We start from the raw sequence: 286,225 nt of genomic DNA on the forward strand, positions 1-286,225 counted from the left end.
TGCCCGCTTGCTTTGAATATTGGAAGTTATCGGTGGACGTGTCCTGTGTTGTGCTCGGTGCAGACAAGTGTAAGTACCTGATGGTGTGAACTCCGCTATACAAGCTCTGCGTCTTTTGCCTTTACTGGTTCCCTGTAATGTCCGCTGTGTGCACCAGAGCCCGCACTGCGTATTACTGTGTCTGGGTGTCTTCTTGTATCTGTTATCGGTGCTGTAGGTGTTTGTCAGCTTATGACGGCTGGTAGATGAAGGTATAAGTGTGTGTGTGTATATATATATATATATACACACACACACATGTGCTCCTCTGTATATAGCAGCCTGCACATGTAAACAAACATGCTACACACATGTACAAACATTGCTACTGCAGCCAAGCCTATGGCAGGGTTAATCCCTTCACCACTGAAAGGCAAAAGGGCCTCATTTCTGGAAAATTGCGACAAAAAGTGCAGTCATCAAAGCAGGCGGGGGCGGGGAAGTCTCGGCCTGACAGATCTAAAACTTGCCAGAAAGCTGGTGTGAATTATACTTGAGATCTACGTCAGTTCCAGACTGGAGTGGATTTCAGTCCTTGGTGCACTGGAGCCTCCTAATAATTCATGGCGCGCCCCATGCTAGTCAGGCACTAGTGTAAGGGTACGTGCACACTGAGTTTTTTGCTGGAGTCTACGCTCTTTAAGCAGATTGGATTTCCGTTTTTCGCATCCCCATGTGGAGGGCTGAACTTCATGAATATTCGTCGAATTTTGTGGGGTTCATCTGAAGCGGCTCTTGGGGGCATATTATACTGGGGGGAGGTTGGGAGCATATTGTACTGGGGAAGGGGGTTTGGGAGAATATTATACTGGGGGGGTGGGAGCATATTGTACTGGGGGGGCTCTTGGCAGCATATCATTCTGTGTTTGGGCCACTATGTGGAGCATATTATTCTGTGTGGGGAGCTTATTATACTGTGTGGAGGGCTCTTGGGAGCATTTGATATTAATCTGTGTGGGGAGCATATTATACTGTGCGGGGCCCCTTCACACATCACATGGCATCTGTTTTATAGCAGCCGTGCACTAACATTACAGGCTTTACATTTACATTTCATGATGACTATAAAACAGATCCTGTGCAATGTAAATAGTGAAGGAGTCACAGCACTCAAAAAGGTCTAGTTCACACAGGGTTCCACGTGAACACATTCCGTTGTGTCTGCTGCGACGGGATGCCGGTGCAGTGCACTGGTATCCCGTCGCAGCTTTCCGCTCCAGATTAGGCCCAAATGAATGGGCCTAGTCTAGAGGGTGGTGTCGTGAAGCAGACACCGCGGCTGATTCAGCCAGAAGAAAGAGCAGCTCACGGAAAAAGGAAATGACCGGCTCCCATTGATTTCAATGAGAGGCGGCAGGATTTTGCCCCTTGTAAACTAGCCCAAAAGCATTACAGTACCTTCAAACAGTTGATCAGTAGGTGTTGGACCCCTACTGATCTCCTACACCTCTTAGGGCTAGTTCACACGGGGGCAAAGAGGCTGATTTTGACAGCGGATTTCACTTCAAAATCCGCCCCTTTACAATAGTGGTCTATGTAGACTGCTAGCTTTTTTTTTTTTCGCTAGCGTTTTTTTACGCTAGGCGAAAAAAGAAGCGACATGACCTTTCTTCAGGTGTTTTCCGCCTGAAGAAAGCAATAGAAGTGAATGGGAAGCGCAAAATGCGCGTTTTTTACTGCACGTTTTTTAGTATAAGCATAGGAATCGTTTTTTTCTGGTGCCAAAATTGGCCACACATAATTTACGTGTGAACTAACCCTTAGGGTCCAGTCACACGGAAGAAAATGGCGCGTTATGTCTTTGTGGTCACGGAGGTTTTTTGACCAAAAAACTCAGTGTGAACTTACCCTTATAGTCCCCATAACACAGGTAAAGCATTGAACGCAGGAGTGTAGAACAACTTTTGCTGGTTCTTATCATGTGATCCAGGGTCAGGACAACCTGGAAACTTTTGGTTCATCCACAGTAGAACTGGGGGAGGTAATTACTGAAAGCCTCTCTGGAGAACCCCTTTAAGGCATATGGATCGCAAGATTCTTGAAGTCACATAGAAAAGAATGTGAGGGTGCTCTGAGAGGCAATGATGTTTTTGTTGTTTTGCTCTTGAATTCTTATTAAAATCAGTCTGAAAAGTGAAATAAAAGTGAAATGTTGTCGTCATCTAGGTCTTTATCAGAGACTTTTCTGTCGGCTAGACCCTGGATAACCTGAAAGACTCTACAACTGAAATGGCTCATTTAAAACTAAGGGACACCCCAACCAAGTACCCGCAAGTGATGGAGAAGGCCCTTAAGTACTTCAAGCAAAGTATGTAGATATGTTTACTCGTAGGGCTGGGCGATTACTAGAAAAATAACTGAAACCAAAAATCAACCAGGATAAGTGATGTCATTTGGTTCTTGTTGGTTATTTCAGTTCGTCTATTACAATATTTGCAGTTTTGTTTGGTCCGAACCGATGTCTCTACAGACCCCAGAGTATAAAAAGCAGAGGCCCAGGGGTGGTGAGCAAATATATATATATATATATATATATATATGTATGTATATGTATGTACCGTATTTTTCGGACTATAAGACGCACCCAGGTTTTAGAGGAGGAAAAAAATTTTTGAAGCAAAAACTGGTAAAATATTTAATATATGGGAGTTGTAGTTTTGCAACAGCTGCAAGGCCACATTGACAGGTGACCCTGCAGCTGTACGGGGACGCATAGAGTGTTTTTTTTTGCGGGGCCAGAAGTACTTTTTAGTTCTACCATTTTGGGGAATATCTATTTCTTAGATCACCTTTTATTGAAAAAAAAAAAAACCGGTGGGGACCGGCCCCGGGGGAGAAGGGGCCACGGATACTGACCCGGCATCCGCTGTACTAGAGAGGCGGATGCCGGCACGGGATAGACGCCGGGGCCTGAGACATCGCTGCCCTGCCCTGCATGAAGCCAGCGGCGGGGGGACGGAGGAGCGGAATAGCAGCATCACTCCTCCCGCTGCTGGCTTCATGCAGGGCAGGGCAGCGATGTCGCAGGCCCCGGCACCTGTAATGGCGTCTATCACTTGCCGGCTTCCGCCTCTCTATTACAGCGAATGCCAGGCGCCACATTCGGCCTATAAGACGCACCCTTCTTTTCCCCCCAAATTTGGGGGAAAAAAAGTGCGTCTTATAGTCCGAAAAATACGGTATATATATGTATGTATATATATGTATATATATGTATGTATATGTGTATATATATATATATATATATATATATATATATATATATATATATATAAAAATAGTATTACTCACCTGTTCTGGGCTCTGGTGACTCCCTAATATCTTGGACAGTTCTGCCTGTCTTCAGGGACCGCCTCTGATTGGGTCTCAGCGGTCATGTTGTGTTGCGATGCTTGCATCCATGTGTCATGATGCCAAGTGACCCACTGAGGCCCAAACACAAGCCTCAGCAGTCCTGATGTCAGAAGAGGGAGTTTTCCTGGAGCCAAGGGGAGGTGAAGAAGACTGTTTTTTAATGTTTGCTCACCTCCCCTGGGCCTCTGCTTATCATTCGCTGTGGTTTGAAGAGACCCCAGTGTATAACAATAGCAGTTTTGGTTCAGTCTGAACAAAACCACCTGGTCAAGGTTTGCCCGACACTTAGTCATTTTGATTGAAATGCGGGCATGACCTACATAGTCACCGTTAATTGCAATCAAGGTAAAATGTCCCATTAATCGCAATTTTGATCTAGGCCATAATCTCCCAGCCCTAGCCACTTGTGAGATATTCTTGAAATAAGTGTTGTTTTGTTTTTTTATATAAAATTAAAAACTGTTTGACTAATTTAATTTTCTGTCTCCATAGTTCACTCCAAAGTATCCTTGAAGGGAAACAGTGCTCTGATTCAGCATCTTACTGACATAGAGCTTATTGGCCTTAAATATGGAATCCCTCCTGAGGGTGTGGATATCTTGCTCAGACTGGCTCTGAGTGGTAACCTTGGTAAAGTACACGTCTTCCATTAGTATTTTGGTTCTAAGCTGTGCTTTGGCTGAACATTCTCTTGTGATTTCCTATTTTTCCATGTGCTTTACATGTATACTAATATCAAATATTTATCTTTGTTTTTTTTGTATTTCATAAGTCGAACATGTGAGTACACGAATCCTAAAGTGCCTGATTCCTGCTACAGAACTGCAACAGGACTGCGTCGTTGCTGCCGTGTCTCTATTTTGTACTGGAAGAAGTACCACCAGCACTCGGGTCAGTCATGTATTTGCTACCACCGGCTGTGATTATTTATGGACATAGAACTGAGTTTGTATAAGGAGAAACTTGAATACATTTTACTATTTTCCAGCCTCTGCTACCCTGTCTAGCTATAATGAAAGTATACCATTATACACCTATAATCATTGTAGGGGGGGGGGGGGGGGGGCATTACCTAGGCCTGTCTTAATCCATCCCACTATTGGCACTAGATGAACTGGGTACTGCCAGTTTTCTGGCTCTATCATTAGATTTTCCGTTTTCTAGATAAGCATATGCCTGGATAGCCTTTAAAAAGGCTATTCAGATTCTGCTATTCATTTTTGAACCCCCCCCCTCTTTCTGAATTACCGTCAAAATGTATATGCAAATCAGTCCTACCGTGCACCCCCTGCGTCATAGCTTGTTCACGCCCTCCTCTCTTCTTTGACGTGCTCCTTGCGATTCACCGCCTCCAGCCCGGTGGTTTCAATTGAAATCTCGCGCATGCGAAGTAGTGCCCCCACCGGAGTGCTACTGTGCACGCTCCCGCGCCATTTTTGCGTAGAGAACTACTCAGTCCCCCTGATAACTACTTGAGTGTGCTGCGCATGCGCAGTACGGTCGCTGATGTTCTCTACAGGAAAATGGAGCATGTGCAGTAGCGTTCTGGAGGGATTGCTACTGCGCATGCGTGAGATTTCGAATGAATCGCAAGGAGGAGGACGTCAAAGAAGAGAAGAGGGCATGAATGAGGTATGACATGGGGGGTTCACAGAACGCCCACCGTGCACGGTAGGACCGATTTGCATATACATTTTAGCGGTAATTCAGAAAAACGTGTGTGTGTGTGGGGGGTTCCATAGACGATTAGCAGCAGCTGAATAGCCCTTTTAACTTGTGTATTTTTTAATTTTTTTTTACCCCAGTTCCTACCGTAGCACCTGGTAGTACAGCACATATATAGCTCTGGACTACTGGAGATAACCAAATGGTTACTCAAATTCACTGGTCGCAATAAGGGTGTATAACGCCCTGGTCCTAAAGATCAGCGGGGTTCCCAGGGGTGTGACACCCACCGATCAGCAAATTATTCCCTGTAATTGTTCACACTGCAATACCCCTTTAACTTACGAGTAAAAATGCAAATACGCAATAACTCCAAGGGACTGCATGTGAATTCATTGATTTTAATTTTAACAGTAATTTCTAGAGAGATGTTTGGGACCAACGCCTATCAGAAGGGTATGGCTTATCTTGTGGGTATGCCACAAATGTTCGTCATGTGACAACTCCTTTAGTGATACTTTTTCTTTTTAAAAGGTTGTCCAAGACCTAGCCATGATAGATACTGATGGCCTAACACAGGATGGATCATCAGTATCAGATTGTTCTGAATCCAATATCCTGATCCCACACCGATCAGCAGTTTTGGCTCCTTTCCATATCCAAGATATGTGACTGATCCGATTCAAGTGAATGGAGCTGAAGTTCCCAGATGCCGATGCTACAGTGTACAGTACCATACATTGTATACAGCTTCTGGCATCTGGGGAACTGGAACTCTACCTCCCATTCACTTGAATGCAGAAAAACAGAGCTGCTTTTGGTAATTGAACCTGCTAGTCGTGTGTGGTCAGGATGTTAGATCCAGACTAATCTGAAACTGATTACCTATTCTCTGCACAGTTCGTCAGAATCCATTATGCTAGGGTTTCAGACCATCTTTGTAAAATCATTTTTATTCCAATATTCACATGCATGAATGTCAGAACTAGACACATTTGGCAGTATTCGGAACACTGGTCTAAGGACCAATTCCCACAACCCCAGATGCTTTAAATACAGGACTGTAATGCCCAGGTTGTTCTGGAACTCGCACAATTTCAATTTACAATGATGCTGCAAGTTCAGTTCAGCCAAGCCACTGTTAGGTCAAGAAACGTAGCTGCCACACAGTCCATAAGACTACTAAATGTGATTTATTACTCCATAGAACATGGTTCCAGTGGCATTGTACCCTATACCAATCCAACATTGACTTGGCATTCTATTTGGTCAGTACAGTTTGAAACTGTAGTGACGTATTCATCAGAGGAGGGGCAGTATTGTGCGTTAAATGGTTCATTAGTCTTGTTCTGTGAGTTCTTGTGGAGTTCCATCCTGTGGCTGAACATCTTATAATACTGCCAAACCTAGTCATTGAGCTTTCCCATATAACAGAGCCTATACCGATGTATGTCTATAGAGATCGTAAACCTGTGTGCTATATGTATATGTAAAACCTGACCTCATCAATCATGTGCAGTAACTACACAATTTGGGGATACCCTATACTTATGTTTCAAGGGTGATTTTAGCCTAAATCCATTATTGATTTTATGTTGTAATTCATCCAATTAAAGTACTGTTCTTTATCTTTTGGCAGATCCTCTTCATTCGATGGCTGATCTCTGTATTTGATCTCATTTCATGCAAAGATGTTCTCTCGTCTCTTTACAACTTTTTCTTCTGTTTGCTACCGGATGACAAATTGGTAGGACCTTTATTTTTAAACTTCTATCTATTTACAGCAGTTGTCCAGGGGTGAAAACTAATGACCAATCCTTAGGATAGGTAATTAAAGGGGTTCTTTATTAATTAAAGACATGTCAGGATAGTTGCCCTGATGGTTGCCTGCGTACCCTTAGTTAGATACAGGATAAAGGATGGTAAAAAAAACCCAAACAGGACAAAATGTCTGTCCCCTGTATAGTTAGGGGTGCTCACACTACCGTTGGTGTCCGCGGCTATTGTCCATACAAGATTTTAGCAACGGACACTGGCTGGTCCGTTTACAATTTCCATTCATTTCAATGGGATTTTATCTTCTAACCCAAGTTGAAGGGAATTTGTCAGGTGGTTTTTCCACCATAAACAGGCCCCTTCATGTGCAGGATCAAGTAATTAATGGGACAAAAAAACTAAACCCATAGGAAAATGACACAACTATTTTTTTTTCTTTTACCCCATTCTGATTTTTTTTCAAGCTTAGCAGTACATCGTAGGAATATTAAATGGTGCAATTTATCATGCAAAAGATAAGCCATCATATGACTCTGCGTTTGTCCGTGCACCTTGTGAGGACTGATCGCAAGTTCTTAATAAGATTAAGGTGTGAGAAGTTTCCTGGCCATGAATTTTCAATGTTCTGTTCTCTGAGCCACTTAGTTATTGCTTTTGCCTTGTGTCATGGTGCTCCATCATGGTGTAAAAGAGTTGTTCTTCACCAAATTGCTCCTGGATGGTTGTGAGAAGGTGATTCTAGAACAGGGGTAGGGAACGTACGGCTCTCCAGCTGTTGCAAAACTACAACTCCCAGCATGCATACTGGCTCTGCTGTTCTTGGAATTCCCATGGAAGTGAATGGAGTATGTTGGGAGTTGTAGTTTCACAGCAGCTGGAGAGCCGAAGGTTCCCTACCCCTGTTCTAGAAGATGTGTAGATACCATTATTCATGGCAGCGTTCTTGGGCACTATTATGAGTGAGCAACCACACACATGTTATTGGCATGACTCGGACTCACGGCAGTGCTCACTTCTTCTTCTCCAGACAGTCATTTTTCGAACTGCCCCAAATTGTCTGAAGGGGCTTCATCAGAGAAAATGAACCCCTGTTCTCCGCAGTCCAAACCCCGTACTTCCTGCAGAATGTCAGGCTGTCCTTGATGGTTTTTCTTGGAAGGAATGAGAAAAAAATCTGCTATTTATATTCAATCATTATCTATAAATACAATATCTTTCTGTGTGTAATAGGCTTTAATGTTTTTCATTTATTATTCCTAGTGTCCAACTTTGTGTCACCTGCTCTACTTGCTAACCAGAAAGGAGCATGGTAAGACAGATTTTTGTGTTATAAATGTGTATACATGCATGTGTGGAAGGGATCCCATCAGTCCATTTATGTGCACGCATATTAGTGTTGTGTCACATGGTCATTTGTAGCATCATGACGCCAGCGCCTTGAGGCAGATGTCCTATTTATACATGAGATCCAGGCCTACACACCAGCTGCTGGCTAACAGCTTACTCCTTATTACTGTGCATAGGGAGAAATCTACCAATGTATACTGCATGCATGTAGACCGAGGCCCATTCAATCAGCTCATCTTTGCTGGTATCTTGATCCCACTGATCTGATATTGATGGCCCACCCTGAGTAGTTTGATCCCAGAGACACCTTTTACACTGTAACGGCACATAATCCACTTACGTAATAAACATTGGGCAGAAATAAGTGGGCCTGAAGAGCTAGCCCAGGACTAAAGTCAGTTTACTGAGCTAGGCTGAGTAGTGAGGAGGGGGAAGCACCTGGGTGATGAATAGTACAAGTTTCCCTCAGATCACTCCTGTTTGTGGGTCTCCTGGCTGTTGATGTTTTGGGTGCCCTTTGCATAAGTTGCAAGTAAAGACACAGGAGATACAGATGGGGGGGGGGCTTTCACACTAACGCCGCTGTCTGCCCTGGAGTTTCCATCTTAAACCCCGGGGGAAACTGGACGGGACGGCTTGCCAGCGGTCAGCTTTAAAACCCATTCATCTGAATCGGTATTTAAAGGTAACCGTCGGTGTCTGTATGCAGCCTTTCTGCCTGGAAACCGTTTTTTGGGGTTTTTTTTGCACATGGAGGACTTTGTGTCCGTGCCAAAAAACAAAAACGATTTCTGTGAGGAGAGGCTGCATACGGACACTGGCGGTTATACCTTGTCTACACATCACCTCTTAGAATTGGTTCTTTTTTCCTGTGTAAAGTTCTATTTTTGACTAGGAAAATTGAAAAAAGGTTCTCTTCTGAAATGTACTCTCTTCTTATGGCCTATAATTTCTTTATGATTATTGTAAAAATTTGTCTCCTCTGAGAGGAGACCTTTAGGTGATCTGACCAATTTTATGTATTTATTATAGTTTTCTTTGTCTCTCAAAACATTAATTGCTTTGTAGCTTTCCTTGTCTGGTTCCCCAATGTTAGGGATAAACCGTCGGCTATATGAAGCATTCTTTTTAAGAACGTCTTTTATAATATATTCATTCATTTGTTCTTTTTTTTTTCTTATCTTAACAGTAAAGGCTTACAGAGTCCGGAGTCTACTTGACCTGCAGAGCAAAAAGGTATAAAATCCCACATTATATACATGCAGATGACTGGTGCCGCAGTTTACTAGGCCATGGCTACACTATGACAGTAGTAGTTAGTTTTTACTATTAGATAAAGCTGCAGTTCAGATGAGTACATTGAGTTATATGCATTAATTTCAGCTGCCATTGTCATTTAGTAGTTAAAATTATGCTGCTAGAGCCCCACATATGCTTGAATAGCCTTTAAAAAGGCTATTCAGGCACCGTAAATATTATATTAAACCCCGGTCCCGTTTTTAAATAAAAGCATAAAAACATATATGCTAATCGTACCTGAACGTGCACCATGGGCGGGGATGCACGGTGCGACGTCAGCTTCGGGCACGCCTGCCTCTTCTGTCTTCTTGTAGTGACGCCCTCTGGTTCCGTATCTTCTTCCGTGTTCATGTCTTCAAATCCCGCGCCTGTGTAGTAGCACTTCCCTCCGGAGCACTACTGCGCAGGCTCACTTGCCAGTCCCCGTAGAACTACACGAGCATACTGCATGCTTGTGAACTGCCATTAAGTGAGTTAGCCTGGTGAGTGAGCCTGCGCAGTAGCGATCCGGAGGGAAGCGCTACTACGCAGGCGCGGGATTTGAAGACCTCAAGCCAGAAGAAGACCAATAGGAAGCCGGCAGAAGAGACGGGACTAGAGGGCGTCGCTCCAAGAAGAAAGAAGAGGTAGGCGTGCCCGAAGATGATCCGCCCCCGGTGCACGTTCGGTAAGATTTGCATATATGTTTTTATGCTTTTATTTAAAAACGGGACCGGGGTTTAATATAACATTTACGGTGCCTGAATAGCCTTTTTAAAGGCTATTCACGCATATGTGGGGATCTATTAGCATAATTTTGCTGATAGAGCCCCTTTTAAAGATACTCACTCAATTGTGCTACAAAGTCACAATGTAGCCCTAGCCAGAGTTGGCAACTGGACTGATCCCTCTGCTGACCTACAGGTCTGTTCCAACCAGTGAATGACCTGCATGTATAAATAAGATTTATACATGTATTTTATATACTGAAAGTCTGTGTAGATTAAGACTATTGTCCTTTGGAGCAGACCATAGTGACCTATGTTGCAGTTTTATCTACACTTAACCATGCTTAACTGAAAGGGGTTGTGCCGTTAAGGACACTTATATCACGTCCACAGTGTCAGAGATCCAATGTCCGGGTCCCCAGAACGGGGGACAAGAAGTTTGCCATGTCTACTCTTTGTGCCTACTTTAGCAGATGTTTCAATCCCTCAGATATCTAACTCTTATTTCATATCCATAGGATTGGGGATAAGTGTCCTTAATGGCACAAAATGGCACATCAACTTGATGTATTTTTGCTATTGTTACCTCCATAATTTGGTTACACCTATATCATTTGTTTTTATTCATATTTAGGGGCTACAACCACACATCCTTGGTCTCTTATCCATATATAAAGTGTTCTGTCCAGAGTTGGTTTCCCTTTCTTTACCCAGCAGATTGAAGGCAAGTTATCATTGAAATTAGTGCTATTGATATTGCTAAATTTGTGAAAGAGACATGTCAATATATTTTATGTACAAATAGATTCAGAAAGAAAAATTACAAGAGACGTACATGAAGTACAAAATGCTAAATGACTTACCGTATATACTTGAGTATAAGTCAACCCGAATATAAGCCGACCCCCCTAATTTTACCACAAAAAAACGGGGAAAACTTATTGACTCGAGTATAAGCCGAGGGGGGGGGGGAATGCATGACATTCTGTTTGTGCTCATGTTAATCCTAGCCAGCTTCAGGCCTATATGGTAATATCCCAGATGTCACGTGGTCTGGGATATTACCATATAGGCCCAAAGCCTGTGGTAGTAGTAATAGCCTGTTACTGCTGGCACAGGCTTTGGGCCTGTATGGCAACAGGCTGCTACTGCTACCATAATGCTTTGGGCCTGTATGATAATGCCCAGGCTATTACTACTACCACAGGCCTATATGGTAATATCTCAGACCACGTGACATCTGGGATATTACCATATAGGCCTGAAGCCGGCTAGGATTAACATCGGATCTCGGAGAAGTGAGTAAAACTGTTTATTATTTTCTCTCACCTCCCCTGGGCTCCGATTATTATACTCGGGGGTCTGAAAAGAGTATAATAATAGCGTCAGTGGGATCGCGGCTGGAGCTCAGGCCTACTCACTGCCGGCCTCCGCAGCCTATAGTATAAGGTGATGCGGGGGTTGGCAGTGAGCAGGCCCGGGGACAAACAAACATTAAGTTCTAATACTTTCCGACCTTGCGCTGCTGCTCCCGCTGCCACCACTGCTTATCTTCTCCCGCGGCTGCTCCTGCATCTCAGCTTAGGGGGCATGATGACGCCGCCTGTGCTGAGACGCAGAAAGACGTCATCGACATATGCCAGGTGCGGACCTGAGCTAACGTGGCCACGTCACCCGGTGTATGTTGTAGCCGGGGGAGGGGGGCCGGGACTGGAGCGGTGGCCCGCTGCAGCGAGTCAATACGGTCGAGTCAATGACCGCATTGACTCGAGTGGTAATTTCACTGGTCTGCAGTAAAAGACATCTGTGGGAGGCCGCTGGATGTTTCCAAGGCAGAGAAGATGCTCTGGAAACATCTTGGGGCGGTCCTGGAGGCAGGCTGCCTCACCACTCACCTATCACTGCTCCAGTGGCCTCCCACAGATGTCATTCACTGCGGACCAGTCATGTGACATTTTCAATTACCGTATTGACGCGAGTATAAGCCGAGGCACACTTTTTCAGCATAAAAACTGTGCTGAAAAGCTCGGCTTATACTCAAGTATATACGGTACTTCATTGGATGCCTTTGGTGCCCCAAGTTTGACATTGGTGAATGAGAGCTAATGTACATATTACCTACTGGGGCTATATATATTACACAGGATGGATATAAAAAATTAAATTATGTGTGGGTGCTGTAGAAAATTCTGAATTGTAATAAATGGAAAAAACACAAGAAGTAAGGTGATTTCATTAAATGTTGCACTTTTTCAGATGTACTTCAAGGAATCTAACTTGCTGTTTAAGTCAGAATTAAAAGCTATCGCAAGAAGTAACTCAGGCGACCCTGTTAGAGACTATAGATTGGGTTTTGGAGAAAGTAAGAAACCACCATCGCGATCTGTCAAAAGGGTAAGTGTATGATTTACTTTTTCTGCTCAGTGGGTCCACCTCTAGCTAAGATGAGATATGGTTGGGCATGGAGGCATACATGTTCCATATGATCTCTTGTGTTACATTTCCCAACAGATTTTGCAGCTGGGCTTGTAGATCCAGCACATAGGTTATCAAATCTGGCGTCTCACCTACAGTGTTGGCCAAAAGTATTGGCACCCCTGCACTTCTGTCAGATAATAGTCATTTTCTTCCAGAAAATGATTGCAATCACAAATTCTTTGGTATTATTATCATCATTTAATTTGTCTTCAATGGAAAACCACAAACAGAATTGTCAAAAAGCCAAATTGGATATAATTCCACAGCAAACATAAAAAAGGAGGTGGACAAAAGTATTGGCACTGTTTGAGAAACTGTTACTTACCTGAGGCACCTAACAGGTGGTGGCAATAACTAAATCACTCTTACACCCAGTTGAAATGAATTAAAGTTGACTCAACCTCTGTCCTGTGTCCTTGTGTGACCACATTGAGCATGGAGAAAAGAAAAGACCAAAGAACTGTCTGAGGACTTGAGAAGCAAAATTGTGAGGAAGCATGAGCAATCTCAAGGCTACAAGTCCATCTCCAAAGACCTGAATGTTCCTGTGTCTACCATGCTCAGTGTCATCAAGAAGTTTAAAGCCCATGGCACTGTGGCTAACCTCCCTAGATGTGGACGGAAAATAAAAATTGATGAGAGATTTCAGCGCAAGATTTTGCGGATGGTGGATAAAGAACCTCGACTAACATCCAAACAAGTCCAAGCTGCCCTGCAGTCCGAGGGTACAACAGTGTCACCCCATACTATCCGTGGGCATCTGAATGAGAAGGGGCTGTATGGTAGGAGACCCAGGAAGGCCCCACTTCTTACCCAGAGACAGAAAAAAGCCAGGCTGGAGTTTGCCAAAAACGTTTTGGAAGAATGTTCTCTGGTCAGATGAGACAAAAGTAGAGCTTTTTGGGAAAAGGCATCAACATAGAGTTTACAGGAAAAAAAAAGAGGCCTTCAAAGAAAAGAACACGGTCCCTACAGTCAGACATGGCGGAGGTTCCCTGATGTTTTGGGGTTGCTTTGCTGCCTCTGGCACTGGACTGCTTGACCGTGTGCATGGCATTATGAAGTCTGAAGACGACCAACACATTGTGCAGCATAATGTAGGGCCCAGTGTGAGAAAGCTGGGTCTCCCTCAGAGGTCAGGGGTCTTCCAGCAGGACAATGACCCAAAACACACTTCAAAAAGCACTAGAAAATGGTTTGAGAGAAAGCACTGGAGACTTGTAAAGTGGCAGCAATGAGTCCAGACCTGAATCCCATAGAACACCTGTGGGGGAGAGATCTCATGATGGCAGTTTGGAGAAGGCCCCCTTCACATCTCAGGGACCTGGAGCAGTTTGCCAAAGAAGAATAGTCTGAAATTCCAGCAGAGCCTTGTAAGAAACTCATTGCTGGTTACCGGAAGCGGTTGTTCGCAGTTATTTTGTCTAAAGGTTGTGCTACCAAATATTAGGCTGAGGGGGCCAATACTTTTGTCCGGCCCATTTTTGGAGTTTTGTGTAAAATGATCAATGATTTGACTTTTTTTTCATTCTATTTTGTGTTTTTTCATTGCAAGTAAAATAAATGAAGATATTAATACCAAAGAGTTTGTGTTTGCGATCATTATCTGGAAGAACCTGAGTATTATCTGACAGAATTGCAAGGGTGCCAATACTTTTGGCCAACACTGTACTCGCATACAGGAAATACTTGCGATTGGCGATAAATTTGGCAACTGGACAACAAAGCTCAAGGGACCGACTAACTAACCCCTTCCTTTTGGACTTATTATAGATTGTATTACATCAAAAGTACTTTTTGACCAAATTTTCTAAAAGTGGACATCTAGCAGAGACATCCTGTTAAACCCTTCCCATGTGTGGGCAAGCATTATCCCGCTGAAAAAGTGCCATTTGGGTGCCTGGCCATGCAAGGCTGATCTGTATGCTTTGGCTCCCCAGCTCTTCACACCAGCAGTTGGGGTAAATGTCACAGGGGGTCATATACCATTCTAAATAAGTCCAAAAATCACAGTGAGAAATGGTGACAAAACAATACAGGGTAAAACTTAACTTTAAATTTGTGGAGTTAAATAAATAATGGACGTCCGCTAAAACATGCAGCCATATGGATCTGACCATATGACACATCCTAACATGTGATAATGGGGCAAAATGATGTCTATACTCAGTAAATTTGGCCTCTACTCCCAGTATCGGAGGGATACTGAATGCCAAATTCACTGTATCATATTGGCCCCACAACACGTTGATAAAGTAACAGAATTCCACTGTATCACACTCCCTTAGTATTGCCCCATGTCAAAGTATTATGTTATCAGTCTGTGATAATTCCAGGACTGTGGAATGACAAAACTTGAAGGGTGTCACTCCTATTCAATGGTGCTCAGCCACACAGTCTCCCAGAAAGCTTGTGGTACCGATACTGCTGCCATCCAGGTCCCAGGATTTTGTAGGTTAGGTTCCTACCGCTACCCTTAGACTGACATTTATGTAATAAAGATTATACTAACACCACAATCAGTGAAGGCAGTTGTCGGGTGTGTGTGGAGATGTGAAGCGGGCCTTAGTTTGTCAAAATTATTGTTGTTGGCAAAACATGCTATGGGCGGGTTCACCCCTGCGCTCAGTCTCCGCTTTGTGGGTTTCCGCCTTCTGCCCGAGAAACTGGACAGGAAACGGAAACCCGGCAGTCAGTGTCCGCCCGTGAGTGTCTTCTGGTCTCTGTGGCAAAACCATTTTTTTAGTCCTGCATACCCGACTATGTATCCGTTTTAAAAAAAAACAAAACGGTTTTGCCGCAGAGAGGCAGAAGACGCTCACGAGCGGTCATTTTGCAAACCCATTCAAGTGAATGGGTTTGAAAACTGACTGCCCGTTTCCGTCTCCTGTCCAGTTTGTTGAGCAGAAGACAGAAACCTGCAAAGTGAAGACCGGGCGCAGGTGTGAACCTGCCCTATGTTTGTAACTGAGCGTTATTTTATGCAAATTTTATTTTATTTAAATGTTTTTTCTTCACAGAAATGGAATAGTAATCCGTATGTGCCCGTGACCAGCAGCACTAACTGGAACAGTGATTCCAAAAGTTTTGCATCCAGTAGTACAATGTTCCCTATGGAGAAAATTCAGACTTTTTCACAGCTATTGGAGAATATTCTAAATCTAGAGGTGATTTTCTATTTTGTATTCATCATGCCTGCCGCTTTAACTAGTTCTCAGTTCTGTTCCAGGGAACTTGTATGTTTTAAGAACAATATTCCATGTGCTATCCACGCGGTGTCCACACGAATCATGCAGAGACAAAAGTATTGCAAGCACCACTTTTCTCTCTCCATGTTTTAAGCAGAAACCACCCGGACCCCATTATAGTCTAAGGGATTTCTTAGCTAACCGCTTTTTAATGCATCCCCAAGGGGGTCCCCAAGCGGAATACCAAAAGCACATGTGAACCAGGCCTAAGTTATCCCTTATGCCTTGTGACAATGATATTTGATCATGCTGGAAAAAGCATTGTTCATCACCAAATTGCTCCTGGATCTTGGAGGATGCTTAGATGATCTCTCCGTATCTGGACATTCCAAAAGGGCTTTAGCAGAGAATATACCGTTACCCCAGTCCTCTGCCATCCAGTCTCTTTACTCCCTCTGAATACAGTCTGTCCCTGATTTTCTTCTTGGAGAGAAGTGGCTTTTTTATTTTTTATTTGCTGTTCTTGACTCCTGGCCACTCAAATCACTCAAAGCATTGCTAAAGTTATATGGGTGCGCTTATTAACTCATTAATAACACTAACACACCTTTAATATTAATCCCTTTAATATACCATCCAGGTTCATGAACTCCCTATTTATTGAGCCCTCTAGAGGGCAGCATACAGAGGCACTGCTCTCCTATTTACATCCTGGAGAATAGATTTGTATATTTTTTACCCAGAATCCCTAGCGGAGCAGCAATGACTTGTAAGTCTCCGTACGCCTATGTAGGCACACACTCTCCCTAAAGTGTATGATTATCCCCTGACCCAGATTTACTTAGCAACTTTATATACATGTCAGTACAATTTTACTGATTCTTTAACCAGAATGTATCCTATTGTTTTAGCTGCCAGCACAGATGGGCTGTGTCATACAAAGCCCTTTACTGTTGAATTTCATCAACTGTATCAATGAAGATGACTCTTTGCTGCGACTGAACTACTGGTTGGCATTTACGCTCCGTGAAGGTAACACTAGAATGATATAGAAATCAGTTTCATAACAAACAAATTACTGTAGGTCACTTTTTCTTAGAATTTGAGCAGTCGTATTGTGCACTCACTCTACGTTGACTATCTTTAGTAATCCTTAATCCCTTTGTTAGGTTGCAATGGAATTGTAAATGGGTTCTCTTCTTTATCATAAATCTCATTTTTAGCCCACATTTCATGTATATGTATATGTGTAGCCTTTAAACAGATGCTTGTGACAGACTCAGATAGTGGCATCTGCTACCATTGTAATATAAAACAGACATTTAACATCCAAGGATTTTTTTCTGGATGCCATGTGATGGAAAAGTCTAGTTTTAGACCTTTCCAAACTTTTTTTTTTATTCACCAATGTATATGTTTAACGTGGGACAAAAGCGAGATGTGAATGCAGCTTTAACCTCCAGTTTCAAGAAAATTATGTTCCATTGCTTAAAGGGGTTGTCTTGGGGGGAAAAAAAAAAATAGCTGGGGGGAGGGAAGATATCTTGTCAAAGTGAAGCCTCAGCGGTTACTTGTGGCGGGGACTTCCACCAGAAGACAACAATGGACCAGGAGCACCAGACCACGCTGAGAGGAACCGTGGCCCCAGCCGATTTAAAAATTATTTATTTTTTTCCTGGACAATCCCTTTAATTTTAATGTTGTCATTGTAACGGTTGGTATTCCGTCCGGGGAGTCCACATGGGGACCCCCTGAACAGAATACTAAACGCAATTGCAAGCGCTGTGCAGTAAAAGCACATGGACCCCCATAGACTATAATGGGGTCCATGAGCTTGTTGCACGCACGAATCATTGAGAAATACTTTCCTGTCCACATGTTCTTTGTGGAGATCTGGCAGCAAGCACATGGACCCCATTATAGTCTTGGGTGTCCGTGTGCTTTTACTGCACAGAGCTTGCAATTGCGTTTGGTTTTCCGTTCGGGGGTTTCCCATGCGGACTCCCCCGGATGGAATACCAATGCAGATGTGAATAAGGGGTTAGTCTGCTCATGTAAGCTATGGTGCTACAATTACAATTCTGTCAGTCTAAACTGTATGGGTGGAATTTAGGAAAGCATTTATTTCAGAAAATGGTGTAAAAACATTACAATCTTTTGCACATTGAGGGCATCATTTATTACGAGGTATGATTCCTAAAAAATGAGGCGCATCTCCAGCACACAGAGGATCAAAACAGGCGCAATGTCTCCTGGTAATCTACATATATTCATCACGTCAGGCAGTATGTTCTTACAAAATCTTGTTCATACTTAACCTGTAAAAAGTCAATGACTTCCTTTCAATGGAGGGTTCTGTTTATTTCCAGAATGTGCCTGGTACACCGGGAGGAAACTCGATAGCCAGGAGGTGGAAGCCTTTTTAAACTGTGTCATACACACACAGGAATTTCTTCAAGTAAGTGTTTTGTTTTTTTTTCTTGTTTTTTTATTTGAATGTTAATGGAGTATTCCCCCCTTTAGATATTTAAGCCCACACAGTGTTGTTTCAGTGTTCAGCCTTTTATATGACTTCCATAGACGTGAATGCAGAGAGCTATGCACATGTGCAGCCAACTCGATTCATTTTTTGTCTATGTGGTGGAAAATGGATAGCACCAGAGATGAGCGAGTAGTATTTGATCAAATATTGAATACCATTATAGTCTATGGGAAAAAACGGGAATGTTGTTCCGTTTTCCATCGAAACCAAAGTTCGGTACATTGGATCCTCCAAGTTCAGGAAGTAGCAGGACAAGGAGCACGAGGAGGTTTTTGAATTTAATTGAATGGAAATTTCCTGCATGGTATTCGACCAATACGAGTATTTGATGGAATACTATTCGCTCATCTCTAGATAGCACCCATAGAAATATTAATATAAAAAAAGAAACAAATTTGCATATTGTCTTAGACACTACATGGCTCACGGATATGGAATATTAGTGAGGATATGTTAAATTGGTTTTCCAGCCTTATCAACTGATGACATAACAGTAGAGGTCCAACACCCATTACCCCAGTGAATCAGTTGTTTGTAGTGGCACCCTGTAATCGCCAGTTCTGTAAAGTCATGGTCATCTGTCGCATGACCTATTCGCATATTAATCTCATTCAAGTGAACAGTTTATTTTGCTTTAAAGGAGTCTATCATTAGATATTGACCTTTTGAAGTACTGGCAGCTTGGAATAGCCTTTAAAAGGGCTTCCATTCTCTTCTGCTCCCCACTGTTTCTGTAAAAATCCGGTTCTTGTGACATGCAAATTAAGCTCAGGGAGTTCCGAGCACACCCACGTCATCACCTCTCCCTGCCCCTTAGTTCATTCTCTTCATGACCCCCCGCATCTTCTCCTGATTTTCTGCCTTGTGTAGGCATCTGACGCTGCGCTATATCCAACAACGTGCTCGTGTAACAGACCACTACAAAATGGCGGACAGAGCATCCACCGTCAGCTCTGCCCGAATCAGAAGTGGCTGAGCCAACTGCGCAGGATTTCAACCGCGTACATCGCAGCATCGGATGCCTACGCAAGGCTGAAGATCAGGAGAAGATGCAGGGGTGTGTGAAGTGAATGAAGGGAAGGGGAGAGGTGATGACGCGGGTGTGCTCAGAGCACAGGAGGAACGCTCCTGAAGCTTAATTTGCATATCACTAGAACCAGATTTTTACAGAAATGGTGGGGAGAACAGAGTGGAAGATAGGAGTAGCCTTGTTAAATGTTTCATTACTTCAAAAGGTAATTTTCTAATGATAGACTCCCTTTAAATACAACCCCCCTATTAAAGAGGACCTTTCACCATCTGGGGCACATACGGTTTAATATACCGCTAGGAAGCTGACAGTGCGCTGAATCGGCTTTCCCGTTTTGTGCCCCCTGTGAAGAGCTATCGGTGCCAGTATCGTAGCGCTTCACTGTCAGAAGGACGTTTCTGGCAGTCAGTCAGGAACGCCCTTCCTCACCGTAGCGCCTATAGCGCTGTACTGTCAGAGCGGGGAGGAACGCCCCCTCCTGATAGTACTCAACATGTCTGGGCGATAAGGAATGACCGCTCTGACAGTACAGTGCTATAGGCGCTGCTCTGAGGAAGAGCGTTCCTGACTTACTGTCAGAAATGCCCTTCTGACAGTGAAGAGCAACGGTACTGGCACCGATAGCTCTTCACTGGGGGCTCAGAATGGGAAAGCCGATCGTGCACTGAATTCAGCGCACTGTCTGCTTTCTAGCGGTGTATAAAACCACATCTTCCCCAGATGGTGAAAGGTCCTCTTTAAGTAGATTTCCATCTTGAATAGTTGTGAGATCTTTCTTGTGATCAAGGTGCTTTATAGATTGACCAGCTAAGTGAACAAGACTGAGCTATGATACCAATGTAAAATGTATAGTGCTGTGCTTGGGCTTTGTGTGGATGCCATAGCACTCTTCTAAACAATGCGGTCTTTTGAAACAGCCGCCTGGCGGAGGGGCCATTGGACAGACCCCTGCTTTTCTTCAGTTGATGAACTCTTATCCTCTGCCTGCTCCATCATGTCTGTATTATGGCTTGGCCCATTCAATAGAATGGATGAGTGAGTGAAAAATATGGATGACACCCAGATACCAATCCAGGTATCATCCATAATGTTGTTGCTGACCCGCAGACTGCAGCTGGTCATGTGCATGAGATCTTACTGTGAGCAGTGTATGACAGCTAGCCTTTACCCGTCCGTTTAGAGAGAACTAGAACTTCCAGATACAGCATGCCGATGGGGAAACCAGTATATATTGCAAAATGTAAGTCTTCTGTAATTTCCAGAAACATTGATGATGCCCATGTCAGCTTATCCAGAAAAGTCAAATGAAATGATAGCTACAAGTTAAATATGAAGGTGTGTTTAATTCTCCTATTAATTGTCTTAAACTCACATCTTTCCATTAGGACGGACTTTCTGGTGCTGAAGATTTTCTTTATCAAAGTCTGCCACATTGGGATCGGAATTACAGCACCCAGATATTGCAGCTCATTACCTGGATTCCTCTTCACTCCTTTTCAGGTGAGTATACTTTTTACATACAATTATATTTATACAAATTCCTTATACAGAAAAGTGAGTGGTTATACAAAGGTTTTTTAAAGGGGTATTCCCAACTCGCCTGTTCACCAACTTGCAGGCTGTGTGCTCTGTTCACTTCCTGGTTTTCTCGGTGAATTGGTGGGCAGAGTTTCACTTGCTCTGCTATCTCTCTTCATAGCAGTACGTGTTTGCAGTCAGTAATGAGGGATGGTTCTAAATAAATTAGCACAGTATCACTAGAAGATGCACAATATCTAGCTGATGTAGCAGAGCTGGATTTGATAGGTGATATGAATCCCAAATTTACATGCTACAGGACCAAGAGTCAGCTTGCAATAAACTCCGTTTTAAGTCTCTGTTACATACAGAGGTAACAGACTCCCTGTCTCAGCTCTTATCAGTAAAATTCAATTACCCGACCTGATAACTGGAAGAGCAGGAGATAAACAGCTCAGAAATACAAGCTGCTGTGAGCACTCAGCTCCCCCTCCCTCCTGAGATCAGGGAGCTACGTCACTTGTCCTGGGCGGAGAGATAAGATCATCTCCAGGTCCAGGAAACGCAGTGTAAACAATGAAGTGAATAATCTCACATAGTAGCCAAACAAAACAGTTTTACTGAAGCAATATATTTAGGAAAAGTCTTAAATCCACATAAGCTGGGGCCACACAGTGGCTCAGTGGTTAGCACTGCAGCCTTGCAGCGCTTGAGTCCTGGTGTTCAAATCCCGTCAAGGGCAAAAAAACATCTGCAAGGAGTTTGTATGTTCTCCCCGTGTTTGCATGGATTTCCATCCCATATTCCAAAAAAAAGACATACTGATAGGGAAAAATGTACATTGTGAGCTCTACGTGGGGCTCACAATCTACATAAAAAAAAAAAATCCACATAAGCTAGCAGTATAGATAGGATCTGTGAGATGGGACAACCCCTTTAACCCCTTCCCACCATTTGCCTTAGTCATAGTCATATTGCCATAGGCGCTGTGTCCTCACTTCTCTATACAGTGGGGACCCAGCTAGAATAAGCGCAGTCGCACTTCACTCCAATCATGGGTATTAACCTCTGTAAATCTGCCCAAACTACAAACATATAAAAGTATTTTTCCCATATAGTAAATGCTGCTTTTTTTTTTTTTTTTTTTGTGGCACCTTCACTATATAAAACGTACTGACCTTTTTTCCCTCCACTTTGGATGGAAAAAAAGTGCGTCTTAAATAAAATGAAAAATATGGTAATTTTTTTTAATAATGGGGCCAACATGGAATTGTGCAACTTGATGACTATTGCTTGTTATACAGCTAATATATCCCCGACGCTTTCTCTTGCTCCTCTAAAACACTCTCCTATGGGGTTAATAAATACTGAAAGAAGCAGACCTCCTTAATAAGATATATTACAAAGTTTCTTATATTTCTTAAGTTCATTCATGAAAAGTAGTTTCTAACTGGAGATTTGCTTTAACCTATGTATCCAAAGGAAGTAGATAAGAATATGTGAAAAATACTTAAATCGCATCTCTAGATTCTTAAATCGTGCCGTAGAAATACTTAAAGGGGTTGTCCCATAACAAGGATCCTATCTATAGTGCTAGTTTATGTGGATTTAGGACTTTTCCTATATACATTGCTTTATCAAAACTGCTTTGATTGGCTGCTATCTTAATTTATTCACTTCATTGTTGACACTGCGTTTCTATGACCACTGGGCTTATCTGCTCAGTCCCCAAGCGAGGCAGCTGCCTGCTCTCAGGGGGGGGAGGGAGGGGTTGACAAGCAACGGAGCTCCTCAGATAGGGGAGGGGGGAGGTGAGAGCGCCGGGATTTCTGAACTTCAGCTTTTCCACTTATCAGCCGGTTTAATTGCATTTGGCTGATAAGGGCTGAGATAAGGAGTCCGGTACCTCTGTATGTAATGCAAACTGACTCAAATCCAGCTCTGCTACATCAGCCTCTACATCAGCTTCACACTGTGGTAATGCATTTACAAACAATCCCTCATTACTGACTGCAAACATAGCAGATAGCAGAGCAAGTGAAACCCCGCCCACCAATGTGCCAAGAAATCCAGGAAGTGAAGAGAGCACAGAGCCTGCAGGCTGCAGAACAAGAGTTATGGGAATACCCCTTTAAGAAATAAGCCCTTTAATATGGAAATGAAGCTTATCCTAGCAATACATATTCACAGCATTAATAATTTCAGCTATCAAATCCACTGTAGTGGGATTATATCATCATTAAAATCCCATAAACACATATTTAGATTTTTAAGAATTTATAGTGTGTTTTTGGGGGACATCTGAACCCCTTTCACTGTTTTTGAGGTTTCCACTACTGAACATCTGCACAATTTTGAAATCAAAGATCTATTCATTTTAATAGGACCTTGTCAGGTGGACGGTGTCAGACATGAAAAAGGAATGATTCATAGCTCCAATCTGACAGTAGATGGCTTAAGTAGCATACCAGTCACCAAAACTAACAGCATTGATAGCTCAGGAACGGTTGGGGCTAGAGATACAAATTCAAACTATGGCAGAATCAGTAGAATATCGCCTATTAAATGATATAAAGAGCTGGATTTGGCAGAGGTGGAGGAAGGTCCTCTTTTAATGCTTCTTCATTGTCGCAGAATCTCTGTTGATTAAAACCATTTACAAAACCTTATATTACTGATTTGTAATTATTATCGCAATATTATCATTGTTTTTCCTTTTAGACATTCAAGGTCTTCTGTTTGAAACACTTGACAAACTGTTTGTCTCTGCATCACTGAGTTTTAAAGTGAGTTGTGTTCTACATCTTATTTTTTTCCTTTAACGGGATCCTATCACTCACACACAATTTTTTTCTAGGTACCAAGTCGGAATAGCCTTAAGAAAGGCTATTCTTCTCCTACTTTTTGTCATCTTCTCCGCGCCGCCGTTCGCCTACAATCCTGGTTCTTGTTGATATGCAAACTAGCTCTCTCGCAGCACTGGGGGCGTCCCCAATGCTGCGAGAGAACTCTCTCCAGCGCCTCCTCCATCTTCGTCAGGAGCGTCCTCTTCATCCTCTTCTTCCAGCGGTGGCTTGTAACTTCTAGTCCTTGAGCAGAGCAGACTGCGCATGTATTGGGGGCGCCCCCAGTGCTGTTTGAGCGCTGGGGCCCGCCCCCAGTGCTGCGAGAGAGCTAATTTGCATACCAATAAGAACCGGGATTGTAGGCGAACGACGGCGTGGAGAAGACGACAAAAGGTAGGAGAAGAATAGCCTTTCTTAAGACTATTCCGACGTGGTACCTAGAAAAAATTGTGTGTGAGTGATAGGATCCCTTTTAAGATTTCTCATATTGCTGAGATTACCTGAAGGTGGTGGTGGTGGTGGTGGGGCATATATTTCTGTGGAAAAAAACTATTTTTCAAATCATTTATAACCTGTAATTTTCACTGTTAAACTGTTGTACTTACGAACCTATTATAACCCCCCCCCCCCCAAATAATAAATCTCAGATCACTTAATATTGTAAACAAAAACTTTTGTATAAATTGAATTTGCCAAAATTGAATGAAGCCAAAAATTCCTGAAGGCTGGAGAGACAGTGGGGCAGATTCATTTAGACTGGGGTGTTGTGCAGGCGCAGGGCATGGTTTTCTTTTGAAGAGGTCCTGGCCTCTTCATAAATCAGGTGTACTCTCTGTTGTACCAGAATGGATATCATATCTACACCAGTCAGGGCTTGTTCACATCTGCGCCTGGGACTTCGTTTTGCAGGTTTCCGTTTCCTGCACAAAATAGGGCAGGATACAGAAACCTGCCGACATCTTTCAAACCCATTCATTTGAATGGGTTTGAAAAGTGTCCGGCCGTGAGCGCCGGTGAGCATTTTATGCTCTCCACCGCGAAACCTTTTTTTTTTTTTTTTTTTTTTTTTTATAACCGGACACGCAGTCGGACATGCAGTACTCTGTGTCCAGTTTAAAAAAACGGTTTTGCCGCGGAGAGATCAAAACGCTCACCGGTGCTCACTGCTGGCAGAAGACGGAAACCTAATACGGAGTACCGAACACTGGTGTGAACCCAGTGTCTGGAACTTGCCCATATTACACAATGTGGCAAGTGAGGTGCAGAACTGGGGTTGTGGCCTATATTTGGTGTAAAAGGCCCTTGTGCCAAATGTGTGCCACAATATCCTCCCTCTACAACAGAAAAAAATCCTCTCACTGAATTTTTTCAGCTTTTTCGAGATGCAGATTTTTTTGTATTAATTATATGCCATATTTTTTTTATTTTTTTTTTGAACATTAATTTTTGTTCTATGCTGTGTTCACACTTGTGTTCGGGTTTCCATCCTTTGAGTCCGTATGAGGACCCGAAAAACAGAAACCCTATCTGCTTAAAAAGCAGATAGTGTTTGTACAGAAATTCTCCCAGTAATTTAGAAAATGAACTGGGTTGTTTTGGGTGCAAAGATATAATGTGTATGAATACCTGTCCTTGGCTCCTTATCATTACATTGTCTCTTCTAGATTGATGTGTTGAAGGCTCTAAAAGAACTCTTGCAAAACTGGTTGGTGAAACATTCAGTCTGTCCAGACAACAGAAGTGTGGACAAGTAAGAATTATTTAACTGTTTAACATGTAAAATATATTTGCATGTGGTGATGTTCTGCAATTTTGCTGATTTTTCAGCATAAATTAGATTTTTTGAAAATCCCAATGATTTGCATTTTGAAATGGAACAGATTTTAGCACATCTGGGAAAATGGAAGAAAACTCATATTAAAATCTGTTAATTTTATTTTAAGACAAAAATAGATAAAAATCAGGGAACACATATCACGTTAAGTGAAGTCCTTTACATTCATAGACATAAGTGTTGGCACCCCTGAAATTTTTCCAGAAAATGTTTGCATTTGCACGTTTTGTTATACAAAAAAAAAAAAACAAGAAAAAAAGGCACATTGGACATAATTTCACACAACTCCAAAAATGGGGCAGACAAAATTGTTGGAACCTTTTCAAAATGGTGGGTAAATAACTCTGTTTTACGCATATGATGCTTATTCACACTTACCTGTGGCAAATAACAGGTGTGGGTAATATAAAAATCACACCTGAAACCAGATAGAAAGGAGAGAAATTGACTCAATCTTTGCCTTGTGTGTGCCACGCTAAGCATAGAGAACTGTTTGAGGACTTGAGAAACAAAATTGGGGAAAAATGTCAACAATCTCAAGGTTACAAGTCCATCTCCAGTGATCTTGATATTCCTTTGGCCATGGTGCACAACATAATCAAGAAAATTACACCCCGTGGCACTGTAGCTAATGTACCTGGATGTGGAAGGAAGAGAACAATTGATGAAAGGTTGCAACGGAGGATAGTCTGGATGAGGGATAAGCATCCAGTTGATGTACCAAGGAAATTCAAGCTGACCTGCAGACTCAGGAGGCATGAGTGTCAGCATGAACTATCCATCGAAACACTATGACAGGAGGTCCCCACTGCTGACACAGAGACATAAAACAGCTAGACTGTAGTTTGTCAAAAGGTAAGTGAGTAAGCCAAAATCCTTCGGTAAAAACATATTATGCACAGATAAGACCAAGATAGAGCTTTTTGGTAAAGCACATCATTGTACGATTTACCGAAAATGGAATGAGGCCTACAAAGAATACAGACAAAAGAAATAAATTGTATAACAAAACATGTAATTGCAATAATTGTCTGGAAGAGATACTAAAATTCAGGCGTGCCAACACTTATGGCCATGATTTTAGAAACCTAGTAAATGAGACTGGGGACAAGTTAGGGCTGGACAATTATTCGAAAAATAATTGAGTTCAAATGTCGGCTCAATTAATCAATGTGAATTTGCTCCATTATTATTGCCTCCATTATTATTTCAATTATTGTTGTCCTTAATCCATTGGCAGCATGAGAGAGGATAGGTCACTAACTGTACAGTATTTATTCATGTGATTAACTGAAAGCAATTCTGCCAATTATGAGGACTCTCATCTATCCCTGAACATGTATAATGCTTTATACCAGTAAGAGTAAGGGCTCGTTCACATCTGTGGCCGGGACTCTGTTCTGCAGGTTTCCGTTTCCTGCACAAAACAGGGGCAGGAGACGGAAACCTTCCAGCATGTTTCAAGCCCAGCTTGAAAAGTCTCCAGCCGTGAGCACCAGTGAGCGTTTTAAGCACTTCGCGGCGAAACCGTTTTTTTAAAAAACCGGACACAGAGTCGGACTTGCAGTACTCTGTGTCCGGTTTAAAAAAAAAAACTGTTTCGCTGCGGAGCACATAAAAAGCTCACTGGCGCTCACGGCTGGACTCGGCATGACAGGTTTCCGCCTACTGCATGCAAACCTGAAAACGGAGTTCAGGCGCTGGTGTGAACCCAGTGTAAGTTCAGTTGCAAATTTTTGCAGGTTGAAAAAAATCTACTTCAGGAATTGGGAAACTTTTTTTTTTATTTTTTATTTTTTTTAAATATTTTTAAATAATGCAGTTTTTGTTAACAATGACACTGAGCGGTGAGGAACGCCCCCCAGTACTAGTAATCACTGCTCGACGTCATTGCTGGGCGGTAGGGAACACCCTCACAGTATAGCGCTAGTTACACTGTCAGGAATGTTCTTCTGACAGTGAAGGGCTATCAGTACCGGCACCAATAGCTCTATCAGTACTGGCACCAATAGCTTTATCAGTACCGGTACCAATAGCTCTATCAGTACCGGCACCAATAGCTCTATCGGTACCGGCACCAATAGCTCTATCGGTACCGGTACCAATAGCTCTATCGGTACCGGTACCAATAGCTCTATCAGTACTGGCACCAATAGCTCTATCAGTACTGGCACCAATAGCTCTATCAGTACTGGCACCAATAGCTTTATCAGTACCGGTACCAATAGCTCTATCGGTACTGGCACCAATAGCTCTATCGGTACCGGCACCAATAGCTCTATCGGTACCGGTACCAATAGCTCTATCGGTACCGGTACCAATAGCTCTATCAGTACTGGCACCAATAGCTCTATCGGTACCGGTACCAATAGCTCTATCAGTACTGGCACCAATAGCTCTATCGGTACCGGTACCAATAGCTCTTCACCCAGGGCACAGAACAGGAAAGTGCGTGGAGTTCAGCACACTGTTGGCTTTATAGCAGTATATAAAACTGCATGTGCCTGAAGACATGAACGGTCCTCTATAAGTACAGATTATGGAAATGAATCTGCCTTCGTTGTTTTCAGGACACTGAGAAAAGAAACGTCTTGCTTGATCTTACAAGAGGCTGACTCTGTTTAGCCCCATTCTGCCTGGGGTTAATCGGCCTACAAACCTGCAGCGGAGAGCCTAAACTTAGCTAAAGCTTTTCACTGGTGGTTCCACGAGGCCAGAATTTGTAGGAGAAAGTGAGGCGGAAGACTGCCTCAAATTCCTCCCCAAATTCTGCTTTAGAACATAAGTAAATGATTATATTGCACTGTCCATCATGGTACCACTACCTATATCTGTAGTACGTTGGCTGAATTTGCCAATGCTGTCAGTGTGCTGAGAGAACTACCGTATTTTTCGGACTATAAGACGCACCTAGGTTTTAGAGGAGGAAAATAGGGGAAAAAAATTTTGAAGCAAAAAATGGTAAAATATTTAATATATGGGAGTTGTAGTTTTGCAACAGCTGCAAGGCCACATTGACAGGTGACCCTGCAGCTGTACGGGGACGCATAGAGTGTTTTTTTTTTTTTTTGCGGGGCCAGAAGTACTTTTTAGTTATACCATTTTGGGGAATATCTATTGCTTAGATCACCTTGTATTGAAAAAAAACCCGGTGGTTTATGATATATGATTTTCTACTTTTATATATACAGTCCTATGAAAAAGTTTGGGCACCCCTATTAATCTTAATCATTTTTAGTTCTAAATATTTTGGTATTTGCAACAGCCATTTCAGTTTGATATATCTAATAACTGATGGACACAGTAATATTTCAGGATTGAAATGAGGTTTATTGTACTAATAGAAAATGCGCAATATGCATTAAACCAAAATTTGACCGGTGCAAAAGTATGGGCACCTCAACAGAAAAGTGACATTAATATTTAGTACATCCTCCTTTTGCAAAGATAACAGCCTCTAGTCGCTTCCTGTAGCTTTTAATCAGTTCCTGGATAAAGGTATTTTGGACAAACAATTCAAGTTCAGTTAAGTTAGATGGTCGCCGAGCATGGACAGCCCGCTTCAAATCATCCCACAGATGTTCAATGATATTCAGGTCTGGGGACTGGGATGGCCATTCCAGAACATTGTAATTGTTCCTCTGCATGAATGCCTGAGGATTTGGAGCGGTGTTTTGGATCATTGTCTTGCTGAAATATCCATCCCCGGCGTAACTTCAACTTCGTCACTGATTCTTGGACATTATTCTCAAGAATCTGCTGATACTGAGTGGAATCCATGCGACCCTCAACTTTAACAAGATTCCCGGTGCCGGCATTGGCCACACAGCCCCAAAGCATGATGGAACCTCCACCAAATTTTACAGTGGGTAGCATGTGTTTTTCTTGGAATGCTGTTTCTTTTTGGACGCCATGCATAATGCCTTTTTTTATAACCAAACAACTCAATTTTTGTTTCCAAAATGAAGCTGCCTTGTCCAAATGTGCTTTTTCATACCTCAGGCAACTCTATTTGTGGCGTACGTGCAGAAACGGCTTCTTTCTCATCACTCTCCCATACCGCTTCTATTTGTGCAAAGTGCGCTGTATAGTTGACCGATGCACAGTGACACCATCTGCAGCAAGATGATGCTGCAGCTCTTTGGAGGTGGTCTGTGGATTGTCCTTGACTGTTCTCACCATTCTTCTTCTCTGCCTTTCTGATATTTTTCTTGGCCTGCCACTTCTGGGCTTAACAAGAACTGTCCCTGTGGTCTTCCATTTCCTTACTATGTTCCTCACAGTGGAAACTGACAGGTTAAATCTCTGAGACAACGTTTTGTATCCTTCCCCTGAACAACTATGTTGAACAATCTTTGTTTTCAGATCATTTGAGAGCGGGCTGTCCATGTTCGGCGACCATCAAACTTAACTGAACTTGAATTGTTTTGTAGAAAGAAATGGTCCAAAATACCTTCATCCAGGATCCAGGAACTGATTAAAAGCTACAGGAAGCGACTAGAGGCTGTTATCTTTGCAAAAGGAGGATGTACTAAATATTAATGTCACTTTTCTGTTGAGGTGCCCATATTTTTGCACCGGTCAAATTTTGGTTTAATGCATATTGCGCATTTTCTGTTAGTACAATAAACCTCATTTCAATCCTGAAATATTACTGTGTCCATCAGTTATTAGATATATCAAACTGAAATGGCTGTTGCAAACACCAAAATATTTAGAACTAAAAATGATTAAGATTAATAGGGGTGCCCAAACTTTTTCATAGGACTGTATATTCTAGGGACAGGAGGTGATTTAGAACTTTTATTTATTTCATATTTTTATTATATATTTTTAAAGTTGTTTTTTTTTTTTTTACTATTTTATTCCCCCCCCGGGGGCTTGAACCTGCGGTCACTTGATTGCAAGTCCCATAGACGGCAATACAACTGTATTGGGTCATAGACCCAGCCGCAATACTAATATAGCAGTGATAGGCCCGGGAGCCTCATTAGGCTCCCGGCTGTCACCCGAACAGGTCGGCTCCTGCGATATCGCCGCGCAGGAGCCGGCCTGCAACTTCACAGGTACGGGGCCGGTGGGGACCGGCCCCGGGGGAGAAGGGGCCACCGATACTGACCCGGCATCCGCTGTACTAGAGAGGCGGATGCCGGGGAGGGATAGATGCCAGGGCCTGAGACATCGCTACACTCCTCTGCCCTGCATGAAGCCAGCATCGGGGGGACGGAGGAGCGGAATAGCATCACTCCTCCCGCTGCTGGCTTCATGCGGGGCAGAGGAGTGCAGCGATGTCTCAGGTCCCGGCGTCTATCCCTTGCCGACATCCGCCTCTCTAGTACAGCGGATGCCAGGCGCCACATTCAGACTATAAGATGCACCCTTCTTTTCCCCCCAAATTTGGGGGAAAAAAAGTGCGTCTTATAGTCCGAAAAATACGGTATATACAGTTTTATTTTTTCACTGTGTTTCTTGCCTTTTATTATCTTTTTTTTTTTTTTTATTATTATTTTTTTATAATTTGATTTAAAATTGACATAGTTTTCTAAAATTACTGTAATCCATAAATCCTATGCAAATAAAGACTTTGTGTTTTGCCACAGGAATGATACAATGTCGGGCTGGATGACTTCTGTTGATGACATGATCCAGTTCACGGGTCGTTTGTGTACTTTGGGTATCCAGATGCATAATAGTCCGCTTCTCCTCCACATTATTCTAGACTTCTATAAACTGGTAAGACTCCTGTGCGTTGTGTAATCTTCAAGGTTGTGTTTTTAAACCTCTTGAAAGTCTAAAGACATTAGCAGATTATTAAATTTCCTTAACCACTTCAGTACCGGAACTATTTGTTTCACGACCAGACACATTTTGGGTATTTTGTATGTGCGTTTTTGAGGGTTGTAACATTATTATCATTTGAGTTATTCAACTCATTTCTGCTTCACACAAGGCTTTATTTTTATGTTTTTATTTTTTCATATCTTTTTATTTTTTTTTATATCCGTGAAAATCTAAACAAAAACAGGAGGGAAATTGTGTCTGTTTTTCACTTTTCTTTTTTTTTTTTTTTTTAATTTATTTAATAGCACAAAGTGCTACTAAAAAACTTTTAAAAAGTTTTTTCCTCTCCGTTACGATAATATTTATTTTGCATGTCGCTAGAACCTGTAATAAGGACTTAATATTGATGTATTTTATAATTTTAATAATTTTGTTTAACTTTTTTTTTTTTTTACACGATCAAGAGTTTTGCAGATTTTCCATACCATAATCTGTTAGCACTAAAGTCAATAAGAAATTATCTTTCTCATGCCCATGATGCAGTTTTCTTTTTTTTTTTTTTTTTTTTTTTCCTTTTTCTTTTCTGCCACACGGTTTAAAAAAAAACAAACAAACTACATGTCAAAATCCACATGTTCTTATGAAAATCTGCACCAAAGCCTGTAGGTCAGTACATATACAAGTGGATTTTTTGCATGTGAATCCTGATCTTGTGAATGTTTTTGTTTATGTGGTTTCAGACCAAGATATGTTCATGATGGATGAAGAATAGGATGTGTATGCTGTAGGCTATATTATGTTATATTCTATTTTTTATTGTAGCAGTGAATCCCTCCTTTTATAGTGAATATACAAATTGACTTCTGAAATAAATAAAAATCCTGAAATGTATGCACCATTGCTAACTGTTCCATGTCACTCACATGTATACAGTATGCCCTAAGCGTGTTGTCTTCTGCTTTCCTTGCAGGTCTCTGACGTATACGTACGGTTTTATTTGCCCTTGATTGTCCTTCCACCTCCTGCAGTCTTTTATGCGGCTCTTCTCTGCACTGACTCCGTTAACCTGAACCAGCTCTGCTACATCATGTATCGGTATGGTGATCTGACTCTGGATCTTGTATTTTGTTAATTAGCAGAAGAGCTTATTTTAATTTGTACATAATTTTACAGGTACAGGCATAACCTCTTGGCAGCCAAAAGGAATGAGCACCTTAAAACAGTAAGTTATATAATTTGTTATAATTCTATGGTGCTTTACATTTGTTAACGGTTCAAAACACAAAATACTCGAGAACAAGTCCAATAAACTAACTAGTACATAGGGATGGAGGGCCCTGCCTGCAAGGGCTTACAATATATAAGGGAAGGGGAATAGTAACAGTAAGTTAGGGTAGAAGTTGTTCAGAGGGTGGTGTAGTGGCAGTTGTGTTATTGAAGGTTGTAGGATTTCCTGAAGAGGTACCGTATATACTCGAGTATAAGCCGACCTGAATATAAGCCGAGGCCCCTAATTTTACCACAAAAACTGGGAAAACTTATTGACTCGAGTATAAGCCGAGGGGGGGAAATGCAAAAGCTACTGGAAAATTTCAAAAACTAAAATGGTCGGAGTTTTTGGGTGCAGTAGTTGCTGGGGAAGGGGAGGGGGCGTTTTGGTTGTCTGTCTGCCCCTTCCCTGAGCTTGAGGACTGAGTTTTTTTCCCCCACTTGGAATTCAGTCTGGCTGAATATAGGGGATCTGCAGTGCTCCTATTAACCCCTTCCCGACGGAACAGGAGCACTGCAGATCCCTTATATTCAGTAGACCGGGCACTTTCAGACACAGGGATACCTAATGTGTAAGTGTGTCACAGTAATTTTCTCCTTTTATATGTATTCTAGGGAAAGGAGGGATTTACAACTTTTATTTTTTTATTATATTTTCTAAAGCTTTTTTTTCACTATTTTATGGGAGATTCTATACATTACTATTGTGGCTGGTCATAATTTGTTTTTTGTTTTTTTTTTGCTTGACTCGAGTATAAGCCGAGGGGGGCATTTTCAGCACAAAAACTGTGCTGAAAAATTTGGCTTATACTCGAGTATATACGGTAAGTCTTTGGGGTCCTCTGAAGGATATAATTTTTGGAGACTGTCTTATGCATCGTGGTAATGAGCTCCAAATATTTGGGGAGTAGAGGGAGAAATCTTGAAGATGTTTGTGTGAAGAGCACAACAAGAGCAGAACAATGAAGGAGTTCTTGGGAGGATTGAAGATTGTGTGTTTAGGGGGTAGCAGGAGAATGGGGCCTGTGGTTTGGGTTAGTTGGTGGACTTGTAGTTTTAGGGTTAAGGAAAAGGTAGATTCAATGAATGTTTTTGAGTTGGAGGCAGCAGGAGGTGTTGAGCCGTTAAATGTGGCTTGAAGGACAAGGTAGAATCAAAGCTTATCCCAAGGCAATGGACTTGTAGGACTGGGGTTAGTGAGGCGCCATTATCTTTGCTAGATAACAGTGGTGTAATCATGAAACCATGAGACTCTGAGTTGTCCTAGAACAAAAACAGTAGAGGTGCCAGAACTGAGACCGAAGGAACACCAAAAGGGAGAAGACAAGGTGAGGAGTTGGTATGTGAATGAGGAACACTAAATGTGTGGTTGATAAAGTATGAAGATATCCAGGAGAGGGCTGAGACTGTGATGCCAAATGAAGAGAGAGTTTGTAACAAGAGGGAGTGGTGGACTGTGTCTACAGCAGAGGAAAGGTGTAAAAGAAGGAGATTGTTGTTTGGCTTTGACGCTTAGTAAGTCCCTTGCAACTTTGGTTAAAGTGTTTCCACTGAGGCTTTAGTCTGTCAAAGAGTAAGGTAGATGAGAGATGACAATCTCAAACATTTGTAAAGCGCTTTTCTCAAACTGCAGGGAGTTTTGTAGAGTAGGGAAGTTAGTGGCTGCCAGACAGGTTTAGTATATTTTTGGCATGTGGGAAACCGGAGTGCTTGGAGGAAAAATACACATGCACATATTGTCCCTGGTGAGATTCAAACCCAGCACTGCAAGGTAAAAGTGCTGCCTGCTGACCTAAAGAGATGGGAGGATAGTTCAGAGTAGACATGTTATAAAAGGAGTTCTGAAACCGTGAGGAGCCATTGTTGGCTGGAGTGAAGGGATGGTTCCTAAGGATGAGTATGATAGTAGCATGTATAAAGGGAGAAGGAAAGAGCCACTGGTTACGGACATGTGGAAGAGGTGGGTAGGAGCAGGAGGAAAGATTTTTGTGAGTTTAGGGATAATGTGCAATTGGGTCAAGCACACAAGTGGTGAGGTGCGATTTGGAATTGAAATTAGGATGGAAATCCTTTCATTGGTAATGGTGGTGAAGCAGGTTATGGAAGGACAGCACTCAGGTGAGTAGAGTGGGAGGAAGGAGGTTTGAGGGTGTTGAACCTTTCTCAGATTTTGAAATAAGAAACAAAGTCTTCATCTGAGATAAGTGATGTTGGAGAAGTCACAAGGGCTCAGAAATTAGAATTTAAAGGTATTAAATAACTGGGTTGTAGGATAAGGAAGATATTAGTGTGGTGAAATTTGGAGAATAAACGTCACGTTTAATTAATAATACTTTTTTACTTCTCTTTCCAATCTGCCTGTATCTAGAGTCAAGTCCTTTTGCATATAAGCAGCCACACGTTCCAGTTGTATAACCAATACTTGACCGCCATGGTGGGGTGCCTTTGGACATCACAAGTTTTTACAGATGACAACCATCCGCAGGGTATCAAGATGAATCCAGAGATACTTGAAAAGGCTGAAGTTCCAACATATAAGAAAACTTTCACTATCGTATTTCACCCTGCATTATTGATCTTTGCTGCCACATTTCTTAGAGATGTAAGAAAAAAACTGCATCATTTTATAATACTTCAGTGTTAAAAAGTTTATGCTGAGGCCAAATGTTGCGAAACAAAAAAACACGTTTTAGAATTCCAGAAAAGAAAATGAGGTTTTATTTAAAGCCGTTCTGACGTTGTGAAGAAAAAAAATACATTGGAAAATATAGGTTTTTCAAAAACACATCATGGGAGAGGCAAAAATACAAAATGCATGTGAAATGCAGTGAAAGAAAGCATACATTTTAAGGGAGCCTTCACACTGTGTAACGCGTCGCTCATTCTGAACGTAAAACACGTTCAGAATGAGCGAGTAAAAAGCAGCTCCCATTGACTTGAATGGGTGCCGGTGTACGCGAGTATCACATTGAAAGCAATAGGGACAAAAAGCCTCCCATTGATTTCAATGAGCAGCACACGTATGCCGGCTCCCATTCAAGTCAATGGGAGCTGCCTTTTACTCGCTCATTCTGAACGTGTTTTACGTTCAGAATGAGCGACGTGTTACACCGTGTGAAGGCTCCCTTAGGGTTGCCTTTCCCTCTGTATTTTCTTCTACAGTGTTTTTTTTTTTTTTTTTGGGGCGGGGGGGGGGGGGGGGGGGGTGTTGTGTTGCTTCGTCTGGCCTTTTCCCATCTTGATATTTATTGTGTATCTATAGGTCGTCTCACAATATTTTTTACACTAATGTTTCTAACATATTTAAAGGGGCTATCCACCTTTTAATAATCTATGGTCTATCCTTATGATAGGCCATCAACTATAGATCAGATCAGTGCAGTGCAGTCCCCAAGCAAATTAGTTGCTTGGGGACTGCACTGCTCACTTGCCTTTCTTTGAGTTGGGGGAAAGTTATTGGCAATGCAACAATGTCCAATCGAAATCTACAGGACACTAAATATGGCTCCTAAATGCAACACTAACCTACCTGGTTTGACATGGACACTACTGGCTCTATGCTGGACCAGGGAGCGCCTTCTTTTTAACCACTCCGTTCTAGCATCTATCGTGCATGTTTTCTGTGCTATGCTTAGCAATTACAAAATACGTAAAATGTTTTTGTATTTTTTTTTTTAGGCCAGTATTCCTCTTATACTCTGAGCTTAAACACATACACACATTTTTAATATTTATATTTTTCTTCCTAGAGACTCTCTGAAGACAAAATGTTTGAACTCAACTTACTGAAGGTAAAGACTAAACTTCTTGCATTCCTAGTTCTACGTCTCTGTCCGCTGCTAGTTTTCTCCTATAAGCCAAACATAAAATAAATGTGTTTAAACTGTTACAGAAAAAGTTTATTTCACCACAGTAATGTCTCACCCAACACCACCAATAGAATTACATATCCCCTCTTCTCCCCTTTCATTTCAAACCCCTTTTGACTATGTACATCATTGTCACATCCAGCAGAACAGACCGTTTCAAGCAATGGATTTTGCTGCAGTAACTTCTCTTTGGCAGCCCCTCTCCATTTCAGGTTATGTTCACTTTGCCTCAAAGTTTTTCCTTGCCTTATAAAACCTCTTGTATGCTTTCCATGTCCGGTTCTCCCGATCAGTAGACAAACCGGCAAATGCTTGAGGCAAATAAGTGAAGAAATAGGCATCTTTTTTATTTTTCTAAATTATATAACAGTATAACAATTCTTTTGTCCGAACGAAAAATGTGTTGTAGGAGTAATCCCTTCTTATTAGGCATCTATAGCACATCCACAGTGGTGTTATCAGGGAACTGTGAACATGCCTGCCTTCCCAATTGTTGTTCCACAGTACTCAATGGGAGCTGTGCGCACAGCGATGGGAGCCATCTTGATGCGGCTCTCCTCTGGCAAGGAGGTGACATGACCAATAAGTGGCCTAGAAGACCCAGATCTACTCTGTAGTACTGTATAGGAGGCTGTATTCCTCCTGTAACTAGGGGTGTATGTATCAGCCCCAGTTACAGGAAAAGAATCATTAATAGAAAAAAAAAATTAAAATGCCCCTTTCCCCCCCAAAGGTCTATTATGACCTTATGGGAGGTCACAGTGTGCCCACAAATAAAGTGAATCCCCTCCCCGCCAATACCACAAAAAAACGTGAAAACAAGACATTTTCTCTTTTTTATTTTTTTTTTATATTAAAATAAAGAAAAAAATAATGGAAAATAAAAAAACCATAAAAATAAAAATTATTTGAATAACCCAAAAGGAGAACATTGTTGACCTGAAAACCACATGTACAAATAACCTAAAAATGTATCCAGTTCTGAACCAGTAACATAGCCCAGTACTGAAGTGGTTAAGTTATATCTGTTTTATGTTCCCTAACATGTGTAATTGTATGTTTCTCTACTATACAGGGCCAATATTGGGATGCTTATCTTGAATTTCTCTACAATGAAGGAATGACTGATCTTAAGCTTTTCTTAGAAAGCAGTGTGAATCGTGTAAGCTCCAAGAAGAAAGAAGAACCTAGTCTTCAATCTTAGAGGAATGCCGGCCTTTTGTACATAGACAGTTGGTGCCTTTGCAAAAATGAACCGATTACTTACAAGAAATGTGTATATATATTTAAAGCAGATCTTTCCTCTTTATATATTCCCCTATGTAGCATACTGGTCCATCCTGCTAGTCTTGTACCATTGGGCTACTAGAAATGCTGAACGATTTCACTGGACACATAGTATTCATGAACATTGCGTCGCCTCCTTCTCCGCATCCCAGGAAGGTGATTGACAGCTGCTGCACATGCACTTAACACAGCGGCCCATCAGTCACCAGCCTTAGCGACAGGGAAACATTCTCTTCTAAAATACCCCGGACTTGGTTGTGTGTCCATTGTATTCTTTCAGTACTTCACATTGTTTTGTCATTTTAGTTACAAGTAGTTGGAATCTTTGGCGGTTGTTTGAGACGCTGCAATCAGGGCCTCAAGAATAAAAACAATGTACCTGCCTGTCCCCCTCTGTTTTCAGCAGCAGCTGCTGTGTACAGTGACATCCCGGTGTATGAAGCGACCACTGCAGCCTATCTTAGGCCTCAGCGGTGACCTCTTCGCATCCGGCATGTAATGTAATATATCTTACTATATTTATGTTTGTTTCTAGGTTAGGCCTGGTTCACATCTGCGATCGGGAGTCCGCATGGCGACCACCTGAACGGAATACCAAACGCATTGAGAAGCAGTGAGCACTGAAAGCACACGGACCCCATAAACTATAATGGGGTCCGTGTGTTTTCCCGCGCAGTGTCAGCACAGAACATGCAGAGATAAAAGTACTTCATGAACTACTTTCCTCTCCGCATGACTCGTGTGGACACCGCGCAGAAAAGACCATGACTCCATTATAGTCTATGGGGTCCATGTACTTGTTAATGCATTTGGTATACCATTTGGGGGTCTCCATGCAGACACTAACCCCACAGACAGGTTAGTGTTTCCCCTTATGAATTGGCACCTCTATTCCCAAAATATCGCTGTTTGTCAGTATGCGTTCTTTAGAGCAATGAGGCCCTCGCTGCTTACCTTGTGGAGCAACAGCAACACCCTTATTGCTCCAAAGAGCTCATATAGCATATAGACAAAAAAGGAGATATCTCAGCAATGTAGGTGTCAGTTCACAAGGGGAAGCACAGGCTAGGGTCACCTGAATCAAACTATCTGCCTGCAGGACTGGGTTGTGGTGACACTCTCTGTAAAATTGTGTTTAGTTTATGAAAGCTGACCAGGTGTTCTAAACCCAGAATGTTTATTATATATATATATATATATATATATATAATATAGTGTTGTGTTGAGCAAGTAGTATTCGATCGAATACCTCGCCGGCATAGGAATGCGTGTAATCAGCCGAACACCAAGGGGTTAAATGCTTCGAATATTCGATGCGTTTAACCCCTTGGTGTTCGGCTGATTACACGCATTCCTATACCGACGAGGTATTCGATTGAATACTACTCGATCAACACTAATATTTACATTTTGAAATATTGCACAAATAGCATTGTATCTTTGTATAGCAGATGAATATAGTATAATAGTGTAGTCATGGGCCGCTGTAATTATAGACGTGTTGTAAAGTATAACATGGTTGACATGTAAAATATAAAAAACAAAAAAACTTTGCAAGTCTTCAGTAGGTGATACCTTTTTTAATGGCTAACTCATAATGATGACAGAATATAACGTTTTGAAGCTTCCTCTGAGCTTCTTCTTCAGATATAACTCAGCGGAAGCTTCGAAACGTTATATTCTGTCATCATTATGAGTTAGCCATTAAAAAAGGTATCATCTACTGAAGACTTTTTTATATTTTATAACCACTGGCTAACACGGTACCAAAACAAACATTTTCCTTTTACCAAATGGTTGACATGTGACAGTCCAAATAACAGAGATAATAAAGTGCATGTAGACTTCATACACACTGCGTATTAATTATAAGGTTTGTTTCTTTCACTGATGTATTATGGATATATCACAATGCATCAGTGGGAAAAAAAAAAAAATGCTTTTTCAGAAACCGCAAAATTGCAGGCAGCATACTATGTGAAATGAGGATGTGTGAATAAGGCCTTAGACTGTAGCAGCGAGGTCGCTCTAAGGCAGGGGTCTCAAACCTAATTTACCCGGAGGCCGCTGGAGGTAGAGGACGCAAAGGATCCTATCTGCCCGAGCCGTTTCCGAAAATTCAGCTGTTTATGGATCTTTCCCAGGCTACTACAACGGCTAGAAAAAAAAAGCTTGCTCCGATCACTGCAGTTCTTTGGCAGCACAATATTCTCTACAAGTTGGGTTTCCGGACTCAGATGATTTTTACCAGTAATAGCGCTACTCATACATTTAGCTCTTATGATATGGGAAAGGCCCTTCTCTTGCAATGGAACATCCTTCCACTAGCTCCGGACGGGAAGATGAAGCCCAATTCAACATCCTCCAAAATTGACCCACCTTGGAAAACCCACAACTCTGCCGAGTGACTTTCACTGCTACTTTTCTGTTGCAAGCCACCTATTGTGTGCTCTATTTTTCCTCGCAGACTTCCTCCACATTTGCGCAGTTTCCCTACTGCCCAGTCACGCAAGACTGTCTTGCACTCTTGCTTCCCACTGTTGAAGAGCAATTCGGGGATGGCGATTGCATCTTACAACACGATGGAGCACCTGTTCATATTGCACGGCCTGTGGCGGAGTGGTTACACCACAATAACATCTCTGTAATGGACTGGCCTGCACAGAGTCCTGACTTGAATCCTATAGAACATCTTTGAAACGTTTTGGAACTCCGACTTCGTGCCAGGCCTCACCGACCTACATCGATACCTCTCCTCCATGCAGCACTCCGTGAAGAATGGCCTGCCATTCCCCAAGAAACCTTCCAGCACCTGATTGAACGTCTGCCTGCGAGAGTGGAAGCTGTCATCAAGGCTAAGGGTGCGCCGACACCATATTGTATCCAGCATTACCGATGGAGGGCGCCACCAACTTGTAAGTCATTATCAGCCAGGTGCCCGGATACGTTTGATCACATAGTGTAGCTCTCGCATCAGTAGCTTTATGAATTCACTGTCTTTGCCCTTTATTTTGCCGACTCAGTGTCATTAATTCTCCCATTACTTCCTCAGAGGTTGACAACGCGATAGCCTGAATCTCAATAAGTCACCTGGCCCAGACAGATTTTCAGGCGAATACTTAAAACTCTTTAAACCCCTTCTTCTTCCCCATATAGCTGAGGTATTTAACCCCTTCCCGACATGCGCCGTAATAGTACGGCGCATGTCGGGTCTGTAACTATGGCGACCGCCCGGGAGCCGGGCGGCCACCATAGCTGGCGGGTGTCTACTGCTTTAAGCAGTAGACAACCGGCTCTAATGCCTCCAATCGGTCCCTGGACCGATCGGAGGCATTAACCCCTCCGGCGCCGCAGTCAAATGCGCCAGAGGCGGCATTTTCCCGGCGGCGCATGGGCGCCGCCATTTTGCCCGGGGTCACCGGCTCCTGGAGCATGCTCCAGGGCCGACGTCACGTTGCCATGACAGCCGGGAGCCTTTACAAGGCTCCCAGGCTTGTCTGCAAATTCTCTCTTTTGAAGGCTGGTGTATGCAGCCTGCAAAAGAAAGGATGATTTTTTGCAATGCATTAGCATTGTAATGCATTGCATTAGTGATCAGACCCCCTGGGGTTCAGCACCCCTAGGGGGTCTAATAAATGCAAAAAAAAAAAAAGTAAAAAAAAAATATAAAAAGTATTAAAAGTTCAAATCACCCCCCTTTCCCTAGAACACATATAAAAATAGTTAAAAACTGTGAAACATATACATGTTAGGTATCCCTGTTTCCGAAATCGCCCGCCTACAAATCTATGAAATCTGTTCGGTAAACGCCGTAGCGGGGAAAATAGTCAAAAGTGCCAAACCGCTGTTTTGATTCTGATAAAAATTTGAATAAAAAGTGATCAAAGGAATAACATGTCCCGAAAATGGTAGAACTAAAAAGTACACCTGGCCCCGCAAAAAATGACGCCCTATGCATCCCCGTACACTTACGTATAAAAAATTTACGGCCGTCGGAATATGGCGACTTTTAGAAAAAAATTTTTTTAACACAGTTTTGGATTTTTTTTAAGGGGTCAAAATGTAAATAAAACCATATAAATTTGGTATCCCTGGAACCGTACCGAAACACAGAATACAGGGGACATGTGTTAAATATCTTGTATTTGCCGGTGAGACTTGTGTCCACTGTTAAATATCCGGACCTGGCCTTGTCCACGATAGGAAGAAGTCAGCTTGTTATAAATCAGGGTAGAGGTTTATTAATATCTTGAAGGAAAACACAGGAACAGGGAAAATGTCCAAATAACACAAATATCAGTCAATTGTCAATAGCTTACATCTTCAGAGAAGTTAAATCATCTGGATATCTTGTAGTTACAGCTTGTTCATGCTTGTCATCTGGTTGGTGGACTTGGGCTGGTTACGACGTTCATGGATGTCCATCTGCCTGGACCACCCACCCTGGTGTTCCCAAAGACAGACCTCCTGGTCTTCCCCTGGTCTTCCCAAAGACAGACCCAGACATGTGTATTTCTTACTCATTTATATTCATGAGAGTGGGTGTTACCTTCCATCTTGTAGCTATGTAAGGAGATTTCTAAAATAGTGTACTCTAACCGCACCCATGTTCCAAGAATATAAGACTATGATGTCAGTAGAGTGTTAACCCCATGTCTGCTAGAGAATATTGTAAATATATAATATTTAACATTTCCCCCTTTTGAGAGTGAAATATCTGTTTGAACTCTCAAGATATACCATACAACAATATTCATACAATTAGATTATATCTTCTTTCTTCTTTGCTGAATACTGGAACTTAATTTTCATTAATTGTCCATATAACAATAATTTCATCAATTTGCAATAAATTTTGTCATTAATAAATATTATGGTATGTTATGGTAAACTGTGATCAAAGATGAAAACAATTTGATCCACTATCTAACCTACACCTGATGAAGGCTCTTCTTTCATCGTCTGGTCTTCTGGTCATCTCTTCTTCCATCATAATAGAAGGCTTATTACCACAAATGTAGTTCTTGACTTAAAGTCCTTTAGATTTCCTCCGTGTTGTGCAGATATTATAACATTGTCCATTAAAGTTCATATTATCAACAAAGTCCATATGTTATGTTTCACTTTACCAAAACATAGACTAGTGGAGTTTTTCCTTCTGTAATTCCCTTGACCACCTGTCACTGTAGAACAACAATGTGACACTTCTGGAGCAATACTGCAAAAGCAAGGCAAGTGTGAATTCTGACATCATCCCTGCTGCTTGTCAGTAAGGTTCAGTCCTGGAATCTCAGTCTCATGGATACACAATATCTGTGTTCGGGTTTTATCATTCACAACCCTTTTGCTCACCAAACAACTTGAAGTCTTGAAATAGAAAGGATTCCACCAAACATTGATGAGGACGTCTTTATATCTGTCCAATCATCAGCTGATCAAAGGTTCCAAACTCCAGTAATAATTTTCAAACACAGTCCTTGGCATAAGCTTAAGCATATAGCATCATACCTTCAGATTTTGTCTTTTCCCGCACATCTTCTTCTTGTAACTGTTAAAGTCTTTTTATTAACATTTGATATCAAACTTTATCATAATCTTGGACTTGATTGAAGATAAGTTTTCCTTCCCTAATAACCAAGCCAAATTAGGCAATTTACTAAACTATAATATCACAGTGTACCATACCATTCATTTATATATCATACTTCTCTTTATATTGTATCAATATTTATATTTGACTTGTAAAATATTGATATTCAATACATTTATCAAACTATCAGATAATCAGATAATAGTACTTTGGATACAATTATCTATGTAAACATCATATATCAACATATATCTTTATATCTATATGCATGAATATATATGTGTACTTTACTTGTGATGACAAATTGCAACATGACTTTGACATATAATGTGATTATTAATTACCATTCTATAGACAATCACTATATTTATTCTTTAGTTAGAACTTTTCACCAATTATACTAAACATATGTTCCTATATGAATGTGTTATCATACTTAATCATACATTTTCCTAAAGTTTAGTCACTTTATTTACCTTTTTTAATAAGAAATAATTTTATTTTGAACATTACTTTATTAAATATCATTGTGTTCTTTATCTGAGACACAATATTAACCCTTTATTCATAAAAACTTATGTGACTAAAGTTTCCTCTTAACACCTCGTCTCTTCACAGACTCCTGTGTCCTTTTTTAACCTTTCAGATACCTCCAATACCAAGAATAGAGACAACACTTGTGCCAACACACTCTTGTCTCTGTCTTAAACTTAACTGTATATATTCTTGTGTACTGGCTGTATGTGAACACCATACATATGAAATAAGTATACAAAACATAAACATTTCAAAATATGTCACATCCTATAATCAGAAGTTTGAAGAATAAACCAGAGACTATCTCTCTTGATATCCCATATCCTTTGATGATATTATACTTCTCCTTTCATGAAGATGATTAGCTTATCTCATTTGCATATAAGACACTTATGTTTTCCCAATGTTTGTTTTCCCAATGTTTGTTTTCCCAATGTTTGTGGATGTTGATGTGTGTAAGTGTATGCAAGTGTGTGTGTACATGTAAGAATACATAATCAATAATAATACAATAAATCAATACTGGCTATAGCTAACTAGATTTTCCACCATAACTAATATATTTATTATCCCATGATCCAATTACCCCCAATAAACCTTTATTGTTTGTCAGGTTTGAACAAATATATTGAAGAGCTATCAATATCTTAGTCAAAAGCTTCTTCTTTTGCTACAAAATATTCACAAACTAAAATAACCTTCACCCTAGTGCATCTGTCACCTTTCCTCAGCTCATGTGACTTAAACACTTGGTTTTCCTGTAGGTATAAACATATGAGGTTCCTTTAAATGGATTTCAAATATATTTGCTAATTTCCCAGTTTAATATAGAGGATCATATAAGATAAAAAATAGAAAGAAATAGAAAAAGAAAATAGAAATAGAAAATAGAAAGAAATAGAAAATAGAAAGAAAATAGACGTCTCTTTGTTGGATATATTTTCCTTTTTTCCTTGTTGGATGCATCCTGATTTTCTTAGGCCTATTTGTGATGTCACAGATCTGTTGTATACACCAGTGGACACATAACACACATAACACTTATACTGACCAGCCCATCAGGGTCACAGGTCACAGTGTGTTGCTGTCAATCAACTGACCACATGAACGGACATTGATTCACTGTAAGAACTCCATGCCTAGTTGCATGCCTTTAAACAAAATGGATTATAACTTGAAAATCCTAAAAACATGGACTTTACATGAAACTATTGACAAACATGCTTAAGGTAAGTTAGGACTTATATCACTTTATCATGCATTATCAGTCACATCATGTTAATTTGTTTACTCATTAATAGTTAGACACTCCATGCATTCTTTTGGCTAGAAGGAATGAATGATGAATGAATGGACATCACTGATTGAACTGATCCATTTTTCCATATATCTATATCTGAAGAGAAAAAAATAGATAAACGTTAGCAAAAAAACTAATTAATACAATAATGATTTTAACCAATGGACAGTTTAATAACTTTATGGATTCCTAATACTATTTGATCATATTCATATATTGTACATATATTCATATACATGTCATATATTCATATATTGTACATAACATGTTCCTCCTCTCCCTGCTTCCAGAGAGTGGGCTATGACAAAAAGTCTTCACCACACATCAGGCTCTCCTCCTGTGTGTAAATATATATATAATGATATGATCCATAGTATTATTCACAATAGCATAATTAGGATTATTTATGAACATCATCACATAATAATGTGGATTATACCTGATCATTGGACTTCTCCTCATATAAAAGGGATTTCTCTTTACATAGCCAAATAGTACGTAAGTAAATCTCAATAGACAGTCATTACATCAGAGATACTTTTAAACTCGACCCCTGACCTTCCTGTCAATCACATCCCACAATAACTCCACCAGGTCATTAGAGAATGCCAAGCTTGCCCTTTTCCTAAAAATATTAGACAGGTCAGATGCCATTGGGTTACTGAAAAGATCTGACATTTTGGAGACAACTGGTACATTCCCAGATACAATCTTTTGACTATCAATAGATTTGGTTGGCTGCAATTCTTTAATTTCAGTTAATACTGGAATTTCAATTTGTGGATTTTCCTGCATGGCATATGGTTTATATGCAACATGTAATTTCCTACATTTCTCATAGATTTTGTCACTTTGGCCAATACCTTTCCTCCTACAAATAGGGGACACTATAACCGGATTTAACAGATGCCTTTTAATAGGCTTTGCTTTTTGCTTTGGACATACTCGGTTTGCATTTGCCATTTGTCTCTCATGTGTTCTGGCCACGTCCAATAAACTAGCAGCTTCAAATAAAGTCTTCTTATCTGACGCACTGGCAAGGGTGACTGCATCCAAGAATTTGAACTTTTTAACAAAACTTTTCACCATAGATGAAGAGTTCACCTTTTGAATGACAGTTTTGTATGTCCTTTCAAATTTAGACATGAATGCATATGTACATTCTTTTCTGCCAATCTTTATCTCACTCAGTATGTCAGATGTTGGCACGCTGTCACCTCTAGTGCACCAGATTAGTTTCCTTAATCTCTCCACATCACTGTCTTTTAACCATTCATTTGACTCATTATCATAAGACATTTTTGCAGACAAACGTTCTGTAAAATCAATAGGAAGCCATAATTTAAACAGTTTATTTCTCTGTTCAATATTTAGATCAAATTTCTCTGCATGGCTTTCAAAAATTTCTGAGTTTCTACACACATGGATCTTTACATCATATGTGGGAATGGCTTTACTCAGATTCATCAAATATTCCTGAGATTTTAATTTCAATTTAGTTTCTTGTATCATTTGTTCCTCACCATCTATGGCCATTACTGCCACATGGTGCTCTTTATCAACATATTGAGATTTCTCATCTGTCTGAACAGATTTATGCATACTATTACTTAATTTCTTTTCTGTTACCATGTCATTAAAAATCTTTACCAAAGAAGCTATATTCCTAAATACCTGCTTCTCTTTTGTAGAACAAATTCTATTTTCAATCTTAGAATTTGCCTGTTCACATTGTGTATACAAATCTTGCCATATACTCTCTATACTGTCACTAGGCACAATTTTAAAATCAACGTTACACTTTTTAGACAATGACTCTAATTTTTCCATACTTTAAAAGTAAAATCTTTACTCACCACTGTAGAAAGCTTCACTTTTAGCTTGTCCTTGGAACAGTTGGTCCCTGTCATCAGAACGTCTCAGTACGTCTGGCACTTGTGGTCCTTCTGTATTTCCTCACAGGCTTTCCTCACACAGGCTTCCGTATCATATAACACGTACAACAGTCATCTGTATCTCACCAATATAGGTTTCTTTTCGAAGTCTTCCTGAATCTTGCAATTCATACAACTTGCAAAATACACCTCTCTTCCCCCTTAATTGCAAGTGAACGGAACGAGAAAAATAGGAAAAAAACGACCGTGCTTGGCTCGCCACTGTTAAATATCTTGTATTTGCCGGTGAGACTTGTGTCCACTGTTAAATATCCGGACCTGGCCTTGTCCACGATAGGAAGAAGTCAGCTTGTTATAAATCAGTGTAGAGGTTTATTAATATCTTGAAGGAAAACACAGGAACAGGGAAAATGTCCAAATAACACAAATATCAGTCAATTGTCAATAGCTTACATCTTCAGAGAAGTTAAATCATCTGGATATCTTGTAGTTACAGCTTGTTCATGCTTGTCATCTGGTTGGTGGACTTGGGCTGGTTACGACGTTCATGGATGTCCATCTGCCTGGACCACCCACCCTGGTGTTCCCAAAGACAGACCTCCTGGTCTTCCCCTGGTCTTCCCAAAGACAGACCCAGACATGTGTATTTCTTACTCATTTATATTCATGAGAGTGGGTGTTACCTTCCATCTTGTAGCTATGTAAGGAGATTTCTAAAATAGTGTACTCTAACCGCACCCATGTTCCAAGAATATAAGACTATGATGTCAGTAGAGTGTTAACCCCATGTCTGCTAGAGAATATTGTAAATATATAATATTTAACAACATGTCATTTTGGCTGCACAGTGAACGCCGTAAAACCAAAGCCTGTAAAAAAGTCGCTGAAATGCATTTTTTCTTCAAATCCACCCTATTCTGAATTTTTTTCCTGCTTCCCAGTACATTATATAGAATAATTAATGGTGGCATCATGAAGAAAAATTTGTCCCGCAAAAATTAAGACCTCATATGACTCTGGGAGCGGAGAAATAAAAAAGTTATGGGGTTTAGAAGGAGGGGAGTCAAAAACGAAAATCAAAAAATACCATCGGCAGGAAGGGGTTAATCACACTATATCTCTAGGCAGGTTTTCCTCGGAGATGCTTTCTGCAACCATTAGAAGGGCTAGTTCACACGAGCACAGAGGGGGAGGATTAAGGCACGGAATCCACGTCATAATCCGCCCCCTCACAATGGTGGTCTATAGAGTGCCCTTTATCCCTTTAATTTTTTTTTATTAGCAATGGAGCCCTTGGCAGAGGTCATCAGGATGCATAGAGAATTATTTTGGGCATATGACTGTGAACTAGTAATCACAGAATTAGTTTATTCTTGGACGATGTGATCTTTTTACATACATGAGTGCTACTCTTGCTTCTATGGTGCACACCTTATCTGAGTTTGGGGATGTGTCATATTATAAAGTGAATGAGGCTAAGTCTCAGCTATTGGGATAAATATATGGAGAATGGTTCTCCAACATATCAAAGCCACCTCTCCATACCAATGATATCCCTATGCCATATCATACTCTGGCATTAAGCTAACATTAGGAATTTAGTTAAAGCAAAGTTTCCAGGGCTATTGTCATCTATACAGCAATAACTTAAAGGGGCTCTATCATTGGGAAAAGTCATTTTTAACTAATCACATCTTTGCATAGCCTTTAGAAAGGCTATTCCACACCTACCTTTTGTATGTAAATCTCCTCAGTGTTTTTTTGAATAAGTCCGTTTTTATTCATATGCTAATCAGCTTCTAGCCAGCACAGGAAGTTCCCAGCAGCACTCGTCTCTGCTATTATCTCCTATGTGTGCGAACAGGAAGCAGAGTCATCACCAGCAGCCTGTGCTGTATACACCCATAGGAAACAAAAACGGGAAAACGGCGATTTGGCCGATTTTTTTTTTTTTTTTTTTTTCCCCCCCTCCTCCTACGGCGCTTACCGTACGGGAAAAATATTTTATACTGTTTTGTAGAGCGGGCGTTTTCAGATATAGGGATACCTAATGTATATGTAACAAAAGCTTATATTGACAGTTAGAATGAGTTAATGCAGCAAGTCATTATTTGCAGTGTTGACCCTTCTTCTTCAGGACCTCTGCAATTCTCCCTGGCATGCTCTCAATCAACTTCTGGACCAAATCCTGACTGATAGCAGTCCATTCTTGCACAATCAATGCTTGCATTTTGTCAGAATTTGTAGGTTTTTGTTTGTCCACCCGTCTCTTGATGATTGACCACAAGTTCTCAATGGGATTAAGATCTGGGGAGTTTCCAGGCCATTGACCCAAAATCTCTATGTTTTGTTCCCTGAGCCATTTAGTTATCACCTTTTACTCTATGGCAAGGTGCTCCATCATGCTGGAAAAGGCATTGTTGATCGCCAAACTGCTCTTGAACGGTTGGGAGAAGTTGATCTTGGAGGACATTCCGGTACCATTCTTTATTCATGGCTGTGTTTTTAGGCAAGACTGTGAGAGAGCCGATTCCCTTGGCTGAGAAGCAACCCCAGAGAAAATGACTTTACCCCAGTCCTCAGCAGTCCACTCCCTGTACCTTTTGCAGAATATCAGTCTGTCCCTGATGTTTTTTCTGGAGAGAAGTGGCTTCTTTGCTGCCCTCCTTGAGACCAGGCCTTGCTCCAAGAGTCTCCACCTCACAGTGCGTGCAGATGCACTCACACTTGCCTGCTGCCATTCCTGAGCAAGCTCTGCACTGCTGGTAGCCCGATCCTGCAGCTGAAACACTTTTAAGAGATGGTCCTGGCGCTTGCTGGTCTTTCTTGGATGCACTGGAGCCTTTTTGCCAACAATGGAACCTCTCTCCTTGAAGTTCTTGATGATGCGATAGATTGTTGACTGAGGTGCAATCTTTCTAGCTGCGATACTCTTCCCTGTTAGGCCATTTTTGTGCAGTGCAATGATGACTGCACGTGTTTCTTTAGAGATAACCATGGTTAACAGAAGAGAAACAATGATGCCAAGCACCAGCCTCCTTTTAAAGTGTCCAGTGGTGTCATTCTTACTTAATCATGACAGATTGATCTCCAGCCCTGTCGTCATCAATACCCACACCTGTGTTAATGGAGCAATCACTGAAATGAGGTTAGCTGGTCCTTTTAAGGCAGGGCTGCAATGATGTTGAAATGTGTTTTGGGGGATAAAGTTAATTTTCTAGGCAAATATTGACTTTGCAAGTAATTGCTGTTAAGCTGATCCCTCTTTATAACATTCTGGTGTATATGCAAATTGCCATTAGAAAAACTGAGTCAGTAGACTTTGTAAAAATTAATATTTGTATCATTCTCAAAACTTTTGGCCATGACTGTACAGTGTGATTGGGGAGGAACACCCCCTTCCTCTGCTCACAGTGCTCGTCCATAGACGAGTATTATCAGGAGGGGAGGGGGCATTTATATGTGTTCTAGGGAAAGGGGGTGATTTGAACTTTTAATATTGTAATACTTTTTTTTTTCTTTTTGTATTTATTAGACTCCCTAGGGCCGTGGTGGTGAACCTGTGACACGTGTGCCAGAGTTGGGACTCAGAGCCCTCTCTGGGGGCACCCATCTGTGAAACAGATTGTACTGTGTGGGGGCCAATTTGCAGCAGATTGTACTGTGTGGGGAATTACTGTGGAGCAGATTGTACCGTGTGGGGAATTACTGTGGAGCAGATTGTACCGTGTGGGTGATCACTTTGAAGCAAATTGTACTGTGGGGAGGATCTCTGTGGAGCAAATTGTACTGTGTGGGTGATCACTTTGGAGCAAATTGTACCGTGTGGGTGATCACTTTGGAGCAAATTGTATCATGGGGAGAATCTCTGTGGAGCAAATTGTACTGTCTGTGGGATCACTGTGGAGCAAATTGTACCGTGTGAGGGATCACTGTGGAGCAAATTTTACCGTGTGAGGGGATCACTTTGGAGCAAATTGTACCGTGTGGGAATTACTGTGGAGAAGATTGTACTATGTGGGGGAACCCTCATTATTTATATAACACAGTATCTGTTTTATAGCAGATGTGATATTAGTACAGGTTGTAATAACATTGCACAATCACTATAAAAGAGATCCTGTGCGATGTAAATAGTGAACGTTAATTCTTCAAAAGCACTAAATGCAGAGACCTTCACTTTTTTTGTACAAAGTTGTTTTGTATTATTGAAAGCTCTGTAAATCCCCATTCACACGACTGTATTCTGCAATTGTGGATCCGCAGAATATTAAGGTTAAATTGCCGTGTTGGCACTTTGTGATAAATTATTGGGTTTTGGGTTGCAGTTTGGGCGCTTCGTCTCTATCACTGCCCTAGGGGTCTGATCACTAATGCGATGCATTACAATGCTAATGCATTGGAAAAATCCGGCAGTTTTGAAATGAAAGACAGGCCTGGGAGCCTGAGGGATTAATGCCCGCGTCCGGTGTGGACATTAGTGCCAGGTGTCTGCTGTATAAAACAGGCTGCCCGACTCCTGAGCTGTCACCATCTTTAAGCACCTGTCATCTGCCATACCTAGTACATCATTAGGCTCCCACGATCTCGCCATGCAGGAGTCATCCTACAACAAAAAATGTACTGGGATCGGTGGGCACTTGTGAAGGGGGGCTCATGGGCACTTTGGGGGGGAGGGTTCATACAAAGCAATGTCCGTGATTAAAGTGCCCTCTGCGGGCATTAGCTCTGAGTCTCCATTGTGCAATATGAAGAACGGCCATCATCTTTAAAAACCCAGCAACTGCCATACTATTATGGCAGATGTCGGTAAAAGGTTAAATCTTGGTCCTCAGCATGGCTACTCCTTTTATTCCTGGTTCCTAGTATGGTGCTCCTCTCATTCCTAGAGCCCACGTTCACTCCCCTTTCCATTTTCCCCTATTCTTGACCATACTTGCTGACACTTAATAGGCCAAAATCTGAACACGAAAGCCCACCTGGGAATGCCCCAAAAATGCTCATTTTGGTCTAAGTTACACATAAAACCCATCGTTTTTGTGATCCATTTCCTAAGATTGTCCTGGCACACTTGGGACTGTTGGCATGAATGCTTGGCACCTCAGTGGCATATTCCATTGACTATGACAAGGGCTCTTTTGTTCATTTGATCAGTCCAGTGATGTGGTCAGCACAAAGCCGTGTCCATATTGGTCTCACATTGTTTGTAAGCCCAATGTGTGGTCTTCTCAGTGGGGTTCCCACTGAAAAATCTCAAAAAAGTGCGGATGATCTGCTTATAGAAAGGCAGCTTCCATAGAATATAATGGGAAGAAAATCAGTCACTGAAAAAATAGACTTGAAATGGGGAGGGAGGGGGGGGGGGTTACTGTATTAGGTCCTGTTACTATTACGTGTGCTAGGCTATCAGTGGAGCTCGGGTCCTGTTCTCCTTTGTGGTGTGCAACGTTTAGGTTTTATTTTTGCAGAAGATAAAAGGACCTTATTAGAGATGAGCGAACAGCGTTCTATCGAACATATGTTCGATCGGACATCACGCTGTTCGCTCTGTTCGATTAGAATCGAACACCACGTGGAAAACTCTAAAAAAAAAAAAAAAAAAAAAAAAAAAATTTGATTCCCCCCCCCACCTTCCCTGGCACTTTTTTTGCACCAATAACAGCGCAGGGGAGGTGGGACAGGAACTACGACAACGGGGGCATTGAAAAAAATCGGAAAAAGTCATTGGCTGCCGAAATCAGGTGACCTCCATTTTAGACGAATAGTGGATTTCAAATCCGGGTCATATGAGAATGTGAACTTTGTGACTATGAGACAGGGATAGATGTACAGGCAGGGATAGCTAGGGATAACCTTTATTTAGGGGGGGATGTTATTAAAAATAACTTTTTGGGGCTTTATCGGGGGTGTAATTGTGTTTTTTTGTGAGATAAACTTTTTCCCATAGGAATGCATTGGCCAGCGTTGATTGGCCAGTCTCCAGAATTTGGCCAATCAGCGCTGGCTCTGCCGGAGGAGGCGGAGTCTAAGATCGCTCCACACCAGCCTCCATTCTGGTCCGACCTTAGACTCCGCCTCCTCCGGCAGAGCCAGCGCTGATTGGCCGAAGTCTGGCCAATGCATTCCTATGCGGTGATGCAGCAGAGGTGAGTGTGTGCCGAGCTCAGCTCTGCTGCATCACCGCATACCCATAGGAATGCATTGGCCAGCGCTGATTGGCCGAATTCTGTAGACTGGCCAATGCATTCCTATGGGTATGCGGTGATGCAGCAGAGCTGAGCTCGGCACACACTCACCTCTGCTGTGCAGAGACTCGGCAGTATTGAGTCAGTTCTGCTCAACTACACCGTGTGCTGGTCAGCTCTGCTGTGCGAGCTCGGCACACACTCAGCTCTGCTGATTCTGTATACTGATTCTGTATACTGGCCAATGCCAGCGGTGATGCAGAGCTGAGTGTGTGCCGAGCTCACACAGCAGAGCTGACCGGCACACGGTGTAGTTGAGCAGAACTGGCTCAACACTGCTGAGTCTCTGCACAGCAGAGGTGAGTGTGTGCCGAGCTCAGCTCTGCTGCATCACCGCATACCAATAGGCCAATCAGCGCTGGCCAATGCATTCCTATGGGTATGCGGTGATGCAGCAGAGCTGAGCTCGGCACACACTCACCTCTGCTGTGCAGAGACTCAGCAGACTTGGCAATGCGATGAACTCTCAACTACGTGTAGGGGGAAGCATGTCTGGGGGCATAAAAGTCACTTTATTACATGGAAATCCCTGTCAGCTTGCGATTTTCGCAAGCTAATTTTTTCCCATAGGAATGCATTGGCCAGCGTTAATTGGCCAGTCTCCAGAATTCGACCAATCAGCGCTGGCTCTGCCGGAGGAGGCGGAGTCTAAGGTCGGACCTGGATGGAGACTGGTGTACAGCGATCTTAGACTCCGCCTCCTCCGGCAGAGCCAGCGCTGATTGGCCGAATTCTGGAGACTGGCCAATTAACGCTGGCCAATGCATTCCTATGGGAAAAAGTTAGCTTGCGAAAATCGCAAGCTGACAGGGATTTCCATGTAATAAAGTGACTTTTATGCCCCCAGACATGCTTCCCCTGCTGTCCCAGTGTCATTCCAGGCATCATTGGCATCATTTCCTGCGGTGTCATAGTGGACTTGGTGACCCTCCTGAGACGGATTTGGGTTTCCCCCTTAACGAGTATATGTTCCCCATAGACTATAATGGGGTTCGAAATCTGTTCGAACAGTGAGCGGCTGTTCGAATCGGATTTCGAACATTTGGGTGTTCGCTCATCTCTAGACCTTATCCCTTTTCTTTTTCCCTGTTCCTGCCCCTTTTATTTCTCTTCCGTGCTTTTCCCATCATTCCTCCTTACCTTACTCCTGGGGGAGTGTATACTTTAGATACTCGTTATATGTTCTCAGGACTGTTTCTTGTCATGTTCAGGCCTGGTCACGTTCCAACTTTAGGTTTTAGGATTGACCTCACTTGACGCGTTTAGATTATTAGTCTTAACCACATCCCCGTGTCACTTGGTGGATTTTTATCATTTTTTGGGCTTACTCCGGTCTGCCCGGTCCTAGAGGTACTATATACTCCTTTATCCTATGACCAACTCCATCACTCTATCTCCACAATAGATTTATGCTGGGTCTTTGTAGTCTTTAGTTGTTGTTACTTGTACTCTTGTACCTTTCGGGCTCGTTCACATGGGGCAAGAGGGAGCAGATTTTGGCGCTGAATCCTCCTCACAATAGAGGTCTATGCAGACTGCTAGCGTTCTTTTTTCCGTTAGCGGTTTGTCCCCGGTAGCGGAAAAAAGAAGCGAGCTGCCCTTTCTTCAGGCGAATTCAGTGGCTGAGTCAGCCGCGGCGTCCGCACCCTCTGTACTGGGCCCATTCATTTGACCCCACTCCAAAGCGGGAAGGAAGTCGCGGCAGGCGCATTTTGGTCCTATTCTGACGCGGCTTCCCATGTCAAAATCAGGACCAAAATACGCAGCCCTGTGTGAACGAGCCCTTCTAGTTCCTTTTTTTCAGTCAGACATAAATATTACTGGGCTCTGTGCTGTCTCTGAATAGCAAATCTGTGAGGGTCTTAGCTGTTAAACTCCCCCAGACCTAATGTGCAAAAATTTATTGTGAAAAAAACATGCATAAAAATGGTTATTTCTCCATCCATGATGACCTGTACTATAAAATTAAAAGGATTTTTCCATCTCTGCAAATCATGATCCATATGGAAATAACTGGCCACAAGTCCCGACCAAAAGGTGAGCGGCACTGCTCTACGCTATTTCTGTATCCCCAATAGAAGTGAGAAGGAGAAATGGAAACCACAAAGCAGATTTTGGTGCAGTATTTCCATAACTGTGGACCTAGCTTCGCTATACTGCACCATCTCCACAGCCCACATTCACCTGCTTCCTGAAATCTCACCCTGGGTACCAATAGACTCTCCACAAGTCATCCCACAAACAACCAACCCCTCTGTTAAAGGGTTTTCTGTGGAAATAAAATAGTTTCAAGAATGCTGCACCAATTCACAAGGGGTAAACCCGGACTAATTCAGGAGACCCCCTAACCTATGTATCTGTGGAGCTGGGTTAAGATGTTGGACTCTGATGACAGGCTTCCTGTAACATGGTTATGCCACAATAATTTGTGTCCTCTATAAATAATTGATGGGTGGAGTTCCAACTGTTAGATCCAGAGAATGGGGCGCGTCTTCCCCAGCTGCAGGCATGACATTTGGTAAACTGAGTCTTCACGTCCATTCACTTTAATGGAGGCGCCAGACAGATGATGTACCTAGTACCTGCCATGGCTGAGACATGAATTAGGTGACAAGAACCTAGTACCTGCCATGACTGAGGTGACAAGTACCTAGTACCTGACATGGCTGAGGTGACAACTACCTAGTGCCTGACATGGCTGAGGTGACAACTACCTAGTGCCTGACATGGCTGAGGTGACAACTACCTAGTACCTGACATGGCTGAGGTGACAACTACCTAGTGCCTGACATGGCTGAGGTGACAACTACCTAGTGCCTGACATGGCTGAGGTGACAACTACCTAGTGCCTGACATGGCTGAGGTGACAACTACCTAGTGCCTGACATGACTGAGGTGACAACTACCTAGTACCTGACATGGCTGAGGTGACAACTACCTAGTACCTGACATGGCTGAGGTGACAACTACCTAGTGCCTGCCATGGCTGAGGTGACAACTACCTAGTGCCTGACATGGCTGAGGTGACAACTACCTAGTGCCTGACATGGCTGAGGTGACAACTACCTAGTGCCTGACATGGCTGAGGTGACAACTACCTAGTACCTGACATGGCTGAGGTGACAAGTACCTAGTACCTGACATGGCTGAGGTGACAACTACCTAGTACCTGCCATGGCTGAGGTGACAAGTACCTAGTACCTGACATGGCTGAGGTGACAAGTACCTAGTGCCTGCCATGGCTGAGGTGACAACTACCTAGTGCCTGACATGGTTGAGGTGACAACTACCTAGTGCCTGACATGGCTGAGGTGACAACTACCTAGTACCTGACATGCCTGAGGTGACAACTACCTAGTACCTGACATGGCTGAGGTGACAAGTACCTAGTGCCTGCCATGGCTGAGGTGACAAGTACCTAGTGCCTGCCATGGCTGAGACATGACTAAGGTGAGCTCCTCCATCCTCCCCCGCTCCCATAGACAGACAGCTGCTGCTCAGCGCTATGAGATGCCTGAAGAAATCTGGGGAATAAATGAGGGAGGGGGCCATAATAATACTGGCAGAGGGGAAGGGGGTGCTCGGACAGGCGCAGTGAGAGCCCTGGCGCTGCTCAGCCCCCCACATCACACTGCTCGCTACAAGGTAGGCCGCTCTACATGACTCCATGCTTTCCATCCTCCTCTCGTCACCCCCGTGTCTCTCCTCATCCTTCTTGCTGCCATGGCCACGGTACATGACTCTTGTGAAGGGCTTATTATGGCAGGCCCGGGTCCCGCTATAAAGCTGTGGACGCCGCCATGTATAGACGTGTTGTGTGCCCGGAGCAGGTCTCACAGGTGGTGGAAAGTTCCCCCGTGTCCCCGGTGAAGCCGTCACCATGCCGGGTGTTGTCTGTCAGCGCACTATGGCGCTCATGTGTAGGCAGGCTGGCAGGGCTGAGTTGTGGCTGTGTCTCTGGCTGTTGTATATACACACACCTGTGCTCGGGGTATATAGAAGCGCCTCATCCTGCTCTACACATATAGGTAAGAAGCTGAATAGGTGGTGGCGAGAAGTCTCCCCTAATATAGATGTGTGCTTGTGCTGCCATGTAACACACTGACACACTGGCTGATAGATGTGTGCTATGTGTGCTTGTGCTGCCATGTAACACACTGACACACTGGCTGATAGATGTGTGCTATGTGTGCTTGTGCTGCCATGTGACACACTGACACATTGGCTGATAGATGTGTGCTATGTGTGCTTGTGCTGCCATATAATACACTGACACACTGGCTGATAGATGTGTGCTATGTGTGCTTGTGCTGCCATGTAATGCACTGACACATTGGCTGATAGATGTGTGCTATGTGTGCTTGTGCTGCCATGTAACACACTGACACACTGGCTGATAGATGTGTGCTATGTGTGCTTGTGCTGCCATGTAACACACTGACACATTGGCTGATAGATGTGTGCTATGTGTGCTTGTGCTGCCATATAATACACTGACACATTGGCTGATAGATGTGTGCTATGTGTGCTTGTGCTGCCATATAATACACTGACACACTGGCTGATAGATGTGTCTGTGTGTGCTTGTGCTGCCATATAATACACTGACACATTGGCTGATAGATGTGTGCTATGTGTGCTTGTGCTGCCATGTAACACACTGACACACTGGCTGATAGATGTGTGCTATGTGTGCTTGTGCTGCCATGTAACACACTGACACACTGGCTGATAGATGTGTGCTATGTGTGCTTGTGCTGCCATGTAACGCACTGACACACTGGCTGATAGATGTGTGCTGTGTGTGCTTGTGCTGCCATGTAACACACTGACACACTGGCTGATAGATGTGTGATATGTGTGCTTGTGCTGCCATGTAATACACTGACACACTGGCTGATAGATGTGTGCTATGTGTGCTTGTGCTGCCATGTAATGCACTGACACACTGGCTGATAGATGTGTGCTATGTGTGCTTGTGCTGCCATGTAATGCACTGACACACTGGCTGATAGATGTGTGCTATGTGTGCTTGTGCTGCCATATAATACACTGACACACTGGCTGATAGATGTGTGCTATGTGTGCTTGTGCTGCCATGTAACACACTGACACACTGGCTGATAGATGTGTGCTATGTGTGCTTGTGCTGCCATGTAACACACTGACACACTGGCTGATAGATGTGTGCTATGTGTGCTTGTGCTGCCATGTAACACACTGACACATTGGCTGATAGATGTGTGCTATGTGTGCTTGTGCTGCCATGTAACACACTGACACATTGGCTGATAGATGTGTGCTATGTGTGCTTGTGCTGCCATGTAACACACTGACACACTGGCTGATAGATGTGTGCTATGTGTGCTTGTGCTACCATATAATACACTGACACACTGGCTGATAGATGTGTGCTATGTGTGCTTGTGCTGCCATGTAACACACTGACACACTGGCTGATAGATGTGTGCTATGTGTGCTTGTGCTGCCATGTAACACACTGACACACTGGCTGATAGATGTGTGCTATGTGTGCTTGTGCTGCCATATAATACACTGACACACTGGCTGATAGATGTGTGCTATGTGTGCTTGTGCTGCCATATAATACACTGACACACTGGCTGATAGATGTGTGCTATGTGTGCTTGTGCTGCCATATAATACACTGACACACTGGCTGATAGATGTGTGCTGTGTGTGCTTGTGCTGCCATGTAACGCACTGACACACTGGCTGATAGATGTGTGCTATGTGTGCTTGTGCTGCCATATAATACACTGACACACTGGCTGATAGATGTGTGCTATGTGTGCTTGTGCTGCCATATAATACACTGACACACTGGCTGATAGATGTGTGCTGTGTGTGCTTGTGCTGCCATGTAATGCACTGACACATTGGCTGATAGATGTGTGCTTGTGCTGCCATGTAATACACTGACACACTGGCTGATAGATGTGTGCTATGTGTGCTTGTGCTGCCATGTAACACACTGACACACTGGCTGATAGATGTGTGCTGTGTGTGCTTGTGCTTCCATATAATACACTGACACACTGGCTGATAGATGTGTGCTATGTGTGCTTGTGCTGCCATATAATACACTGACACATTGGCTGATAGATGTGTGCTATGTGTGCTTGTGCTGCCATGTAATGCACTGACACACTGGCTGATAGATGTGTGCTGTGTGTGCTTGTGCTGCCATGTAATACACTGACACACTGGCTGATAGATGTGTGCTATGTGTGCTTGTGCTGCCATGTAACGCACTGACACACTGGCTGATAGATGTGTGCTATGTGTGCTTGTGCTGCCATGTAACACACTGACACACTGGCTGATAGATGTGTGCTATGTGTGCTTGTGCTGCCATGTAACACACTGACACTGGCTGATAGATGTGTGCTATGTGTGCTTGTGCTGCCATGTAACACACTGACACACTGGCTGATAGATGTGTGCTATGTGTGCTTGTGCTGCCATATAATACACTGACACACTGGCTGATAGATGTGTGCTATGTGTGCTTGTGCTGCCATGTAACACACTGACACACTGGCTGATAGATGTGTGCTATGTGTGCTTGTGCTGCCATGTAACACACTGACACACTGGCTGATAGATGTGTGCTATGTGTGCTTGTGCTGCCATATAATACACTGACACACTGGCTGATAGATGTGTGCTATGTGTGCTTGTGCTGCCATATAATACACTGACACATTGGCTGATAGATGTGTGCTATGTGTGCTTGTGCTGCCATGTAACACACTGACACACTGGCTGATAGATGTGTGCTATGTGTGCTTGTGCTGCCATGTAACACACTGACACACTGGCTGATAGATGTGTGCTATGTGTGCTTGTGCTGCCATGTAACACACTGACACACTGGCTGATAGATGTGTGCTATGTGTGCTTGTGCTGCCATGTAATGCACTGACACACTGGCTGATAGATGTGTGCTATGTGTGCTTGTGCTGCCATGTAATGCACTGACACATTGGCTGATAGATGTGTGCTATGTGTGCTTGTGCTGCCATATAATACACTGACACACTGGCTGATAGATGTGTGCTATGTGTGCTTGTGCTGCCATATAATACACTGACACATTGGCTGATAGATGTGTGCTGTGTGTGCTTGTGCTTCCAAATAATACACTGACACACTGGCTGATAGATGTGTGCTATGTGTGCTTGTGCTGCCATGTAACACACTGACACACTGGCTGATAGATGTGTGCTATGTGTGCTTGTGCTGCCATATAATACACTGACACACTGGCTGATAGATGTGTCTGTGTGTGCTTGTGCTGCCATGTAATGCACTGACACATTGGCTGATAGATGTGTGCTTGTGCTGCCATGTAATACACTGACACACTGGCTGATAGATGTGTGCTATGTGTGCTTGTGCTGCCATGTAACACACTGACACACTGGCTGATAGATGTGTGCTATGTGTGCTTGTGCTGCCATGTAACACACTGACACTGGCTGATAGATGTGTGCTATGTGTGCTTGTGCTGCCATGTAACACACTGACACACTGGCTGATAGATGTGTGCTATGTGTGCTTGTGCTGCCATATAATACACTGACACACTGGCTGATAGATGTGTGCTATGTGTGCTTGTGCTGCCATGTAACACACTGACACACTGGCTGATAGATGTGTGCTATGTGTGCTTATGCTGCCATGTAACACACTGACACACTGGCTGATAGATGTGTGCTATGTGTGCTTGTGCTACCATATAATACACTGACACACTGGCTGATAGATGTGTGCTATGTGTGCTTGTGCTGCCATGTAACACACTGACACACTGGCTGATAGATGTGTGCTATGTGTGCTTGTGCTGCCATGTAACACACTGGCTGATAGATGTGTGCTATGTGTGCTTGTGCTGCCATGTAACACACTGACACACTGGCTGATAGATGTGTGCTGTGTGTGCTTGTGCTTCCATATAATACACTGACACACTGGCTGATAGATGTGTGCTATGTGTGCTTGTGCTGCCATGTAACACACTGACACACTGGCTGATAGATGTGTGCTATGTGTGCTTGTGCTGCCATGTAATGCACTGACACACTGGCTGATAGATGTGTGCTATGTGTGCTTGTGCTGCCATGTAATGCACTGACACATTGGCTGATAGATGTGTGCTATGTGTGCTTGTGCTGCCATATAATACACTGACACACTGGCTGATAGATGTGTGCTATGTGTGCTTGTGCTGCCATATAATACACTGACACATTGGCTGATAGATGTGTGCTGTGTGTGCTTGTGCTTCCATATAATACACTGACACACTGGCTGATAGATGTGTGCTATGTGTGCTTGTGCTGCCATATAATACACTGACACATTGGCTGATAGATGTGTGCTATGTGTGCTTGTGCTGCCATGTAACACACTGACACACTGGCTGATAGATGTGTGCTATGTGTGCTTGTGCTGCCATATAATACACTGACACACTGGCTGATAGATGTGTGCTATGTGTGCTTGTGCTGCCATGTAACACACTGACACACTGGCTGATAGATGTGTGCTATGTGTGCTTGTGCTGCCATGTAACACACTGACACATTGGCTGATAGATGTGTGCTATGTGTGCTTGTGCTGCCATATAATGCACTGACACACTGGCTGATAGATGTGTGCTATGTGTGCTTGTGCTGCCATATAATACACTGACACACTGGCTGATAGATGTGTGCTTGTGCTGCCATGTAACACACTGACACACTGGCTGATAGATGTGTGCTATGTGTGCTTGTGCTGCCATATAACACACTGACACACTGGCTGATAGATGTGTGCTATGTGTGCTTGTGCTGCCATATAATGCACTGACACACTGGCTGATAGATGTGTGCTATGTGTGCTTGTGCTGCCATATAATACACTGACACACTGGCTGATAGATGTGTGCTGTGTGTGCTTGTGCTGCCATGTAACGCACTGACACACTGGCTGATAGATGTGTGCTATGTGTGCTTGTGCTGCCATATAATACACTGACACACTGGCTGATAGATGTGTCTGTGTGTGCTTGTGCTGCCATGTAATGCACTGACACATTGGCTGATAGATGTGTGCTTGTGCTGCCATGTAATACACTGACACACTGGCTGATAGATGTGTGCTATGTGTGCTTGTGCTGCCATGTAACACACTGACACTGGCTGATAGATGTGTGCTATGTGTGCTTGTGCTGCCATGTAACACACTGACACACTGGCTGATAGATGTGTGCTATGTGTGCTTGTGCTGCCATATAATACACTGACACACTGGCTGATAGATGTGTGCTATGTGTGCTTGTGCTGCCATGTAACACACTGACACTGGCTGATAGATGTGTGCTATGTGTGCTTGTGCTGCCATGTAACACACTGACACACTGGCTGATAGATGTGTGCTATGTGTGCTTGTGCTGCCATATAATACACTGACACACTGGCTGATAGATGTGTGCTATGTGTGCTTGTGCTGCCATGTAACACACTGACACACTGGCTGATAGATGTGTGCTATGTGTGCTTGTGCTGCCATGTAACACACTGACACACTGGCTGATAGATGTGTGCTATGTGTGCTTGTGCTACCATATAATACACTGACACACTGGCTGATAGATGTGTGCTATGTGTGCTTGTGCTGCCATGTAACACACTGACACACTGGCTGATAGATGTGTGCTATGTGTGCTTGTGCTGCCATGTAACACACTGACACACTGGCTGATAGATGTGTGCTGTGTGTGCTTGTGCTTCCATATAATACACTGACACACTGGCTGATAGATGTGTGCTATGTGTGCTTGTGCTGCCATATAATACACTGACACATTGGCTGATAGATGTGTGCTATGTGTGCTTGTGCTGCCATGTAATGCACTGACACACTGGCTGATAGATGTGTGCTGTGTGTGCTTGTGCTGCCATGTAATACACTGACACACTGGCTGATAGATGTGTGCTATGTGTGCTTGTGCTGCCATGTAACGCACTGACACACTGGCTGATAGATGTGTGCTATGTGTGCTTGTGCTGCCATATAATACACTGACACACTGGCTGATAGATGTGTGCTATGTGTGCTTGTGCTGCCATGTAACGCACTGACACACTGGCTGATAGATGTGTGCTATGTGTGCTTGTGCTGCCATGTAACACACTGACACACTGGCTGATAGATGTGTGCTATGTGTGCTTGTGCTGCCATGTAACACACTGACACTGGCTGATAGATGTGTGCTATGTGTGCTTGTGCTGCCATGTAACACACTGACACACTGGCTGATAGATGTGTGCTATGTGTGCTTGTGCTGCCATATAATACACTGACACACTGGCTGATAGATGTGTGCTATGTGTGCTTGTGCTGCCATGTAACACACTGACACACTGGCTGATAGATGTGTGCTATGTGTGCTTGTGCTGCCATGTAACACACTGACACACTGGCTGATAGATGTGTGCTATGTGTGCTTGTGCTGCCATGTAACACACTGACACACTGGCTGATAGATGTGTGCTATGTGTGCTTGTGCTGCCATGTAATGCACTGACACATTGGCTGATAGATGTGTGCTATGTGTGCTTGTGCTGCCATATAATACACTGACACACTGGCTGATAGATGTGTGCTATGTGTGCTTGTGCTGCCATATAATACACTGACACATTGGCTGATAGATGTGTGCTGTGTGTGCTTGTGCTTCCATATAATACACTGACACACTGGCTGATAGATGTGTGCTATGTGTGCTTGTGCTGCCATATAATACACTGACACATTGGCTGATAGATGTGTGCTATGTGTGCTTGTGCTGCCATGTAATGCACTGACACACTGGCTGATAGATGTGTGCTGTGTGTGCTTGTGCTGCCATGTAATACACTGACACACTGGCTGATAGATGTGTGCTATGTGTGCTTGTGCTGCCATGTAACGCACTGACACACTGGCTGATAGATGTGTGCTATGTGTGCTTGTGCTGCCATATAATACACTGACACACTGGCTGATAGATGTGTGCTTGTGCTGCCATATAATACACTGACACATTGGCTGATAGATGTGTGCTATGTGTGCTTGTGCTGCCATGTAACACACTGACACACTGGCTGATAGATGTGTGCTATGTGTGCTTGTGCTGCCATGTGACACACTGACACATTGGCTGATAGATGTGTGCTATGTGTGCTTGTGCTGCCATATAATACACTGACACACTGGCTGATAGATGTGTGCTATGTGTGCTTGTGCTGCCATGTAATGCACTGACACATTGGCTGATAGATGTGTGCTATGTGTGCTTGTGCTGCCATGTAACACACTGACACACTGGCTGATAGATGTGTGCTATGTGTGCTTGTGCTGCCATGTAACACACTGACACATTGGCTGATAGATGTGTGCTATGTGTGCTTGTGCTGCCATATAATACACTGACACATTGGCTGATAGATGTGTGCTATGTGTGCTTGTGCTGCCATATAATACACTGACACACTGGCTGATAGATGTGTCTGTGTGTGCTTGTGCTGCCATATAATACACTGACACATTGGCTGATAGATGTGTGCTATGTGTGCTTGTGCTGCCATGTAACACACTGACACACTGGCTGATAGATGTGTGCTATGTGTGCTTGTGCTGCCATGTAACACACTGACACACTGGCTGATAGATGTGTGCTATGTGTGCTTGTGCTGCCATGTAACGCACTGACACACTGGCTGATAGATGTGTGCTGTGTGTGCTTGTGCTGCCATGTAACACACTGACACACTGGCTGATAGATGTGTGATATGTGTGCTTGTGCTGCCATGTAATACACTGACACACTGGCTGATAGATGTGTGCTATGTGTGCTTGTGCTGCCATGTAATGCACTGACACACTGGCTGATAGATGTGTGCTATGTGTGCTTGTGCTGCCATGTAATGCACTGACACACTGGCTGATAGATGTGTGCTATGTGTGCTTGTGCTGCCATATAATACACTGACACACTGGCTGATAGATGTGTGCTATGTGTGCTTGTGCTGCCATGTAACACACTGACACACTGGCTGATAGATGTGTGCTATGTGTGCTTGTGCTGCCATGTAACACACTGACACACTGGCTGATAGATGTGTGCTATGTGTGCTTGTGCTGCCATGTAACACACTGACACATTGGCTGATAGATGTGTGCTATGTGTGCTTGTGCTGCCATGTAACACACTGACACATTGGCTGATAGATGTGTGCTATGTGTGCTTGTGCTGCCATGTAACACACTGACACACTGGCTGATAGATGTGTGCTATGTGTGCTTGTGCTACCATATAATACACTGACACACTGGCTGATAGATGTGTGCTATGTGTGCTTGTGCTGCCATGTAACACACTGACACACTGGCTGATAGATGTGTGCTATGTGTGCTTGTGCTGCCATGTAACACACTGACACACTGGCTGATAGATGTGTGCTATGTGTGCTTGTGCTGCCATATAATACACTGACACACTGGCTGATAGATGTGTGCTATGTGTGCTTGTGCTGCCATATAATACACTGACACACTGGCTGATAGATGTGTGCTATGTGTGCTTGTGCTGCCATATAATACACTGACACACTGGCTGATAGATGTGTGCTGTGTGTGCTTGTGCTGCCATGTAACGCACTGACACACTGGCTGATAGATGTGTGCTATGTGTGCTTGTGCTGCCATATAATACACTGACACACTGGCTGATAGATGTGTGCTATGTGTGCTTGTGCTGCCATATAATACACTGACACACTGGCTGATAGATGTGTGCTGTGTGTGCTTGTGCTGCCATGTAATGCACTGACACATTGGCTGATAGATGTGTGCTTGTGCTGCCATGTAATACACTGACACACTGGCTGATAGATGTGTGCTATGTGTGCTTGTGCTGCCATGTAACACACTGACACACTGGCTGATAGATGTGTGCTGTGTGTGCTTGTGCTTCCATATAATACACTGACACACTGGCTGATAGATGTGTGCTATGTGTGCTTGTGCTGCCATATAATACACTGACACATTGGCTGATAGATGTGTGCTATGTGTGCTTGTGCTGCCATGTAATGCACTGACACACTGGCTGATAGATGTGTGCTGTGTGTGCTTGTGCTGCCATGTAATACACTGACACACTGGCTGATAGATGTGTGCTATGTGTGCTTGTGCTGCCATGTAACGCACTGACACACTGGCTGATAGATGTGTGCTATGTGTGCTTGTGCTGCCATGTAACACACTGACACACTGGCTGATAGATGTGTGCTATGTGTGCTTGTGCTGCCATGTAACACACTGACACTGGCTGATAGATGTGTGCTATGTGTGCTTGTGCTGCCATGTAACACACTGACACACTGGCTGATAGATGTGTGCTATGTGTGCTTGTGCTGCCATATAATACACTGACACACTGGCTGATAGATGTGTGCTATGTGTGCTTGTGCTGCCATGTAACACACTGACACACTGGCTGATAGATGTGTGCTATGTGTGCTTGTGCTGCCATGTAACACACTGACACACTGGCTGATAGATGTGTGCTATGTGTGCTTGTGCTGCCATATAATACACTGACACACTGGCTGATAGATGTGTGCTATGTGTGCTTGTGCTGCCATATAATACACTGACACATTGGCTGATAGATGTGTGCTATGTGTGCTTGTGCTGCCATGTAACACACTGACACACTGGCTGATAGATGTGTGCTATGTGTGCTTGTGCTGCCATGTAACACACTGACACACTGGCTGATAGATGTGTGCTATGTGTGCTTGTGCTGCCATGTAACACACTGACACACTGGCTGATAGATGTGTGCTATGTGTGCTTGTGCTGCCATGTAATGCACTGACACACTGGCTGATAGATGTGTGCTATGTGTGCTTGTGCTGCCATGTAATGCACTGACACATTGGCTGATAGATGTGTGCTATGTGTGCTTGTGCTGCCATATAATACACTGACACACTGGCTGATAGATGTGTGCTATGTGTGCTTGTGCTGCCATATAATACACTGACACATTGGCTGATAGATGTGTGCTGTGTGTGCTTGTGCTTCCATATAATACACTGACACACTGGCTGATAGATGTGTGCTATGTGTGCTTGTGCTGCCATGTAACACACTGACACACTGGCTGATAGATGTGTGCTATGTGTGCTTGTGCTGCCATATAATACACTGACACACTGGCTGATAGATGTGTCTGTGTGTGCTTGTGCTGCCATGTAATGCACTGACACATTGGCTGATAGATGTGTGCTTGTGCTGCCATGTAATACACTGACACACTGGCTGATAGATGTGTGCTATGTGTGCTTGTGCTGCCATGTAACACACTGACACACTGGCTGATAGATGTGTGCTATGTGTGCTTGTGCTGCCATGTAACACACTGACACTGGCTGATAGATGTGTGCTATGTGTGCTTGTGCTGCCATGTAACACACTGACACACTGGCTGATAGATGTGTGCTATGTGTGCTTGTGCTGCCATATAATACACTGACACACTGGCTGATAGATGTGTGCTATGTGTGCTTGTGCTGCCATGTAACACACTGACACACTGGCTGATAGATGTGTGCTATGTGTGCTTATGCTGCCATGTAACACACTGACACACTGGCTGATAGATGTGTGCTATGTGTGCTTGTGCTACCATATAATACACTGACACACTGGCTGATAGATGTGTGCTATGTGTGCTTGTGCTGCCATGTAACACACTGACACACTGGCTGATAGATGTGTGCTATGTGTGCTTGTGCTGCCATGTAACACACTGGCTGATAGATGTGTGCTATGTGTGCTTGTGCTGCCATGTAACACACTGACACACTGGCTGATAGATGTGTGCTGTGTGTGCTTGTGCTTCCATATAATACACTGACACACTGGCTGATAGATGTGTGCTATGTGTGCTTGTGCTGCCATGTAACACACTGACACACTGGCTGATAGATGTGTGCTATGTGTGCTTGTGCTGCCATGTAATGCACTGACACACTGGCTGATAGATGTGTGCTATGTGTGCTTGTGCTGCCATGTAATGCACTGACACATTGGCTGATAGATGTGTGCTATGTGTGCTTGTGCTGCCATATAATACACTGACACACTGGCTGATAGATGTGTGCTATGTGTGCTTGTGCTGCCATATAATACACTGACACATTGGCTGATAGATGTGTGCTGTGTGTGCTTGTGCTTCCATATAATACACTGACACACTGGCTGATAGATGTGTGCTATGTGTGCTTGTGCTGCCATATAATACACTGACACATTGGCTGATAGATGTGTGCTATGTGTGCTTGTGCTGCCATGTAACACACTGACACACTGGCTGATAGATGTGTGCTATGTGTGCTTGTGCTGCCATATAATACACTGACACACTGGCTGATAGATGTGTGCTATGTGTGCTTGTGCTGCCATGTAACACACTGACACACTGGCTGATAGATGTGTGCTATGTGTGCTTGTGCTGCCATGTAACACACTGACACATTGGCTGATAGATGTGTGCTATGTGTGCTTGTGCTGCCATATAATGCACTGACACACTGGCTGATAGATGTGTGCTATGTGTGCTTGTGCTGCCATATAATACACTGACACACTGGCTGATAGATGTGTGCTTGTGCTGCCATGTAACACACTGACACACTGGCTGATAGATGTGTGCTATGTGTGCTTGTGCTGCCATATAACACACTGACACACTGGCTGATAGATGTGTGCTATGTGTGCTTGTGCTGCCATATAATGCACTGACACACTGGCTGATAGATGTGTGCTATGTGTGCTTGTGCTGCCATATAATACACTGACACACTGGCTGATAGATGTGTGCTGTGTGTGCTTGTGCTGCCATGTAACGCACTGACACACTGGCTGATAGATGTGTGCTATGTGTGCTTGTGCTGCCATATAATACACTGACACACTGGCTGATAGATGTGTCTGTGTGTGCTTGTGCTGCCATGTAATGCACTGACACATTGGCTGATAGATGTGTGCTTGTGCTGCCATGTAATACACTGACACACTGGCTGATAGATGTGTGCTATGTGTGCTTGTGCTGCCATGTAACACACTGACACTGGCTGATAGATGTGTGCTATGTGTGCTTGTGCTGCCATGTAACACACTGACACACTGGCTGATAGATGTGTGCTATGTGTGCTTGTGCTGCCATATAATACACTGACACACTGGCTGATAGATGTGTGCTATGTGTGCTTGTGCTGCCATGTAACACACTGACACTGGCTGATAGATGTGTGCTATGTGTGCTTGTGCTGCCATGTAACACACTGACACACTGGCTGATAGATGTGTGCTATGTGTGCTTGTGCTGCCATATAATACACTGACACACTGGCTGATAGATGTGTGCTATGTGTGCTTGTGCTGCCATGTAACACACTGACACACTGGCTGATAGATGTGTGCTATGTGTGCTTGTGCTGCCATGTAACACACTGACACACTGGCTGATAGATGTGTGCTATGTGTGCTTGTGCTACCATATAATACACTGACACACTGGCTGATAGATGTGTGCTATGTGTGCTTGTGCTGCCATGTAACACACTGACACACTGGCTGATAGATGTGTGCTATGTGTGCTTGTGCTGCCATGTAACACACTGACACACTGGCTGATAGATGTGTGCTGTGTGTGCTTGTGCTTCCATATAATACACTGACACACTGGCTGATAGATGTGTGCTATGTGTGCTTGTGCTGCCATATAATACACTGACACATTGGCTGATAGATGTGTGCTATGTGTGCTTGTGCTGCCATGTAATGCACTGACACACTGGCTGATAGATGTGTGCTGTGTGTGCTTGTGCTGCCATGTAATACACTGACACACTGGCTGATAGATGTGTGCTATGTGTGCTTGTGCTGCCATGTAACGCACTGACACACTGGCTGATAGATGTGTGCTATGTGTGCTTGTGCTGCCATATAATACACTGACACACTGGCTGATAGATGTGTGCTATGTGTGCTTGTGCTGCCATGTAACGCACTGACACACTGGCTGATAGATGTGTGCTATGTGTGCTTGTGCTGCCATGTAACACACTGACACACTGGCTGATAGATGTGTGCTATGTGTGCTTGTGCTGCCATGTAACACACTGACACTGGCTGATAGATGTGTGCTATGTGTGCTTGTGCTGCCATGTAACACACTGACACACTGGCTGATAGATGTGTGCTATGTGTGCTTGTGCTGCCATATAATACACTGACACACTGGCTGATAGATGTGTGCTATGTGTGCTTGTGCTGCCATGTAACACACTGACACACTGGCTGATAGATGTGTGCTATGTGTGCTTGTGCTGCCATGTAACACACTGACACACTGGCTGATAGATGTGTGCTATGTGTGCTTGTGCTGCCATGTAACACACTGACACACTGGCTGATAGATGTGTGCTATGTGTGCTTGTGCTGCCATGTAATGCACTGACACATTGGCTGATAGATGTGTGCTATGTGTGCTTGTGCTGCCATATAATACACTGACACACTGGCTGATAGATGTGTGCTATGTGTGCTTGTGCTGCCATATAATACACTGACACATTGGCTGATAGATGTGTGCTGTGTGTGCTTGTGCTTCCATATAATACACTGACACACTGGCTGATAGATGTGTGCTATGTGTGCTTGTGCTGCCATATAATACACTGACACATTGGCTGATAGATGTGTGCTATGTGTGCTTGTGCTGCCATGTAATGCACTGACACACTGGCTGATAGATGTGTGCTGTGTGTGCTTGTGCTGCCATGTAATACACTGACACACTGGCTGATAGATGTGTGCTATGTGTGCTTGTGCTGCCATGTAACGCACTGACACACTGGCTGATAGATGTGTGCTATGTGTGCTTGTGCTGCCATATAATACACTGACACACTGGCTGATAGATGTGTGCTTGTGCTGCCATATAATACACTGACACATTGGCTGATAGATGTGTGCTATGTGTGCTTGTGCTGCCATGTAATACACTGACACACTGGCTGATAGATGTGTGCCATGTGTGCTTGTGCTGCCATGTAATACACTGACACACTGGCTGATAGATGTGTGCTATGTGTGCTTGTGCTGCCATATAATACACTGACACACTGGCTGATAGATGTGTGCTATGTGTGCTTGTGCTGCCATGTAATACACTGACACACTGGCTGATAGATGTGTGCTATGTGTGCTTGTGCTGCCATGTAACACACTGGCTGATAGATGTGTGCTATGTGTGCTTGTGCTGCCATGTAATACACTGACACACTGGCTGATAGATGTGTGCTATGTGTGCTTGTGCTGCCATATAATACACTGACACATTGGCTGATAGATGTGTGCTATGTGTGCTTGTGCTGCCATGTAACACACTGACACACTGGCTGATAGATGTGTGCTATGTGTGCTTGTGCTGCCATATAATACACTGACACATTGGCTGATAGATGTGTGCTGTGTGTGCTTGTGCTGCCATATAATACACTGACACACTGGCTGATAGATGTGTGCTATGTGTGCTTGTGCTGCCATGTAACACACTGACACACTGGCTGATAGATGTGTGCTATGTGTGCTTGTGCTGCCATATAATACACTGACACACTGGCTGATAGATGTGTGCTATGTGTGCTTGTGCTGCCATGTAACGCACTGACACATTGGCTGATAGATGTGTGATATGTGTGCTTGTGCTGCCATGTAACGCACTGACACATTGGCTGATAGATGTGTGCTATGTGTGCTTGTGCTGCCATGTAACGCACTGACACATTGGCTGATAGATGTGTGCTATGTGTGCTTGTGCTGCCATATAATACACTGACACACTGGCTGATAGATGTGTGCTGTGTGTGCTTGTGCTGCCATATAATACACTGACACACTGGCTGATAGATGTGTGCTATGTGTGCTTGTGCTGCCATGTAACACACTGACACATTGGCTGATAGATGTGTGCTGTGTGTGCTTGTGCTGCCATATAATACACTGACACACTGGCTGATAGATGTGTGATATGTGTGCTTGTGCTGCCATGTAACACACTGACACACTGGCTGATAGATGTGTGATATGTGTGCTTGTGCTGCCATGTAACACACTGACACACTGGCTGATAGATGTGTGCTATGTGTGCTTGTGCTGCCATATAATACACTGACACACTGGCTGATAGATGTGTGCTGTGTGTGCTTGTGCTGCCATATAATACACTGACACACTGGCTGATAGATGTGTGCTATGTGTGCTTGTGCTGCCATATAATACACTGACACACTGGCTGATAGATGTGTGATATGTGTGCTTGTGCTGCCATATAATACACTGACACACTGGCTGATAGATGTGTGATATGTGTGCTTGTGCTGCCATGTAATGCTCACACTGACCCAGGATGGTATTTTCTATGGTCCTCATACACACACCTGTGTTATATCACCAGTCTGTGCAGGGGGTCTGAGCCTGGGCCAAAGCTCAGGACTGGTCCTATCCCTCTGTGGTTTGTAGCCTGGGCTCACTAGAGACTATAACTGGGTGCGCAGATATCCCCACAGACCGTACATTTATGTGCAATTATCCTTAAAGGCGTTGTCCACCTTCAGGCCAATAGTGAGAGACCAATCTTATTGTTTGTATAATAAAAAGTTGTACAATTTTCCAATATACTTTCTGTATTGTTTCCTCACGGTTATTTAGATCTCTGCTAGTTGTCATTCATTTTGCTTTCTGACAGTGGATAAAAATCAGTCCACAGTCATGTGATATACAGTCCACGGTCATGTGATATATAGTCCACGGTCATGTGATATACAGTCCACGGTCATGTGATATACGGTCCATGGTCATGTGATATGTGGTCCACGGTCATGTGATATACAGTCCACGGTCATGTGATATACGGTCCACGGTCATGTGATATACGGTCCACGGTCATGTGATATGCGGTCTACGGTCATGTGATGTACAGTCCATGGTCATGTGATATATAGTCCAGGGTCATGCGATATACAGTCCATGGTCATGTGATATACGGTCCACGGTCATGTGATATGCAGTCCACAGTCATGTGATATACAGTCTACGGTCATGTGATATGCGGTCCACGGTCATGTGATATGCAGTCCATAGTCATGTGATATATAGTCCAGGGTCATGTGATGACTATATAGGTTCACAGCTTGTTAGGGTAAGTTCACACGGAGTTTTTTGGTCAGGATTTTGAAATCAATGGGAGCCGGTCAGTTCTTTTTTTACGGAGCCAGTTTGTTCGGCTCCCGGAAAAAAAAGCGAGATGCTCATTCTTCAGGCCGTTTCGCCTCGCAATTCGGCCTGAAGACACTCCCGACTAGGCTCATTCATTGGGCCTAATCCAGAGCGGAGTGCGGGACTGGATGCCGCTGCAGTGCATCGGCATTCAGTCGCAGCTACCCGTTTTTTGGACCGGAACCTGAGGCGGCCTCCGCCTGATAGTAAGGGAGCGTTCACAATATTGTCGGTGTCCGACAGCTAGTGTCCGATGCTAATGTCTGCGCAAAATACTGCGTGGACATTAGCATCGGACGCTAGCTGTGTCCATTACATTTTGCATTGACTTAAATGGACATCACCCACGGACAGTAAAAGAACTCACCTGATGTCCATTTAAGTCAATGCAAAATGTAACGAACACAGCTAGTGTTCAATGCTAATCTCTGTGCAAGATTTTGCGCGGACATTAGCATCGGACACTGACGGTAGTGTGAACGCCCCCTAAGCAGAATGAATGACAGCAAGCAGAGATCTAGAAAACTGTGAGGAATTGCTACAGAAATTGAAAATAGTACAACTTTTTATTATACATATAATAGCATATAATATAATAGGATTGATCTCGCAATATTGGACTGAAAGTGGACAACCCCTTTAAGCTACATTCACACAACAGTGATGTCTTTTTTTTTTTTTTTTTTTTTAATGGACGTCACACAGCAGCATTCAATTCATTATCAGTGAGTGGAGTTATTCACATGACTGTTATTATGACGATCCGTTGTAACTATTTTAACTCTATACACTAAAATGTATAAGGGATCCTTGAAGACAGGTGCAAGGCGGCCGTGAAAAACGGATGTTTTGCCCATCGGGAATGTAGACTTAGAAGGGGACCCTGACCCACTATTACTCTTCACAACACCTGGAGACACCCTTTAATGTGTTCATAGAACAGTACTGGGTGATTGAAAAAGAATGATGCAGAATTCTAGACTCAGTATCCTTAACTAAGAGAATATATTACACATTTATTAACATGAAAAGAGACGCTGTCTATCCAAGCTCTACTAATATGCAATGTGATTTCCATTGGTGACACGGTAGTCAGTAGTCCAGTTATATCCAGACGCATAGCAGCATATCCTCAGATATGGAATCCACTGTTAGAGTGTTGTGTCTTCTCAGGTCCTGTGTTTGGGGGGGGCGAATACAGTAAGTTATTGATCTAGCGTAACAGAAAGAAGTTGCAGGGTGCTAGGTCAATGGCCCAGCCATTGCTGAATGATTTCCATTGCAACCAATCTAACATTCTGCTAGAGTTTCATACAGGTATCGTAAACATCCAAATGGAAATATGGAGGTGCATCACCCTGCTGACTATGTTCACGTCCAAGCTGGAGAAACGAGGGCATTTTGCTGTATTTTTTAGTCACTGGTCAGTTACTACTGATGTTACTGTAACTACAGGCCGCTGCTTTTGCACCATCATTTTTGACTCGCCCTCTATTAAAGTTGTCATCTGACTAAAGGGGGGGGTATTATATTAAAGAGGACCTTTCATGTCCTCCTGCACATGCAGTTTTTTATACCGCTAAAAAGCAGATGGTGCGCTGAATTCAGTCTACTGTCGGCTTTCCCGTTATGTGCTCCCAGGCTAGAGATATGGTATCAGCACTGATCTCTGCCTACCACCAGAAGGGCGTTCCTGACAGTCTAGCAGGGCTGTGAGAAACGCCCCTCCTGACAGTACTCATCCATAGACTTGTCCTGGAGGGGGGGGGGGGGGGGCGCGTTCCTCACCACTCAGCGTCATTCCTGGGTGATAAGGAACGCCCTCCCTGACAGTACAGGGTTATGCACGACTACAGGTTCACATTAGCGTTCGAGTCTCTGTACGAGACTCCATCCTACATTCCGCTTAAAATTGGCGGAGAGAAAAGTCCTGCAACGAAAACTTTTCTCTCTGCCATTTTCAGCGGAAACTCGATAGACCCAATTATAGCCTATGGGGTCCGCAGATTTCCGTGTGTAACCGGTTTTTAAGCAGATAGGTTTCTGTCTCTCAGGTCTCCAAGTGGACCCAAAAGACGGAAACCTGAATGCTAGTGTGAACCTAGCGTTATTAGGTATTAGTCAGGCTTGCTACGCGGAGCAGACATTGAGAGCTTGCTCTACATTTCCAACAAAGAAAAATTATGACGTCACAGGTAAGAGGTTACAGGAAGTAGCTTGAGGGTACACGATCTGTTTATAAGATATTTTGGAGCCACATCCAGTGTATGTCACCTGTACCTTCCTTTGGGAGCTGTAGTCAAAGCCAACTTAAAAATGGGACTGGATGTTATACCTTTTTACTTGACTTTACTTTATATGTCTTTAACTTTTTTTTTATTAAGTCTTTTTATTGTTAAAGCCCTATATTTTGGGTGTATATTAACCCATTCCCAACATCCACCGTAATAGTAAGGTATTGTACCGTAATGTCGCCTGCTCAGGAGCGGAGTGTCTGAGTGTGTAAAATACAGCGGAGACCTGGTGCTAATACTCGCAATTAGTGCTTGCATTTTTTTTTTGGTGGCAAGCTGCCCTTTTTGTGGTGCATGGGTGCTGCCATTGGTTACATAGTTACATAATAGATGAGGTTGGATAAAGACATGAGTCCATCAAGTCCAACCTATAACCCTACAGTCCCCTACAGTGTTGATCCAGGGGAAGGCAAAAAACCCCATGAGGCTCCTGCCAATTGCCCTATTTCAGGGGAAAAAAATCCTTCCCGACTCCAAATCTGGCAGTCAGTATAATTTGGTCATGTATCGCTGGCCTCCGGAATGAGATCTTGGGGTCTGGCGATCTTTTGCCTTTACAGCTGGGAGCCTATTGAAAACTCTCACACTTTACGCAGCCTGTAATACAAACGTTGATATTTTCAGTGCATTAGCATTATTATGGAGTCTAATATTTACAGTAAAAAATTAAAAAAAAATTAAAAATTAAAATCACACCACCTTTCTCTAGAACACATATAAAAGTAAAAAAAATTATGTGAAACAAATACATATTAGGTATCCCCGTGTCCCAAAACACCCAGTCTACAAACTGCAAATATTTTTCCTGTACAGTGAATGCCATAGTGAGAATAAAAATCCAAAGGGGACGACCACTGTTTGACCTCTTCTAAAAAAATTTAATAAAAAGCAAGCAAAACAATAGACATTTCCAAAAATAGTATACCGTATATACTCGAGTATAAGCCGACCTGAATATAAGCCGACCCCCCCGAATTTTACCACAAAAAACTGGGAAAACTTATTGACTCGAGTATAAGCCGAGGGGGGGGGAAATGCAGCAGCTACTGGAAAATCTCAAAAATTAAAATGGTCAGAGTTTTTGGGTGCAGCAGATTCTGGGGAAGGGGAGGGGGTGTTTTGGTTGTCTGTCTGCCCCTTCCCTGTGCTTGAGGACTGGGTTTTTCCCCCCACTTGGAATTCAGCCTGGCTGAATATAGGGGATCTGCAGTGCTCCTATTAACCCCTTCCTGATGGAACAGGAGCACTGCAGATCCCCTATATTCAGTAGCCCGGGCACTGTCAGACACAGGATACCTAATGTGTATGTGTGTCACAGTCATTTTCTACTTTTATATGTATTCAAGGGAAAGGAGGGATTTACAACTTTTTTTTTATTTTTTAAAAGCTTCTTTTTTTCCCCACTATTTTATGGGAGATTCTATACAATAATATTGCGGCTGGTCATAGACTCCACACCCTAAAAAAAAAAAATTCTATTTGCTGACTCCACTATAAGCCGAGGGGGCTTTTTTTCAGCACAAAAACTGTGCTGAAAAATGTGGCTTATACTCGAGTATATACGGTAAAAAGTACATCTGGCCCCGCCAAAAAATACCCCTTATGTATAACTGTACAGGGCAATATAAAAAGTTCCTATGGCTCTAAGAAATTTTTTTTTTTTTTTTTGCAAAGTTTTGCATTTTTTTTAAGTGGTTAAAATGTGAATAAAACGATATAACTTTGCTATTCCTGGAATCACACAGGACCCAATCAATAAAGCCACAGGCCTAACATATTGAAAAATGTTACCCCAAACCAGATGTGCCACATTTCAACAGAGATGAGCCAGGACACGTTGATCCAGGGTTTTTATACTGACTGCCAGATTTGGAGTCGGGAAGGAATTTTTTCCCCTGAAATACCGTTATGAAGTACAATTTGTTGTGCAAACATTAACCACTTCCAGACCGCCCATAGACTATAAACGTCCGGATAGTGGTTGCCTAGTTCTGACAGGACGTACCGGTACGTTCAATGAAAACACAGGCGCTGCACAGAGATCGTGCAGCTACTGAAGCTGGGATCCGACTGTAACTTCAGCCGGAGCTCTCAGAGAGATGCCAGGGAAGGTTTATTCCCTTCCCTGCCTTCCCGATCGCTGTGTATACAGCGCTCAATGAGAGCTGTATACACGGCTATGGGCGCCGACATGATGCGGCCGCCCTCTGACCCGGCGGTCACGTGATCCGCCAGGCTCAGTGTCTTACAAGAGCTGCTGGGTCCTACAGGACCTAGATCAGCTCTGCATACTGTGTATACAGCGTGCAGGAGGCTGTATTCCTCCTGCAACTGAGGCTAAATGTACCAGTCCAAGTTGCAGGGGAAATCAGCCTCCCTAACAAAAAAGAGAGTGATCAGATGTCCCCAAAGGTCTCTTATGACCTTATAGGGACACAATCTGAAAAAAATAAATAAAATATACGGTAATAAAAAAGTTTTTAAAAAAATGAAAATAAAATAATTAAAAAAATAAAATAATACGCTAATAAAACGCAGTTATAGCCCCACCCCCGACAACACCATACAAAATAAAAATTACCGTAACTGAGAGGAAAAACTATTTTATAAAGTTTTTCAGTGACACTTTATGTTACAGCCCTTAAAACCGCACATACAAAAAAAAAACCCGAAAATGTGTCTGGTCCTGGACCACAAATTGGCCTGGTACTGAAGTGGTTAAAGGGAGTTTATCATTAGAAAAACACATTTGTCCTCATGGCACATTGGAATAGCCTTTACTCCTACCTTTCATTCTAAGCTTCTCCCCGCCGTTTCTCTTTAATTCTGTTTCTTCTCTTATGCAAATTAGGATCACAGAGCATCGGGGGCGTTCTCCCTGTGCTCCGAGCACCCCCCACCTCATAACTTTCCACCACCCCTTTTATGCTTCTGATCACTTCCCTCCTCCTCTTCTGTCTATCACAGGCATTGGACGCAGCGCTGTACAGATATCAAAGCTCATACATGTGCAATCGGCTCTGCCACTTTGGGTCCGGGCAGAGCTGACTGCGCATGTCCGGATGGCCATTTTCCAGTTGTGTGCTATACGAGGGTATTGGTGCAGTACGTTCGTGTAGCAGACAACTGGAAAATGGTGATTTTCGAATGATAGACTCCCTTTAAGACCTCATATGGCTTATATTTGGAAAGTGGGGAGTCAAATTTGAAAATTAGTTGTGGCGGAAAGGGGTTAAATCTAAAATTCGATAAGATTGTCATTTGGTTCTAAATGTCCCCACAATTTCAAAGAGAGTAAATATTGCTTAATCGTGTTACCTTTTGCGCGTTAGTGGTGCATGGTTTGCGTGTATTGGTGTCCTGTCTACCCTGTGGTGGTGACGTCACAGATGTGGTTTACAGCGGCCTCCTGGAAGGCTGAAAGGGAGACCCTGGGCAGGTGTGGGGATCTGTCGCAGCAGGGACCCATTGACACTGCATTAGAGTAAGTAGGAACTGACGTAGACGGAGGGGGCCCTGCCTGAATTTGTCACTATTCCACCATTATTGTTATTATTATGTTGGATGACCGCAAAGGCGTTCGTAATGATAACATGAATGTCCTCTAACTTGTTTTGTGGCAACAAATTGGACCCAAACACAGATGCAATAAACATTCAGTATTTTTAAAAAACTGCGCTTCCCCTTGTAGGTTCAGAAAACGTCTTTATTAACAAACACACAAACTACGCGTTTCGGGCGCCAAACTCGCCCTTCTTCAGGTGTAATGGTTCTATAAGAAAGTATATTCAAAAAAACTACACGTTACATGTGTCTGTCTCTTGTGGTATCTAAATTAAAACAGATACAACATTACAAGTGCTCAGGTATTAAAAATACAGAAAAAATTTGGTAACCATTCCACAGGCTAATTCACAAAAATGACAAATGATGACAATTGTTATCAACTTTTTTCTGTATTTTTAATACCTGGGCACTTGTAATGTTATATCTGTTTTAATTTAGATATCACAAGAGACAGACACATGTAATGTGTGCTGTGTTTTTTTTATATATATACTTTCTTATAGAACCATTAAGGGCCCGTGCACACGGAGTTAACGCGAGCGCATTTTAGCATAATACACATGTATAGAATGCATGTGTAAAAAGAAGAAAGAAGGCGGCACAGCTCTGTATCAGGAATCCTATATAGATCGTGGTAACACAATTCCCTTTTTTGTTAAACTCTATATTCGGCAAGGATGCCGGTTTTAGATGGTTATAGGCGGTGCACCAAAAAACCCCAAGAAAACAAGTATATTGAAAATCAAAAAGAAGAATAATGGGGATGGGCAGTCACCAATCAGTAGACGAACAATCTTCTATAAAACAAATCCTTTATTGGGTACATGGATAAAATTCAGAGAGGGAGTGACAGCATATTGGCAGAAAAAAATGGCAACAGCCGTTTCGCGTCCAAACTGATGCTTTTTCAAGCCTAGAATGCAAGTGCAAAATACGCGTCGTGTTTTTTGCCACGTATTTTGACACTTTTTTTTACTTGTGTAAAAAATTTCATTGACTTCAATGGGAGTGTTATTTTTACACATGCATTCTATACACGTGTATTATGCTAAAATGCGCTCGCGTTAACTCCGTGTGCATGGGCCCTTACACCTGAAGAAGGGCGAGTTTGGTGCCCAAAACTCGTAGTGTGTGTGTGTTTGTTAATAAAGCCGTTTTCTGAACTTACAAGGGGAAGCGCAGTTCTTTTACCGTATATACTTGAATATAAGCCGAATTTTTCAGCAAAGTTTTTGTGCTGAAAAAGCCCCCCTTCACTTATACTCGAGTCAAGCAAACAAAAAAAAAATTTATTTTTTTTTTGGGTGGGGAAAGGGGGGTGGGGGGTCTATGACCAGCCGCAATAGTAATGTATAGAATCTACCATAAAATAGTGAAAGAAAAAAAAGCTTTAAAAAAATATATAATAAAAAAATAAAGTAAATAAAGGTTCGAAATCCCTCCTTTCCCTAGAATACATATAAAAGTAGAAAATGACTGTGAAAAACAAACACATTAGGTATCCCTGTGTCTGACAGTGCCGGTCTACTGAATATAGGGTATCTGCAGTGCTCCTGTTCCATCGGGAAGGGGTTAATAGGAGCACTGCAGATCCCCTATAGTCAGCCAGGCTGAGTTCCAAGTGGGGGAAAAACACCCCAGTCCTCAAGCTCAGGGAAGGGGCAGACAGACAACCAAAGCACCCCCTCCCCTTCCCCAGCAACTACTGCACCCAAAAACTCCGACCATTTTAATTTTTGAAATTTTCCAGTAGCTGCTGCATTTCCCCCCCTCGGCTTATACTCGAGTCAATAAGTTTTCCCAGTTTTTTGTGGTAAAATTAGGGGCCTCGGCTTATATTCGGGTCGGCTTATACTCGAGTATATACGGTAAATACTGAATGTTTATTGCACCTGTGTTTTGGTCCAATTTGTTGCCATTGTTTACACACCCAAGAAGTGTAGGACGTACTGCAGCTGTACCTGCCACAGGGAGGAATCCTCCACCATACGGATTGTTTCGCTAGCACAGAGTTGTGACCTAGGTTCACAACTCCAGAAGGTGAACTGTTTTCTTTCATTTTCAACCAATACCATTGACATTACTACACTACGGGTTGCTCGGTGTTCTCTCCTTTTTTGTCTTTGAGATTCCCTAATTTGTTTCATGATTTTTACAGTTGAAATTTGTAAAACAGACGTGCTTAGACTATTGCCATAGTTTTATAATCGCCACATTATCAAACTATGACAATTGGCTATAAAGTGGTTGCAGATTTTTTTTTTTAAGTTTATGTAGTTAACCAGCAAAGGTCAGGCATATAATAGTCCTCAATGTCACAAAGGAACCCTAGATAAACCCTAAGGATTAGCCAATGTTCATGAGCCTATTATCTGGAGGACACTGAATAACATAACGGTGGTGTGCATGGCAGGGTACAGAGAAAGCCACTGTTCTGCAAAAAGAACATTACTGTAGATCTGTACTTTCTTAAAGGGATTCTATCATTAAATTAAAATATTTTCTCTATCAAACGTAGGAATAGCCTTAAGAAAGGCTATTCTTCTCCTACTTTTAGATGTCTTCTCCGCGCCGCCGTTCGGTAGAAATCCCGTTTTTTGTCTGTATGCTAATGCGTTCTCTCGCAGCACTGGGGGCGTCCCCAATGCTGCGAGAGAACTGTTCAACGCCGCCTCCATCTTCTTCTGGAACGCCCTCCCCCTGTGTCTTCTTCCGTCCTGGGTTTCAATCTCCTAGGCTTTGGGCAGAGCAGACTGCGCATGCCCGCGGCCACAAGAAAAATGGCCGCTTACACAGTAAGCTGTGGGCATGCACATTCGGCTCTGCCCGAGGCCCGATGGCAGAGTCGACTGCCCATCCGTAGAAGTTTGAACCCAACTCCGGAAGAAGACGCGCAGAGAGGCCTTTCCTGAAGAAGATGGAAGCGGCGCTGGAGTGTTCTCTCGCAGCATTGGGGACGCCCCCAGTGCTGCGAGAGAACTCATTTGCATACAAAAGAAAAACAGGATTTCTACCGAACAGCGGTGCGGAGAAGACATCTAAAGGTAGTAGAAGAATAGCCTTTCTTAAGGCTATTCCTACGTGTGATCGAGAAAAAAAATGTGATTTTAATGATAGAATCCCTTTAAAACTCATCTGGGCAAACCAGAAGGCTTTTGGAACAATGTTTTGTGGCTCAGTGAGACAATATATGTTAGAGCTTTTTGTCCTAAATGTGACATATTTGGAGAAAGGAAAACACTTCTTTCTGGCATTGAAACCTCATACCATCTGTTAAACACAGTGGTGGTAGTATCATGGATTGGGTCGGTTTTGCTGCTTCTGTGCCAAGATGACTTGCTTTCGTTAAAATGTCAGGACATCTGTCCGTGAGCTGACTCTCAAGAGAATGTAGGTCATGCAGCAAGACAATGATCCCAAGCACACAAGTTGTTGTACAAAAGGAATGATTAAAGTAAAATAAAGTGAAAGTTTTGATTTACGTTATAACTGCTCAGCCATAGTTGGAGGCTACCTGGGATTGCTTTGTGACCTTGTGCACTTTTTTTTAAATGTAGATTGTGAGCCCCATATAGGGATCACAATGCACATTTTTCTCTATCAGTATATCATTGGAGAATGGGAGGAAATCCACGCAAACATGGGGAGAACATACAAACTCCTTGCAAATGATGTCTCTGGCAGGATTTGAACCCAGGACTCCAGCAGTGCTAACCACTGAGCCATCGTGGACTTTTATAAGCTTTGCTCTTCATGTGATCTTTGTTGCTTGAACTTTCCTTTGGAGGGCAGTAATGGTCTTGAATTTACTCCATCTGTAAACAAATTGACTATGGTTTGGTGAAGTCCAAACACTTTGGAGATAGTCTTGTAGCCTTCTTCAGACCAGTGATCATCAACAACCCTTCTTCTGAGGTCCTCAGAAATTTCCTTGGTCTTCACCATGATACACATCTACAAATCTATTGTGAGGCTCAGACTTATGCTAGCTTGGGTTTCCATCCTTTGGCTTTACATGGGGACCTGAAACACAGAAACCCTGTCTGCTAAAAAAAAAAAAAAACAGTTACACACGGAAACCCACAGATCCCATAGACTATAATGGGGTCGGCCTGGTTTCTGCTGATTTTGTGCTGAAACCAGTGGAGCGAAAAGTCCTTGCAAGACTTTTCTCTCCACTGATTTTAGAGGGGTATCCCCATGACGCTTGTTCACTAACCTGCAGGCTGTTGTGCTCTCTTCACTTCCTGCATTTCTCGGCACATAGGTGGGCGGGGTTTCACTTACACGGGATTGGTTGTAAATGAATTACCACAGTGTGAAGCTGATGTAGCAGAGCTGGATTTGAGTCAGTTTGCATTACATACAGAGGTAACGGACTCCCTATCGCAGCCCTTATCAGCCAAATTCAATTAAACCGACTGATAAGAGCTCAGAAATCCCGGAGCTCTCTGAGAAGCTCCTCTACTTAAAAGACACAAACAGCTCAGAGCTGCTTCCAGCCCCTCACTCCCCCCTGAGAGCAGGCAGCTACATCACTTGACAAATAAGCAGATAATCCCAAGGGCCATAGAAACGAGTGTAAACAATGAAGTGAATGAATTAAGATAGCGTTCAAACAAAGCAGTTTTGATAAAGCAATGCATTTAGGAAAAGTCTTATATCCACATAAACTAGCAGTATAGATAGGATCCTTGTGATGGGACAACCCCTTTAAGGAGAATGTGTGATGTGAACCTCACCTTAAATAGAAAGCGGCTGGCTCTTATTTCATGTTTACGTTATCTACTAATCCTAAAGGGTCACATACTTACAGATATGTTATATTTGATAGTTTCCTCCTATAAATAAATGACTAAGTATAATATTTTGTTATATTGCGTTCTCTGTATCTACTTTTAGGACCTGTATGACAATCTGACGTAGTGTTAGGTCAAACTAAGAAAATTTTGAAGACATCATAAACTAATAAGGACCACTGTATATAGTTCTGGAAAGTCTAGTGAGTTCTAAAATTCTAATATACAGTAAGGTGTTTTCTCCAAGATCATGATCATTTATGCTCTAAAACAGCGTTTACCAAACTTTTTGAGTCGAGGAGCACTATTCAGGACAGAAATTCTCATAGTAGCGTATATTGCGCTGTACTGTGAGAGGGGGTGTTGCTTAACGCCCAGTGATGACGCTGACCGGTGAGGAACCCCTCCCCAGTACTCATCTATGGACAAGTACTATTAGGAGGGGAGGAAGGGATTCCTCACCGCTCTCACAGAGCAGTGCAATAGGTGAAAGGTCCTCTTCAACAAATTTTACCTAAAACCTACATAGGTGCCAAAGATAACGAGTGATATTAACGATGGGGGGGGGAGGATTTCTAACGAATTGATATTAGATATTACATTTTCTATTAACTTTATTCAAAATGTTTTCTTTTTCAGTCACAGTTAAAGGTGCTCTATCAGAAAAATTTTGCTCCATGAGCCCCACATATGCGTGAATAGCCTTTAAAAAGGCTACTCAGGCACTGCTAATCTTATTTTAATACCCCCGCCCGTTTTAAAATAAAACTATAAAAACATATAGGTAAATCATACCTTAGCGTGCACTCTGGGCGGTGATGCACGATCTGACGTCATCTTCTGGCACGTCTACCTCTTCTTTCTTCTTCTTTCGGCGACGCCCTCCGGTTCTGGCTCTTCCCCGGCTTCATCTTCATCCTCTTCCGGTGGTTCAAATCCGATTGGTTGAAATCCGGCGCGTGCGTAGTAGCGTTCCCTCTGGAGCTACTGCACACACTCCGGTGGCACTACCATTCAGAAAAATGGCGCCGGAGTGTGTACAGTAGCTCCGCAGGGAGCGCTACTGCGCACGCGCCGGATTTCAACCAATCGGATTTGAACCACCGGAAGAGGATGAAGATGAAGCTGGGGAAGAGCCAGGACCAGAGGGCGTTGCCAAAAGAAGAAGAAAGAAGAGGTAGGCGTGCCAGAAGATGACGTCGGATCCTGCACGACCGCCCCGGGTGCACGTTCAGGTATCATTTACCTATATGTTTTTATAGAATGTGAACAAAGGATGAAGATCAGCATCACTCGGAGGAAGACGTAGAAAAATTCTTTATTCCATTTCCAACGTAAAAAACATATAACAATGAAGAAAAAGTGATGACAAAAAACACATTTAAAAAACGCCGACGCGTTTCGGAACACGCAGTTCCTTAGCCATGACTAAGGAACTGCGTGTTCCGAAACGCGTCGGCGTTTTTTAAATGTGTTTTTTGTCATCACTTTTTCTTCATTGTTATATGTTTTTTACGTTGGAAATGGAATAAAGAATTTTTCTACGTCTTCCTCCGAGTGATGCTGATCTTCATCCTTTGTTCACATTCTATTTAATTTGCTTTTTTGCCCGGATGGCTGATCGTGCACCCCGGTTGGAATATCAGAACACACACGGTGAGCTCCAAACTTTTTCTTTTTTTGGACTTTATATGTTTTTATAGTTTTATTTTAAAACGGGCGGGGGGTTTAAAATAAGATTAGCGGTGTCTGAGTAGTCTTTTTAAAGGCTATTCACACATATGTGGGGCTCATACAGCACAATTTTGCTGATAGAGCCCCTTGAAAAAATAAGGAACTTAACTACATATAACGAAAATCAAAAGTCCTGAAAACACAGATCCTATTTCTTAAATCGTATATTCAACGAACAGACCGTAGTGCCATGTCGGTAGAATATTAGGAGTGCATGTGAACCAGTATTTTAATTTTGAAACCCTTCACATTTACCTATTTTTTTTTTTTGTCAACCGTTTATTATTGCCATATCGCGGAGTACCTGCAGATGGTTTGCGGAGCATTTGGAGATGGTTTGTGGAGCACTTGGAGATGGTTCATGTAACACTTGGAGATGGTTCGCGTAGCATTTGGAGATGGTTTGCGGAGCACTTGGTGCACCGCGGAGCACAGTTTGATAAGCGCTGCTCTAAAAGATAAGTTTGAACTACTTCTCCGATATAGTATTGAAAAAAAGGGCACTATATGGCACCATACTGTGATGTACTGTATATTATATAGCTAGTGGTTACTTCATCCTGCAGTGCACTTATGTATAGTGTCTATGGGTGCTTTACGTTGCACTATGTGATGGAGTATACTCAGTTGAGACTTCTGAGAAAAGAACCAAGGAAAGTTTCTGCAATGACACAATAAGAAGAACTGAATATTATACAAGATTATACAAACTTGTGCATATCCTAATACAAGAAGCAGCAGTGCTTGAAAGCACAAGCAGAAAAGCGGAATTGCAGTCCTTATGTAGGGTCGCGGTGGTAAAAGAGAAAAAAAAATCAATTGTCAGCTTCTAATATAAGGTTACTAGGAATGGGGGATTGCTAAACTTTCGATTTGGTGTGGAAAAACTTTAACATTAAAATAGACTATAGGTCATAGTAAGGGTCTTCATATTTGGCCAGAGGGACTTTTTACTTATTTATCAAGTTGTAGACTTCCTACAGTCACTGGAAACTGTTTGATACTATAGGAGGAGCGCAGTGAATGATAAACAATACAAGTGTCACAAATTCCACATCTTAAAACTCTTCCTACACTAATAACCCACACAAATACTTGCACAGATACTAGGAATTGTATACAGGACAGAGACTGTCAGCATGATATATTCAGAAGGAGCATTCTCTAAGTCTTCTATTCACATAAAATACATACATTATTCATCTGTGCACTAACTCCTAATCCTTGGAGATAACAAGCCATGGCCTAATCTCTCTACAGTACCCAGTGGAGGTTTTCCATGCCCAAAAAACATTCGTCCTGAAGTGCCTGTCGAGATTTCAGGGCTGGAAACATTGCTAAAATCATTGTAGATGGTCCAGGGCTCCTGATGGCGATCAAAATAGTCAGTACAATGAATGCCACAGCGGGGGGTGACATGTCATTGTGTCTGCACAGTGAATGCCGTATAAACGAAATCCATTAGAAAGTTGCACCAACACAGTTTTCTTCAATTCCACCCCATTCTGATTTTTTTTTTTTTGAGTACGTCATACGGAATAATATATGATACCATTTGTCCTGCAAACATTAAACCCCCATATTCTGCATGAATGGAAAAAATAAAGGAGTTATGGGGTTTGAATGTTGGGGAGTCAAAAAATGAAAATTGAAAAATGCCTACGACGGGGTAAGGGGTTCGCCCTTATAGATCCCAAGTTATTTAGTTTAGCAGCAAGGATGTTTTACATACGTCCTTGGCTACTGAGGTACCACCCTGTCAGAACGTATAACATAGGTCCAAGGCAGGGAAAGGGTTTAAGGACCCGACGTCCTCCATTCTATTATGGTGGATGTCAGGAAGGGGTTAAAATCAATAATCACCCACCTGTACTCCATCTTAAAAAAAATAATAATAATTAGCAAAATTAAAAGTCAGCTTTTGGAGAAAAAAAATTGACCCATTTTGCACTTCTAATTTATGACTTGTCTCTAACCTTTGTGAAGTGGAGAGAGGTATAGTGTGGGAGAACTGGTATTTTTCCCCAAGACTGTTGCAGTATGCACAGGCGTTTAGCTTGTAGGTCCCAGACTGGAGTAAAGTTCGGGCCAGTCCTGCAGGGCAATCCATTCCAGGCTTGGAAACAGACCAGCAGGGCTTTGTAGGTAGCACAGGTGTGCTGGTTAGTGAGAGAGAGGAGAGAGACTGAAATACTGACACAGTCAACCAGCCTGAGAAAGCTCTGCCAAAAGGACGCTGTTAAAGTGCTGGGTATGTGTACCCCTTGTTTACTTTTGAACCCTGTCTGTTAGGAGGTCAGCAGTAGACTGACCCCCTGGTTAGTGAGGGAAGAACTCGTTTAGTAAGCCGCCGGACAGGCGTAGGTTTTTATTTGCATTTGTTTGTCTTGACACACTGAGCTGCTGAGCAGCACTACCTGTACCTGTAAGCTTGTCTGCTGCAATAAAGACTGCTGCTGGGAAAGAAACCAGAGCTTCTGAATCCCCCGTACATCACACCTTCCTTTTATCCCCTGATATACAATGGTCTTATCTGCCCTCTCTCCACTCGCTCTATTCTCATCTCGTTACAAGACGTCCTCCACTCTCTCTGCTGAAACTGTTACAATTTACAAGAGACTTCATAGTTCTTATTAAAGCTGACTCTAATGGTGACTAATTTCTGTGTGTTCTTTTGGTTCTTTCTGTAGTGACTGACACAGTAGACCACCAACATCTTCTCAGTATACTCCACTCTGTTGGCCTTAAAGGGGTTGTCCATCACAAGTATCCTATCTATACTGCTAGTTTATGTGAATTTAAGACTTTTCCTAAATGCATTGCTTTATCAAAACTGCTTTGTTTGGCCGCTATCTTACTTTATTCACTTCATTGTTTACACTCCGTTTCTATGGCCCTTGGGATTATCTGCTCATTTGTCAAGTGATGTAGCTGCCTGCTCTCAGGGGGGAGGGAGGGGCTGGGAGCAGCTCTGAGCTGTTTGTGTCTGATAAGTAGCGGAGCTTCTCAGATAGGGGAGGTAAGAGCTCAGAAATCCCGGAGCTCTCAACTCCCCTATCAGTCAGTTTAATTGAATTTGGCTGATAAGGGCTGGGATAGGGAGTCCGTTACCTCTGTATTTAATGCAAGCTGACTCAAATCCAGCTCTGCTACATCAGCTTCACACTGTGGTAATTCATTTACAACCAATCCCGTGCAAGTGAAACCCCGCCCACCAATGTGCCGAGAAAAGCAGGAATCGAAGAGAGCACAACAGCCTGAAGGTTAGTGAACAAGCATCATAGGAATACCCCTTTAAGAACATTGCTCTCTTGGTTCCCTTCCTATCTCCACATTCAGTGTGTCAGTTCCTGACTATCTCTTCTACCCTTCCCCTTGCCATCAGGGTTCCTCAGGGCTCAGACCTAGATCCCACACTCTTCTCTCTTTACACACAGATGGACGTATCACCGCTGATTTGGCTTTCAGTACCTTTTTTATGCCCTTGACACGATACTATATGTACCTAATTCTACCATTTATGTTACAGTCTGTGGCCTTACTATACCTATGAGGCAGCATGGCCACTGCCTTGAGGTTACGTTTCACTCATGCCTCTGAATCAGCTTCTGTATTCAATCAATTGCACCATCATGTCACCTGCCATCTCCAGAATCCCAATAAGTCATCAGCCCTTATTGTCACCCTGACATCTAGTTCACATTAGGTTTGCGCCTACTTTCTGGCTTGAGCTACCCCAACCAATCAGATTACCACCCAACTTCCACAAATTCAATCATGCCCTAAAAATACATCTTTTTAGACTGGTTTTCATATTCCCTAATCTGACTCTTCTACACTTAAACTCATTATACTAATTCTTCTGTTTAACCCTCTTTTCTACCTTATAACTCAGACCCTGTTGCCATCTTGTAAGGGTAAGTTCACACAGAGTAACGTGCCGCGTGATGTGGCACGTATACACCGTGTGAGACTTTGCGGGCTGTATACGCTCCCATTGATTTCAATGGGAGCGTGGATCGTAAACGCCGCATTAATTTGCGGCCGCAAAACAGTTCTGCGTATACGATCCCGGCTCCCATTGAAATCAATGGGAGTGTATACGGCCGCAAAGTCTAACACGGCGTATACGTGCCACATCACGCGGCACGTTACTCTGTGTGAACTTACCCTAATAGTAGCCACAGGCTCACGCAGCTTTATTGGTGTCGCCTTTGTACCGGCCCGTCTCATCTTGTTTCCTCACTTCTGCATTGATTGTAAGCTCTTTCGAGCAGGTCCATCATTCCTACTGCTGGAATTGATCATTGACCTGTTACTTTATCATGTCTGATATGGACCTCATTATAGTCTATGGTGTCCAACGGTAACCGCTTTTTTACCGGATTGCTTTTCCGTTTTTTGGGTCCCCAAAGAATGTAAACCCAAGTGCAGGTGTGACCTGCCAAATAAGCTCCCACTGTTCTGGTCCACAGGCCAGGTCATCGCCCAATACTGACTGTGGTGACACCAGGACATGGAGCCGCACACAAGAAACCTTCTAAACATTATCGATAAGAGAGGGTTTCTTTTTAGTCCTCATAGGCGACATGCATTTGCTAGTTGTCCACTGTAGTGTTTGTAGAAGTACAAAAAAAAATAAATTGTGTTAAAATAAATAAAAAAACCAAATATGAGTGAAATGTCAGTGTGTTTATACTGTCAGATACAAATATTGTGTTAATACGGTGACAATAAGGTTGTGCTGGCAGGGGAGGGAGGTGACGGCCATGTGATGGGCACATTTTTCTCTTGCCCATAAATGCCCGCTGTTTATATGTGCGATAACATTGGGGAGTGACTGGAATGTATCTCAGACAATGCCTGGTTTCTTTAGGAAAGGGCACAAGAGTTACAGTCCCCCAAATGACATTCCTAAGGGAGGAGGAGGGGACATCGGCTATCTATGCTCTTTTAAAACAGTTCTTTTCTCCCTCTTCTCTAAATACCTTTGTATTCCGTCTTCTACATATTTATTTTAAAAATTGAGTTTTTGCTCCTTCATTTCTCTCCTAGACTTTCCATTCTATATCTTCTTTTTCTAGCTGCATCTTCCCTCGCATTATTTCCACATCTACCTCCTCAGTATTTCATCTCTGGAATGTCTTCTGACTACAATCCAGGTGAGATTTGTCTTCTTCTGCCTTTCCTGAATACTCTATAACTACATCGGGACATCTAGTCTGGGAGTGTTACTCGGATTTCTGTTTTCTCCCGCAGGTTTTAGATTCTGAGTAGACGGAGGAATCTCAGATTTGATCAACATGAACCTCTGCTGGAATGAAATTAAGAAGAGATCTCACAGCTTAAGGTATCCGTCCAGTCTATTGATGACCATTGACAAGTCCAGAGCGTGTTTTTGAATAATTTTTCCTGATACAGTTTTTAAGTAAGAAAATATTCACACATGGCAGAAAACGTCTTTGGCTGTCCTAGTCAAATCCATTCACAGACCCTATTCACATGTACAGAAGTGGATTTTAGTTGCAGATATATATATATATATATATATATAGTACTACCAGCATTGCAGGTTTAGTATTTAGCATGTACATGAAGATACTGCAGGTAAAGGTCTTGTGTCTTTTTGGATACAGTAAGATGTTCCATAGCTATTAATTGATTCACGGTAAACGGTGGATTTTTATTATTGTGCAGTGTTGGACGCTCACTGTTGTCCAATGTTAGTGTTTACCTGTGTGAACAGATCCTTGCACATATAAATATTACATATATCCCCATGTTCCATTATTCTCCGCACTTCTGTAGCAGGTGCACATAACTATTCTGGATGAGGCTGTCGGATCAGCGCTCTCATTCTCTGCCTGGTGATAGGTATTTCCTATTATTTCAGTGTGATTCAGGTCTTAGTTCCCGACCCCAGGTCGTCTTTCACTATCCTCTTCATGAAATAAAAAAATTTTTTTGAGAGAAGTCCTCAGTAGTTGATACCTTTATTAATGGCTGACTTAAAAAAAAATGATGACATATTGCGAGCTTTCGGGATATTAAAGCTATCCCTTCATCAGGTTGGTAGGGATAGCTTTAATATCTCGAAAGCTCGCAATATGTCATCATTTTTTTTAAGTTAGCCATTACCGTAATAAAGGTATCAACTACTGAGGACTTCTCTCAAAAATGTTTTTTATTTCATATCCACTGGCTAACACAGATACACTTCTATACTCATCTACACTTGGTTTTTGTTGTACGTTTCTGACAATTGTTTTTGACTCGCAGCGTCTTTTGATGTCGCGGTGACTACCTGTTCTGACTTCATGTTACCCCCTGACTATGTTCTACTGCTATCCAAACCTAAACTACTGTGGGGGCAGAAACCTGGGGATATCCTTCAGTGAAGTCCTGATCACTATTTAAAGGCTTCTATTAGCACAGTATATTTAGTGCATAGTCTGTTAGTAAGATGGCGGTCCTTTTCCCATACTATGCGACCATTACATAGGGAATCATAGTCTTATTCGTTATAAATAGTAGATGATGAGGAAATAAAGTGATTGTCGTGTAGGCGGATGAGGCAAGAAGGACATAAACATTTATGCTCAGAATGGCCATTCGTTTCAATGGGGAGCGCTCGTATGCCAGCACCTATAGAAATGAATGGGATCTGCTTTGTACGCACTCATTCTGAACGTGCTCGCAAATTATGCGCTCAAAATGCTACCATTCTTTTAATGGGAGTAAGGGGGAGTTCACACGATGTAACGTGCCGCGTGATATGGCACGTATACGCATGTGAGAGTTTGCGTGCCATAAAAGGTCCCATTGATTTCAATGGGAGTTAGGATCGTATACGCCGCGTTATTTTGCGCCCATGATTTTGCTGCGTAGGGCACTGTCCTAGAATATGAGCTGGGAGGCATGCATGCCAGTTATTTGGCACAAATTACACCAGAATTCGGACATATTTTTATTAGTTAATTTGCCCCAATGAGTCTATAGTTTGTATAATGTTTAAGACGCTATCAACAATTGCACTCCTGTTCATTTAAAGAGGCTGTCCTAGATAAATAGTCATTCCTACCCTAATCTAAACACCCTCCCTCCACCTACTTTATAGATGACATAATTTAGCAAAATGTATAGATATTAATATGACACACATATGGGACCGCCTCAGGGACATTTTCTGATTATCCAGGGATGATCCGTTTCACCGTTTACGGAAACGGAACATCACTAGTACTCCCCTCCTCCATGCCATCAAACTTACCTTCCTGCAGGGAACTGCTCTTCCTACTCCTTCTGTGACATCTGCCTGCATGTGTGCAAGCGAGCCGGAGTCCCGGTTTTGCGCTATAGCCGACACTCAAGCGCAAGAGTGGGAGCTGGAAGCAACTACAGCACAGTGCTGGGGCTACTGCGCAGTGCAGAGGAGGAGCCGCTCTCCGCAGGAGGAAGCCTGGATAGAAAGAAGACAGGTAAGTATAATGGGGTAGGGTAGTGGGCAGAATAGCTAGGGAGACAGGGAGGGGTGTTAGAGAGGGAGGGAGATAGTTTGAGAGTCTACAACTACCAGAACGCATTGCATTAGCTAAGGCAGCAGAAAGCTCCACCCTGTAAACAAACGCAGAAGACGCTAGGCGCTCCCAGAGAAACCCAGAAATCACTCAAAACACTGCTAAAGGTGTTTGTGTGCACTTATTAACCCATTAATAGCACTAACAGATCTTTAAAAAAAAAAAAAAAAAAAAACAACAACATTTTTTGCCCGTAATACCTCTTTTAACTCCTTTTGGACCTGCTCATGTGAATATATGGTACCTATCAATATGCCTGTCTGTCGAGCTACCATATGGTTATGGTCCTTGTTTTCCCCACACGGTCCCTCCTTTCCAGCCTCTGGTCCAAGTGTCCTCTTTGGGACTGGATTGGTAAGTAGTAGACGGGGGCTCAGGAAGGACCAGAAGGTGTTGGAAGCTTATGTGTACTCTACTAGGTGGAAGCGTCTATTTGTGAGTGGTGGGATTCTAGTGGTGACACTAATGAATTCTCTGGCTGCTGTGAAATATGTCTGAATTATTAGCAGACTCCAGAATGGAAATCTACAGCAGTGAGGAATTGGCCTCGATTTCAGATATAACCCACTCCTGTTTTCTGGCGTGAGTAATAATACATTTGTCAGGTTGAGGTGTCCTTGGTTTCCTTCCCTTCTCCACTCACTTTAGTGGCATAAACTAAGCACCATGCGGCAACGGTTGTCATCTACGCCATTAATATTTACATCTAATTTTCTTAAATTTGGTATGTGGCCTAATCTCCTTGTTTCCATGGGTGCGAAATCAAGTATATTGGCTAATACTTTGTAATAAAAATATGCCTTAATGTAGGATTTATGGTGTACTATATAGTCTATTTTATACTAGGCAGACCTTTTCACTTTGTAAAAGTTGTCTCCTCCATCTTCTCCTTAGAGCACGTCTAGAAGCATTTTCAGATCCCACTCTTAAGTTGCAGCCACCGCTCCAGGAGATCATTGACTGGCTAGGGCAAAAGGATGAAGATTTGTCGGCCCAGCTTCCCCTGCGGGGTGACCTCTCGGCGGTGGAGCAAGCGAAGGATAAACATCTGGTGAGCTATCGTGAATATTTGTCACCACCTAAAGGTACCGTAATCTGGAACGCGTAAATTGCAGTCCTATTCGCAAGCAGTATGTTATCGAGCAGGCGGAACGGAACAGATTGACGTATAATTTTGTGAGAAAACATTTTGCGTATCTTGCATTTTATTTCTACTATCTTAATTGACAAGGGGCCAAATGTAAGGAAACAGTGGAAGGTGCAGAGGTGCAAGCAGAAAATGAGTCCTCCGACCCTGTCAGTATCCAAATAAGAAATGATCTGCCGCACACTCTTCATTCAGTCTTATTCAGCTTAGTCTTATTCAGCCTCACTCTTGAATAACCAAATACATTTATTGTGAAGTTAACATAGGTTGTAGGTATACATGAAAATTTGATCCAATGTTAAGCAGGGACGTTTCACTCCAATGACCTTCATCATGTGTGAAGTACAAGGAGCCACCACGCCTTGTACTTCACACATTGATCTGGCATGATGAAGGTCTTTGGACCGAAACGTCCCTGCTTAACATTAGATCGATTTTTCATTTATACCTAAATACCGTTTTTTTTCCATGGCGCATCAACCTATTTGTTCATTCATCACTGAATCAAGAGTGTGCAGCAGATCATTTATTTTTTGGTTATTTACAAGGGGCCGTCCTACTTAGCGATATCCACGGCTTTCCTGTGTGCACTCACTGACGGACCGCCAACATGACTTCTCAACATAGAAAGAGCACAGATGAAAATGAAGAGTGATAACGTATGTTTATGGCGTGGCAAGTTACACAAATCTTTTCCCACAGAACTATACTGTATAGTAATCTCTTCAGCTCTTGCTCGATAGCATGCTTCCTTCCTATTGGACTCCATTTTCCATGACAGGTTCCCTTAGACTCATGCTGCTGGGATTACTGACAGGCTCCATTGTTACAAAAATCTATGTTTCACCCTACAGGGCTCTAGTTCGGCATCCAGTGTATTGCTGAGGCCGGGTATTTGTAACAAGGACATTCCCTGTGACCTGTCATTGTGCTGGATCTAGTGTCTCTGTGGATTCTTAGTTCCTGCCCTGTATATCTTCTGATCTCCTTGGATCTTGTCTGGTTTTCTTGGCTTTCCCTGCTTTTGCTGACTTGACTTTATCTGACACTTCAGGATTCAACCCAGGTGTTGACTTCTGTTATTTCTCTGCTTACATATTCCAATACTCTCCTGGTTATTTTTTGACCCCAGTGATGGTATTACCTTCTGTGCCAGCCATAAGTTTTCTGTACTTGGACTTTCTGACACATTGTCCGTAACTGCACCATGTATTCTGAACCACCGAGTCAATCCTGCCTTGCAGCGGGCTTTGTTACCTCGGAGTAGCCTTACCCTTAGTTCACATCTGCATTGGTAATCTGTTCGGGGAGTCCGCATGGGGACCCACCGAATGGACTACCGAACGTACTGGCAAGTGGTGTGCAATGAAAGCACACGGACCCCATAGCCTATAATGGGGTCCATGTACTTTCTGCACGCTGTCTGCACGAATCATGCGGACATGAAAGTAGATCCCAATATACTTTTCTGTTGGCATGATTCGTGCGGACACCACGCAGAGACCACACGGACCCCATTATAGTCTGTGGGGTCTGTGTGCTTTCACTGCACACCGCTTGCCATTGTGTTCGGTAGCCCATTTGAGGGGGGTCCCCATGCGGACTCCCCCGAATGGATTAACAATGCAGATGTGAACGAGGCCTTAGGTTCTGTGAACTAGAGCGCAGTTGGACTATAAGTAGCTTAGTTTTCTTGCAGTCTGTTGGTCCTATCAGTTACACGCTATCTATTGGGGAATTTCCTAAATAGTATTTCCGTTACATTTTAGGCAATTGCTTCAGTCACAATTACATAACAATTGCATTATATTGTAGGTTTAATGATGTTGAATTACAGGCTGCCCAGATCTAATAAAATGGCAGACCTAGGAGCCTTCATGACAACCAAACAGTGACCCCCCCCCCCCACCATTATAGACGAGAACGGTAAGATGATTGGTATGTAACCAATGGTGGCATCTTACAGGTTAATAGTCGTGACTAGTACTTCGCAGGTACTACCTACAGGTGTTGGCTGTATAATACCGCCAGCAGTTGTGCAGTTTTGCACCAATTCAGCCCACACCGTTCTTGCATTGGTTAGTCAGGAAGGGGCAATGCAATGCTGTGAACTCTTAAAATATTTTGATATACCTACCATTGTATTTGTAGCTGTACGGAGTGTAATCTGCAGATTTTTAGTACATTTGTGGATGACAACCAATTATGGCAGGGCCTCTCGGTTAGTATTTTTTGAGAGTACAAGCTCTCATTGATGTTGTACAGTGCTGCAGAAAATGTTGGCGCTATATAAATAAAATGTATTAATATTATTATAATGGTAACACACCATGACTAACAATAATTGATAGAGTTTCTGTAAGTAATGCAACAATAAGTAGCAAAAACAAAAAATATTTGAATAAAGTGCACTAAAAATTAACTTTTATTGATAATGATTAAAAGCTAGCTGATCAGACGATAAAATGGTATAGAGAATAATTGGGCTAAATTGATTGTGTGGCTCCAATACCTGTAACATAAGGGGGATGTCCGAGTGTGAACATAGGGGCAATCTCCCTAACAACTCAGTCTGGCTAAATGCTATGTTATTATTATTATTTATTTATATAGCACCATTAATTCCATGGTGCTGTACATTATTATATTAATTCCATGGTGCTTTACATTTGGGGGTTACATAAAATACACAGAATATACAGGTAGATATAATACTAACAATGACCGACTAGCACAGTGGGGTAGAGGGCCCTGCCCGCAAGAGCTTACACTCTATGAGGGAAGAGGGATAGAGACAGAAGGAGAGGGGGGAGACTGTTCAGATGGTGGTGCGGTGATAGTGTTATTGGAGGTTGTAGGCCTTCCTGAATAGGGGAGTCTTCAGGGCCTTCTTGAGTCCTGTGATTGTGGGGGTCAGTCTTATGTGTCTTTTTAAGGAGTTCCAGAGTATGGGGGATGCACGAGAGAAATCTTGGAGACGGTTGTGTGAGGAGCGGATGAGAGCAGAGCGGAGTAGGAGGTCATTGGAGGATCTGAGGTTACGTGTGGGCAGGTAGCGGGAGATTAGTTCAGAGATATATGGAGGGGGACAGGGTGTGGATGGCTTTGTATGTTGATGTTAGTAGCTTGAACAAAGGCATTAGACAGGGGAGACCCACTTTTTAGTCTTTGAATAAAACGGACATACCACACACTTATACTCAGCCCACAACTGACGGACCCAGCACTAAAACAGTCAACTTATAGCCAGAGTAATGATTCACTGGCTAAAGGTACAAACACACAATCACACTTTGACACACTCGGCCACTATAAGCTGTCTGACGCGTTTCTCCGGCAAATGCCGCTTCATCAGAGGCAATATGCACTTATACTATGGCCTAACCGGTGTTACCTGTTTCATGGGTTAACACCGGACTAACAAGTGCGCGCTATGTGTCTTGAGTGCTCGACCGGCTGTGATGTATAGCTGCTAAGCGCTGGTGCTCAATCTCACCTAGATATAGGGTAGAGATCCGCCCCATCCATGTCATCGGTGGGCGTGCCTGCCATAGCACACCCGCCCCACCGACCAATGATGCGGTCCAATCAATAGCGCTCACGAGCGGCAAGCCCAAGTCGAGCTCCGCCTCCTCACTGATGCAAACACAAATGTAAACAGGGAGATATTGATGTGCGGCTAGCTCCCTTACTGTAGGTGAGACGCTAAACCGCATCTCCATGCTGACCAATGACTTACTGACATGGAAAAATAACAGTCCCTAAGAGATCAACAAATCCATGATTAAATGGTGTTAATAACCACCAAGGTAAGTATAACAGAGGCCCTCATCCTAAAGACCACGTATATCAATCATCGAGGGGGGGGTTCAAAATGCACCAGGGGCAAGTGGTACTACATCTGATGGGAAGACCGAAACTAAATCATCATTATAGGTATAAGAACAGGACACCCAGGCTACAGTCACGGTAAAGAGTTCCGATGACCTAATAGGAGCCAATAAATCTTTCAAGGGGCAAAACTAAAATTGCCTAAGATGTCTATAAGAAGGAGGCATAAGAGATAAATTCATTAAGGGATCTGCTTTCCAGAATACAGTGAAAATAAATAAATAAATAAAGCACCGCACTGTCCTATATAAAGGCCTGTATAACCCACTCAAAGATATTTTACCTAGTTGACGGACTTTGAGAAGAGAGGCCTCATGGGAATGTGTAAAGCCGGATGGTTGTTTTGCTGAATTGCCTGCCATGTAGATGATTCTGACCTTGATATTAGGAAGTATTGGGAGCAGTGGTTATGTGAGGGCATGCACACCAATAGAGAGGATCATGTGATCGTCTCCCACAGTTTTCTTGTCTATGTCCTAGACTCATGTGGTCTATCTGGCGGCCAAGCAACCGTTTATGGAACCAGCGTAGATGCCAGATTTGGCCACCTATCAGTTTGCAGGGTATACAGGCCTAGCTGCAATATATGTGGGCAAATGTGTCATAGAATACCATATAGAACCAGCATGCCTCCATATCCAACCACATCTTTTATTATATCCAGGCTAGGGGCAGCCTAACATGATACTAGAGGCTCCTTTCAATTGTACAGTTTCCCCAATACTGCTCATTTCTCCCTAATACCGTAATCCCTTATATAGATCATCATTAAATTCATACATACAAAATTTCATTCGATTCCAACAACTCCTTTTTGTCAGTTGGTGTATAAAGGGTGTAGGGTACTCTTAATTTTTAATTATGGGGGCCAGAGATCCTCTCACATCAGCAGTTTGGATGCTGAGCCATGAGGTGGTAGAAGCTTCTGGGCCGGCCAGGACTTACCGTATACACTCGAGTATAAGCCGACTTTTTCAGCACATTTTTCATGCTGAAACAGCTCTCCTCGGCTTATACATGAGTCAGGGTCCACGGAGCACAGAAAACTGGAAGGGGGAGGTCCATTAGTGCTACTGCTCTGTGATTGGCTTGTCATGAGGTCACGTAACTGTGATGTCATCAAAGGTCCTGTAGCCACTGGTATGTAACATCTGCAGATAAGGTTGAGTCTAAATCCTAGTAGCTCCGCCCACACCAGAGTCCGATCACATGGTCATGACGTCATCAGAGGTCCTTCAGCCCACTAGGATTTAGCATCTGCCCTGCAGATGAGTGGCCGGGATTCATTGTGTCTTATGGAAGATGTCTGTTGTATGGAGGAGAGGAAGCTGCAGTAACGTGACACACAGGGACCTTCCTTTAGTTACTCTGCCTAGTAATGTCAGGCATTTGGGGTTATTCATTTAGTTTCAGTAACTCCATGTGCCTCACAGTAATAACAGTTAACCCCATCATGTCCCTCACATTAACCCCTGTGTGCCCCATATAAGGGTTACTAATATGTGAGACACATGAGGGTACTAATGAAGGACCTTAATTATGAAGATACCTAATTATTACCTCCATATGTCCCACATATCAGTAACTCTTATGTGAGGCACACAGGGGGTTAATGTGAGGGATATGATGGGGTTAACTGATATTACTATGATCCCCATAGAGTTACTAAGCTGCAATGCACATGACCAGACTTTTTATCTGCAATGGTGGATTCCCCCCCTCGGCTTATACTCCGAGTCAATAAGTTTTCCCGGATCGTGCACGCTGGGCGGGCATTCAGGGTGTGTCTTGATCTTCTTCCCTGCCTCTTCTTCCTCCGATGTCTTCGGGTCCCGTCCTCCTCCGGCGCTTGCTCGCGGACACTGATAAAAAAAAATAGCTTGGGCGCATGCGCAGTAGCACGCGGCTTCTACTACGGCTACTGCGCATGCGCCCAGGCTATTTTTTTTTTAGATATTAGATATCTCTAAATTGGGGCGGAGCTAAACAGCAGGTTGCATGTGAAACCCCGCCCACCAACTGACACAAGAAACCAGGAAGAAAGAAGATTTTACAGCAGTGAAGACTGGTGAGTATGCGACGTGGGAATACCCCTTTAAGCTGGTAGTTTATTCTGCTATAGTACTTTCCTTGAGGTGGGGGAGGAATTGGGGAAGATGGGATTGAGTTTGCTTTTTTGGTTTTTTTTTTCCCTGTATTTGCTTAAATAAATCTTAATAAAACTAATTTTATAAAATATCTTTTCACCTTAAATGCAGCTGTTTATGGAAGAGGTGAAGTCTCGAGGTCCCTATATATATTCTGTACTTGAATCTGCTCAAGCTTTCCTCACACAGCATCCTTTTCAAGAAATAGAAGAGGATACGTCTACAATAGCCAAAGGTTAGTACCTTCAGTATCAACCAGTGATGTCTCGGGCCTTTATTTTCCTCCTTAGTAAACCTTTTGAGGACAGGTTGCAGTAGCCATCTAAACCAACTCTGGTTCTTTGCATTAATAGGTGGCATTCCTCTGTTTCCAGCTCTATTGGAGTATGTTCTCTAGCTCCACCTGTTTATGAACAATCAATGCAGTTAGTTTCATTGCCTGATATAATATCAGGAAGGGGCAGACAAGGGAGTATGAGACCAAACTCTCAGACAGTGTCTGGCGGTTCAGAATCTTTTGTCTCTGGCCCAGGACCACTCAGAGAGCACTGATGGTTTTGGAAAGGTTGGTGCTAGAGAAAACATCTTTGAAATTTAGGTCCAACTAAATCAGATCTGAATTTTAGAAAAAGTTGGACACGGCAATATCTCAGCTACAGATGCATCGGTTGACGCGGGAAAATCACCATTGGATTCAGGTGACCCAAACCTATCTATCTCTGGAGATGGGGCTGATAGGTTGGGTTCTGATGAAAGACTTCCTTTAACAACTATCTTGGGTTAACAGGTGGCTCGTCTATAGAAAGCAGAGTGGTTATTAACCCCTTAACAACACAGCCCTATTTTTTTTTAAAATCATTCTGTAGTAAAAACTTTTGGAATAGTTTATCTTAGTGATTTTTCCAATTTCACATTGAAGTAGCATAACTTGCTGTGCACCAATTCAGAGAAAAGCGCGTGCGGCACCAATACGGTAGGAGTTATAAAATTAGAATTAAAATGTTTGGCTCAACACTATGGTAGTAGTTTTTCATCTGTTACACTTCTCTGATTTTGTTGGTTGAGTGTCATCTGTTTTGCAACTGTTTTTAACTGTCAGTGAAAAAAATACACAGTCCAGTTACATTAATGTGACCACCTGTCAAAATCCAGAATAGCCACCTTTGGCAGAGCGGACCGCTGCGAGACGTGCAGGAAGAGAGAGGATGTTATGATGATGGTCACTGGGATGTTGAGCCATGCCGACTCCAGTGCCGTGGCCAGCTGCGCTAGGTTACGCGGTTTACCATCCATGGTGCGAATAACCCAATCGAGGTGATCCCACAGATTCTCAATTGGGGAATTTACTGGCCAAGGGAGTACGCTAAAACTCACCCTGGTGCTCCTCGAACTACACACGTGTACTGCGAGCTTTATGACACGTCGCATTGTCCTGCTGGTAGATGCCATCATCCTGAGGAAATACAATTATCATGTAGGGGTGAACATGGTCCGCAAGGATAGATGCATACTTGTGTTGAGCCATCGTTCCTTCCACAATGATGAGTGCACCCAGATGGCTGATGACACATGCCTTCTGCTATTGGGTATTTAACATTGACGTCAAAAGTAGGCGCTGGTCACATTAATATGACTGGACTGTGTAGATGAAATTTATTGATCTTTCCTTTTTGACCCAACCCACTGATGCATTTTTTTAACAGATGTAAAATAGACCTGAATCCCCTTTACATCAGTTAAAAACAAGTACATTGATTTTTATTGCGTCCCACTGTCTGTGAAAATGGACAAAGATAGAGTATGTTGAGGTTTTTTTTACAGCCATTATTGTCAGTGTGTTCTCAAAATGGATGCAGGACATACATTACAAAAAATCTGTTATACACTGTGTGAATAAGCCTTAACTCTTGCGCACCAAATGGGAATAAGGGTAAGTTCACACAGGGTTTTTTGGTCAGAATTTTGAGGCTGTATCCGCCTCAAAATCCTGACCAAAAAGATGACTTCCATTGAAATCAATGGGAGCCGGTCAGTTCTTTTTTCCGGGAGTCATTTGTTCCGGCTCTCGGAAAAAGAAGCTCAGTCTTTCAGGCGGATTCGCCTCGTGACAGGAGGGAACGTTGGCAGTTACCTTATAGGCAAAATTGAAGCAGAAAGTCACCAGAGGAAAACTCTTTTGGTGCAACAAACAGTGGTATAACTTGTGGGCACCAAATGGGAATTGGGAATAAAACTTTAGATTTGGCTGGTGACTAATGTGCCAAGAATCAAACTGATCAGGAGTCTGGTGCTGCTGATGGGGGCGATTCTAAGTACGCTGGGAGGAGGATGTTGGTGATGAGGAGGATGAGGGTGTTGGTGATGAGGAGAATGGGGCTGGTGGTGATGAGGAGAATGGGGCTGGTGGTGATGAGGAGGATGGGGGTGTTGGTGATGAGGAGAATGGGGCTGGTGGTGATGAGGAGAATGGGGCTGGTGGTGATGAGGAGGATGAGGGTGTTGGTGATGAGGAGGATGGGGTGTTGGTGATGAGGAGAATGGGGGTGGTGGTGGTGAGGAGAATGGTGGTGATGAGGAGGATGGGGGTGGTGGTGATGAGGAGGATGGGGGTGGTGGTGATGAGGAGAATGGGGCTGGTGGTGATGAGGAGGATGGGGGTGTTGGTGATGAGGAGAATGGGGCTGGTGGTGATGAGGAGAATGGGGCTGGTGGTGATGAGGAGGATGAGGGTGTTGGTGATGAGGAGGATGGGGTGTTGGTGATGAGGAGAATGGGGGTGGTGGTGGTGAGGAGAATGGTGGTGATGAGGAGGATGGGGGTGGTGGTGATGAGGAGGATGGGGTTGGTGGTGATGAGGAGAATGGGGGTGGTGGTGATGATGAGGAGAATGGGGGTGGTGGTGATGAGGAGAATGGGGGTGGTGGTGATGAGGAGGATGGGGGTGGTGGTGATGAGGAGGATGGGGGTGGTGGTGATGAGGAGAATGGGGGTATTGGTGATGAGGAGGATGGGGGTGGTGGTGATGAGGAGGATGGGGGTGGTGGTGATGAGGAGAATGGGGGTATTGGTGATGAGGAGGATGGGGATGGTGTTGATGAGGAGGATGGGGGTGGTGGTGATGAGGAGGATGGGGGTGGTGGTGATGAGGAGGATGGGGGTGGTGGTGATGAGGAGAATGGGGGTATTGGTGATGAGGAGGATGGGGGGGTGGTGATGAGGAGGATGGGGGGGGTGGTGATGAGGAGGATGGGGGGGTGGTGATGAGAAGGATGGGGTGGTGGTGATGAGGAGGATGGGGGTGTTGGTGATGTGGAGGATGGGGGTGTTGGTGATGATGAGGAGGATGGGGATTCTAAAGATGATTTTATGCCAGAAAATTGTTGTAAATGATGATAAATCTGGCAGGGCCTGCACCACGTCTCTACCACTTCTCCGTTTTGGAAAGTTCAGTGTCTTTTTACACCTTTTTTTGAGTTTGGATATCTGGCCCTTTACTCTTATAAGATTCTCAGAAGTAAATTTGTTACTCCAAGTCACAAAGATTTAGTTTCTTTGAAACCTTTTCTAGATGCCTCTCCCAGAAGCCGATCTCAGAGTCTCAGTCGCTTACTATGGAAACAAGCAAGTGTGGCTAGTGAACTATGGGACAGGTTGACCGCTCGCAGTTTAGACCAGCACCGCCATCTGGAAAGAACTTTAGAACAGCTTCGGGATTTAGGAGTTTCGATGAAAGAAGCTACAGATTCACTAAGTCAAGCGGAGAGCGTGCAAACAACTTGGGAACCCATAGGAGACTTGTTTATTGATTCCTTACCTGAGCACATCCAAGCAACAAAGGTAAGGACTAGAGCCTGCTATTGATGGGATGACTCTATGCAGTTTTAGCAAATGCAATGAAATTGTCTCTTAATTATTTTTTAGCTTTTTAAGGAAGAGATAACTCCTATTAAAGATACAATCAAGATGGCCAATGACCTTGCACATCAGCTAGCCCTTTGTGACGTTCATCTGTCTATGGAAAATGCGCGTGAGCTCGAGCAAATGAACAACCGTTGGAAACAGCTACAGGTATATATGTTAAGCATACAGGAAGGGATCCAGAGGAGGAGCTGTAAGCCATTGTGAAATATAGATTGCTATCTTTAGACTTTAGTCACAGGGTTTATGTACTACTACTTCTTCCTAACATACACAGTCCAGTCACATTAATGTGGCCACCTGTCAAAATCCAGAATAACCACCTTTGGCAGAGCGGACCGCTTCGAGAAGTGCAGGAAGAGAGGGGATGTGGTGATGATGATCACTGGGATGTTGAGCCATGCCGACTCCAGTGCCGTGGCCAGCTGCGCTAGGTTACCCGGTTGAGCATCCATGGCGTGAACAACCCGATCGAGGTGGTCCCACAGATTCTAGATTGGGTTCAAGTCCGGGGAATTTGCTGGCCAAGGGAGTATGGTAAACTCATCATGGTGCTCCTCGAACCACGCACGTACACTGCGAGCTTTATGACACATCGCATTGTCCTGCTGGTAGATGCCATCAAAACAATTCGCATGTAGGTGTGAACATGGTCCGCAAGGATAGATGCATACTTGTGTTGATCCATCGTGCCTTCCACAATGATGAGTGTACCCAGATGGCTGATGACACGTGCGTTCTGCGATTGGTTATTTAACATTAACGTCAAAAGTAGGCGTATGGAACAATGGTCCGTACTGTGTTCAGACTGCACATTGCTTGTGTCTGGAGAAACAGAGATCATTATTTGTATGTATATAGCAGTGTTTGTTCAACCATACTGTAAGTTTAGACAGTATTCTGACAACCTAGATGATTTTTCATAATGTAAAGTATGGGCAAACAAATGTAATAAATGTTTACTCTTATTTCTCTTATGCAGACTGCGGTTACAGAACGTCTTCGGCAACTGCAGGACGCTCACCGTGACTTTGGACCGGAGTCTCAACATTTTTTATCATGTGAGTTATTTTGATTTCTCCATCGAAAGTAACATCAGGTATATATACATACATACATACACAACCTTTAACCCCTTCCGGACTGCCCATAGACTATATATGTCCGGGAAGTGGTTGCCTAGTTCTGACAGGACGTACCGGTACGTCCAGTCAGAACACAGTAGCTGCACGGAGATCGTGCAGCTACTGAAGCTGGGAGTCGGCTGTAACTTCAGCCGGAGCTCCCAGAGAGGTGGCAGGGAAGATTTATTACCTCCCCTGCCATCTCGATCGCTTTGTATACAGCGCTCAATGGACGCTGCCATAATTTATACACAATATATATATTTTACAGCATTGACCTTCTATGATGAATAATGCTAGTTTTGGATAGTGTGGACTTCTACGCACATGGGGTTCCCTAAGGGGGCTTTCACACCTGCACTCATTCTCCGGTTTGTGCATTCCACCCGATTTCTGTCTTCAGCCCTGGCGAAACTGGACAGGGGACGGAAACCCGTCTGTGTGCGCTTTCTGCCTGTCCACGGGGAAACCATTTTTTTTGGCCGGACACAAAGTCCTGCATGTCCAATTTGTCTTTGGCGGAATTCACAAACTGGAGAACGAGCGCTGGTGTGAAAGCCTCCTAACATGTTTTTTTAGTTTATTTTGTGTATATTATATATTTTTAAAATTCAAAGTTTGGTTTTTTAAACTCTTTATTATTTGTTTATTTTTTTATACTTTGTTTTTAACATTTTAAACTTTTTTTTTGCTTTTTTCCTGTTTCAAAATGGGAATTGAAGCTTGGATCTGTTGCTCTCCATTGCTTTGTACTGCAATACAATGTTTGAATTATATTTTTGCAATTTAATAGTCCCTATTTATTAGCTGATCCCGCCTACAGCTCACTGCCACCATCGCTTTCCCTTCTGCCCTCCAGGGCACCCCATGCTTCCCAGCAACGTGATATGGGATGCATGGGGACCCCTGGAGGGCAAAAGGGAAAGCAGAGGTGGCCGTGAGCAGGATCGGGGATCAGTACGTAAGGCCACTATGCTGTCTTCCAGCCTCTTTAGTAACGTCATAGACCTCATGTGGCTCAGGACAGTGTCACGACGCATAAAGACTAGTGTTGAGTGAATAGTATTCGTCGAATACCTCACTCCATAGGAATGCGTGTTAGCGGCCGTGAAGATTTGACGGCATTTAACCCCCTGGTGTTCGACCACTTCCAAGCATTCCTATTAGAGATGAGCGAACACTATTTGAAACAGCTGTTTCGAATAGCACGCTCTCATAGAAATGAATGGACGTAGCCGGCACGTGGGGGGTTAAGCGCCCGGGCCCCGGCAAAGTCTGCTTCCATTCATTTCTATGGGAGCGTGCTATTCGAAACAACTGTTTCAAATAGCGTTCGCTCATCTCTAATTCCTATGGGAGCGAGGTATTCGACGAATAGTTTCGAATACTATTTGCTCCACACTAATAATGACACTATCGTAACCCATATCTGTGTCGAGGACCGAAAACAACTGGGAGTAGCCGTAGCCTAGAAATGGTTTTTATATTTGTCAGATGTCATGGGCCTCCGATCATTATACTCTGGGGTCTGAAGCGAAAAATCAAGGAATATCAGTGCTAAAACTAATGGTACTGATATCATCAGGGCAGATACCTGCAAAGCTGAATTCAGCACTCTGTCAGCTTTCTAGTTGTATATAATACTGCCGGTGTCAGAGGACACGAAATGTCCACTTTAACTACCGTATGTAAATAAAACGACATGATAACATTGTCTTGTTATACTGCAGCTTCTGTACAAGTGCCCTGGGAGAGAGCAATATCACCCAACAAGGTTCCTTATTATATCAAGTGAGTAGAAATACATTATGTTATTTTGCATCTCATCCATGTTATCTGTGTGTGCATTAGCTTTGCTGATTTTAAAATGTAGAAAAAAAGCAGCCAGTTGTCTTGTAACTTCATATCATTCACTGTTTTCTATGTCATTCCTACTGCTTTGGCATCATGAGACAAAGTGTTTTCCTACCATTGGACTGCTGAAGATACTTCTATTAAACTGTCTGTTCTTTTCATGTAGTCACCAGGCACAGACAACTTGCTGGGATCATCCAAAAATGACTGAGCTGTACCAGGCGCTTGGTGAGAAATCGTTCTATATTTGTTCATTAAATAATGCATTTATTCTACATAATTTAAGTGTTTTATTAGCATCATTTTTGCATTAAAGGGGTTGTCCCATCACAAGGATCCTATCTATACTGCTGGTTAATGTGGATGTAAGACTTTTCCTAAATACACTGCTTCAGCAAAACTGCTTTGTTTGTCCACTATCTTACTTTATTCAATTCTTTGTTGACACAGCCCTTGACTTATCTGCTCAAAAGTCAAGTGATGTAGCTGCTGCTCTCAGGGGGAGGGAGGAGGGGCTAAGTGCACGGGAGCGAGCCTGTGTATCTAGCTATTCCTGTGTCTACACCACATGACCTAGGTCCTGCACTCAGATAGAGGACAGGAGCTGCTTTCATTTCTTCTGTTCTCCCAGTTATCAGGCTAGCTAATTCAGTTGTGTTCATTATGGCAGAGACAGGCAGTCTCTGTATGTAACACAGAATGGAGTTGCTCCTGCCTGTACTTCATAGTCCAATATGGGTGGGCGGGGCTAAACGCTAATTTGGGGCGGGGCTAAACGGCAGGTTGCATGTGAAACCCCGCCCACCAAATGATGCAAGAAACCAGGAAGAAAGAAGATTTTACAGCAGTGAAGACTGGTGTGTATGCGATGTGGGAATACCCCTTTAAAATGTATATGACAAATGTTCATTTACTCGTGTATTAGGACTTATTCACACTTGTGCTGTCTGTGTTCTCCACAGATCAACAAATTGTTTTCATTCCTACACTTTGCAATGTCTTGCTGGGGATTGTTATGGAACCTTTAGATTATAATGGGTGCGATTGGTGTTCAACATGAAACAAAATACATCATGTCTCCGTTTTTACCTATATTATCCATGGAGAACATGGACAGCACATGTATGTGAAAAACTTAACACAGCTTTATTAGGTCTAGACTATCTGATATAACTAATACTTGCTTTTTCTGTTGCCTTTTTTCAGGAGATTTAAATAACATCAAATTTTCAGCCTATCGAACAGCAATGAAACTGCGCAGAGTGCAAAAGGCTCTAAGATGTGAGCACCAGTGACTTTAAATGCAGTAAATTTGGGTGATGTACAGTACACTATATTCTCTATTCTCAATGTGTTTCATATTCATTGATTTTTTTAGTTTTATATTCATTTATTTTTATTTATTTAACCTTTATTAGTTGCTAAAATATCCTCAGCTAATAACTGTTGCCTTGGTAACACAAAATATATATAGTATATTGTCCGATGAACACTGATACCTATAGCCAATCTGTCAGCTTTGACTAAATTTTTGTATGACTGTTTTTGCTGTGCTCCTTGCTGTACTAAAAACAGCTACTGTGAATACAGCCTTAGACCAATAGCACAAGCATGAAATGTTGGCATTTTTAACACGGACACAAATTCTGGCACGATTGCAGGTATGATCACTGGAACTAAGGGTTGGTTCACGTCTGCTTTTGTATTCCGTCCGAGGAGAGCCTGGGCATGATTCGTGCGGACAGTGTGCGGCAAGCACACGGACCCCATTATAGTCTATGGGGTCTGTGTGCTTTTACAGCACAGCACTTGCAATTGCGCTTGTATTCCGTTCGGGGGTCTCCATGTGGACTCTCCCCGGATGGAATACAAAAGCAGATGTGAACAGGGCACCACAGCATTCCTTATAATGCTATTCATATAGGGGATCACACCAGGACTTGCAGTCCTAACAGGGGCACACAAATGCACTAATCTTAAATGGGTTTTCCTGACATATTTTTTAATGTTTAAAGGGGTTTTTATCATCTCTCTCTATATTGAAACTGGCAGAGAGAAAAGTCCTTGCACCAATTTTAGATGGATTCTGTTGCAGAGTCTGAAGACTCCAACACTAGTGTGAATCCAACCTTAGCCAGACCATTTTGTGGCCTTGTGTAGTGCCGAATACTTTTACACTACTTTAAAAACTTCTGCATATATAGCTGTATAGGAACTAATTTTGGCCACTTACTATATCCCACCTTTTATTTCAGCATTTCTGACTGTTTTCATCTCTTTCTGTCACCATTTTGCAGTGGACCTAGTCACCCTGCCCCTCCTATCCCAGATATTTAGTTGTGATATCCTCCAGTCTTCAGATCGTTCTCTCGATGTTCTTGATGTCATTCGGTGTTTGAGTTCACTATATGAGCGATTAGAAGAAGAACGTGGACTTTTAGTCAATGTGCCATTGTGTGTGGACCTAGCGCTCAACTGGCTGCTAAACGTCTTTGATGGGTAGGCATTCGTGAGAACTTTACCATAACATACCAGTAACCACGAAACATTCAAGCCCGGTATAAAGATGTGTCTTATAGAATACTTGTCTTCACTCTTGATGATGTGTCTATTTTAGTGACAAATTGCATGCTTCATGAGATAACAGTCCTAGACCATCTTTCCTTGTAACTCTGTGTTGTGGTGTTCCTTCTAGAAATGTATGTATTGACAACTGGTCAACTATGCACACCCCAACACAGATATCAATTTATTTATAAATGTCTAGGAGGAATATGGCAGAAGTGGCACAGACAGGAGTAACTCGGTGGCTCAGTGGTTAGCACTGCAGTCTTGCAGCGCTGTAGTCCTGGGTTCGAATCCCGACAAGGACAACATCTGCAAGGAGATTGTATGTTCTCCCCGTGTTTGCATGGATTTCCTCCCATTCTACAAAAGACATAGTGGTAGGAAAAAAAAAAAAAACAGGTGGCACAGCCAGAACTGTAGGAAGAATGCCTGTGAATAGTTATTTCATAGTGAATAGAGGTATGTACTAAAACAAACATGTCAGGAGAAGTGACCAGTCCTCTTTCATGTAAAATGCTATAAACTATGATATTTATACCTCTATCTCCTGACTTTGTTACCCCTCGTTCACATCAGCGTTTGGATTTCATCCGGGAGGAGCCTGCATGGGGACCCCCCCGAACGGAATACCGAACACATTTGCAAGCGCTGTGCAGTAAAAGCACACGGACCCCATAGATTATAATGGGGTCTGTGTCCTTACCGCGCGCTGCCCACACGAATCATGTGGACAGGAAAGTAGATGGTGAACTACTTTCCTGTCTGCCCAATCCCTGCGGAGATCTGGCAGTAAGCAGACGGACCGCATTATAGTCTATGGGGTCCATGTGCTTTTACTGCACCAGCGCTTGCACTTGCGTTTGGTATTCCGTTCGGTGGTCCACATGTGGACTCTCCCCAAACGGAATCCAAACGCTGATGTGAACGAGGGCTTAATCTAGTGAATGCAATTTCATTAAAGGGGTTTCCCAGCTAAATCTACTAATATCAGATTGGTTGGAATCTAACACCCGGCATCCTCACTAGTCAACTGTTCTCAGCAGCTAATATACAGAGAATGGAGTAGGAAGCAGACAGCGCTGATCTCTGTGCAGTGGCCAGACCAGGATCAGCTCCCATTCACTTACGTTCAATCATTACACAAAGATTGGAGCTGTCTTCTTCCTGCTGATCCCCACCAATCTGACCTATCCTTAGCATAGATCATCCATATTGTAAGCCTGGAAATCCCACTTAAAGACTTTGTTCAGGCAAAAATTTTAAAGTTTAAATCTGCTGGGGGCAGTGGAAAAAAAAAAAAAAAGTGTACTCAGCTGCCCCTGTTGCTCCAGTGTCGTTCTGGGTCTCCCCGTTTGTCTGCAGAATTTTCCATTTTGGAAAGATGATTTGTATGCACTTGAAAAAGAGTGATACTTGCTCGAAAAGCGTTGTGCGAATAAAGTTTGTTCATTCATCTGGGCAAGCGTGGTTCATCTTCTGTTCTCCCCCCAAGGGGGAGGGTCCATCTCCAATACTGTTCCCCGTTTGTCTGCTCTCCCGGGTCTCTTCTGACGTTGTGCTGAGCCCGCTCATTGGCCGCAGCAGTCACATGCCAATCAGTTGCCTCAGCAGGCCTCAGGAAGAGGACCCGTGATGTCACAGATAGCAACTTTCAAGCCCTTCGCAGATTGGCCTCAGCAGTTACGTGACCACTAGAGATGAGCAAGTACTGTTCGGATCAGCCGATCCGAACAGCACGCAGGCATTGAAATGAATGGATGCACCTGGTACTTCCGCTTTGACGCCGGCCGGCCGCTTAACCCCCCGTGTGCCGGCTACGTCCATTCATTTCAATGTGTGCGTGCTGTTTGGATCGGCTGATCCGAACAGTACTCGCTCACCTCTAGTGACCACTGAGGCCAGTCAGCGGCTTCAGCACCCAGGAGAGCAGACAATGGGGAGGAGATGCCACCCGCTTATTTAAACTTTAAAAAAAGGTCTGTCCATTTTTGCCTGGACAACCCCTTTAAGATAAGTTTACACTATACAATTACGTTTCTGAAGATTGCAGAGGAGATATGGCTTTTCAGAGGAGACAGAGCAAAAATGTATGCATACGGTGATTTTTCACATTTACTTTGGTCTGCCTCAGAATAAAAAGAACTGACCGCTATGCGCTGTATACTATTGCTCTTCATGGTTTGTTGTGTAACAGCATTGAACCGAACAATGGTCTACATGACCCCAAAAAGTATAGTCCGGAGAGCCTTTCAGCCATGAGGTTACATTACAGTGTATATGTGTGTGTGTATACTGGTATAGAAGACCTATGGCTAGTATTCCTATGGGGCACACTGTTGTCTGCAGTTTATGTGGCTGGCACTTTTATGTTGGCACCAGTGTTGCCATTCTTTTTGGGAGCGTAGCTGGGGGCCATATTAACACCTGTGTAGTAAGTTATGCTTCTTAGGACCCTATTGGTTGCACTGTATTGGGTGCATGGTGTCTAGGACTCTTATGGGGCATTAAATATGGCATTCGTATGACACATTATGGACTGTTATATGTCGCTTACACTTTGATACTTACTGTACAAGGTAATGCATATAAACATTATAGACATTTCTATGTGATACATTATTATGGTTATTATACTACTCTTACATTACCAGCCTATATTGATTTTAATAGGAGTCTGATGTTGAATTTTTCCTGTAGCTGATTTATACAGCTAGGACGGAAAAAATATACTCCATGCTCGATCAGGCAAATTCCGCCTGATAACTGCCATTGAAGTGAATGGAAGGTGGAATAATACCACCACGGAGATTGGTCAAGTGCAAAATTTCCGCTTCAAATTCCTGAATTTTACAGCTAGGAAAAAATTCAGCCACGCGATCATATCCTAACTATCTCTAATAGATACTCAATATGGAAGAAAGCAGAAAGATGGCACCGAGCCTTGCCTAGTGTTATACTGCAAGCATATTTACAGATAGCATTAGATGTATATAGATGGTCGCTCACCTTGCTTAGTGAGAAGATAGAAATAGTTCAATGATGGGCTTGAAATGGCTGCAGGATCACCACTGTCACATCAACGTTTCCCTATTGCTCGACCAGTCTCCTGTATATGCTGAGCACCTCTGTATATCTCAGTGGGAACTACCTAGAGCGGAGGGGGGTTCATATCCCAAAAATGATGTCTGTGGCATAAATTCATAATATGAAATGCTGGTCTTCCACTTCTACAGTCGACTTGCTAGCATGTAGCCTTTGGGATGGCAAACTACTGATTCATTGTAGTCTCACTGGAGTAACCAGAGGAGTCCTAGTGGTTGCCAGAAGTCAAGGGTCCCTTTGATCTCCTTTAAAGTGAACCTTTCATGTCCACAGAGATGTACGGTAATACATAATGTACTCGTATATCTGTAGCAATGGGGCGCATACTGGGAAAGATGACCTGTTGGCTTTCTAGCACTGTATAATACTGCACATCTCTGAGAACATGAAAGGCCCTCGATAATATTTGACAGTTTGCCTGTTGTAAATTTAGCATGCAGCCTTCCTGTGTTAAAAAACAAAACAACAACAACAACAAAAAAAACCCCTGACGAATAGCAATTTCATTGCAAAAATAGCGGTTAGTCAGCAGGAGGGATTGGGTAGATCACTATGCTAAAAAAGCGCACTGCCACAGAAAATGTTTAGCAAAAAATATATAAAGCTTTATTTAAATACATTTTAAAACATATATAAGACAGAAATAATGAATGGGGTGATACAACCAAACAGAACAATGAAGGCCCAAGATGGAATACTAATGGTTGATGATGAATAAATGACACTTACATTACATATATATAAGGATATGTAAAACATCCATAGTTTCTAAAGTACATATATAACATACATAGTTTTTTAAAGTGCAAATATTCTGTGAAATAACATGATGCCAAGTAGTAAATTACCTATGGGTGGACCTTCATGTAGCGAACGCGCCCCGACGCGCGTTTTGCCACTACCGTGGCTTCGTCAGGGGGAAAAAAGATGAGGGATTGGGTGCGGAATGATCACTATATGGGGGACACTGACAGTGTAAATGCTGCTAAAATGTACAATTGGGACCCGGCTGATATCTGTGAGATGGGTGGCCAAAGTGTGAGCATTTACTGAAGTGTGAACCCTTAGTTACCACTCGTAGCCATCCTCCAAGGCACAGCCTCAATGCACTACCTCAAAACTGCTGCTTCCTATGTGTTTCAGTTTGGGCGGGTTCACATCTGCGCCTCGATCTCCGCTTTCAGGTTTCCATCTTCTGCATACAGGAGACGGAAACCTGGCAGTCAGTGTCCGCCCATGAGCTTTTTGTGGTTTCCGTGGTGAAACTGGTTTATTTTAACCAGACACAAAGACATGTCCGACTTTGTGTCTGGTTAGAAAAAAAACGCCGCGGACACCACAAAACGCTCACAGGTGGACACTTTCCAAACCTAGACGGTTTCTGTCTCCTGTCCAGTTTCTTAGGCAGAAGACGGAAACCTGAAAGCGGAGACCGGGGCGCAGGTGTGAACCCGCCCTAAACTGTTTTGCTGAGCTGCCTCAGTGAGTACGCTTTCTATGAGTCCCTTACCTTGACTGGTAAACCATTTCGCCCTGTTTGGAACTACAGGACAAATCTGAGCTGTGCCCTCTCCACCTTATGCAGCAGTTATTTAGTGGAGCCACTTGTGTCAGAAGCTATGGGCGGCCATGTCCTATGTGTCCATGAGCAACACCAGTTGACAATCTGCAGATCACAGTAAATGGACACGGAGACACTGACACTTATAAGAACTGATTTCATTCTGCTCTTATCCTGATGTAGCCGAACTTGCGTAACTCATTCAATTGCAATAGGGATATTAGGGCGAGTTTTCTGTCTGACAGATCGATCACTACACAAGGCACCGCTACATTGCAGAGGGTTGGTTTAGGACAACTGAGGTGCCATACAAAGTTGAGTTGAGTTTTTACAAATCGCAGCATGTCACTTGTACCTACAGAAACGCTAGTGATGCGTTTCTCTCCTCTGCCATTTTTGGCTGCAGCCCGCTTACTGGGGCCCCGACCTTAAATGTGTATGAGGCTGCTGTCTCTCAATTTAACCAAAAGCAAAATCTCATAAGAACTTCTCCTTCTATTTATACAGTGCTCGCATTGGAAGAATACGGACCCTTTCTTTTAAGGCTGGAGTAGTGTGTTTATGTGACTGTGATGTGAAGGGGAAACTACAGTGTAAGTATTATATTGCTACAGTGTAAGTATTATATTTCTACAGTGTGAGTATTATATTGCTACAGTGTGAGTATTATATTGCTATAGTGTGAGTATTATATTGCTACAATGTGAGTATTATATTGCCATAGTGTGAGTATTATATTGCTATAGTGTGAGTATTATATTGCTATAGTGTGAGTATTATATTGCTACAATGTGAGTATTATATTGCTATAGTGTGAGTATTATATTGCTATAGTGTGAGTATTATATTGCTACAATGTGAGTATTATATTGCCATAGTGTGAGTATTATATTGCTACAGTGTATTATATTGCGTAGTCCAGAATGCTTTATATGGATGATCAGATTTTTACTTCTGTAGAATTTATTCACTGTTTTTTGTACTGCGTCATGTATTACTGGGCTTACTTCAGTGTAATGAATGGTGTAATGAACTCTGCATATCCTTAACTTTATTCAGCCATTGATCATGTCCTCCGCCTTGTCATGTGTTTGGCAGAATGATCTGCTGAAGTCCCACCAGTCAGAAGTCCCCGTTTTCTATGTAAGTCTATGAGAGTGTAACATCCAGACTCTCACGACTGAAGATCATCTATACTTTAGTTCCAGGAAACCCCTTGAAACTGTCAAGGAGTGGAGGGGTAGTATTGAAATTAAGGTGCCGCACCTCCGCTCATTTCTCCCTGGGGTCACCCTGCTGGGAGCGATAAGGGATCCTCTCTGTCCTGCTATCTGAACACACAGCTAAGCAATTAAAGAGATAGGACAGGAACTAGTTTATGTAGAGTCACTTCACAAAAATATGTATTGAAAATGAACTAACCACATGTTTGTGAAGAACTTGATGGAATTCTCTCTTTAATAGTCTGTCGAGAATCTGGCAGAACCCGTATTTGTCATGGGTACCAGTAATTCAGAGATTATTCAAAGATATATCGCATATACTCAAGTATAAGCCGACCCGAATATAAGCCGAGGCCCCTAATTCTACCACAAAAAAACTGGGAAAACTTATTGACTCGAGTATAAGCCGAGGGGGGGAAATGCAGCAGCTACTGGAAAATTAAAAAAAATTTAAAAGGTTGGAGTTTTCGGGTGCAGTAGTTGCTGGGGAGGGGAGGGGGTGTTTTGGTTGTCTGTCTGCCCCTTCCTTGAGCTTGAGGACTGGGATTTTTTTTCCCCCACTTGGAATTCAGCCTGACTGAATATAGGGGATCTGCAGTGCTCCTATTAACCCCTCCCGACGGAACAGGAGCACTGCAGATCCCCTATATTCAGTAGGGTAGTATACTTTTCTTTTTTTTTTTTTTTTTGCTTGACTTGAGTATAAGCCGAGGGGGGCTTTTTCAGCACAAAAACTGTGCTGAAAAACTAGGCTTATACTCGAGTATGTTACAAACATTAGATCTGGGGCGGTAAGTGAATTAGAAAACATATAAGGTAACTGTAAGAGAACTAGTTCTGTATATAGGGGAAATCCTTATATAATGTCTGCTAATATGCCATACGGTACATGTGTCAGAAGGTGATATCAGTGTGGCAATGTCGATGAGCTACCACCACGACTTATCTCCACAAATAAGGGGTTAGAGTGTGCCTTAGAGGCTTCCAGCAGTCAGAAGCACAGACATTTTGGTTTATGGAAATTTCTGCAATGTAATACATACACATTGGTTGATAGATATAAGACTTTTCATTATTAACACAGATTTCCCCAATATAATACTTGAAATGAGTATAGTGAATACTAAGATTTGACACTGGCTTATTATTATTATTATTATTATTATTATTATTAATAATAACCACTGCTTAGAAGCTTTCATAATAATAATAATAATAATAATAACCTAATGTAAAGGATGTTTTCCTCAGATCTATTTTCACAAGTGGCTGGGCCTGAAGGAACGTGTGATCAACGACAACTTGGCCTTCTATTGCACGAAGCCATTCAGATACCCCGTCAACTTGGAGAGGTGGCAGCGTTCGGGGGAAGTAATGTTGAGCCCAGCGTCAGAAGCTGCTTTAGATTTGTAAGTATACAAAGAATAGCCTGGTAAAATATTTTAAAGACTGATTTGTTTGCCTGTGGTAAAATCAATAACAGAGTAGTTATTGGTTGGTTTTGTGTTTTGGGAAAGAGTGCTGTGAATACACTGTCTTATATGGGCTTACAAGCTCAGTTAATAAAATATATTAGTAAAAATAAAATATAAATATATAATAAATAGAAATATATAATAAATATTATATATATATATATATATATATATATATATATATATATATATATATATATATACATACCGTATTTTTCGGACTATAAGACGCACTTTTTTTCCCCCAAATTTTGGAGGAAAATGAGGGTGCGTCTTATAGTCTGAATGTGGGTGGAGGAGTGGGTTTGCAGCATGGCCGCGCTACTGCCACCGCTGGTTTTCTTCAGCGGCAGTAGCGCGGCAATCTGCAGGCCCCGGCAGCTAAGACAGTCCCCGGCATATGCTGTAATAGACCGGCGGATGCCGGGGAGTGTCTTAGCTACCGGGGCCTGCAGATTGCCGCGCTACTGCCACCGCTGGTTTTCTTCAGCGGCAGGAGCGTGACAATACCTTATAGTCCAGTGCGTCTTATAGTCCGAAAAATACGGTATATATGTCTGAATCAAATCCATATTTGGAGAGACCACCCTTTGAAGGCGCAGTTGTGGAAGAGATAATATGGCTCCCACTGAGCCCTGATCTTGGCATCATTGAGTCTGTCTGGGTTTACATAAATAAATACTATTGATGCTGGACTCGGATCTGTCCAGAAATGAGGTGATCGGAGAACTCCCTCCGTATGAATACAGCATGAAGACATCCAGTGCCCTCAAATAGTTGCAAAAGAATAGCAAGCTCCAATTTTATTAACAATTATGACTCCTCTATGAAAGTTAACAGGACTACACTTACCCCAGTCCCACAGGCCCACTGCTTTTGGGTAACCTTTGACTTTGACCTTTTCTTCAAACTACAAATCCAAACCCTAAAAACCTAGGTAAGTATAGCTTGTTGTTGTTTTTTTTTCCCCCAGCTTCCTTGTAAGTAAAAGAAAAAAAAACGGTTATCCTGGACAACCCCTTTAACTCCCCATGATGCAGTTTGGGGGCAACATCATCCCCTCTGCCACTCCTAGGACACCCCGCATTGAGATCCCTATTACACATAAGTAGCTTATGTGCGATGTACTGCAATACATCAGTGTATTGCAGTACATTACACTGGGGATCAGCAGATCCCAGGGTTCAAGGAAAGAAAAAAAAAGCTAAAAATAAAGTATAAAAAATAAATGTTAGTGTGATCTACAGATTATGGAGGTAACTACTGCATGTTCTTGTAAGACCTTCAATAAATTACATTTTTACGCATTTATTTTTTTAGCATTTGATCTCCGTAATGACTGCATGGTTTTTCTTGTTTTAAAAGGGAAATGGAACTTCATTTCTTGAGTTGTCTCAGTTTCTTGAATGGGGAAGTTTGGAACCACAATCCTTAGTATGGCTTCCAGTTTTACATCGAGTGACATTAGCGGAGGCTGTCAAGCACCAGACTAAATGCTCCATCTGTAAACAGTGTCCGATAAAGGGATTCAGGTGACTATATCAAATCCTAAAATGCGCTAGGTGCAGAGGGCTGCTACTCATTGCTGTTTTTATAGTTTTCACAAAATTTCTGCCATTTAGGCCATTGTGACTTAGTAGGTGTTGGGAGAAGTAGTTTACATGAAGGCTGGCATACAAGGTAAACAGGCCCAGATGGCCCAGACTGACAACCAGTACAGAGGATTGATCCACCAACAAGCAAGAGCATCTCCCATGCTTTATTTGTCCACCATCTAGACATAGGTCATTGCACATCCCTCTGTGCAGATTACCGTATATACTCAAGTATAATCCGACCCGAATATAAGCCGAGGCCCCTAATTTTACCACAAAAAACTGGGAAAACGTATTGACTCGAGTATAAGCCTAGGGGGAGAAATGCAGCAGCTACTGCCAATCCCTTTTTTACTGACTCGAGTATAAGCCGAGGGGGTCTTTTTCAGCACAAAAACTGTGCTGAAAAATTCGGCTTATACTCGAGTATATACGGTATATCCCTAAGATTAGTGGTTCCATTATGTGTCCTTCCATTGACAGCCAGCTACCATTGCCATTCTCCAACAGAGATGTGAACCTAGCCTGAGCACAAACTAACAACAACCGCTCATTTCATTGCCATAGCATTTGCGGCAAGATTAGCAGGATGCTTATTTTTTCAGCGTCCTGCTGCGATCTCTGCTTTCCATTTATAAAAACGGGAGGCAGAATATGAGTAGAATCTGCCGCTGATTCAGGGCCGGAATCCGCCTCCACATCAGTATCAAATTGCTATGTGCGAAAGGCCCCTTAAAGTTACGCCATTAAGTGTTAAGGGGAGACCATTCTATTTCTCATTTCTCTCTTCTTAACCCAATTATTCCTGTTTTTCCAGATATCGCAGCTTAAAACAGTTTGGTGTGGATATATGCCAGTCCTGTTTCTTAACTGGGCAAGCTGGAAAAGGAAACAAACTTCATTATCCAATCATGGAATATTACACACCGGTATGTAGAAACGTTGCTGAATGTTTGTCTAGTGAAAAATAATTTGCTGTGATTTTCTAATTTACTTTTATGTATACATCTCTGATAATATGTCAAGCTCTTTTCAAGATGCTGCTGCGTGAAAACATCCTTGTCCAGAATATACTTGTATTCAGTCTGGGCAATCTCACTGTGCTAAGAAAAGAAGCCAAAACATTTGTTACAATGAAAAAAGGCCTTATTGCTTTCAACAACAGAAAGAAAGTACTGTATATACTCGAGTATAAGCCGAATTTTTCAGCACAGTTTTTGTGCTGAAAAAGCCCCCCCTTTTTTGCGGGGGGAGGGGGTTCTATGACCAGCCACAATAATAATGTGTAGAATTTCCCATAAAATAGTGGGGAAAAAAAGAAGCTTTAAAAAAAAATATAATAAAAAAAGTAAATAAGTTCTAAATCCCTCCTTTCCCTAGAATACATACAAAAGTAGGAAATTACTGTGAAACACAAACACATTAGGTATCCCTGTGTCTGAAAGTGCCCGGTCTACTGAATATATGGGATCTGCAGTGCTCTTGTTCTGTCGGAAAGGGGTTAATAGGAGCACCGCAGATCCCCTATATTCAGCCAGACTGAATTCCAAGTGGGGGAAAAAAACCCAGTCCTCAAGCTCGGGGAAGGGGCAGACAGACAACCAAAACACCCCCTCCCCTTCCCCAGCAACTACTGCACCCAAAATCTCTGACCATTTTAATTTTTGAAAATTTCCAGTAGCTGCTGCATTTCCCCCCCTCGGCTTATACTCGAGTCAATAAGTTTTCCCAGTTTTTTTGTGGTAAAATTAGGGGCCTTGGCTTATATTCGGGTCGGCTTATACTCGAGTATATACGGAAATAGTCTTGTAGTTAGGATCACTTTCAATGCCTAACCTCACATGCAAATTTACCATTTTGCTAATGTTTATTGTGCCATTTGTTGAGAACAAAATGCCATATTAAATGGTCAATGTAAACCAAAATCATTAACCAATTGAGGCGTGTACTCTAAATCACCCCAAAAATCCAAGGAGAAATTTGAAATCACAGGAAGATGCAGTTGTATAAATGACGTAACTCCTCCTGACAAAGTCTGGGCAGGCGTCTCATGAATTGGTGGATGGTGTTCTGGGTGATCCCCTTTAGTGTGCAACCCCTTTGTCCGTGTCTTTTTAGTGTAAAGATGATTTTTCTCTGAAGTTAGGACTTTTAGCTGAATACTGCAGTAAGTCAGTTTTTGGGGCCAGAGGATGTCCCTTACACAGTCTAGTCTTTCTCGCTTATTTCACTGGGGGACACAGCACCATGGGATATAGACCCGGTCACTAGGAGGCGGACACTTGGAGAATAAAAAGCTGCTCCATCCACTGCGCTAGTCAGTTTTGATCCTAGTGTTGTAGGAGGTAGACATGACCTGACTCAGTTCTTTTTTTTTTTTCCTGGTGTGTTTTTCTTCCCTCCTCATCGAGGGCTTGGTCTTTCTCTCTTTCGGCTTGGTCCCCAGGCATCCATGTGAGTGCTTGTTCTTCCCTGCCCGGTTGATTTGGGTTCTTTTTTGATGTTCGGACGGTTTGCTAATTTCTGAGGGCCCTCGTTAGGGCCTGCCTGCTTCCAGAGCTTTCAGCTTTCGATGGCTCAGATCTGTGATTGTGAATCTATCGGTTTAAAGTTTAAATTGTATTTTTTCTGCCTACCACGCTAGAAAACCCGGTTTTCGTTGGTATGCAAATGAGTTGTCTCGCAGCAGTGCTGCAAAAGAACTCTCCAGTGCCGCAAAAGAACTCTCCAGTGCCGCCTTCATCTTCGTCTGGAATGGCCTCTCTTCGCGTCTTCTTCCGGCACTGGGTTCAAACTGCGCGTGCCCGCCAGCCACAAGAAAATGGCCGCTTACATAGTAAGTGTAAGCGGCCATTTTCTTGTGGCCAGCAGGCATGCGCAGTCGGCTTTGCCTGAGGCTCGAGCCTTAGAAGTTTGAACCCAGCTCCAGAAGAAGAAGCAAAGAGAGGCTGTTCCAGATGAAGATGAAGGCGGCGCTGGAGAGTTCTCTTGCAGCATTGAGGACGCCCCCAGTGCTGTTTGAGTTTGACTCCATTCTGCCGGCAGAAGACGGAAACCTGTCAGACTGTGTCTGGCCGTGAGCACCGGGGAGCGTTTTATGCTCTCCGCAGCGAAACCTGTTTTGTTAAACTGAACACAGACTACTGCATGTCCAACTCTGTGTCCGGTTAAAAAAAAAAAAAAACGGTTTCGCCGCGGAGAGCATAAAATACTCGCCGGCACTCACGGCCGGACACTTTTCAAACCCATTCATTTGAATGGGTTTGAAAAACGCCTGCAGGTTTCCATCTCCTGCCCAGTTTCGTGCAGCAAACAGAAACATGCATAGCGGAGTTCCGGGACGCAGATGTGAACGAGCCCTTATATTCGATAAATGCCTTCACTGACATTTAGGGATTGATTTCCTTCTGTGCTTCTGCATATTACCTTTTTAGACAACTTCAGGAGAGAAGATGAGAGATTTTGCAACCACACTGAAGAATAAGTTTAGGACTCGTCATTACTTCAGTCGACATCCTCAGCGGGGCTATTTACCTGTGCAGTCTGTACTTGAGGTTGAAGTTACTGACACGTAAGTTATCTTTAATGTGGTTAAAGAAATTTTTTCATGTCCTTATGAAAGTGCGGTTTTATTTACTGCTAGAAAGCCAACAATGCGCTGAATTCAGCAGGTTGTTGGTTTTCCCTGTGTGTGCCCCGGTTGGTGGAGCTATCAGTGCCATTAGTTTTGGCACTGACATCTCCCCACTGTCAGAAGGGAGTTCCTCATAGCTCAGCTGGCCTGTAAGGAACCTTTCTCCTTTGACAGTACACTGCTATGGAGAGCTCTGTTGGGGGTTGGGAGGGGGGGGGGGCGTTCCTTACCGCCCAGCAATGACGCTGAGCTGTGAGGAAGGCCCCCCTAGTACAAATCTACATTAGAGTACTGTCAGGGGGAGCGCTGATGACACTGGGCTAAGGGCACCGATATCTCCACCACTGGGACACATACCGGGAAAACAGAATTCAGCACATTTTTTACTTTATAGCAGTATATAAAACCACGCTTTCATGAGGACACGATGAAAGGTCCTCTTTAAGAACAACTTGAGTGTACCAGTCAAAAATATTGACACATCTTTTCATTTCACGTGTTTTTTTATTTAATTATTTATTTTTTAACATTTTAGATTCTTCTTGTAGACATGAAAACTATGAATAAGCACAAATGGAATTAAGTGGGAAACAAAAAATGTTAAATCAGACTATGTTTTGTATAAAGCAGCCCCTTTTTTACTTTTAAATGTCGCACACAGTTGGCATTCTCTCAAGTCAGCTTCATGAGGTGGTCACCTGGAATGGTTTTCAACAGTCTGCTGAGCAATTGTAAGATGCATTTACTTCACGTTGCAGTCCAGCTTATACTGAAGCATCTCAGTTGGGTGTAAGTTGGGTGATTGTGACACCATTTCTTCTGACTGAGCACTCCTTTATACTCCTCCATAGTCAAATAGCCCTTACATAGTCTACACTTGTATTGGGGATTATTGTCCTGTTGCAAAGAAGTTAAGATGTTATTTTAATTAGTTTAATGAAAATCAGATTGAATGGGACCAAGCTAGAAGACTGAGGAATCGAAACAGAAAATATATTAGAAAATTGTACAACTTTTCATTTTACAAACAACAATAATTGTCTCTAGATATTTGTCTGAAACTAGAAAACCCATTTCAATCTCAGGCCCACCTAGCAACAAAAAAGCGCTGCAGGAAGAACCGCGGCAGCGATGCATCATGCTTTTTCCTGCAGTGCTTTTCACAGAAATTTCTTTCTACCATTATACTTATAGGGAAGTCGTCCAGCAGTGTTTCCGTAGATATAACTGACATGCTGTAATTATGAAAACGCGATGGCGTGTTCACTGCGTGTATTTTTCCGCAATGTTTGGTTGGGATTTTCTGGAATCCGATCCACTTTGCAGTTAGTGTAAAACTCTACAAAAACCGCAGCGATTCCATCATGGCCATACCGTGGCATTTATGCCATGTGGGACCCCAACCCACCTCTTGACAAGGCATACCTGTTAACTGAAATCCATTCCAGGTGACTACCTTATGAAGATGACTGACAGAATGCCTACAAGATGCAAACTATAGAGGGCTGCTTTGAAGCATCTAAAATGTAAAGAATATTTTGGTTTGCTTAGCACATGCCATGGATTTAGCCATATTCCATGGAGATATTTAGTGTGTGGCCATCTGCTATGGTTACCATATAGAATTCACATCAAGAAGCTGTGGCATATTCAGAAACCTCTTATATTATTTACCATCTAGACCACTGGTGGGCAATTAATTTTCCCATGAGGCCAAATGAGAAATTGTAACGGTTCTAGAGGGCCATGTGCGCCGTGGCAAATTTAGCTCCACCCACTTCTCTTCTGACTCCGCCCATTCTCAATCATTTTTCCACGTGCCCCACAAAGTAAAATCCTCCTACAGTCACCCTAACATTATACACCCCCACATTATAATGTTTCCCTCCAAATGTCCCACAGTATTAAGTCCCTCTCCTGGTGCCCCAGTATAAACCAGCAGAAACTAGAGGGGACATTAAACTGGGGTAGTTGGAGGGGGACATTAAACTGGTGGCAACTAGAGGCAGACATGTCCCCCTCCAGCTACCCCCCATGGTTTTATATCCTCCTCCAGCTGCCCCAGTTTAATGTCCCCTCCATGTGTATTCAGTTTAACTGCCCCCCTACATCTGCCCCTAGTTCCCCCCTCTTGCTCACACATGCTGTCTCTTCTCTCTTTATCATCCAGCAGCCCCCATTGCCGGCAGCTTGCAGAAGCTCAGTCCCGTGTGGCTCCGCCCACTAACGAGTCATGGCCTATCCTGGTGATAGGCTGTAATGACATCATCACAGGTCCTTGAAAAAACTTCAACTAGCTATGCCGGCCGGATAGAAGCAGTCAGAGGGCCGGATGTGGCCCGCGGGCCGCACATTTCCCAGGTCTGCTCTAGAAAGTAGTTTGTAGCCCCCTTCCTGGTATTTACTGGCCAGGAAGGATTTATGGGTCCATACTCCTGCTGCACTGGAGACCGAAAGGGACAAGCCCAAATCGTTTTCCCATTTTTGTAGAAAAGGGGGCCTGTAGCTCTGTCGGGGAGTAAGTGGAAATGGATTGCAGTGTATTGCAAAATCCATACCGTTTCTTACCGGCTATGCAAGCTGCCTGTAATAGAAATGTATTGAATGCAGAGATGGTTAGCATTCCTAGCCCAAATGGTTTCCGACCACTAAGGCTTGTTCACATCTGTGCACAGGTCTCTATCGTTCAGGTCGGCTGGGGGACCCGAGCAGCAGAGAGCCGGACATCTAAAACAGCAGTGAGCCATGGACCCCATAGACTATAATGGGGTCTACTGAGTTTATACTGAAAGCGGCAGAGAGAAAAATCCTCTGTGCAGGACTCTTCTCTCCGCCGATTTTTGGTGGTTTCAATGGCACAGTCTCCAATGGCGCAGATGTGAACCTAGCCTAACATCTAAGTCTGTATTGTATGTACATACTCAGAATATCAATCAAAATGTAATGTTCAAGAAAAAGGAAAAGAACATCAGGTTATGGGAAGACATCTGAACATGACATGTTGGGAAACTCGTCCTTCACTGCGGAGAGTCGGATAAAGTTTAAAGCAGCCAAATAAAGTTATTTTATTTATGAATCAAATTTATTATTATAATTCAGACTGAGGGCGAAGAGGAAGATTCCTACCAAGATAGCCGAAATATTCCTATCTGAATCTATAAACAGTATCTTTGTCTGTCATGCATGTAATGATTTTGCTCTCTTGCAGGCCGGTGTCTTCTCCAATGCTTCCTCATGCTGACACACATTCAAGAATAGAACATTTTGCTAGCAGGTGCGTATAATAAAATAGCTGATCGATATTAGAAAATCTTATTATCAATTGTCCCTGAGCGTATTCAGCTGCCACCACTGTGTAAGGCTGGGTTCACACAGAAACTGACGAAAATCAACTTTTTTCTTTGCTGGTTTCAGTTTTGAAACACTGGACACCCAGCAGGGCCCATTATAGTTAATGGGGTCCGCCGGTGTCCCTGTGTAACCAATGTTTTAGCAGTACAGCTCTCTGTCATTTGGGTTGCTTGCCGGACCTGAACAACAGAGAGCATCACGCTAGTATGAACCTAGTGTTACAGAGCTTCCCCTGCTATTATATCACCAATCCTACATAAACAGCAAGAGCAGCGCTCCCAAAGCTGAAGGCCGCCCCATGTGTACCAAATGCCTCAGCTGCAAAAGACTCTTGTTTTTCTACAAAAGTAACAAACTAAGAAGTAAGAAAGCTATGCTGAGCCATCATTGCATCCACTACTGACAGATAGAAGATGTCACAGGTTATCTCCTGCCCCTCCTCGCATAGGTTTGTGATATGATTTAGGACATAAGCCAAACTAGAGCTTTTTTGGGTCAGTCATCAGTTGCAAATATAAGGTGTACTGGAACACAGTATAGTAAATATCTCACACAGAAGTATAACATACGGTAAAGGCACGAATCCAGAGACCGTATCTGTATAACAGCCCTAACAAACGTTCCTTAGAGCTGCATTGTTTATAATGTGATTTTTGTTATCTGGAGCCCTGTAATATGGTTTAGTATAGTATTAGCCAGTGCCTGTGAATGCTGTAAAATATAGATGTGCTACTGCAACCTGCCCTCCCTCCCTTTTAGCGCATCAAGTGGAATGATACAAATACAACCAAGGAGAGGGGTGGTATAAGTCCTCTTCTTCATCATTGTCCTGATTCTCCAGGATGGAGCAGTCCTGAGTGGACATCTTCTCCCAGGCTTCTTGTATCACCCCAGTACTCCTAGGGAAAATTCCCAGGCTCCTTGGTCATCATCAGTGCAGAAACGTGTACTGGTTGTCATTGTGAAAGGCTATGAGTCAGGAGGGAAACGTTGTACACTGAAGAGGCCGCAGAAACAGTGTAGGGAGACTTAGAGGCCATATATACTTCCATAGAAATTCTGGGAAAAGGTGAGGAAAACGGTGTCTCTAGTGCTTTATTACTACACACTATAACTCTCTAGCTGAAATTTATGTAAATTTTGGTGACTTTAGGCTAAGGCCCCATGTTGCAGAAACGCAGAATTTTTTGTTGCAGATTTGCTGTGGTTTTTTGAGCCAAAATCTGGAGTGGATTTAACAGAAGGGAAATATCTAAGAACTTCCTTTATATTCCCTTCCTTTCATGGCCAGCCGTGAATTAAAAGCACGGGCAGCACATTGGGGACACAGGGATGTCCCAGTGTGCCACCCATGCACGCGCCATGCTTCCGAAAGCTCCTTTCATTAAATGAATAGGAGCCATGGAAGCAAGGGCTGCAAAATAGGACAGGAATGGGACCTGTTCTATATTTTGCTGCCCAGAGTGTCGGCCCGCACTCGGGACCGTGAAATTCACGATTGAGTATACGGGTGATTGAGTACACAGTTTTCAAACCCATTCACTTGACCTGTGTGTGTCTTCTGCCTGTCCGCGGGGAAACCATTTTTTTTTTTTTAGCTGGACACAAAGTCATGCAGGACTTCGTGTCCAGCTGAAAAAAAACGGTTTCCCCGCGGACAGGCAGAAAACGCACACAGGCGGTCACCTTTACAAACCCATTCAAGTGAATGGATTTGAAAACAGACCACCGGGTTTCCGTCCCCTGTTCAGTTTCGCCAGGGCAGAAGATGGAAACCTGGTGGAAGGTACAAACTGGACACAAGGCGCTGGTGTGAAAGGACCCTTAGGCTAAGACCCCGGCGTTTCCGTAGATATAATTGACATGCTGCGATTTACAAAGCCGCAACGGCTTTGCAAATTGCAGTGTGTCTGCGCTGCAATCTTTTCTGCAAAGTGGGGATGGGACTCGCATAAATCCCATCCACTTTGCTAGCACTGTAAAACGCTGCGATTTTTCCCGCAGCATCTCCGTTGCGGGCAAATTGTGGCGTTTCCAGCCAGTGGGGCCCCGGCCTTAGAGTGTTTTCACCTTTCAGTAACATAGTCATTGTCCCCCACCACCACCACCTTTTCCAGCTCAGTGAGACAGAAAATTAGAGATATTTTGTGATACTAACTAATGAAGGGAGAGGAAAGAATCTGATCATGACTCCAAGCTTTATAACAAGTGGAACTATCTAATGTGACTACGAAGCCCAGTCTTTAGTATGTTCAGTAAATGATATATGAATATATTTAGTATGGTCTTTAAAGGGGTATTCCCATGACGCTTGTTCACTAACCTGCAGGCTGTTGTGCTCTCTTCACTTCCTGCTTTTCTCGGCACATTGGTGGGCGGGGTTTCACTTGCACGGGATTGGTTGTAAATGAATTACCACAGTGTGAAGCTGATGTAGCAGAGCTGGAGCTGAGTCAGTTTGCATTACATACAGAGGTAACGGACTCCCTATCTCAGCCCTTATCAGCCAAATTCAATTAAACCAACTGATAAGAGCTCTCACCTCCCCTATCTGAGAAGCTCCGCTACTTATCAGACACAAACAGCTCAGAGCTGCTCCCAGCCCCTCCCCCTCCCCCCTGAGAGCAGGCAGCTACATCACTTGACAAATGAGCAGATAATACCAAGTGCCATAGAAACGGAGTGTAAACAATGAAGTGAATAAATTAAGATAGTGGACAAACAAAACAATTTTGATAAAGCAATGCATTTAAGAAAAGTCTTAAATCCACATAAACTAGCAGTATAGATAGGATCCTTGTGATGGGACAACCCCTTTAAATGCTTGTGTAGTCCTTTAAACCATTTTTTTTTTGTCTATTCTTTCTCTAGACTTGCTGAGATGGAAAATCAGAATTGCTCTTTCTTCACTGATAGCCTTTCTCCTGATGACAGCCTGTGAGTATTACTGCCATACAGTATTGTGCGTTTATTCTATACTAGCACATATGTAGTATTCTATACACCGATGTCAGTGGAACTAAATGAACAACTGAATCCTATTAGGAGATGTGATCCAATACTTTTGTCCATATAGTCTGTTTTATCAGAGACTTAGCCACCCCACCCCTGCTAACTGAAAGTCACAGTGGACATGATACAGATCATAATAGGAGTCTATGGAACATTGATCATAGAAAAGCAAGTAAGCGTTAGCCTGTGTAATATTGTGTCATCCTATATGGATAGGGCACTGTGACTGCTGCAAGCAAAATGCCTGCTCTGCCCTATATCATGGCGTCCCCTCCTGCCAGGACTAATGCATTGCTCCTTGTCTATACCCCCAATCTGTTAACTCCATAGCTTCTGACTTGGTATTTAGGATCTGTCCTTCTGTCTTAGACACTGCAGACCATCAAAGTGTAGAGTCCTGCACACTATATAGATAGACCACAGTGGAGTCCTATGCTGGGTACATTTGTACGTGTGTATTTCTTTACTGCAGTGCTGAGATGTTGAGGCACAAGTGCAGTTACTTATCATATCACTCAATATTCAGTCCCATCGGTGTTGCCTTTTGCCTTGTCCATCGTGACTTTTGGATGCACATCCATAGGTAGAATACACGTACTTAGCACCTATGTCTCTAGGTAGTCACTTTTGGATATTTAAATCATTGCATCTTAAAGGGGTTTCCCATGAATATAACCCTACTTAAATCTGTAGACAATTAAAAGTTAATCATTTTTGCAAATATAAGCTATTAAAAATTTGCAGTGTTTTAAGGATTTTCTCTAACCATCTTAGTGGTGACAGTCTATTGTTTTGATAGGTTGCTAATGGATGTGACCATGTATGCAGGAACTCTCTACGGTGTGGCACTTGTAATGATAGCCAGCCATGATGTTCTTATTGTCTGACAGACGCTGCAGACGATTTAAACAGACCTATATGCACTTGAGAAAGGGCTAGTGCCCGAAACGCGTAGTGCCTTGTCAATAAGGTTTCTGGAAGAATTTATGTCCAGCTGGTTTGTGCGCGCCTTACCCCTCTCCTCTGCTACCCGATTGGTCTTGGACTTTGAGGGCCACCTGTACATTTAATCTATCTGCAATGTCCTGATCCTTGGAACGTCAGTGCATCTTGTATTGTCACTATTACTAACTTGTATAGTACTTTTTTCTAATAACTAGTGATGAAGATCAGTATCTCCTGCGCCACTCCAGTCCTATTACAGATCGGGATCCATGTACTACTACACAGACAATAGGAGGATTAAATCCAGAGGAAGAGCAAGGAGAGTTAGAGAAAATACTCGCACAGTTGGAGCATGAAAACAGGTACTATAATAAATACGGTCATTAAATTTTTTTTTACACTTTTTAAAGCAGCCTTATCAATACTGATGTCTACAACTGACCTGACCGATGCTACGGTCACACTTCGGGTCCGCTTAGGAAACCCTATCCACTTTAGAAGCAGTTAACCAGGGACTCCATAGAGTATAATGGGGTCTGCTGGATTTTCGACGGAAATTGGCAGAGAGAAAAGTCATTCTTGAATTGATATGAATATTTTCATGTCTATCGTGATCAGAGCTCCAGATAGTCTTAGCACAGGTCTCTTCAATGGAAGAAACAGGACCGAAGCCTTTGAGACTTCATCCTCATGCTGCCATATTTCCTCTACATACAGCCCACCAGTAAGACATTTGGTAGATAGAAATACATAGACCACATGTAGTCTGATAGTGTCTGCGATTTTGTAATTCTCATCTGACTTCGGGATCTATATCTTATCGGTGGTCATTATCTGAGGGCAAATTTTACGTATCGGTGGGAATAGTGAGCTAGTGATAGTGATGATGTTCTTCAGTCTGGGGTGGTCTGGAAATACTGTTTTACGACAGCCATGTTTTATTAATATGGGATGTATTTTCTGTGTAACTTCCCACAGTATCACAAGGTATTAGTTGTAGGGTCACCCGCTTGTCTTGATGTTTTGTCTTGTATAGTAATAGCTCACATCTTGGTATTTTGGTATTCAGTTTTCCTTAGATGGTAGCCCTCCACCAGAAATGTCTTTTTGAGGCCGCCGAGGTGTTTTCCTACAGGGTTAGGACATATGTGGTTGTATCTGATTGGTTGACTGTAAACAATGAAATTTTGGGGTTTTGCACAATCTTCTGCTGGGGGACTGGGGAGTAAAAAATATCAAAAATAGACTCTCCTATCCTGGGCTCCTGGTGATCTTCTTCAGGCCTCTTGTGATGTCAGGGGTCAATGGTGAGGCCTGTTATTGGGTCTCAGCAGTGACCCCAGTGGCGTATACTGTCCAAGAGGCCTGAAGAGTATTTGGGGTGACCACAAGACACCGTGAGAATGGAGAGGTGAGGCAAGATGAGTATAAGCGTGTGTTATTTTTCCTCACTTTCTCTCAACCTTCACTTATTATTATTATTAGACCCCAGAGTACAATAATTCACTGAAACTAACCTGGGGGGGGGGGAGAGGAACAAATCTCGTGAGGTTCACCTATTTCTTCTAATAAAGCCTTGTGGACACTGGACCGTTATACTGTTTGGGCTACTGCGGAGTATCATAATATGTGGGGCCACAGTGGGCCATTGTAATGTGTGGAGCCACTTTGGAGCATTATATTGTGGTTGGCTACTGTGGAGCATTATATATGTGTGGGGCCATTGTGGAGTATTATAAGCCATCGCTAGATGTAGCACACGGGACTGTCTTTTCATGTTGACTGAATGTTGCAATACCAAGCAGAGCCATTATATGCGGATGTGCCCTGTTAGACCCTTCTTTAACAGGTGTTTGGTGGGTGTGCCCCGTGACGCTAGTTTCACACCTGCGTTCGGGTTTCTATTCTTGGGGTCTGCTTGGAGACCCAAAAAATGGAAACCCAATTTGCTTAAAAATTGGTTACCTGCAGAAACCCACAGACCCCATAGACTATAATGGGGGTTCTCTGGGCTTCCGCCTGAAAATGCACAGAGAAAAGTCCTCCAAAATTCTGGAAAGCCCCTGACACTTAGGAATAATTTTGTTCAGATTTTTTTTTTTTTTTAAATAATAATCTGAGAACATTCCACAATCTTCCTTCTTTGCAGAATTCTTCAAGGAGAATTGAAACGATTGAAATGGCAGCATGCGGAGGTTGGAGAGGGCGCTTTATTTGGAGAAGTGTCACCAGATTCTGGGGGCAGCGGCAGTGGTGACATACAAAGTGAAGAATTGTTAAGTGAAGCTCGGATACTGCGTCATCACAAAAATCGTTTAGAGACCCGTATGCAGATATTGGAGGATCACAATAAGCAGCTAGAATCCCAGCTACATCGACTCAGGGAGCTGTTACTACAGGTAAGGAGGAAACAGGCATGTCATTACTTTATAGATTGTGTGTCTGTCTTTTACACTTCTACTTCTAGACTGTCACAGAGGAGAACATTAGCAGGGCAAAATGATCAAAGGTTAGAATAATTGTTAGCCTAGGTTTTCATCTGACGTTATATATCAGCTATTCTGTTCCGTCATAGGAACAGAAAACTAAAAATAACAGCATGTGTTACCCAACAGACCAGGTCTGAGGCGTTACCGTTATGTGGAATATACTGCAGTGTGCCACACTATTTCTTCTGGCATGTGAACCTAACATGACACTCACCCCTACAAGGGTACATATGAGCGTTTATATCATCTATAGAGATGAGCGAACACTGTTCGGATCAGCCGTTCTGAACAGCACGCTCCCATAGAAATGCATGGAAGCAGCTGGCACGTACACCTTGCCGGCAGCTGGTCGCTTAACCCCCCGCGTGCCTGCTACGTCCATTCATTTCTATGGGAGCGTGCTGTTCGGAACAGCTGTTCCGAACAGTGTTCGCTCATCTCTAATCATCTAATATGGACTAAATTCTGTACGACTGCATTATATACAGACATTTGTTCATTCAATGGTTGCTCAGCCATTTACCTACTTCTAGCTAATGTATATTACCATCTTTAGATGTAGGATGGCTTAAAGAGGTAACCTACCTTCTACAGATTGATAACTTATCCTTATCCTATTATCAGTTTTAGATTGATGAAGGTCGGACTGTCAGGACCCATGCAGATCAGCTGTTTATTGCAGTGTACAGCTCCCGCCATTGTTTTCACTTACTCCTATCCATAGCGGTTAAAAGTATGGCGAGAGCGCAGTCTAGCTCCAGGAGACAGTCAGGCCTCTGCCAATTTATAATTGGTGGCCTATTCTAAACTAGTCCATGAAATTGTAAAACCCTTTTAATCGGCCAATATTGTTGGATTTCTCTTGTCTATTTGGGCAGCCTGATAGTCTGCTGATGGCAGGTGGAAGGGGAAAGAAGCTGATCGCCACTAGTTATGAAAGCTCATCCAAGCACGTACATATGGAGGAGATTAGCGGCCAGCCAGAATGAGTGCTGAGTGATTAATAGAAAATGCTGTAGGCGAGACCGATTACCTTTGCATCAGCAGCGATCACTAGACCCATTTTCCCAATAGTTGTGCGTCGTAGAGGTCGGTAGGCAGATAGGGCACTGGTCAATCTGAATATGTAGATTAGATATGAAACGATCAGTTTCTGCTGCTCATTTTAGCTATGTGTAAAATCTGTTTGCATCTGTGTTGTACGTCTGTGATCCTCTGTACATTGGTTCTGTATAACTGTAGTTTCTGTATCTTTTAGCCTAGTATAGATGATGGTAAGAGTTCTTGCACCTCAGAGAGTAAGTGTCCTACAGATGATAAGAGAGGAACCCCGGATACTGAAGCTGCAGGTAAAATGCAAATTTACAATCTTATAATTCCACTTTCATTTGAGCTCAAATGTTTATGCACAGTGATCATACGTATAAGGCCACATTCAGTCCTGCATACGGTCCACGAGTGCCACGTTTCCCGCACCGAATGTGGCTGTATGCAGGGAACTAAACGGCCGACAGTTCTCTGCAAGCACCGCGCTCCCTCTGCATCAGACACACAGCATGTGAACACCATATAGTACATTGGAGAGTAGAGGGGAACGGATTCTCTGCCTGTGGATCCTGTGCCAGGTCCAAACAACTGTCTCCCAATAGGCAGATTTATGCCAAGAACAGGGGAGCCTAAGAACACCCCCCACTCTCTACTGTGGTCCTATGGCTTCAGCCTACCGGAAGTGGACACTACAGGAAACAACACTGTATGTGCAGATATAAGAGGGCATATCATTGTGAGACAACCCCTTTAATGGCTGCGCTTTTCATAATTTGTGTCATAATTTGCTCTGAATACATTTACATGGTTACACAATAATGTCTCTGTGATTTCCTCCAGATGATGTGGACAGTGGAACTAGAGAGGTCAGCTTCCATCTGGAAGACATCATGGAGAAGCTAAGAAATGCCTTTCCCAGTACAAGAGAGAAGGAGTTATGCGGTATGTAGACAAGTGTGTAATATTATTATTATTTAACCTTCCCACAGTTCTCGACGAATCTTGCTCTGGGTTTGAGTAAAGTCCATTATAGTTTACCCCAAGCAGTATACTTCAAGGAACACTGGAGAGATGGCTTCACTTTACACAGCTCTAACTCCGGAGCTACAGGCTCTAGAATCTTGTCTTTAACACAAGGCCAAGATCAGGCCGGTGGCCCACCTAGATTTTGAGATATCACTAGTTAACACCATACCTGCCAACTTTTAAAGGACTGAAAGATTGACAAAATGTGGACCAATCGCTGCAAATTTAGCCCCACCCACTTCTAAATTGACTCCACCCATTCCCATCCATTTCTCGTTGGGTACACCCATGTACCCCACATCTCTCTCCACACAGTCTACACTGCACCCCACATCTCTCCCCCACAGTCCACCCTGCATCTCATCCTCACACACAGTCCACCCTGCATCTCATCCTCACACACAGTCCACCCTGCACCCCACATCTCTCCCACACATAGTCCACCCTGCACCCCACATCTCTCCTTCACATAGTCCACCCTGCACCCCCACATCTCTCCTTCACATAGTCCACCCTGCACCCCCACATCTCTCCCACACACACATTTCACCCTGCACCCCCACATCTCCCCCTCACACACATCTCCCCCTCACACATATTTCACCCTGCACCCCCACACACACATTTCACCCTGCACCCCCACATCTCTCCCACACACAGTTCACCCTGCACCCCCACATCTCTCCCACACACAGTCCACCCTGCACCCCACATCTCTCCCTCACACACAGTCCACCCTGCACCCCCACATCTCTCCCACACACAGTCCACCCTGCACCCCACATCTCTCCCACACACAGTCCACCCTGCACCCCACATCTCTCCCACACACAGTCCACCCTGCACCCCACATCTCTCCCTCACACACAGTCCACCCTGCACCCCACATCTCCCTCACACACAGTCCACCCTGCACTCCACATCTCCCTCACACACAGTCCACCCTGCACTCCACATCTCCCTCACACACAGTCCACCCTGCACTCCACATCTCTCCCACACACAGTCCACCCTGCACTCCACATCTCTCCCACACACAGTCCACCCTGCACCCCACATCTCCCTCACACAGTCCACCCTGCACCCCACATCTCCCTCACACACAGTCCACCCTGCACTCCACATCTCCCTCACACACAGTCCACCCTGCACTCCACATCTCCCTCACACACAGTCCACCCTGCACTCCACATCTCCCCCACACACACAGTCCACCCTGCACCCCACATCTCCCTCACACAGTCCACCCTGCACCCCACATCTCCCTCACACACAGTCCACCCTGCACTCCACATCTCCCTCACACACAGTCCACCCTGCACTCCACATCTCCCTCACACACAGTCCACCCTGCACTCCACATCTCCCTCACACACAGTCCACCCTGCACCCCACATCTCCCTCACACAGTCCACCCTGCACCCCACATCTCCCTCACACACAGTCCACCCTGCACCCCACATCTCCCTCACACACAGTCCACCCTGCACTCCACATCTCCCCCACACACACAGTCCACCCTGCACCCCCACATCTCTCCCACACACACAGTCCACCCTGCACCCCCACATCTCCCCCACACACACAGTCCACTCTGCACGCCACATCTCTCCCACACACACAGTCCACCCTGCACCCCACATCTCTCCCACACACACAGTCCACCCTGCACCCCCACATCTCTCCCACACACACAGTCCACCCTGCACCCCCACATCTCTCCCACACACACAGTTCACCCTGCACCCCCACATCTCCCCCACACACACAGTCCACCCTGCACCCTCACATCTCCCCCACACACACAGTCCACCCTGCACCCCACATCTCTCTCACACACACAGTCCACCCTGCACCCCACATCTCTCCCACACACAGTCCACCCTGCACCCCACATCTCTCTCACACACACAGTCCACCCTGCACCCCACATCTCTCCCACACACAGTCCACCCTGCACCCCACATCTCTCCCACACACAGTCCACCCTGCACCCCACATCTCTCCCACACACACAGTCCACCCTGCACCCCCACATCTCCCCCACACACACAGTCCACCCTGCACCCCCACATCTCCCCCACACACACAGTCCACCCTGCACCCCACATCTCTCCCACACACACAGTCCACCCTGCACCCCACATCTCTCCCACACACACAGTCCACCCTGCACCCCACATCTCTCCCACACACAGTCCACCCTGCACCCCACATTTCTCCCACACACACATTTCACCCTGCACCCCCACATCTCTCCCTGCACCCCCCATCTCTCCCACACACACACAGTTCACCCTGCACCCCACATCTCTCCCACACACACAGTTCACCTTGCACCCCCACATCCCCCTTCAACAGTATCATATCTCTCCATCTTCCTGTACTGCACGGGATAAAAAGCCACGCCTACCCAGTCATGTGACCACCTGATGTCAGATTGGTCCTTATATTAGTCAGCCTTTATCTAGGATAAGAGCGGGTGGTGATCGGGGGAAAGTTTAACAAGCAAAACACTTCACGTCACATAGCGGGACATGCGGTAAGCCATCCGGGACTGCAGTTTGAAATCGGGACTGTCGTCCGGAATCTGGGACGGTTGGGAGCAAAGTAACACAGAGCTGCATATACTCGCAGTGTCACTTCAGCCGGTATGCAGAGGATGTTTTCTATTCTTCTGTATAATATTGGCAGTGAATCTAATGGGGTCATAACTTTGTGCCATGTTTATTTATAGTCTATTGCAACATATTGTAATGCATATGTCTTAAAGGTTTCATTGTAACAATTGCATTGGATAGTTCCACAGCCCTCAGTGAATGCTAAAGTAAAGTTAGTATGTTATTTATTCTACAATAAATGCCATAAAACTTAACATTTAAATGCCAGAATTGATGTTTTCTGATCATTTCACCTCAAAAGCAAAACGTAATAAAAAGTGATGAAGTCCTATGTGATATGTCCCCGCAAACTACAAGGCCTCATAAAGCTACATGAAGTAAGGTGCAAAAAATTATGAAAGCAGAAGATGGTGGAAACCCAACAGACACCTACCTTATTTGATTGCTGCTCTATCCACCACCAGAGAGTCTGTAGAGATGTTCTCAGGATGCGGTGTCCTACCAAGGCTGGAGGCTGCTGCTAAAGAGACTCCAACAAGTGGCGAGGGGAGAGACCTCCCACCAAGGTTCCTATATCTACGGGTTAGGGAATGACGTCCTCCCTCTTTGACAGAATTTAGGAAGTCTGACAAGAGTTGGGCCTAGCGGCCTAGTCCTGGTAGAAGTTAAATTAGAAGGCTATGGGCCCTGAAGCACCACAAGCCACAGGATGATAGGAAAAAAAAGTGTCAGGGGGCCTGAGGGGGATAACGGGCCCAGGGAAAGGGGGAATGGGAGTCAGCCTCTGGAGGGTCCAGGGAGACAATGGCTGCCCTGAGGGACAAGTGACAATAACGTTTCCTTACTTCCTTTCTATATATGTCAGCTGTGCCCGGGTCATTATAGATCTTCTAATAGCCGCCCCATAGTGACACAACACTGCTGCGGTCTCATTGTACAGAAAGCCTTTTTACTTACCAAGATTTCTCCTATTCTAGACGGTGACGCTGCAAACCAGGAATCTCTGCCGCTGCCTTTGTGATATTGGACTTCCTTTCTACACATCCTACAAAAGTACTGATTGGCTTCGGAACGACTAACTTTACACTTTATGGCCAATGAAAGGTGCAAAGATTAAAAACTGGTTTTTACATTTACAGCAATTGTTTGTTACATCCATTCTAAAGATGTCTGTGAAGAAGAGAAAACCTTGTGTGCAGTCGCCTGATTCTGGTGTCCAGCTTTTCCTATTACTGAATGCATCTTACAGTCTTCGGACAAGCTTGATAACATGTAGTCTAAGGCCGGACTCACACACGTCTTACCTGGTGTTTTCAACAGCAACTTTTTTTTAACTCAAAGACCTTGCTGCCATTAAAGTCTATAGCAAAATACTGAAAACTCTACATACACAGAATTTAGTTTTTTGATGAGTTTTTGGGGTCAGTTGTGTTTTTTTTCCCCATAACACAGCATGTTGTAGGTATGTGCAGTAAGACACGGCTATACAAAAGGTTACAAGATAAAAAAAAACATGAAAAATGCTTGAAATTCATGTTTTTTTTCAACAAGGTTTTAAAAAAAAATTGAAGGAGGCCTAAAGCTACTCTTCATAACAGCGATCTATCCAACAACGTGTTTTATAACCCCTATTGAATAATGATGGTTTGTATATGCTCCCCCCCAGTCTGACATTAATATCAATTATTGCTAATTTTCCAGAATTTAGATGGTTAATTTTGTGTGTTTTTAAGAAGTCAGGGGTTTATTTCAGCTATGAACGTGTCTATTAGCAGATTTGTAACAAACTTGTAACAAGAACTGATATTTGGTAACCTCTACTGATGCGTCTCCACGTTTTAGACTGATTTCTACCTGTTCTCATGTGATAAGAATGGGGTTGACTAGACCTAAACAGACTTGCGGGCCAATATTCAGTATAAATTCTAATTTATTTAATAAAGTCTTTAATCCCAGTGAGCGTCAGACTGAGGACCATCTATGTAATGCTTTCTCGTACAGGGAAAGGAACCTGGAACAGATGATCAGATGTTTGTAACGTTTTAGGGAATGTGATGGATGATTCAAATGGACGTGGATTGTGGGCATACTGTAATAGAAAGGGAATAGAATACCAAAGGAATGGTATTATGATTTATTGTGTATGAAAGGAGTCTATCACCGGACCCGGCTTCATAGATACATAGCTTAGAATCCCTTTAAAGGGAAAACATTCTAGCATTAAAACTGCATTTGTTCTCGCAAACACATAGGAATAGCCTTAAGAAAGGCTATTCTTCTCCTACCTTTAGATGTCTTCTCCGCGCCGCTGTTCGGAAAAAATCCCGTTTTTTGTCTGTATGCAAATGAGTTCTCTCGAAAAACTGGGGGCAGTCCCCAGCGCTCAAACAGCACTGGGGGCGTCCCCAATGCTGCGAGAGAACTCTCCAGCGACGGCCTCTTCTTTCTCTGGAACGCCCTCTGCAATGTGTTCTACGGGATGGCTTCTTCTGGCTTTAAATGCGACGCGTGCACAGTCGGCTGTGGCCATTTTCTTGTGGACACTTACACAGTACGCTCGTATGGCAGAGCCCCAATGGCAGAGCCGACTGCGCATGCGTCCCATTTAAAGCCAGAAGAAGCCATGTGAAGAACATGTCGCAGAGAGGGCGTTCCAGAGGAAGAAGAAGCCGTCGCTGGAGAGTTCTCTCGCAGCATTGGGGACGCCCCCAGTGCTGTGAGAAAACTCATTTGCATGCCAATGAAAACCAGGATAGCTACGGAACAGCAGCGCAGAGAAGACATCTAAAGGTAGGAGAAGAATAGCCTTTCTATGTGTTAGGGACAAAAAAAAGTCACTTTAATGATAGAATCCCTTTAAGAATTGGTATGTCTGTTGCCAGGATATTATTGTGTTTGACAAACTACAAATGATACAAATAAGCTCTTTGGAGCAATGACTGTTTTGCCAATTCTGCACCACCCTCCAATTGACAGGGCCAGGCACTGTATACCTAATCTTGCCTGTCCTCGCCGCTCCTCATATTCATAGTACAGCTGTAATGTTTGGTCTGAGTCACATGTACCAAGAATATGACCAGCGGCGAGTGTGGCAGAACTCAGGGCGAGGTAAGATTAGGTTACCCTGCCTGGCCCTGTCCATCAGAGGAAGGGGCAGAGGGCAGCACAGTGGCAGGAGGCTTATTACTTTGGAGTAACAGCAATAGTCTTGTTGCTCCAAATAGCTTCCTTGCATATGGACATACATGATGGTATCTCAGCAAAAGGCAGCAATTCACAAGGGGAGAGCACATTTGGATTGAGATGACCCCTAACCTATCTATGTCTGGGCTGGATTATAATATATTATGTACTGGATTCTGATGACAGACTCCCTTAAAAGCTTTTGGATAGGTGTAACCAATGAAATTAACCAAGTGATAAAGTAACCAATACCAACCCTTTATTTATTAGTAGAGGCAGGACTTTCATTTAGGCCTGAACTGTAACATGTATGTTTTATAAGCATAAGCTCTTTTTTACAATGTGCAATAGTTTGGCGCTTCACCACAATCCGGTCAAATAAAAAATGGCGCAAAACAGTTCTAAGAAATGTTTCTAAAAGTCTAATGTAATTTCCAAGGTTATTTTCCATTTTTCAAGCAGTGTAGTTTGATTTTTGCGGGACGACCCCTTTAATCCCGGATTATTACTGGTGAGCGGTACTTTTTTCTGCGTGTGAACACTGCTTGGGCTCCCACAATACTCTATATATTATATTCAAACCCAAAGTAGAAAAACAACTCGGCAACCCATTTGCTGTCATTTCATGATAAGGTAACAAATATGGCGCTCACATTGATATTAAAACCAAAGTGTGACTGTAAATGTCAGTGAAGCCACATAACCCGGGTATGCCGTATACTGTGTACATAGAACTACCCTATGCTATAGGACAAAAAGCCAAGGGCTGAAGGAAGATTAGGGGTGTTCATCGTAACATAGAAGTTTCCTCCAAAAATGGCCAAACATTAATTCAATATGAATAGGCTTCTGTTCACATCAGCATTGTAGCTTCCGTTTTTTAATGGGAGCCACAACCTGTGCTGAATCCATCACATCAAGGACAATACTGACTTATAGCGGGTTCTGCATTTTTTTATTTTTTTTCCCTGTCGTATGTGCCAAAATCTGTTTAAAGGGATTCTACCATTAAAACTTTTTTTTTTTTGTGGATAAGACGTCAGAGTAGCCTTTAGAAAGGCTATTCGTCTCTTACCTTTAGACGTGATCTCCGCCGCGCCGTTCCTCAGAAATAATGTTTTTTACCAGTATGCAAATGAGTTCTCTCACAGCGATGGGGGCGGCCCCACCACTGCCACCTCCTTCTTCGTCCGCCGAGTCATGTTCAATGTCTTCTTCCGGCGCAGGCTCGTAACCGAGCAGAGCAGATTGCTCTGCTAGAAGTTACGAGCCTGCACCGGAAGAGACTGAAGATGACGCGGCGGACGAAGAAGGAGGTGGCGCTTGGAGACACTTCTCTGGCAGCGGTGGGGACGCCCTCATCGCTGTTTGAACGCTGGGGCCCGCCCTCTCCGCTGCGGGAGAACTCATTTGCATACCGGTAAAAACCGGTATTTCTAAGGAATGGCGCGGCGGAGACCACGTCTAAAGAGACAAATAGCCTTTCTAAAGGCTATTCCGATGTCTTATCCACACAAAAAAAATTTTAATCTTAGAATCCCTTTAAGGATTTGAGTGGAGCAGGTAAAGAAACTGCAAGTATTTCTGATGGCAGCCATGAATGTAAATGAAATAGTATAAAGCATTGTACACGAATGGAGAAAGCTCTAGTTAATAGAATGTCCACCCTTCAATACCATTTTGTTCTCTCTAACTGGGTATTCTGTGCCAATGAATAATACATATGGGTATATATAATATACTGCATATATATCTTTATATCTCTGAGCGAGAAGAGTTATATCATTTTCAGGAGGAGCTGCTTGACCCTCCCACCCGTTTTTACCTACCTTGCAGATAGGGGGCGGTATTTACATTACATTACTTTGTCAGTCAGTTGTTCTGATCTTATGACAGAAGAGAGCAATAGACTGATGTGAATGCAGCCTTGTATGAAATAAAACCTCAAATATTACAGGGAAAGCTGAAAACATATTTAATTAACTGAACAACCCCCCACCCCTCCCCCCAAAATGGGGAAACTGCCTCAATCTTGAACTGCTTCGGAAACTCAGGTACAACATGGTGTTAAATGGTGGATATTGACTGTAAATACAGGCGGCTACTGTAAGTTAGATGGATGGTTAGTGCAGGTTACCTGGGGCAGCCGCGTTTACTGGAATCTGTTACAGAGAAGCCGACAGAAGGCCATCGGCTTATAGAGTGTGCAATATTAATAAAAATGGATCCTGGTCAGTCACCGTGTTATAGTCTATCATGCTTAGATCTGAGGAAACACTGAAGCCCGGGTCGGATTTCTTTTAGCATCTCGGTTTCAAAACGTGACATAAGTGCACTCGTAAAACAAGTAACAACCACAAATGTCCGGTGCTCGTGCAGGAACTAGAAATGTGTAAAGCACTTGCAGTTCATGGCAGGATACTTGTCATCTGGAGCCGAAGAGGATGGAAATCTTCATCCCCTCCATCGTGTCTTAACTGGGAATCTGTAGGTGTCCTGTGTGTGACAGATCTGTCACAGCGGGAATTCACAATGCAGATCTTCCTAGCCATCTGGCTGTAGATCACTGGCCACCAAGAGATCCCGCATTCTGGAGTGATGTTGCGTCTTATTGTCATTTTTCTATCAGGGCTTCGAGCTGCTCCTGCAATGACGTCACCTGCAGGGAAACGACAGAAATGATGTTACTTGTGAAGGATAAAGAGCACAAAAAGGTGCCAAGTCAAAAATTCTTCAGATGTTTTTTATGTAACATTTACTAATATAAATCTGCTGTGAATATCATAAATTGGATCTATTCTTAATAACCTAAAATTAAAAATGAGGAAAATTGGGGTTTGCGAAATGTAAAGCATCGTTCACAGGCCCTCTCTTAGCTAAGTGAGGCTACAGCCCTGGTTACAGGGAAATGTCATCACGGACGTGTAGGCCGTCATTGGAATCAATTTCTAGATGCAGATGATAGTACAATAGAATATAACCCCTCTATAGATAACCCCACTGACCCGTCATTGTATCCACTACCGACAATGTCACAGCTTATCTACTCCCCCTCCCATCACAGAGCTATCCCATAGACCTCAATGAGTGGACTCCAGGCTACTGCTCCGTATGGCCATGGCTATTATGTAAAGCATATCACTGAATGATAACAGAGCAAGGAACTCAGTTATGTAATAATAAAACAAATTATAATAAATTTATTTTAAGCAAAAGGTTATTTTCTCATGACACATTCCCTTTAAGCTGGCCTACAATACAGATACCCGTTGATCAAATGGCTAACTCTCCTGCCCCTAAAAATCTGCACCATGTGAATGCCAGACATCTTTGGCAGCAGCTTTAGTAAGTGCTATACTACTTCAGTTCTTCTTGCCCTTAGGAAGGTGTTGTGCAGAGTGGGAAGAAGGATCAGGTCACTGGGCAGTGTCTAGATTTAAGTGAAGGGTGTTCTAGAGAAGGGACTGGACCAGGTCACGTGAAGAGGAGCAGAAATCTGCTCATACAACATACGGGGTGAAATTCTGAATATAACGATGAGTTTGACCCTTAACCTGAGGCACACCGGCTGCCAGGATGACCTCCTGCTTGGCACCATGTCTATCTTGAATGGCTCAGCGGTTTGATTCAACAATGGACTTGTATTATCCTTACAGTGGATTTCCCATCAAGAACCTCCAACTTATGATTTTTTTTTTCATCTAAATATAACACATTTACTGATTTTCTTAACTTCATGTTGACGTGTATAATGCACACGCATGGCTTTCAGTGTTCAGCAAGATCTCATTGATGGTAACCTTTAGGTTTGCATTTAAAATGGGTAAAATAACTTTGGGAAGAATTAATGGAACTTGTACTTTTTGTTATTTTTGACCTGCTTATTGTTTCTACTGCACTGTACAATCAATAAAGAGTTGGCTTTACAACTCTATTGTGACACAGACATCCGTCTACAACAGTGATTTGTACTTACCGCAATATAGAACATTTAGTACAGACATTGACCTTGTTGTTTTACTAGCCACATAATAACAGTGTTGTGTCCAGGTACAGGGATGCTGTTGTATTATACGCTGATATTAGTAATACAATACACATGCATGATCCCTAACATACTGTAGACCAGACATGTCCATATTGTAGCCCATGGGCCAAATGTGATCAGTGCTCAAATTTCTACTGGCCTTTAGGGGGCCCTACTGGATCCCTACTGGTTTTTCTAATATTTAGTAGGATTCCAGTAACAGCCCTTATAAACTTACCTATCCTGACTCCAGCTTGTGGCCTCCTCTTCCCTCATCAGCCTCCAGGGGGCCCACAAGCACCGCACTTTACGTCATCACAACCTGATGTGTGGCGCACATGCCCATTGAGAGCTGACGAGGAGGCCGCAAGAAGGAACGGGGGAGACATGGCGGGACTGGACAGCAGACAGGTAAGTAATGACCTAATACTGCTATAGGGGGACCAGTGAAAGGACCACTGTTTGGCCCATACTGTAAACATGGGGACCAGTGATGGGTGGATAATTTTTGAGCTCTGCATGAAGAAATTAAAAGTAATCCATTTGCAATAAAAATTTCATAAAATAGTTCATTTGCATTTCATGGTAAAGCAGTCGGATCACTGTGGACGCCCAGCTGTAACCAACAGCTTAGATGGTGAGAAACACTAACCCTGGATGTTTGATCCCTGCAAAGCTAACGCCAAGGTTTTTCTATGACCTATCAATGGCCCCTATGACTGCCATGATAGTTTCCTCTGGCAGGCCTTAGTAGAAATTTAGTTACTGTTCTATAAGAGACATAACTGCAGAACAGATGCCATATACTGAGATTTATAAATATGGAAAGAAACAAAAAAAACATTTTGAAATGTTTTCATGTGTCAAAAAAAAAAAAAACCCCAATAAAACCTGACACATATTTGCCAGGACATTATTTGGCATCACCTGAACTATGAAACCATAGAGGATACCGGCTTATCCATCACAACCTGATGTGTGGTGCACAGAGCCCATTGAGAGCTGGCGAGGAGACCGCAAGAAGGAACGGGGGAGACCGGCTTATCCATGGTATTACAGTCCAGCATGGTGTGCTAATTGACAACTTCCCATGTGGTACTGTTCTAGCATGATGCAGTGGGGGTTAAAGCACATCTGTGTCTAACTGGTGGTGTACGCTTACAATATTATGCGCCTCCTACATGACATGTACTATGTGACCCCGACCGTCTGGCCATGGACTCAACAACATCTATAAGATTAGGGACCCAACACGAGGTCTGCAGTCTGTGACACTACTGAAAATGAGCCCTCACTCCTCCACAGGAGCCATGTACCGAGTACATGTAGCAGGTCCCATTCGCTCAGCCCTAATCAAAAGGACAGTGAGGCACCAAGATTTCAACTGCTTAGAGGTAAGAAAAAAATTAAAAACTTGCAAGGAAGCCCCTACTATTACTGTGCTCAGCCCCTGCTGCTCCCTGCTAGGGCTGCACTGGTGACATCACGATGGTCAGCGATAGCCTTCAGCATGGAGAGCAGCAGAGGATGAGCAGGAGAGATCCAGGAGGTAAATACCAATGTGTGTCAATTTTTAACCCTTCCTGTGGCAGTATTTTTTCAATGAAGGCGGCCGGCCTATTCAAAACATACATCAAGTAATGCTTGGGAAGTAACGAGTGACATCTGCAACGCACAAAAGAACATCTTGTAGAATTTCTCACCTGTTGTTTCTCCCGGTCTTCCTGCTGTCTGAATTCATCAAGCACCGCTTGTAGACGTGTCTGAGGGTTTACAAAAGAAACAAATAAAGATTATGACAAGACTAGTAATATATTGCTCACAGATATCCTTTAGATCAGCGGTTCTCAACCTGTGGGTCGCGACCCCGGCGGGGGTCGAACAACCAAAACACAGGGGTCGCCTAAAGCATACCTCCCAACCGTCCCGGTCGGTGGGAGGTATGTCCCAGTTTCAACTTATCTGCGCCCGGAGGACGCCGATGAGTTGAACACACAGGCGATTAAAGCAGGAGCTGTCACAGCCAGCTCCTGCTTTAACGCTGCGGCTTCTGCATGTGTAGCCGCGATGTGATGACGTCACATCGCGCCTACAACTATATGAGTAAGCGAGACTGCGTAGACAGTGGCGGGGGAGCGTTGGAAGGTGAGTGTGTTTTTTTTGTTGTAAACATTAAGGTGGAACATAATGAAGGGAGGATGGCATAACATTGGGGCAAATGAAGGGGGGGGGGGGAACGGCATGACACTGGGGACAGAGATGGAGGGACATGAAGCTCTGGACAGATATGTGGGAACATGAAACTGGGGAACAGATGGGGACATGAAACTGGGGGAAGAGATGGGGGGACATGAAACTGTTGGCAGATGAAGGGGGGTACAGCATGACACTGGGGGCAGAGATGAGGGGACATGAAACTGGGGGCAGATGAAGGGGTTTTATGAAACTGGGGGACAGATGACAAGGGGACATATAATGTACGGGTGACTGTAGGAGGATTATACTGTGTGGGAGCACATGAAAAATGAATGAGAATGGGTGGAGTCAACATAAAAGTGGGCAGAGCTAAATTCGCCATGACGTGCTGCTCACGCTGCACATCTTATCCCTCCTTCTGGTCTTCAACAGTTGGGAGGTATGCCTAAAGCCATCAGAAAATACATATTTCCGATGGCTTTAGCCACTCAGAAGCCGCGCTACGGTTTGCAGCAACGCTATTTAGCTGGAACGCACGCCGTTATGGACGCACATTCCAAACTGAATTGGGTCACCGCAACATGAACTGTATTGCGGGGTCACGACATTAGAAAGGTTGAGATCCACTGCTGTAAATGGAATATTTATTTCTCCTCACCTTAAGAGCTACATTCTCCACCTTCATAATGAGCTCTTCCTGGCGTTTCCTTCTTTCTTGAGTCTCTCGTAGTTTCTTCTGCAAATTCTCTACTTGTTTCTGCAGTTCTAGCACTAAAAGTAAAAAGAGACATTCAGAAACAAATACCAGATACATGGTTACTTACAGCGCACCCAGCTTTTAGGAGTACGTGGGTGCATCACTTCCAGCTGGCAGCTTTGCCAGTACACGCCTGGATGCCGGAGATATCGGAGCCGTTAGTGTTGGCACCAATATCCCTTCATCATCAGAAGGGCGGGCATTACCTCCTAGGATTATCGCTCCTTGTATTGTACTGTCAGAAGGGGCGTTCCTTACTGCCCAGTGATGATACTAGGTGATGGTAAGGCCCGCCCTTCTGACGGTAAAGGGATATCAGTACAGATATAACAGCACCGGGGTGCGTACCAGAATTCAGAGCATGGTTAGCTTTCTGGCAGTATATAAAACCGCCAGTACCAGAGAACGTGAAAAATCCTCCTTAAGAACTGAAAAGAATGAGGGAAATTATAAAAAAAAAAAAAATCAGTGTATACTGACTAAGACTCAGGCCAGATGAAATTATATACTGCTCAATATCACACTGCTTATTCATGTGTTATAAGATCATCGAAAAGAAAAGCAGGACAAATATTGGTAGCCCTGACATGATGTCTGTAATGTTACTACCAGGTGGTCTGCCATATCTATTTGTGGTAATTTCATATACCTCACACAGAACCTGTGCCAGGATTTCAATGGTTAATATTCACCTATCTGGTTGGTGCCCCCATCCTGGCCATTTTGGCGCCCTCTCTGCTCGTCTTCAGTTTCCATAATGTTTAAGTCTTCTTCTTCTTGTCGTTCTCCTTCTTCTTCCTCTCCATCGCTGCTGCTGCTGATGTCATTAAAGATCTCTCGCAACTCATCTCGTTCCACTGAACAGGTTGTAAAAAAACAAAAAGGAAAACATGCAAGTCAATAAATATTAGGAAAGATGGAAAAGTGTTAGCCAGAAAAGGGACCGATATTGTCTATTGCTTATGCTGCCTACAGCTTGTAAAGGGCTCGTTCACAGGGGGCAAGAGGGGGTGGATTTTGGCGCGGAATTCTCCTCCTCACAATAGAGGTCTATGTAGACCACTAGCGGCATGTTCCCGCTCACGGAAAAAAGGAGCGAGCTGCCCTTTCTTCAGGCGGATTCTGCGGCTGATTCAGCCCCAGCGTCCACCTCGCGACAGCACCCTCCGGACTAGGCCCATTCATTTGGGCCTAATCGGGAGCAGAAAGCCCCGATGGAATGTGCACATGCGGAATCCCCGTGTGAACTAGCCCTAAGTATACACTATTGTGTACCACCTGGATTTTATGTGTACAATCACTTGTATCTTTCACATGTTAGAATCAATAATGCCATAGGACCAGACTAGCAGAGTGTCCAGGCCGTGGGCCCCAAAGCTCCAGAAAAACATGACCCTACCACATGTCCATTTGTTATGGGTTCATATACAATACATATATTGTTCATCGGTTATATGTCCTGCATGTACTTGTGTGTATATGTCCTGACACTGGAAAACCACCCAACCTAAAGAGTCCTTGTATTTGCTAAATATCATCATCGGATAGAAAAGCCAATTTATTTACACATCTCCGAACCACAAGAGAATGGAAATGTTCCTTACTTGAAGAGCCATGTCCTTGCTTTATTCCAGACATTCCAGGAGAACTATCCAGGCCAGTCAGATTTTCATTTTCTTTGGACTCATCTTCGGCAATCACTTCCCATCCTAAACTCTGTTGTCAAGGAAAAAGCTCAGAACTTCTCCATGAATGGTGTCAAAGTAGGTTAGCCCTGTTTGTAGACCAGTAACAGAGGACTTGTCACCACTTCCAATAGACTCCATACTGCCAATTCCGACACTGCAGGAATATTCTCTCCAGCCTCCATCATTTCGGAGCAATGCTGTTAGTTTCAGCATTCAATATGCAAATTAGGTTGTGTACTGTCAGGTGGGCGGTCCTGAGTTCTCTGCTCTAGACCAGGACCACCCACCAGACTGTACACAGCCTAATTAGCATATTGGGTGGGGGCTGGATAACAAATTCCAACTTTGCCAATATCAGTGGATTGACATTTTTTTACCAGATGCAGAGTTGGAGCTGGTGGAGAAAAGACCTCTTTAAATCATCAGTAGTTACATACTGGCAAATTTGGTGACTGCTGTAGTGGTGCAGCACCCAAAACACTGGTACAAGTCCATCAGGGATCATCCTTCCAAAAAATAAAACCCAATATGTGATAATGAGTCAGAAAGTAAGCTCTCCTATTGAGAAGGAGGGGTTATACATGGGTGTTCATTGTACCCCTTCCCCTGGAGTTAGCTGAAGTCACAGGGTCAGCAGAAAGAGAAATCACTCTCCTCTTCCTGCATACTGGCTGAAGATAAATCTGTGAGTATATGCAGCTCCCACTTCAACCAGTCATAACTTTGGTTCTAATAGGGTTACAGGCACGATTTTGGCCTTATTTTGGCAGTATTCTCAAAATCACAGCTCTATCACCAGCCACTCCGGAGCTAGAACCTTCTTAGTAATCACACGCTCTGCAACTTCACTGCCCGACTCCTGTTTAGTCAAAGCCTGAGCAGGAGTCAGGGGGTTAAGGAACTAATAAGCAACTATTCCCGTCTCTCATTACTCTGTGCACCAGTCTATAAAGTAATGAAGGATACGGACACTGACTGCCTCTGCATCTGTGCTTAATAGACGCTTCACTTCCTTCTCCACATCTGGGGACTCGATGTACTGGAAATACAAGCAGAACAGTTTAGGAATATTTTAGCCACTTGAAATGCTCAGAATACACAAATGTGTAAAACAGTTCACAATATTAAAAAAAAAAAAAAAAAATTCAGGCTGCACACCTTCTTCTTGGCTGTTTTCCTGAAGCGCCTTTTGCGCACATTCTTTAAAGGTAGGGTTACTAAAAGAAGAGCACAAACAGGATAGTTAACATTAAGGAAACAAGGAAATGCCGTATATTCAGAATGCACTCATAATTAGTCAGTCACAGTACTTCACTACTAGAGCCCCACTATCATTCCTGCCACAGAGCCCCTACTATCATGCCTGCCACAGAGCCCCACTATCATTCCTGCCACAGAGCCCCTACTATCATGCCTGCCACAGAGCCCCACTATCATTCCTGCCACAGAGCCCCTACTATCATGCCTGCCACAGAGCCCCACTATCATTCCTGCCACAGAGCCCCAACTATCATGCCTGCCGCAGAGCCCCTACTATCATGCCTGCCACAGAGCCTCTACTATCATTCCTGCCACAGAGCCCCCCTTTCATGCCTGCCAGAGCCCCACGATCATTCCTGCCACAGAGCCCCTACTATCATGCCTGCCACAGGGCCCACTATCATTCCCGCCACAGAGCCCCACTATCATTCCTGCCACAGAGCCCCTATCATGCCTGTCACAGAGCCCCACTATTATTCCTGCCACAGAGCCCCTACTATCACGCCTACCAGAGCCTCACTATCATGCCTACCACAGAACTCCCCTATGATGCCTGCCGCAGAGCCCCACTATCATGCCTGCCACAGAGCCCCCTATGATGCCTGCCACAGAGCTCCCCTATGACGCCTGCAGCAGAGCCCCATTATCACGCCTGACACAGAACCCCTATCATGCCTAACAGAGCCCCCACTATCACTACTGCCACAGAGCCCCTACTATCACGCCTGCCACAGAACCTCACTATCATGCCTGCCACAGAGCCCCACTATCACGCCTGCCACAGAGCCCCACGATCATGCCTGCCGCAGAGCCCCACTATCACGCCTGACACAGAACCCCCACTATCACGCCAGCCACAGAACCCCTATCACGGCTACCAGAGCCCCCTCTATCACACCTGCCACAGAGCCCCCACTATCACGCCTGCCACAGAACCCCACTATAATGCCTGCCACAGAGCCCCTACTATCACGCCTGCCACAGAGCCACCACTATCATGCCTGCCACAGAGCCCCACTATCACGCCTGCCACAGAGCCCCCCTATCACGCCTGCCACAGAGCCCCCACTATCACGCCTACCACAGAGCTCCCCTATGATACCTGCCGCAGAGCCCCACTATCAAGCCTGCCAGAGAGTCCCCACTATCACGCCTACCAGAACCTCCACTATCACGCCTACCAGAGCCCCTACTATCACGCCTGACACAGAGCCCCCACTATCACGCCTGCCACAGAACCCCACTATAATGCCTGACAGAGAGCCCCCACTATCACGCCTACCACAGAACCCCACTATAATGCCTGCCACAGAGCCCCACTATCATGCCTGCCACAGAGCCCCACTATCACGCCTGCCACAGAACCCCACTATCATGCCTGCCAAAGAGCCCCTACTATCATGACTGCCCCAGAGCCCCTACTATCATGCCTGCCACAGAACCCCACTATCATGCCTACCAGAGCCCCCACTATCATGCCTGCCCCAGAGCCCCTACTATCATTCATGCCACAGAGCCCCACTATCATGCCTGTCACAGAGCCCCTACTATCACGCCTACCAGAGCCTCCACTATCACGCCTACCAGAGCCCCACTATCATGCCTGCCACACAGCTCCCCTATGATGCCTGCCGCAGAGCCCCACTATCACGCCTGCTACAGAGCCCCACTATCATGCCTGCCACAGAGCCCCCTATGATGCCTGCTGCAGAGCCCCACTATCATGCCTGCCACAGAGCCCCACTATCATGCCTGCCACAGAACCCCACTATCATGCCTGCCACAGAGCCCCCTATGATGCCTGCCAGAGCCCCACTATTACGCCTGCCGCAGAGCCCCACTATCATGCCTGCCACAGAGCCCCCTATGATGCCTGCCAGAGCCCCACTATTATGCCTGCCACAGAACCCCACTGTCATGCCTGCCACAGAGCCCCCATGATGCCTGCCAGAGCCCCACTATTACGCCTGCCACAGAGCCCCACTATCATGCCTGCCACAGAGCCTCCACTATCACGCCTGCCACAGAACCCCACTATCACGCCTACCAGAGCCCCACTATCATGCCTGCCACAGAGCTCCCCTATGATGCCTGCCGCAGAGCCCCACTATCACGCCTGCTACAGAGCCCCACTATCATGCCTGCCGCTGAGCCCCACTATAATGCCTGCAACAGAGCCCCAACTATCACGCCGGCCATAGAGCCCCTACTATCACGCCTACCAGAGCCCCAATATCATGCCTGCCACAGAGCTCCCCTATGATGCCTGCCACAGAGCCCCCACTATCACGCCTGCCAGAGCCCCTACTATCATGCCTACAAGAGCCTCCACTATCATGCCTGCCACAGAGTTCCCCTATGATGCCTGCCGCAAAGCCCCACTATTACGCCTGCCACAGAGCCCCACTATCATGCCTGCCACAGAGCCCCATTATCACTCCTAACAGAGCCTCGATCACGCCTACCAGAGCCCCCACTATCATGCCTGCCACAGAGCCCCACCATCATTCCTGCCAGAGCCCCTGCTATCATGACTGCCCCAGAGCCCCTACTATCATGCCTGCCACAGAGCCCCACTTTCATGCCTACCAGAGCCCCCACTATCATGCCTGCCACAGAGCCCCACTATCATTCGTGCCACAGAGCCCCACTCTCATTCCTGCCAGAGCCCCACTATCATGCCTACCAGACCCCCACCATCATGCCTGCCACCGATCCCCCTCTATCATGCCTGCAAGAGCCCCGCTATCACGCCTACCAGAGCTCCCACTATCACGCCAAACCACAGAGCTCCCCTATGATACCTGCCGCAGAGCCCCACTATCAAGCCTGCCAGAGAGTCCCCACTATCACGCCTGCCACAGAGACCCTACTATCACGCCTACCAGAACCTCCACTATCACACCTACCAGAGCCCCTACTATCACGCCTGACACAGAGCCCCCACTATCACGCCTGCCACAGAACCCCACTATAATGCCTGACAGAGAGCCCCCACTATCACGCCTACCACAGAACCCCACTATAATGCCTGCCACAGAGCCCCACTATCATGCCTGCCACAGAGCCCCACTATCACGCCTGCCACAGAACCCCACTATCATGCCTGCCAAAGAGCCCCTACTATCATGACTGCCCCAGAGCCCCTGCTATCATGCCTGCCACAGAACCCCACTATCATGCCTACCAGAGCCCCCACTATCATGCCTGCCACAGAGCCCCACTATCATTCATGCCACAGAGCCCCACTATCATGCCTGTCACAGAGCCCCTACTATCACGCCTACCAGAGCCTCCACTATCACGCCTACCAGAGCCCCACTATCATGCCTGCCACACAGCTCCCCTATGATGCCTGCCGCAGAGCCCCACTATCACGCCTGCTACAGAGCCCCACTATCATGCCTGCCACAGAGCCCCCTATGATGCCTGCTGCAGAGCCCCACGATCATGCCTGCCGCAGAACCCCACTATCACGCCTGCTACAGAGCCCCACTATCATGCCTGCCACAGAGCCCCACTATCATGCCTGCCACAGAACCCCACTATCATGCCTGCCACAGAGCCCCCTATGATGCCTGCCAGAGCCCCACTATTACGCCTGCCGCAGAGCCCCACTATCACGCCTGCCACAGAGGCCCCACTATCATGCCTGCCGCAGAGCCCCACTATCATGCCTGCCGCAGAGCCCCAACTATCACGCCGGCCATAGAGCCCCTACTATCACGCCTACCAGAGCCCCCACTATCACGCCTTCCAGAGCCCCAATATCATGCCTGCCACAGAGCTCCCCTATGATGCCTGCCGCAGAGCCCCACTATCATGCCTGCCACAGAGCCCCCACTATCACGCCTGCCAGAGCCCCTACTATCATGCCTACAAGAGCCTCCACTATCATGCCTGCCACAGAGTTCCCCTATGATGCCTGCCGCAAAGCCCCACTATTACGCCTGCCACAGAGCCCCACTATCATGCCTGCCACAGAGCCCCACTATCATTCCTGCCAGAGCCCCTGCTATCATGACTGCCCCAGAGCCCCTACTATCATGCCTGCCACAGAGCCCCACTTTCATGCCTACCAGAGCCCCCACTATCATGCCTGCCACAGAGCCCCACTATCATTCGTGCCACAGAGCCCCACTCTCATTCCTGCCAGAGCCCCACTATCATGCCTACCAGACCCCCACCATCATGCCTGCCACCGATCCCCCTCTATCATGCCTGCAAGAGCCCCGCTATCACGCCTACCAGAGCTCCCACTATCACGCCTGCCACAGAGCCCCTACTATCACACCTACCAGAGCCTCCACTATCACGCCTACCAGAGCCCCACTATCATGCCTGCCACAGAGCTCCCCTATGATGCCTGCCGCAGAGCCCCACTATCATGCCTGCCGCAGAGCTCCCCTATGATGCCTGCCGCAGAGCCCCACTATCACGCCTGCCACAGAGCCCCACTATTATGCCTGCCACAGAACCCCACTGTCATGCCTGCCACAGAGCCCCCATGATGCCTGCCAGAGCCCCACTATTACGCCTGCCACAGAGCCCCACTATCATGCCTGCCACAGAGCCTCCACTATCACGCCTGCCACAGAACCCCACTATCACGCCTACCAGAGCCCTACTATCATGCCTGCCACAGAGCTCCCCTATGATGCCTGCCGCAGAGCCCCACTATCACGCCTGCTACAGAGCCCCACTATCATGCCTGCCGCTGAGCCCCACTATAATGCCTGCAACAGAGCCCCACTATCACGCCTGCCGCAGAACCCCACTATCACACCTGCCACAGAGCCCCCACTATCACACCTGACACAGAGCCCCCACCATCAAGCCTGCCACAGAGCCCCCACTATCACGCCTGCCACAGAGCCCCCACTGTCACGCCTGCCACAGAGCCCCCACTATCACGCCTGCCACAGAGCCCCCGCTATCACGGCTACCAAAGCCCCCACTATCACGCCTACCAGAGCCCCAATATCATGCCTACCACAGAGCTCCCCTATGAAACCTGCCGCAGAGCCCCACTATCAAGCCTGCCACAGAGCCCCCACTATCACACCTACCAGAGCTCCCACTATCTGGCCTGCCACAGAGCCCCCACCATCACGCCTGCCACAGAGACCTTACTATCACGACTACCAGAACCTCCACTATCACGCCTACCAGAGCCCCACTATCATGCCTACCACAGAACTCCCCTATGATGCTTGCCGCAGAGCCCCACTATCACGCCTGCCACAGAGCCCCACTATCACGCCTGCCACAGAACCCCACTATCATGCCTGAAACAGAGCCCCCACTATCAAGCCTACCACAGAACCCCACAATCATGCTTGACACAGAGCCCCAGTATAATGCCTGCCACAGAGCCCCACTATCACGCCTGCCGCAGAACCCCACTATCACGCCTGCCGCAGAGCCCCTACTATCATGCCTGCCGCAGAGCCCCCACTATCACGCCTGCCACAGAGCCCCACTATCATTCCTGCCACAGAGCCCCTAATATCACGCCTACCAAAGACTCCACTATCATACCTGCCACAGAGACCCATTATCACGCCTAACACAGAGCCCCACTATCACTCCTGCCGCAGAGCCCCACTATCACGCCTGCCGCAGAGCCCCCACTATCACGCCTACCAGAGCCCCCACTATCATACCTGACGCAGAGCCCCACTATCAATCCTGCCACAGAGCCCCTACTATCACGCCTGCCGCAGAGCCCCCATTATTACGCCTGCCACAGAGCCCCCGCTATCACGCCTGCCGCAGAACCCCCACGATCACGCCAGCCACAAAGCCCCTACTATCACGCCTACTAGAGCCCTCACTATCACGCCTGCCACAGAGCCCCTATCATGCCTACCAGAGCCCCCACTATCATGCCTACCAGAGCCCCCCCCCCACTATCATGCCTGCCAAAGAGCCCCACTATCATTCCTGCCACAGAGCCCCTACTATCATGACTGCCCCAGAGCCCCTACTATCATGCCTACCAGAGCCCCCACTATCATGCCTGCCACAGAGCCCCACTATCATTCCTGCCACAGAGCCCCTACTATCACGCCTGCCATAGAGCCCCCACTATCATTCCTGCCACAGAGTCCTACTATCATGCCTGCCACAGAGTCCCACTATCATGCCTACCAGAGCCCCCACTATCATGCCTACCAGAGCCCCCACTATCATGCCTGCCGCAGAGCCCCACTATCATGCCTACCAGAGCCCCCACTATCATGCCTGCCACAGAGCCCCCACTATCACGCCTACCAGAGCTCCCACTATCACGCCTGCCACAGAGCCCCACTATCATGCCTACCAGAGCCCCCACTATCATGCCTGCCACAGAGCCCCACTATCATGCCTACCAGAGCCCCCACTATCATGCCTGCCACAGAGCCCCACTATCATTCCTGCCACAGAGCCCCTACTATCGTGCCTACCAGAGCTCCCACTATCACGCCTGCCACAGAGCCCCACTATCATGCCCACCAGAGCCCCCACTATCATGCCTGCCACAGAGCCCCACTATCATGCCTACCAGAGCCCCCACTATCATGCCTGCCACAGAGATCCACTATCACTCCTGCCACCAAGCCCCCACTATCATGCCTGCCAAAGCCCCACTATCATGCCTGCCACAGAGCCCCCACTATCACGCCTACCAGAGCCCCACTATCATGCCTGCCACAGAGCCCCCTATGATGCCTGCCAGAGCCCCACTATTACGCCTGCGACAGAGCCCCCACTATCACGCCTGTCACAGAGCCCCCACTATCATGCCTGCCACAGATCCCCACTATCATGCCTGATGCAGAGCCCCACTATCACACCTGACGCAGAACCACACTATCATGCCTGCCGCAGAGCCCCTACTATCACGCCTGCCATAGAGCCCCCACTATCACGCCTGACACAGAGCCCCACTATCACGCCTGCCACAGAGCCCCACTATCACGCCTGCCAGAGCCCCCACTATCATGCCTTCCGCACAGCCCCACTATCATGCCTGCCGCAGAGCCCCAACTATCACACCTACTAGAGCCCCCACTATCACGCCTACCAGAGCCCCAATATCACGCCTGCCACAGAGCTCCCCTATGATGCCTGCCACAGAGCCCCACTATCACGCCTGCCACAGAGCCCCACTATCACGCCTGCCACAGAGCCCCACTATCACGCCTGCCACAGAGCCCCACTATCACGCCTGCCACAGAGCCCCAATATTATGCCTGCCACAGAGCTCCCCTATGATGCCTGCCACAGAGCCCCCACTATCACGCCTGTCACAGATCCCCACTATCATGCCTGATGCAGAGCCCCACTATCACACCTGTCGCAGAGTTCCACTATCATGCCTGTCTCAGAGCCCCAGGAATGGGTCTGTCACATTCCCAGACATAAAGAGCCCTTATCCTTCTCTCAAACAACAGTTGTGGAGAGGCAGGGGTTAATGGAGAGGACTCTATTCCATTTCCATTGGTCTATGAAGCAGTAGCTGCTGCTCTGCTCTTAGGGGGCATGGCTACAATGTCTGGAGAGATTGCAAGTGCACAAATGACTGTCCTGTGTGTACAAATCAATGTAATACCTTCTCTCTAGTCTGTGAATATAATCTGACTGTTTACCAAGCAGATAATACTGTACAGACTGGACAGTTTTACTGTACACCAGGACACTTTTCTCTCACACAAAGCTCAGTCTCTCTGCATTTGGACTATTGCATACACAAGATGACACCAACAGTATGGAGAAGCAAAAGTGCAACCAATAGTGTAAAAAAATACCGTACTTCATACCTTTATTGCCAGAACTACCATCAGTAAATACCAACATGACTATACATCATTTAGAATAAAAGGAGACCTACTTCCATGATTCCAGATAAATTTCTTTTCTCTGTCCCGGTCTTTCTTTTTGCTGGTCTTTGGGTCACTTGCTCCAGTTGGCTCCTCAAGGGGAGGGTAAAGGTCACCGTCAAGGGTACAAACTAACATCTAAAATAAATTAAGGCTATATTAAAGGATGTGGCTATTTATAGGTGCCGTCCGTACCTTTAAACTACTGGCTATCTATAGGTAGTACCGTGCCTATAAACTTAAATGAACTGCAGATGTATCATATTTATCCCAATAAATTTTCACTTTATTAAGACATTTATGTTACAATGACTATGGCTAATCTTGTCACACACACAGCTCTGCACTACTGCCAACCATCCCTCCAGCTACTCCTCCTGTCACACACACAGCTCTGCGCTACTGCCAACCATCCCTCCAGCTACTCCTCCTGTCACACACACAGCTCTGCGCTACTGCCAACCATCCCTCCAGCTACTCCTCCTGTCACACACACAGCTCTGCGCTACTGCCAACCATCCCTCCAGCTACTCCTCCTGTCACACACACAGCCCTGCACTACTGCCAACCATCCCTCCAGCTACTCCTCCTGTCACACACACAGCTCTGCGCTACTGCCAACCATCCCTCCAGCTGCTCCTCCTGTCACACACAGCTCTGCTCTACTGCCAACCATCCCTCCAGCTACTCCTCCTGTCACACACAGCTCTGCTCTATTGCCAACCATCCCTCCAGCTACTCCTCCTGTCACACACACAGCTCTGCGCTACTGCCAACCATCCCTCCAGCTACTCCTCCTGTCACACACACACAGCTCTGCACTACTGCCAACCATCCCTCCAGCTACTCCTCCTGTCACACACACAGCTCTGCTCTACTGCCAACCATCCCTCCAGCTACTCCTCCTGTCACACACACAGCTCTGCACTACTGCCAACCATCCCTCCAGCTACTCCTCCTGTCACACACACAGAGCTCTGCACTACTGCCAACCATCCCTCCAGCTACTCCTCCTGTCACACACACAGCTCTGCACTACTGCCAACCATCCCTCCAGCTACTCCTCCTGTCACACACACAGCCCTGCGCTACTGCCAACCATCCCTCCAGCTGCTCCTCCTGCCACACACAGCTCTGCTCTACTGCCAACCATCCCTCCAGCTACTCCTCCTGTCACACACAGCTCTGCTCTATTGCCAACCATCCCTCCAGCTACTCCTCCTGTCACACACAGCTCTGCGCTACTGCCAACCATCCCTCCAGCTACTCCTCCTGTCACACACACACAGCTCTGCACTACTGCCAACCATCCCTCCAGCTACTCCTCCTGTCACACACACAGCCCTGCGCTACTGCCAACCATCCCTCCAGCTGCTCCTCCTGCCACACACAGCTCTGCTCTACTGCCAACCATCCCTCCAGCTACTCCTCCTGTCACACACACACAGCTCTGCACTACTGCCAACCATCCCTCCAGCTACTCCTCCTGTCACACACACACAGCTCTGCACTACTGCCAACCATCCCTCCAGCTACTCCTCCTGTCACACACACAGCTCTGCACTACTGCCAACCATCCCTCCAGCTACTCCTCCTGTCACACACACAGCCCTGCGCTACTGCCAACCATCCCTCCAGCTGCTCCTCCTGTCACACACACACAGCTCTGCACTACTGCCAACCATCCCTCCAGCTACTCCTCCTGTCACACACACACAGCTCTGCACTACTGCCAACCATCCCTCCAGCTACTCCTCCTGTCACACACACAGCTCTGCGCTACTGCCAACCATCCCTCCAGCTACTCCTCCTGTCACACACACAGCTCTGCACTACTGCCAACCATCCCTCCAGCTACTCCTCCTGTCACACACACACAGCTCTGCACTACTGCCAACCATCCCTCCAGCTACTCCTCCTGTCACACACACAGCTCTGCTCTACTGCCAACCATCCCTCCAGCTACTCCTCCTGTCACACACACAGCTCTGCTCTACTGCCAACCATCCCTCCAGCTACTCCTCCTGTCACACACACAGCTCTGCTCTACTGCCAACCATCCCTCCAGCTACTCCTCCTGTCACACACAGCTCTGCTCTATTGCCAACCATCCCTCCAGCTACTCCTCCTGTCACACACACAGCACTGCTCTACTGCCAACCATCCCTCCAGCTACTCCTCCTGTCACACACACAGCCCTGTGCTACTGCCAACCATCCCTCCAGCTACTCCTCCTGTCACACACACAGCCCTGTGCTACTGCCAACCATCCCTCCAGCTACTCCTCCTGTCACACACACAGCTCTGCGCTACTGCCAACCATCCCTCCAGCTACTCCTCCTGTCACACACACAGCTCTGCACTACTGCCAACCATCCCTCCAGCTACTCCTCCTGTCACACACACACAGCTCTGCACTACTGCCAACCATCCCTCCAGCTACTCCTCCTGTCACACACACAGCTCTGCTCTACTGCCAACCATCCCTCCAGCTACTCCTCCTGTCACACACACAGCTCTGCTCTACTGCCAACCATCCCTCCAGCTACTCCTCCTGTCACACACACAGCTCTGCTCTACTGCCAACCATCCCTCCAGCTACTCCTCCTGTCACACACAAAGCTCTGCTCTACTGCCAACCATCCCTCCAGCTACTCCTCCTGTCACACACACAGCTCTGCACTACTGCCAACCATCCCTCCAGCTACTCCTCCTGTCACACACACAGCCCTGCGCTACTGCCAACCATCCCTCCAGCTGCTCCTCCTGCCACACACAGCTCTGCTCTACTGCCAACCATCCCTCCAGCTACTCCTCCTGTCACACACAGCTCTGCTCTATTGCCAACCATCCCTCCAGCTACTCCTCCTGTCACACACACAGCCCTGTGCTACTGCCAACCATCCCTCCAGCTACTCCTCCTGTCACACACACAGCTCTGCGCTACTGCCAACCATCCCTCCAGCTACTCCTCCTGTCACACACACAGCTCTACTCTACTGCCAACCATCCCTCCAGCTACTCCTCCTGTCACACACACAGCTCTGCACTACTGCCAACCATCCCTCCAGCTACTCCTCCTGTCACACACACACAGCTCTGCACTACTGCCAACCATCCCTCCAGCTACTCCTCCTGTCACACACACAGCTCTGCTCTACTGCCAACCATCCCTCCAGCTACTCCTCCTGTCACACACACAGCTCTGCTCTACTGCCAACCATCCCACTAGCTACTCCTCCTGTCACACACACAGCTCTGCGCTACTGCCAACCATCCCTCCAGCTACTCCTCCTGTCACACACACAGCTCTGCACTACTGCCAACCATCCCTCCAGCTACTCCTCCTGTCACACACACACAGCTCTGCTCTACTGCCAACCATCCCTCCAGCTACTCCTACCGTCACACACACAGCTCTGCACTACTGCCAACCGTCCCTCCAGCTACTCCTCCTGTCACACACACAGCCCTGCACTACTGCCAACCATCCCTCCAGCTACTCCTCCTGTCACACACACAGCCCTGCGCTACTGCCAACCATCCCTCCAGCTACTCCTCCTGTCACACACACAGCTCTGCACTACTGCCAACCATCCCTCCAGCTACTCCTCCTGTCACACACACAGCTCTGCTCTACTGCCAACCATCCCTCCAGCTACTCCTCCTGTCACACACACAGCTCTGCACTACTGCCAACCATCCCTCCAGCTACTCCTCCTGTCACACACAGCTCTGCTCTATTGCCAACCATCCCTCCAGCTACTCCTCCTGTCACACACACAGCCCTGTGCTACTGCCAACCATCCCTCCAGCTACTCCTCCTGTCACACACACAGCTCTGCTCTACTGCCAACCATCCCACTAGCTACTCCTCCTGTCACACACACAGCTCTGCGCTACTGCCAACCATCCCTCCAGCTACTCCTCCTGTCACACAGCCCTGCGCTACTGCCAACCATCCCTCCAGCTACTCCTCCTGTCACACACACAGCTCTGCGCTACTGCCAACCATCCCTCCAGCTACTCCTCCTGTCACACACACAGCTCTGCACTACTGCCAACCATCCCTCCAGCTACTCCTCCTGTCACACACACAGCTCTGCACTACTGCCAACTATCCCTCCAGCTACTCCTCCTGTCACACACACAGCTCTGCTCTACTGCCAACCATCCCTCCAGCTACTCCTCCTGTCACACACACAGCTCTGCACTACTGCCAACCATCCCTCCAGCTACTCCTCCTGTCACACACACAGCCCTGCACTACTGCCAACCATCCCTCCAGCTACTCCTCCTGTCACACACACAGCCCTGCGCTACTGCCAACCATCCCTCCAGCTACTCCTCCTGTCACCCACACAGCCCTGTGCTACTGCCAACCATCCCTCCAGCTACTCCTCCTGTCACCCACACAGCCCTGCGCTACTGCCAACCATCCCTCCAGCTACTCCTCCTGTCACCCACACACAGCTCTGCACTACTGCCAACCATCCCTCCAGCTACTCCTCCTGTCACACACACACAGCTCTGCACTACTGCCAACCATCCCTCCAGCTACTCCTCCTGTCACCCACACACAGCTCTGCACTACTGCCAACCATCCCTCCAGCTACTCCTCCTGTCACACACACAGCTCTGCGCTACTGCCAACCATCCCTCCAGCTACTCCTCCTGTCACACACACACAGCTCTGCACTACTGCCAACCATCCCTCCAGCTACTCCTCCTGTCACACACACAGCTCTGCTCTACTGCCAACCATCCCTCCAGCTACTCCTCCTGTCACACACAGCTCTGCTCTATTGCCAACCATCCCTCCAGCTACTCCTCCTGTCACACACACAGCTCTGCGCTACTGCCAACCATCCCTCCAGCTACTCCTCCTGTCACACACACAGCTCTGCGCTACTGCCAACCATCCCTCCAGCTACTCCTCCTGTCACACACACAGCTCTGCGCTACTGCCAACCATCCCTCCAGCTACTCCTCCTGTCACACACACAGCCCTGCGCTACTGCCAACCATCCCTCCAGCTACTCCTCCTGTCACCCACACAGCCCTGTGCTACTGCCAACCATCCCTCCAGCTACTCCTCCTGTCACACACACAGCTCTGCGCTACTGCCAACCATCCCTCCAGCTACTCCTCCTGTCACACACACAGCTCTGCACTACTGCCAACCATCCCTCCAGCTACTCCTCCTGTCACCCACACAGCCCTGCGCTACTGCCAACCATCCCTCCAGCTACTCCTCCTGTCACACACACACAGCTCTGCACTACTGCCAACCATCCCTCCAGCTACTCCTCCTGTCACACACACAGCTCTGCGCTACTGCCAACCATCCCTCCAGCTACTCCTCCTGTCACACACACAGCTCTGCGCTACTGCCAACCATCCCTCCAGCTACTCCTCCTGTCACACACACAGCCCTGCGCTACTGCCAACCATCCCTCCAGCTACTCCTCCTGTCACCCACACAGCCCTGCGCTACTGCCAACCATCCCTCCAGCTACTCCTCCTGTCACACACACACAGCTCTGCTCTACTGCCAACCATCCCTCCAGCTACTCCTCCTGTCACCCACACAGCCCTGCGCTACTGCCAACCATCCCTCCAGCTACTCCTCCTGTCACCCACACAGCCCTGCGCTACTGCCAACCATCCCTCCAGCTACTCCTCCTGTCACACACACACAGCTCTGCGCTACTGCCAACCATCCCTCCAGCTACTCCTCGAATGGCCTGATATTTGATCGAATAAGTATTCGACCGAACGGTGTTCACTCATCTCTAGTAACTATAAATAGCCACATCCTATATTAAATGCAAATAGAAATATTAATTCATGATGTATTAAAGCCCAACGTCTAAAAAAAAGTCTTTACCTGGCAGATGTCAGCCGTCTTGTAAAAAGTCTTCTTGTCAATGGTTTTCAGACACTCAATTACACATGGAACATCGACTAACTTTGCAGCAAGTGGAACCCTATCAACACGCACAATCCCGTGACGGCCATCGGCTATAAAATAGTGATACAGGTATTAACACCGTTATACTGCACATCATTGACTACACACCTCAATATTGAAATTGCAGCACCAAGAAGGATAACATGGAAGATTATGAAAATTGAAGAAGTAGCCCCTGTTGCTAATATCTGCCAATGATCAAATTTTCAAGCACCTAGATCCAATCTGTGGCATGTCGGAGGGGGGTGTGGGATGGCTTTGCAATGCTTCGTCTTTATCAATGTGCCAGTTATCGCCACATGTCACAAACGAATAGACCTTGGTTTATCCCTATGGCAGGTAGCTATGTGCATATTCTGAGATGTTAGCGCTGTTCAACTATGCATGTCCTGGTTGGAAGAGCACTGATGAAGTGAAATGACAACAGGAGTAGCACAGAGGTCACCCTTTGCACAGACCTGACCGCAGAAGGTGCACAAAGGTGACCCTGTCAAATCTGAGAACATGAATTAAGATTCTTATACTTTATATTCTATGTTATGTCATAGAAATACTAATTTTTTCCTACAATAAGGTTAAGCAGCTCTGAGACAAAGAAAGGAATTTCCAAGATGGAGCTTATATCCTGTCTTTCATGCCTCGTGGTAGAAGTCTTCAGGTTACAGCAAGGAGGTGCCCAGCTGGATGTCAGAGGTCTGAAGCCAATGAGAGATGGACAACACTCAGGAATGCCAAAGGATGCAGTAACCCCTCCTTTCTTTGTCTAATAAGTGTGTGATCTTTTCAATAAAGTTGAGCAATGCAGAGCTGAGCTAAGGGGGCTAAACATGGCTGGTGTGATACGGAAATTCAGTGTCTGTCATTATTAGTAGTTTAAACATGCTCAATAATTTGGACTGACTGATTGATCCAGGATATAGTTGATTATGACCACAACAACCCTATGCACAGACCTGACCACAGGAGGTGCACAGAGGTGACCCTATGTACAGACCTGACCGCAGGAGGTGCACAGAGGTGACCCTATGTACAGACCTGACCGCAGGAGGTGCACAGAGGTGACCCTATGTACAGACCTGACCACAGGAGGTGCACAGAGGTGACCCTATGTACAGACCTGACCGCAGGAGGTGCACAGAGGTGACCCTATGTACAGACCTGACCGCAGGAGGTGCACAGAGGTGACCCTATGCACAGACCTGACCGCAGGAGGTGCACAGAGGTGACCCTATGTACAGACCTGACCACAGGAGGTGCACAGAGGTGACCCTATGCACAGACCTGACCGCAGGAGGTGCACAGAGGTGACCCTATGTACAGACCTGACCGCAGGAGGTGCACAGAGGTGACCCTATGTACAGACCTGACAGCAGGAGGTGCACAGAGGTGACCCTATGTACAGACCTGACCGCAGGAGGTGCACAGAGGTGACCCTATGTACAGACCTGACCGCAGGAGGTGCACAGAGGTGACCCTATGCACAGACCTGACCGCAGGAGGTGCACAGAGGTGACCCTATGTACAGACCTGACCGCAGGAGGTGCACAGAGGTGACCCTATGTACAGACCTGACCGCAGGAGGTGCACAGAGGTGACCCTATGTACAGACCTGACCGCAGGAGGTGCACAGAGGTGACCCTATGTACAGACCTGACCGCAGGAGGTGCACAGAGGTGACCCTATGTACAGACCTGACCGCAGGAGGTGCACAGAGGTGACCCTATGCACAGACCTGACCGCAGGAGGTGCACAGAGGTGACCCTATGTACAGACCTGACCGCAGGAGGTGCACAGAGGTGACCCTATGCACAGACCTGACCGCAGGAGGTGCACAAAGGTGACCCCATGTACAGACCTGACCGCAGGAGGTGCACAGAGGTGACCCCATGTACAGACCTGACCGCAGGAGGTGCGCAGAGGTGACCCTATGTACAGACCTGACCGCAGAAGGTGCACAGAGGTGACCCTATGTACAGACCTGACAGCAGGAGGTGCACAGAGGTGACCCTATGTACAGACCTGACCGCAGAAGGTGCACAGAGGTGACCCTATGTACAGACCTGACCGCAGGAGGTGCACAGAGGTGACCCTATGCACAGACGTGACAGCAGGAGGTGCACAGAGGTGACCCTATGTACAGACCTGACCGCAGGAGGTGCACAGAGGTGACCCTATGTACAGACCTGACAGCAGGAGGTGCACAGAGGTGACCCTATGTACAGACCTGACCACAGGAGGTGCACAGAGGTGACCCTATGTACAGACCTGACCGCAGAAGGTGCACAGAGGTGACCCTATGTACAGACCTGACCGCAGAAGGTGCACAGAGGTGACCCTATGTACAGACCTGACAGCAGGAGGTGCACAGAGGTGACCCTATGTACAGACCTGACCGCAGAAGGTGCACAGAGGTGACCCTATGTACAGACCTGACCGCAGGAGGTGCACAGAGGTGACCCTATGTACAGACCTGACCGCAGGAGGTGCACAGAGGTGACCCTATGTACAGACCTGACCGCAGGAGGTGCACAAAGGTGACCCCATGTACAGACCTGACCGCAGGAGGTGCACAGAGGTGACCCCATGTACAGACCTGACAGCAGAAGGAGCACAGAGGTGACCCTATGCACAGACCTGACCGCAGAAGGTGCACAGAGGTGACCCTATGTACAGACCTGACAGCAGAAGGAGCACAGAGGTGACCCTATGTACAGACCTGACAGCAGAAGGAGCACAGAGGTGACCCTATGTACAGACCTGACCGCAGGAGGTGCACAGAGGTGACCCTATGTACAGACCTGACCGCAGGAGGTGCACAGAGGTGACCCTATGTACAGACCTGACCGCAGGAGGTGCACAGAGGTGACCCCATGTACAGACCTGACCGCAGGAGGTGCACAGAGGTGACCCTATGTACAGACCTGACCGCAGGAGGTGCACAGAGGTGACCCTATGTACAGACCTGACAGCAGGAGGTGCACAGAGGTGACCCTATGCACAGACCTGACCGCAGGAGGTGCACAGAGGTGACCCCATGTACAGACCTGACCGCAGGAGGTGCACAGAGGTGACCCCATGTACAGACCTGACAGCAGAAGGAGCACAGAGGTGACCCTTTGTACAGACCTGACAGCAGGAGGTGCACAGAGGTGACCCTATGCACAGACCTGACCGCAGAAGGTGCACAGAGGTGACCCTATGCACAGACCTGACCACAGGAGGTGCACAGAGGTGACCCTATGTACAGACCTGACAGCAGAAGGAGCACAGAGGTGACCCTATGCACAGACCTGACCGCAGGAGGTGCACAGAGGTGACCCTATGTACAGACCTGACCGCAGGAGGTGCACAGAGGTGACCCTATGTACAGACCTGACCGCAGGAGGTGCACAGAGGTGACCCTATGTACAGACCTGACCGCAGGAGGTGCACAGAGGTGACCCTATGTACAGACCTGACCGCAGGAGGTGCACAGAGGTGACCCTATGTACAGACCTGACCGCAGGAGGTGCACAGAGGTGACCCTATGTACAGACCTGACCGCAGGAGGTGCACAGAGGTGACCCTATGTACAGACCTGACCGCAGGAGGTGCACAAAGGTGACCCCATGTACAGACCTGACAGCAGAAGGAGCACAGAGGTGACCCTTTGTACAGACCTGACCGCAGGAGGTGCACAGAGGTGACCCTTTGTACAGACCTGACCGCAGGAGGTGCACAGAGGTGACCCTATGCACAGACCTGACCGCAGGAGGTGCACAGAGGTGACCCTATGTACAGACCTGACCGCAGGAGGTGCACAGAGGTGACCCTATGTACAGACCTGACCGCAGGAGGTGCACAGAGGTGACCCTATGTACAGACCTGACTGCAGGAGGTGCACAGAGGTGACCCTATGTACAGACCTGACCGCAGGAGGTGCACAGAGGTGACCCTATGTACAGACCTGACCGCAGGAGGTGCACAGAGGTGACCCTATGTACAGACCTGACCGCAGGAGGTGCACAGAGGTGACCCTATGTACAGACCTGACCGCAGGAGGTGCACAAAGGTGACCCCATGTACAGACCTGACAGCAGAAGGAGCACAGAGGTGACCCTTTGTACAGACCTGACCGCAGGAGGTGCACAGAGGTGACCCTTTGTACAGACCTGACCGCAGGAGGTGCACAGAGGTGACCCTTTGTACAGACCTGACCGCAGAAGGTGCACAAAGGTGACCCTATGCACAGACCTGACCACAGGAGACACTTCTGTGCACCTCCTGTGATGAGGGTCACCTCACATTCCATCTCATTAATCTACATAGCAGATAAAAATAAACAAGCATTAGGAAGATCCGATATTTATCTGGGTAAATAAATCTTATCAATTAAAACCATTCCCAGGGTGTTAGTGAGTACCATAGCTATTCCAGATAGCATTCTATAGATAAGAGAAACGCAGGTGGACTGTTTAGTTATCATCCATTTAGAATGCCATAAATCAGTAAAATTCTATTTCGTGTATGTATCTCTTAGATTGAAGTGATCCCGTCCCCCAATCTCCTAATCCAGTGTCTACAGGAAACTTATCTATGCACTTACTCATTATATTATTAATTTTATTTTAAATTTGATTTTTTATTGAAGAAAGAACAGAAGAAAGTTTTATAATATATAAAACAGTAACAAACTAAAGAAAACCCACAAAGTATTGAGTAGCAAGATTCTGCATACAAAGTCAATGCTCCAGATCACAGATCAGGTGCGAAGGCACCACAAATATAGTCGAGTATACAAGGACCAGAAAGTCAAATATACATACCATACTTAGACAGTAAATGCTGCGATAGTACAGAAAGAACAAATGGGGACAAAAACTAGGGAGAAGAAGCAAGAGGGAAACGCAAAGAGGGAAGGAGACAAAAAAGAGAAAGGGTAACAAGACAGAAACAGAAAGAAAAAACAGGAAAACCAAACAAAAAAAACCAAAAAAAAAAAAACCAGTATACCTGAGTGCAATGCTGAAGATACATAGAGTACAGCAAATATAGAAAGTGAAGTCACCTAATCTCATGAAGCATTTAGCAGTTTGCAACCTAAGGGGTCACAACAGGATTAACCTGAGGCTGTAAAGGAGGAGACAGTTTTCTCGTTTCCATATACGAGAGCCAGAGGGACCAGTGGGTGCGAAATTTGGCATAAGTATGATTTTTATTGGCCAGCATACGTTCTAGAGTACACGCTAAATCAACATGATGGAGTAACTCAGCTACGGTTAAACAAAGAGCAGACTTCCACTGACAAGCGATCATAGCCCGAGCTGCCAGCATAAACTGCCCCAGAAAAACCTGTGTCCCCGAGGGGAAAGTACCAGTATCCAAAAAGCATAGAGCAAGACCAGGGGAGGGACGTATATCGAGACTGGCTATAGTGGACATGAATCTAAATACAGCCGTCCAAAAGGTTAAAATCGGAGGGCACTCCCACCATAAGTGTATGAAAGAACCCACGTGACCACATCCTCGCCAGCAAAATTTCGAACAGGAGGGATCCATATGCGCCAGTTGACTTGGGGTCCTATACCATCGCAACATTACTTTCAATGCCGTTTCCCAGTGAGCAGCACCCCTAGAAACACATTTGACAAACCCATTTGCATCATACCAGTCCGACAGAGAGATAGTTCTGACAAGGTCTGATTCCCAACGGAGCAGATGAAGAGGCTTAACCCGCTCAGCGGGGACAGAGAGAAAGTTATAAAACATGGACAATCCACCCTTAGCAGGCGAGGAACGATTCCACAACTTCAAAGCTAATCTAGGGAAGGTTAGCCTAGAGGGCTCATGGGTTTGAAAAAAGTGACGCAGTTGTAAATATTTTAAAAAAAAAGCCCATTTTAGGGAGGTGGAACTCATCCTGCAGCATAGAGAACGATTTAAGCCCATCCTCAGAGTAAAGATGAGCCACTTTGTAGAGGCCTCTAGAGACCCACCCACGAAGTCGCAGCTGAGGGAGGAAAGCGATCACATACAATAGGGGCAATTTCGACAAAGGACCAAGATCTTCCCTGGAGGTGTGCGACAAAAAATAACGCCAGGCAGTCGTGGAGGCCTTAATACTTAACAAAGGAAGGGGTGTAGTGGCGGGGATCAGGTCCTTAGGGCGCAGAATACTCATAAGCGGGGCGTGCAATAGGCTCTCCTCAACCTCGGCTCACCGCCATTTAGGTTTCATCCTAACATCCGGGACACCCGCAACTCCATGGGACCAAGGCCTTGTCATTACTTTAAATCGGACCCTGGACCTCCTACCCTCCCATATGAAAGTAGAAAGAATAGACTGTAGTTTAGGGAAGTATGAGTCAGGGAGGGGAATGGCAACTGTGCAAAATGTATATAAAATGAGGGGCAGCACCATCATTTTAACAATGGCTATTCTGCTAGCCCAGGACAGCATCGGTTGAGAGAAGGAAGCAAGGAGAAAGGAAATCTTAGTCAGAAGGGGGATATAATTGCAGCAAACAAGTTAGAGCTAGGCACCGTCAGGAATATGCCAAGATACGCAATGCGGGAATCATTCCACTGATAGGGGAACTTAAGACTAAGGTAACGTTTCACTCATTATATTATTAATATCACCCTCACTATTACCAATACGCAAACCAAAATAAAAAGAATTTTTGTAATGTTGGAAGAAATCAGCATGTGACACTTCATCTTATGTGACTAACTAGAATATAACGTATATTTGCTAATCACTACTATAAAATTATTTTGCACAAATTGTTTTACTTACGATGTAACTCAATGGAAAGTCTGTCTTTTGCATTGACGTTCCCAGACTGCACCATCCTTCTAACAGTCGATGCATATTCCTATAAGGCAAAATAATATGGAATAATATTATTAAAAGCTTATTTCATAAATAAATAAAAGGGGTATTAAACACTATTGTTTGTAGAATGAAAAGTCCTATAAATTCCTATACACTTTGTGCACCAACACCTTACATTTTTCAATTCCAGAGAATGTAAGAGTAACTGTGAATATTTTTGTAAATATAATAGCTCAGGAGAATAGAAGAAATGTTCTAATATAGCTTAGAGAAAATGCGTCTATTAGCTGTTATCAGCTCCTGTCCTGCCTGCTACACTGCTCAATTCACTGAGGGACCGGTCTACACTGATGACAGACTGCAGACAGATTACACTAAGCTCTCTCTCATCTGTACTATTCAGAAATCTTAGCAGCTTCTCCCCTCACCACAGCCTTCTATATCAGCTGATCTGTGAGCCCTGTCTTTACACAGATCTCTCAGTGAATGGAGCAATTTAGCAGGCAGGAGAGGGGCTGATAACAGTAAATAAGCATTTTCCTTGGATCAGAGATACTGCAACGTTTCTTATACTCATGAAAACTAATCATTTCCCCCAGCATTTACAGCAACTATTAGGCCTCATGCATGCATTTCTGTAAAAGTTGTCACACAGCCGTTTTGAGAACAGAGTGATTTCAACAAATACATCCACAGCAGTACGAATCCTCGCTATTCCTTTGTGCAGCCTTTTCTTGGCCTTATTTTACATGAAACTCTTTGTACTACTATTATTTACATGTAAGGAATCTGTGAACAAACTACATTTCCCATGATGCATCTGCCTGCTCTCACTCCCTGTGTTTGCTGCTCACATTTGCTTACAAACGAAACATCGCAGGATCATGTGACCTAAGATGTGGGACATGTGATTTCATTGAAGGGGAGAGCAGGGTGATGTAGAAATGTAGTTTTTTCACAGATTCACTGCATGTAAAGAGTAGAGAGTTCTGATCCTGGGTGCTAATCTCTAGAGAAGTTGATACAAATAATTTGTTCGTATCAATGTTTTACCAATAAAAAGATTAGCATCTATTTGCTGAAACTAATATCTCCTTAACCATGCGTTATGAGTAAATCCAAACAAATCTGCCTTAACTACATAATCTAAAAACCGTGTAGTTGTAAGTTGTCATTCACATTGTCAACAGCCATCAGTGGAGTGAAAAACTGAGCAATGTCCAATACAAAACCAAATGATAAGTAGTGTATTGTTACCTGAGGCAGCCTTAAGATGTACTGGCTCTCTAGTTCATGGGGAGCGTCGTCTTTGCTACGTGATGCCTTTTGTTCTGTGAGAAAGAAATAAAATATTGTTTGCTGAGTAACATGGATATAGTCAATACTAACAGCAGCAACAATCTCATTCCAGTTCTTATTCTTCTAGTACAGACTTTAAAAAACAGAAGTGCTGCGTTTAACCCTGTGTGTCAACTACATTATGAAACGGTGGAAAAGATTTACACTTGAAAGTAAAAGGGTTAAAATCGCTGCTATATGGGATGTTTGATGACACAGAGAGAGCATACTTTAATTTGTGTCAAAAAATTCTTAAAATGAAATACTATGTTTACGTTTTATAAGATAATCCCAAGTGTAACAAACTGAGTGAAAGAAATAAGCTAAAAAAACAAGATTAGAGTGAAAAGAAAGGTTACACCCTTGTTATCTGACCCCGTCCAGCTAACTGTCCCTTAGACTCCGGGGTGTCAGGACAAAAGGTTCAACGTATGGAAGCCAGAACCAATTTACATGAATAAAATATAACTTATAAACTCGAGTATAAGCCGACCCGAATATAAGCCGAGGCCCCTAATTTTACCACAAAAAAACTGGGAAATCTTATTGACTCGAGTATAAGCCGGGGGGGGGGGGGGGGGGGAGGAATGCAGCAGCTACTGGAAAATTTCAAAAATGAAAATGGTCGGAGTTTTTGGGTGCAGTAGTTGCTGGGGAAGGGGAGGGGGTGTTTTGGTTGTCTGTCTGCCCCTTCCCTGAGCTTGAGGACTGGCATTTTTTTTCCCCCACGTGCAATTCAGTCTGGCTGAATATAGGGGATCTGCAGCGCTCCTATTAACACCTACCCGACGGAATAGAAGCACTGCAGATCCCCTATATTCAGTAGACCGGGCACTGTCAGACACAGGGATACCTAATGTGTATGTGTTTCATAGTAATTTTCTTTTGCATGTATTCTAGGGAAAGAAGGGATTCAGAACTTTTATTAAAAAAAATAAAAGCTTTTTTCCCCCCCACTATTTTATGGGAGATTCTATACATACAAGATTCTATGCCATGACTAAGGGATAGATATCCCGAAACGCGTAGACTTCCTGTGTTGGGATGTCATGCACACACGTAATGTGAGTTTGTCCATATTTTTTTGATTCCCCTCGTCTGATGCATGTTTTTTGTGCTTTTTGATTTTTCTTCTTTTTTCTTTTTTATGGAATATGTTTCCCGAATAAATGCTAAATTTTATTGAACATTGCCCTTTGTGTTGGAACTTTTTCTACTTGTGCAATACAAGATTCTATACAAAAAAAGACTCGAGTATAAGCCGAGGGGGACTTTTTCAGCAAAAAAAATGTGCTGAAAAATTCGGCTTATACTCGAGTATATACGGTAACTTAATTCTTTATATTAAAAAACAACCATAAAGGAGAAAGTCGAGCAGTAAGTTTTATAGCTTATTATCAGGTGAACAGTCCCTTGAAATGCGTAAGCTATAAAACTCACCGCCAGTCTTTCTCCCTTATGGCTGTTTTTTAATATAAAGAATTAAAAGTTAGATTTTATTCATGTAAATTGGTGCTGGATTCCATACACTGTATCTTTGGAAAAAAAACAAGGTCACTGAGGGCGGGCTCACATCTGCGCCCGTGCGTGCTTTAAGCAATCCTGCTGGGTTTCAGACTTCCACCTCAAGAAATTGGACAGGGGACGGAAACCCGGCAGTCAGTTTTCAAAGCCATTCAAGTGAATGGGTTTGAAAAGTGAGCGCCTGTGAGCGTTTTGTACCTGTCTGTGACGAAATCGGTTTTTCTAACCAGGCACAAAGTCAGACATGCAGGGTTGAATGGGTTTGAAAACGGAGTGCCAGGTTTCCGCCCCGTGTCCAGTTTCTTGGGGCAGAAGACGGAAACCAAGCAGGATTGCTTAAAGCGCACATGGGCGCAGATGTGAACCCGCCCTGATTTAAAATATTGGGGTTGAGGAACTCAATCAAAGTCATATAGACATTCCCGGTGTAATAGGACATATTTTTCTACAAAATTGGGCTGTCTTATTGATTGACAGGGTTAAATTATCTTATTGATCACCCTGTATGTATCCTTACTGCTCATCTATGGATAAATGGTCATTTTGTGGCTAGACATATACTGTACATCCAGGAAGCCCCTCACTTTCCCCTAAGGCTACTACAAAATAGTGCATTACATACAATAGAACTCCCTGTTTCCCATAAACTCTCTCATCACTTGTAACCGCAGCTAAGTATTATCTCTTTTCACTTATGAAACACTTTTAATACTAATATATTCTAGTGTATAATAATAGTAATATAGTTAAAACCATCACCGATTCAACCAAATAAGCTTTATCTAAGATATACAAATTGGTATCTTTTTGATAAAACCAAGTTCACACCTGATTCCGCATTGGAAGCCCTACAGGCTTCTTATATATTTACTTAGTATGAAAATAAAAAGGCCTTTTTATTTTTATTGTGAGCACTGACGGCTTTGAAAGAGGGCAATTTGGGACACTAAACCCCGGTCCATAGGGGCCCGGCGGTGGTTTAGTGTCCCAAATCGCCCTGACAGGTTCAGTTAAGGTTTCTAGATACATGTATGCAGACAAAACAGAGCTCAACAACAGTGACTTCTTCAGCTCCCAACACCCCTGAGGCAATCATTTATGCTACTAGGGGAATCCGGCCTCCCACCCACACAAGGGAAGCTTTTGGTTATTTTTATATTTTTTTTATTTTAACTCAATGTCCAGGAGGCAGGATATCTGGAGCTCTATAACAAAAAAAACTTGTACTCCAACCCTTGTGAATGTAAGTTTTAAAAACTTTAACATAGTTTTCAGAATAAATATACATTACTTGTAGACATCATCTCGGATTCTGTGTTGCCTTATTCTTCAATATCTGGAACTGGAATAAGAAAATAAAAGGAAATATTAAAAGGATATTCTCGTGATTCGTGACATCGTCCAAACGAACATTTACACAATTAACAGTAGGTTCACACCAGCATTCGGGTTTCTGTTCTTTGGGTCGAAATGGGGATCTGAAGAACGGAAAGCGGCTACCCGCAAACACTGGTGGACTCCATAGACTGTAATGGGGTCTGCCAGGTTTACGCCTGAAAAACGCAGAGAGAAAAGTCCCGCTTGCAGTACTTTTCTCTACAAATTTTTAAAGCAGAGTTCGGGATGGAAACCCTAATCATAGAACAGACGCAGGTGTGAACCTCGCCGTAATAGTTGCCTACTTATAATGTCTTTCCATATCGTGTTATCTTCTTCTTCAGCAAAATCACATTATTGCAGTGTGACCACTTTTTTGAGCATGGATTGCCGTGCAAACAGGAGGTCACTCGCTCTGCTGCCTTAGACTAAGTTCACACGTGAATTACGTGTGGCGTAATTTGGTCTGGAGAAAAAACACTTCCTAATTAGGAAGCAGTTTTTGGACCTTGAAAACGCCAGGCGGTTTTTCCCTCCCAGACAGTGAATGGACCGTAAAAAAACGTGTCGCAGCGCGGTTTACGCCTCCCATTCACTTCTATTGACCTCCTGAGGCGGAATCCGCCTCAAGAAAGGTCAAGTCGCTTCTTTTTCCCACTAGCGGAAACATGCCGTTAGCAGAAAAAAAAGAACGCTAGCGGTCTCCATAGATCACCATTGTGAGGGGGCAGATTATGACGTGGATTCCGCACCATAATTCGCCCTCTCTGTGCCTGCGTGAACGGGCCCTTAGAGCCACCAGGTCACTTCAGATTCATCCTCCATGCCTGTTCTCCTGCCCTAACTCTTCTTTGAAAATGGTTCCTGTATCCCTCACATACTATCCATAGCCCCCCCCCCCCCTTCACAGCCATGCCCCTATCATCTTCCCTCTTGTTATCAGCAGCAGTTGTTGCAGCTTCCGGGACCTGTCTGAGGACCTGTCGCACAGTCTGAGGCCCTGCAGGTATAGATTATTATGATGCCCGGACACTTATCTATGCTGGTCAGCGAACTCTACAAAAATGAACATGATGTTCTTAGCATATATTTTGAGCAAGGTGTATAATCCCACTCCATACTCTATTGGGTGCAGCGCTGCATTGCGACCACCACCACTGTATTACAGCGCCAACAAGGGGAACAACCCAGCAACACCACAGTAACCCGGCTGCCAGGCTGAGCGCCCACACACACAATCGCTCAGGCACATCGCCATCATGCAGAACCACACCACATGTCAAAAAGTTCACTTTACCAAAAGGTCTGAGTCTTTTGATCTTTTTGTAGCGTGTCTATGGGGTGATGTGACTGAGAACGTTCGGTGCACTCTGAACTGAAACATTATATGTCATCTCTGCTAAACCATTTTGTAGATTTTGCTGAGAAGAATTGTTCAATGTATATTATTGGAAGTGTAATCTAGGTTTTTCTTTTCTTCTCCAAAATGTCGCATACAGAATTCTATATGCCAGCATGCATTCTGCACAGTATAAGGGTACAAAAAAAAAAAGCGGTTTCCAGGTGGAGAGGCTGCATATGGACATTGGCGGTTTGCTTTCAAAACCCATTGAAATGAATGTGTTTGTAAACTGATCACCGGGAAGCCGCCCCCTATGCAGTTTGGCCTGGCTTTTTGATGGACTCACAAAGGGCGGGCAGCAGCATCAGTGTGAACACCCCCTAACTTGTTTGCTGTGGTTGGAGTTTTCATTCAGCATAGTTTAACCCCTTAAGGACCTGGTCATTTTCGCATTTTCGTTTTCCCTTCCCACATTCCAAGAGCCATAACTTTTTCATTTTTCACCTCACAGACTCACAGGATGGCTTATTGTTTGCGGTACAAATTGTAATGGCTCCATTCAATACCCTATGCAATGTACTGGGAAGCTGTCAAAAAACTCAGAATGAGGTGCAATTGGAGAAAAAAATGCAACTGCACCAATTTCATATGGGTTTAATTTTTATGGCATTCATTGTGTGGTAAAAAAAATGACGTTACCTGTATTCTGTGGGGCAGTACGAACACTGCGATACCACATTTATATAGGATCTGTAATGTTCTGATACATTTTAAAAATGGAAAAACTTTGTAAAATAGAAAAAATATATTGTGTCGCTATATTGTGACACCTGTAACTTTTTCATAATTGCATGTCTGGATCTGGGCAAGTCGTCTTTTTATGCGGGACAAGATGGCTTTTTACTGAAACCCAGCGCCGCACCTCTAATGAAGCGACGTGAGGCGGCCGCCTCAGGCGGCGCATGGGCGACTTTTTTTTTTTTTTTTACTTTGAACCAGCGCAGGAGAGCTGCTTCTCTCTGTGCTGGTTCAGACGTCTATGTATCTGCGTAGGCGGCGTCACTAGGCCCCCTACGCACGCTGATATGTACTCAGACGTCTAGGTATCAGCGTGGGCGGTGTCATCACGTGATGACGCTCGCTGATACCTAGACGTCTGAGTACGTATCAGCGTAGGCGGCCTAGTGACGCCGCCTACTCAGACGTCAGCCTGCATGAGAAGAGGATCACGGAGGCGGCGAGAGCAACAACAAGATCGGTAAGTATAAAAACTTCTTTTTTTGTTTTATAATAGGCCGCTACCTGCTGGAGTATCTCCAGCAGGCAGCGGCCTATTTACCTACCCCCCCAGACCTGCTCACTGCCGCCCCCGCTTCCCCTTCTACTATAGGCCGCAGAGGCCGGCAGTGAGTAGGCCCGGGCAGGCCGCGATCCCACTACCGCCATTATTATACCCGGGGGTCTTTGCAGACCTCCAAGTATAATAATCGGAGCCCCAGGGGAGGTGAGGGAACATAATAAACACTGTTACTCACCTCTCCGGGACCCGATGTTAAAGAGGACCTTTCATGGGTTTGGGCAAAGGCAGTTCTATATACTGCTGGAAAGCACTGCGCACAGCGCACTGTCGGAAGAGACTGGAAATGTGGGGAGACGTCTCCTGTGAGTATTACTGCATTGTATTTATTGTAATGCCCCCCCCCCCCCCCCCCCCTGCTGTCTTTCAAAAGATGAACATCGTGGGGGGGGAAGTCTTTCGATTGTCCGCCTCAGGCAGCAGAGAGGCTAGGTTCACCACTGCTGAAACCATTTGGGGAAAGATCTGATAGTTTGATCAAGTAATATTAAAATTTTTACAGGAGGCAAAATGTTGACAAAAAATGCTATTTGGCTATTTTAATTTTTCGCCGCCACGCTGTTCACTGTATAGGAGAAATATTTTATGTGTTAGATATATGTTATAGTGTGAGCCAGAACCTAACTCAGAGATTCTTTATAAATACACTAGTTCTCAATCTGAGCTCCGTTCTTCCCCACTAGGAGAGCTAGCTATGGTATGATAACTAACCGCAGAATAGTTCATGAACTATTTTCCTCTGCGCATGACTCGTGCGAACACTGCGCAGAAAACACACAGACCTCATTATAGTCTATGAGCTCCGTGTGCTTTCATAAGCTCACCGCTTCCCAATGCGTTCGGTATTTCATTCGGGGGGGTCCCCAAGCGGACCCCCCGAACAGAATACCGAATGCAGATGTGAACCAGGCCTCAGATTAAAAACTATTGTATTTCTGATGAATATGTGACTTAGGTTCTGGTCCACACTATCACATATATCAGTTGTTTCTGTGGGTTTGGAGGGGGGGAGGGGTCGTGGTGGTATCAATTTCCGAGACCTCCCCTCACCCAGTATACACACTATATACTTCTGACACATTGACTTCAGATTAGTTATATTCTCAATGTTTGGTCTTTTAATAGGGAGTTTTTTCTTATGTTTTTAACTTTGATATGAATAGAGGTTAAGTTTTTATATTCACTTACCCCAATAGTAATTGACCCTTCCATTTTCCTCATTTTCTGACCCTTTTTGGGGGTAATATACCCAATTATTTACCAATTTTGTTTCTATATGTCATTTTAGCATCAAAGAAACAATAAACAAAGCCTGAAGGTGTGAACGCCTCTTTAGAAAGAGTAGATAATAAACCGCATGTACATGGGACTCCATTTATAATAATGCTTTATAATAGGAAAGCTATAAGTCCCCTACAGTATAGAGCACATAGGTGACGCTTCAATGCACAGGCGCCAATACTAATGCCTACAGAGAATGGCTCCCCGCAGGCTGCACTACCGCGCGCTATCAGTCACACAGGGCTGCTGCACAGACAAACCGCATAGAAATAAGAGAAAACCACAAAACAAAGTTCACATTACCTTACTGGAAGCAGCGCTGACAAAGATACCGCACCGGAAATGCGATCCCCGGCCAAACAGTAAACCGGAAGTCACATGTCACGTCAATGCTCTCTCTCATTGGCTGGCGTCAGTGCTCTGTGATTGGCTTGCTTCCCACGGTTCGTTCAGTGAACGAAGGAAAGTTTTTTGGCTTGTGGCAAGTGCCTGGCGTTCTAATGTAGAGTGCGATCCGCTGCCATGTAATACAGTCTGCTGATGTGTGTGTGTGTGTGTAGTTTGGGGGGAGAGAATTGGGGTGCATGATGTACTGTGGGGGAGAGATGTGGGGTGCATGGTGTACTGTGGGGGAGAGATGTGGGGCGCATGGTGTACTGTGGGGGAGAGATGTGGGGCGCATGGTGTACTGTGGGGGAGAGATGTGGGGCGCCTGGTGTACTGTGGGGGAGAGATGTGGGGCGCATGGTGTACTGTGGGGAGAGAAGTGGGGCGCATGGTGTACTGTGGGGGAGAGATGTGGGGCGCATGGTGTACTGTGGGGGAGAGATGTGGGGTGCATGATGTACTGTGGGGAGAGAAGTGGGGTGCATGGTGTACTGTGGGGGAGAGATGTGGGGTGCATGGTGTACTGTGGGGGAGAGATGTGGGGTGCATGGTGTACTGTGGGGAGAGAAGTGGGGTGCATGGTGTACTGTGGGGGAGAGATGTGGGGTGCATGGTGTACTGTGGGGGAGAGATGTGGGGTGCATGATGTACTGTGGGGAGAGAAGTGGGGTGCATGGTGTACTGTGGGGAGAGAAGTGGGGTGCATGGTGTACTGTGGGGGAGAGATGTGGGGTGCATGGTGTACTGTGGGGGAGAGATGTGGGGTGCATGGTGTACTGTGGGGGAGAGATGTGGGGTGCATGGTGTACTGTGGGGGAGAGATGTGGGGTGCCTGGTGTACTGTGGGGGAGAGATGTGGGGTGCATGGTGTACTGTGGGGGAGAGATGTGGGGTGCCTGGTGTACTGTGGGGGAGAGATGTGGGGTGCCTGGTGTACTGTGGGGGAGAGATGTGGGGTGCCTGGTGTACTGTGGGGGAGAGATGTGGGGCGCATGGTGTACTGTGGGGAGAGAAGTGGGGCGCATGGTGTACTGTGGGGGAGAGAAGTGGGGCGCATGGTGTACTGTGGGGGAGAGAAGTGGGGCGCATGGTGTACTGTGGGGAGAGATGTGGGCTGCATGGTGTACTGTGGGGTGCATGGTGTACTGTGGGGGAGAGATGTGGCGTGCAGGGTGTACTGTGGGGGAGAGATGTGGGGTGCAGGGTGTACTGTGGGGGAGAGAAGTGGGGCGCATGGTGTACTGTGGGGGAGAGATGTGGGCTGCATGGTGTACTGTGGGGTGCATGGTGTACTGTGGGGGAGAGATGTGGCGTGCAGGGTGTACTGTGGGGGAGAGATGTGGGGTGCAGGGTGTACTGTGGGGGAGAGATGTGGGGTGCAGGGTGTACTGTGGGGGAGAGATGTGGGGTGCAGGGTGTACTGTGGGGGAGAGATGTGGGGTGCAGGGTGTACTGTGGGGGAGAGATGTGGGGTGCAGGGTGTACTGTGGGGGAGAGATGTGGGGTGCAGGGTGTACTGTGGGGGAGAGATGTGGGGTGCAGGGTGTACTGTGGGGGAGAGATGTGGGGTGCAGGGTGTACTGTGGGGGAGAGATGTGGGGTGCAGGGTGTACTGTGGGGGAGAGATGTGGGCTGCAGGGTGTACTGTGGGGGAGAGATGTGGGCTGCAGGGTGTACTGTGGGGGAGAGATGTGGGCTGCAGGGTGTACTGTGGGGGAGAGATGTGGGCTGCAGGGTGTACTGTGGGGGAGAGATGTGGGCTGCAGGGTGTACTGTGGGGGAGAGATGTGGGCTGCAGGGTGTACTGTGGGGGAGAGATGTGGGCTGCAGGGTGTACTGTGGGGGAGAGATGTGGGCTGCAGGGTGTACTGTGGGGGAGAGATGTGGGCTGCAGGGTGTACTGTGGGGGAGAGATGTGGGCTGCAGGGTGTACTGTGGGGGAGAGATTTGGGCTGCAGGGTGTACTGTGGGGGAGAGATGTGGGCTGCAGGGTGTACTGTGGGGGAGAGATGTGGGCTGCAGGGTGTACTGTGGGGGAGAGATGTGGGCTGCAGGGTGTACTGTGGGGGAGAGATGTGGGCTGCATGGTGTACTGTGGGGGAGAGATGTGGGCTGCATGGTGTACTGTGGGGGAGAGATGTGGGCTGCATGGTGTACTGTGGGGGAGAGATGTGGGCTGCATGGTGTACTGTGGGGGAGAGATGTGGGCTGCATGGTGTACTGTGGGGGAGAGATGTGGGCTGCATGGTGTACTGTGGGGGAGAGATGTGGGCTGCATGGTGTACTGTGGGGGAGAGATGTGGGCTGCATGGGGCTTCGGCACCTGTGCAGTCTGTCTGCCATTGGGACGCAGGCAAGAGCCGAGTGCACAAGCTGGCCGGCGGCCATTTTTTTGGAGGCCGCTACACGCGCATGCGCAGTACGCTCCTGTTCTCCATACAACTACAGGAGTGTACTGCGCATGCGCGCGTAGCGGCCTCCAAAAAAAATGGCCGCTGTCCGGCCTGTGCACTCGGCTCTTGCCTGCGTCCCGATGGCAGAGCAGACTGCGCAGGCGCCGGAGTGTGACCCCAGCTGGAAGAAGACGTAGAGGAGGTGGTTGCTGTTGAAGATGGAGGAGTCGCTAGAGAGAGTTCTCTGGCAGCCTTGGGGACATCCACAGTGCTGTCTGAGTGCTGGGGCCCGCCCCAGTGCTGTGAAAGAACTCATTTGCGTACCAGTAAAAACCTGGTATTTCTACCAAACTGCGGGCCATAGACGACGGATAAAGGTAGGAGACAAATAGCCTTTCTTAAGGCTATTCCGACGTGTCAACTAGAAAAAAAAAGTGATTAAATGATAGGATCCCTTTAAGAAAGGCTATTCGTCTCCTACGTTTCGTTGTCTTCTCCGTGCCGCCGTTTGCCTGAAATCCTGTTGTCGGTATGTAAATCTTGCGGCACTGGGGGCGGGCCCCAGCGCTCAGACAGTAGTGGGGGCGGCACGTACTAATGCTGCGAGAGAACTCTCTGCAGCGCTGCCTCCATCTTCGTCAGCATCGGCCTCTTCACCTTCTTTCGGCGCACAGTAGGTCAAAATTCAATGCATGCGCAAGTCGGCTCTGCCTGTGGGCCTCGGGCAGAGCCAACTTCACATGTGGGTGGCCCTTTTTTTTGTGGCCGCTTACACAAGCAGGCGCAGTAAGAACTCCATAGAACTACAGGTGTGTACTGCACCTGCTCATGTAAGCGGCCACAAAAAAATGGCTGAGGTCCGCTGGCAAAGCCGACTTGCGCATGCGTTGAATTCTGACCCACCATGCGCCGAAAGTTTTTGGTTTTGGGTTTTACCAGAAAACAGCGGCTTCACTCACAAAACTGCTGCCGATGTTACAAGCCATGCGGCTTCTGTGTAATACAGCACTTATCTACTATATATAAGCAGTATACAGTACTCATATATTTACACCACACTGAATAATGGTCATGTCATCACATTCAATGCCTTACATTCAATGAAGGGATTCACATATCCGAGTCACGAATTGTCTTTGCACTTCTACTGCGTTTTCATACTTCCAGTAGCATTTTAGAATAATTTTCCTTTCTTCAAAGTCAAGTGCCATCACTTGGTTTAATGGGTTCAGTCTGTAAAGAAAGAATAAATAATTGAGTTATCAGCTGTGTGTATCATATGTGTATAAATTTTTTTGGGACACCCTGCACATGCGCGCATATTTATGCGCGCGCATATATATGGTAGTTATATAAATGGTAGTTATGTGCGCACATATTTATGGTAATTATATATATGGTGGTTATGTGCACGCATATATACGTGCGCGCATATTTATGGTAGTTATATATGGTAGTTATGTGCGCGCATATATATGGTAATTATATATATGGTGGTTATGTCCGCGCATATTTATGGTAATTATATATATATGGTAGTTATGTCCGCGCATATTTATGTGCGCGCATATATATGGTAATTATATATATATGGTGGTTATGTGCGCGCATATTTATGGTAATTATATATATATGGTGGTTATGTGCGCGCATATTTATGGTAGTTATATATATGGTACTTATGTGCGCGCATATATATGGTAATTATATGGTGGTTATATGCGCGCATATTTATGTGCGCGCATATTTATGTGCGCGTATATATATGGTAGTTATAAATATGGTAGTTATGTGGGCACATATTAATGTGGGCGCATATTAATGTGGGCGCTTATTAATGTGCGCGCATATATGGAAGTTATATATATTGTAGTTATGTGCGCACATATTTATGTGCGCGTATATATATGGTAGTTATATATATTGTAGTTATGTGCGCGCATATTTATGTGCGCGCATATATATGGTAGTTATATATATGGTAGTTATGTGCGCGCATATTTATGTGCGCGGATATATATGGTAGTTATATATATGATAGTTATGTGCGTGCATATTTATGTGCGCGCATATATATGGTAGTTATGTGCGCGCATATTTATGGTAGTTATATATATGGTAGTTATGTGCGCGCATATATATGGTAGTTATATATGGTAGATATGTGCGCACATATTTATGTGCGCGCATATTTATGGCAGTTCTATATATGGTAGTTATGTGCGCGCATATTTATGTATGCGCATATTTATGGTAGTTATATATATGGTAGTTATGTGCACGCATATATATGGTAGTTATATATATATGGTAGTTATGTGCGCGCATATTTATGTGCGCGCATATATATGGTAGTTATATATATGGTAGTTATGTGCGCGCATATTTATGTGCGCGCATATATATGGTAGTTATATATATATATATATATGGTAGTTATGTGCGCGCATATTTATGTGCGCGGATATAAATGGTAGTTATATATATGATAGTTATGTGCGCGCATATTTATGTGCGCGCATATTTATGTGCGCGCATATTTATGTGCGCGCATATTTATGTGCGCGCATATTTATGTGCGCGCATATTTATGTGCGCGCATATTTATGTGCGCGCATATATATGGTAGTTATATATATGGTAGTTATGTGCGCGCATATATATGGTAGTTATGTGCGCGCATATTTATGTGCGCGCATATTTATGTGCGCGCATATTTATGTGCGCGCATATTTATGTGCGCGCATATTTATGTGCGCGCATATTTATGTGCGCGCATATTTATGTGCGCGCATATTTATGTGCGCGCATATTTATGTGCGCGCATATTTATGTGCGCGCATATTTATGTGCGCGCATATTTATGTGCGCGCATATTTATGTGCGCGCATATTTATGTGCGCGCATATTTATGTGCGCGCATATTTATGTGCGCGCATATTTATGTGCGCGCATATTTATGTGCGCGCATATTTATGTGCGCGCATATTTATGTGCGCGCATATATATGGTAGTTATATATATGGTAGTTATGTGCGCGCATATATATGGTAGTTATGTGCGCGCATATTTATGTGCGCGCATATTTATGTGCGCGCATATTTATGTGCGCGCATATTTATGTGCGCGCATATTTATGTGCGCGCATATTTATGTGCGCGCATATTTATGTGCGCGCATATTTATGTGCGCGCATATTTATGTGCGCGCATATTTATGTGCGCGCATATATATGGTAGTTATATATATGGTAGTTATGTGCGCGCATATATATGGTAGTTATATATGGTAGTTATGTGCGCGCATATTTATGTGCGCGCATATTTATGTGCGCGCATATTTATGTGCGCGCATATTTATGTGCGCGCATATATATGGTAGTTATATATATGGTAGTTATGTGCGCGCATATATATGGTAGTTATATATGGTAGTTATGTGCGCGCATATTTATGGCAGTTATATATATGGTAGTTATGTGCACGCATATATATGGTAGTTATATATATATTTATGTGCGCGCATATTTATGTGCGCGCATATTTATGTGCGCGCATATTTATGTGCGCGCATATTTATGTGCGCGCATATTTATGTGCGCGCATATTTATGTGCGCGCATATTTATGTGCGCGCATATATATGGTAGTTATGTGCGCGCATATATATGGTAGTTATATATATGGTAGTTATGTGCGCGCATATTTATGTGCACGCATATGTATGGTAATTATATATATGGTGGTTATGTGCGCGCATATTTATGTGCACGCATATGTATGGTAATTATATATATGGTGGTTATGTGCGCGCGTAGTTATGTGCGCGCGTAGTTATGTGCGCGCGTAGTTATGTGCGCGCGTAGTTATGTGCGCGCGTAGTTATGTGCGCGCGTAGTTATGTGCGCGCGTAGTTATGTGCGCGCGTAGTTATGTGCGCGCGTAGTTATGTGCGCGCGTAGTTATGTGCGCGCGTAGTTATGTGCGCGCGTAGTTATGTGCTCGCATATATATGGTAGTTATATATGGTAGTTATGTACGCGCATATTTATGGCAGTTATATATATAGTAGTTATGTGCACGCATATATATGGTAGTTATATATATATGGTAGTTATGTGCGCGCATATTTATGTGCGCGCATAGATATGGTAGTTATATATATGGTAGTTATATATGGTAGTTATGTGCGCGCATATTTATGTGCGCGCATATTTATGTGCGCGCATATTTATGTGCGCGCATATTTATGTGCGCGCATATTTATGTGCGCGCATATTTATGTGCGCGCGTATTTATGTGCGCGCGTATTTATGTGCGCGCGTATTTATGGTAGTTATATATATGGTGGTTATGTGCGCGCATATTTATGGTAGTTATATATATGGTGGTTATGTGCGCGCATATTTATGTGCACGCATATGTATGGTAATTATATATATGGTGGTTATGTGCGCGCATATTTATGTGCGCGTATATATATGGTAGTTATATATATGGTAGTTATGTGCGTGCATATATATGGTAGTTATATATGGTAGTTATGTGCGCGCATATATATGGTAGTTATATATAGATTTATGTGCGCGCATATTTATGTGCGCGCATATTTATGTGCGCGCATATTTATGTGCGCGCATATTTATGTGCGCGCATATTTATGTGCGCGCATATATATGGTAGTTATATATATGGTAGTTATGTGCGCGCATATATATGGTAGTTATTTATATGGTGGTTATGTGCGCGCATATTTATGTGCACGCATATGTATGGTAATTATATATATGGTGGTTATGTGCGCGCATATTTATGTGCGGGTATATATATGGTAGTTATATATATGGTAGTTATGTGTGTGCATATTTATGTGCGCGCTTATATATAGTAGTTATATATATGGTAGTTATGTGCGCGCATATTTATGTGCGCGCATATATATGGTAATTATATATGGTGGTTATGTACGTGCATATTTATGTGTGCGTATATATATGGTAGTTATGTGCGTGCATATTTATGTGCGCGCATATATATGGTAGTTATATATATATGGTAGTTATGTGCGCGCATAAATATGGTAGTTATATATATGGTAGTTATGTGCGCGCATAGTTATGTGCGCGCGTAGTTATGTGCTCGCATATATATGGTAGTTATATATGGTAGTTATGTACGCGCATATTTATGGCAGTTATATATATGGTAGTTATGTGCACGCATATATGGTAGTTATATATATATATGGTAGTTATGTGCGCGCATATTTATGTGCGCGCATAGATATGGTAGTTATATATATGGTAGTTATATATGGTAGTTATGTGCGCGCATATTTATGTACGCGCGTATTTATGTGCGCGCATATTTATGGTAGTTATATATATGGTAGTTATGTGCACGCATATATATGGTAGTTATATATATATGGTAGTTATGTGCGCGCATATTTATGTGCGCGCATATATATGGTAGTTATATATATGGTAGTTATGTGCGCGCATATTTATGTGCGCGCATATATATGGTAGTTATATATATATATATATATGGTAGTTATGTGCGCGCATATTTATGTGCGCGGATATAAATGGTGGTTATATATATGATAGTTATGTGCGCGCATATTTATGTGCGCGCATATTTATGTGCGCGCATATATATGGTAGTTATATATATGGTAGTTATGTGCGCGCATATATATGGTAGTTATGTGCGTGCATATTTATGTGCGCGCATATATATGGTAGTTATATATATGGTAGTTATGTGCGCGCATATATATGGTAGTTATGTGCGCGCATATTTATGGCAGTTATATATATGGTAGTTATGTGCACGCATATATATGGTAGTTATATATATATTTATGTGCGCGCATATTTATGTGCGCGCATATTTATGTGCGCGCATATTTATGTGCGCGCATATTTATGTGCGCGCATATTTATGTGCGCGCATATATATGGTAGTTATATATATGGTAGTTATGTGCGCGCATATATATGGTAGTTATATATATGGTGGTTATGTGCGCGCATATTTATGTGCGGGTATATATATGGTAGTTATATATATGGTAGTTATGTGTGTGCATATTTATGTGCGCGCATATATATAGTAGTTATATATATGGTAGTTATGTGCGCGCATATTTATGTGCGCGCATATATATGGTAATTATATATGGTGGTTATGTACGTGCATATTTATGTGTGCGTATATATATGGTAGTTATGTGCGTGCATATTTATGTGCGCGCATATATATGGTAGTTATATATATATGGTAGTTATGTGCGTGCATATTTATGTGCGCGCATATATATGGTAGTTATATATATGGTAGTTATGTGCGCGCATAAATATGGTAGTTATATATATGGCAGTTATATATATGGTAGTTATGTGCACGCATATATATGGTAGTTATATATATATTTATGTGCGCGCATATTTATGTGCGCGCATATTTATGTGCGCGCATATATATGGTAGTTATATATATGGTAGTTATGTGCGCGCATATATATGGTAGTTATATATATGGTGGTTATGTGCGCGCATATTTATGTGCACGCATATGTATGGTAATTATATATATGGTGGTTATGTGCGCGCATATTTATGTGCGGGTATATATATGGTAGTTATATATATGGTAGTTATGTGTGTGCATATTTATGTGCGCGCATATATATAGTAGTTATATATATGGTAGTTATGTGCGCGCATATTTATGTGCGCGCATATATATGGTAATTATATATGGTGGTTATGTACGTGCATATTTATGTGTGCGTATATATATGGTAGTTATGTGCGTGCATATTTATGTGCGCGCATATATATGGTAGTTATATATATGGTAGTTATGTGCGCGCATATTTATGTGCGCGCATATATATGGTAGTTATATATATATATATATATATGGTAGTTATGTGCGCGCATATTTATGTGCGCGGATATAAATGGTAGTTATATATATGATAGTTATGTGCGCGCATAAATATGGTAGTTATATATATGGCAGTTATATATATGGTAGTTATGTGCACGCATATATATGGTAGTTATATATATATTTATGTGCGCGCATATTTATGTGCGCGCATATTTATGTGCGCGCATATATATGGTAGTTATATATATGGTAGTTATGTGCGCGCATATATATGGTAGTTATATATATGGTGGTTATGTGCGCGCATATTTATGTGCACGCATATGTATGGTAATTATATATATGGTGGTTATGTGCGCGCATATTTATGTGCGGGTATATATATGGTAGTTATATATATGGTAGTTATGTGTGTGCATATTTATGTGCGCGCATATATATAGTAGTTATATATATGGTAGTTATGTGCGCGCATATTTATGTGCGCGCATATATATGGTAATTATATATGGTGGTTATGTACGTGCATATTTATGTGTGCGTATATATATGGTAGTTATGTGCGTGCATATTTATGTGCGCGCATATATATGGTAGTTATATATATATGGTAGTTATGTGCGTGCATATTTATGTGCGCGCATATATATGGTAGTTATATATATGGTAGTTATGTGCGCGCATAAATATGGTAGTTATATATATGGTAGTTATATATGGTAGTTATGTACGCGCATATTTATGGCAGTTATATATATAGTAGTTATGTGCACGCATATATATGGTAGTTATATATATATGGTAGTTATGTGCGCGCATATTTATGTGTGCGCATAGATATGGTAGTTATATATATGGTAGTTATATATGGTAGTTATGTGCGCGCATATTTATGTACGCGCGTATTTATGTGCGCGCATATTTATGGTAGTTATATATATGGTGGTTATGTGCGCGCATATTTATGTGCACGCATATGTATGGTAATTATATATATGGTGGTTATGTGCGCGCATATTTATGTGCGCGTATATATATGGTAGTTATATATATGGTAGTTATGTGCGTACATATATATGGTAGTTATATATGGTAGTTATGTGCGCGCATATATATGGTAGTTATATATATATTTATGTGCGCGCATATATATAGTAGTTATATATATGGTAGTTATGTGCGCGCATATTTATGTGCGCGCATATATATGGTAATTATATATGGTGGTTATGTACGTGCATATTTATGTGTGCGTATATATATGGTAGTTATGTGCGTGCATATTTATGTGCGCGCATATATATGGTAGTTATATATATATGGTAGTTATGTGCGTGCATATTTATGTGCGCGCATATATATGGTAGTTATATATATGGTAGTTATGTGCGCGCATAAATATGGTAGTTATATATATGGTAGTTATATATGGTAGTTATGTACGCGCATATTTATGGCAGTTATATATATAGTAGTTATGTGCACGCATATATATGGTAGTTATATATATATGGTAGTTATGTGCGCGCATATTTATGTGCGCGCATAGATATGGTAGTTATATATATGGTAGTTATATATGGTAGTTATGTGCGCGCATATTTATGTACGCGCGTATTTATGTGCGCGCATATTTATGGTAGTTATATATATGGTGGTTATGTGCGCGCATATTTATGTGCACGCATATGTATGGTAATTATATATATGGTGGTTATGTGCGCGCATATTTATGTGCGCGTATATATATGGTAGTTATATATATGGTAGTTATGTGCGTACATATATATGGTAGTTATATATGGTAGTTATGTGCGCGCATATATATGGTAGTTATATATATATTTATGTGCGCGCATATTTATGTGCGCACATATTTATGTGCGCGCATATATATGGTAGTTATATATATGGTAGTTATGTGCGCGCATATATATGGTAGTTATGTGCGCGCATATATATGGTAGTTATATATATATATTTATGTGCGCGCATATTTATGTGCGCGCATATTTATGTGCGCGCATATTTATGTGCGCGCATATTTATGTGCGCGCATATTTATGTGCGCGCATATTTATGTGCGCGCATATTTATGTGCGCGCATATATATGGTAGTTATGTGCGCACATATATATGGTAGTTATATATGGTGGTTATGTGCGCGCATATTTATGTGCACGCATATGTATGGTAATTATATATATGGTGGTTATGTGCGCGCATATTTATGTGCGGGTATATATATGGTAGTTATATATATGGTAGTTATGTGTGTGCATATTTGTGCGCGCATATATATAGTAGTTATATATATGGTAGTTATGTGCGCGCATATTTATGTGCGCGCATATATATGGTAATTATATATGGTGGTTATGTACGTGCATATTTATGTGTGCGTATATATATGGTAGTTATGTGCGTGCATATTTATGTGCGCGCATATATATGGTAGTTATATATATGGTAGTTATGTGCGCGCATAAATATGGTAGTTATATATATGATAGTTATATATGGTAGTTATGTACGCGCATATTTATGGCAGTTATATATATAGTAGTTATGTGCACGCATATATATGGTAGTTATATATATATGGTAGTTATGTGCGCGCATATTTATGTGCGCGCATAGATATGGTAGTTATATATATGGTAGTTATATATGGTAGTTATGTGCGCGCATATTTATGTACGCGCGTATTTATGTGCGCGCATATTTATGGTAGTTATATATATGGTGGTTATGTGCGCGCATATTTATGTGCGCGTATATATATGGTAGTTATATATATGGTAGTTATGTGTGTGCATATTTATGTGCGCGCATATATATAGTAGTTATATATATGGTAGTTATGTGCGCGCATATTTATGTGCGCGCATATATATGGTAATTATATATGGTGGTTATGTGCGCGCATATTTATGTGCGCGTATATATATGGTAGTTATATATATGGTAGTTATGTGCACGCATATATATGGTAGTTATATATATGGTAGTTATGTGCGCGCATATTTATGTACGCGCATATTTATGTGCGCGGTTATATATGGTAGTTATAAATATGGTAGTTATGTGCGCGCATATTTATGTGCGCGGATATATATGGTAGTTATATATATGGTAGTTATGTGCGCGCATATACTGTATATCTTATACCATCTGACACCTCCTAAGTACAGTATATGATACATGGATACAGTGTGAGACGGCTAAATACTATCACTGGAAGGACCTCACCAGGATGAAACCCTGTAAGTACATGAAAGATGGAAAAGGTCCTTACGGAGTATAGTAAACAGTTCAGTGGCTAAATACCATCACTGGTGAGGACCTGGCTGTATACATATATATACTATCACTGGTGAGGACCTGGTCTCTCTGGAGTACAGTATTTAGCCAATTCACTGTGAGCTGGCTAAATACTATATCAGTTAAGGACCCAACCACTAGGGGGCAAAAAGGTCCTTACCAGTAATGGGAAATAGACAACTCACACTGAGCTGGCTAAATACTAGATGCCGTAAGGACCAGGTCCTTATGGCGTCTAGTATTTAGTCACAACCATATATATATATATATATATATATATATATATATATATATATATATATATCTATATATATCTCTTTGGATATCAGTGTTGGATTGTACAAGTGGAGTGACCGTGTGTCTGGCAGTTGGAATATGAGTAAAAGACTTGCAGGCTTGTATTGGCCAATGGAGGGGTCATTGTTTTGGGAAACCTTTACCGGATCTGAGTGCCAAATTTGGTAAAGAGCGGTCCTGTCGTTTGGTCGCGCATAAAGCACAGACGAACAAATTTTTATATAGGGAGATATTTGACATTCACTTATCCTATTTCACTATGGGAAGAATATGCAAATCTGCCTTCCATGATGTAATTAGGAAGACAGTTGCTGCCTCATTGTTGCAAACCAATAGAGGGCGCTCACTGGAATGTACAAGCCCGTCTTAAGACAGGATTCCAGTGAAACAACCCAATAATGGCTGCTCCCTTTAGCCTCATGCCCGACCTTCCAAGAGGCCTTTGTTTAGCAATGACGCTGGGATTAATACCAGGTATAGTCTCTCAATCGAGGACAGCTGTTTCGATCTGGTTGGATCTCATCAGCCCGATGTAGAGAGGACTATAACCTGGTAGAGGTGAGAGGCTTAGACAGGGTTTGGGGGATATTGTCACTCCTTAGGGAGAGACCACCATATAGGTGTGTGGAGACTTGTTAAGCCTTTAGCACTCCACTTTGCAAGGAACTATGGGAAGAATATGCAAATCTGCCTTCCATGATGTAATTAGGAAGACAGTTGCTGCCTCATTGTTGCAAACCAATAGAGGGCGCTCACTGGAATGTGCAAGCCCATCTTAAGACAGGATTCCAGTGAAACAACCCAATAATGGCTGCTCCCTTTAGCCTCATGCCCGACCTTCCAAGAGGCCTTTGTTTAGCAATGACGCTGGGATTAATACCAGGTATAGTCTCTCAATCGAGACTTTTATTCTTTTTATTCTTTTTTTTTTTTCACAGATTTTTTTTGGCTGGAAAGAAAAGGAGCTAAAATCTGCTAAGCAAGTGTTTTTGCACCATAGCAAATGTGGAAGTGAAGTCTTTTGGCTTCTCATCACGGTTTTGGTTTTCACTTTTCTCATTTCTGCACAATGGCAAGTGAAGAACTGAATTTTTGTAACATCTGCCACAAAAAGTTTTCCACTGCTAGCAATTTAAGAAAGCATAAAAAAGTTGTTCATGGAGTTACAAGTGGAAAAAGGAAAATATTACGCTGTCCTTACGATACGTGTTCATTTGAAAATGTCTGTATGGATAACTTGCGAACTCATTGTACTCATGTGCACGCTTATGAAAATATTCAAGAGCATCTGCTATTTTCAAACATGCAAGGTATTATACTTATTTATAATCCTCTGGCGTGTGGGACTGTGTGCTGATGCCCATATCTAATCCTATGGCGTATGATACTGTGTGCTGACACGTGTATCTAATCCTCTGATGCATGTATCTCAGTTTGGATATTAGTGTTGTATTGTGCATGTGGAGTGACCGTGTGTATTGCAGTTGGAATATGAGTGAAAGACTTGCAAGTTTGTATTGGCTAATGGGGGGGGGGGGCATTGTTTTGGGAAAGCTGTATCTCAGCAATGGTACGTCTGAGTGAGTTGGGACTTGGTCTTAAAGGGATTCTACCATTAAAACTTTTTTTTTTTTTTTTTTTTTTTGTGGATAGGACGTCAGAATAGCCTTTAGAAATACTATTCGTCTCTTACCTTTAGACGTGGTCTCTGCCGCGCCATTCCTTAGAAATACCGGGTTTTACCAATATGAAAATGAGTTCTCTGGCAGCGATGGGGGCGCTCAAACAGCGATGGGGGCGGCCCCACCGTTGCCAGAGAAGTGTTTCCAAGCGTCACCTCCTTCTTCGTCCACTGCGTCATGTTCAATGTCTTCTTCCGGCGCAGGCAATGGCCGCTAACAATACTGTGCAAGCGGCCATTTTCCCGTTACCTGTGCGCCTGCGCAGTGTGCTCTGCTAAAAGTTACGAGCCTGCGCCGGAAGACAATGAAGATGACGTGGCGGACGAAGAAGGAGGCGGCGCTTGGAGACAATTCTCTGGCAGCGGTGGGGATGCCCTCATCGCTGTTTGAGCGCTGGGGCTCGCCCCCATCGCTGCAAGAGAACTCATTTGCATACCGGTAAAAAACGGTATTTCTAAGAAACAGCGCGGCGGAGACCATGTCTAAAGGTAAGAGACGAATAGCCTTTCTAAAGGCTATTCCGACGTCTTATCCACAAAAAAAGAATGTTTTAATGGTGAAATCTGGTGAAGATCGGTCCAGTCATTTGGTCGCGCATAAAGCACAGACAGAAACTAATTTTTATACAGGGAGATATTTGACATTCACTTATCCTATTTCATGCATTTTATTGTTTTTTCACAGATTTTTTTTGCTGGAAAGAGAAGGAGCAAAAATCTGCTAAGCAAGCGTTTGTGCAAACCACTGGAGCAAAGCACATTAAAGTTCCTGGCTCCTCAGACTGCCTACGTTATTACTACGCTTGCAAGAGAAGTGGACATTTTCATTCAGGGAGCACTGGAAAAAGAACTATGAAGTCTCAAGGTTCTTGCAAAATTGGGAAAATCTGCCTTGCTTCGATGATTGTCTCGCAGTGGGAAAACTTTGTGATTTTAATTTACCACAAAAGTCATACTGGACACTACAATAGTTTAGCACATGTCTTGTTAAGTGAAACTGAAAAAGCAACGATTGCAGGTAAACTGAAAACTGCAGTAACATTGATTGAAGGCGACAAAGTAAGTGAAGAATCAGCTGAAGAAATCAACCAATTCTTGACCAAATGGCTGTCGTCATGTGAGAAATTAGAGGAAAGTCAGTTTCCAATGAAAGACAGTACCTCGAAGGAGCCTGCAAGCAAAAATATTTCACGAGAGTTACGTTAAGTCCAGAGTGACCTTACTTTGGGGTTAACAAGACCAACTGCTGCCCAAAAAGAAAATATTCTGCTACTACTTCAAAATCCTGACCAAGATATCATGGAGGTTCATGCTGAAAAGGATCATAATTTATATGCAGAAGTGTCATTTTGAAGTTGAATACTCGAAAGTTTTAAACTGTTGTTTTATTGATTAAAAATCAGATTTTTTAGCAATCTAGCATCTCTAAATGTAAAAGCTCCATTACAAGCATTCCTACCTGTTAGGCCTCTTAGGCTGTGATTGATTTTTTTTTTATATGTTGAGCCCCTCATTTCTTGCTGGCTGTTTCTTGTACAGGTCGTGTTTACCGTATTTTACGGACTATAAGGCGCACTGGACTATAAGGCGCATTGCCCATGAGCGCCTTATAGTCCGTCTCTGTTCATATATAAGGCGCACCGGACTATAAGGCGCAGTCCGGTGCGCATTATATGTTATTGAAAGCGGCGGCACGCAGACTTTGTCAGCAGCCGCTTAACCCCCCGCGTGCCAGCCTCTTCTATTGGAAGCGCTCGGCAGGCGAGGAGTTAAAGGGGCTCTATCAGCAAAATCATGCTGATAGAGCCCAACCGTAAAAGTTATATTAAACTACCCCCCCCCCCCCCCCCGTTTTAAAATAAAACCCTGAAACAGAATGTGAAACTTACTGAACGGTGCAGGGTGGGCGGGCATTCAGGCCTCCTCTTCCTCCGATGTTCCGTCCTCCTCCTCCGTCGCTCGCGAACTGATAATGGCTTGGGCGCATGCGCAGTAGCCGTAGTAGAAGCATTATGATATTGCGCATGCGCCCAGGCCATTATCAGTTCGCGAGCGCCGGAGGAAGTGGTCAGGACATCGGAGGAAGAGGAGGCTTGAATGCCCGCCCACCCTGCACCGTTCGGTAAGTTTCACATTTTGTTTCAGGGTTTTATTTTAAAACGGGGGGGGGGGGGGGGGGTAGTTTAATATAACTTTTAAGGGTGCATTCACACTACGTAACGCCAGCGTGTATCACAGCCGTACACGCCGGCGTTACAGCAGGGCTGCCGGACACTTCCCATTCATTTCTATGGGAGCCGGCATGCGAGCGCTCCCCATAGAAATGAATGGACTGCTTTTTTCCATTCATTTCTATGGGGAGCGCTCGCATGCCGGCTCCCATAGAAATGAATGGGAAGTGTCCGGCAGCCCTGCTGTAACGCCGGCGTGTACGGCTGTGATCCACGCTGGCGTTCTGTAGTGTGAATGCACCCTTACGGTGCCTTTTATGTATGTATGGAAGCGGCACGCAGTCTTTGCCGCCGCTTCCATCCATATATAAGGCGCACCGGACTATAAGCCGCACTTACGATTTCTGAGGAAATCGTAGGTTTTTATGTGCGCCTTATAGTCCGGAAAATACGGTACTTAATTTTGTTTCTAGTGTCTAAGTTGTGATTCTTCTTATTTGTTCCGAAGCATTTGTTTGTTTTCTGAAACTCCTTCCCTACATCCGCCGTAATAGTACGGCGCATGCAAGGTGTGTAACTATGGCGACCGCCTGGGAGCCGGGCAGCCGCCATAGCCACCGGCGGGTGGCCGCCATAGCCACTGGGTGTCTACTGCTTTAAGCAGTAGAGAACCAGCGCTAATGTCTCCGATCGATCCCCGGACCGATCGGAGGCATTAACCCCTCCGGTGCCACAGTTAGAGGCACCATTTTGCCGGTGATCGCTGGCGCCTGGAGCAAGCTCCAGGGCCGTTGTCACATTGCCATGCCGGTCTGCAATCGCTTTCTTTTGCAGGCTGGTCTATGCAGCCTGCAAAAGAAATGATGATTTTTTGCAATGCATTAGCATTGTAATGCATTGCATTAGTGTTCAGACCTCTTGGGGTTCAGCACCCCTAGGGCAGTGGTTCTCAACCTTTCTAATGCCGTGACCCCGCAATACAGTTCCTCATGTTGCGGTGACCCCAAACCAAAAAATAATTTTGGTGGCTACTTCATAACTGTAAGGGCTAGTTCACACAGTGGGCGGTATAGCGGATTTAGGCGCTGAGAGTGACGCGGGGAGCCGCGTCACTCTCGTGTCAAAACACGCTTGCCACGACTGTCACGGCTTCCCTCCCGGAGTCAGCTCAAATTAATGGGCCGACTCCGGAGGTTGCTGCCGACAGGCGGATGCCACGGCTCATAGAGCCGTGAAATCTGCCTGAAGGGCAGCCCGCTTTTTTTTTTTTTTTTCTTTTTTCCGTGAGCAGCACCATGCCGCTCACACAAAAAACAAGCCTGGTGGTCTAAATAGACCTCCATTGTGAGGGGGTGGATTATGATGTGGATTTCGCGCCATAATCTGCCCCCTCTGTGCCCGGGGCCTTAATTTTGCTACAATTATGATTCGGAATGTAAATACCTGATATGCATTATGTATTCTCATTGCTACAAATCAACATAATTTAAACATAATGATTAATCACAAAAGCTCTCTTCCACAAAGTCTGCTGAACCTCCCCCTTGCTCACACACAGACTGAACCCCCCCTATCATGCTCACACACAGCTTGAACCCCCCTATCTTGCTCACACACAGCCTGCACCCCCTCCCCCCCTCCTCCCCTCTTGCTCACACACAGCCTGCACCCCCTCCCCCCCTCTTGCTTACACATGCTCTCTCTTCTCTCCATCTTACCTTCCAGTCTCCATTCACTGCAGCTTCCTCTTCCTGTGTAACTCGGCACTGTACTGAATAGCTCTGCCCAGAGTCCGATCACATGGTTGTGACATCATCACAGGTCCTTCAGCCCACTAGGATCTACCCTGCTGCAGACAGTAGCGTGGCTTCTCAGCTGCTAAAGCAGGGGTAGGGAACCTTTGGCTCTCCAGCTGCTGTGAAACTACAACTCCCAGCATGCTCCATTCACTTCCATGGGAGTTCCCAGAACAGCAGAGCCAGTATGCATGCTGGGAGTTGTAGTTTTGCAACAGCTGGAGAGCCGTATGTTCTCTACCCCTGTGCTAAAGCCATCGGAAATATGTATTTTCCGATGGCTTTAGGCGACCCCTGTGTTTTGGTCGTTCGTCCCCCGCCGGGGTCGCGACCCACAGGTTGAGAGCCGCTGCCCTAGGGGGTCTAATAAATGCAAAAAAAAAAATGTAAAAAAAATTGAAAAAGTATTAAAAATTCAAATCACCCCCCCCTTTCCCTAGAACACATATAAAAGTAGGTAAATACTGTGAAACACATACATGTTAGGTATCCCTCTGTCTGAAATCGCCTGCTCTACAAAGCTATCCAAATATTTTTTCTGTTCGGTAAACGCCTTAGCGGGAAAAATAGTCAAAAGTGCCAAATCGCCGTTTTTTCACTGTTTTGATTCTGATAAAAATTTGAATAAAAAGTGATCAAAGCAATAGCATTTCCCCAAAAACGGTAGAACTAAAAATTACACCCGGCCCCGCAAAAAAAGACGCCCTATGCATCCCCGTACACTGACGTATAAAAAAGTTACAGCTGTCAGAATATGGCGACTTTTAGAAAAAAAATTTAACAGATTTTTTTTTTTAAGGGGTCAAAATGTAAATAAAACCATATAAATTTGGTATCCCCGGAATCATACCAAAACACAGAATACAGGGGACATGTCATTTTGGCTGCACAGTGAACGCTGTAAAACCGAAGCCCGTAAGAAAGTCGCAGAAATGCATTTTTTCTTCAAATCCACCCCATTCTGAATTTTTTTCCTGCTTCCCAGGACATTATACAGAATAATTAATGGTGGCATCATGAAGAAAAAAATATCTTATTCTTTGGTAATGCTAATAAAGCACATTTGTATTTGTATATATATGAATCAGCAGACAGTATTACATGACAGAGGATCACACTTAGGGCTCGTTCACATCTGCGTCGTCGGTCCTTATTGCAGGTTTCCGTTTCCTGCATAAAACAGATGCAGGAGACGGAAGCCTGCAGGAGACTTTCTCACCCATTCATTTGAATGGGTGAGAAAGCTGTCCGCCCGTGCGCGGCAGTGAGCGTTTTGCGCTCTCCGCCGCGAAACCGGGTTTTATAATCCGGACACAGAGTCGGACATGCAGTACTCTGTGTCCAGATAAAAAAATCCGGTTTCGCGGCGGAGAGCGCAAAACGCTCACCGCCGTGCACGGCCGGACCCGGTCTGTGGTTTCCGTCTTCTGGCATGCAGAAGACGGAAACCACAGAACGGAGACCCCAGACGCAGGTGTGAACCCAGCGTTACTGGTGTTTCTCCAATAACAGACCATGGATCAACTCTGAGATTAAAGCTGTTCTCAAGCAGAAAAAGAGAATCTTTAGATCTGGTGACAAAAATGGCCTTGGGGAAGTGCCAAAACAATTGAGACAACTAATCAGAGAGGGGAAAGCCAACTACAGGCAGAAGATGGACCTACAGATGGGGGAAGGTGATATCTGGACATAAGCAAAAGGCTGGTCACCAGACAGAAGGTGACAGGAAGTGGCTTAATGAGCTTAATCTATTCTTCAATAGATTTGACTCCAAGCCAACTCTCCCTTCACCATAGGAAACTCTACATCCTACTGGGAGAAGAAGAGGCCACTGTGGAGATCGCTGCCCAATACGTGTTCAGCTGCCACCAAACAAGAGGAAGATGAGATACATGGACTATCAAACCACCCACCCCCCATGGACTATTAAACTCCCATCACCCAAAAGACCCCACAGACTGTTATACCCCAAATCACACATCTTCCCCAACCCCCCACCCCACCCCACACACAGCTGCCACCATGGAAGATGAGACCCCATGGACTGTTATACCCCGAAGCTGAACCTTGGTGGTGTGGACCATCACCTGTCCAACTGGATCCTAGACTACCTGAAAAATTGCCCTCAGTATATGAGAGCCCAGGGCTGTGTGTCTGACACTGTGATCTGTAGTACGGGGGCACCACAAGGTACAGTTCTTGCCCCATTCCTCTTCACACTGTACACTGCTGACTTTAGGCACAACTCATCCAGCTGTTACTTACAGAAGTCCTCCGATGACTCTGCTATAGTCGGCCTTATCACTGATGGCGACGACAGGGAGTACAGAGACTTACAGTCCTATGAAAAAGTTTGGGCACCCCTATTAATCTTAATCATTTTTAGTTCTAAATATTTTGGTGTTTGCAGCAGCCATTTCAGTTTGATATATCTAATAACTGATGGACACAGTAATATTTCAGGAGTGAAATGAGGTTTATTGTACTAACAGAAAATGTGCAACATGCATTAAACCAAAATTTGACCGGTGCAAAAGTATGGGCACCCTTATCATTTTATTGATTTGAATACTCCTAACTACTTTTTACTGACTTACTGAAGCACAAAATTGTTTTTGTAACCTCACTGAGCTTTGAACTTCATAGCCAGATCTATCCAAACATGAGAAAAGGTATTTAAGGTGGCCAATTGCAAGTTGTTCTCCTATTTGAATCTCCTCTGAAGAGTGGCATCATGGGCTACTTAAAACAACTCTCAAATGATCTGAAAACAAAGATTGTTCAACATAGTTGTTCAGGGGAAGGATACAAAAAGTTGTCTCAGAGATTTAACCTGTCAGTTTCCACTGTGAGGAACATAGTAAGGAAATGGAAGACCACAGGGACAGTTCTTGTTAAGCCCAGAAGTGGCAGGCCAAGAAAAATATCAGAAAGGCAGAGAAGAAGAATGGTGAGAACAGTCAAGGACAATCCACAGACCACCTCCAAAGAGCTGCAGCATCATCTTGCTGCAGATGGTGTCACTGTGCATCAGTCAACAATAGAGCGCACTTTGCACAATCAGAAGCTGTATTAGAGAGTGATGAGAAAGAAGCTGTTTCTGCAAGCACGCCACAAACAGAGTCACCTGAGGTATGCAAATGCACATTTGGACAAGCCAAGTTCATTTTGGAAGAAGGTCCTGTGGACTGATGAAACAAAGATTGAGTTGTTTGGTCATACAAAAAGGCATTATGCATGGCGTCCAAAAAAAACAATATTACACGAAAAACACTTGCTACCCACTGTAATATTTGGTGGAGGTTCCATCATGCTTTGGGGCTGTGTGGCCAATGCCGGCACCGGGAATTTTGTTAAAGTTGAGGGTCGCATGGATTCCACTCAGTATCAGCAGATTCTTGAGAATAATGTTCAAGAATCAGTGACGAAGTTGAAGTTACGCAGGGGATGGATATTTCAGCAAGACAATGATCCAAAACACCGCTCCAAATCCTCAGGCATTCATGCAGAGGAACAATTACAATGTTCTGGAATGGCCATCCCAGTCCCCAGACCTGAATATCATTGAACATCTGTGGGATGATTTGAGAGCGGGCTGTCCATGCTCGGCGACCATCTAACTTAACTTGAACTGTTTTGTAAAGAGGAATGGTCCAAAATACCTTCATCCAGGATCCAGGAACTGATTAAAAGCTACAGGAAGCGACTAGAGGCTGTTATCTTTGCAAAAGGAAGATCTACTAAATATTAATGTCACTTTTCTGTTGAGGTGCCCATACCTTTGCACTGGTCAAATTTTGGTTTATTGCATAGTGCACATTTTCTGTTAGTACAATAAACCTCATTTCAATCCTGAAATATTACTGTGTCCATCAGTTATTAGATATATCAAACTGAAATGGCTGCTGCAAACACCAAAATATTTAGAACTAAAAATGATTAAGATTAATAGGGGTGCCCAAACATTTTCATAGGACTGTATACCGGGACTTTGTGGAATGGTGCCAACAGAACCACCTCAGGATTAATGCTGGGAAGACCAAGGAGATGGTGGTGGACTTTAGTAAATGGAGGAGTGCTCTGACCCCGGTGGAGATCCAAGGGACATGCATTGAGATAGTCAGGACCTATAAGTATTAATTAATTACACGTGGTTTCCGTGTCTGCATACTTTTTTGTGTTTTGAATAAACTTTATTTCAAACTTAATGAACTTTTCTTTCTTATGTGTTTATCTCTTTAGACTGTTCAAATGTTATAGTATAATATATTTAATGTATATATATATATATATATATCTATGTACTGTATATACTCGAGTATAAACCGACCCGAATATAAGCCGAGGCCCCTAATTTTACCACAAAAAACTGGGAAAACTTATTGACTCGAGTATAAGCCGAGGGGGGAAAAATACAGCAGCTACTGGAAAATTTCAAAAATTAAAATCGTCAGAGTTTTTGGGTGCAGTAGTTGCTGGGGAAGGGGAGGGGGTGTTTTGGTTGTCTGTCTGCCCCTTCCCTGAGCTTGAGAACTGTTTTTTCTTCCCCCACTTGGAATTCAGTCTGGCTGAATATAGGGGATCTGCAGTGCTCCTTTTAACCCCTTCCTGACGGACCAGGTGCACTGCAGATCCCCTATATTCAGTAGACCGGGCACTTTCAGACACAGGGATACCTAATGTGTATGTGTGTCACAGTCATTTTCTACTTTTATATGTATTCTAGGGAAAGGAGGGATTAAAAACTTTTATTTATTTATTTTTTTTGCACTATTACTGTGCTATGTGAGCGGGGAGGAACGCCCCGCTCCCCTCCTGATAATACTCATCTATGGACGAGCACTGTGAGCAGAGGGAGGGGGCGTTCCTCCCTGCTCACACAGTACAGCGGGATAGGCGCTGCTGTGGAAGACGTTCCTGACTGACTGTCAGAAACGCCCTTCTGACTGTAAAGCGCTACGGTACCGATAGCGCTTTACCCGGGGCACAGATCGGGAATTCAGCGCACTGTTGGCTTTCCAGCAGTATATAGTGTGCCTGTGCCCAATCTGATGAAAGGTCCTCTTTAATAGTCTCTGCACCGCTGATTCCAGCACAGTTGGAATTTGTTCTCTAGCCCCCACTGTTCCTGAGCAACAAGTACTCTTAGTTTTGATGCCTGATGTACTATGTAAAGAAGACCTTTTATGCCCTCGGAGATATGCAGTGAGCGCGCTCTAGTTCCTGCCTGTAACTAGAGGAAAAAATGGGATAGCAAGATTTTTTTTTTTTTTTTCTTTACTTATGAGTAGAGATGAGCGAGTACTGTTCGGATCAGCCGATCCGAACAGCACGCACACATTGAAATGAATGGACGTAGCCAGCACGCGGGGGGTTAAGCGGCCGGCGTCAAAGCAGGAGTACCAGGTGCTTCCATTCATTTCAATGCGTGCGTGCTGTTCGGATTGGCTGATCTGAACAGTACTCGCTCATCTCTACTTATGAGATATAAAACTGCATGTGCAGGAGGATATAAAGGGTCCTCTTTAAGCAGAGTATAGGAGAACACATGCAGCTGACAGTACAGGGGACGGAGAACAATACTATATTATTCTCCTGTCCTTGTCAATTCAGATAACCCCCAAGGGACAGGATACCATGGATTTTTGTTCATTATATACCCCCCTCCCTTCCATTATCAATCAGAAGCATACTTGCTATTTAACCCCTTATGTGCCGTAGTCACTGCAGCACCTAAAAAGATTAATGAAGAAGAAAAAACATGAAAAATGTGAAAACCAGACATATTTCCTTTTCTTTTTTGTTTACATTTCCTCAGATATTAATATAAAGAAAAACTATACAAAAATAAAAACATAAAAATTATTTGAATAACCCAAAGGGCAGAGCAGAGACATCTCAGACCAACATATTTAGTATAACTCATCCCAGTTTTCTGCCATAAGATTTACAGAAAATCTAAGGCAACATGCCACGTCAGCTTTGAATTTCGGGAAAGCTGGATAATATACAAAGCACTGCTGTAATGGGGTCTGCAATGTACTAACTATACTATTCTAAAATGATGATAGTGTCACGTTAAAAGCTGTAGTGGATGTTGAGATCTGGAGCCTGAAAGTCCAAGGTTCCAAACATTGTTACCCTTTTGCTTGTCAATGTTCTTAGAGATGAACTATAGGCTTATAGATTTATTTATTTTTTTAAATTCCTACAAAATGATGGGTACTTGTTTATATCCTTTCTATGAGGTGCTCTACAGGACATATACAATAAGTAAATCCACAGCACTTGTCCATAATGTGTATTAGAAGTTTATTAATAGACCAAGGATGTACAGACAGACATCAGCCTTGGCAAAAGAGACTTGTGAGTAGCTTAGTTTAGTTTCTTCACATATCAAATGATGGCAATTTCCAAAACTGAATGTTTCAGCCAATATTATGAAATTTTTCAATGGTAATCGCACCATCTAAGAGGTATATGTGCAACTCATGAGGGTTACAGGAGAGTTTACTAGGCCATGCTTTGTGCAGGGAAGGGAGAAGTAGATAAGCTGTGACGTCTATTGTCAGGGCTCGTTCACATCTGCGCCCGGTCTCTGTTTCCTGCACAAAACTGAGCAGGAGACGGAAACCTGCAGGAGTCTTTCATACCCATTCATTTGAATAGGTTTGAAAGATGTCCGGCCGTGAGCGTTTTATGCTCTCCGCCGCGAAACCGGACACAGAGTCGGACATGCAGTACTCTGTGTCCAATTTTAAAAAAACGGTTTCGCGGCGGAGAGCATAAAACGCTCACCGGCACTCATGGCCGGACCCGGTCTGACAGCTTTCTGTCTTCTGCCGGCAGAAGACGAAAAGCTGAGAACGGAGACCCCGAACGCAGGTGTGAACCCAGCGTTAGTAGTGAATGCAAAAATGAATGTGTGGTTATCTATAGAGGTATTATCATTTACTGTAATCCTGTCGATGATATAAATATACTATAATAATATTTTTAACCTAACCTCTGCATAAAAATAGGTCACTTTCTGGTGACAACTGCCCTTAAACAGTAAAAGTTAAAGTTTTCTGCTTGTGTGTGTTATTTTGGGAAATATTTTTTGCAAACGTTAAAAAAAAAAAATAAAAAAAATGTGCATGTATTTACTAGATGTTTAGCCATGTATGTATACCTGTAAAATTGGACTGTAGTATTTAACACGTGCTTTAAAAAGAAAAAAAAAAAAAAAATCATACAAGCAAGTACAGTCATGGTTTTTTAATGCACTGTCAAATGAACTGAAAAATAATGTGCCTCTGTGTGTTATTCAATACACTCTGACACATCTTGAGCCTCGGAGTTGGTCTTGATCAATGCGGACGTGTGGTTATCTTTTCCAAGCAACAGAGTAAGCAGCTGTTCACAAACACAAGCAACTTTGTCGTACGGGGGCGTCCAGTCTAGCAGTCTGCTGTATTCTAAAATGAATGACGTGTTGTTTAAGGCCATCAGAAAAAAAACTATATTCAATCCTCAGTCTGTAAGGCTTTCTGAAAAGGAGCCCCTAGATTTTTGAGTCTGTTCTAATCGGTTAAGGATAAATTGGCTAGTGTCTATAAATCTCTCCACACAGTTCACAAAACAGCTCTCACATCGAGCATCCAGCTTTGGTCCCGGTTTCTCCATACATTTTTCCTGGAAAATTAAAAAAACAAATATTAATCTTACCTCACACTTATAGAACCACATTACTAAAAATACTTGATATACAATGCTTTAGATTGAGTTTATTATTTGACATACATGTCACCTTTATACGGGGAGAGAAGCCATGTCTGTGTTATAGACCTGCCGGTCACCATATTATCTTAAAGCTCTAACTACTGCATCTTCTCACTGTCTATTATGTCTGAACACTATTACATAGTTACATAGTAGATGAGGTTGGATGGAGACACATGTCTATCAAATGCAACCTATAACCCTACTGTACAGTCATGGCCAAAAGTTTTGAGAATAATACAAATATTAATTTTTACAAAGTCTACTGCTTCAGTTTTTCTAATGGCAATTTGCATATACTCCAGAATGTTATAAAGAGAGATCAGCTTAACAGCAATTACTTGCAAAGTCAATATTTTCCTAGAAAATGAACTTTATCCCCCAAAACACATTTCAACATCATTGCAGCCCTGCCTTAAAAGGACCAGCTAACATCATTTCAGTGATTGCTCCATTAACACAGGTGTGGGTGTTGATGAGGACAGGGCTGGAGATCAATCTGTCATGATTAAGTAAGAATGACACCACTGGACACTTTAAAAGGAGGCTGGTGCTTGGCATCATTGTTTCTCTTCTGTTAACCATGGTTATCTCTAAAGAAACACGTGCAGTCATCATTGCACTGCACAAAAATGGCCTAACAGGGAAGAGTATCGCAGCTAGAAAGATTGCACCTAAGTCAACAATCTATCGCATCATCAAGAACTTCAAGGAGAGAGGGTCCATTGTTGGCAAAAAGGCTCCAGGGCGCCCAAGACCGACCAGCAAGCGCCAGGACCGTCTCTTAAGGGCCTATTCACACGGAGTAAATGCGGCACGCAATGTGCCGCGTTTACGGGACGTTAGCGCCGCGATTTTGACGGTGCATGTTTGTGGTCGCGTTAACGCGCGTTTACGCGGTGCTAATGGGACTGCAAACATGCACCGTCAAAATCGCGGCGCAAACGTCCCGTAAACGCGGCGCATTGCGCGCCCATTTACTCCATGTGAATAGGCCCTAAAAGTGTTTTAGCTGCGGGATTGGGCTACCAGCAGTGCAGAGCTTGCTCAGGAATGGCAGCAGGCAGGTGTGAGTGCATCTGCATGCACTGTGAGGCGGAGACTCTTGGAGCAAGGCCTGGTCTCAAGGAGGGCAGCAAAGAAGCCACTTCTCTCCAGAAAAAAAAAACATCAGGGACAGACTGATATTCTGCAAAAGGTACAGGGAGTGGACTGCTGAGGACTGGGGTAAAGTCATTTTCTCTGATGAATCCCCTTTTCTATTGTTTGGGACATCTGGAAATCAGCTTATTCGGAGAAGATGAGGTGAGCGCTACCACCAGTCTTGTCTCATGCCAACTGTAAAGCATCCTGAAACCATTCATGTGTGGGGTTCTTCTCAGCCAAGGGAATCGGCTCTCTCACAGTCTTGCCTAAAAACACAGCCATGAATAAAGAATGGACCAGAATGTCCTCCAAGATCAACTTCTCCCAATCGTCCAAGAGCAGTTTGGCCATCAACAATGTCTTTTCCAGCATGATGGAGCACCTTGCCATAACGCAAAGGTGATAACTAAATGGCTCAGGAACAAAACATAGAGATTTTGGGTCCATGGCCTGGAAACTCCCCAGATCTTAATCTCATTTGTGGTCAATCATCAAGAGACGGGTGGACAAACAAAAACCTACAAATTCTGACAAAATGCAAGCATTGATTGTGCATGAATGGACTGCTATCAGTCAGGATTTGGTCCAGAAGTTGATTGAGAGCATGCCAGGGAGAATTGCAGAGGTCCTGAAGAAGAAGGGTCAACACTGCAAATATTGACTTGCTGCATTAACTCGTTCTGTCAATATAAGCTTTTGTTACTCATAATATGATTGCAATTCTATTTCTGTATGTGATAAAAACATCTAACAAACACACATAAAATCCAGAGGGCACCAGGTCATGTGAAAATAGAAGATTTGTGTCATTCTCAAAACTTTTGGCCATGACTGTACTGATCCTGAGGAAGGCAGAAGATTCCCATGATGTCAATTGCCCCATATCTGGGGAAAAAAAATCCTTCCTGACTACAAATGTGGCAATCCGTATAAAACTCTGGATCAACCAAAACCTAAAACCTATAACCTGTAATACATTTCTGTTCAAGAAAGACATCCATGTTGTTCCTGAACTTGCACGATGAAGCCACCATCACCACTTCCAGTGATAGTGTCACTGCTCCTACAGTAAAGAATCCCAATCTGCGCAGGGATAGCAAAGCAGGGAGATTTAATGACAATGTACAAATACGTGATAGGACGGTACAAAGACTAGTGACTAGAGGACATTGCAGATAGGGATTCTTTATGGTAAGGGTATGTTCTCATGGAGTTTTTCCACAGGTGGATTTTGACACAGAATCCACCTTAAAATCCGCGTACAAAAATGACTCCCATTCATGTCAATGGGCATCCCTCGCTTTTTTTTTCCTGCTAGCGATTTTTCTTCAACTAGCGGGAGCAGGATGCCGCGATGGGATGTCAATGTACTACATTGGCATCCTGTTGCGGCTAGCTGTGTGGAGAGCTTACCAGGGGAAAAGGTTTCCTCCATGTGAACAGGCCCTAAGAGCTGTGAGACTATGGAGCTCACTGCTACAGGATGTCAGGGGTCTAAGCATTGTGGCCCTGGGATTTGGCCTCAACATTGATCCAGGGCCTGGAAGAGGCCAGAAAAATTCACCAAGAGATTGACAGGTGGGGAGGTGAGGCAAGGCGAGTATAGCTGTTATTTTCAGTCACCTCCCCTGGACCTCCAATTATTATACTCTGGGATGCTATCAAAATAGCACTTTTAAACAAACCTCATGAATAGAGATGAGCGAGTACTATTCTAAACGGCCGTTCCGAATAGCACGCACCCATAGGAATGAATGGTAGCGGCTGGCACGCAGACTTTGCCGGTGGCCGGCCGCTTAACCCCCTGCGTGGCGGCTGCGTCCATTCATTCGTATGGGTGCGCGCTATTCGGAACGGCCGTTTCAAAAAGTACTCATCTCTATTCATGAATATTTGTCAAAATTAATCTCTACACACCAGTATTCATGTTACACTGAACTGTGTCACGCTCCAGCCATTTAGGATCTCACTATGAAGTAGTTCAGTTCACACAATCATGTCCAGTCTGAAACATACAACCCACACATGGACCATATTTCCTAGATATAAAGAAAAGTATATCTGACCTTGTAACAACCCCCCCCCCCCAAACACGACTTATGCAGCCCCATGCACGAAAGTATAAAAAAAGTTATGGGTGTCAGAATAGTTTTTAAAAAAAAAAACAAAAAAAAAAAAAAACAGGTTAAAGCTTTAACCCAAATAAATTCAGAAATAACCAGAACCTTGGTGTGTTCAACGTCAGTCTTCATATCATCTGGACTAGCAGAGGATGCGGCTCATTTATGATTAAACGGACAACTCTTCATAACGCAAGCATGGACGCGTGTCTGCACACTGAAATCTATGTTAGCTTGTAGCTGGCGTAGATTTCAGGTATTATTTGCAGTTTCTGTGCGTTTGTCCTGGATTTGCCCCTCTGGGGTAGTATTGGACCAGTAGTCTCCTGATCATTGGAGCTTTGTCTGGAAAAGGGCAGCATGGTGCAACCAGTGGACATATTAGGACATAGTGGACATATTAGGATATAGTGCAACCAGTGGACATATAACCATATGTGAGCTGAGCGTCCTCTTGGCATGCATACTGAAAAGATCAATGGGAGATCCTGGCTGATGAGCTTTTTGAGGGGGCCGTAACGTTTGTGCACTCGCTGTGATCCGACGATGAGACTTTTTTTCTAAGTGTAAAATTGCCTTTACAGGTGACTCTGACACCTATAGAGGCATTATTACGACCTCTGACAGTATACATCTAGATCTGACTACAGGAACAAGGCAAGAAGGAAAAATATCTCTAAAAAAAAAAACCCTATGCACACCTTACATTCGCTGCCTCCTTTTCAGGCTACGGCCCCGCGGAGTAGCGAGCTGCAGCCAAAAAGCACTGCGGTAAAAAAGGCGGCAGAAACGCATCACTGTTTTTCCCGCACGGCTTTTTACAGAAAGTCCGTAGAGTTTTCCTCTACTTCAGTTATACCTATACAGAAATCAGCCATGGTTTCTGAAATTGCAGCATGTCCACTGTGGATATTTTTGTAATGTGTCCATGGGATTATCCAGAATCTCATCCACTTTGCAGGTAAAATGCAGAAGATTTTGATGCAGCATTTAGAAACATGGGGGTCCCGGCCTTAAAACCTATTGACATGACATGCATTTGTTTCCCCTCTTCCCTCTGTTCTTTCCTGGCTTTTTTCCTCAGCGCTGCCTATGACCAGGGACACACAGGGTAAGTTCACTGCAGGTTAGCCGTGGAACCTGCTGCAGTGTAGTGGATGGGATTTAAACAAATAAAATTTGGGGGTCTAGGAATGAAAGGAGAACAATACTGAGGACCCAGATTTAAAGGGATACCAGGCTGGGAACAGGAATGAGAGGGGGAGCCATGCCAGTGACTAGAAACAAATTAACGTCATCCTGGGGACCAAGACTGATGGACAACAATCCTGGTCAACACCTTTAAGTCCCATTTCCGATCTTCAATTGTGATCCCAAGACAGTCATGGGGACTGATACAGCTTTAACTCTCCAACTACTGCTTCTTCACAATGGCAGTATGTAGGAGGTGGCAATCTGAGATGCCACTAAATAACCATGAATGAAAGGTTCTTCTCACAACTGAGATTACAAATATTATCAAAAATAGTGGGGGGAAAAAAGGAGCAACTTTTGACAGAAACCTAAGAAATCATATTATGGTCGGTGCCAATCACGTGATGGATCAGACACTGCTATTATTTTCTAGCAGTGGCGCCAGGGGCTGTACAGGTGCTCAGCCTCATACAGCTAGAGGGTTACAGAGGTAACCCACTGACAACCATCTCATGTGGCATTAATAAGTAGTCTCCGGCGGTGACACGCCTCTAGATAAGGGGGTGTCTTCTGCAGAGGTTTCATTGCATTTATTTACTTGGAGTTTACATTATCAGGGGGTGTCGGGCTAATCTAACGTTTGTTGATGTGACATGGTGTATGGTAGCCCAGGTGAAGCAGCGCTGTACTGACTCACTCACCAGGGCTCTGCTGCAGATGAATGATGTCGGTTCTCCTTGTAGAGCATGCATGTTGTCAGAGTGTCACATCAATGACTAACACTACCTGCCTCTCTGACTGTTCTTCCTGCAGTTGATCCCTGGACTATATGGAGCTGATAGAGGGATCTGCAGCATTGGGTGCACTTTTAAAAATTTGCAGCCTCCTATTCTGGTTAGCAGGATATATAACGCCCCAATCACCATCATTATCATCTGTCCCTGGGCAATCCCTAAGGAATGACACTCCTGCACCCGCACAGTACCATAGCTCATAGTGCACCTTACTATATGAGGACCATAAAGCTCTATCACCGGGAGCAGGTGCAGCTTCTCGGACTCCTCCCTCCCCCTGAGCTCGTCCCCAGTAATAAAGGTCTTCATACCCAGCACAGTTCGGTGAGCTGATGCACCAGTCCTTGGAAGCGCTGCTTCTGAGTCTCTGCTTCAATGAAACTCTGCAGCTCAGGGTCTGCGGCCGCCTCCATCTTGCACAACGCACAGCTCGGTGACCTTCAGCGTACCCCGGAAGTGGATGCCTGAACTTCTGCGCCGGGTGGAGGTGACGTCACGGGAGGGGGTGGAGCTATTTGGTTTACAGTAGTGTACATGCAAGAGCAGTAGTGCGCATGTGCAGCAGGTGAGGTGCTGAGGTATGACTCAGTATATAACAGCAGCACAGGGGTACTTACAATGGGTCCTAAAACCACTAAATAATGTCAAATAGTCATTTTATGAAAATTGTTACCATTTTCTTAGTCTCCCGCTTACTGCTGTTCATAAATTGGGTTTCTAAAAGAAAAAGTGCAAAAACATTTTTTAAAAAATGTTATGTTGGGCTGACAAGGCAAAACTTGTGCAATGTTATAGCTGTTGATTGTCTCAATGCCCGTCCTCTGGATGTCCACTGGTTTTGGAGCATAACTCCGCTTGTCCGCTGACACCAATTCACCAAATCTTAGTTTAATTCTCTGTACGCCCTGTCATCTCCGTCTGTGATGAGGCCTACTATAGCAGAGTCATCGGAGTACTTCTGTAAGTAGCAGCTGGATGAGTTGCACCTAAAGTCAGCAGTGTACAGTGTGAGGAGGAAAGGGGCAAGAACTGTGTATTTCTCTGTAACACAAAGACCTTTCCTTTCCTTGTAGGAAAGAATTTAAAAGACATCACTGAAGCAAGTTAGAAGGGAGACATTCGCCACTTCGACACATGAACTTTGGATTGAACCATCTTGGGTGAAGCACGGTCAGGGTCGAACTTGCCCGCCGGGGGACCGGGGAATCCCCCAGTAGGCCCCGAGCCCGGACTATTAGTCTTCATTATGGGGCCCTACCAAACCTCCACTGCCTTTTTTTAATAGACAGTGGAGGTTCGGTAAGGCGTCTATCCAGGGCTGGTGTCAGCACCCAGGCAAGTGACTGTGGTGAAGGTAGAGAGACTCCATGCTGCAAAGCTTGAAGGACCTGTAATGATGTCATGTGGGCGGGGCTACACAGATCGTATAGAACAGTGTAATGTTACACAGGAAGATGAATCTGCCGGGAACAGACTGATGAAAGGAGGAGAGAAGAGACAGCATGTAAGAGGGGAGACATGGGGGGCAGGTTGTGTGATTAAGAGGGGAGACATGGGGGGCAGGCTGTGTGAGTAAGAGGGGAGACATGGGGGGCAGGCTGTGTGAGTAAGAGGGGAGACATGGGGGGCAGGCTGTGTGAGTAAGAGGGGAGACATGGGGGGGCAGGCCGTGTGAGCAAGAGGGGAGACATGGGGGGCAGGCTGTGTGAGTAAGAGGGGCGACATGTGGGGCAGACTGTGTGAGTGAGAGGGGAGACATGGGGGCAAGCTGTGTGAGCAAGAGGGGAGACATGGGGATAGGCTATGTGAGCAAGAGGGGAGACATGGGGGTGCAGGCTGTGTGAGCAAGAGGGGAGACATGGGGGTGCAGGCTGTGTGAGTAAGAGGGGAGACATGGGGGGCAGTCTGTGTGAGTAAGAGGGGAGACATGGGGGTGCATGCTGTGTGATTAAGAGGGGAGACATGGGGGGCAGGCTGTGTGAGTAAGAGGGGAGACATGGGGGTGCAGGCTGTGTGAGTAAGAGGGGAGACATGGGGGCAGTCTGTGTGAGTAAGAGGGGAGACATGGGGGGCAGTCTGTGTGAGTAAGAGGGGAGACATGGGGGTGCAGGCTGTGTGAGTAAGAGGGGAGACATGGGGGGCAGTCTGTGTGAGTAAGAGGGGAGACATGGGGGTGCAGGCTGTGTGAGTAAGAGGGGAGACATGGGGGGCAGTCTGTGTGAGTAAGAGGGGAGACATGGGGGTGCAGGCTGTGTGAGTAAGAGGGAGACATGGGGGTGCAGGCTGTGTGAGCAAGAAGGGGGGTTCAGGCTCTGGGGGGATGGGCACTGTGAGCATATAATACTGTGGGGGGGGTCACTGGTAAGCACATAATACTGTATGGGGGTCACTATGGAGCACGTAATACTTTTTGTGGGCCTCTGTGGAGCACGTTATGCTGTCCCGGTATTGCTTACATGTGAGGCGCTGCGCTGCTTTCTCACCGTATTCTTGATAGCTGCAGTTGTGGGTACTAAAGCTGTATCCCTTTCAAGTATCTGAGATATTGCTTTAGCGCCCATAACCACCACTATCAAGAATTCGCTCTAGTAAAGGGATAGGGGGCCCCGGACAAAAGTTTGTACCCAGGCCCACAAAACATTAGTTACACCAATGGCGGCTGCTCTGGGTCCAGGCACCGCCATTAATATACCTTATTTTTAACTAGATGGACTGTGCTGATACACAGACGTCCTGTGCTTGGATGTAAAGTGGGTGACTCCGTTCATCAGGATCCCAGGTAGGTGAGTATAACTCTTTTTTTTTAGCTTAGTTGTGGGTATTTTAATAGTACAAGGGGTTGTTTGAAGGGGGAAATTATAATTATAAGGAGGGGGCATTATGGACATAAGGGGGGTCACTTATATAAGGGTTTTTAGGGGACATTACGAATACAAGGGGAGGTTATATTAGGAGGCATTATGAACATAAGGGGGTGGTCATTGATATTAGGGGTCAATAGGGGTGCAGTGTTTGTCAGGGGGAATCAGGGGCATACTATGACGGGGCAATTAATTTAATGAAAGTGGCACTTGGGCTTTATTAAGACTAAGGCCTGACGTCGCAAACTGCAACGAAATAGGAAAAACTGCAGCAGCAACGCATTGTGTTTTTTTCCCGCAGCTCTTTTCACTTTCTGCTTCCATTACACCTATAGGGAAACCATCAGTGTTTTCGTAGGTATAATTGATATTCTGGCGATTTCCAAAACCCCAACGGTTTTGGAAATCGCAGCATATTCACTGCACATAATTTTCCGCAATGTGTGGATTTGCTAGAATCCCATTCACATTGCAGGAACTGTCGGCTTTTCCCGTGGTGTTTTCGCCACATGAGGCCCCATCCACACTTTGCGGTAAAATAAGATACATGCTGTAATTTCAAAAGCAGTCTTGGTTTTAGAGTTAGACATTGCAGCATACCTACGGAAATTCTGGCGGTTTCGATATAATTGAAGCAGAAAATACAGAGGAAAGCTCTGCAAACTTTCTTGTGCAAAGGGCTGCAGGAAGAAACGTGATGCGCCATGGTGGCGTTTTTTTCCCACAGCGCTTTTTTGCTGCAGGACACCACGTGGGGCCTTAAGCTTAAGGAGTTTTCCAGTTCATTTATATTGATGATCTATCCTCAGAATAAATCATCAATAAGAGAGAAGTGACCCCCTGATCAGCTGTATGAGGGGGCCATGGTGCCTGTGTATATCACACGCTGTCTGTTTATAGTGACCGTGTGGTGTAATTACAGCCTTGTCACATAGACGCTTATAGGACGAAGCTGTAGTTACATGACATGGCCACTATGAGATGTACGACACTGTGTAAACAGAGAAGGGGTCACGGCGCTTGCACAGATGCCACGATTCACTCAAACAGCTGATTCATCCCTCATTTTTACACCTCAGCCACAGAGGTTTAAAAAAAACAAACAAAAAAAAAACAAACAAACAACACACTCGCCTGTCCCCAGCACCCTGTTGTCCTCCGCCTCTGTCTGTTCGGTCTCATGGCAACACCTCATTTCTGAAAATCCTGTACCTAATTCGTCTTAGTGGTCGCATGAGGTGCAGGACTCCCAGCAAGAAGGTGCCAGCACGAGACTGAATGGACACTGGCAGAGGACAACGGGTTGCTGAGAACAGGTGAGTATGCTTTGTTATTTTACACCTCCCGCCCGGCACATGAGTTGCTCCAATTCCTGGACAACCACTTTAAAGGATTTATCCATGTTTCTAATATTGATGGCCTGTCCTTGGGATAGACCATCAATATTACATCTGTGATGATACAACAGCCAGGACCTCTGCAGATGAGTTTTTTCATTACAGTGCGGCTACAGGTAATGGTGACAGTTCTAGGAGCCACGCTGCTCTCTTGCCATACAGTGTGTAGCAGTGGGTTTAGATAGGGCAGTGGTGCACATTGTATGGCAGGCGAGCAGCCGGCTCCTGATATATTATTACCTTTAGCCACCCTGTCTCTGTACTGCTCATCTACAGGGGTCCTGGCGGTGGGCCCCTAAACAATTCCACTGGTGGGCCCTAGACACCCCAGTCCGACCCTGCCTGTAGCGAAGCATTTTCTCCCATAGACTATAATGGGGTTCGATATTCGTTCGAATAGTCGAATATTGAGCGGCTATTCGAAACGAATATCGAACATTTTACTGTTCGCTCATCTCTAATTGTAACTTATTGTAATTATTTAATTATTGATGTAGTTAAAACTCTTTCCACTAGATGGCACCAGAGTTCTCCTAGCTCTATAACTATAAATACTGATGGGATTTCCCATTAGATTCCTGGTAGTCATCATAAGAAAGTCAACAGAACTCTGGTGCCATCTAGTGGATAAAGTTTTAACTACATCAATAATGAAATATCAGTTGCAATAGGTAATAACAATGTAACATCTAGTTCTGTACGCTGGGATTGTTATCTGTTGAGTGCCGTCCACTACCCTACTTTTTCAAGATTGGATTCACCATTTGCCATTGATTCAGAAGATTGATCCTTTACCAGATAGTGTGTGATAGAGCAGAAAGCAAGAAGGTGACTCCTTAGCCACCATCTCTCATAAGGAGAGAACAGTTAATACACGGCTTCTACTATAAAGCCAAATAGTAATAAAACTGATGGAAACCATCAGCATGTCAAAATATAGAACAATAATATCAGAATCTAATGTAATCCACAACACCAGATTAACCTAGGGTACAAGCCCCACTAGCACCCACTCCCTGTATTCACTATAGTATGTATGAACCTGCCTGATGCTCTCTGGACTTTCTGCCAGTGTTGAGTCTTCTGGTCTTGATCGAAGACTTTTGTGTTTCAGTTGCAGAAGGCAAGATAGACTTTCTCTTCTTGGGTCATTTCTGGCAGACAATTACATCCTTCATCTTTAATATCCTGGATGGTAGACAACATCTGGTTGTTATCCTCCTCTTCTTGGATGTCTTGGGTTCTTAATCCGATGAGGTCAGGATGGGACATCGCTTATTTGGTACCTTCCTTTTGAAGATAAAATCTTCCTCTTCTTCCTCCATCATGTTCTGCTTATTAGCTGATGACTCAGACCTGGTTCACATCTGCGTTCGGTATTCCGTTCAGGGAGTCCCCAAATGGGATACTGATCACACTGACAAGCAGTGAGCAATGAAAGCACATGGACTCCATAGACTATAATGGGCTCCGTGTGTTTTCTGCACACTGTCTGCAAGAGTCATGTGGAGAGGAAAGTAGTTCATGAAGAACTTTTCTCTTCGCATGTTCCAAATACTGAATGCAGATGTGAACTAGGCCTTAGAGTTTGCTCTTCATATTTTCTTCTTCTCTCTTCTTCTCCTATTTTTCCGAATCCATGAATCTGTTTTCCAAAGGGTCAGCAGAAGTTTCCACCTGTCAGTCACTGTTCAGATATATAGGCGTTAGACTGGCCGTACGGCTGGCACTGGTCATGTGATCAGTAACTAACCGATACAGTTCAGCCATATCTGCCATCAGGTGCATATATCTGATATTGAACATAAATCCTATTGGAAATCATTTCTTATTTAAATTGTAATGAATTTAATGTTTTTTTTTCACCTGGATCTTTGAGAAATACATTGGGGATTTGTGTCACATAAGATGGAATAAAAGCAGAGGACTAATGTGTACATGGGAGCACATAAAGGCCACGTAAAGGCAATTCCATCTGCCTCATAGGGTTTTTAACTTGGACAACACAGTACAGGATTTGTTGATTTGTCTTTTTTTTTCAGTCTTATTCTAGGTTCACACCTGCGTTCGGGTTTCCGTTTGGGGAGTCTGCTGTGTCACTAAGGAGCAGCACACTGTGGGGGCCACTGTGGTTGGGAGCCAGAGATCATTTTACATTGTGTGCAGGGCCACTGCCGAACATTATTCTGTGTATTGGCATCAATACACAGAATAATGTGTAACATTATGGTTTACTGCACCAGCCACTAGGGGAGCTCACTAAACCAAAACTGTTCATTGGAAATAGAAAGGGACCTATATAAATACATGAGCTCTAGCTCCCCCTAGTGGTGGCTGCAACTGCCATTTTGGGAGATTTGACTCATCTCATGTCCCATATTATAAAGTGCTGAATCCTGATCATGTGAATGAGGCCTCATGGGAGATAATTTAGTGTCAGTCCTATCAGATGATGAGATGTCAGATCTTACCGGCGTCTTCTCTCGGCGTTGTCCTGTAATAGACTGAGGACAACTGGCAGTTGTTTTTTTTCAAATTCATGTCCTGCGATCCCATTGGCTGCTGACCAGTGATGTAAAGTTAACCCTTTAATGGCCAGACACTTTTCAAGCATTTCTCTGCACACGGTAGATTATTGGCCCTGCACATTGATGTGATGCAGTTGCTGCTTTATTCTCTTTATTTATTTCCCATATATTTTATTATATAATATACCCCATGAGGTTATAAAGATTTATGGGGGACATTTACATGTTATCCTTCTCCTCCTCTGCGGTTACAGGTGATAACTGCCCCTGTACTGATATCAGTCACTAGAGAGCTCATCTGGGTGTGCCAAGACTCTGCCCTGCCAAGGGGCACCTGGTAAATATGTAATGGCAGGGTCCTATAGAGACAGCGGCACTGCCGCCTGCGCTACTCACTACATAGCTTACATTGTGTGATATTTAGCCTGGTAAATAAGACAGAGGTGTTTTTTGTGATGTGGGCACTAGATGGGCTCTGCTTTTGCAGACATGATCACTTCTCCTATATTGTATATACTGTACATGTATATTATAGTCACTGCAGTGTCAGGACAATTTCTCTGGCTCAGAGAAACATTTTTATCATTTAAGTTATTCCACTAAATTTTATGTGTTTTTATCGGTGACACATAGGGCTTTATTTTTATATTTTTACATATGGGTACGTCTTTGCAGAAAAAGAGAGGAACTGCCCGGAACAATATAATCTGTAGGTGGTCTGAATCTGGTTAATATACTATATTAATATGTCTAGTAGGAAACACACTGTACCAGGAGATGACAGGTCGCCTCATGGCAAGTGTGGCACTGAGCGTAGAAGTGATACTGTGCAGTGTTGATGAGTAAAGAAGTAATACTTTTATACTGTATATATGAACTTTGCACAGTATCACTTCTCCTATATTATCTATATGGACACAGCACAGTATCACTTCTCCTGTACTGTCTATATGGACACTGCACAGTATCGCTTCTCCTGTACTGTATATATGGACACAGCACAGCATTGCTTCTCCTGTACTGTATATATGGACACAGCACAGCATTGCTTCTCTTGTACTGTATATATGGACACTGCACAGTATCGCTTCTCCTGTACTGTATATATGGACACTGCACAGTATCGCTTCTCCTGTACTGTATATATGGACACTGCACAGCATCACTTCTCCTGTACTGTATATATGGACACTGCACAGCATCACTTCTCCTGTACTGTATATATGGGCACTGCACAGTATCACTTCTCCTGTACTGTATATATGGACACTGCACAGTATCGCTTCTCCTGTACTGTATATATGGACACAGCACAGCATTGCTTCTCCTGTACTGTATATATGGACACTGCATATTATCACTTCTCCTATACTGTCTATATGGACACTGCACAGAATCGCCTCTCCTGTACTGTATATATGGACACAGCACAGCATTGCTTCTCCTGTACTGTATATATGAACACTGCACAGCATCGATTCTCCTATATTATCTATATGGACACAGCACAGTATCGCTCCTCCTATACTGTATATATGGACACAGCACAGCATTGCTTCTCCTATACTGTATATAGAGACATGGCACAGTATCACTTCTCCTATACTGTATATATGGACACTGCCAGTGGCGTAACTAGGAATGGCGAGGCCCTGCGGCGAACTTTTGACATGCCCTCCCCCCCCACCGACGACCTCGACTGACCCCCTCCTACGCATTTCTGTGCATTCTATTATGCCCCATAGTGGCCCCTGCACACAGTATTATCCCCCATAGTGGCCCCTGCACACAGTATTATCCCCCATAGTGGCCCCTGCACACAGTATTATCCCCCATAGTGGCCCCTGCACACAGTATTATCCCGCATAGGGGCCCCTGCACACAGTATTATCCCCCATAGTGGCCCCTGCACACAGTATTATCCCCCATAGTGGCCCCTGCACACAGCATTATCCCCCATAGTGACCCCTGCACACAGCATTATCCCCTATAGTGGGCCCTGCACACAGTATTATGTCCCATAGTGGCCCCTGCACACAGTATTATCCCCTATAGTGGGCCCTGCACACAGTATTATCCCCCATAGTGGCCCCTGCACACAGTATTATCCCCCATAGGGGCCCCTGCACACAGAATTATCCCCCATAGTGGCCCCTGCACACAGCATTATCCCCCATAGTGACCCCTGCACACAGCATTATGTCCCATAGTGACCCCTGCACACAGTATTATGTCCCACTGTGGACACCCATAAACAATTATTATTCTCTGGGGTCTTTTCCTATTCTCCTCTGCCTTCTCCTCTGCCGTCCTTGTTTAATGACGTCTGACGTCACATGACCCGGGACGCAGGCCGGGTTCATATAACGTCAGAGACGTCAGAAAGGACGTCAGGCAGGATCGTGGAGAGGTAAGTAACATGTTTTTTATGTTTCTTACCTCTCCCGGTCCGACGATCATTATACTCGGGGGTCTGCAAAGAGCAGACTGTCACAAAGGTAGCGGCTGTCACCGGGCCCCTAATGTCCCGGGCCCTGTGGCAGCTGCCTCTGCTGCTATGGCGGTAGTTATGCCACTGGACACTGCACAGCATCGTTTCTCCTATACTGTATATATGGACGCTACACAGTATCACTTCTCCCATACTGTATATATGGACACTGCACAGTATCACTTCTCCTGTACTGTATATATGGACACTGCACAGCATCGCTTCTCCTATACTGTATATATGGACACGGCACAGTATCACTTCTCCTATACTGTGTATATGGACACGGCACAGTATCACTTCTCCTATACTGTGTATATGGACACGGCACAGTATCACTTCTCCTGTACTGTATATATGGACACTGCACAGTATCGCTTCTCCTGTACTGTGTATATGGACACGGCACAGTATCACTTCTCCTGTACTGTCTATATGGACACGGCACAGTATCACTTCTCCTGTACTGTATATATGGACACGGCACAGTATCGCTTCTCCTATACTGCCCTATGTATTTAATTACATAGACTATTATTAGAAGTAGTAATCTATCTGCCACAAACCATATTTAAACACTATATATACATACTGATTTTTTTTTCCCCCTACACTGCCACTCAGCTTTCCAAGGAAGAGGGTCATATAGATTTAAAACAATTTATATCTATTGATCTCTTCCTTGGAAAGCTGTGTATCAGGTCAATGTCTGCATCCTAAACACAATAAATATCTATTTATGCTGGCATCCAACTTTCCCAGACACTTCAATGTATTGATCAGTTCATGGCAAAGATGGGTGTCAGATTAATGAGATGCAGCAGTAATTGGCCTGGCAGCCAGCTTTCCAAGGAACAGCTCGATAGATTTATTAATTTTTAAATCCTATATCAAAAAATCTATTGATATCTTCCTTGGAAAGCTGGGTGCCAGGCCAATGTCTGCTGTATAAAAGACAATTAGTATCTCATTACACTGACACCCAGCTTTCCCATGAACTGATCAATAGATATACAGCTCTGGCAAAAATGAAAAGACGACTGCAACATTTTCAGTTTCTCTGATTTTTCTCTTCATTGGTATATTTTTGAGTAAAATGTACATTGTTCTTACTACTACTGACAACATGTCTCCGAAATTCAAAGCAAAAAATATTGTATTTATTTGCAGCAAATGAGAAATAGTCAAAATAATAAAAAAGAAGCAATGCTTCAAATAATGCAAAGAAAACACGTTCTTATTCATTTAGAAACAACAATACTAAAGTTTTAGCTCAGGAAGATCAGAAATCAATATCTGGTGGAATAGCCATGATTTGTAATCCCAGCTTTCCTGTGTGTTGGCTTTCCACCAGTCTTTCTCACTGCTTTTGGGTGACCTTATACCTCTCCAGGCATAAACATTTAATCAGTCCTTCTTTATTTGATGGCTTGTGACTATTCATCTTGTCAGTGGCGTAACTACCACCATAGCAGCGGTAGCAGGTGCCACAGGGCCCGGAACATCAGGGGCCCAGTGACAGCTGCTATCGCTGCTATCATTATTCTCGGAGGTCTTTTCGGACCCCCGAGTATAATGATCGGGGCCCCCTGTTGGTGGAATACTTTCCACCAACAGGGGGCCCCGAAGCTGCAGCAACGGCTGAGACACAGGAGCTGCAGCTCTGGCTCCTCTCAGCGCTGCAGGACGCTCCCCCTCTCTCTCCCCTCCCTTTCTCTGCTGTCCTCTGCCCACCAATGAGAGGAGGAGGCGGGGCTTATCCCTGCCGAGCTCCTGACGTCCTGCACTGCAGGAAGAAAGGAAGAAGGAAAATGAAACTAAAGCTACACAGGTACGTACTGGGGTTACTTATTAATGTCAGGCATATGGGGGGATTACTTGTGTTTTAGTAACTCCATGTGCCTCATATTAATAGCAGTTAACCCCATAATCTCCCTCACATTAACCCCTGTGTGCCTCACCATAAGAGTTACTGATATGTGAGACATATGGGGGTAATAATAATAAAGATACTTTATTATTACCTCCATGTCTCTCACATATCAGTAACTCTTATGGTGAGGGACATGATGGGGTTAACTGCTATTAATATGAGGCACATGGAGTTACTAAATTGTAATGCACATGACCAGATTTTTTATCCACAATTTGTCCTGGTATAGCGGTCAGCGGGTGACGTGACAGTATTTAGTCCTGTAGGGGCCACTAAGGGACATAATACTGTGTGCAGTGGCCACTATTGGGTATAATACTGTGTGCAGAGGCCACTATGGGAGATAATACTGTGTGCAGGGGCCACTATGGGGCATAATACTGTGTGCAGGGGCCACTATGGGACATAATACTGTGTGCAGGGGCCACTATGGGACATAATACTGTGTGCAGGGGCCACTATTGGGTATTATACTGTGTGCAGGGGCCACTATGGAACATAATAGAGTGCGCAGGAATGCGTAGGAGGGACTCGGTCGAGATCTTCAGTGTCGGGGGGGCCCCATGTCAAAAGTTCGCCACGGGGCCCCGCCATTCCTAGTTACGCCACTGCATCTTGTTCTTGATGACATTCCAGAAGTTTTCAATGGGGTTCAGGTCTGGAGATTGGGCTGGACATGACAGGGTCTTGATGTGGTGCTCCTTCATCCACACATTGATTGACCTAGCTGTGTGACATGGCGCATTGTCCTGCTGGAAAAACCAGTCCTCGGAGTCAATCAGAATCAAATATCAAGTGTGCAAGTACTTGGGCATAAAGAATTTGTATCTGCTGCCCTGCAGCCCATCTACCCAGGGTGTGGCGGGTAGACCTGAACTCCAAGGCACCAAGGGGAGATGGACTACAGAGCCGCAGAATGAAAATTCAAGTGTACACGTATTTGAACCTTAGGAATTTTCTTCTCCTGACCTGCAGCCCATCCACTCCATCTTCCAAGGGTGTGGCAGATAGACCTGGGCACCAGGAGGGGATGGACTACAAACCCGCAGAGACAAAATCCAAGTGTGCACATACTTGGGCATAATGAATTTGTTTCTGCTGCTCTGCAGCCCATCCACTCGCACTACCCAGGATGTGTCGGTTAGACCTGCACACCTGGGCAGCAGGACGGGATGGACTACAGAGCCGCAGAATCAAAATCCTAGTGTCCACTCACGTACTTGGGTTTAAAGGGGCTCTATCAGCAAAATTATGCTGATAGAGCCCCACATATGCATGAATAGCCTTTAAAAACGCTATTCAGGCACCGCTAAAGTTATATTAAACTACCCCCCGTTTTAAAATAAAACCCTAAAAAAGAATATGTTAAACTTATCTATCGTGCACCGTGGGCGGGCATTCAGGGTCCGACATCATCTTCAGCCACGTCTCCTCTTCCAGCGATGTTTTAAGGGTCCCATCTTCTTCCGGCGCTCACGAACTGCCATTGTTAAAAAATGGCGCGGGTGCATGTGCAGTAGCAGCAGCAGTAGTAGTTGCAGCAGCATAACAGGTAACAGACTATTAAAAGAAAAAAAACGCAGCGGTAGCGGCTGTCGCCGGGCCCCCTAATGTCCTGGGCCCTGTGGCAGCTGCCTCTGCTGCTTCCCCACTAGTTACGCCACTGGCTGTGGGATCACTTGAGTTTGGGTTTTCTGCTCCTTCCTGGTGGGTCCGGTGTTTACCTTCCTTACCAGTATGGTGCCCCGACCCGGTTCAAACCAACTTGAGTAAATGGGGGCAAAACATACCATCGGACACTCTTATCAAAAGACCTGGTCTATGATGTGTGAGAAGAGCTTTCATACAATAGACATTCTGATGAATAGACTTCTACAGAAAATACTTCATATTCTCACTTAAAGTGCCAGATACATACTAAACAAAAATGCAGTTTTGATTCTCAAGCCATTTTCTGATATTTTTCCACCACGGGCCCCAAAAAGGGACACAAGTAAAACTTAACTACCCCCCCCCCCCCCCCCTCATCTTTCCCTAGGTGCAAGGAAAGATGGAAAAAGTGAAAGGTCAGAAAAAATAAGAAAAAAATATTGTCTAATTCTAAGTTCCACCTGTCTTACAGAAATAACCCGTATTATGCTGCTGATGGACCTAATGGGAATGTTATTGTTGGATCGTTTACATTTATGTAGGTTTATAAATGTAAAGTTGTTGTTTTTTTTCTTCTTTTTATTATGTTTATTTTTATTCTTGGATGGAATGGATATTCCCATGTACAGAACTATTTTTAAATTTGTAGATAATTCAAAGTTACATTTTTTTGCAAATATAAGTAATGAAACATTTTGCAGTTTTAAAGATTTTCGATAAATATCTAGTGGTCACAGCTTTGTTGTCTTGATCGGTTGCCAGTGGATATGACCCTGAATGCAGGAACTTTCTAAGGTAAGAAAATCAACCATTATTTCCTTATTGTGTCTGGGATGTCTTCTGATACATGTAGTGTCCCTGCCTGATATCCCAGCTACAATAAGAAAATCATAGCTGGGTTCCTGACAAGCCCCAGACCATAGAGAGTTTCTTCATTTGTGGTCGCATCCATTGGCAACCGATCAAGACAACAGACTGTCACCACTAGGATAGAGAAAATCTTTAAAACTTTTCAATTACTTATATTTGCAAAAATGCTTAACTTTTCATTGTCTACAAATATAGATATGATTATGTACATGGGGATATCCCTTTAAAGAGGACCTTTCATGGTTTGGGGCACAGGCAGTTCTATATACTGATTTCAGCGTACTCTTTCCCGATCTGTGCCCCGGGTAAAGAGCTTTCGGTCCCGGTACTGTAGCTCTTTACAGTCAGAAGGGAGTTCCTTACAGTCTGTCAGGTACGTCCTTCTTAAAAGCAGCGCCTATAGCGCTGTACAGTGTGAGTGGGAAGGAACGACCCATGGAAGGTCCTCTTTAACTTTTTTTTTGTTTTTTACTTTTTCCCTGTCCCACAAGGGGACTTGAACCTGGGATTTCTCATTCCCAGTGCATTGTACTGTAATACATTGTAGGTTCACTACTGGGGCTGTGCATAGGCAGTCAGGAGGTTGTTGCTCTGCCTCCTGGCCATCATGGCAGCCCCTCAGAATCCGTGATCTTATCCTCTGGAGGCAAATTTAAAAACATAAATAAATTAAAGTATAAAAAATTGAAGTCACCTGACTTTCCTTAGTATACATATTAAAAAAAAACACTAAAATAAGCATCCCTGCGTCAAAAAATACCTGGACCATAAAAATATTTACCCCATGTAGAGAACATCGTAGCAGGAAAAATAACATTATTAACACGGCCACATTGCAGGATTTTTGGGGTTTCGGCAAGTAAAAATTTTTAAATGAAAACATATCAAAATATCACATTCTCCAAAATTATGATCTATGAAAACCGTATCTTGTCCTACAAAATCGAGTCCTTACACAGCTCCTTATTCTGTGGGTAAATACAATCACAACAATAACAAGTATATGCGGAAAATGGAATATTGTTACAATTTTTATTTCTAGGAAACCAAAGGCAGCAAATAATCCGGGGTAAACTCTACTCGCTGCCAGACCAAAAGGGTTAACTAGTAGTAAGCAATAGAGATGAGCGAACAGTGAAATATTCGAGATTCGATATTCGTTTCAAGCCTCAATATTCAACTACTCGATCGAATATTGAATCCCATCAGATCTTGTCCTCGGACGTCACTTCGTCTGTAGGGTATCTATGACCGACCCCAGATATTTCAGATAGGAGGATAGAAAGAGATGGGATTGTTGTCGTAGATCAGGAGTCCGTGGTTCTGGAGCATCTGCAGGGTGTACGGAGATGATCCTGAAGGACTACTTGGGATATAGCTGGGATGAGCCAATTGTCCTGTTCTGGGCTTATAGACATTCCTTATGTCCTGAGAGCTGCGGACAACGTGTCTGTCACTATGGGATATCCTGTAATGTAAGGACAGAAAATGGAGGCCCATGTCAGTGCTGTAAGAGCAGTAAGTACTCTACAGGCACAAGGGAAGTAACTGTATTGTACATTAACAACAGGACATCGCAATTCTTCATGTCCATATACACCAGGGGTAGGGAACCTTCAGCATTCCAGCTGCTGTGAAACTACAACTCCCAACATGCTCCATTCACTTCCATGGGAGTTCCAAGAACAGCAGAGCAAGTATGCATGCTGGGAGTTGTAGTTTTGCAACAGCTGGAGAGCTGAAGGTTCCCTACCCCTGATATACACAGTAAGGGAGCCTGCACAGGATGTAACGCTGCGCTCATTCTGATCGTAAAAACATGTTCAGAATGAGCGAGTAAAAAGCAGCTCCCATTGACTTGAATGGGAGCCGGCATACGTGCGCTCCCCATTGAAATATATGGGAGGCTTTTTTTTTCCTATGCTTTCAATGTATTATACGCGTAATACACCCCAGCCCTGCAGATAGATAGGTTAGTGTCACCAGAACCAGCATATCACCCCGGCCCTGCAGATAGATAGGTTACTGTCACCAGAACCAGCATATCACTCCAGCCCTGCAGATAGATAGGTTACTGTCACCAGAACCAGCATATCACCCCAGCCCTGCAGATAGATAGGTTAGTGTCACCAGAACCAGCATATCACCCCAGCCCTGCAGATAGATAGGTTAGTGTCACCAGAACCAGCATATCACCCCAGCCCTGCAGATAGATAGGTTACTGTCACCAGAACCAGCATATCACCCTAGCCCTGCAGATAGAGAGGTTACTGTAACCTGAACCAGCATATCACCCCAGCCCTGCAGATAGATAGGTTACTGTCACCAGAACCAGCATATCACCCCAGCCCTGCGTATTGATTTAGGAGACTTTAACCTAACAGGTAGCTATTTTCTCAGCATTATGGGCATTAGCGTTACTCCAAGTAGAAAAGAGGGAACACCCTTATTGCTCCAAAGAACTCGTTTGCACATTGGCAATATGTCAGCAACACTGCCACCGACTGACAAGATGAGAACATCATTAGATTCAGGTGACCCTAACCTATCTATCTGCTGGTTTATAATCTCTAATCTCAATTTTGAGATCAGAAGCAACGTCAGGAAACGTTATGTGTAAGACAATCTGTGACATCAATAAGAGGGTTTATACATGTCTTCCCTAAGATATGAGATACGAGGCGACTAGATGGAGCGTGTGCTCTCTGATATCAGTCTTCTAGGCTTCTAGGATTAGCTTTAAGGTTCTAATTTACTTTCAGTGTCGACTTTCACACCCAGAAGAGTCAAGAAAAATAAAAATAAGTTTCCTTCTCCATCTGAGTTCTCCACACAGCAGAATCCTGAAGACAAAGTCCTACTTTCTACTATATCACATTATTGGAAATCCCTCTTTTGTAATAGTCCCAGAACATGAAGCCCCTGAGGCAGAGGAGACGACCTCTGAGGGTGCCAACGAGGAAACTCAAGATATGGAGAAAGAAACCCCTGGAACAATGGCCCATCCCCAGTAATATAGTACATATACGGCTAAGATCACATGGACCCCTCCTGGTACATAGCCCGGCCGAGGGTGCACATCATTTATTGGGAAACATGTACCTGCTCATCAATGAGGCGCTACCTTCGTTCACACTGTGGTAATGAAGACTTTTCGGCAGTGTCTATTGCTCGTGTCGAGAAACCAAGAAATCACAGACTATTTTAGTCCCTACTGGCAAGAGATAGAAAGGCAAGACTTTTGGGACTCTTTTTTTAAAAAAATAGTCATAATAAAATAAAATAGAGCCCCCTACTTCCGGCACCGTCACATCCCTCACGGGCCCGGGGAGGAGCCGGAGCCCCCTATTTCTGGCCCCGTTGCGTGCCCCCTACCTCTGGCCCGCTCGCGTTCCCCGCGGGCCCGGGGAGGAGCCGGAGCCCCCTACCTCTATCCCCGTCGCGTCACCCACGGACAAGGGATCACCCGGAGCCCCCTACCTCTGGTCTCGTCACGTCCCAAGCGGGCCCAGAAAAGAGTCGGAGCCCCCTACCTCTGGCCCCGTTTCATCCCCCACGGAAAAGTGATCAGCCGGAGCACCTTACCTCTGACCCGTCACGTCCCCCACTGGCCCAGGGAGGAGCCATCGCCCCTGCCTCTGGCCCCATCGCGTCCCCCGCGGGCCCCCTACCTCCGGCCTCTTCACGCCCCCCATGGACAAGGGATCACCCGGAGCCCCCTACCTCTGGTTCCGTCACGACCCACAGTGGGCCTGGGGAGGAGCCATCGTCCCGTGCTTCTTGCCCCATCGCGTCCCCCGCGGGCCCCCTACCTCCGGCCTCTTCACACCCCCCATGGACAAGGGATCACCCGGAGCCCCCTACCTCTGGTTCCGTCACGACCCACAGTGGGCCTGGGGAGGAGCCGGAGCCCCCTACCTCTGGTCCCGTTGCATCCCCCACGGAAAAGTGATCAGCCGGAGCACCTTACCTCTGACCCGTCACGTCCCCCACTGGCCCAGGGAGGAGCCATTGCCCCTGCCTCTGGCCCCATCGCGTCCCCCGCGGGCCCGGGGAGGAGCCGGAGCCCCTTACCTCTGGCCCCGTCGCGTCCTCCGCGGGCCCGGGGAGGAGCCGGAGCCCCCTATCTCTGGCCTCTTCACACCCCCAACGGACAAGATATCACTCGGAGCCCCCTACCTCTGGCCCCATCGCGTCCTCCGCGGGCCCGGGGAGGAGCCGGAGCCCCCTACCTCTGGCCCCGTCGCGTCCTCCGCGGGCCTGAGGAGGAGATGGAACCACCTACCTCTGGCCTCCACACCCCCCACGGACAAGGGATTACCCGGAGCCCCCTACCTCTGACCCGTCACGTCCCCCGATGGCCCGGGGAGGAGCCGTCGCCCCTGCCTCTGGCCCCGTCGCGTCCCCCGTGGGCCCGGGGAGGAGCCGGAGCCCCCTACCTCTGGCCCCGTCGCGTCCTCCGCGGGCCCGGGGAGGAGCCGGAGCCCCCTATCTCTGGCCACTTCACACCCCCAACTGACAAGATATCACTCGGAGCCCCCTACCTCTGGCCCCTTTGCGTCCTCCGTGGGCCCGGGAGGAGCCGGAGCCCCCTACCTCTGGCCCCGTCGCGTCCTCCGCGGGCCCGGGGAGGAGCCGGAGCCCCCTACCTCTGGCCCCGTCGCGTCCTCCGCGGGCCTGAGGTGGAGCCGGAACCACCTACCTCTGGCCTACACACCCCCCATGGACAAGGGATCACCCGGAGCCCCCTACCTCTGACCCGTCACGTCCCCCGATGGCCCGGGGAGGAGCCGTCGCCCCTGCCTCTGGCCCCGTCGCATCCCCCGCGGGCCCGGGGAGGAGCCGGAGCCCCCTACCTCTGGCCCCGTCGCGTCCTCCGTGGGCTCGGGGAGGAGCTGTAGCCCCCTATCTCTGGCCTCTTCACACCCTCAACGGACAAGATATCACTCGGAGCCCCCTACCTCTGGCCCCTTTGCGTCCTCCGCGGGCCCGGGGAGAAGCCGGAGCCCCCCTCCTCTGGCCCCGTCGCGTCCCCGCGGGCCCGGGGAGGAGCCCGAGCTCCCTATCTCTGGCCCCATCGCATCCCCCGCGGGCCTGGGAGGAGCCGGAGCCCCCTACCTCTGGCCCCGTCGCATCCCCCACGGAAAAGGGATCAGCTGGAGCACCCTACCTCTGACCCGTCACGTCCCCCACTGGCCCAGGGAAGAGCCGTCGCCCCTGCCTCTGGCCCCGTCGCGTCTCCCGCGGGCCCGGGGAGGAGCCGGAGCCCCTTACCTCTGGCCCCGTCGCTTCCTCCGCGGGCCCAGGGAGGAGCCTGAGCCCCCTATCTCTGGCCTCTTCACACCCCCAACGGACAAGATATCACTCGGAGCCCCCTACCTCTGACCCGTCACGTCCCCCGATGGCCCGGGGAGGAGCCGTCGCCCCTGCCTCTGGCCCCGTCGCGTCCTCCGCGGGCCTGAGGAGGAGCCGGAACCACCTACCTCTGGCCTCCACACCCCCCACGGACAAGGGATCACCCAGAGCCCCCTACCTCTGACCCGTCACGTCCCCCGATGGCCCGGGGAGGAGCCGTTGCCCCTGCCTCTGGCCCCGTCGCGTCCCCCGCGGGCCCGGGGAGGAGCCAGAGCCCCCTACCTCTGGCCCCGTCGCGTCCTCCGCGGGCCCGGGGAGGAGCCGGAGCTCCCTATCTCTGGCCTCTTCACACCCCCAACTGACAAGATATCACTCGGAGCCCCCTACCTCTGGCCCCTTTGCGTCCTCCGCGGGCCCGGGGAGGAGCCGGAGCCCCCTACCTCTGGCCCCGTCGCGTCCTCCGCGGACCCGGGGAGGAGCCGGAGCCCCCTATCTCTGGCCTCTTCACACCCCCAACGGACAAGATATCACTCGGAGACCCTTACCTCTGGCCCCTTTGCGTCCTCCGCGGGCTCGGGGAGGAGCCGGAGCCCCCTACCTCTGGCCCCGTCGCGTCCTCCGCGGGCCTGAGGAGGAGCCGGAACCACCTACCTCTGGCCTCCACACCCCCCACGGACAAGGGATCACCCGGAGCCCCCTACCTCTGACCTGTCACGTCCCCCAATGGCCCGGGAAGGAGCCGTTGCCCCTGCCTCTGGCCCCGTCGCGTCCCCCGCGGGCCCGGGGAGGAGCCGGAGCCCCCTACCTCTGGCCCCGTCGCGTCCTCCGCGGGCCTGAGGAGGAGCCGGAACCACCTACCTCTGGCCTCCACACCCCCCCACGGACAAGGGATCACCCGGAGCCCCCTACCTCTGACCCGTCACGTCCCCCGATGGCCCGGGGAGGAGCCGTCGCCCCTGCCTCTGGCCCCGTCGCGTCCCCCGCGGGCCCGGGGAGGAGCCGGAGCCCCCTACCTCTGGCCCTGTTGAGTCCTCCGCGGGCCCGGGGAGGAGCCGGAGCCCCCTATCTCTGGCCTCTTCACACCCCCAATGGACAAGATATCACTCGGAGCCCCCTACCTCTGGCCCCTTTGTGTCCTCCGCGGGCCCGGGGAGGAGCCGAAGCCCCCCTCCTCTGGCCCCGTCGCGTCCCCGCGGGCCCGGGGAGGAGCCCGAGCTCCCTATCTCTGGCCCCATCGCATCCCCCGCGGGCCTGGGAGGAGCCGGAGCCCCCTACCTCTGGCCCCGTCGCATCCCCCACGGAAAAGGGATCAGCTGGAGCACCCTACCTCTGACCCGTCACGTCCCCCACTGGCCCGGGGAGGAGCCGTCGCCCCTGCCTCTGGCCCCGTTGCGTCCCCCGCGGGCCCGGGGAGGAGCCGGAGCCCCCTACCTCTGGCCCCGTCGCGTCCTCCGTGGGCCCGGGGAGGAGCCGGAGCCCCCTATCTCTGGCCCCGTTGCATCCTCCGCGGGCCCGGGGAGGAGCCAGAGCCCCCTACCTCTGGCCCCGTCGCATCCTCCGCGGGCCTGGGGAGGAGCCCCCTACCTCTGGCCTCGTCGTGTCCTCCGCGGGCCCGGGGAGGAGCCGGAGCCCCCTATCTCTGGCCTCTTCACACCCCCAACGGACAAGATATCACTCGGTGCCCCCTAACTCTGGCCCCTTTGCGTCCTCCGCGGGCCCGGGGAGGAGCCGGAGCCCCCCTCCTCTGGCCCCGTCGCGTCCCTGCGGGCCCGGGAGGAGCCGGAGATCCCTATCTCTGGTCCCATCGCATCCCCCGTGGGCCTGGGAGGAGCCGGAGCCCCCTACCTCTGGCCCCGGTGCGTCCCCCGCAGATCCGGGGAGGATCCGGAATCCCCTGCATCTTGTCCTGTCACGTTCCCCAGTGGGCCCAGGAAAGGGTCAGAGCCCCCTACCTCTGACCCCGTCGCATCCCCCACGAAAAAAGGATCAGCTGGAGCACCCTACCTCTGACCCGTCACGTCCCCCGCTGGCCCGGGGAGGAGTCGTCGCCCCGTGCCTCTGGCCCCGTCGTGTCCCCCTGGGGCCCGGGGAGGAGACAGAGCCCCCTACCTCTGGCCCCGTCGCCTCCTCCGCGGGCCCGGGGAGGAGCCGGAGACCCCTATCTCTGGCCTCTTCACACCCCCAACGGACAAGAGACCACCCGGAGCCCCCTACCTCTGGCCCCGTCGCGTCTTCCGCGGGCCCGGGGAGGAGCCCCCTACCTCTGGCATCTTCACACCCCCCACGGATAAGGGATCACCCGGAGCTCCCTACCTCTGGTCCCGTCGCGTCCCCAGCGGGCCCTGGGAGGAGCCGGAGCCCCCTACCTCTGGTCCCGTCTTGTCCCCAGCGGGCCCGGGGAGGAGCCCCCTACCTCTGGCCTCTTCACACCCCCCACGGACAAGGGATCACCCGGAGCCCCCTACCTCTGGTCATGTCGCGTCCCCAGCGGGCCCTGGGAGGAGCTGGAGCCCCCTACCTCTGGCCCCGTTGCGTCCTCCGCGGGCCTGAGGAGGAGCCGGAGCTCCCTACCTCTGGCCCCGTCGCGTCACCCGCGGGCCTGGGGAGGAGCCGAAGCCCCCTACCTCTAGCCCCGTCGCATCCCCCGCAGATCCGGGGAGGAGCCGGAGCCCCCTGCCTCTTGTCTCGTCACGTCCCCAGTGGGCCCAGGAAAGTGTCAGAGCCCCCTACCTCTGGCCCCGTCGCATCCCCCACGGAAAAAGGATCAGCCGGAGCACCCTACCTCTGACCCGTCACGTCCTCCGCTGGCCCGGGGAGAAGCCGTCGCCCCGTGCCTCTGGCCCCGTCGTGGGCCTGGGGAGGAGCCGGAGCCCCCTATCTCTGGCCTCTTCACATCCCCAACGGACAAGAGACCACCCGGAGCCCCCTACCTCTGGCCCAGTCGCGTCCTCCTGGGCCCGGGGAGGAGCCCCCTACCTCTGGCCCCGTCGCGTCCTCCGCAGGCCCGGGGAGGAGCCGGAGCCCCCTATCTCTGGCCTCTTCACACCCCCAACGGATAAGATATCACCCGGAGCCCCCTACCTCTGGTTCTGTCGCGTCCCCAGCGGGCCCAGGAAGAAGTTGGAGCCCCCTACCTTTGGCACCGTCGCGTCCTCTGCGGGCCCAGGGAGGAGCCGGAGCCCCCTATCTCTGGCCTCTTCACACCCCCAACGGACAAGATATCACCCGGAGCCCCCTACCTCTGGCCCTGTCGCGTCCTCCACGGGCCCGGGGAGGAGCCGGAGCCCCCTACCTCTGGCCCCGTCGTGTCCTCCGCGGGCCTGAGGAGGAGCCGGAACCACCTACCTCTGGCCTTCACACCCCCCACGGACAAGGGATCACCCGGAGCCCCCTACCTCTGAACCCGTCATGTCCCCAGCAGGCCCAGGAAGGAGCCGGAGCCTTCTACCTCTGGCCCCTTTGCGTCCTCCGCGGGCCCGGGGAGGAGCCGGAGCCCCCCTCCTCTGGCCCCGTCGCGTCCTCCGCAGGCCTGAGGAGGAGCCGGAGCTCCCTACCTCTGGCCCCATCGCATCAGTGATGGGGACTGTATGGCAGTATTAGTATGGTAGTGTATGGCAGTATTAGTATAGCACTGTATGGCAGTATTAGTATGGTAGTGTATAGCAGTATTAGTATGGTAGTGTATGGCAGTATTAGTATAGCACTGTATGGCAGTATTAGTATAGCAGTGTATAGCAGTATTAGTATGGTAGTATATGGCAGTATTAGTATGGTAGTGTATGGCAGTATTAGAATGGTAGTGTATGGCAGTATTAGTATGGTAGTGTATGGCAGTATTAGAATGTTACTGTATGGCAGTATTAGTATGGTAGTGTATGGCAGTATTAGTATGGTAGTGTATGGCAGTATTAGAATGTTACTGTATGGCAGTATTAGTATAGCACTGAATGTCAGTATGAGTATGGTTCTGTATGACAGTATTAGTAAAATATTAGAATGGTACTTTATTGGAGTACTAGTATAGCATTGCATGAAAGTATTAGTATGGCAGTATCAGTATGGCAGTATTAGTTTGGTACTATATGGCAGTATTAGTATGGCACTGTTTGGCAACATTAGTATGGCTATATATGGTACAGTATAGTAATATTAGTATGTTACTCTATGGCAGTATTAGTATAGAATTGTATGATAGTATTAGTATAGCACTGAATGGTATAGCAGCATTAGTATGGCATTGTTTGGCAGTATTAGTATAGCACTGTATGGTAGTATTATTATAGCAACATTAGTATAGCACTGTATGGCAGTATTATTATGACACTGTGTGGCAATATTAGCGTGGTAGTGTTACTATAGCAGTATTAGTATCGAACTGTATGGCAATATTAGTATAATACTATATAGCAGAATTAGTATGGTAGTAATAGTTTGGTATTGTATGGCAGAATTAGTATGACAATATTAGTATGGCAGTATTAGTATGGTACTGTATGGCAGTATTAGTATGGTAGTGTATAGCAGTATTAGTTTTGCAGTATTATTATGGTAATACATATCAGTACTAGTATGGTACGGTATGGCAGTATTTGTATGGCATTGCTTGGCAACATTAATATGGCATTGTATGGCAGTATTTGTATGACAGCATTAGTATGGTGCTATATGGCAGTATTCGTGTGGAAGTATTAGTATGCCACTATATGTCACACAAACTACCTCAAAAAGGTAGACCATCTGGTGTGTATAAACGCAAAGCATACAAAAAATCACCAGGCATAAATTAATGCAAAAATACAAAATCTTTAATTTAATAAAAATACACATATAACAAAAACACATATAACAATACAGATAAAAGATACAGGGAAACTGATATACCTAAAAACAGAGGCACAAGATGGTATGGAAAGATGTTACAATGAGTATTGTAGCAGCAAAAAGTGACACAGAGTACATACAATTAGCTGGGTGTGCAAGTGGGATAACATTGAAACCCCTTGAGGAAGATATAATGACCCATTAAGATGGCCCTGTGTACCAGTTGGTAAAAAAGGGTTCGTATTTCACTGTATTGCAGTATTGGTATGGAAGGGTATGGCAATATTAGTATAGCACTGTATGGCAGTATTAGCATGGCAGTATTAGTATTGAACTGTATTGCAAAATTAGTATGGCATTGTATGGCAGTATTAGTATGGTACTATATGGCAGTATTCGTGTGGCAGTATTAGTATGCCACTGTATGGCAATATTAGTATGGCACTATATGGCAGTATTACTATGTCACTGTATGGCAGTATTAGTATGGTAAACTATGGCAGTATTAGTATGGCACTGTATAGCAGTATTAGTAAGACAGTATTAAGATGGAATTGTATGTCAGCGTTAGTATGGCACTGTATGGCATTACTAGTATGGCAATATTAGTATGGCACTGTATAAAAGTATTAGTATGACACTGTATGGAAGTACTAGTATTGCACTGTATTGCATTATTAATGTGAATATGGCACTGTTTGGCAGCATTAGTAGAGCAGTCTATGGCAGTATTACTATGCTACTCTATGTCAGTATTATCATGGTACTCTATGGCAGTATTAGTATAGCACTGTATGGCAGTATTAGTATGGCAGTATTAGGATAGTAGTGTATGTCAGTATTAGTATGACACTGTATGGCAGTATTAGTATGCAGTGTACAGCAGTATATTGCATTGTATGGCAGTAAGAGTATGGCACTGTATGGCAGTATTAGTATGGCACTGTATGGCAGTATTAGTATGGCACTGTATGGCAGTATTAGACTACAGCACTGGATTAAGGATCACCAAAATTAAATATTCTTCCACAAAAGGGGGCCCTCAATAATTCTAAAACATAACGATTATTAGGTATCTATTAAATGACGGGCGTCCATAACGAACAATGTTAAAACAAATGTTATTAGGTGGGGTTATTTTATCTGTTTTATCTCAGACAGTCGGATATATCCTGTCTGACCCCCTCCCTCCACAGCCTGTGCTGCTGAATACGTGGGATAACAATAATACACTATGTTTGACCAGGTATCAATATACCGTATATGAGAATAAGGGTCTAAGCCCTATGAAGTTACTGATATGCCGTACTTCTTATCCCTGTATAAGGATGTGTATTTCACATAACTAGTATGTAACAGGTAAGTATCAGAGCGATGGAACCGCGTATATCCAGGAGCGTAACTACCGCCATAGCAGCAGAGGCAGCTGCCACAGGGCCCGGGCCATTAGGGACCCGGTGACAGCCGCTACTGCTGCGTTTTTTGGGTTTTTTTAATAGGCCGTTACCACTGGAGTTACTCCAGCCGGTAACAGGCCCTATTTACTTACCGATTCTGGCTGGGCCAGGATTGGTAAGTGACACCGCGGGCCCCACAAAGACTATCATTATACTTGGGGCTCTTTGCAGACCCCCAAGTATAATGATTGGCGGACCGGGAGAGGTAAGAAACATAAAAAACACTGTTACTTACCTATCCACTATCCGGGCAGGCCTCAGCTCAGGCCTAGTTGTCTGACGTCCCATTTCCCCAGCCTGCGTCCCGGGGTCATGTGACGCCCAACGTCATTGAAGAAGGCCGACAGCGGATGCCGACAGCATAGGAGCCGGGAGACAGGTAAGAAACAGTAGTTTTTTATGTTTTTATTCCCCTGGGTCTCCGATTATTATACTCTGGGATCTGAAAAGACCCCAGAGTATAATAATTGTTAATGGGTGTCCACAGTGGGACATAATACTGTGTGCAGGGGACACTATGGGGGATAATATTGTCTGCAGGGGCCACTATGGGGGATAATATTGTGTGCAGGGGCCACTATGGGGTACAATACTGTGTGCAGGGGACACTATGGGACATAATACCGTGTGCAGGGGCCACTATGGGGTACAATACTGTGTGCAGGGGACACTATGGGGGATAATACTGAGAGCAGGGGCCACTATGGGGTACAATACTGTGTGCAGGGGACACTATGGGGGATAATACTGAGTTCAGGGGCCACTATGGGGTACAATACTGTGTGCAGGGGACACTATGGGGGATAATATTGTGTGCAGGGGCCACTATGGGGGATAATATTGTGTGCAGGGGCCACTATGGGGTGCAATACTGTGTGCAGGGGACACTATGGGACATAATACCGTGTGCAGGGGACACTATGGGGGATAATACTGTGTGCAGGGACCACTATGGGGTACAATACTGTGTGCAGGGGACACTATGGGGGATAATATTGTGTGCAGGGGCCACTATGGGGTACAATACTGTGTGCAGGGGCCACTATGGGGGATAATATTGTGTGCAGGGGACACTATGGGGGATAATATTGTGTGCAGGGGCCACTATGGGGTACAATACTGTGTGCAGGGGACACTATGGGACATAATACCGTGTGCAGGGGACACTATGGGGGATAATACTGTGTGCAGGAGCCACTATGGGGTACAATACTGTGTGCAGGGGACACTATGGGGGATAATACTGTGTGCAGGGACCACTATGGGGTACAATACTGTGTGCAGGGGACACTATGGAGGATAATACTGTGTGCAGGGGCCACTATGGGTCATAATACTGTGTGCAGGGGCTACTAAGGGACATAATAGAGCGCACAGGAATGCGGAGGAGGGGATCGGTCGAAGTCGTCGGTGGGGGGGAAGGGCATGTCAAAAGTTCGCCAGGGGGCCCCGCCATTCCTAGTTACGCCACTGGTGCTGATACTGGATGTGTTATGTCCTATATACTTATAAGACAGTGATGGTGACTGTATGGCAGGATTAGTATGGCAGTATGTTACTGTACAGCAGTATTAGTATAGCACTGTACGGCAGTATTAGTATAGCACTATATGGCAGTATTAGTATGGCACTTTATGGTAGTATTAGTATGGCAGTATTTGTATGGTACTGTATGGCAGTATTAGTATAGCACTATATGGCATTATTAGTATGGCACCGAATGGAAGTATTATTAGGGCACTGTATAACAGTATTAGTATGGCACTGTATTAGTATAGTACTTTATGGCAGTATTAGAATGGTACTGTACGGAAGTATTAGTATGCCACTTTATGGCAGTATTAGTATGACACTGTATGGCAGTAATAGTATGACACTCTATGGCAGTATATGGCAGTATTAGTATGACAGCATCACTTGGGCTCTGTGTAACACTAAGTGTATGGGCACTGTATGATACTATTATTATGAGCACTGTATGACACCATTTTTGGCGCTGTGCTACTGCGCACGCTCCGGATTTGAACCAATCCCGCCGGAAGAAGAGGACGATGAAGCTGGGGAAGAGCCAGGACCGGAGGGCGTCGCCAAAAGAAGAATAAAGAAGAGGAAGGTGCACCAGAAGTGCACAATAAGTATAATTTACATATATGTTTTTATGGGGGGGGTTTAAAACGGGGGGGGGTTAAAATAACATTAGCGGTGCCTGAATAGCCTTTTTAAAGGCTATTCACGCATATGTGGGGCTCATAGAGCATCATTTTGCTGATAGAGCCCCTTTAAGGGAGTTGTCTATACCGCCAATAAGTTATGCATGATATGGAGATACTTAATAAAGTATCAGATAAATGTAATAATTAAATATGCACTTTGTCTTTTCTTATGCGTCGCCCAATCACCCCAATCCGACCCTGCCCCAAACCCAGCTGGGCCACAGGAAAATAGACTTACATGAAAGTGGTACAAAAAAGGTCGGGGACGCTGCTCTATTTCCTGCCCTGAACCGATCTGACAGATCGATGTCAAGCAGGGATGAAGAGAAGCGTGCAGCCGGGTACAGCGCTTTACGAGTGTAACTCCTGCTCATTATGAAAGCGTTTGGGGGTAGGCACTGCTGGACTACCCTGAATTTGAAATATTAGGGTCCATTCACACAGAGGAATATGGTGCTTTATTTGGCGCTGAATTTTCGGCGCTGAAAAATAGGCCTGCCATTGATGTTAATGGGTTCCGCTTGCGGAATTTTCCACACTGAAAATTCCGCTAGTGGAAAAAAAAGCTAGCAGCACCCATTGAAGTCAATGGGAGGCGCTTTTTTTTCAGCGCTGAAAGTTCAACGCCAAATAAAGCGCCTTTTTCCTCCATCTGAATGGACCCTAAGGAACTTGCACTGTCTATCAAGGTGTGTGGTATAATCCAAAAATATGATATGTTAAATGATGAGCCTGGGAGTTTTTCTTAGAGGCCTGGAAGATACACCAAGATAAAATTCTAAACTATTTTAAATTGCAAACTCTGTTATTATGTTATCGAAGGCTTTTCAAAAATTGGGAAGTGTTTTCTTTGTTGTGATAGTTTATTATTTCATCTGTAGTTCTAAAAGTGCTCTTTAAAGTTACTTTGAATATACAAAGATTTTACAGTGTATTTATATACAAGTGGGGGAAACGTATCAATCCCTCTACGTCAGTTTTCTGTTGTAAAAGGATGATAAGATAATCCTTTAATAGTAACACAGTGGGGATATTTCAGCATGTTACAGCAGCAGAATAATACAAATACAGGATGATACACGATAATATATTACGGAAGTAGACACACATATGTTGAAGATATACTAGGAGTCCATAGCAGCTAAAGAAGAGAAGAAAGAAGGAAGACTTCAGAATCACGCTGGGTTCACACCAGCATTCGGTCTCCGTACTCAGGTTTCCATCTTCTGCTGGCAGAAGACGGAAACCTGTCAGACCGGGTCCGGCCGTGAGCGCCGGTGAGCGTTTTATGCTCTCCGCGGCGAAACCGCTTTTTTTTTTTAAAACCTGACACAAATTCCTGCATGTCCGACTTTGTGTCTGGTTAAAAAAAAAAAGACGGTATCACCGCAGAGAGCACAAAACGCTCACCGGCGCCCACGACCAGACACTTTTCAAACCCATTCAAATGAATGGGTTTGAAAAATGCCTGCAGGTTTCCTTCTCCTGCCCAGTTTCGGGCAGGAAACGGAAACCTGTATAAATGGAGACCGGGCGCAGATGTGAACGAGCCCTCATTTAGTTTTCTGTGCTGCCCACAATGTGACAAACAAGGCAAGGTGGGGTTGCGGCAAACGTTTGGCCCAAGAAAGGGCAGAGCCCCTACTACTTCTGAATCTTTCAGCATAACCTTACGCTTTGCTATGTAATTGTATGTGTTGGGTGAAAAGGAAAACAGAACAAAGTGAATTTATTGCAATCAGCTTGTTACCACATGATAAATGAAAACGCAAATGTTCAAGTGTGTGTGCCACATCACATGCTAGGTTTTATTGTACCTTGGGCTCTACTGGATAGAATGGTAGATTTATGGTGACCTCCACATGCCCTACATTGATATTGTGCAGACATATACTGTAATTTACATCTGTGTTTTACAGACACATCTTGCTTGTCACAGAAAACTAGAAAAACATCCAAATATTTATATAGATAGTTTTATTGTCATGCTGGAAGAAGTATACAAGCAGTTAGCTAAATGACAACGAAACAAAAGGAAAAAGATAAACACACTCTACAGACAAAACAAGGAAAAAACCTCTCAATTGTGTTTATCAGTAAAAAGTAAAAATTAGGCGCCTGATCTTCCTATGGGGATTCCATTCCCCCCTCCGCATCAAAAATGCAGAATGAAATGTGATGCACTGAACCCGAACAGAAATCACGTGGACCCCGATTATAGTCTAAGGGGTCCATGGGTTTACTAAGGTAACCGCTTTTTTATGCGGAGTAGGTTTCCGTTCAGGGGTCTGCTTGGGAAACCCAAGCGCAGATGTGAAGCATCAGATGGATTTGTCTAGATGTCCTGTAGTCATTTTTACTATTTGTTTATGAATGACTCACTCAGGTCAAGTGAGCATTGGCAATATTTCCCCAAAAGTTATACCTCTGTAAGTAGTTCAGTCGCTCCAAGGCTAGATTCACATTTGAAACTCAACGCGTGTGTAGGTCAGATTTACCGACCTAAACATCATGCCAAGACAGGGACTCCTAGCAGTATAGTTATCTATCATACAAGGAGTCCCAGTTAGGACTACGTTCACACCTGTTCCTACAAGGCGTTCACACCTGAGTTTCTATTCCTACAAGCTGGCTTTTTTTCCTTTGATTTCAAAAAACAAAAACTGACACTTGACAGAACCCATTATATTGAATGGGGTGACCCAGGATCCATTCAGGTTAGTCAGATCCTGGATCCGTTGCTCCCCATGTTTCCATTCTTCTGTTCCTGTGATGGTCCAGAATAATGGATAGGACAGCACAGATGTGAATGGCGTGTAACTGTTACATGTTGTACAATAATTGGCATAGAAGAAGAAATACTTTTCAATATTTTACATTACTTTATGTATTTAATAAGGCGTTTGTTTAACATTTACAGGATACGGTGCTGCAGAGGTTAAATGGTGAAGACATCCGTGCACTCCTTCAATGCAAGTGCATCACTTGGGGTATTTGACAAACTGACACTGATATGTTGAGTGTCAAATTCAGCTTGTCAAATACACTTAGTGCTGCACCCAAGAATCCGTCTCTTCATCCCTTAGTCGAAATCTGAAAGAAAATACAGGTATTTAGCATGGAAGACAACTGCAGTGGAAATTGTGTAATTGTGAATTCATACAAGACTGGCTATGCACATTAGATAGCTATCCTAACACCCCTTACATATATGTTCTCAATAGGGAAAGTGGAATAAGACGCCATTAGAAACCCCTGGTGGAAGCTTATATCCCTTGAGAACATAAAATTCATGCATGTTGAATTCTAACTAGATACACGTTAGACAGTCAGCTAGTTCCACTGAAGTTTAGTGAACAGTTATCTATAAACCTGATCTAAAGTATGAAATGATGTAGCATTAAAACAATGCTACCATCAATACAAGGAGCTCTATAGAGAGTAAGGGTCTGTGACATTGATTCTGACACGTAAACTTGTGTCAGAGTCAGTGCTGCAAAACAGAATCCCATTGACTTCAGCACGCGTAACCATTGAAATCAATGGGAAGCTTTTTAACCCATTGATTTCAATGTGTTACGCGCGCTAAACGGAACCCATTAAAGTCAATGGGATTCTGTTTTGCAGCGCTGACTCTGACACGAGTTAACGTGTCATAATCAACGCTGCGTTACATCGTGTGAACGGACCCTAAGGTTACTATTTGCTATGTTTTTTTGAGCCAAACTCAGGAGTGGCTACAGAAGGAATGGGAGGTATCTCTTCTGATCAATCCACTCAAAAAACCACAGCAAAATCTGCAACAAAAAAGCTGTTTCTGCAACATGGGGCTTTAGCCTTACATAGCTTATTCTGATCTTGAGTTACAATATGTATTAGAAATTACTAAAATGGGAGGTATAATGGGCCTATATTGTAGTCACTGAAGCAGGAGTGGAGTCATGGCAATGTGAGCTGAGAACTAAGAAGCCAGAAGAATTACAGTATAAATAAAGCTCTGGTGATGATAAGCTATGCCGTAAGCCATCACCTCCATATATAATACATATTATATGATATCGTATCTAGATATACACTGTAAAAAGCTTTTCACATTCTCTTAACACAACATTGGTTTTACACATGTTAAAATAAGAGGATTTACGCTTCCTATGCATAAAACTCACCAGGGCTCATACAAGTAAGGGGAAAAAAAGCACTGAAAGAATTCATGAAAATAATGTTTTTTTTTTTTTTCCTTACATCAAACATTTTTCCTTGATGTTTTTCGTTAAAAAAACAACAAAAGAAAAACCACAAGGCATAAAAAACGCCAGCATTGGTTAGCAGTTCGTATGGAATTTTTTTTAGTTTGGCCTTTTTCCCTCTCTGCATTTTTTGTTCACACAAAATTTTTCCCGCATTTGTTTTAATATAAAGAAATCAATAGTAAAAGTCCTAAAAAAAATAGCAGACACAGAACGTTGTGCACTAAAAAGAGGCAAAAATTACAATGAAAAAAACCCCCCCAAAAACCCCCACTGTGTGTAAGGTTATTTATAATTTCTTACTGGATACCTAACATGGTTCCATGCAAACAAACTGTGCTCTGTAGAATCCCATGAAAATTAGAGTGGATGGTATCAATGTGCCGTCCATGTTTTCCAAGAACCCATGCATTTCAGTGAGTGAGCCTCAACCTCAAAACAGACAAAGACAGCACCTGACCTGAGTATGGCATCCCCCTGAACAAAGCAGTCATGTGAATGGAGCCATAAAATGGTCATATGGACTGTTTGTTCACCAGAACAATGTATGGATTGCATAACACTATGGCTGATGGCATAAAAAAACAAAACAAATAACAGTATATTGTACTCAGGACTAGTATCAAAACCAAGTAAGCTGCGTCTGAGGGACCCAAGGTAATCATGCTGTATGCTTGTCTAAATGGGGTTCGGTATACTAGAGGGCTTAGGGTTGGTTCACACTAGCACTTGTATTCCGTCCGCATGGAGACCCACACGGACGGAATGCAATCGCAATTGCAAACGATGTGCTTGCAAAGCACATGGAGCCCATAGACTATAATGGGCTCCGTGTGCTTGCCGCGCACTGCCCGCACAAATTAATTGTGCGCGGCAAGCACATGGAGCCCATTATAGTCTATGGGCTCTGTGTACTTAACTGCACAGCGCTTGCATTAGCGTTGGTATTCCATCCGGGGGGGTCTCCATGCGGACTCCTTGCGGACGGAATACAAGCGCTAGTGTGAACCAACCCTTACTGTTGTGGACTGTTGTGTATAGGCCTATATAAACCTGCAGCCCCACCTGGTTACCTCTTCTTTACAAATGCTTGTTTTATCCTAAATTTACATTTTATCAATTTAATAAATTCAAAAAAATTTACTCAAGTCACCGAAGCATATAAAATAACAATAAATAACTAACAAATGCTTACTTAACAAACAATGATTTATTTGTTTCTTATCCAGTTATATTTAATATAGTAAATGAATTTCTTAAAGCTTCAGGGTTTCTAGTGTAAGGCTACATTCATATGACCGAGGTGCAAAACTGGCACCAAAAATAGCGGCCTTGCACCTGGTGGGCATCCATTTTCATGGCTCTCCCATACATTTGAGTGTATGAAGGGGGTCAGTGAAAACAGACAAATATAGGATGTGTGTGTGTGTGTATATATATATATATATATATATATATATTTATATTTGTAGAAAGTTAGATGATAAAAATATACTGACAACTTCCACGATCACTATACCTATATAGTGATCGTGGAAAACCTATACTATCTCCTGACCTATACTATATCTCCTGTTCTGATTGTTTGGTATGGTATCCATATCAGTATAAAGTAATATCCAATTATTATAGTACTTACCTATTCATTCTCCTGAAAGTAATGCTGCAAACCATCAGAAGATATAGACAAGTAGATAGATTCTATGGAGTGAGACATGAATCAGTAGCATGCCGGAGATGAGATTATTAGTCCCATTCAATGGAAGCGACAAAGATGGAAATACAATAATTAAAGAATCAACTATGGGGTTATATGATCATCAAAATGGAAATACTATGAAAGACAGAGCTGACAGGAGAATAGGAAAGAATACCCCAGCCCAGGAAATTCAGGTCTCAGTGGTAGAGCAGGCAGGTTCATGGCATGGTCCAAGGCACAAGTGTGACTACAGCAGAAAGGCCTCTTGTTAAGAAGGGTGCAGCATTTCTTTAAGAGGAAGCTGACAAAGAGGAAGATAAGTTTGAGGTTTGCCAGCAGGAAATATCTGGAAGAAAAATGACAACATAGTATCTACAGTAAGTTGCACAACTTGTTGTCCAGTTAATGGTGAGGGTGGAGGGGCCTATAAAGACTTTCAATGAAGGTACGAATATATCAGTGTAACATTATATTGCTTCACTTTCTGCATGTTCCAGGAGGGTTTTCACATAATCTATAGCATTAAAGAGGTTGTTCCTTGACAACTTGGTCATGTGCTGTGTTATCATTGAGATAGTGAATAGAAATCACAGATCTTAGATAATCAGTTATGGAAACTTAAGTTGGCGATTGGAGGAGTAACATGAAGCTCCGGGGCCCCAGTACAAAATCTGCAATTGGGCCTGCACTTGCTATGTGCTATCTATAATTCTAGTGTCTTCTTATACTGTTGGGCCCCATCATGCCTCAGAGCTGACAGCAATTGCTACCTCTGCACCCCCATAACTACACCAATGCTCTCACTTGCGGAGGATCACAACACCTATCTCATCAAAGAAACACACAAAAAAAATCATTAGGGGCCACACGGTGGCTCAGTGGTTAGCACTGCAGCCTTGCAGCACTGGAGTCCTGGTGTTCAAATCCCACCAAGGGCAAAAAAACCATCTGCAAGGATTTTGTATGTTCTCCCTGTGTTTGCATGGATTTCCATCCCATATTCCAAAAAGATATACTGATAGGGAAAAAAATGTACATTGTGAGCTCTATGTGGGTCTCACAATCTACATTTAAAAAAAAAAAAAATCATTAAATATATAAGAATATGTAAATGTAATTTTTATTCATATTTAATAGGATAAATAATATCAATAAATATATCAGTCTCATAAAATAGTGGATGGAGTCATCCAGTGCCAGAGCAAGGTGATGCCACACATGCCCATCCCAGGGCACAGTGTCACCAAAGACAACTCGAAAAAGGACACATGGAGATAGGAGAACCAACCGATGCAATATACATGATAGATTCACCAGCTCAATTTAGTGATTGTGTCCTTAGCAGCCCTCATGACAGGGAACAGCCATTCATAACGGACTACAGGCCAGAGGCCATTGGTGATTGAAAGACTGGAGAAGGCCTCCATTTTGTGAGATTACATAGGAGATAGGGTCTCAGAGAGTCAGACTGAGAAAAATAGGAAAGGGGGTAGAGTGACAAAGGGGGGGGGGGGGGGGAGAGAGGGCACAGTCATCCTCCCAAGAGCCAGGTGGTAGTGGGGAAACAGGGAAGAAATAGTGGGAATAAGGAGCCGAGGGAGTAGGGAAAGTGGCATGTGAGGGAAGAAAGGGAAGACTTCTGCAGGTATCATGAGGATGGGGTAAGAAAGGCAGACTGGAAGTCAACGGAGTGATAGAAAGCGTCCCAGAAGAGCCATGTTTGTCGGTGAGTTCTATCATCAATTTTCAGCTCAGCAAGCAGGCTTTCCATCCTGTGGATGCGGAGAAGTTCCTGGAGCCAGGACGTCAGTGATGGAGGAGATGATCATTTCCACAATCTAGGAATGACCGATCGAGCAACTAGCATAAAACCCAAGCAGCCTACAAGTATGTCTCTTAAACTTCCGGGGAAAGATGGAAATGAGAAGAGGGGCTGGGTCATCCTCCAGGGCAATACCAGTCCCCATTTGAATTATACGTCTCACCTCCGTCCAAAACGGGTGCAAGAGAGTTCAGTTTGTTTTTAAGCAGGCTGGCTGCTGCCACCCGCTACCATACATTTACCCTTAGGCATCTGTTGATGTCACTTTGGCAAATTATTAGCACTTATGGTTTGGAATAAACCAGTTTGGACCATTTTAACCTATGGGCCATATCTGTTGCTGTCACTTTGACATTACTAAGTCCAAGGAACCTTCAATGTATTATACTTGTTTAAAAAATTATTTGCACTTCTGGTTTGCGAAAAGCCAACTCAGATGAAATCAAACTTCAACATTTTGCACTCTACTGTATAACTCATGGCCACTGTTAATGGAGTTTTTTTTATCCAAAGGAAGTGACGTATAGTGTAAGAATATACCGTCCCATCCTGATTCATGGGGTCTAACTGCCCACACAATGGGGTGATTGCTGTACTACTTAAGCACTGTGGCCCTATGGCGATCATGTTCATAAATCCATAGACAATCAGGAAAGATAGAGAATTTTTTTTCTATTGTATTAAAAGAAAAGGAAACCAAGACATCTATGATTTTCGGAACAGGAAGCGCCTGTGCGGGTTATTGTGATTGTAATTATTATTTTTTTACTTTGCACTAGGGCATCATGGTGGCTCAGTGGTTAGCACACTCCAATCTGACCAAAGACAATATCTGCAAGGAGCTTGTATGTTCTCCCTGTGTTTACATGGGTTTCCTCTCAGATTCCAAAGACATATTCATAGGTAATATAGATTGTAGCCTATATTGGACAATGTCTGTAAATCGCTGTGGAATATATTGGTGCTATACAAGTAAGTAAAAAACAAAAAAAATAGATGAAGCTTATATGTTCATATTAGTATTTGAGCCTTGTCGCACTCTTTATTGTTCTGCCTTTAATAGTAACAGTAAAAAAAAATGTTATTATTATTGTTCATTTATATAGCACCATTAATTCCATGGTGCTTTACATTTGGGGGTTACATACAGTACACAGAATATACAGGTAGATATAATACTAACAGTGACCGACTGGCACAGTGGGGTAGAGGGCCCTGCCCGCGAGGGTTTACAATCTATGGGGGAAGGGGGGTAGAGACAGAAGGATAGGGGGAGACTGTACAGATGGCGGTGCTGTGATAGTATTCCTGGTTCCCATAACATCTATGTTAGCAAATGCATTGAGCAATCAGATTAATACACATCCACAGTTTCATACATTCATAACATGTCTTTAAAGGCAGACGTCACACATGGCATACTATGCAGTAACTCTTCTATTCTCTAACTCTTCTCTGCCTGCACTCTCTTCCACATTAATAAAATCTCCCCCAATGTGTTGCTCAGAAAGTTACAATAATCTTGCAGCCATTTGATAAGATGTGTAGTGAAGGGGTTAAGCAGAACAACGGTTGTTTTCCGTTTTTATCTGCTTCCACCCTGCACAGAAGGACTCCATTATCACCAGTTATTTCGAGAAATACATTGTCCGTTATATGTGGTCTCGGGCAGGTCAAGGCATTTTCTTCTCTGCTCATGTACAACTAAATGCGCCTATGAAATACTGAGGAAGAAGTTACCACATTTCAGAGATGTCTAAAAGAGTAAACTGGAAGTTATGTCATTTTCTGTACTTCAGCTATTGCTAAACATTGATCATGAGACACAAAGACTCAGTGAGATGAATTTTTTAATCTGCAAAATGTCCTTTGTGAACTTTTGCACAACATTTGATCAAGGTTGATAGTAATACATTGCAAACATTCAGGATGTTTTATACACCCTACACTTCAAGATTTTAACTTCTCCATTCTGTTAGTGATCCAAGACTAACGTTCTCAATAATCTCAACCATCCACTTCCAGAACTTTTGTTGCACCAGTTCTCTCAACTACACTTGTCACAGGAATGAAACAACTTGGTTGACATGGTGTGTACCTATTAAATACAAGTTTGTAATAACCTTTGGTGACAGTGGTTCCCTACTCATGGACGGAAGAAAGATTCAGGTGCACATTGCAATGTGTAAAAATTTTATATAGGTGAGAAAATGTAGGTGGTGTGATCGGGCCCGGAGGGGTAAGGGGCCCACAGCCAGCTGGAGATGACTGGGGTCCTGCAGCACCATGATAGGAGTTGTGAAAAGCCTGATTCTCCGACTGCTATCTCTATTATATACCAGATCGTCACTCATCTCTGCTGCCTGTGGACAAAACTGCTAATGAAAAGGGGCCCTGGGTCATATGATGTATGTCACCAGGCCCCTTTCTATTAGAAACATGCCCAGGGGAGGTGAATAAAAAACTAACACTTATATTCACCTCTTCTGGGCATCTGACAGTTCCCCAGTCTTCTCTTCAGGCCTCTTCCAGCCTGCAGCAGACATCACATGATTGCGCCCCATTGATAATGTGGGGTGCATAAGTGTCATGACACCATTGTGCCTCATATGATCACTGAGGCCCAATTACAGGCCTCAGCGATAACCCCCGGGGTGTGTCTGAAGAGACTGCAAAGTACAATAATAGCACCAAAATGAACCAGAAGGCCGAACCTCATGAATATTCATAGAAACGACTTTTGTGGGGTTCACCTGCAGTGACTTGAGCTTTCAGGGTATATTATACTGTGGGGAGAAGACCACTGTGGGTAGTATAGTATAACTGTTTTGTTCGCCTATTTACAGATGTTATTACGGTAATTACTTTGCAAGGTCACTATAAAACAGATACTGTGCAATATAAATAGCAAAGGAGTCATGGCGCTTGTAAAAGCACCTGAGATACTGCTGCAACACCCATAACTGTTGCTATCAAGTGTATGCTCTAGGGGGGAGATAGGGGACCCCAGTTAAAGTTTGCACCAGGGCCCACAAGATTAGTTAAACCAGAGTTTGAAAGCCTTCTTACATTGCAGCTACAGATGAGCAAATTTGTCAAAAATACGATGCAGCTGATTTGTCGAATTTTCCATAATTATTCAAATGTGGGGGTCCTTTCTGCAGTAATAGTACAGCGCTGCCAGAAAAGCGGAAGCATGGTGCGCACACAGAAACTGACTGCGGCATCTCTGTGGTTCTATTATATATTGGGGTCCCGATTGGCCCGCCCGCATCATTTTCGGGGGAGGGCACTGCTCCTATTCAGGAGCTCAGGGTCTGACCGGGGACCTTGGGGCTAGCGTATGCATCTGCACGGGCTGACAGTCTCCTATTGAAACAATTATCAAAATATAGCTGCTTCAATCCCCTATGGCTGTGATTTCGAACCTATGGCATGCGTGCCAGAACACTCTCTGTTGGCATGAGCACCGCCGCCCAAACAGGAAATTCGGTACAGGATTCCTCATTAGTGAGTGATCGCTACTTTCAGCTGTACGTGCAAAAGCATACAAAGCTGAACGCTGTCAGTGTAGGCTGCAGGTTCATGCAATCGTGGCCTATACTGACTGCAAAGTGTAACCTCTGCCCCGACACAGGTGCGATGACATTAGTCATTGGCGCCTGCAGTAAGAAGAAAAAGGAGGAGGATGCTCTTTGTGGGACTACATACTAGGTAAGTAGCAGATAATCAGTACTATGTGGGGGCCTAGTGTGGAGCATATAATAGTGGGGGGGAGGCTATTGTGGAGCATATAAGACTGTGTGGGGTGTATTGAGAAGCATATAATACTGTGGGGGGGGGGGCTATTGTGTAGCATATAATACTGTGAGGGGGAGGCCTATTGTGGAGCATATTCTACTGTGTGAGGGCCACTATGGAGGATGCTACCTACATGGTGGATCATGGTGGATGCTGAGCCCAGGACAGGTGAGTATTTTTTATTTTTTATTTATCACCTCCCCTGGCCTGGCAGCTAATGAAAAGGCGCCCAGACTTTCCCCAGCAGTTATCTTGGTGGTCCGGGGCCCCGGCCATTTCCAGGGATTCGTTACCACAAAGTGTGAAGAAGTCCAGATTCAATGCAAATGGAATATTTCCTGAAAGTCGGATTGAATTCCACTGCATCAGCTTTGATTCACTCATCTCTAATTGCAACATTGTCATACCTGCCTAAAACTTTTGCACATTACTTTAACTGGAGAACTTATAAAGGGGCAACAAGTTTAGCAGTTACAGTAATCTCATATGAGGCAACTAACATGATTTCTGAACAGTTTTACAAAAGGCAAAACGGTGGCGTGAATCATGTGTAACATCTTTCTGATGCTTGCAACACTTTGCACAGTGCTGGCTCTTGCAAATCAACAGCACCTCAGATTCAGGACAGTCTCCATCACAACAGTTCAGTCTTATCCCAATGTCTTAATTTCTGTTTTTCCAGCCAAAACCATTTCATATTTGCTTAGGCAGGTAGCCTGGGGGTAGCTAGTCTGGACACAACTGCACTCTCTTTTCATGCTTTGTTGCACGCTATATGTTCTCCCTTTCTTATTTACCATGCAACAGTCTCTCACACATGTTTTTTTTATTTTATTTTTTTAAAGATGGCTGGACCAAAGTAGTTTACCTTTTGTGGCAGTAGGGGGGATTTGTGAGGTAGAGGTGCTTATTTGGTGAAATGATCTATAATAATATAACTAGGTAATCAGTGTCAGACTAAAGGGCCTAGGTCTCACTAGAGAGACTTGTTATGGGGGCCCACCAACAGTTTCCTGCTAATAGCCTACACCACAGTTCCTTCACTGAAATCTTGCATATGTGCTGACTCTTCGGCAACCAGAACTGTGCATTACTGGGTGCTTTCCCTGTGCATGCCTCAAAACCATCATGACCACTTCATCCAAAGAACTCTCCAGGGAATGCCATACTCCAGAGTAGCCCCACACAGTGTCATGCTGCAAAGTGACCCCCCCCCCCCAACAGTGCAATATGCTCGCCAGAACCCCCATAGTATAATTCTCCACAGTATCATATGGTCCCCAGCAGTCCCTGGCATCCACAGTGGCCACACACAAAATGATATGCCCCACAGAACCCCATACAGTATAGTATGCTCCCCAGCAGTCCTACACAGTATAATATATTCACCATAGGCTGCCACAATATGATTATGCTCCCCAGAGTCCCCACACTGTTTAATGCTCCACAATGGCCCCACCGTATAATATGCCCCCCAGAACTCCAAAAATATAATGCTCCATGATGGGCTCACACAATACACACAATATAATATGCTCTCTGGAGCCCCAACCACAGTATAATGTGCCGCGTGTACGGGACGTTTGCGCCTGATTTTGACGGTGCATGTTTGCGGTCACGTTAGCGCCGCATTAACGCGCGTTTACGCGGCGCTAACGCGACCACAAACATGCACCATCAAAATCGTGGCGCAAACGTCCCATACACGCAGCACATTGCGTGCCGCGTTTACTCCGTGTGAACAAGCCCTAATATGGCTCCACACCAGTGGTGTAACTAGGAATGGCGGGGCCCTGTGGTGAACTTTTGACATGGGGCCTCCTCCAAGAGGGGTACATGGGCTTGCAGGCTGTTTGTGAATAAGAGGGTGACGTGGGGTGCAGGGTGTGTATAAGCAAGAGGGGAAATGGGGGTGCAAGCTGGGTGCGAGCAAGAGGGTGATCTGGAGGGGGAACCCCCAATTCCACCACACTCTTAATCACCCACAGCCTGCAGCCCCATTCCCCCTTCTTCCTCACACACAGCCTACACCACCTATTCCCTCCTCTTGCTCACATAGGGCAGAATGGGGGGGTGCAGAATGTGAGTAGGAGGGGTACATAGTTGTGCAGGCTATGTGTAAGAAAGGAAGGAATGGGGGTGCAGACTTTCTCACACACAGCCTGCACACCCATGTACCCCTCTTCCTCACAGCCTACAACCCATTCCCCCCATTATACACTGACCTGTCCAATCCGGGTAGCTCCGCCCACAAAAGTCTATGTTAGTAGATTAAAGGACCTTTGATGACGTCATGTCTCAGGTCCTTCAATCTTCTAGTATAGATGCCGGCACAGGGTTTGGGACAGCGGGCAGGAGATAGAAGTTTCTCCTGCCCGCTGTCACTATGCAAGTGCCGGGAGGCAGCAGGGGCCCGGACAGCAGGCGGCAGCTACTGCCTGGGTGCAGTAGTAAAGGCAGCAATTGCTTACTTTACTACTGTTAAAAGATGGACTGTGGAGGAGGCAGCTCCTCTCCATCTTCAAACAGCCCCCGGCACTGCAGTAAATAGGGCCCGTTACGTTACACCAGCAGGTAATGGCCTATTTTTAAAAAAAAAATAAAAAAATCTGCAGCAGTAGCAGCTGTCACCGGGCCCCTTAGTATCCCGGGCCCTGTGGCAGCTGCCTCCGCTGCTACCACGGTAGTTACGCCCCTGCTCCACACAGTATAATATACTCTCTAGAACTCCCTTAGTATAATGTTCCACAGCAGCCCCATGCACTATAATATACTCCCCAGTTTCCCACACTCACCCTCAGTATAAGGCTCCACAGTGGTCCCACAAAATATAATATGCTCCCCCAACTCCCCTTCCACTATATAATTATACTATGTGGGGCCACTGTAGAGCATTTGGTCTCCAGAGACACCCCCAGTTTAATGCTGCATAGTGACATCACTCAGTATAATATGCTCTGCAGAGACCACCCTTCTCCTCCACAGTATAAAGCACTCCCAAGAGCCTTGCTAACCTAGATTTGCTACCAATACCCCCCAAGTCCTTATTCCACATGTGTGTTGAAAAAAATAAACCCCACAGTTTAATATGAGAATGCTCCAAAACGTAATGATTTATACTGCAAATATGGATACTATAAGTCTGCAACTGGACTTAATTTTAATGCTAATAATTTCAAATTGTTAATAGTCAGGGCCACACGGAGGCTCAGTGGTTAGCATTGCAGCGCTGGAGTCCTTAGTACGAATCCCGCTAAGGGCAAAAAATCATCTGCAAGGAGTTTGTATGTTCTCCCTGTGTTTGTGTGGATTTCCATCCCATACTCCGAAAAAGACATACTGATAGGGAAAAAAAGTACATTGGGAGCTCTATGTGGGGCTCACAATCTACATTAAAAAAAAAAAAATAGTTAATAGTTGAAAAATTGCACTGCACGTATGCTATGTATACCCTAATCATATATCATGTAGATGTAGATTGCTAGAACGGGTTGACCTCATATGTCTAGCCAGGGGTGTCTTCTTCTAGTATTAATGGCACTCAAATGGCTAGAAATTCTTCTAAACTCCTGTGTTGTTTTACTCACATATACTTCTGCAGCTCAAAAACTGTTCAATTTTAATTACTTCCCCGGATTACTAAACTCCGTTATGCGGGGTAGGAATCAGCAGGAATTGGGGGGAGGGGGTGTTCCTCAAAGCTTAGCGTCATTCCTGGGCGGTAAGGAACACCTCTGATCATACAGGGCTCCTGACAGTACTGGTCTATGGACGAGCACTATCAGGAGGGGAGGAAGCGTTCGTCACCGCTCTCAGCATAGGCGCTGCTGTGAAGAAGGGCGTTCCTGACAGACTGTCAAAAACGCCCCTCTGACAGTGAGGAGCTACAGCACCGGCACCGATAGCTCTTCACCCAGGGCACAGAATTCAGCGCACTGTCGGCTTTCTAGCGTTATATCAAACCACATGTGTCCCAGGTGGTGAAAGATCCTCTTTAACAGCAAGTCCGTGGAGGAGAACTCCACAAACGTTCTGTTCAAAGCGCTGCAGGAAGAACAGTGATGCGTTCCCACTGCGGTTTTTCCCACAGCACTTTAGCGCTGCGGATTGTCCCGTGGGGCCTTAGGCTAAGGCCCCACGGGCTGTAAACGCAGTGATAAAGCGCTGCGGGAAGAACCGCTGCATGATCGCATTGCGGTTCTTTCCACAGCGCTTTGAAGAGAAAGTTCACGGAGTTTTCCTCTCTTCCCCTAATATCTACGGGAAAGCCGCCGCGTTTCCATAGATATAATTGACATGCTGCGATTTGCAAAGCCGCAATGGTTTTGCAAATCGCAGCGTGTCCGCACTGCGGTTTTTTTCCGCAAAGTAGACATGGAATTTGCATGAATCCCATCCCCTTTGCTGGCACTGTAAAATGCCGCAGCCTTAAGGAGTTTTCTGGAACTTACATATTGATGACTGTGAGAGAGTGAAGGGTGTGGTCTGGGAAGACAGGTATGTCCCAGCCAGGCAGCTAAAGGGTGTTTGGTAAAGACTCACACCAGGGAGGTCAGCTGACTAATAAGGCCCTAATAACAGTCTGAGTGTGGCACCACACTGACAGAGTTGAACTGTCCAGACCGGACCTCCAAAGCAGGTACTGTGCCACCCGTTGCTGTTGCCAAGGTGGGAGACTGGTAGCCAGTCTCCTGTATAGTCAGGGAAAAGTTTCCTTACATTTAAGTTAGTCTCTCAGCCGAGAAAGGTTTGGTTTTGTTTATCCTGTGGCTTTGCAAAGGCAGTGTATGCGTTACATGTGAATAAAGCCTGAAGTTCTGTGCAATCCAGTGTCTGTGTCCCTGTTTCCTGCACTGCTACAAGAATCTACCTGAGCGATTCCCCACAATGACCTACCTTATGGATAGTTGAGCAATATGTGATCAGTGGTGGTATAACATGAGCCTCTACCGCGTCCTGATGACATCCTGTTCATCGATCACCAGAGGCATAGCTTTGGGTCCCAATGTGAAATCCTACCTCGGAGCATTTAGAGTAGTAGTATATCTTATGTGACAGAGCCCACGTAGGGTCAAGAGCCAAGTAGAAAATGCTGTACCTATATTCCCCTGTTGATCACATACTAAAGCAGCCTCTCAGTCCCATTCAAGTGAGTGGGACTGAACTGCAATCCTGAGCACAGTCCCTACACAGTGTACACAGTTATGCTTGATATTCAGTGAAGAAGCTGCAGTTCTCAACTAACTCTTCAACCAGCCGATCTGTGTGGATGATTAGGAATTGGACCCCCATCCTCAATATGTAAATCCCAGAACAACCCTTTAAGTACATAAAATGTTGGGAGGTTCTTAGGTGAGGGCATAAAGTACTCAGGAATGAAAGTTTGTAAGAGTCTGCATTGCCATCATCTTCTCCAAATTTATCAGACTTGCACAATGTTTGATGCATCAATGGCCATTAATGCACTTACAGTTTTGCTTTTCTGTCACTTGGATGTTCAGCATATTATTTTGCACATTCTGTACATTGTATATTTTTTAACCCTTTCCCAGCATCTGCTGTAATCACACAGTGGGTACCAGGTATTTAAATATGGTGATATGACTATCATTGATCAGCTCAGCAGGGGTTGTTACAGAAGAGCAGGGGCGTAACTACCGTAGAGGCAGCGGAGGTGGCTGCCACAGGGCCCAGGCCATTAGGGGGTTGTAGAGGAGGGGTGGTGGAAAGGGAGCCCGGGGTTGCTTGGGTGGTGGAAAGGGGGCCGGGGTTGCAGGAGGTGGTGGAAAGGGGGTCGGGAGAGAAGGGTTGGAAAAGGGACGCAATGGGGGGGAGGGCCAGAGCTCGTGCTGCAGGTGGGTCACGCAAAGCAGGAACGCTGCCTTGGACGAGGTTGCAGGTACTGCTAGTATTTTATATAATGGACACCAGTTTAACCCCGGAACAGAAGAAAAATCCTTCTCGATCTAAATCTAGCTATCAGAATAAATCCCTGGATCAATGTCCCATTACCAGAAATTTCAGAAATTTAATCTGTAAGGCTAAAGCCCCATGGGGCATCCCACAGCAAAAAAGCATGGCAGCAACACATTGTGTTTCTTCTTACAGCGCTTTAAATAGAAATTTCACAGAGGTTTCCTATGCGGACTTTCTGTCACAGTTATACCTATGGGGTATGTATAATTGACATGCTGTGATTTCTAAAACTACGCCAGTTTTAGAAATTGCTGCGTGTCCGCACTGTGGTTTTAATTGCAAAGTGGGCAATGGATCCACTAGAATCCCATCCACTTTGCTCTTACTACAAAAAGCGATGATTTTTTCCTGCGATGTTTCCGCTGCGGGCAAATCATGGCGTTTTTGTTCCGTGGGGCCCCAGCTTAAAGGAGTTAGGCCAAATGGATTTGTAAAATGCATTAGATTTATTCCTCAGGCAGCGCGTGTGTGTGATCTATGGCCTGTCTGGTGCATCCTATATCTGTCTTGTCTAATTTTTAAAACAGTCTTACTAAATCTCCCCCACTGTGATTAAAATGTCTTCAGGTAAGGAATTGGTTAACTACAGTGGTGCAATGTCCTGTAAACCGTTAATTCAGTTTCTAAATGTCCTTTTCTTGCTCTTGCTCGATGTTTCCTCACTATGTGCAAACAGACCAGTCAGTTACTGTGAAAACACTGCACCGAAAAGGACTTCCTCTTTATGAGAGTGTGAAATGATATTACAACTTTATAGTATAGAAGATATCTTAGTTATGTGCAAAGAGCAGGTTGCATTTCAATAGAGACTTGTCTAGCACCAGAAAAAGACCTAGCTCAGTCAATGGCTGCAAATCCTAAAAAATGCGAGATATGATCCCCAGGAGATAATGCAAAAAAGCACAGCACTCCAAAATTGTACATCAAATAGGTGAAGATTTATTGGAATAAATCTCCACCCATTTGATTTATGATTCTGGAGTGCTGTCCATTTTTGTGATAGATAGATAGATAGATAGATAGATAGATAGATAGATAGATAGATAGTAGAGATGAGTGAGTAGTTAAATATTCGATATTCGTTTCGAGTAGCCCCTCAATATTCGATTACTCGAATCGAATATCGAACCCTATTATAGTCTATGGGGGAAAAATGCTCGTTTCAGGGGTAGGCAACATTCGATCAAATTGAACTTACCAAGTCCACGAGTGAGGGTCGGGCTGGATCCTCCAAGAAGTCTTCTCCGTGCAGCGTCCCCGCGGCGTCTTCCGGCTCTGAATTCATTCTGCCAGGCATCGGGCCTGGGCAGAGCCGACTGCGCATGCCCGCGCTACAAGAAAATGGCCGCTTTGACTGTAAGCGGACATTTTCTTGTAGTGCGGGCATGCGCATTCGGCTCTGCCCAGGCCCGATGCCTGGCAGAGTGAATTCAGAGCCGGAAGACGCCGCGGGGACGCTGCACGGAGAAGACTTCTAAAGGTAGGAGAAGAACCAGCGTTGATTGGCCGACTCTATAGCATTCGGCCAATCAACACTGGTTCTGCATCAAATTTTTCCATTCGAATAGCGAGTAGTATTCGATCGAGTACGAGTATTTCGAATACCGTAGTATTCGATCGAATACCTACTCGATCGAATACTACTCATTCATCTCTAATAGATAGATAGATAGATAGACAGACAGACAGACAGACAGACAGACAGACAGATAGATAGATAGATAGATAGATAGATAAACATAGGTGACAAATCTATAAACCTCATCATGTTTCCTAAATGTAACTTTTTCATATAGGTATGATTTGTCATTACATTTTCACAAAAATTCTGTTGTTTTCATGTCTTTTTAGCAACTTTTTTTTTTTGTTGTTGTGACAATTCACAACACAAGAAGGTAAGAGGCCATATATTGGTCTTAGTTACCACTACTATTTTTGAATGACTACACTATTTCTGGCACTCGGTATCTCTCTATTTTTCGTTTTTCATATGGATCACTATGACAATCTCTGTAAAGTTTGCAGCACAGCCATCTTTGGCTCCTTACTTTTCCAGGCACCTGACCCACATTGTCCTCACCTGCACACCCATCCTGCTACTAAGCCCAATTATAAAACATATAATATAACCCCCATAATGAATAATACCCCCAAATGCACCTTCAAATAAACAACTTCCTTGTTGCAATTATGTCATGTTTTTTCCCGCAGTGCTTTTACGCTTCGGCTTGCTATGCGGGGCCTTAATGAGCTTATCTGCCCCCCACAATGGGATCCCAATAGGTACAGAACAAACATATATCTAAACAGTAATATATATATATATATATATATATATATATATATATATATATATATATAAATTTAGCCACTGAAATCTAGGGGAACGTATCTGAAAATGAGTCTGGGGATGTTGAGAAAGTGATATAGCTTTCATGTAAGTTTTCTTACATGTGGACAACTATTTCTGGCTAAGCTATTCCTCATATGCAGTAACTACAGAAAATATTGTCCCATGGGACCGGTCACTCTGCACGTAGTTTTCCCATGTCATTTACACTGCTTGTTATGGGAATGGATTCACCAGGATTGGTTGGACCTGATAACGCGATTACGATTATTTACTGATGCTTGTTTCTGCTATGGTTACTCTCCACTATGGAAACACTAGCAATTTTCTGTAATCTTTCTCATACAGCTACAGTAGATCCATTTACTATGTGCAGTTACATATAGAGAGATATGTGCAATATCCACAGATGTATTCTCATCTATAGCTCTATTTTCTATAAACCGCTTAACAATACACTCAACTGCAGATATAAAGATATGTCATGAGTGATGTCATTATTGCTGTTTTTCTCACAATATGAATGTGACATGAGAAATCTCATTATCTTATTACCCAACATTTATTTTTCTCAGACAATGGTTGGCTTCACTTGGAGCAAGCACCCTAAACCTGTCTGCAGAGGAGTGTCTGATTTAACTTATGCCCTAGCCATTAGATAGATATGGACTAACCTCGCAAGGGGTCCTCACATGGGGCACTTTGGCCCATATTTGTTGGTATACCTCACGTGACCTGAGCAAAAACCAATAAACAGAGAGGTTGAGGCTTCAAATGGTTATATATTGGGCATCTTTGAGATTTGGAGCAGTTGGGGGCCACACGGTGGCTCAGTGGTTAGCACTGCAGCCTTGCAATGCTGGTGTTCTCAGTTCAAATCCTGCAGAAGGCAAAAAAAACATCTACAAGGAGTTTGTATGTCTCCCCGTGTTTGCGTGGATCTCCATCCCATACTCCAAAGACATACTGATAGGGAAAAATGTACATTGTGAGCTCCATGTGGGGCTCACAAACTACTTTTAAAAAAGAGATTTGGAGCAGCTGCAACTACATACATACGGCAAGCCTCAGTGTGTTTTCAACATGTAATATCTCTGGATATAATAATAATAAATTTTATTTATATAGCACCAACATATTCCACAGCGCTGTACAATTTGTAGGGTTCAAATACAGACAGAAAGATACATAACAAAGAAAGTCATTTCACACAATGGGACTGAGGGCCCTGCTCGCAAGAGCTTACAATCTATGAGGTAGAGGGGGTGACACAAGAGGTAGCAGGGGCGGCATTGCTTATACAGAGGTCAGACAATGTTGTAATAAAAGTTACTGTCATTACACAAAAATAAAACTTTATGAGCCATCACTAGTCGTGTCCTTTAACATGTGGCTGGAGCTTGGACATATAAAGTTGGCCTGAAATGGCATCATATCATGTGGGGTAATGTGAGAGTGGGGACAGAGGAGGGTTAAATTTTGGGGATTCTAATTATAGTACGGAAGGGTTTACGTTAGACATTGTGATAGACCTGTCTGAAAAGATGTGTCTTTAGTTTGCATTTGAAGCTGTAGAAATTGGGAGTTAATCTGATTGTCCGGGGTAGAGCATTCCAGAGAAGTGGTGCAACTTGGGAGAAGTCTTGTATATGAGCGTGGGAGGTTCTGATAATAGAGGATGTAAGTGTTAGGTCATTGAGTAACGGAGAACACGGGTTGGGCGGTAGACAGAGATGAGGGAGGAGATGTATGGAGGTGCGGCATTATGGAGAGCTTTGTGGATGAGAGTAATAACTTTATATTTTATTTTATAATGAATAGGCAGCCAGTGTAGTGACTGGCACAGACCAGAGGCATCGCTGTAGCGTCTAGCCTGATAGATGAGCCTGGCCGCTGCATTCAGAATAGATTGTAGAGGGGAGAGTTAGTGAGGGGAAGACCGATTAGTAAGGAGTTACAGTAGTCAAGGCGAGAATGAATCAGAGAGACAATAAGTGTCTTTAGTGTATCTCTGGTGAGGAAAGGGCGTATTCTGGAGATGTTTTTGAGGTGGAGGTGACATGAACGTGCGAGTGATTTAATATGAGGGGTGAAGCAAAGGTCTGCGTCAAACATGACCCCGAGGCAGTGGGCATAGTGCCTAGGAGTTATAGGAAGGCCTGAGACTGCAATGGATATATCAGGGACAGATCTATTAGATGGTGGAAACAGTAGTAGTTCAGTCTTGGAGAGATTTAGTTTCAGTTAGAGCGAGGACATGATATTAGAGACAGCAGAAAGACAGTCACTGGTGTTCTGTAATAGTGCAGGGGTGATGTCCCGGGAAGATGTGTATAATTGGGTGTCATCAGCATAAAGATGGTTCCGGAAGCCAAATCTGGCAATGGTTTGTCCAATGGGGGCTGTGTAGAGAGAAAAGAGCAGGAGGCCTAGGACCGGGCCCTGAGGAACCCCAACAGCAAGGGAAAGAGGGGAGGAAACAGAGCCTGCGAATGATACACTGAAAGTGCGGTCTGAGAGATAAGAGGAGAACCAGGAGAGCGCAGTGTCTTTGAGACCAACTGAGCGGAGCATAGGGAGGAGGAGTTGATGGTCAACAGTGTCAAATGCTGCAGAGAGGTCCAGAAGAATAAGAAGAGAGAAGTCACCATTGGATTTAGCCATTAGGAGATCATTGGAGACTTTTGTGAGAGCCATTTCAATAGAGTGCAGAGCGCGAAAACCAGATTGTAAGGGGTCAAGCAGAGAGTTAGCAGAGAGATAGCGGATTAAACGAGAATAGACCAGGCGTTCCAAAAGTTTAGAGATGAAGGGGAGGTTAGAGACGGGTCGATAGTTAGCATATATAAGGGGATGGCTTTTTAACCCATTGATTTCAATGTGTAGCGCATGTAGACGGCACCCATTGAAGTCAATGGGATTCTGTTTTGAAGCGCTCACTCTGACACGTGTTTATGTGTCAGAATGAGCGGCGCGTTACTGCATGAGAACGGGCCCCTATATATTCTAGGTTTCAAAATGCCAAAGATGTGTTGGAAGTGACCCCCCCCCCTTCCCAGTCTCAGATGAGGCTATTTAACCCCATAAACTGATGTAATAGTACGGCACTGAGTGTAAGGCTAACGCTCAGCACCATAATGGTATAGCACAGTAATGCCTCGGGCGTTCGACTCTGGTTAATTGGTTAATCTGACTTCAGCAGATTAACCCCCTAGATGCCATGATCAATAGCAATCACTGCATCAAGGGAGTCCGGGGGCAAGATCGCCCTACCCTGTCACCCCTTGGACCTCCCATGATACAAGTGCCACCCCTTCTAAACTGCAGCCAGAAGGCTGGTCTCCTTACTGCCTATGCTTTGTACCAATTGGAACTACTGAGTGATGTTTGGCAATATTATGTATTGCAGTACACTACATCGGTAAACTGAGATCCCAGCTTAAAGTCCCCTTGTGGGATGTGAAAAAGCACACAAACACACAGCAAAAATACACAAATAATAAAAGTTTTTAAAAAATATATTTATAATAGGATAACAGGATGGGTCATCAGTATCTGATCTGAGCGGGTCCTACACTACAACCCTGCTCAGATCAGCTGTTCTGGCAGTCTCTGGGCACTGCAAGCTATAGGGACTAGACAGGGAGCTGATGCATTCTGTGCCTATTCCAGTAATAGGAGCAAAGCTGCAGCCCTGTCCACAGTACAGCAGCCCACATCAATTCGCGTCCACAGCAGCCTTCGGCAATCTGGGTTTCAGACCCTTGCAGCTCAGATACTTATAACTCATCCTTTAGAAATGCAGCTGGGCAATAAACCTCTTTAGGCTAAGGCCACATGTAGCAAGCAGCAGTCGAAACTTGCAATTAGCAAACATTTCAATTTTAGCCACTAGAGGGCAGCTAATTCACAAGTTCTAAGCTACACTGTAAGTATGTAGAGTTTAAAGAGGACCTTTCACCGATTTGGGCATAGGCAGTTCTATATACTGCTGGAAAGCTACCGGGACCAATAGCTTCTGACTGTAAAGAGCTACAGTACCAGGACCGATAGCTCTTTACCTGGGGCACAGATCGGGAAAGCCGACAGTGCGCTGAATTCAACACACTGTCAGCTTTCCAGCAGTATATAGAACTGCCTGTGCCCAAATCGGTGAAAGGTCCTCTTTAATGAAAAAGCTGTCACCTAATGACAAACTTGTGTTAACTTTAAAGTGTAAGTAAACTTTATTTATTTTTTCATAAATCAAGTGAACAAACCTTGCAAACTACTTCACTAAAGAAAAGAATCCGTGTCTTTAACCCCAATGCGCACCAGGGCATACATGTACGTTCTGTTGCACGTGATTAATTCTGGAGTCCTCTCTGATGCCCTAGCAGCGTCTGTGCAGTTTCACACAGCAGGGACCTGGCAGCATTGTTCATGATCTGAGATTACCTTGATCAGGTGAATCTGACCACTCAGATGCCGCCAAATGCAACCACGTTATCTGAGTGGTTACTTTAGTATTGTAGTTATTGTACTTACAGTACTTTTGCAGTCTATGGCACAAGTGATCTGAAGATCGCATGTTAAAGCCACCTAGGGATGCTAAAAAAAAAAGTAAATATATTTTTAAAAAAACCCTAAATTTCAATCATGAAAAAACATATATAGATGTGGTGTGGTATCCCCATGATCTTACTGCCCCCTAGAGTAAAGCTAACATAGCATTTTTACTACACAGCAGAAGATGTAAAACTAAAACCTGTATGAAAATGGTGGTACTGCTCTTTTTTTTTTTTTTTTTTTTACTTTCAATCCCACATCATTCTGAATTCCCCTCCCCCCCTCCTTTGAAGAGAATAATAAATTGTACCATTTTGAAGTACAACTTGTCTTGCAAGAATTAAGCCCTCATATGACTACGTAATCAGAAACATTAGAAAGTTATGACTTAATGAGTGCAGGGAGTAAAAAAAATGTCGGTGTCCCCTAAGGGTTAAAAGGGAATTTTCCATGCTATTATCTATATTTTAGAAAAAAAATTCTAAAAATCCTGCATTTCTGTTTCTGAAAGTAAGCCAGATAGTATGCTGACACTTCCTATTTTCTGCAGATTTCTTTGCAGTACCCGCTGCAAAAATTGCCACATGGATATAGATGTAGAGTAGCAACTCGGACACCGACAGCACCATAAGACGTGAATTTCAATTACTTTTCGATTAAAATGAGCTTGGAAAAAGTTCATCACTTGGAAACTGAAACTGAAACTTAAACGTCATTTACAATATATTTGAAAAAAATTGTTACGTGGACAAAGACTTGTATAAATGCAAGTTTGACACAGAACAATACATCAGCAGGCAATTTTATTTGAATAAAAATTTATAGAAATTTTTTTTTCACTAGAACAAAAATGTAAAGTATAATAGAAAGCTCTCTATAAATGCTGGATTGCAATGCACAGTACTCAAACCTTTGAGTCATGAAGATCTGTAACTAATTGACACAAAGGCAGTGTTTCCTGGAGATTCACTGATCCCAAGTTGTATATCAATATAAAAATAATCAAGTACTCCCATGGCTTCCCAGTCACCACTGGACTCACTCCTCCATCTCAGCCCTACCATATGTCACCAAACAAGTGATACAAACATGTAAATCATACGAGCAGTGGCGTAACTACCACCATGGCAGCGGTAGCAGCTGCCACAGGGCCCGGGACATTAGGGGCCCGGTGACAGCTGCTACCGCTGCTATCATTATTCTCGGAGGTCTTTTCGGACCCCCGAGTATAATGATCGGGGCCCCCTGTTGGTGGAATACTTTCCACCAACAGGGGGCCCCGACGCTGCAGCAACAGCTGAGACACAGGAGCTGCAGCTCTGGCTCCTCTCAGCGCTGCAGGACGCTCCCCCTCTCTCCCCCCTCCCTTTCTCTGCTGTCCTCTGCCCACCAATGCGAGGAGGAGGCGGGGCTTATCCCTGCCGTCCTGCACAGAAGAGAAGAGGAAGAAGCTGCTCCAGGAAAATGAAACTGAAGATACACAGGTACGTACTGGGGTTACTTATTACTATCAGGCATTTGGGGGGATTACTTGTGTTTTAGTAACTCCATGTGCCTCATATTAATAGCAGTTAACCCCATCATGTCCCTCAATTAACCCCTGTGTGCCTCACCATAAGAGTTACTGATATGTGAGACATATGGGGGTAATAGTAATGAAGATACTTTATTATTACCTCCATGTCTCTCACATATCAGTAACTCTTATGGTGAGGCACACAGGGGTTAATTTGAGTGACATGATGGGGTTAACTGCTATTAATATGAGGCACATGGAGTTACTAAATTGTAATGCACATGACCAGATTTTTTATCCACAATTTGTCCTGGTATAGCGGTCAGCGGTGACAGTATTTAGTCCTGTAGGGGCCACTAAGGGACATAATACTGTGTGCAGGGGCCACTATTGGGTATAATACTGTGTGCAGGGGCCACTAATACTGTGTGCAGGGGCCACTATGGGGCATAATACTGTGTGCAGGGGCCACTATGGGACATAATACTGTGTGCAGGGGCCACTATGGGACATAATACTGTGTGCAGGGGCCACTATTGGGTATAATACTGTGTGCAGGGGTCACTATGGGGGATAGTACTGTGTGCAGGGGCCACTATTGGGTATAATACTGTGTGCAGGGGCCACTATGGGACATAATACTGTGTGCAGGGGCCACTATTGGGTATAATACTGTGTGCAGGGGCCACTATTGGGTATAATACTGTGTGCAGGGGCCACTATGGGACATGATACTGTGTGCAGGGACCACTATGGAACATAATAGAGCGCGCAGGAATGCGTAGGAGGGACTTGGTCAAGATCTTCGGTGTCGGGGGGGCCCCATGTCAAAAGTTCGCCACGGGGCCCCGCCATTCCTAGTTACGCCACTGCATACGAGAGTACCTTGAGCCTCTTCACTCGCAACGGCCCACTCACCCCTAGTTCACATAACCCAGACTTACCCCCACCCTGCGAGTACCCCACTCTTCCACTCCCAACACATGAACCAAATGCCCCTTACACTTTGCCATGTTCTATCTGTCATCACTTACATCATACCACAAACTGGTCCCACCCCTAAATCATTCAACCCCCACCAAGTGGCAATATCTCCAACTGACCCACTTCTACGCCAAGACCAGGGATGAGTGCCACCTACACCGTCCATTGTTTCCATTTAAAACACTCTGCACCTCCTCCAGCCCCTCCACTAGAGTAAGAACCATCATCTACACCAGGGGTGCTCACACTTTTTCAGCATGTGAGCTACTTTATAAACTAACCAAGGCAAAAGATCTACTACCCACTTCTTGTGGGCGGGCAGGGGGCGGGCCTGTGGGTGGGGAATGTATATGGGCGGGACCGGGCATTTGGGCGGGGTCGGGCGGAGCGTGAGAGAAGATGACAGCGGTGTTCTGTGGCCGCCCAGGGATACCCGGTGTCTGCTTGTTCACAGTGCAGGCTGAGAGTTATCTCTGGACACTGGCAGGCTGGATCTGCGGCAGCCCCGCCTGCCAGTGTCCGGAGATGACTCTCAGACTGCGCTGTGAACAAGTAGCACCCCGGTTCCCTCCATCACTAAAAGCAGGGAGCGCATCATCCCCCGGAGCTGCTGCTGCCCGGCCTACAAGTGGAGTGCTTGTTCACAGCGCAGGCTGAGAGTTGACTCTCAGCTTCACTGTGAACAAGCAGACACCGGGGATCCCTGGCTGCATCCCGCGATCGACCCATACGTCCTTTGCGATCGACCGGTAGATCGCGATCGACGTATCGGGCACCCCTGATCTACACCCTTCTCTCCAGCCCACAACCAGCCCCACTGCTGTCCTTCACCAGGAAATGGGAGGTAGAGTTGGCAACATCCTATCCTTTTCCATGGACCAGTGGCATAATATCTTGTCCTCTTTCTTGCCTCAGGTCATAAAAAAAAATTCACAAAATAACTGGCCTTCATCTGGATAACATTCCTGCCACCTGAGTACTCCATCTTCCCCAAATTCCAAAACTTTTTTTTTTTTTTTTTTAACACAATTTTCCTAGTTTGCTGCAATGACGTATATTTATGCCATTAAGGGTCTCGTGAAGGTTTTCATTGCCTTGCCTTTCATGGCTCATTATATAGCTATTTATGGGTTTTTTTGTTTTTTTTTTAGGTTTTCTTCTTTTTTTTCTAAAGAAGAAATTTGGTTGAAAAAACAAGGACAATAGTCCAACTCTAACTTGGTAACTCTGTATGACATTATACCTGGGTTTTCTTACTGCAGGTGAATACAAATAAATAATAGAACTTCTCATTTATAGGATCCGGACTCAATAACAAGACAATGATGAGTAGTTTAATAAACTTCTCTTTGCTCTTCCCTTGTTTATTCCAGAATATTAGTGGATAATCTGAGTTGTTCTTAACACAGCCAAAAACTAAATGAGTGACCAAATATTTACACCCATTATAAACAGTTTAAGGTCTCGTGCTGAGGAGTGTCCAATCCTTATGAGACTGTCTTCAGTACTAGATTCCAGATACAGCTGTATTATAGAGCTGAGGTTCTACTATGACTTAAAGACAGTTTAGAAATTTCTCACGTAGTTCAGGGTCATAGTGGTGGAGGATGAGCTGGCACAATGTGTATAACTATATACAGGTAAAACTATACAAAGACACCAAAAATCAGTTAAATTGCCTCTTTATGGCTCTTTGTAACCAGTGATTGTACAGGCAATAGCATTCAATACTGTTGAGGCCCTGATATTTTTAACAGGAAGCGGATGTGTGGACCCTGTGCCACCTACTAGAGGGGTGCTGACCAGGGATCAGACAGACTCTGCTATGAGGCACCAGTGGATAGAGGCCAAAAGTCAGGAACAGGAAAATGTCAGAGGCAGGCAAGGTTGTAGACAAGCCAATGGATCAGGGCGGGCAGCTCAGGTTCAGTAGTCGAGGTCAGGCCGAAGTCATATAAGGGAAGGCAGCAGCACAGAATCAGAATCAGAAGTGTTGTCAAGACACAAACAGAGGTCAATACGCGATAAACCAAACACAGTGTAATACGGAAACCTCTCAAAATCAGAAGGTTTGATATTGCTTGGGCATTGTTCAGAGGGCTCCGCAGACTAATATAAGAGAAAGTGGCTTGGGATAGGCTGAGGAGCACACAGGTGAGTTTCTTAGGCCTTCAGGACTAGATCAGGTGCTGCACAGAAGGGAATACACAGAAGCATGGAGTGTCAAACACTATAGAGCATGAATTGAAGGCAAGCCGGTGACTGTGTTTGTTAGCAGATGGGCGCAGACTGTAGTATGGACTGCCATGTTATTCCCTCTCCTATCAATTGGAGACCATACTATATTTTTGCTCTCTAATTGTCACATAGAGGGATAATATTACCTCCCCCCTCCACTGAGCCTAATCACAGGGCTAGTCTTATATAACATAACTGGAAGTTTATTGGCGCTGTGACCCAGACATTTACCACCGTCCCGGTCGCACTGCCAAACGATTTGCACCAAACACTTAGACGAAACATACACAAAGTCATCAATAAAATTCACATTTGTCCCTGTCTTGTCCATAACTGATCTTTATAGAGTAAAATACGTTGACCGCCTATCTAGAGATATTCATTACACGCTAAAATAATAGCAAAAAATCATTATTACTAGAGATGAACGTATAAACCACTTCTAACAGGCGCAAAAGTTCCATCGATCAGATAATCCATTGAATGCCACAATATAAAATCCCAGTTTTTGGCAGCTTTCAGATGGATAAGATAGCGGGTGGTGATGGGGGGTGAAGGTGGAGATGTTGGGAGCAGTAGTTAAGTGAGTGAATGCAGACACAGCAAGCACATAGGCAGACCACCAGTAGAGAGGATCATTTAATTTGCCAACAAGCATGAGCAGCATTCGTGGTTTCCTTCTCCACCAATCACAGTTGACACCCTTTGCCCCGTCCATTCTTTGAAGGTAAATTTGTGTCGCGTCACTCATTCTGTATCTAACCACTTATTACCTTGGTTTACAGGGAAAGGGAATCCAAAACGCGTCAGCTGGGCTGTGTTGAAACTTTTACCAGGTTGTAAGAAAATAAAAATTACGTCTTAGCTACTTTACCGGCTGGATTCATCAACTTTTTTTCAAAGGGAATCTTGGTCTGCTTTAGTTTGGGGCCACATCATCTTTAGGTTCTGTTTGGGATCTAACAATGGTCAGGTTCAAGTATAGATTCCTTATGGTGACCGATTCAATCTTGCATTTGCTCTGGAGTAATGCACTACTAGGTCATTATTCAGCAGAATGATTCTCACCCACACACAGCAAGGGTCTCCCAGAAATATCTCATCCAGACTGCAATACTCCCTTGAACCTACCTTTGTCGCCGCCCGAGGCGGATGGCAGAAAACCGTCGTGGGGGTGAAGGGGGAGTGGCGGAGCGGCGTTAGCAGGCAGAGAGCAGGCAGGGAGAGGACCTGCTCTCTGCCTGAACGTGAGGGGAGGCCGCTGGAGCAGCGCTGCTGCAGCGGCCTCCCCGATCCACCGCACGGTGACGTTAAGCCAGTCCAGGACAGCTTGTCCTGGACTGGCTTAGGTAAGCAAAAATGCCGCCCTCCCCGGGGCCCTGGCATAGCGCCGCCTGAAGCGGTCGCTTCAGGTCGCCTCATGGGAGGTGCGGCCCTGGCACCGCCAGATTTATTGCCAATTGAGGATTTATAGGGCCAGCAGGAATGTCTGCTTTTACAGCTTATGATTGTGCATGACTGACAGACCAAACTGCAACATGTATGACCAAATGGGTTACAGGATACGATATGGAACTTGTATGCCTTCATGCCCAACCTTATCAAATCTTTGGCCCAAAGGGTACTAGAGCACTGTACAGTGCTAGAGAAATGTACAATTTTCCCCAACAAATCCTTTTGCTGTAATATTGTAATCTCTTACATATATCATCAATACTTTCACATACATAAAGCTGTAGTGTAACAATCCTTCTTTGTGCTTTGGTTTGTCAATGCGTATATTTTAGAATACGTTATAACGGTATTTTTTATGGATTCTCTAATGACTGGCGCAAGTTCTCCCCCAGATAGTACAAACCAGTGAGCTTAACATCCATTGTGAGGAAACTGAAGGGCTTATAAGGTACTATATACAGGAGTATGTGACTGTACATATATTTATAAGTGATAGATAGCAGGGTTTTATTAAGGTCAGTGTTGAGTAGAAGCCTGGACAGGGGGGAGGATGTGGATATAGTGTTCCTGGACTATATCAAGGTGTTTGACACTGTCCCTCCAAGATGTCTAACAAGTAAAATCAGGTCAGTTGGCTTGGAAAATATAATTTGTAATTGGATTGAAAACTGGCAAAAAGAGCCGATCCAGAGAGTTGTGGTCAATGACTGCAGCTTAGACTGGTCCTATGTTATCATTGGTGTACCCCAGGGATCAATGCGAGGTCCGTTATTCATTTATTTATTAATGACTAGCTGGTACCCGCGACTTCGTCTGCGGTGATTGTAGTAGTGGGTATATACAGGTGCGGGTAAGGTTTTCGTACTGTGTATAAGGGATGGGATATAAAATGTAACTGTGTATCTTGTTTTTGCTGTAATTCTGAGAGCACATGAGACTTTTGTGTTGAATGTAATTTGTATTTCCGCCGCTATACGGTGTTGGTATAAACTGTACATAGTGTCTTTGGGACAGAGGTATTTCAGGTTAATATACTTCGATATACGACATTGTATGAGTTGTTATTTTGCGCCAGTATATGTAAGTTTTGGGCACAGGATACTCTTGAGCAAGCAACATAAAGTCTGGCCCTGTGCATGACAGTTTAGTAACTCCATGCGCCTATTAGTAATAGCAATTAACCCCATCATGTCCCTCACATTAACCCTTGTGTAAGAGTTACTGATAGAGATGAGCGAGTACAGTTGGGATCAGCCGATCCGAACAGCACGCTCGCATAGAAATGAATGGATGTAGCCGGCACGCGGGGGGTTAAGCGCGCCGGCTACGTCCAAGCGGAAGTACCAGGTGAATCCATTCATTTCTATGGAGCGTGCTGTTCGGATCGGCTGATCCGAACAGTACTCGCTCATCTCTAGTTACTGATATGTGAGAGACTTGGAGGTAATAATTAAGTATCTTCATTACTGAGGTCTTTTATTAGTCCCTCCATATGTCTCACATATTAGTAACCTTTATATGGGGCACACAGGGGTTAATATGAGAGACATGATGGGGGTTATTCCTATTAATGTGAGGCACACAGGGGTTAATATGAGGGACATGATGGGGGTTATTCCTATTAATGTGAGGCACATGGAGTTACTAACACTAAACTAATAACCCCAAATGCCTGACATTAATGAGAATAGGAAGTAAAGGAAGGGAGCTGTGTGTTTCTTACTTTCACTTTGCTAGCAGCTTCCTCTTCTCCTCCAGGAACATTTGCAGGGTGCAGACGGCAGGAGCTATCACTATAGCAGGCAGGCAGAGACTTGAGCGATTAAGCTCCACCCCCTGGGTTTCCTGCTCCCCTCTCAAAGGGGAGTGTCCTTATGCTTGAGCTCTAGCAGAGCACTGAAGAGACTCGGACTTCATTTAACTCTTGCAGGTCCTGTGCTGCTGGTGTGCCAGTGAAATATGGCAGGAGTGCCACTCTTGGCATGTGTGCCAGGGGTTGCTGACCTCTGCTATAGGGGGTAATATGAATTTTGTGGCTTGCTATGGTCCAAAGTGTGTGAGATTGCAGAAATAGTGATGTGAGTTTGGGTTTTGTGGGGGTCCTGGGAAAAACGTATGCGCGCTATTGTGACGAAAAGTAGCCTATTGCGCAATCGAGTGTAGGGACTATGTTTGTGGAAAATTTCAGCCAAATTGGGGTCCAAAGTGTGTGAGATTGCAGAGATAGTGATGTGAGTTTGGATTTTGTGGGGATCGTGGGAAAAACGTATGTGCGCTATTGTGACAAAAAGTAGCCTATTGCGCAATCGAGTGTAGTGACTATGTTTGTGGAAAATTTCAGCCAAATCGGTGGAGCGGTTTTTGCGTGATTGACCGCCAAACATCCGAACATCCAAAGTCACAAACCCACAAACTCACAAACATTTCACATTTATAATATTAATAGGATATAGACCATGGGATTAATAGCACTGTCACTATTTCTGCAGATGACACCAAGCTATGTAGTACAGTACAGTCTATAGCGGACGTACGTAGGTTACAAGCAGACTTGGATAGAATCAGTGTTTGGGCACATGGCAAAGGATCATATCAATGGGGGTAACAACATTCAGCGCCTCCACCGATCAGTTGTTCTTAGCAGCCGATACACGTAGAATGGAGAAGGAAGCACACAGCTCTGTTCTTTGTGTAGTGGCAGAACCGAGTAACTGTGGCTTACTTCCATTCATGTGATCTGGTCTGGCCACTACACAAAGTGGATTTTTGCATACTGCTCCATTCTCTGTGTATCAGTTGCTGAGACCCACCGACAATCTGATATTGATGACCTATAGGTCACCAATATTTTTAGTCTGGAAAATCCTTTTAAGATATCCTTTGTTTAACATGCAAAATCCATTTATATTTTCTTTTATTAATGATGATTATAAGTGTATAAATAAATTCTATTATTAATTCTATTAATAAATTAATATTGCCATGATTTATCTTTCTCCTGGTATAGTCAGCTTCATAAGTACAGTATTTCATGTTATGTGAAGGATTTATGGCTGTAAGGAGAACACAGGCTCCTGCTGCAGTGCTGACCTTTACTGCACTTTATGTATCTTCTGGGCTATAAACACAAAGCTGTGCTTTATATAGAATGAGTGATGAGTGTTAGAGTGGTCTACCTGTGTGGGGGATCTGGTTAGTGTTGAATGGAGATCTGTGGCTGAGATTGTATTCGGCACTTGGAATTGCTTTGATTTCCCGTGGTAGCACAGTAAGTAAAGTTACAAAAGGCAAACAATGGAAACTATTTCTCTGTTTACATCAGACAGAATGGTTAAGAATGTGAGCCTTGTGGAGCTTTCAGCACAGGGATACGGGAATCCTACCATTGATATCAGACAGAAATGATGGCAAGCTTTATTATTTTTCTACTTTAGTTCCTAATCAGAATGCATTTTTTGTAATTACTAGGACTTCTATAAAGGTGCATGGAGCTACAAGGTGGTACGGACATACCTCCAGTTATAAATAACTTCTCATTAATGGATAGTACAGATAAAAATAAGAAACTTTGTAATATATCTTTATTAAGAGTATCTGTTTTCGTCAGCACTTTTAAAGCAGTTTTCCTTGTTTACATTATATTATAATCTGTCTCTGTATTCAGCACAGAACTCTGTGGAGAAGGGAAGGGGGGGGTAGCATTCTTCTGCGGCTAGAGAACTGATTTATTGCTCATTCTGTGCACTCCTAGCCTCTCATTTACAAACCTAGCACTGTTAAAAGTGTAGAAAGTAGAAAAGTGTAATAAGAGCAATTATTTTAGTGTATTTTCTATACCCATCTTCATAGGCTAATATGTAGAAAGTAACTCTGCTTGAAAAGAGAACAAAACCTGTTACTTGAATAAATATATATATATATATATATATATATATATATATATGTATATATATATATATATATATATATGAGATTCGGGACACATGTACTATTCATTTATGGAAAGTTGTTTATCACTGGAGGTAAGGGGTGTAACTATCAGGGTAGCAGCAGTAGTGGCTGCCACAGGGCCCGGGACATTAGGGGGCCCAGCGACAGCCGCTGCATTTTTTGTTTTTAATAGGCCATTATTGGCTGGAGTAACTCCGTCACATAACCGCTGCCTGCGTCCTTATGCATTGCGAGGCAGGCCCGGGTCAAGTGACGTCCCGTAGTCATTTAAAGGGATTCTACCACTAAACTAACATTTTTTCTAATGACCACGTCGGAATTGCCTTATGAAAGGCTATTCATCTCCTACCTTTAGACGTGGTCTCCGCCGCGCCGTTCCGTAGAAATACCAGTTTTAACCGGTATGCAAATGAGCTCTCCGCAGCAATGAGGGCGGGCCCCAGCGCTGAAATGCCGGTGAGCGTATCCCCATTGCTGCCCGAGAGCTGTTTCCAGCGCCGCCTCCTTCTTGAGCAGCAACTCCGCCTCTTCTGTCTTCTGATGTGGTCCAACTTCCGACGCCTGCGCAGTAGGCTCCTGTATTGAACTACAAGAGCTCTTGCTCTTGTAGCTCAATACAGGAGCATACAGTGGCCACCCAAAGATGGCCATCGGCCACTCCTGTATTGAACTGCAAGAGCGGCCACCCAAAATGGTCGCCAGCCAGCGGCCATTTTTGGGAGGCCGCTCTTCTAGTTCAATACAGGAGCCAGAGGCGTAACTACTGCCATAGCAGCGGAGGCAGCTGCCACAGCGCCCGGGACATTAGGGGCCCAGTGACAGCTGCTACCGCTGCTATCATTATACTTGGAGGTCTTTTCGGACCGGGGTGGGAAGGCATGTCAAAAGTTTGCCACGGGGCCCCACCATTCCTAGTTACACCACTGCTGGAGGTAAACTTCAATTAAAGAGCTCTAGCCATTGTTTAGGTTTATTAGCATATTGTACTCAGTATTATAGTCACAAAGGCATTGCCTTTGAAAGCCTTTTGTATGACACAAGCGGCTTGCAGAACTGTTTGAATTGCTGTCAACTGATGTTCCTGTACAGCTGTACTTTATCTGTGCAATACCAGTAATAATAATAATAATACATTTTATTTATATAGCAGCAACATATTCCGCAGCACTTTGCAAAATGTAAACCAGTAAAAGAATATCTACAGCAAGTATCCAGGTGTTTCTAGTGTCTGTAGTTTATCTACTCATAAGGAGCTCTTAGTGCTGTGGCTTGCAAATGAAGGAGGTGGAGTGGATGGATGGATGTTCCCTGAAGATTAGAGATGAGCGAACACTAAAATGTTCGAGGTTCGAAATTCGATTCGAACAGCCGCTCAATGTTCGTGTGTTCGAACGGGTTTCGAACCCCATTATAGTCTATGGGGAACAGATACTCGTTAAGGGGGAAACCCAAATCCGTGTCTGGAGGGTCACCAAGTCCACTATGACACCCCAGGAAATGATGCCAACACCTCTGGAATGACACTGGGACAGCAGGGGAAGCATGTCTGGGGGCATCTAACACACCAAAGACCCTCTATTACCCCAACATCACAGCCTAACAACTACACACTTTACACACTCAATACCACATCTCTGACAGTAGGAAAACACCTTGAAACATGTGTATTTGGCACTTGCAGTGAGGAGAGCTTGTCACCAGCAGTGAATTTGGCCCTTGTAGTAAGTTGAGGTTGGCACCAACATTTGTTTTGAAAATCAGGGTGGATTGAGCCTCTAACCAGCAGAGTTTGGGCAAATTCATGGTGGAGGGAGCCTCTAAACACCCCAGTTTGGGCAAATTCATGGTGGAGGGAGCCTCTAAAAACCCCAGTTTGGACCAATTCATGGTGGAGGGAGCCTCTAACCAGCCCAGTTTGGGCAAATTCATGGTGGAGGGAGCCTCTAACCAGCCCAGTTTGGACCAATTAATGGTGGAGGCAGCCTCTAACCAGCCCAGTTTGGACCAATTAATGGTGGAGGGAGCCTCTAACCAGCCCAGTTTGGACCAATTAATGGTGGAGGGAGCCTCTAACCAGCCCAGTTTGGGCAAATTCATGGTGGAGGGAGCCTCTAAACAGCCCAGTTTGGGCAAATTCATGGTGGAGGGAGCCTCTAACCAGCCCAGTTTGGACCAATTAATGGTGGAGGGAGCCTCTAAACAGCCAAGTTTTGGGAAATTCATGGTGGAGGGAGCCTCTAACCAGCCCAGTTTGGACCAATTCATGGTGGAGGGAGCCTCTAACCAGCCCAGTTTGGACCAATTAATGGTGGAGGGAGCCTCTAACCAGCCCAGTTTGGACCAATTAATGGTGGAGGGAGCCTCTAACCAGCCCAGTTTGGACCAATTCATGGTGGAGGGAGCCTCTAAAAAACCCAGTTTGGACCAATTCATGGTGGAGGGAGCCTCTAAACAGCCCAGTTTGGGCAAATTCATGGTGGAGGGAGCCTCTAAACAGCCCAGTTTGGGCAAATTCATGGTGGAGGGAGCCTCTAACCAGCCCAGTTTGGACCAATTAATGGTGGAGGGAGCCTCTAAACAGCCAAGTTTTGGGAAATTCATGGTGGAGGGAGCCTCTAACCAGCCCAGTTTGGACCAATTCATGGTGGAGGGAGCCTCTAAACAGCCCAGTTTGGGCAAATTCATGGTGGAGGGAGCCTCTAAAAAACCCAGTTTGGACCAATTCATGGTGGAGGGAGCCTCTAACCAGCCCAGTTTGGACCAATTAATGGTGGAGGGAGCCTCTAACCAGCCAAGTTTTGGGAAATTCATGGTGGAGGGAGCCTCTAACCAGCCCAGTTTGGACCAATTAATGGTGGAGGGAGCCTCTAAACAGCCCAGTTTGGACCAATTCATGGTGGAGGGAGCCTCTAAACAGCCCAGTTTGGGCAAATTCATGGTGGAGGGAGCCTCTAAAAAACCCAGTTTGGACCAATTCATGGTGGAGGGAGCCTCTAACCAGCCCAGTTTGGGCAAATTCATGGTGGAGGGAGCCTCTAAACAGCCCAGTTTGGGCAAATTCATGGTGGAGGGAGCCTCTAACCAGCCCAGTTTGGACCAATTAATGGTGGAGGGAGCCGCTAAACAGCCCAGTTTGGGCAAATTCATGGTGGAGGGAGCCTCTAAACAGCCCAGTTTGGGCAAATTCATGGTGGAGGGAGCCTCTAAAAAACCCAGTTTGGACCAATTCATGGTGGAGGGAGCCTCTAACCAGCCCAGTTTGGACCAATTAATGGTGGAGGGAGCCTCTAACCAGCCAAGTTTTGGGAAATTCATGGTGGAGGGAGCCTCTAACCAGCCCAGTTTGGACCAATTAATGGTGGAGGGAGCCTCTAAACAGCCCAGTTTGGACCAATTCATGGTGGAGGGAGCCTCTAAACAGCCCAGTTTGGGCAAATTCATGGTGGAGGGAGCCTCTAAAAAACCCAGTTTGGACCAATTCATGGTGGAGGGAGCCTCTAACCAGCCCAGTTTGGGCAAATTCATGGTGGAGGGAGCCTCTAAACAGCCCAGTTTGGGCAAATTCATGGTGGAGGGAGCCTCTAACCAGCAGAGTTGTGGGAAAGCAGGGTGGAGGGAGCCTCTAACCAGCAGAGTTGGTGGAAATCAGGGTGGAGGGAGCCTCTAACCAGCAGAGTTGGGGGAAATCATGTTGGAGGGAGCCTAGTATTAGCAGAATTGTGCAACGCTTATGGTGGATGAGTATGAGGATGCGGAGGAATTGGAGAGGTTGAGTACAGACATGGAGTTTCATGTTGGGGTGCTTTACACAGGTGGGCACAAAAATGAAGGCTCTATCCAGTGGTGGTTCATTTTTATCAAAGTGAGCCGGTCGGCACTCTCAGCTGACAGACGGGTGCGCTTGTCAGTGATGATGCCACCGGCTGCACTGAACACCCTCTCAGATAGGACGCTGGCGGCAGGACAGGACAGCACCTCCAAGGCATATAGGGCAAGTTCAAGCCACAGGTCCAACTTCGACACCCAATACGTGTAGGGCGCAGAGGGGTCGGAGAGGACCGGGCTGTGGTCGGAAAGGTATTCCCGCAACATGCGCCTATACTTCTCACGCCTGGTGACACTAGGACCCTCCGTGGCGGCACTTTGGCGAGGGGGTGCCATCAAGGTGTCCCAGACCTTAGACAGTGTGCCCCTCGTTTGTGTGGACCGGTGAGAACTTGGTTGCCTACTGGAGGAACTGCCCTCCCTGCCGCCAACGTCACATGCTGGAAACATCTCCATCATATTCTGCACCAATTGCCTGTGGCAAGCATTGATGCGATTGGCCCTCCCCTCTACCGGAATAAAAGACGAGATGTTGTTTTTATACCGGGGGTCAAGGATAGCAAAGATCCAGTACTGGTTGTCCTCCATGATTTTGACAATACGCTTGTCGGTTGTAAAGCACCCCAACATGAACTCAGCCATGTCTGCCACAGTGTTAGTTGGCATGACTCCTCTGGCCCCACCGGAAAGTTCAATCTCCATTTCCTCCTCATCCTCCATGTCTACCCATCCGCGCTGCAACAATGGGACGATTCGAAGTTGCCCGGAAGCCTCCTGTATCACCATCACATCATCGGACAACTCTTCTTCCTCCTCCTCCTCCTCCTCCATTAAACGCAGTGAAGCGGACAGATGTGTGGACCTACTCTCCAGCTGTGACGGATCGGATGCTATCCCTAACTCCTCTGTGTGATCTGAGTTATCCCTGATGTCAATCAGGGATTCTCTCAGAACACACAAGAGCGGGATTGTAAGGCTCACCATCGCATCCTCAGAGCTCACCCTCCTTGTGGACTCCTCAAAGACCCGTAGGATGTCACAAAGGTCTCTCATCCATGGCCACTCATGGATGTGAAACTGAGGCAGCTGACTTTGTGGCACCCTAGGGTTTTGTAGCTGGTATTCCATCAAAGGTCTCTGCTGCTCAACCACTCTATTCAACATCTGAAACGTTGAGTTCCAGCGTGTGGGGACGTCGCACAAAAGCCGGTGTTGTGGCACATGCAGGCGTTGCTGGAGAGATTTTAAGCTAGCAGCGGCTACTGTCGACTTGCGAAAGTGGGCGCACATGCGCCGCACTTTCACCAGTAGCTCTGGAACATTGGGGTAGCTCTTTAGGAAACGTTGCACCACTAGGTTGAAGACGTGGGCCAGGCATGGAACATGTTGGAGTCCGGCAAGCTCCAGAGCTGCTACCAGGTTCCGGCCGTTATCACAAACGACCATGCCTGGGCCCAGGTGCAGCGGCTCAAACCATATTGCCGTCTCATCGAGGAGGGCATCCCTCACCTCGGAGGCAGTGTGCTGTCTGTCCCCCAAGCTGATCAGCTTCAGCACAGCCTGCTGACGTCTACCAACGCCAGTGCTGCAACGTTTCCAACTCGTAGCTGGGGTCAATCTAACAGCGGAGGCGGTGGCGGAGGAGGAGGCGGTGGCGGAGGAGGAGGCGGTAGAGGAGGAGGAGGAGGGGGGTGTTCTTCTCGTGTCCCTGCCAGGAATGTTAGGCGGGGAGACGAGGTACACCGGGCCAGTTTGGGAAGCAGTCCCAGCCTCAACTACATTCACCCAGTGTGCCGTCAGTGAAATGTAGCGTCCCTGTCCGCATGCACTTGTCCACGCGTCGGTGGTCAAGTGGACCTTTGTGCAAAGCGCGGAACTAAGGGCCCGCCTGATGTTGAGTGACACGTGCTGGTGCAAGGCGGGGACGGCACACCGGGAGAAGTAGTGACGGCTAGGGACGGCATAGCGAGGTGCCGCAGTTGCCATCAGGTCCAGGAAGGCGGGAGTTTCAACAAGCCGGAACGCCAACATCTCCTGGGCCAGCAGTTTAGCGATGTTGGCGTTCAAGGCTTGCGCGTGTGGGTGGTTAGCAGTGTATTTCTGCCGCCGCTCCAATGTCTGAGAGATGGTGGGTTGTTGTAAAGAAACGCCTGATGGTGCCTTTGATGGTGCAGGAGAAGGAGATAAGACAGGACCAGGGGAGGATGAGGTAGAAGTCAACAAAGTGGCGGAGGCAGATGAAGTGGTGTCCTGGCTCGTCCTCTGGAGTGCATCGCCAGCACAGTCAGCAGTGGCAGTGGCAGAGGCAGAGGCAGTGGCAGAGGCAGTGGCAGTGGCGTGAACGGCAGGCGGCCTTTGTCCTGCCGTTGCTGCCTGCCACTGATTCCAGTGCTTGGATTCCAAATGACGGCGCATTGAAGTGGTGGACAGGTTGCTCTTCTCAGAGCCCCTAATCAATTTCGAGAGGCAAATTGTGCAGACAACACTATATCTGTCCTCGGCGCATTCCTTGAAAAAACTCCACACCTTCGAGAAACGTGCCCTCGAGGTGGGAGTTTTTCGGGGCTGGGTACGAACTGGAACATCTTGGGAGATTCCGGGTGTGGCCTGGCTTCGCCTAAGCTGCTGACCTCTGCCTCTGCCTCTAGCTACCCTTTTTGGTGCTGCACCTGCCTCAACATCCACACTACTTTCCCCGCTTGACATCCCCCCTGTCCAGGTCGGGTCAGTGTCCTCATCATCCACCACTTCCTCTTCCAACTCCTGTCTCATCTCCTCCTCCCGCACAATGCGCCGGTCAACTGGATGCCCTGACGGCAACTGCGTCACATCATCGTCGATGAGGGTGGGTTGCTGGTCATCCACCACCAAATCGAACGGAGATGGAGGAGACTCTAGTGTTTGAGCATCTGGACACAGATGCTCCTCTGTTAGGTTCGTGGAATCGTGACGTGGAGAGGCAGGTTGAGGGACAATGAAAGGAGCGGAGAACAGCTCTGGGGAGCAGGGACAGTTTGGGTTATTGTTCTGTAAAGCTTCGGAATTTTGGGAGGAAGGAAGACAAGACTGTTGGGTAATAGGAGGAGAGGAGGCAGAGTCTGACTGGCTGCTGGACAATGTGCTGTAAGCGTTCTCTGACACCCATTGCAAGACCTGTTCCTGGTTCTCGGGCCTACTAAGGTTTGTACCCTGCAGTTTAGTTAATGTGGCAAGCAACCCTGGCACTGTGGAGTGGCGCAATGCTTGCTGCCCCACAGGAGTAGGCACGGGACGCCCTGTGGCTTCACTGCTACCTTGCTCCCCAGAACCATTCCCCCGACCTCGCCCACGGCCTCGTCCACGTCCCTTTCCGGGAGCCTTGCGCATTTTGAATTCCTAGTTAGAAATTGGCACTGTATACCAGTAGTAAAAATTGTGGGTGCACGTAACCCCAATATATTCTTTGAATTCCCAGTCAGACACTGGCACTATATGGCAGTAGCAAGAAATGAGGGTATTTGTATTCCCAATATACTCTTTGAATTCCCAGTCAGACAATGGCACTGTATACCAGTAGTAAAAATTGTGGGTGCACGTAACCCCAATATATTCTTTGAATTACCAGTCAGAAACTGGCACTATATGGCAGTAGCAAGAAATGAGGGTATTTGTATTCCCAATATACTCTTTGAATTCCCAGTCAGACAATGGCCCTGTATACCAGTAGTAAAAATTGTGGGTGCACGTAACCCCAATATATTCTTTGAATTCCCAGTCAGAAACTGGCACTATATGGCAGTAGCAAGAAATGAGGGTATTTATAACCCCAATATATTCTTTGAATTCCCAGTCAGACAATGGCACTGTATACCAGTAGTAAAAATTGTGGGTGCACGTAACCCCAATATATTCTTTGAATTCCCAGTCAGACACTGGCACTATATGGCAGTAGCAAGAAATGAGGGTATTTGTATTCCCAATATACTCTTTGAATTCCCAGTCAGACAATGGCACTGTATACCAGTAGTAAAAATTGTGGGTGCACGTAACCCCAATATATTCTTTGAATTACCAGTCAGAAACTGGCACTATATGGCAGTAGCAAGAAATGAGGGTATTTGTATTCCCAATATACTCTTTGAATTCCCAGTCAGACAATGGCACTGTATACCAGTAGTAAAAATTGTGGGTGCACGTAACCCCAATATATTCTTTGAATTACCAGTCAGAAACTGGCACTATATGGCAGTAGCAAGAAATGAGGGTATTTATAACCCCAATATATTCTTTGAATTCCCAGTCAGACAATGGCACTGTATACCAGTAGTAAAAATTGTGGGTGCACGTAACCACAATATATTCTTTGAATTACCAGTCAGAAACTGGCACTATATGGCAGTAGCAAGAAATGAGGGTATTTGTATTCCCAATATACTCTTTGAATTCCCAGTCAGACAATGGCACTGTATACCAGTAGTAAAAATTGTGGGTGCACGTAACCCCAATATATTCTTTGAATTACCAGTCAGAAACTGGCACTATATGGCAGTAGCAAGAAATGAGGGTATTTATAACCCCAATATATTCTTTGAATTCCCAGTCAGACAATGGCACTGTATACCAGTAGTAAAAATTGTGGGTGCACGTAACCACAATATATTCTTTGAATTACCAGTCAGAAACTGGCACTATATGGCAGTAGCAAGAAATGAGGGTATTTGTATTCCCAATATACTCTTTGAATTCCCAGTCAGACAATGGCACTGTATACCAGTAGTAAAAATTGTGGGTGCACGTAACCCCAATATATTCTTTGAATTACCAGTCAGAAACTGGCACTATATGGCAGTAGCAAGAAATGAGGGTATTTATAACCCCAATATATTCTTTGAATTCCCAGTCAGACAATGGCACTGTATACCAGTAGTAAAAATTGTGGGTGCACGTAACCACAATATATTCTTTGAATTACCAGTCAGAAACTGGCACTATATGGCAGTAGCAAGAAATGAGGGTATTTGTATTCCCAATATACTCTTTGAATTCCCAGTCAGACAATGGCACTGTATACCAGTAGTAAAAATTGTGGGTGCACGTAACCCCAATATATTCTTTGAATTACCAGTCAGAAACTGGCACTATATGGCAGTAGCAAGAAATGAGGGTATTTATAACCCCAATATATTCTTTGAATTCCCAGTCAGACAATGGCACTGTATACCAGTAGTAAAAATTGTGGGTGCACGTAACCACAATATATTCTTTGAATTACCAGTCAGAAACTGGCACTATATGGCAGTAGCAAGAAATGAGGGTATTTGTATTCCCAATATACTCTTTGAATTCCCAGTCAGACAATGGCACTGTATACCAGTAGTAAAAATTGTGGGTGCACGTAACCCCAATATATTCTTTGAATTACCAGTCAGAAACTGGCACTATATGGCAGTAGCAAGAAATGAGGGTATTTATAACCCCAATATATTCTTTGAATTCCCAGTCAGACAATGGCACTGTATACCAGTAGTAAAAATTGTGGGTGCACGTAACCACAATATATTCTTTGAATTACCAGTCAGAAACTGGCACTATATGGCAGTAGCAAGAAATGAGGGTATTTATAACCCCAATATATTCTTTGAATTCCCAGTCAGACAATGGCACTGTATACCAGTAGTAAAAATTGTGGGTGCACGTAACCCCAATATATTCTTTGAATTACCAGTCAGAAACTGGCACTATATGGCAGTAGCAAGAAATGAGGGTATTTGTATTCCCAATATATTCTTTGAATTCCCAGTCAGACAATGGCACTGTATACCAGTAGTAAAAATTGTGGGTGCACGTAACCCCAATATATTCTTTGAATTACCAGTCAGAAACTGGCACTATATGGCAGTAGCAAGAAATGAGGGTATTTATAACCCCAATATATTCTTTGAATTCCCAGTCAGACAATGGCACTGTATACCAGTAGTAAAAATTGTGGGTGCACGTAACCCCAATATATTCTTTGAATTCCCAGTCAGACACTGGCACTATATACCAGTAGTAAAAATTGTGGGTGCACGTAACCACAATATATTCTTTGAATTACCAGTCAGAAACTGGCACTATATGGCAGTAGCAAGAAATGAGGGTATTTATAACCCCAATATATTCTTTGAATTCCCAGTCAGACAATGGCACTGTATACCAGTAGTAAAAATTGTGGGTGCACGTAACCCCAATATATTCTTTGAATTACCAGTCAGAAACTGGCACTATATGGCAGTAGCAAGAAATGAGGGTATTTATAACCCCAATATATTCTTTGAATTCCCAGTCAGACAATGGCACTGTATACCAGTAGTAAAAATTGTGGGTGCACGTAACCCCAATATATTCTTTGAATTACCAGTCAGAAACTGGCACTATATGGCAGTAGCAAGAAATGAGGGTATTTGTATTCCCAATATACTCTTTGAATTCCCAGTCAGACAATGGCACTGTATACCAGTAGTAAAAATTGTGGGTGCACGTAACCCCAATATATTCTTTGAATTACCAGTCAGAAACTGGCACTATATGGCAGTAGCAAGAAATGAGGGTATTTATAACCCCAATATATTCTTTGAATTCCCAGTCAGACAATGGCACTGTATACCAGTAGTAAAAATTGTGGGTGCACGTAACCCCAATATATTCTTTGAATTCCCAGTCAGACACTGGCACTATATGGCAGTAGCAAGAAATGAGGGTATTTGTATTCCCAATATATTCTTTGAATTCCCAGTCAGACAATGGCACTGTATACCAGTAGTAAAAATTGTGGGTGCACGTAACCCCAATATATTCTTTGAATTCCCAGTCAGACACTGGCACTATATGGCAGTAGCAAGAAATGAGGGTATTTGTATTCCCAATATATTCTTTGAATTCCCAGTCAGACAATGGCACTGTATACCAGTAGTAAAAATTGTGGGTGCACGTAACCCCAATATATTCTTTGAATTCCCAGTCAGACACTGGCACTATATGGCAGTAGCAAGAAATGAGGGTATTTGTATTCCCAATATATTCTTTGAATTCCCAGTCAGACAATGGCACTGTATACCAGTAGTAAAAATTGTGGGTGCACGTAACCCCAATATATTCTTTGAATTACCAGTCAGACACTGGCACTATATGGCAGTAGCAAGAAATGAGGGTATTTGTATTCCCAATATATTCTTTGAATTCCCAGTCAGACAATGGCACTGTATACCAGTAGTAAAAATAGTGGGTGTATATAGCCCCAATTCTATTGCTAGGGGACTTGCAGGGTATTTCTGGGGTGAAGGTGGGGGGGCACACCGTTGGAACGGGTATCGGGGTATATATCGGGTATACGGGAATACACTGACAGTGTATTCCATTCAGGATCCTGGGAAAGCTGGGTTGCGGCGATTGAGCCCGTTAGTGCCACGTTACACTGACAAGCTTCTCCCTGGAATTTAGCTCTTATAAGAGCTGTTGGTTGTCTTCTCCTTCCTATCCTAGCCTGTCCCTGCCTACCCAGAATCTAACCCCTAGCTAACTGGACGGAAACCTCCGTCCCCGGTGAATTGCAAGCTCAGAATGACGCGAAGCTGGGCGGCGCTGTTCTTTTAAATTAGAGGTCACATGTTTTCGGCAGCCAATGGGTTTTGCCTACTTTTTTCAACGTCACCGGTGTCGTAGTTCCTGTCCCACCTACCCTGCGCTGTTATTGGAGCAAAAAAGGCGCCAGGGAAGGTGGGAGGGGAATCGAGTAATGGCGCACTTTACCACGCGGTGTTCGATTCGATTCGAACATGCCGAACAGCCTAATATCCGATCGAACATGAGTTCGATAGAACACTGTTCGCTCATCTCTACTGAAGATGGCCCAGACAAGCAGTTAGGCACTACGGATTTAGGCACGGCCCAAACAGCATGAGAATCTTTGGGTGCACCATTCACAAAGCCTCTTCTGTATCCGGTATTCCATAGAGGAATATAGTTGTGGCATGCTTTAAGCAGATCCATGAAAGAGTTCTGTTCACCAAATCCATGCATCAGAAAATGGAGGCATCTTGTGCTGTACTAAAGAGAAGATTTCATCAATGAAACTAGAATCTTGAAAGGGGATCACAAAACGTCAAAAAAGGAGCAGCAGGAAATTGGTGAGTATTTCTTCTATTCTTATTTTAGAATATTCTTAAGCGGTCTATATGGTTGGCCCTTTACGCACATGATATTTTCTTCTAATATAGGATCAGAATGACCGGGAGAACTTGGCTTCTGTCTTCATGGAAATACCTACGAACGCTTTTGTAGCAACATGATATAAAATGTAATGGATATCAGCGTCATAACAGTTGAAATGTAGAACCTTACAATTGTGTTCCTTTGTACTGACATGATAACTAAGCATAAAAACCTTTCCTTTTTTAGACAGCACAAGTTCTGGATGCAGACAGTCACCCAGGTGGGAGACGGGAGAAGTCAGAAAAAAAATGTGAAAGGAAGGAATGAAAATATGAATAATGGAGTCTATGAAAATTCTGCTCCCTCTCTTCATTCTCTGATTTATTTATTTTTATCTACGGACTGTTATAATCAGGTGATCATATATATCTAGGATGTGTCCCCAATCTCCAATATTCCCTACATCTGTATCAAGAAAGACAAGTTCTGGCCTGTGCCATTAGAGTACTTTGATAGGCAGCTTGTTTGATAAAATAAGACATATACATCCGCATAGTTGTGATACAAGTATTACTGTGAAGGTTTTAAATATATGAATCACA

At 44.9% G+C, this 286,225-nt stretch overlaps 4 protein-coding genes across 5 annotated transcripts; 2 read left to right on the top strand and 2 right to left on the bottom strand.

Moving 5' to 3' along the window:
- The first annotated feature begins 1,834 nt into the window (after positions 1-1,834).
- On the top strand, positions 1,835-37,792 carry CENPI (centromere protein I). The gene is made up of 21 exons (XM_075260861.1): positions 1,835-1,909; positions 2,236-2,347; positions 3,886-4,023; positions 4,166-4,284; positions 6,698-6,805; positions 8,095-8,143; positions 9,371-9,417; positions 10,822-10,911; positions 12,444-12,581; positions 15,686-15,832; positions 16,765-16,885; positions 18,223-18,311; positions 20,811-20,925; positions 23,665-23,729; positions 25,454-25,539; positions 31,224-31,356; positions 32,375-32,499; positions 32,578-32,626; positions 35,042-35,275; positions 36,423-36,464; positions 37,618-37,792. The coding sequence occupies exons 1-21, from the start codon at positions 1,835-1,837 to the stop codon at positions 37,744-37,746; spliced, it is 2,211 nt and encodes a 736-aa protein (XP_075116962.1). The 3' UTR covers positions 37,747-37,792.
- A 19,153-nt stretch (positions 37,793-56,945) lies between these two features.
- DRP2 (dystrophin related protein 2) lies at positions 56,946-138,704 on the top strand. The gene is made up of 23 exons (XM_075259366.1): positions 56,946-57,041; positions 91,462-91,552; positions 94,674-94,830; positions 101,076-101,199; positions 104,533-104,801; positions 104,886-105,032; positions 105,865-105,943; positions 107,737-107,797; positions 108,027-108,088; positions 109,067-109,141; positions 110,158-110,359; positions 115,599-115,684; positions 117,566-117,723; positions 119,155-119,321; positions 120,202-120,313; positions 122,819-122,955; positions 126,227-126,292; positions 129,241-129,306; positions 130,542-130,688; positions 132,476-132,725; positions 134,074-134,164; positions 134,703-134,804; positions 138,487-138,704. The coding sequence occupies exons 2-23, from the start codon at positions 91,506-91,508 to the stop codon at positions 138,528-138,530; spliced, it is 2,649 nt and encodes an 882-aa protein (XP_075115467.1). The 5' UTR covers positions 56,946-57,041; positions 91,462-91,505; the 3' UTR covers positions 138,531-138,704.
- A 2,224-nt stretch (positions 138,705-140,928) lies between these two features.
- Positions 140,929-179,863, bottom strand: TAF7L (TATA-box binding protein associated factor 7 like). 2 transcript variants are annotated; one of them, XM_075261056.1, is made up of 13 exons: positions 179,799-179,863; positions 175,430-175,474; positions 172,534-172,607; positions 171,238-171,316; positions 164,376-164,509; positions 158,497-158,623; positions 150,519-150,577; positions 150,327-150,399; positions 149,277-149,381; positions 148,365-148,529; positions 147,574-147,686; positions 146,423-146,482; positions 140,929-143,351 (listed from the first exon to the last, which is right to left on the bottom strand). In XM_075261056.1, the coding sequence occupies exons 2-13, from the start codon at positions 175,440-175,442 to the stop codon at positions 143,307-143,309; spliced, it is 1,047 nt and encodes a 348-aa protein (XP_075117157.1). In that variant the 5' UTR covers positions 175,443-175,474; positions 179,799-179,863; the 3' UTR covers positions 140,929-143,306. The 2 variants fall into 2 exon arrangements, with proteins under 2 accessions (XP_075117157.1, XP_075117156.1); XM_075261055.1 differs by having other exon boundaries at positions 175,430-175,480; positions 179,799-179,850.
- A 25,516-nt stretch (positions 179,864-205,379) lies between these two features.
- On the bottom strand, positions 205,380-211,918 carry TIMM8A (translocase of inner mitochondrial membrane 8A). Its single transcript, XM_075259400.1, has 2 exons — positions 211,778-211,918; positions 205,380-206,125 (listed from the first exon to the last, which is right to left on the bottom strand). The coding sequence occupies exons 1-2, from the start codon at positions 211,877-211,879 to the stop codon at positions 205,964-205,966; spliced, it is 264 nt and encodes an 87-aa protein (XP_075115501.1). The 5' UTR covers positions 211,880-211,918; the 3' UTR covers positions 205,380-205,963.
- Positions 211,919-286,225: the final 74,307 nt, after the last annotated feature.

The sequence above is a fragment of the Leptodactylus fuscus genome, chromosome 11, assembly GCF_031893055.1.
Source record: "Leptodactylus fuscus isolate aLepFus1 chromosome 11, aLepFus1.hap2, whole genome shotgun sequence".
Classification (NCBI taxonomy): Eukaryota; Metazoa; Chordata; class Amphibia; order Anura; family Leptodactylidae; genus Leptodactylus; species Leptodactylus fuscus.

Coding starts and splice junctions, on each gene's coding strand:
- TIMM8A (XM_075259400.1), bottom strand. CDS start 211,879: ATGGAGGCGGCCGCAGACCCTGAGCTGCAGAGTTTCATTGAAGCAGAG. Junction 206,126..211,777: donor AGCTCACCGAACTGTGCTGG/GTATGAAGACCT, acceptor TTAATTTTCCAG/GAAAAATGTATGGAGAAACC.
- TAF7L (XM_075261056.1), bottom strand. Junction 147,687..148,364: donor TGGGGGCACCAACCAGATAG/GTGAATATTAAC, acceptor TTTTACTTTTAG/TGCTAGAACTGCAGAAACAA. Junction 146,483..147,573: donor TGGAGAATGTAGCTCTTAAG/GTGAGGAGAAAT, acceptor GTAAACCCTCAG/ACACGTCTACAAGCGGTGCT.
- DRP2 (XM_075259366.1), top strand. CDS start 91,506: ATGAACCTCTGCTGGAATGAAATTAAGAAGAGATCTCACAGCTTAAG. Junction 101,200..104,532: donor TACGTCTACAATAGCCAAAG/GTTAGTACCTTC, acceptor AACCTTTTCTAG/ATGCCTCTCCCAGAAGCCGA. Junction 126,293..129,240: donor ATAGAACATTTTGCTAGCAG/GTGCGTATAATA, acceptor TTCTTTCTCTAG/ACTTGCTGAGATGGAAAATC.
- CENPI (XM_075260861.1), top strand. CDS start 1,835: ATGTCTTTGTGGTCACGGAGGTTTTTTGACCAAAAAACTCAGTGTGAA. Junction 4,285..6,697: donor GAAGTACCACCAGCACTCGG/GTCAGTCATGTA, acceptor ATCTTTTGGCAG/ATCCTCTTCATTCGATGGCT. Junction 12,582..15,685: donor CATCGCGATCTGTCAAAAGG/GTAAGTGTATGA, acceptor TTTTCTTCACAG/AAATGGAATAGTAATCCGTA.